General features: G+C 49.2%; 2 protein-coding genes across 6 annotated transcripts; one reads left to right on the plus strand and one right to left on the minus strand.

Annotated features, from left to right (window-relative positions):
* Positions 1 to 41290: 41290 nt before the first annotated feature.
* On the plus strand, positions 41291 to 178134 carry LOC119455296 (centaurin-gamma-1A-like). 5 transcript variants are annotated; one of them, XM_037716692.2, is made up of 19 exons: positions 41291 to 43239; positions 116110 to 116168; positions 123844 to 123931; positions 124666 to 124751; positions 131893 to 132037; positions 136427 to 136561; positions 139451 to 139710; positions 144590 to 144823; positions 145453 to 145530; positions 146975 to 147079; positions 147763 to 147916; positions 152579 to 152677; positions 158289 to 158432; positions 159826 to 159899; positions 162423 to 162500; positions 162735 to 162831; positions 166915 to 167032; positions 170191 to 170566; positions 174997 to 178134. In XM_037716692.2, exons 1-19 carry the CDS (start codon positions 43011 to 43013, stop codon positions 175201 to 175203), a joined length of 2766 nt encoding a protein of 921 aa, XP_037572620.1. In that variant the 5' UTR covers positions 41291 to 43010; the 3' UTR covers positions 175204 to 178134. The 5 variants fall into 5 exon arrangements, with proteins under 5 accessions (XP_037572620.1, XP_037572619.1, XP_037572622.1 ...); XM_037716691.2 differs by lacking the exon at positions 41291 to 43239 and adding an exon at positions 71866 to 72915; XM_037716694.2 differs by lacking the exons at positions 41291 to 43239; positions 152579 to 152677 and adding an exon at positions 71887 to 72915.
* An 18924-nt stretch (positions 178135 to 197058) lies between these two features.
* On the minus strand, positions 197059 to 202408 carry LOC119456553 (uncharacterized). The gene is made up of 4 exons (XM_037718383.2): positions 202004 to 202408; positions 200320 to 201019; positions 199162 to 199361; positions 197059 to 197942 (listed from the first exon to the last, which is right to left on the minus strand). The coding sequence occupies exons 1-4, from the start codon at positions 202192 to 202194 to the stop codon at positions 197453 to 197455; spliced, it is 1581 nt and encodes a 526-aa protein (XP_037574311.2). The 5' UTR covers positions 202195 to 202408; the 3' UTR covers positions 197059 to 197452.
* Positions 202409 to 282193: the final 79785 nt, after the last annotated feature.

Below are 282193 nucleotides of genomic sequence, written 5' to 3' on the forward strand. Positions count from 1 at the left end.
TTCTCTGCGCATCCGTTATCAAGCAAACGGGCGCTTGCGCGCCTGAATTCGCAGGCGACTATTGGGTTCTCTATTCGCCGGTCTAAGAGACAGTGTGTGTTGTCGCCTACTACTAAGTGGTTCGTTATGAGAAACGAAAAGGTTGGCGCTATCTATATACTGCAGCCCTTGAGGGAGCACGGCTCAGCGCCAGTTGTCGCCTGTTCGTGCATATCCACCATTAGCATGTGCACGCGACACCACTTACTTCTCGCTAACATCAGGGTGACAGGATGAGATCTTACGCGATGATGTATATAATTTATACGCTGTTTTCACACTTTCACGAAGACTGCATTCTGGAAGTTTCTCCTTATCCCGTGTACGCGTTCGTGTCTGTTTCTGTTCGATTCTCAGAGAACGCGTTGGAAATAAGAGAAATAAACAGTGCTTGGGACACACTGGAACAAATAAGTCCCCATACCGCGGCTTCCTTTCGAAAATCATACGTTGTGACGCAGGAGGAACAAACTGCACGGTGCAGACGCTTCTGCTGCGTACGTCTTATATCGTCACGTCGTGTTATATCCGGTGCAGACGCGTTTCCTCTCTGAACCGTCGCACGGCTGCATTGAAATGGGTTCGGACTTGCGCGAAAGGTTTCGCAACTGACCAATCCGCACACTGATCCGGATCAGGCGGCGGCTTACTGTCTTTCCTGCTGCCGCATACGTCGTGGCACGAAAAGGCGCGAAGAAGCCGCCGAGTTGTGCGAGAAGAAAGGGGGGGGGGGAGATAATGCTGGTGGAAAGGGAAGCGGTCTCTTCTGTCACCGCGACATGTTATTGCGGGACTTGGCGCATTTCGGTGAGCATGATTGACTGCAAGTGTAAACACAAACCGCACCAGGGAAAGTCGGACTGCAAGGATGAGCGCGAACTAGTACCACGTGAGTTTGGCGTCTGCTTCGCGTCAGCACACATACATCATTGCACTTTGCGCGGTGCCCTCCAGATGACGGAAATTGAAACAAAACACATGCACAAGTCAACAGCAGAGCATGCTCCATCTCTGAGCGATATCGAGGTGTGCACTCGCGCAGCTGGCACTCCCTCTTTTCGAAATGGGATACGCCAGCGTTAGATTGCGTACGTCTTTTTGTCTTTAATCGCTAAAAAAACGTTGCTCACACTACGTTTCTTTTCTGTGGTTTGGGTAAACAGAGGAAAACCTAAAATTTTCAGGGAGTATATCAGTTGTGAAAATATTCGCGGAAAGAGCGGGGAATTTTCACACCGGTAGCATTGAATCGGGGAAATTGGTAGCTACAGTGGTCAGTCGCGAAGCTAGTGGTGTGCCTTAAAGATAAATTTTGCACTCAACCTACGCAATGCGCAAATAATGGTGTATTTTGCTGCTGGCTTTGTGAGTGCTAGCCTAGCTATCCGGGTGTTTGATCATAAAACACATGATTAGACACGTGATAATGACACATGAATATGATGCACATGAACATGTTCACATGAACTCATGATTATAACACGTGGGTTATAAAGCACACTGATTCAGCAAATCTGACAGTTCGTTACAGCTTACTAGTAATAGTTGTTGAATATCTTGAGCTGTTTTGCAGTAAACCGAATAATATTCACCTGTGCCTGAACCTCCAGTGCGATAACCTATTATATAACTTATTATATATATATATAAAACAGTCCGAGAAAACCTGGAAAGCAATCGGGGAATTTCAGGGAATTTCAAAATGCCAACGTATTTGGCACCCTGGTTAATAATGCGCACTACTAAGTGGTTCGTTTGGAAAAGGAAAGGTTGGCGCTAATAATGCGCAGGCAGCCATGCTAACGAGCGCTAGTCTCTAATCCTCTCCACAGGAAGGAGGGCGATCGACGTCCAGGCGTGCTGCAGTGCTCGTCTGCCCAGAAACTGGCATCGCGTCTCTTCCCGTTAAGCTCTTTGCGCGGATTGTGTACTACGAGTCGCCGACGTGGGTCCTTCCGAGCGCGAATCACTCGGAGAGGGCGAGGAGAGAGAGAAAGAAAAGCGAGCTGCGCGCACAGAGTTTGGCGGGCGCTTATCTCTTGCACGCTCTGACGGAGGGCTTCCCCGGCCTCGACCCGTGCCTCTTCTTCATTGCCTTGCCTCCCTTGTCTTGCGCGTGCAATGCTCTCGCCTCCCCGCTCCTCCCGCAAGTGGACTGCCTTCGTCGTCTCGATCCTTGCTGTCGGAGCTGCCAACGCTAAATCGGTTTAGACATGTAGTCTTTCCGATCCACAGCGCCGTCCATATCGCGAGAGATAAAGAAGGCCCGATGTTACTGGATTGATTAGATGAATAAATGGATCTTGCCTCCGAGGTCATGTAGTTGCGTAGAGCAGCTGTTCTAGAGTTATATAACGGGAGTGCCAAGGGAACGTGCTGTTGAGGAAGGCGGATGATTAGTAGGTCTTGGGATGAGGCTAGGGAATTTGCAGGCGTGGAATATGTATCTAGGCGGCTGGCGCAAGACAGGAGAGACCGATGAGAGAGGTCTTCGGTCGTACTACAGTGAACTACAGTACACAGTACAGTACTACAGTACAGTGCAGTACTACAGTAGAGTACTACAGTGATTAGGCTGAAGATTATGAAGATGATCATGTTGATGATGATGTGTATTATAAAGGGGCCAGAACATCCCTTTCATGAACTTCGCGCCGTAGCCTCGGCGCTGGTACACGTCACAGTGACGTCCCGCGGTTTCGAAAGCATCTTTTTTTCTCGTATTGACCCTTATGCCGTAGGAAAAACTCCCCAAGATTTCCAGGTTTCTTGTTTTCTTCAGAGTGCAACGTATTCATTCGTTACAGATAAACAACTAACTAAACGCGAGTAGACGCTGTCGAAATCCGTGACGTCATAGGCGAGCTGACTCGGGGACTCTGTGACGGCGACGCCACCATATTGGGCTTTTGCATCTGTTCCGTCTTACCGTGCAAGCCTCTTCTCGCAGTAAGAGTGGCCGTTTCGGTATTGCACGAGCGTAATTCACTAATAGACATTCACGTAATATTTCTCATTCCTGTCCCTATAAACTTGCCGTCCCCCGGTATACGGAATAAGGGGACCGCGTCTTCGTCGTCTCCCCTGCTGACCGGTATGTACTTAAGGTAATGAAATCGGGCCGGCTTCTCCTGTTGTGACGGCAGCGCATCGGCTGTGTCGGACTGTTTCACATTTATTCGGCGTTCCCTTGTAGCTGTGATCATCGATTAATGCCAACGCATGCTGCTCTCAGCCTCTGTTTTTTTTTTTTTTTTGCCCAGCTGCAATGACCGCGACTAGACGCGGCTGTGCTTAATGCCTTCACATGCCGTGTCTTGCGAACTGCTTTGTGTCTTACATTTTCCCTGTATCGCTCAGGACCGATGGCACTAAAGCAGCGGAGCTCCACCACTTCGAGCTAAGTGTACTCGCTAGTTCATCCATGTCTGATGGGGGATGGGTAGAGCGGGCAGGAGATTTATAAACATTTTCTTGATTCGATTTATTTGGAATTTAGTGAACACCACTGTAAGCCTTTGTGCAATTCGAACCGCGTATAAAGGGTAGGTCTTTCTATTTGAGTTCGTCTGGTGATGGCCGAGTTAAATTATTAATTTTATCAAAAAGAAAAACGAACACGTACTTAATACGTACAATCTTGAAGAACCAATCTTACCTTAGTATACAAAGAAAAAAGTCGCAGTTTCGCCCGAAAGGCGAAGCATCAATTGCGGTAGCAAATTAGTAGAGCTATATACGGAGTAGGGATAGTAGTTTTATCGGCTGCATAAACTTAGGCACATTCGCTTACTAACTGAATGAACAATCATGGTGTCAGCGCACACAAGCAAACATGAATGGATCACACTCGATGACCGCAGACAATCACTGTCAAAACGCTGGCGTGAGCAAGCGCGTCGGCAGCAGCGAACGAATGTTCCTGCAGTCTATCGCTTCAACGGAAACTGAGCGGCAAAAGCACAGCGCATACAAAGGTAAGAGCCGTGTGGAGCCCGCAGCCGCGCAAAGTACAGTTACGCAGTTGCTGGCAATCCCTCCCGCGCTGCCTTCCCGCTTTCCTCCTCTCGCGTGGGAGATTGAGTTGACAGTTCCCCTTGCGCCCGGTCGCAGGATACGCATATGGTGCCGCAGCGAAACGTCGCCTCCCCTCCCTCTCTCCCTCCCCTCCACGGCCCTTCGCACGACGGTAGACGTCGCGTTTGCTCTTCACCGTGTGTTCGCACTCCGTGAAAGCGCGCGTCCCTCGCGCGCTTTCACTTGCACGTAACAGCATACGGCGCGTCAACGATTTTGTCGCCCTTGGATTTTATACGGAACCTCACGGTGACGCCGATGGCAGAAATCCGCTTGGAGTGTTCATATAATTGCTATTGTAGTTAAACAGGGGGGGGGGGGGGTAAGGAGGAGGAGGAGATAAATAAGACCAAAGAAATACACTGCACATGCTGTTGTCTGTTCACAGCGGCCGGATTGCGCTACGTCGAAACTTCGCACGCCTAAATTGTTGTGTGTAAATTGTGTGAAATAACCGTTCTGTCGCTGAGCACCGTAAAACGACCTCGTTCGGAGTATTCTAGGGTTAAGCGGTATAGTAAGAACGGGGGGGGGGGGGGGGGGGGGGAGGTCTTACGATAGTAGAGATATACGATATTAATCCTATAGCTTGCTGTATAGGGAATCCGATTGTTGGGCTGTGCTCCTAGCTGACTTGAGATCGATTATTTCAGTTTCTGCTAAAGTTGGCTCGGTTGGTGTAGCTTACTAAGTTTATGTCGCCGCTAGAGCTTCACGCTCGTCCCTTGTTTCTTACGCGCTGGCACTTGACGAAATATATCGCATAAAAGTGATGTTTAGCTCGTTTCTGAAGGATACAGAAATTCACTTCTATTCTTGCAGTAGTCGGTTGACAGTCTAACTTTCTGCCTGCATTCAGTCGTGTCATGTGGCGATATATATGACATTGCCGTGTTACACAAAGTATGGCGACCTTTCACTTCTGATTCAGTTAGCCAAGGCGTTTCGCTGCTGAGCCGGGGCGGCCGCATTTCGATGGAGGCGAAATGCAAAAACGCCCGTGTGCTTGCGTTGTTGTGCACGTCAAAGAACCCCAAGTGGTCAAAATTAATCCGGAGCCCTCCACTACGGCGTGCCTCATAACCAGAACTGCTTCTGGCACGTAAAACCCCAGAAAGAAGAATTCATTTGTAAGCTGTGCGGTTGAACAAAATCGCAACTAGCATTCCATATCCTGCTTTATTTCTTCGGGCGTTTCTCTGCACATAATTGGTTTTCAATCAGAGAAAAGCATTCGCTATTCGATTTTCAAGTCTAGCGGAGTTCGAACATTCGATTCTATTACAAAATACAGCAGTCAATGTAATGAAGATGCATTAGATGTAATGTAGACAGGCGTCAGCTGCTTATTAGACGTAACATTGCATATGATCAAGAGTATATCTCTGAATAAATATAGTAAACGAACGCATTCTCACGAGTAAAGGCAAAGATCGTTGACAGGCGATAACGAAGATTGGAGAGAGGCAGCAGGACGGTGCAAACCTGAGGAGGAGACGCGACGTGCTGGCGGTGCGCTTCGAGCCTTTGTGCTCTTGTTATTTCGTTTGGGACCTCTGGACAGTTCCTCTCGTGTGGCCGTTGTGCCTCGACACAGCCGCAAAAGGTGGCGATTATACGTTGCAGACCCGGGATTGAGCACTTTGGACACTGCTCAGTGTCTTGAGTTGCTAGGCCCAAGTTACTCGTAAAGAATGCTCCGAGCAATATAGGAGAAACTTACACAGCCCGCCGAGCGAGGAAGAATGAAAGAAAAGAAAAAAAAAGCAATCGAAACCATGGATTTACTGAATAATGTTGAAAAATGTCGAAAAAGCGACGGCCACTCAGAGAGACAAAACAAGAAAAAAATTGCATATTTTATAAGGCACAACAATGATTCTGCTTCGTAGTTTCCTCGTTCTTTGTGCCCTTATTTTAACGTGCACTGAAATTCAAAGTTGCACTTATATTCAGTTAAATTCATTTTCTGATGGCTAAATATACCTCCCTGTCAAAGCGCGGCGCAAGCGAATTCTGCTTTCGACTGCGAGCAGCGCGGGACGGTCCTCTTCGTGTTTCGAATCTGGCGCCAAAGCGGCACGGCGAAACGCAGTTTTGAGAGCCTGCTCGACGGCTGCGCCTCCTGTATTGCGAAAGCGCAAGGTCCGTCTGGTTTGGCCCGCTGCGAAGAGGTGGCGCCACAGTGCTTGTCGGTTGCACCGTTGGTTGGGCCGTCTGATAAACGTAGAGGCGCGCGAATAATCAAAATTTCGAATACGAATAGAATAAGTAGTCTGCGCTATTCGATTCGTAATCGCTTCGAGATTCACCGTTCAAAGTTTGTCGGAAGTTTCTTTCTTTCGAATATGTACTTTGGGTAACAACACTTACTGGAAAATCCAGGTAGAGAGAACGACAGCAGTGAGGACTGTTCCGAATGATTCTGCTGCAAAAGAGCTGTGGTTATTGTGCAGAGGCAACCACTACTCAGGATGACAATGTCTCGCTTTTGATCAGACTATATACAGATTGGTTGTTTATATTTTCTTTTAGTTGCCAGTGTCACGACATTTGCATCTATCTATGACAATGTGCGCTGCACACTTCTTGCCTTCAACGAGCACAGCACTGTACGTGCATCTGGTAACGCGATCTTCTCATTTGTTTCGTTTTTTTTTTTTTTTTTTTTCGTTGTTCTCCACAAAGCCGAAAACAGATGTATCTTATTTACGAGCTCCTAACTTCTGCGGGCGTCCCATAGCCAATTAGGTGCTAAATTAAACGTGTCAAATAATGTTGGTGTTGTTGTAGTAGTAGTTACTGTTTATACGGGGTGATAATTTTTAAGTATTATGTATTTTTTCAATATCGTCTGTGGCAGATAGCATAATTATTGTCCTGGAGCTGGAGTACTTGAAGAGCCGGACATTACTAGCACGAGAAGTCGATCGAAACATATATAGAACTAATTAACAGAAGTTCAGTAACTAATTAAGTAACTTCTTAATTAATTACATTACCGCACATATTGCAATATACGAATTCTAGCCGGTGAGCTTGCAAGACGTATCCACTCGAAATTAATTTCCTGGATTACACTAGTTTCGAGATATAACTTTCCAATGTGTGGGACAAAAATACATGGGCGTTCCAGTTACGTTTGTGCTTAAATGCATAAAAGAGCGTTTCGTTAAAGAAGGAAGTGGAACAGTGCATTTTGACGGCGACTTCGATGGCGCACATCTTCAAACTGGTGTCATTCTGGTAATTCATTCGAAGTGAATACGCCTTGCGAACTCACTGACTACAATTCGTAAATTGCAATATGTGGCGTAAAGTAATTCCGAAGATAATTAGTGATTTTTTTATTAGCTGAATGTGCGTTTCTATTTCTCGTGAAACTAAGGTCCGCCTCGTTGAATAATCCATCTCAAGGACTAGAATTATGTTATCTGCAACAAGCTATTTTTTAAAATTCTGTATCACTTAAAAATGATCACCCTGTATAAAGATTATACATGCGGACTCTGCACAAACTTCACGTTTCACGTTGTTTAGAAAGGAGAAAATATTCGATTCAATATTCGGCAGTAGTTCTTTTTCGAATATTCGTATTCGAATCGATTCAGATATTTCGCTATTTGAACACCCCTAGATTTACGGATACCACAGAGTTCAAATTAAATGGGTTCGATCATGGTATGCCGCTTTGACGGATTGACGTGTGTCACTCATAAAGGCGACGTGTGTGTTAGTGCGGTTTCCTGTATTGTTCCCACGTCAGAACTATCCTGACTACATGTGGTTTATTAGAGACATCCAAGAAGAGCGTTTGAAAGCGGCTCTGTGGAACTTTAACTTGGAGCGTTTGGGTAGCTAGTTAGCGCGTTGTTGAATGTTACATCGTAGAACGGGACTCGGACAACGGAATAGATAAGGCGACATTAGCGCTTATCTTCGTCTGTTCACTGTCCTCTTCCGCGCTTAAACGTATGGGGTTCAAGCTCCATACTGAATATTGTTGAATGAATGAATGAATAATTGAATGATATTACTTTCTCCGGTTTACAACAGAAAAGAAGAAGCTAAAGGCCGTACATGGCTTGACGCATACTTAAACTGTGATGCCGGTAGAATTAATCGCTTTGAGTCTACTCACGTGTTTCTTTTAATTTACAGGCGAGTAGCATTCGTGATGGGCCTATTACTCGGCGCCAAATTTGTGACCCGCTTGACAAGCGGGTTTTGTTATCGAACCTTTTTTTTTATGATTTGCACATGCTGCTGTGTTTCCTGCTTGTTCTTCTTCCTTTCTTCTTTACGACATCGCAGCAGCAGATACAAAATGAAAATGCATTGTTACAAAATTAAAAAAATTACAACGATATAGCAACAGCAACATTTACTCAGAAGCCAAAGCGAAATGTGAGATTCTAGTGTAATTTATTTGCCGACTAAACTCTCGTTATGTTTCTGGCGTTAAGGTTGCTATATTTATTGTTCTAGCAGTCATCTCTGTCACGCATTGAGGCCGCACGTTCCTTTCCGATGCACATTTATTATGAACGTTCGTGCTTTGATTTTTGGACGACGAATGGGCCTGGGTCGAGACTCGGGAAACGCGATGAAAAATAGAATGACGTCGTTTGACGTCATTCGGAGCGCTGACGTGGGACCGCCGAGCTTAGCTCTCGTCTGATTCTGATTTAGCGTTCCCTGCCTCATTCGCTATGCTTGGGTGGCGCAAACAAGCAAGAGGGAGATCTGGGGCCGTATTCTGAAACGTTCGCCTAGGCGAAATTTCTTTTTTCGCTTTCAGGCGTGCGCCGATTGGTTATTTTAGCAAAATTGGATGAGCTGATTGGATGGTTGAGCCCGACGTCATTCAATTTTGCTCAACCAGCCAATCAGCGCGTACGGTGATTTCGCCTAGGCGAAATTTCGCCTAGGCGAACGTTTCAGAATACGGCCCCTAGCTATAATAGCGTCGTTCCTCTGAAAAGCGTCGTTTTGGAAATGGTCCTTCGTCTACAATAATACTCGGTTTCGCTTCTCACTGATTGCCGCTTTTTCGCGAACGCCGCGCGTACACTTAGCCGCTCCCAAACTCACGAGATCGCCGACGAGAACTTTGTATAGTGTAGCGGGTCCACTTGTGGGGCCTATACAGCCATTCATTTAGTCCATGATGACGTTTGCGCGTGCGGCACTCGTATAAACTCTTGGTATACAGCCAGCTCGCGCTGCTAAGCCAAATTTTATGTCAGCCATAAAACCGAAGTGCCTATATGCGGCCTATACTGTCGCCCTTGCTTGCCGTTTGCGTTAGTCGGGTAGAGAAAACGGCGGTGCGATGTTGGTGCAGCCGGTTATTGCGCTTTACCAGCTAGGAGTTAGAGACGCGTGCTGCATTTGAATGTGACTTGCGGAACGTGCGTCTTCAAATGGGCGACGTTTCTAGCATGAATATATATATATATATATATATATATATATATATATATATATATATATATATATATATATATATGGCAGAGAGAGAATGAGAAACGACCGTTACTCAACTGAAATGGCGGCTTGGACGAGTTTGTCTACGTTCGTAATTTCGAAGCAGCTCGAAACGACCGCCAGAAAAAAAAAGGTAGGAAAAAAAAAACAAAAAAACACGAGAGCGCTTTTTACTAACTGAAGGTCTAATGCGCTTACACAAATCTGTGTGCACAAAGATATATAGCGGCATAATTTTACGCAATTCGTGATATCCTGTGCGCAGTGAGCCGACACTGGCAAACGTACAAAAATTGCCGAAGTGCAGATTTACGGTCTGAATAAACTATCTTGCGTGATCTTTTACCGATATATGTGTGGCAAAAGGAATTGACAAATGCATTAAAGGAGAATTTAAGGAGATTGCCGCGCCAGAATCCTTTTATTGTAGTTATTAAATGTGCGCAACTATGTCGTTATCTTAAGGGAAATTTTCGCGGAGCGGTTTTTCACCTCCTCGTAAATAGCCGCCGTTCCTGTGGTGAAAGCTCTTATATATTAGTGCGGGCTAATATTTTTGCAGAGGGTCTGTCCGCTTTCCGTCACGAAGATAGACATTAAGGAAGGCCGTATATATATATCTGCATACGCCTGCCTGTCGAAGTGTTTCATAACGCACTGCTCGCATCGCTAGTAAGCTTATTTCACGTGCACTGCGTGCATTCTGTCGGTGATGTTGAAAATTCTTTCGGTGGTCTTCTCTCTCCCTTTCTCGTTTTCTTTCTTTCTTTTTTTTTATTTTCTTGTTTTGGAATCGATACGTGTACTGAAGCAGACCGGGGAGGTTAGGCGTGCTTTATACAAGCAAGAATTAAATTCTGCGCTGCTGACGTTATGCAACCATGACCGCACTAACATATGCAGGCTTGCCAGTTAAACATGCTTGAGTTTGCCCAAGAGGCGCTCTCACAGGCGGGGGAGGTAGGTGTGAAAATGTATAGCATACAATGAAACCTGGCCGTGTTTAGTTTATATCGGTTAGGCACTGGGCTGTTGAAAATGATTGGTGGCTAACACGGACAGTTTTCGCATTGTTAGCGCTAGGTGGCGCTAGTTAGCAATACACCAAACTGGTTAGGCGTTATCCTAAATACATAGCGTTTATACCGTCGGCGATGTCGTCTGCGTTTCTTACCGCGCAGGTGCAGTCGGCTACAAGCGGTGTATAACGGTTAGAGGGGTAACGTTGGCACTCCGAGTATTTTCAGTAGGTGGCAGGATGCCCTCTCGCGTCAGGATGCAAAAGCGAAGGAAAGCGTTGGTATTGTGCGCCACCGCCCTTGTAATCTGCGCATCATCACCGTCGCACGTTCGGCTACTGTTCTGGCGCTCATTGGCCATACGCTGTTCTCGCTCCACAAAAATTGCGCAACATGAAGCAAAGATACCATAAATAACTGAATAGCGAGGCAAGTGAAGAACGAGAATGAAGGAAGAAGAAATAGAGAGGGAGAGAGCGACGAGAAGTCACTCTGGAAATCCTCGAGACGGCGTCCCCCCCCCCCCCCCCCCCCCCCCCCTCCGCCAGAGACCTCTCTTGCCGAGCTCCACGTTAGACAGGGTCTCGTCTCCTCATCGGCCTCGTGCGTTGCGCAATGTCCGCCGGGTCTGGGCCTGGCGCGCGGATGTCCCAACCCTTCGATCGACGGCCGTTAGCAGCTGACCGAGCGACGGGGGCTCTTCGTGCCTCTCCGCCAGTTTTCCCCTCGACGTTCACGTCACCCCCCCCCCCCCCCTTTTTTTTTTTTTTTTTTTTCTAGTGGCAAGCCGCGGCTGAGCGAGTGGCCGCCGGCGCGCAACAGACTGCGGCGGTTGGCGGGATTTGCGAGCTAGACCCCCGGCCACGGTGTGGCAACCGCGGCGCGCATGCTTGCAACCATGCGCAGTTTCGTTATAGTTTCGTCACACGCCTACGGGTGTCGCGTTGCGCACGACGGGAACAATTGTCGGCCGCCCACGTGGGGTCGCTCACCTCGCGGTCGGCGCTACTCGCCGCAGAGGTGACTGGTTCGATCACCGTGATTGCTGACCGAATAAGGCGTGCGACAACGGAGAAAAAACAAAAACAAAGCTCTTTGAATCATATATCATAATCATATTGGACCCTTTATAAAACCCAAATGCCATGCAAGTCCATATGATTGTGTGAGAGTATGGCATGGGCCACATGGGTGCTTTTTAAGTCTGGATTCGTAAGACGTGCTGCATTCTCCTCGTTGCCACGACGCGCCTTAATATTGTTTTATTATTATTATTATTATTATTATTATTATTATTATTATTATTATTATTATTATTATTATTATCATTATTATTGTAGTTACATAAAAATAATGTTTGTTTGTCTCCATTGGTACCATGTAGAGCTTCTGGAGCATCGAAGTAGTCTGTACGTGCGCAGCACAAGTTGTTCGCCAGAGTCGGCTTTGCCGCAATAAGAGTCTTTGTAGGGAAAAGCCCTCCTCCTTGATATCGTTTGTCTTACGAGCGCCAGCAGCCGCTGTATCGCAAGTTGTAGAAAGTAGAAACACAATATGTAGTAGAAACTTTAAGTAGAAACACAATAATTTAGACTGATAATGTGTTCTGTCAACACTCTATTTTTCGTAATATCGCGGTACTGGGTTGGTTGCTAGAACATAAAATATAGATCAAAGCTGCATTGAGTTTTGCACCGAAGCCCCAGCACCGGTACGCTAGAGTGACGTCACAGAATTCAAAGTGCTTCGTCGTATTTGTGCCGGTAAATGTTTTTGGAACTTGCACACTTCAGTCTTTGGCTCTCTTAGAAAACAGTTCTAGTCAACCTTTACGGGTTAAGCTACACTTTCACCGATAAATAAAAGAAAGAAAGAAAGAAAAGAAAATTAACTGATGCAAAGAATTAACTAGGCCCGAGAATACACCGTCAAACTCTACGACGTCATGACGTGCTCGTGCGTCATGACGTCGTGGAGTCATGACGACGCTGCTTTGAACTTGATCACAGCAGCGTCGACAACCGTCCTTGGCTTTTGAGTTTCTTTCTGGCTTATTAAGGATGTTCTCACGGTAAAGGTTGCTTTACAGTAGAAAGACAATTTACTAATACAACTCAAATATTTTTTCCCCTCTTTATAGGTGTAGTATCCCTTTAAGCACGATTTGCCAATCAGTTACGCCCGACTACCTAGAGAGAGAGAGAGAAAAAAAAAAAAAACTCAATCCTCACGCGTATAGTGCTGCGTGCGTAAATAGCAAGTTGGGAGAACGGCGACGCGGACTTGGAGTGCTCGCTGGATTCGGCTGTGTTTATAGACTCCCGGGTGTACTTAGCGAGGAGGCGTTAATGAGACGCGGCTAATTGTCATCGCCTCGAAATGGTTCTCGGGGTTTCCTATTCGTCCGGGGGGTCCGCCGTCGTCGCGTCGTTTTCTCTCGTCGCTAATGGCGGGAGAAAAGCGATTAAGGCTGCGCACTGCCCGCCCGGAGAAGCGGGTCAAGGCTGGTGACAAGGCGGCGCCGTTTTCTGCCTTCTCCCGCGGTTGCCTAATCACGCATGACACATGATGCGGAATAAGGTTGTTTTGTTTTTTGTTTTTCGTCGCTCGCGTATTGTTGTCAGGGCAAAATGCATACCCGAACGCCCTGTTCTCGCCGGACCTGCCAGAATCTCGCCGCTTATTGAGACTATACGAGAAGGCTCACTGTCGCGCGATGTCCGGGCCCTTCTCTGCGTGTACCGATTATAGGTCGTCCCGTGATCTAGAAATGATAGTGGAGGTCAACTATAGCGATGCATGAAGGTGGACAGAGCTTGCTCAAGGGTCACGGTTTTGGCGAGTTGGTATTCCGTCACGTTTCTTTTTTATTTTTATTTTATTTGCGCAACTCAGAATGAGTGAATGAGACATAAGAAACAAGAAGTAACAGCACACACGAGTGCAATAATTATTTACAGAACAAATTTTTTCCCTTTCAGAGCGCATTTACCTAGTAAAGTTGACTTGGTATTGTAACTATCACACAGTTCTAACAGGCTCGTCAAAAAAAAAAAAAAAATGCGCCGTGTATAATCTTTGCATGCACGTTAAAGCAGCATTCACACAACGGGTTTTCGCCGGTTTTGTCTGCGGATGACCATGACGTCGTATCTGGGTCGTTGTAGCTCAATAAAAGTTCTTGAAACGTGAAAAGTTCTATCTTATGGGACCTTTCAGAGTACGAAATTATGCAATGTAGGTCGTCGTTATTGATGAAAAATTAACTAATCCTGAGCAGATTGTCAAAATCAGTGACGTCACAGGGAGCTAGTGCGAGAACTTCCAGGCGGTGACTCCACCAGTCTTTTGTTTTCGCTTTTCTTTTTGGGCTTTCCATATGTGTCTTCTTCGAGTAAGAGTGACGTTCTTTGGTATTGCAGGAGCGTGATGTACTATAATACAGAACAGATAATTTTTCTCTGGAGTGTCCTCACGTGCTCCAAATTTTACTTTAAGCCCGTACAAATTTTCACCTCGCCTTAGCGGTATATGTATAGGCATGTATGTAGATTCTGCCCGCATTCCGTCTGGTAATATATACATGTACGATTAGCCACTTCAGTACTCGCATATCACATAATTTCTCCTTTATATTTTTGTTTTGTTATATTTGTACTTCTTCTAGACATAAATTCTGTCGTTACTGGAATATCGTGGAGTCTGCGCAGAAACTTGTAGCTCCGGCCCAACAGGGACGGTTGCGTTGTGTGTCGCTGGCGAAATATGCAAATTTCTTCTCGCTCGCGTTTCACGTCGCGCGCGGTTGAAAACTTAGCGTGAATTTTGTTATTTCGTGGCTCGTAGGACGCGCGTCGCGCAGCAGGAAGGTGTTCTTTGTCACCGCGTGTTTGCGTCGCGACTGCTCTGCACTGGCGGTGTGAGAACAGACGAAGACCGCGAGGCCGCCCGCGGTACATTGCTTTGTGTCAGCTGTCTCTCTTGTGTTCGCATGCCGCGAGATGCATTTGCATATCTGCCGGCGAGAACGTTACTTCTCCTACGTATACTGCCTCCCCCCATTAGCATAACACATTTTCTCAAAAGAAAAGAAGAACGCGTCGTTGTGTCGGTGGGTGTTTGCCGACGGCGAGACGCGCATTGCGTGGAAATCCCGCCGGGAAACAGTGCGCATTGTACTGTATAAGCGCTTGTACAAGCGGGTGCAGCTGCGTGCGTTAAGGCAGCGCTGTCGGTGTGCTGCACCGCAGGCTGTCGTTGCACGGCGACTGGTTACGCGAAGTGTGAGATACATGTGAAACGAAGTGTCAGTGGGCATGTAGGGGGACCTACCCGTTACCCAGAGGGTAAGTCAGTGGGACGTGCCCGCTCTTGCTTGGGCGGGTAGGTCGTATACGCTCTGTTATAGGGAATAAGACTCCAAAGAAAGCTATTGAAAAACAACTCGTAAAAACCTTACGGGTGCGGCTTCTAGGGCGAATTGGTAAGTCATTCTGTGCGCGGGTAAAACCGTTATGAAAATCGTTGGGTGACATTCAATTGAATTGCAGCAGAAAGTCTATTAATTGCACCTAGAAGTGATTAGAAACTCAATAGGGTGCGTGACCTCCTGAGTGTGTTTGGGTGCCTCACTCATCTTACAAAGGAGCAGACAATGAAGCCAGAGAAAGCACAGAGGAAATTAAATGCCGCTTGAAATGTGGGGGAAAATGGTGCACATCCAACGCACACGTTGGACTCCGTCTGAAGCGAAGCTTCGGTGCAATCCCATGCAGCTAACATGCACTTTAGTGCTACGCAACGGGTAACCTCATCTGCAGTGTTTATGTATAATAAGTCTTCGATCCCTTAATAAAAAAGAACGTTCTTATCATCATCATTATGTTTATACCGCACAAGCGTCTTTGATCTGATGCAATATTTCAGTTTATACATGACACCGCTCACAAGCTATGCCGCACTGAAAAAAAAATAATAATACGGATGCTTGGTGTGAGCCGTCTACGTAGCGATGTCGCGAGGGCGATGTGCGGCGTTTTGTCGAGGAAAGAGTGACGATGACACTTGGGCGCATGGAGAAGCACGACGCACATATTTCTACATTTAAGGATTAATGCACCTCTTGCGCTTACTCGCATTATCGCTTCAAGAACTTCAGTGGCGATTTAGAGGTGAATGCGAGAGAAATGCGTTCGCAATACGTCGCACCTCCTCGAGGCCCCGGATGCATGATTTAAACCGCATTCACCGCATTGCAAGGTGTCGTTCAGAATTCTGCGTCTTTGCCAGAGCAGAATTAAACTACATTATGTGGGGGTGCCCTAAGCACCCTCTTTCCTCAAACAATTCGTATCCAGTGAGGAGCAGTGGGAGGCTGCCTTGCGCAGCTCGAGGCCCGACCTTCAGGAGGCCATCCTGGAGTGGGCTGATATGGTAGGGGAGGCCTACTTCAAGCAGTTCCTCCCCCCGCCCTCTATCCCATTGCCCCCTTCCCTTGCAAGATGGAGAAATAAAGTTTTTCATTCATTCATTCATTCATTCATTCATTCATTCATTCATTCATTCATTCATTCATTCATTCATTCATGAGCTCACTCGACACAGGTCCTGTCTCTTCGAGGAGTGAAGTGCAACTGACGGCGCAGAACACCGCGGTTCTATCACGTAAATCCCCAGAATTTGTTTATTCCCACCTGCGGCAACCTATGTTTTCGTCCACTTAAAGTCCGCGAGCCGACTTTGGTCATATAGAGGACGAGATGTACTGGGATCGATACGCCGCACCTCCACCAAAGATGTTACTCGGAGATTCTATATACAATGGATATACATATTTACGAGGCAAGGCGCACAACGCTACAGCAATGGTAAAGCGAGCGCGTGCACACCAGATAGCCACACCGTCGTCATCGTCCAAGCACCGACCACAGGATCGCCGCTCGTGACATTCTGTATCGAGATTGCCCGAACAAACCTACTCCCCCCTTTGAAGGGGCTGAGCGACGGGAGCGTTGGGAGGCTGCTCTGCGCAGCTCATTCCCCGCAACTCCGAATCGTACGCTGTGCCATGGGGGTCGCCGAAGCACAAGAACTTTCGGCCACCTAGAGCGGCCTGAGGGCCCACCGTCTTCCTATTTCCCTGACCCCTTCCCCCCTGCACCTGACCCAGTCCTTGGGATCAGTAAAGTTGTTTCCTCCTCCTCCTCCTCGTCCACTTTCATTTTTCTTTAGCTTATTAATTATACATATCAATTAAACGTAATTTGCTCTGTGCTTTATCTGACTCTGATTTCTTCGTACGGTTGTGACTAACGAAAATCGAGACCCTCGGATCCCCTAACTCATCTCGCTAGCTGCGCAGTCCGTGCCTTTTTCTGTAGCGCGCATCCCCGCACAACGCGTGAAAAAGCAGGACCGACGTTCAGGCACGGTGAGAGGGGCAGGAGGGGGGTTGAGTTGAGTGACACGTGGCTCGCAGAACGCGGAAAGAAAAGGCCCGTACTTCCACGATCATGCAAATGCTCAGGAGCGGGGTCGTCTTTAGAGGATGGTGGTTTGGGGCAGGTGAAGGACGCCGTCTGTGGGCCCCCGCGGCAGTGTTTCGTCCCTGTTTCGCGCCGCAAAGCCGCCGCCGACGAGGAAGCCTCGACCTCTGGAAACCGCGCGCGCTTTTCACGAAAACGGAAGCTCGGCGACCACTTTCCCCGCGCGCGCGGCGTCGGTCGGTTGGTTCCGCGTGCCCCGCTGCCTTTCTCCGTTGCTGCCGTGAGCCTCGTCGTTTCACTGCTGCTGCTACTGCGCCGCAAAAGTGGCCGACCGAGCACGCCATTCCGAGTTCCCGCGCATTCTCTCCGGGGTCGGCTTGCTTTCGCGACCTGCCCGGCGGCAGCGGTGTCTATGACCGCGGAAGAGCAAAGCACGGCGCGCTTGGCGGTTCAATGTCCAAAAACTTGCGTCGCCCTTTGGACCGCGTGCTACAAGCGTATACTTTGCCTCACGGCTACGCTGACACGCTTTAGTACAAGGAGGAACAGTGTCTGTACTCTGACTCGGTCAGACCCACGCAGCTAGCGCAGTCAGCGATAAGAAACCCGTAATCTGCTCAGGAACGAGAACCCCGAAAAGCAGTTCGTCCGCTGTCATATCGTACCCATTGTGCGTACTAATCCACGCCCGATCCTTCTTGGGTGCAGCTTGATTGGCATTGTCCAAACGAGGAAAAGCTCAGCCTGGAACCAGCAATGTTTCGACAAAGGAAAATGTCTTAACCGTGACAAGTCGTCTTGTCGAAACTTTAGCTCCTTTTTGAGGCCTCCCGCGTTCGCCCGCTGTTGATCAATTCAAACGCGCGTCTTACTGTGGGACATTTTCGAATTCAGTTCGCTGCGGGATTAGCGACGGAACACTGTAGTCGTCTTTCCTGAATGTCCTGCGCGATCCATAGTTTTCACTGCACTGCGCTGGTCTGGTAAGGCGGTGTGTAAGCTATAACAAGCGCGAATTCGGATCAAAGCGGGTGGCAGGCGCTGTATGTGCGCTACCATGTTGCTAGGTGATCACGGTTAAAAAGGTGGCTATTACAATTACCGTCACTAGACAGGAGCTTAGGCGGCATGCTGGAAGGGTCGTTTTTCTTTGCTTGAGGGCCACGGGCAACAGTTCCGCGTTTTCCTCGTTGCTGAAACTGCTGTCAAACGCGCTGAGAACTCGGGGACTCGTGGAGCCACGTGCTCCATTGACAGCTTTCGAGACTTGACATCTTTCGAGACTTTCTTGACAGCTTTCGAGACTCGAGAATTGACAGCTTTCGAGACTTGGTTTACTTTCCCGCGATACAACGTCCAACACAAGTCCTCACTGGAGGGACGTGGGCCTTCGGGCCGCTGGCTTTGCCGATCAACGCCCGTCCCCGAAATTGATGTGTCCAGACCATGGTCACTGCACAGAGACAGAGCCCCGGCCGGAGTATGTGGCGCTTTTACAAAGAGAGGGGTGGTAGTGCACGGTGTATAAAGTGAATGAGTTCACCCGAGAATGTTGAAATTAGCGCTTCGTGGTGTCTGTGTCACCCTTTTGCCCTTGTCTGCTGGCGCTAAAATGTTACCCAAGTTCGAATACCAACACGCTAAGCGCACAGCAGGGCTATATAGAACGAGTGTGCGCGAACCGGAAGCTGCGGCTTTCCTGCCGACTGATTCGTGTTGTAGCATGCACAACAGCAGCGACTGTTCTCTCGGTTATCCCGCGTGACGCTTGTGGCTGCAGCTGGCAGGGCAGAACGGGCCGTCGTACGCCTGAGGTTAGAAAAACACGTGCAGGATGTGCCATACGTAGCAAGCATGCGTATATGGTGGCCTTGAATACATGTGGCGGCTTGCTCTCTGCGTGTTTTTCAGTGCACGCCATATGTTTGCCTATACCTCTTATGGCTGGGAGTTGCGTTTACGAACGCTTATTCCTATTGTATTGGGATGACCGATAGCGCGAGGTGCGACTCCTGTAGGTACGAATAAAACATTGAGCACCTGTCTTCGCGACGACGTCCAACGCCTCTCGAAACAACTTCAAACCGGCTGGACAGCAGACCATTTAATTAGTCAAGAATACTGGGGCTGTTCGAGCAGCTATAGGGCACTTGTCGAAGTGTGCAGGCCCATGCGGCCGTTTGTAGTTCTCCTGTGTATCCTCCCGCGTTCATGTAGTGTTAACTCCTCTTCCTCTTTTCTTCTTTCTATTCCCCACTTCTCTTACCCCCAGTGTAGGGTAGCAAAGCGGTCGCTCGTCTTGTTGACCTCCCCCTGCGTGTCCGCTCCTTGCTTTCCCTCTTGTTTTGCAACGCCCAGTGCGCGCCGTATACCATCGTTGTGTCTTAATTGGTCAGACAATTGCCAGCAAACACTCACTCCTAGGCGGAGGAGATAGTTGACGTGTTTTGAGCATAAATGCTTCGATCTCTCGTCGCCTGTGTTACAGGCAATTAATGAGCTGGCTTATTCAGCAGAAAAGAATTGTGGCCGAACCCACCGCGTGATTAATGTCGGCGTTAATGCGATTAGCATTGAAGCAATGTCGCGACACTGTATTGCCAAATTGTTCACTTCTGTCAGCCGTCTTCTTCACCTTTCTGTTGCTCGACGGACGCTCCTCGCTCAATGCGTTTGATTCCGACTTTTTCACTTCTGTGTAGCTGACTTCTACAATTTTCTATTGCCGACTTCTTCACCTCTCGTTCCGATTGTCTATCAGGGCTAGAGCACTGCACTGGCTCGGGCTTACCCGAAAGCCCGGGCCCGGCCCGGCCCGTGGGCCGGGCCGGGCCGGGTAGAACAGTTTTTTCACGGGCTCGGGCACGGCGTGTGCTTTTTGACCCGGGCCCGGGCCGGGCTCGGGTTTTTTGACGCGGGCCCGGGCTGGGCTCGGGCTTTCTGGTGGTGTGCATGTAACGTGCAGCGAGTTATTCTCGGGCGTCTCAACTATGAAAAACATTATTTTTCGGTCTCGGGCTGGGTTCGGGCCGGTTTCGAGTCGGGCTCGGGCCGGGCTCGGGCCTAAGGTAAAGGGGTGGCGGGCCGGGCCGGGCGGGTAACGTAGATTATTTCCGGGCCCCGGCCGGGCCCGGGTCTCGCGATAAATGTTTTGATCGGGCTCGGGCGGGCCGCCGAACGTAAAAACGGGCCCGGGCTGAAAAAATGGGCCCGTGCAATGCTCTAATCAGGGCACCCAGTGGCACATACCAATTCTGTATATATAATTGGCCAAGAACGTTCACATACCGATGGGTGTATATATATCCAATGGCCCAAGTCAGTGTGAAAGATGTCAGAAACGTATACATCCTACCGAAAAGCGCGTCAAGTTAGTCAAGAATGATAATCGTATTAATTAGTACCTGTGCAGGGATTTCGTTCGGCCTCTTCGCGCACTTTCGCCAGCGCTCTTATCGACAGAGGCTTCTCTACTTGAGCCTTCAAATATACCCCGTTCCGTTTCGTCAAGAAACGAGTCCCGTGAAGCTCGTGCTGCCATCATTGCAATTTTAAAGGGACAGTATTGAGCAGGAATAAAGTATTTTAGACTACTCAAATGTGCTTTCCAAAAGGGAATCTTTATTCATTTGGCAGAGAATGGATGATTATTAGTACAGAAAATCAAGGACAACTTCCTGCAGCTTGCGCCGATGCCCGCGTGCGGGTACGTCACTGTGGCTTCGCGAATTTTTATGGTATACTTTCTCGTAATTGTGCCGTTTTGGCACAGAAATGTGTTTTCGAAACTTACCAGGTTCAATCCTACGCTGTTCAGGATGTAGTTCTTGTTCGACGATGTAGAAGGGAGGAAATACACACACATGCAGGAGCCATAGCGTATAGTCGCGAGCGATCGTCTGAGTCGTAGTCTGCATAACTTATACACCATTCCCTCGTTAGCGTCTCCTTCTCTAACGTCTGCTCGACGAGCGCTGCTGGAGTGAATAATGAGCGAGCGCGTAATGCGTTCTTATTTGTCTGCGCGACTCTTCGTGTGCACCGGCATTGTTTTGCGTCAGTCTCGTGTACTCGCGGAAGAATGACGGGCGGTGCCGGTTTTGCCCGTAAAGCTTTGTAGTTGCCCTTTGTGTAACAGCGCCGCGACGCGGGCACAGGTGCGGTCTGCGAGACCGACCGCGTGTCTGCGTGGGGCCGGCAGATAGCGCGTCCCTTACGTCGGCTTACACGACTCGCCCAGACGCCCGGTACTCGTGTGTGTGTGTGCACCGTGTTTTGTTCTCTCTTCCGGTCGGCTGGGTGCAGATATACGCCGAGCTGCGCGCGCCATTCTGTGGGCGCGACCGCGTATGTAGGCTTAGTCAGCATCGGGGACGGCCCACATCTGTCATTCCCGCACGCGCTGATCCTAGACTGGTCTTTAACTTCGGGTTGTTTGGCCACGACAACATGCACGCGTGAGTTATATACGACAGGCCGATGCGGGTCAGCCAGCTTTGGGACGGGCGACGCGGCTGGCCGTGCACGCGTGCATCTGGGCTCGTGGGCGTTTTCGTTATTTTTGCAACAACAGTCATACAGCAGGAGGACGTATCAATTGGATAGTTAATGCCGAACGATACAATGCTACGCAACAACGAAACCACGATAAACATGCACGTATACACACGTCACTGTGTCTGTGACGTGTGTCTTGAATTGCGGAACTTGTATATTGTTGTGCTGCATGCATGCATACGCCCTCGAGTAAGTCAGGAATGTATCTCTGCTATATAACGTACGCTGACCGACCTGTGCACGTTGCTCAGAAGTATATGCATAGAATATAGTTACTATATAGTATAGTACCTCGTGACGCAGTGACACACATGCCGACTCTTGGGAGCTATTGGCCAAGAACCGGGCAAGTCAAATGTAAAATAAGTAAAACAGAACTTGATAATGGTAGGCCAGAATCAAAAGAAATAGATTCGAGATTTTGAATTAATTGTGGCAGCCGCGTCTTCTTTTTCTTTTCTTCTGCGACGTGAGCTGAATAAGCCGGACAAAAAAAGAGAGAGAGAGATTTCTTGAATTTAGAAAAGTGGCAAACTGGGCTAGCTTGTGTTCCATTATTCATGTTTCAAGGTCGCATACTGCACGAAGCGGTAGAACAGGTTGTCTTGTCTGCCGACGTCCTGTTTAATTGCGTCGCGCTTTACACCCTTGCAGCAAACATAATTTAATTCGGCAGTTTCGGTTCGCACGATGAGTGCTAAGCAAGCGATATCTGCCGAACGACAATGCAATACTCTCGGTACAACGGTTACTTTCTGCGAGAGCGAATCGTCGGTCGTGTACAAAGGGAGTCAACTCAGAGTTTGGGCTCCGAAGTAATATGTACCCGTGGCTTGCACTAACGTTATATCTTCGTACTGGGATCCTGAGTAGCGCTAGGAAGACAAGGACAGGCATATAAGAACGAGAACACGCGACGTTAAGTACAACCAGACCTGCCGAAGTCGTTATACGACTATGTTTTCAGGATTTTGCGTATCCTGACGCTGTGACCGCTGAAAGGATGAAAGAACCGAAGAGCATGGCGAATAACGTCGGGGACAACAATTCGATCACGTAAGCTGAAACAAATGATGCGTGCTCTGCACACCGTCACGTCTATCAACCAAGAAACTGTGACCGTGGGATCCCGCAGGAACATTGATGAAAAGGCCCGTTGAACTATACAAGTGAATTTGACCAACGCAGTGATTCGGGCTTGCTGATCAGTCATACACTGTGGTCCCGAGTAACGCTAGAAAGACAAAGACAAGAACGACGACGCTCGGGGTCCTTATGCCTGTCCTTGTCTTTAGCGCTATATTTGGGAGTCCCGGTATATGACTGAGCAGCTAGCCTAAATCACTGCGTTGGTATATCTTCGATCGCAACCGCCGTATTATATACTGCTCGATAGCAAGGGAACTTAGCCCGAGGTAAGCTATATGATAGCTCACCTCCGACAGCAAGTCATAGTGGCGGCGGTGACTATAGTTCGCCCCTATATGATGCTCGTGCCTTATAGCGTAACGTGCGCCCCTATGTATGACTGAATGTGGGTTCTTTTATATATAAGCGAATGGAAACCACCTCCAGGCGACGTCGTGGGCTACGTGTCCTCGGTATACCGTTCGGTGAAATAATTAGGTCGACTGCCTTTTTATGTACAGGAATAAGTTTCCCGTTTTTTTTTACAGAGACAGCGCCGCGTTATAATTGCATTATTTTACAGAAATGCATAGGGCGCTATACGCCACGCCTAATGTATGGACCCCGAAGAATCATCGTCCTGTATGAAAAAAAAAAAAAAAAAAAAAAACTGCAGCGCGCGCCACACCTTGCACATAACAGACTCGTATATAACGGAAGTGGCAATCTGGTATTCTCGCATTCACGCTTGGACTATATAGTTGCGTGTTTATAATAGCTCTGCGTTAACTTAAACCAGCCTATCGCGCTGGCTCGCTTATACCTAAGGCATGGCCCAAGTTGGCATCGAAGAAGTTGATTGAAGACTAGCACAGAATGGACCGAAATGAATCGCTTTGCCGAAAGGCGAAGTTTTCTAACATCTCGCGTGAGTGCGTCGTAGTCTGAAGCGTTGCATGTGTTTTTCCCGTGACCATTCGTTCGGATCCGGGTTGCGCTGTCGGTCGCTCGCTTTCTCCGGCTATCGGGCACGTGCTCGCGCGACACTCGTCCGATGTCTCGAGTCGAACGCTGTCCGTCAAGAGAACAATAGCGCTACAATGAGGCCCGGAGGCGACGTCTGCTTCCTATATCGCATTACTCACTCCATCGGTCGTGTCGGTTTCCTGTCCCGCTGTGCATGCATCGTCCACGGATGATCTCGATGCTTCCTGCGGTCGTGCCGGCATGTTTTGCGGCCTTATTGATCTGTATGGCCGCTGGGAACGCGAGTATGCGTGAGCAGGGCAACAATGGACGGGTGGCTGCAGACATTATAAGCAATCGGTATATCCAATTAGACGAACTGATGGAACGACGAAATATCGCGTAGAGCGCGAGTGGCTAAGTATATTTCACCATGGCCATGTCCTTGCGGTGCATTATGTTGCTAATGCAGAGAAATACTAAGAGGACACTACAGAGAAATACTAAGTGTATAATCTTGAGGTATTCTTTCAAGTCTTTATTTGCGTTGATTCTCGATAAGAGGTTGTACATTACAAGTGAAAAACGGTAGCAAAAGTTCGATATATTTTTAAAATTAATTTTAAATTATTTTAATTTATAAATTAAATTAAAATTAATTAAACATTATACCACAAAGAGTGAACGAAGACTGGAATTCTTTATTGTGCTTAACTTGTGCACAGAAAGCAAGGAAACACTTCGGTACACAACGATTACAGCGGCACGCACAATCTGTGGTCGCATCGAAATGACGTTGCTCTAGTCCGCAGTCGTCCCATTACACACGCGTCGGGCTATGAATATAAATGCAGCGTTCGCGATGTGCGTACACACAGTCTGATAATGACTGGGTCGTCTCGCCGGCGAAGTTACGATAGCGTTCGCGAAATCTTCGATACAGCGTTCGCGTTTTTCGTCAATCGATAATTTCATTACTTTGATATCCTGGTAGAAGCGGTCGCTGGCGGAAAAAAATATGTTCGTTGTTGTCGTTTTTCTCTGCTCGTCCGTGTTTATTTGTGCGCGGAAACGACGTTTCTTAATGCTATTCACAACCAACTATAGCCCATGCTGTTCACGCGGTCAGCATCCGAGGTGGCCATGCTCGTCCTCCGCGGACCGGTCCGTCGAGACGACGACGATGACTTCACGTGCAGCGACTCTGGCCGCTGGCGCCTGCGTGCCGGGTGTGCCCTCCGGGCTGCGATGTTTTATGCCGCCGTGTATATATATTTGATGCAGGCACCCGAGAGGAGCAGCGCGCGCGCCTCCGACGTGAATGGCGGACAGTCCCCGTGCGTGGCTCATACGCGGCGGGGCGCTGCTTCCTCTTTGCCGTTTTCTTTTTCATCCACAAGCGCGTCGCCTATATAAGTGATACGCGTGCATGCATACTATACGCGCACACACACGCAGGCCCGAAAGGCGCCAGAACCAAGCTCCGCGCGCTGTAAGACGCTGCTTTCCCTCTCGCATATCTTTACGGCGCTGCGTTTTCTCTCTTGTTCTCTTATCGCCCCCTCCATTTCTCTCTCTCCCAACCTTATAGGCGTGCATTCGCGCCGCAGAGGTGACAGACTCTCATACACGCGCAAGCACAAGAGTGGTGTTTTTGGTTCTTTTTCTTTGTGTGTGCGTCTGTGTATTCCATTTTCGCACGCATCGCGTGCGCGGGCACATTTGCGAGCGCGCGTCGAAGCAGCAAGGAGACACTAGAGAGCTTTAGATTAGGATATGATGATGATGATGATGATTTATTGGCATCCCCTTTGAAACGGGGCGGCGACAAATAGTCACCTAGCCTGCTTGATTTAATCAGGTATACTATACATGTTCTTTATCTTGCATTTTTGTATACCTATCATTATTTTTCTTTTTCAAAAATTTACCTTGTACCGCTGCCTATGATTTTAAGAGATCAGGTCGCATCCATCTTTTCCCTACTTTTTTTCCACCAGTACTCTAATCGTCTCTTGCTGATCTCTACGGCTGATCTGTTTATGTTTCCTTCCACTTTAAACCCAAGCGCTTCTGGGAGTTGCACGTTACCTACGGTTCTCGCTGGGTGGATCCCGTCGCATTCCATTAGGATGTGCTGAGTGGTCTCTGGATCTTTACTGCAGCATACACATGTCTCATCTAATTCCGAATATTTATTCCGATATGTTTTCGTCCTTAGGCAACCGGCTCGAGCCTCAAATAGCAAGGCACTGCCCTTTGTGTTATCGTACAGAGTTTCCCTTCTAATTTCTTTCTTCTCATTCTTGTAAATCTCCATTGTCCTTTTCGTTTCCATTCTTTGCATCCAATTCACGGTCTCTATTTCTCTCACTTTCTTTCTGATGACCCCTGGTTGTCTATTTACAGTTTCGATTATCCTGTACTTGGTTGTCAACTTCCTTGACCTCTTCCTCCATTCTGTGTCCACGCTTTTCATGTAGAGATACTTGTGCACTTTAGCTGCCCATTTATTTTCATCCATGTTCCTGAGCCTTTCTTCAAAACTAATTTTGCTTTGTGCTTCTCTGACTTCAAAAGAGGCCCAACCCATGTCTCCATGCACTGCCTCATTTGTCGTATTACCGTGTGCTCCCAAAGCCAACCGGCCTACTGATCTTTGGTTAACTTCCAAACCCGCCAATATATCCGATTTTAAGCATATAATGGCATTTGCGAATGTTAGCGCTGGCACCATAACTCCTTTCCAGATTCCACGCACCACCTCATACTTATTGTGGCCCCACAGTGCTCTGTGTTTCATTAATGCTGCATTCCGCTTCCCCTTTATTTTCAGATTATCTTGGTGGTTGATTGAGTAATTCTTTCCTTCGTTTATGTGTACGCCGAGGTACTTATATTGCTTCACTATGGGTATTACTTGCTGTTGAATTGACACCACGAAGTTACTCGTGTGCTCATTAAAGATCATAATCCCTGATTTCTCTGTGCTAAACTTAAGGCCTAGATTTGTCGCTGCGTTCCCACAGATATTCGCAAGTATCTGTAAATCTTTTTTATTGTCCGCTAGTAGCACAATGTCGTCTGCGTACATCAGTCCAGGGATCTTCTGTTGCACCATTTGTCCATTACGCATGTAGGATAAATCAAAACCTAATTCGCTGTTTTCCAGTCGTCTTTCTATGCCCTTGACGTAAAGCGTGAACAACAATGGTGACAGAGGGCATCCTTGCTTCAATCCTTGGTGAATTCCCACCATTTCATTTCCTTTTCGGCCTTCCCATGCCACTTGTACTTGGTTGTCTCGATATATCTCCCTCAGCAGCTCCACGAAATCGTCATCTATGCCTTCGTATTGAAGAATATCCCACAACAATTCCCTGTCTACGTTGTCATAAGCTCCTTTAATATCTAGAAATGCTATCCATAAAGGTCTTTTCTGAGCTACTGAAATCTCTATGCACTGAGTTAGTACAAACATATTGTCTTCTAAGCGTCTGCCTGGCCTGAACCCATTCTGTAGTTCCCCCAATACACCGTTTTCCTCCACCCACTTCGACAGTTCTAATTTTATGGCTTGCATTGCCATTCTATATATCACCGACGTTACTGTAACTGGCCTGTACGAGCTCGTCTTATCCTTATCTCCTTTGCCTTTGTAGATAAGATTCATCTTGCTTTCACGCCATCCAACGGGAATATTCTTTGTTCTAATCACTTGCTCTATGGCATTAGTCAGCAGTGCCTTGCTTTTTGGACCGAGGTTTTTGATTAGCTGTATTGGGATTTCATCGGGTCCTGCTGCCGTGTTGTTAGGGACATTTTCTGCTGCCTTTTTCCAATAAAAGCTTTCTATGCTGAATTTTGATCTCTCAGGCCTCTCTGTTGTTGCTGGATCTGTTGTCTGAACTACGCTTTTTCTCGTACCGAAGTTATGCCTGATAACGTCTGTGATGTACCGCAGCGCATCATCGCCTTCATAGATGTTACCGTCTTCATCCCTTATAGCCGTTTGCGAGTTTCTAGTTGGAGCTCCGAGTGCTTTTATATGGTTCCAGAATCTTTTTGGGGCGCCTTTGTCTCTTTTGTGAATGTTATGCACCCAACGTTCACTTGCGCATTTAATTTTCTCTTGCACGAGCTCACTCGCAACCCTTTTCTTTTCTCGGTACGTATTCCATCTAAGGAGCACCTCTTCTTCTTGTAATCCCAACTTTTTGGCTTCTCGATGAACCCTAGATGCCTCTTTACGCTCTTCTATAGCTTGTTTAATTTCCTTGTTCCACCACTTACGTGGTTTCCTCTTTCCAATCCAACAATTGTATTGCCGTGTCCGCCTTATTTCATGCTGCATAACCTCCACCAGTTCCTTATATTCCCAGACTGCTGTAGGAAAAGCCTCAATTTTCTTCTCTATGTTGTTTGCGATCTCTGTTATTTGCTCGTCATTCATTTTTAAAAACTCTGAGGCTATTGGTTCATGTTCTGCGCTGGTATCTCTCCCAAACTTTAATGCTAAACGTCTATGATCGCTTCCCAGGCTATTTTTTCCATTTTCGTCTATTATCATTTGGTCCAGTTGTTCGTAGACCATTTCTGAGACTAAGGCGTAGTCGATACATGACTGCCTGTTTCCGCATTGCCACGTTACCTGTCCATGACACTTATTCTCCCTGTTAACTACTATAAGGTTCTGTTCATCACACAAATCCAGCACTAGAGAGCCGTTGTAATCAGTATATCCGTCTAAATCGTCCATGTGCGCGTTCATATCTCCCACTAATATCACCTGGCCCGAGTTACTGAACTCATTAATATCGCTTCTAATGCAATCGACCAATTCCTTATTTTTTTCCCTGCTATCACTACCTGTCCACAGGTAAGCTACTCCCAGCCACGTCTTTTTACCTTGCCATGTACCACTAATCCATAAATGCTCTTTACATGTCTCGTTTACCCTTCGCCACTTCAGACCTCGCCTAATTAGTACGCCTACGCCTCCGCCTTTCCTTGACCTGGTCATTCTGTTGCACCCTTCCCATACAAAGTTGTCAATAACAGGCGGCTGCTCCAAATCTCGTAGATGCGTTTCGGTCAAGGCGTACACACTAATCGCTTCATCATTCAGTTGCGTTTGAATTTCCAGCCATTTTTCCTGCTTACGACCACCCTGCATGTTAATGTAGCAAATTTTACCTTCTCTATTCTTATCCTTTCTGCGTCTTTTCCTGACTCCTGGTCGCCTAATTCTGCCATTTACTGGTGTTTCGCTATGTTCAATACTTAATCCTGCTTCCTGATTGCCTGGGGCCCGCCTAAAAAAGCTACAGCTCGTGCCGCGAATCGATTTCCGACCGGTGTTGCTACACTTTCACTAAAATGTATCCCGTCACGCACAAAAGCGCCTTCGCGGCCTGCTCGGTGCACTTCACGGTTGATGTCAATGACCGTAAAATTCATTGCTTTAGCTAGAGTCCAAATTTCCCTGTTTACTGCAAGAACTGCCCTTTCAATTTTATAACCCTGCCTTTCAACCTCTGGCACCGTGCACACCGCGATTTGTACTTCTTTTGAAACATTCCGCAGGTCGGTGACCCCTTTGGCTATTTGCTTTGTGATTCCTGCTCCTCGTCCGTTCAGTACGTCAATCACTCCGCCCATTATCACCACTAGGTGTCTCTCCTCCATTGTGTCCCACATGCGTTCCTTGGCCTTCGCGATCACCTCTCTAATCGGCTTTCCCGGAAGCGCGCTAACCTGGACTCGTTCGTCTGCCCCTACCCTCTCTGCTATCGCCGGTTCTACTTTACGCATGTTGGAATCCCCAACAAAGACAACTCGACGCTTTCCTTCCCCCTCACCGCCGAAAGCTGCCCCCGAAGTCACAATGCCCTCCCCTCCTTTCTTATTCTTGCCCTTGGCTTTGTTTTCTTCCCCGGCCGCGTCAGTGGTATCCCCTTCGTGATTATCACTGACGTTTCCGCCACTGCTTCCCGGCGTGGCGGGTTCGGCTGTCTCTGCACTCGCATCGGAGCCAGCTCCGTTCGCGGTGCTCGCCTCGATGCGTTCATCATTGCTTTGCAGAATGGTGGCACTCAGCTGGATTTCTGCGTTAGCTAGCTTTTCTTCTGCCTCCTTCCTCTGCTTCTGCTCGATTTGAAGTTCCTTTTCTAGCTTTCCAACCCGCTTAGCTAACTTATCCTTGTCTTGCTCTAGGCGGTCTAGCCGCGACCCTAGCACACACATCCTACAGATAAAATCTGCACCATTCGCTTCGCGTGCTGATTTAAACCGCGTTTCTTCCAGCGCGTAGGAACGCTCGCACTCAGAACAACGCACGCGTGGGTTCCCCCTAGTACCAACCATCATCTCGTACTAACAAGGCGTAGATGTGGAAAAGAAAAAAAAATTTCTTTACCTACTTTTATCTAAGCGAGAAGACCAAGAAAGTGAGAAAGCATTAAAATAATTTATAAAGATTGTTTGGCTAAGCTAACCCTCCTAAAAAAACCAAAAAGTGAAATATAGAATAACAAAACTTATCTCTTTGGCACGCTGCTCCTGCTGCGCTGAAATGGCACCTCGCAAGCGTTGGCGCCCCCTAGCTCTTGGGGCCGCGGTACTGCGCATGTGCAGACCCCTCTGCACATGCGCAGTACCACGGCCCCAAGAGCTAGGGGGGCCCAACGCTTGCGTCCCCCTAATCTAAAGTTCTTTATTGACTTCAACCGCGACGTTACTGCGGTCCGTAGTTACTGCGGTCCGTAGCAATTTGCTTCCCTTTCCTTTATTTATCTTTATAGGCACAAAGCAACAGTGACCATTTCAAGCCTAGAGCCTTCGTTTAGCGGGTCCGCACTTTGAAAAATGCTAAAGAAATACACTTGGAAGAGAAAGAAACAAAACTTGTTGACGATCAACGACACTCAAGGTTCTGCAGTGAGCACTGGTCTGCAGGCCATCTGCCGGGACGGCTTTCGAAGCAGCGGCCTGCACTCACCTGACGGCCACGTCATCATCGGCATTGACGATTTTACAAAGTTTGAGCGAGCTATTGTTGAAAGTATCAGTGGGGGGAAAGCCACCATGCACGCGCAGCAACAAAACAACAATGGTGCGAGGTACTCGTGAAAAGAAGGGGGGAGGGGGACTTTTCCTCAATTCGGCAAATCACCTGTCGCCGCGTCGCCAGAGGGCCATCCCGGGGCATGCTGCGGCGGCGAAGAGCAGATATTTTTTTTTTTTTTTCGCTTTTTCCAAACATGACTGAGTGGCGTCGCCTGGTGGGAGAATCTGAACTACATGCAAGATGGCGACAGTGATACCTCCACCTTAATCATACTTGCGGCGTCCGACCGACCGTCCGTCCGTGCCCTGGAACGGTGCCAGGTGTGGCCTCTCCCCCTCACACTCTCTCAGCAATCACGTGATGGCACAGCGACGCGCGTGGCAACGCTCCTTCGTCAGACGTCTCGTTGCAGCAGTCGAGTTATGGCCCCCAAGCGGCCCGGTGATGATCCCACGGCAAGCGGTTCGGAGAAGCGCGCCAAGAATGTGGATTCCCCCGATACCAAACGCCAGAAGAAGAATGAGCGAATGCGCATGCAGTGGTAGTCAGTCGAATGGGCACAGGCTTTCGTCGAACACACTTTGGAATTTACAAAGGGTCCTTCAATTTTTCGGTTGCCATCTGGCGTCAAACGCTTCGCGTTATCGAACTCTTCCTAACTCGATCGTCGCGGTGGCGCAGCGGGTATGCCGTCGCGCTGCTGGGCGCGAAGGTTGAGGGTTCGATGTCGGCCGCATTTCTGTGGGGGCAAAGAACGCCGCCCCTTGTACCGGTCATTGGGTGCTCGTTAAGGAACCCCAGGTGGTCGAAATTAATCCGGAGCTCTTCACTACGTCGTCCCTTATAAATGCACTGTGCATGGTTCGGGACATTAAACTCCCAAATTAAATTTGATTGGACTCTCCTCGCCGGAGTTTGCTTTCGTCACGTTGTCAACTGGGCAGATTTTACCACGTGTTTCAAGTAAGCTTAGCTTAACGACTGTGGAGTGGTAATGATAGTGTCGTTGCGCTATTTCGGATTAAGTGTGTGACAATGACTGTTTGACGAATTATATACTGCTGGCTGAGTAAATCTTTAATTTACTGCGTTAAGACGCGTTGCAACTGGGTGCAACGAAAGGCGCTGTAGCCTTTCGGTCCAGGACCTCCGTCCATTTATGCCGTTGATGCGGCTGTCGCACGATTTTAAAGATATCCCTGACTAGACTTGTTGACAAATGCATCGACGACCCATGCATAATTTTTTCTCGGTGCTCCTTCCTTTCGGCTGGGAATTTTATTACACCTTTGACTGGTTGTTTGAGACAGCGCTACAGAGGCCGTGTATAAGGTATTTCAACTAATTCATTCATTATGTACGGCTGCTTGTTCTTTAGGTGGCGAAGGCAAATTATGGTACAAGAGATCAATTCTCACAGCTGTACACAACCAGGAGGTGTAAGATGCGTACGCCATAAATCTAGGAGCGTGGCATATCTTGCTAGAAAGTATTCGTCTATGAGTGGCTTACGAGCAACAAACGCCACAAACTAACGGCCGAAATAAAAAGCGAGCGCCCTACTTCAACGTTGTGGTGCGAAAATTAAAAAAAAAAAAAACTAAAAGGAAGAACGGAAACTTATAGCGTGTCTACAGGCTGTAATATATGCATGCATACCAGTCTGATTGCCGTGTCGCTGGAGTTATCTCATCCGCACAGCATAATTAAGGTTTAAATCCTGTCTTACCCGACTCAGTGCCACTGACCTAATGAAACGACCAGTGGAAGACGACCATTAATAACTTTGCCGATTCACAAATGTCTTCGGAATTGCGTCTATAGTTTGCTTGTGCGATAGCGTTCGATTACGATGCTTATGGCGCCTGTGTTAACACGGACTAGACCGAAAGCAGTTTGCGCGATAGCACGTTTAAGCAGCGAACTTTTCGAACATGCACCTTTGCGTTATTCTCCGGAAATGTGGTCATCTGCATGCAGGAACGCGAGGTTATCGCATTAGCATTCTGCTGGCGCCGAAGGTGCACATAATCAGCGGATTCCGTGACTGCATACGCGGGGTCCAATGGGGCGTGTCGCATCCTTATCACGTAGTGCTTTTTGATAAAACCCGTTTCCGCTTGCTCGTCCTTACTCTCCGGGCGATGAACGTGACAACGCCCTTCTGCGCTTTCATATTTTCGTGCAAGGGGCCAACGGGGGAACTTTGATATAGTTACTCTCCTTTATTTATTTATTTTTATTATTATTATAGTTGCAGCGTTCTTCTCGTCATCGCTGAAGGTATATGCCCTTCACAGTCGAGGTTCTAAAGGACATACAGTCGACCAAAAATGTTTACGGGACACATATTCCACAACAGATGTGACCAACCGGCCCAAGTTGGCGCACAGATGTGACCTTCTGCTGTGCTAAGCTTCTAATTTAATGGATCGTTGTGTATAGGTTGCAAGAACTGCACTTCATACTGAAACGTGGAATTGATACTAAATAGTGCTCCTAGGATTAGCGGAAACTAAGCTGCTTCACAAGCTCCGTGTATACATGTAACGGAAAATTGTCATCAAACCGATAGAATCACCAAGCTACGAAGGATCTCTTCATTCGCCTCCTCTAGAATGGTCGAGCGACAGCGTCGTAAAGGCATTGGCCCTAGGTTCGATCCCCGGACCAGGATGAATTATTTTTCAACGGGAAAGCTTTCTTTCTGAGACACCGTATGCGGTTCCCACGGAGAAAAAAATAAAAGCCTCCGAGGGAGCATGACGTCAGGCAGCTAGCCCTGCTCCCCTCGGCATGCCAACCTCCTCTGACGACGCCAGTCATGCACTTTGGATCTTGGGAAATAGGCCCTCCGAGGTTGCCCCACATTTCAATGCGTTGTGTGGTTCGTGGTAGCTTTTAGCAACACCCTCGTCATGATCGACCCTCGCCAGCTGCTAGCTCTCGTCTACTCCGTTGTAGCTGCCGTACCAGTATGTGTACGCCATCTCACAAGTCGTTTGCAGTACTCCTGAAGGTACGAGGCGTATACACAGGTAATATGCGCACCTGAATATAGTTTCGGGTGTAACTGTCTGATGATTAACTAGATTAGATAGTTTCTTTCTTTTTTTTTCTTTTCATTGCTATTGGACACTTCAAGCGGATATCTGCCGTCGCCGTGGGGTTCCGTATAAAGTCCAAGGGCGATAAGATCGTCGCCGCGCGTATGTGCGAGTGAAAGCGCGCGGGGGACGCCCGATTTCATGGAGAGCGAACGCACGGCGGAGAGCAAACGCGACTTCTTCCGTTGCGCGAAAGGCCGTGGAAGTATGGGAAGGAGGGAGGGAGGGAGGGAGCGATGCTTGCTGTGGCATCAAATGCGTATCTTGCAACCGGGCGCAAGGGGAACTGGCGACACAATCTCCCACGCGAAATGAGGAAAGCGGGAAGGCAGCGCGGGAGGGAGGGGGGGGGGCGGCTTCTACTCTGCCAACAACTGCGTACTTGTACTTTGCGCCCGTACGGGCTGTCGTGCGCACCGTATCTTGAAAGCGATCTCCACTCGGCTCTGACCTTTGTATGTGCTGTGCTTTCGCCGCTCAGTTTCTGTTCAAGCGATAGACCGCACGAACCTTCGCTCGCTGCGGCGGCCGCGCTTCCCCACGCCAGCGTTTTGACAGTGGTTGTCTGCGCTCATCGAGTGTGATCTATTCATTTTTGCTTGTGCGCACTGACACCACGATTGTTAATTCAGTTAGTAAGGGAATTTGTCCAAGTTTATGCAGCCGATAAAACTACCATCCCTACTCCGTGTAGCTCTCTACTAATTTGCTATCGCAATTGATGCTTCGCCTTTCGGGCCAAACTACGACATTTTTGCTTGTTGCACATCACACGTTACCACGATATGCTATAGGACCTTTGCGCATGTACGTCGTATACCACGGATAACTGGGGCGGCGAGCAGACGACGCGATGCGGATGGACTCATCTTGAAGGGCAGCATTCGCCCTTCCTATTGGCCAAGGAGTCCTGCAGCTTCCACAGTGCTGCAAACTGGTTGTGAGATGGAGTATATATAGTGTGCGCGCGCTCGGCGGCTAGAAATTACCGCTTGCCTATCACGTGCTGAGGGCTTATATCTCACGAGCCTTTATATTTTTAGGATTAGGCTTCAAGAATGTTGCCCGACCCTCCCACCTAGTCCTCCTTGCTCCCTCCTCCGTGGGGCTTCGTCTGTGGCTTCGCGCTGTACTGCCATGTGAATGCCATTTCGCACAATTCATGAATATTCCTCCAACTTGCGGGATTTCGAAGAATTAAGGCCTGAATTTTCGCCATCGTCTCACCTGTAAATATCATTATGTCACGCTTACTCACTGATTTATTTTCCTTCTTTATTTTCCTTTTTTCCTCTCTGCTCAATAACATTTTAATCCCCTTCCCAATACATAGTAGTATGCCAGCGGTCTTAAACACGCCGGCAAAAATACCTGCCTGCTATTATAGAGAGCTTCTTTCCATTCCATTTTGCCCTAGCGTATATAGGGTAGCCAGCCAGCCGGACTCTTTCTTGGCTAGTTAACATCCCTGCCTTCTTTTTTTCTGTCTCTCGCCCTCTTATCTGCAATGAAATGTACATAATCGATATGGTATTTACAGAGCTAGCTTGAAAGAGTCGGTGGCGTTAGCGAAGGATCTCTATAATTCAAAGGTTTCTGCTGCTCTGAACTCATTTTATATCTGCGTCAGCAGTTAATTATTCCCTGCTTTCGACAACGACGCACTCCGCGACATAACGGAACGATGCAGCTGTAGGAAACCTGGCTTCGTGGTCTTATAGCTGCTGTCGCAGTAATAGGATATGCGGCGAAAACATTCGGGGCCAGCGTGGCGCAGGCGCGTCCACAAACAAGCACAACCGGCATCGTGGCTTGGATAGCTTATACAGAAGAGCCGTTTGTTCTCGGGGCGCTGTCGCCCGCATTTCGTGTCTATGCCCTGCAGCTGCTGTCCGCGAAGTAGTGCGAGACGAAGACGGGTATGACGCAATGCAGCCAGCGTGTGTGCATGCGCGCTGCAGGGATGAGGCGGGGGCCAACGTCTACGTGCGTGGGTGTATATAGCGACACGCTGTCTGCGAGGAGACGCGAGGGTGGTCTCGGCGTGGCGCGCATAGGGAGCCTACATGCAAAGAGAGTTGCATGTAGTAGGCGCGCATTTCATCGGGTGCGCGTTTGTCTGACGCACCACAGGATGCGCGGTTCCGGAGTGAGCGTCCTTTATTGCTCGGTATAGTATTAGAGTTAGGTGCCCCTCTAGTGTATAAACTCATGGTCGGATCCATGTCTTCGAAGGACGTCGGCGGAAGATCCGCTTCTCCGCCTCCTCGAGTCTTCTGTCGCGGTGCTGCTCAACAGCCAAGTATATATACGTGCGTGTACATCGTCGCCGATGCCGCATATCCGTGTGACGTCATCTCTGTCTGGCGGACGCGTGGCGGTGCAGCGTGACGCCAGCGCCATTCATAGGCATTGCTGTCTATGTGTGTATATGCCGGTTCTATACGTGACCCAAGGCGTTATGTGCGCGTGATAGCAACTTGCGTGTATACGGCCAAATCGAAGTGTCCCGCAGGCTCCCATCCCTTTGGTTATGGAACCGCGCAAAACCGACGGACGTTGAAGTCAAAGAAAGCATATATATATATATATATATATATATATATATATATATATATATATATATATATATATATATATATATAGTAGTAACTGGATTTTTCAATGGGCCAAGCGTATTTAGGAAAATCAGAAGCACGACTTCGCGGTTATCTTAGGTTTATTATTTTCCCAACAGTTTCGGTCGGTGGACCTCCCTTGAAAAAGGTCGGTTCACCGACCGAAACTGTTGGGAAAATAATAAACCTAAGATAACCGCGAAGTCGTGCTTCTGATTTTCCTATATATATATATATATATATATATATATATATATATATATATATATATATATATGAGGACGTAGACTGTTTTCTGATTTGGGAAGTTACCACAAGAAAACATACGGGACGAAGAAAGAGAAAACACGTTTTCTGTTGTCCCGTGTGTTTCTTGCGGTAACTACCCGAATCATGAATCACCAACTGGCCTACATCCACACTCTTCTAAGGCTGTTTCCTATTGAACTGTATAGAATCAATTGCGGACGAGGGTCTGCCCACTGAGGTGGCGCAGTGGCTGTGTCGTTCGGCTTCGGAGAACCATGTTTCGGGTTCGATTCCCGGCCGGCGGCAGGCCACATTACGATGCAGGTTGAATGCAAGGACACTCGTGTATGCCGTGCGTCGGGTGTCCTGGGCATCTTGAGCATCTGGGCTTCCTTAAGGAAGCCCAGATGCTCAAAATTAACCCCGAGCCCTCGGAGGCACTACCGTCACAATCCACAATACACCTTCTCAGGACGTTAAACTGCTATATTTAATTTATATCGATCAGGGCTAAATTTGCAATTAACTTTATGGTATTAATAAGGAAAGAAACGCAGCTTCATTTCTCTCTTCACCTTTTAAGAATCAGTGATGTGATTGATGCTCCAATTGCTCCAAACTGCTCCAAAAGGCGAATCCTGCTACATCGTGCTACATTTTCGATAATGTGCTCCAAAGCTGCTCCAAAAGGTGTTTTCTGTTACTTAAAAAAAAACAGACTTATCTAACAAGCGTCATCATTTATTACACGCACTAATTATGTGTGCACATGGAGGAAGTAAGACATGGGCGCAAGAGTCGGGCTATACTGCGTGCTTGTAATGTGCTGGCTCCGGCCATTGCTGAAATGGTGCTTATATAGGAGGTGAGAGCGCACAACTTCCTTAATAACGCTTTATGGAAAAGCGTTCTGCTGATACAGCAAAGCGTTTTTGCGATGTGACTGCAGTCCTGTGGTTTCGTCGTGTGGGCATCATATATACGGCTGAAAATTTTGCTAAACGGGGGCAACTCGTCGCACACGCTACATGAGCTTGTTTCTTGCACTGCTGCCATATTGCTGTTTTCTGCTGGCGCAACTTAGCAAGCGAGCATTGCACACTGCTAAAGCTCTTCCAGAGTCGAGTTCCCCAAATTCCCATCTCCATGTGCATTTCTACAGTTCCCGCCATTTTATCGCCCAGTCTCCTGGTTTGCGCTCGTACTGTCATCGTGATGCTGAAGTGGTCGTATTATCGTCATCCCAGCTTCATCATCTAATTTTCCTCACATCATCGTCTTCATACAGTTGTCATTCCATTGCCATGATGTCATTGTCATCACACCGCCGTCACCATTACTTCGTCATCATGCATAGGATTCGCATGTTTTAGCGCCACAACTTTATGTTGAGCTAAATGATTCTTGGTAAAAATGTGAGCAACATTCCGGGCAAGTTGGTAATCCGTTACTAAAGTATTATTGCGCAAGAAAAAGACACGCACGAGAGAGAAGAATGGTGTGTGAATGAAGAATTGGGTGTGTGTGTTCTTCGGCGCTGAGCCGTGCTCCCTCAAGGGCTGCAGAAGATAGCGTCAACTTTTCCCTTTCCCTCAAGAACCACTTATCATCATCATCTTCTCTCCCGTCCGTGTCTTTTTGTTGCGCAATAATACTTTAGTAATGGTAAAAATGTGCTTGTTTTCCGTTAAATTGGGCTTCCTCATTCTATAAGCTCTTTTGATTCTCTCAAAGGCAATTTTTCCATTTGGAATAGGCCTTGAGATGCTTCAAAAGCTCGCTTTTTTGCTCCATAGCGCACTTTTGGTTGCTCCAAGAAGTTGCTCCAAAGTGGCCTCGGCCAATCACATCACTGAAGAATTCTAAGTTTATCGCAAGCTTAACTTTTATTCGTTACTATAATTTTATACTTGAACTAAAAAGGTTGTTAAATCCCCTACATGCTTTCCTTGGATTCGTTTTGTGTTGGCAATTGTGGTGGTTGGTGAATATCGAGCGCCCTGGTGCCTCTTATTTCAATGGAACTGTATTGCGCACTTTATCTCGCTTTTTCCTTTATATATCACTCGAATCCGTAAACTGCGGCTATGAATCAGCCCACTCTGTATACACCGCGACTTCCTTTGGGGTCCGCGGCGTTCTACGGATGTGACTCCGCTTTTCTTGTCATATGGTTCGATTTCAATTTCCCAGACGCGATGGCCTCGCCTTGAATGAAACGCCTGTTTACGTAGACACACACACATACACACACACACACACACACACACACACACACACACACTATATATATATATATATATATATATATATATATATATATATATATATATATATATATATCACTCTGACGCGCAATGAGTCGGGGAAAATATATATATTATATATATATATATATTATATATATATATATATATATATATATATATATATATATATATATATATATATATATATATATATCGTCGTTGCCGAAGCAGCCGGCGTTTTCTTTCCCCGACTCATTGCGCGTCAGAGTGAAATGTACATTACTTCTTTCCGTGTGGTGTGATGCACAGATTTCTCTGGAGTCCGCGTCTCGTCAGCGGAGTGGCTGACGCAAACAGTATATAGCGCGTCCTGTCGCACATGCATTTGTGCAAGGCTTTTTGCATAAGAATGCAATCCGGCGCCAACATTTGCATGATGATCGCGCTGTAATAAAAAGTGACTCATGAGTGAACGCTCAGTCTCTCACTGTAAACAAGATAGATGTGTCCGAGTGACTGATAGCGGAGCTTCGACCTTTTTTATTTCATGCGCGAGCTGTTTGCCTTCTCTCGTTCACGCTTTGTCTTGTTATTTTTATCTGTTCTTGCTTTCTTTTCGTTACCCTTATCGGTTATTCAAGTGTCGATCGGCCGCCTCGCTCTTGTCCAGTCGTATCGGGCTGTTTACGCTAATGGCAGCTTTTCTGGATAATAAAAATGAAATATATATGTAAAAGAAGGCCATGCATATATGTATATGTATATAGTACTAAGCGTGTGTGAGGTGGTAGTGTTTTGACTCGACTAACCGAGGAGCCTCTATTTTCGGCCGATTACATCCGTGTACACCTTACCTCGTAGTGAACGCCACACTCGGCGGCGGCGTACATTCCTTCATTTTTTGTTTGTTTATATATTTGCTGGCGTTAGGACGCTTCTGTGGCGCCTTCTGCTCTGTGAATGGTTGCATTCATTCAGAAGCGAAACATTAACGGACGTATATACTGCGATGTGAGGCAAACACTGGCGTTGTTGCTATGTCTATACGTCTATTGGCGCCCCGGATGAATGCGTATACCACCTTGGCTACATTTCTGTTCTATTGAAGTGAATATGCACTTGACAACTGTGCGACGTTTCTCGGCAGTCATTTCTTAGTGAGTTCCGCTAGGCCTGACCCCAAAGCACTGAAAGTGATAGGCGCTTATAGAAGGAACCAGTTGTATAGCGATCTCGTATATCTCGTACTATATGACGCTTGCTTCCAGTTGTAGAGTTATCCGTGCATAAATCAGCCTCTCGGCTAGGCCGAGTACATGCTGCTGAAAGCGTTTATGTAGTTTGGTCTGTCAATTGGCGTGCGCCGTATTTGAATAGGCATTGTTACGATGACGTGGCTTTTCTCTTCTATCCTGCACGTGTTGAGCCACGAAGTCCGCAGAAGAGTGGGACGGCCTTCTCGTAGCGCGATGTTCGCCACTGGCTGTGTCGTCGTGGATTCTACCGCGAGTTGCATGCAGGAAGCCACGTGCATCTGCGACTGCGAGTGGATTAATAGTCGGCACGGGCGCGCTTCCCCCCCGGTGCCATTAGTGCGAGGAGTCTGGGCGGGACGTTTAAGGCCCAAGCGACCGACGACGGGAGAAGGGCCGTCGTTTTCCCTCGGGTATATATATGTGCAGAGACGAGGCGCTCCGAAAAGTGACGGTTAAGAGAAGCCGTTTCGGCGGGGAACAACCGTCGTGACGACGCACGACCGTGTGTTATCCGTGGAGCCCCAGCAATTAGTGCGGTGCGTCACTCAATCAACCGCCCTCCTTCGGTCGCGGGCTTTTCCCTCTCGCTTCTTCTGCAAATGGTTCGAAATGATACCGAGACGCGCGCAGTGCATCGAGCAGGCGCGTGCCGGGGTACCCTCCACCCCCTAGGAGGGTCGCGACGTTGTCGAATGAGTGCCTAATGAGCGCCGCCATTTTGTCTCCCTTTCAAGCGTGCCTTGCCAGCCCTGTCCGTCTGCTCGGCGCGCCCCGGCCGTCGTCTGCTGACAGGAATGCAGCAGCAGACGACGCGGCGCGCTTGACGGATGCGACTTCCTCTCGGCGTCGTCGCTTCACTCGGCGCGCGCGCCCCTGTGTGTGTCTGTGTACGTGTGCTTTCTCCGCGCAAGCGGGCGTTATCGCGCCTCAAGGAGATTCCGCCGCCGGTGCGGGTTTTTTTTTTTTTTTTTCCCTTCCTTTCTCGTATACCCTCGCTGCTGCCAACTGAGTTACTCCTCGCGTACTTGGCGCATTCGACCGGTGAAGTCGCGACGCGAAAGTAGCGGCGGATATACGCGCGCGCATCGGCGGCCCACCGCAGTCACAGTGCGCGGCTTCGTCGTCGTCGTCGCCCGAGAGCATCGACGATTTCCTCGAGTCTTCGCCTAAAGTGATGCTGTGCTCCGGGCAAGCGTGACGCGATCGCCGCCTCTTCGATCCGGTGGTCCTGCTCTGTCAGCGAAAGCACTGCACTTCTGCGCGTCGTCGGATGGATTCTCTCGTTGAGCATCGCCTTGCGCAAGAAGTGGACCAGATTGCCGGTCGAATTTCACGGGCACGGCGGCGGGGGCGCTGAGTGTGTCGTGCGCGGGCCGACGGCGTTCCGCAAGCTTTCGCGGTTGTGGGCATTGCACTCTTGGCTCGGTCGGCAGTGCGCGTCTCCGAAGCAGCCGGCCGAGGAATATAGCCGCGCGCGCGCGCTGTGTGTTGGGTCATCGCTCTCCGGCGTAACGCCGCGGTGAATCGCTTTGAACTGCTCTCTCGCAGTCCTCGGATTGCCGTCCCTTCTCGCAAGCCATCGTCTGGAATGAAACGGGGCCCTCGTCGTCCGACACTCGAGAGGTCCGCGTCGACGACAGCCACGTCGCGCTCAATAAGTGCCGGCGTGTTTCGTCCGTGGCCCTTCTTCGACGTGGTGGAGCCGTCGGCAGCGTCTGCAAAAAGCGTTCACGCTTCTTTCGACGGTCTCCGCGGTACGCGCGCCCCTCTCTCCAATCGAAGATTGCCTTATCCGATGCCACGGTCTTCTTTCGCCGTCGGACCGTGAGCGGCGCGGCGTCGTCAAAGCTGTGCGCCTCCCCGGCGTAGATTATCGTCTCCACCTCGCGACCTGTGGCTGCACCGTCGCGCTTTCCCCGCGAACCACGTTCGCTCGTGCGCCGACAAACAGCGGCGGCAGCAGCTGGTGACAGCGTCCTCGGCAGCAACGCGGCGAAAAAAACACGCCCTCTCCGCTGCAGCGCCTTCCCGGTGAAACGTGTCGTCGGGCCGTCCGAGCTTTCCGCGAGGCCGCATCGTCGTCGTCGCTCTGTCGTGGCGCGGGTCGTCGTGCGCGGGCCTGTGTCGTTGTGCCGCGTGTGACCACAGACTCCTCCTGTGGGCCATTTCTTTCTTTCTGCCTGCGGCTGGAATGTGAGCGTGGTGCGCTTTTTTTTTTTCCCGCTGGCCTTGGTGCGTGTGCTGCTGCCCTATTGCGCGTGCGTCAGAGACCGCGATTTGACGCCCGCGTACGCGTCGATTGTCGCCCGCTGTGAAACCGGCAGCGGTCACCGGCAGCGAGAAACGGCCACGCCGAGTGCTTTTCCGTTGGAAGAATATGGGCGCTGTTACATCGGTTCGATGAGCGCGCAGTGGTGGTCGGCGAGAAACGACTGTTCGTCGGATGAGAGTGTCCTGTGACTTGGCTTCGAAAAAGTCAGGAAGAGCCACATCGTGCGATGACCCCCGCTTCTGAACCCTTCCGGACAGGTTTGTGTCTGTGACACGTCCCTCGTGGGGACATCGGCGCGAGCCCCAGGCTCAGTGTCACCGTCGCGAGGATCCGCGGCCACGCTTGAGCGCGCCCGGTGTTTGTGTGCATGCCGCGCTCGCTGTAGCGCGACGGCGACGTGGTGCTTTCGCGGTTCGGATACAAACGGCGATGGAGAAGTTCTTCCTGCGGGCCCTGGGCCGCTCCTACACGTACTGCTGCGCCGAGGCGACTCCGCCGCTTCCGGTTCCGCTGCCACAGCGGCAGCCACCTCCTCCTCCTACTTCCGGGCGGACGTCCGCCGGTGGCCGACGGTCGGCTGACGTCGGCGGACCCGCGGTTCTGCGCAGCAAGGCCTCCTCCAGGCACCAGCACGCGAGGTCGTCGCCGCGAAAACGACGTGAGTTCGGACGACGCCCCCCTCTCCTACCCTACGTCAGTGGGCGGGGCTGTGCTTCTATACATCCCGCGATTACGCCGAGTACAGTGAAGGCTGGCATTGCCCGCCGTTTCATTTCTTTACTGTTCCTTTTCTCTCTTTTTGTACGTCGGTAGGTGCGCTGTTTCTGCTAGAAGCTGCGATGCAGCCGCTAATACGTTCCCGGTAAAGGGTCACCGAAAGAAAGCAGAAATACAAGAAACGTCCGCGATAAGAGCTCACAGCGCGCGGCTTCCTCCTATCGCCCCGCGCGTTCTCTCTTAATTGCGTGCAGCGTTCGTTCGGCCGTGTGCCACGTCTTCTCTGGCAAAACTACTTTAACGAGGTTGATTTGCTGTCTATTCTATTACGCGATTAGTGAGTGCTTCAAAACGTTTTTCTTTGGTGGCTCAGCGTTGTGCTTCAACTAATGTGCCTCGAACCATCACTTTCATTTACGCCTTAGCTATGAACTTTCGTTGGCCGTATTTTGTTTCCTTATAACGAACATTCAGTACAATAAGTGAAAACGGCCACAGCATGACAGCAGAAGCACTATTTCGAGACGTTCTATACACCGCCAGGAACATGCGCGTTGCTTCTGCTTACATCGGGGTCTTAATTTAAGAGCAGTTTCACATTTCTGTCACAATTTTTGCGGCCTAATAACGGGCGATTCCCATCAATGGCTAGACCAATCAACTGGCACTGTGAAAGTGGTGTCACCGAAGTTTATCCACCGAGCCCGCGCGCACACTCTAGCATTTCGAGTTTGTCGAAAAGACCGGAAACATTTTGTGTCGACCGGAAACATTAGCCCCCCCCCCCCCCCCCCCCCCCTTTTCCCCGTAGGGTGACGTGCGATGGTGTGAAACGCGCGCCCCCGTGGTGTCAATGCCGCAGCTACACGTCTCACCGAAGCCGCACGTGTCTGCTCGCGGGAAGCGCTGTCAGAGATCCGCGTCGAGGCCCAGGCTCGGCGCTGGTGTGCGCTCAGCCGTAGGGAGCCTACATGCAACGCTGTCGTATGTAGGCTCCCTATTCAGCCGTCGCGCGTGCTTCCTCCATGGGCGGTTGTGTAATCGCGATGACGTCGTGAACATGACCGCCCACTTATGCACAACACGTGCATGGCAAGTTAGTAACCTCGGTGATGGGCATTCAGGCGTATAGCGCCATTCAGCCGGCGCACTTTCTCCGTTTTGTGGACGTTTGATTAATTCATTCATTCAATCATGCATATTATACGTACATTCGTTGAAGAAGGCTAGGACACAGTCGTCCCAACGAAGACAACGATGAACAGACGCTGTCACACACTGTCAGCTTGACTGATCAGCCTGAATTAGAATCTGTTTTGTAAGTGTAGTACCTTAATTGTAAATAGATTTCTGTGCAATTAGTGTTTGGTTTGCGCAACAATACTGTTGGATCTATTACATGCCCTTTATAGGAGTGGGACACTAATGGCATCTTCGAGTGGTCGTTTCAGAGCGCTCTGGCCGTGCTACAAAAGGGGTGAAAAACGGCTTTAAAGCTGTATTACGACAATAACCGGGTATGGAAGTGATGATCCTGCTTCGTTATCATCAGAGGGACCCGTTTCTGCAAGCAGTAACACTTAGTAACCGTTTTACACGACCTTTGTAGCGTTACCAGAGCGCTCTAACACGACCAGCCGAAGATGCCATAAGTAGTAAAAAAATAATGGATAGAGAATCATCCCGCCAAAACAATAATACGTATTGTTTTGTTGTTGTTTTACTGTATAATACAATGACACTTATACAAAACCATCAACTCGCCGACTCTGCCGTTCTCCTTCAAAACAATAACTTGTACAGAAATACAGTACTATCGGACAGACAGAAGGAGCACTTGCAGTGTTCGTCGTGAAGATGACCCTGAGTGGCTATGGCGTCCTGCTGCAGAGCGCGAGGTCGCGGGCTCGATTCCCGGCCGCACTTTCAAGGAGGCAAGAAGGCCACGTGCGAGTTCTCCGCTTCGGCTTCCCTCAAACCCACTGGGCGGTGAAAGCCCACAACCTAAAGTTATGTCGTCGAGACGCCGAACTCAAGATGAATCTCGAGCTTCTTAGGTTGCGTATTAGCGCTTCAAGTAAGCCTTACAGTAACCTGGCTTGGCATGGTTATTCGAAAATGTATTTTTAAAAATAATGCGGGTGGCCGTGAGTGGCCAACAGGAAGCCGGAAACTGCTTTCTCGTGGAGATATACATATCACCCGCCTAGTGTGTGCACAGCAGCAGCAAGCGCTTCTTCTCGTGTATGACAAGCTGTGCACACACGCGTAGTACGCGTGGCTGGGGAGTGCGACGTTCGCGTGTCGCCCCTGGTCGTCACTCGATCCCGCGAAACGGTCTTCCCCGGAAACGTGCCGCACAGTGCTCAGCGGGAGGCACGGCGGGGAAGACCTCCTCGTGGCGACGACGCTCGCACACGTGCGGCCGGTTCGTCGTCCACTGGAAACCAGATGCGCAAGCGCTGCTACACCAACCTGGTTTTCCCGCATTTCACGGACCTTTCGAACAATGGCTGTGGCACGTTAAAACTACTGCACCATTAAAATCAGTCTTTCTTCAGGATCGAGAAAAAAAAAAAAAAAAAACGCGTCAAAGACAACGTGATCGAAGCAAGCTCGTTGTGTTGTTCCTGAACACCCTCCGCTTATTGCCCGATGAAACTAATGCCTTAGAAGGAATGTTTAAAATCTTGCGTGATCGAAATTACTTAGGTAGCTGGCAATTGCATGTCTGAATTGCACGTCTGAATGAAAAATAGACAGCGTCTTGTCGCAGTGTTTCCGATATGTTAGATATAGAACACTTAACACATTTAACCCCACGTTTCGTGGGCACATTTTTCGGAACTGCTGCGCTATATACTAAATCTCTAGCAGAGTGCTACGCCTTTTGTAACGGCTGGCTTCTGATTTGAAACTGTAAGATATCTCCGGACACTGCAAATTAGTTAACTAGTGATTTGGTAAAATATTTCATCATCTAGTAATGATCACATAGCTGTTGACGTTTGCGCACGTAATGATGTATTGGCGAAGAAACCTTGTCTGTGTCTCCTGCGCTTTTTCGATAATCACTTAATCTTTCTCGAAACACTTGCTATGTATACGTATGTCGTAAGCGCTGCAGACATCACGCACAAGGTGAACGCTCTCTCTTTGAGGTCCGAACGAGTAAATGCGGTACTCTGTGGCCATACACAGTACAGAGCCGCATGCGTCCCTATAAGAAATCACCGGTCACGGCGACCGCAGAGTTACCCTACTATATGCTTTATTTTATTGCACTGATACATGTTCATCCTGATAATTATAATTGTGAGCGCGGTTATAAGCTGCCAGAACACCTGCCGCAATAATTTGTTAAACTAGTTTCAAGTTGTTTCACAAATATCACCTTCGCCAAAAGCGAGTATCCGTCCCATTAGCTTGCGGTGAAAGACAAGCAGCGATTTCCCCACACTCTCCACGAGTTTGCCGTCGACGTGTGTCTTTCGGTTACTGGTCTTTGGGATGAAGCCTGAACGTCTTGGACTTTATCTAGAGTTCACTTCATCAATGCTCGACCGATGACGCATCTTTCGTCGGTAACGACCGGCTTTTATTTTTGTAATCAGCCAAGCATTTACACTGACGTGCCAAAGGGTTTTATCTGTAAGCGGACCACACCAGACACGGCTCTATTTCGGAGGTGAACTAGGAATGAGCGCTGGCTTCACCTGTGCTTGTAAGAAGCCCACCGGAGTCCTCCACTATACGGCGCGCCTCATACTCATATCGTGGTTTTGGCACGTAAAGCCCCATGCTTAAATTTTAATCAAACGCAAGTGAGCGGGAAGTGGGCACCTGCTGGATACTTTTGTGTTTGCTTGGGTTTTGTAGTGTGGTCAACTGCAACAACTGATACCGCTCTATAGTGGCTGTGCCGTTCTTCTGACGAGCACGAGGTCTCGTGTTCGCCTCCCGGCCTTGGCGACTGCAAATCGTTAGGAACGGGAGTGCACGAAAACGAATGGAGCTTTGGATCAGGTGGCGAAAATTATTGCGGAGTTCTCCGCTGTAAGGTCTCATAATAGCCACTGCGTCCTTGCTCTGGGGCTTTAGTGCCAATAGCCATTACTCGATGACACGTTGAAAAAACCGCAAGCGCTCAGGTTAAGATATATAGAATGGCCGCAAGTGTCGTCCTTGATTTGACTATATATAGTCGCCATCCGCTTGAGGCGCTTGGCGATCGTGACTTCTTGGGCGTTGTCGGCATCCCGATTATTGAATGGCGTTGATCATGCGTTCTTGGCTCAGCTGTTCAGCAAGTGCCTTCCGCAGTGAGTGTTTTTGCGTCAACTCGCTTTCACTGCAAAACAAATCCGTTGGCAGCCAGATCCACGTACAGCGAGACGGGGCAACGGTTACTCCTCCCGAGTACGCAGCAGGCCGTGCTGGCACCAATTTGTGAAAGCATGCTCGGCGCGCCGAGCAGTTTATCGCAACCAACAGTTCGTATGCCACACTCGCTGTGCGCCCGATTCTGCTCGCAGCCTGCCTGTGATGCACACGTACCGGGTGCACGCAACTTTGGGTCGTGACATCGGCGAGAGAGATTTGGTGGGAAAGAGAGCACTGCTTCTCGGCAGGGAACACGGCTCGGCGCCGTTAAGATTTGTCGCGGCGCTCCCTTTCTTTCTTTTCCGGGCACAAGATTCGCCCACCTCGATCACGTTCGGCAGGTGTATCCAAAGGCGGCTGGCCAAGGCCGCTGTACACACGTGCGTCGCTGCTTGATCGCGCGAACGTCTCTTTTGGAGGCAGCACGCCGATACAAGTCACTTTCGTGTTTCGCTCTGCATAGCCGAAGGGTGCTTCGGCTCACGCAGCCGTCCCGCGCACTGGCTGGCTGATCCAATCTGACCAGTCTTGTTGCGCCAGCGCTTTTTCTCGCCTTTTTAATGTCCGGGAAAGTGGGCCGCTGTGTTCGCGATGCGGCGCGAATATCGACGACCCGCGCCACTCGATAACCAGGGACGACGTCCCTGGTTATCGTTCAACTATTCAAGGGCAACAACCGGCGTGGCCACGTTCGGGGTCGTGTAGCGAGGTCGCCCCCTGTAGAGTTTCCTTTCTATAACTGCTGGCGCTCAGCCATGCACTTGTCTGCATGTGCGTGTCGCGCATCTTGCTATGCACGGTGTCATTTGTTGATTCGCAGACTTTATTCGAGCGTGCATTTTCACACTTATGGAGGGCAAAAGGACAGTGCCGGATGCTGACATTTTGGGGCCAGGGGATAACTTGCCTCGGGGCTCCACTGATGATGATGATCACGGTGATCTGTTTAGGTGCCAAATATTTAGGCTGTCACGAGTGTCCGCTTGCTGTTTTCAAGTTTATTCTCAGATAAAGTGTTGCACGCCTATGCGGTCCAGGGAGCCTGTGAAGCAATCGGGAACCTTTGGTTCCCGACCCCTACGCGGGCGATGCCCTCGGCGGGTTCCTAGGACCCCCTTCCCAGGACGCAAATAAAGTTCATCTGTCTGTCTGTCTGTCTGTCTGTCTGTCTATGAACGCACGTACGAAGACATCTTGCATCACGATATATAACCGTTGCAATATTTATGCTTTGAGAAAACGATGTTTCTTTTCATCCATTACATTGTCATCTAATGCTTATTGTCTAGCTGGCACGCCGCTATCATTTAGCCTTGAAGTTAGTCACAAATCCAGGAATTTAGCTCCATTCTCATTATAGACGGGAAAAGATAGCGCGCGTTGTAAAGCAACAAAGTTTTTTGTATACATGCACACTTTATATTGATCTGCGTATGTGGCGTATACAATCCAGGCGAACACCAGAAAGCGCATGTATTATTTTATAAGTGAACCCTCGTCTCTTCTATGTGGCAGGAGGGTAGAGCGGAAGGTCGCTTGCTGGCGCTGGTCGAGCAAAGGAAGGAGAGTGCATGCACGAAGGGCAGGCAACCTCCTCGCCCCACGCATTATCTGCCTCTATTTCGGCTACCAAGTTAACCGTTTAAGAATTCTTGCGGCATAGAACGCCCCCTGCAAAAGATAGCAACGCCTGACTGAGTGAGCCCTTGCGCCTTCGTCCATGTCCGAATGAATTACTCGATGTCGCATTAGCTGGACTGACAGATGAGCTACAGTTTGTGCGGATTCAAATATTTTGTAATTGTACAACGGAAGAGAGAGACACGCACAAAAGCTGAGAAGCGATCAAGATTAATCGATCGAGAGAAGTCTCCGAAGTCGGCGTTTCGTCAGTTGTCTTCGCCAGAGCGAAGCGTTGCCGATGCGTTGGCTCCAGAGAGAGGCATCACTCGTTCGACCAGCTGTTCGATCACTTCGCGTCCCCGTCTTCCCGTGAACCTCAACAGGCTAAAACTAGCACGCCTACGTTGTCTGAGATTCTTGCGTGTCTCATTCGCGGTGTACGCGCCGTTGACGGGCCCGGCGGATGCGTCTTTCCGATGACCTCGGATCAGCCCTGTGACGGCTTCGTCGTGTCAAATCCTGGCGCTTCATGCTGCGCGGGGCTGTTCACGTGTATACAGGGTGTTTCAGGGAACACTTTCAAAAATTCTTAAAGGTTGCCTGTGACAAATAGCACAATTCTAGTTAATCAGCTGGTCTGGTCGACGAGGCGGACCTTAGATGCACAAGAAATTGAAATGCACAAACGAATAATTAAAAAAATGCGGTAATTAGGTTTTTCACGAATTACCTGATGGCCCATATTGCAATTTACAAATTGTAGCCGTGGAGTTCTCAAGGCGGATCCACTTGGAATTAATTCTCAGGAGGACACCAGTTTCGCGATATAATTTCCCGAACTTTGCGGAGAAATGCATTGGCATTACAGTTAGTTTCTTAACAAAACGTTGCTTTATGCATTGAAGCACAAAATTAACTGGAACGCCAATGCAATTCTCCGCAAAGTTCGGGAAATTATATCGCGAAACTGGTGTCCTCCTGAGAATTAATTCCAAGTGGATCCGCCTTGAGAACTCCACGGCTACAATTTGTAAATTGCAATATGGACCGTCAGGTAATTAGTTAAAAACTTAATTAGTTAATTTTTGGTAATTACTCAAGTATACATTTAATTTTTTGTGCAAATATTGAGTGCCTGTTCGAGTAGACCAGCTCATTCACTAGAATTTGGCTATCTGCCACAGGCAACCTTAAATAAAGTTTGAAAGTGTTCGCTGAAACACCCTGTATAGGACGGATCGGTTGCGAGAGAGGCATATCGTGACTGCGGCCACTCGGAGTGGACACAACGCGCCAGAGAGGCTCTGCGTGACTCGGTTGCCTCGCCGGGACGTCCCACGAGAAAGTGGCCGCGCGCTCTTCCATCGCGTCGATTGCACCGCCCGTGGCGTCCCCGTTGCGGATGAATGAGCCACTCCATTGAGGGCGCGCCGAACGAGAGCGGCCATTCTCGCCGCTGCTTAAGACGTCAACGCGCAATGAAAAGTGGCAAGACTTTCGCGCGTCGGCGTCCCCGCGGATTGGGCCGTGACGTGGAGTCGGCTTGCCTCTCACATTGCGCGCTCTCCTTTCGACGGTGACGACTGGCGAAGGTCGTCGCCGCTGCACGACCTCATCGCGGGGTCGCGCACCGCGGTGCGTCGCCTTTTCTACCCGGTTGCGCACGCGCGTGTGTCGTCAAAGCGGCGAACAAACGCTGGCTGCTTGCGCTGTATGCGCGATTGCCTCGCGCGCGCACTGTCGCCACGGCGTTGAGCGAACAAGCGAGACGGCAATGTGTACGCTATACGGTTAGACTATACAGCCGGTGTTGCGCGCCAGCCGTGACAAAGGCTTCTAGAAGCGCCGAGGACTTGGGCTATTTATTTTTCTTATTTATTTATTTTTATAGTCTTGGGACAGCGTGATGTGGTGTAAGCCTTGCACCGTAGTCATGGTTTGTCTATCTCCGCTGAATGAGGCTAGTTGTTGCAAATGCACGCATAGTTAGAGCTTTTAAGCAAACTGTGGCAAGGACGGGATTATTATTATGTTTGAAAGCACATACGAGTGCGAGAGCGAAAAACAAAGCAAGGAGCAGGACGCCTGCCTATATGCTTTTCAGGAAGGAGGGGACAGAAACAGTGAAATGGAAGAGGCCAAGTAAAAAGAAAAGGAAGAGCAAGACGACATCTCACAAAGTGAAGCAGCGACAAACAATAGAGTACGTCAGTACGAACAGAAAAAGTCACTGCAGGTCGCGCTACTAAAAAAAAAAAAATGCTCAAAGATAGAATAAGTAATGCCAGAGCTGTCACTCGCAGAGAAGAAAGGTGTCAACGGCAAGCCATGTGAGCCTACTCGCGTCGAAGCCGCACTACTACTGCGTGTAGAGTACAGGGGCATTCATCGATGCTCGTATGTATACACAAGTGAGTGTCGAATACACACACACACAGTGAACGCGGAGGCAGCACACACTGTGCTTTCTCGCCTGTCCCATCTTAGCTAATGAGACGTTACCGTACCTACTAGCTGGGCTGCAGACCTTACATAGTGCGGCACGGTAGTTACGCGGCGAGGAGTCTTGACTGGTCAAGTTGTCGCGGCGTCACTCATCCAGTCAACCGATGTATAATAGAGGCGGGAAGGCATACAGCGCTCACAGTCTGTACTTGTCACTTGTCGTACGTGACGCTGTGTGCGAGAGCTCGTCTTTGTCCTGTGCTCAGTTTTGTTCTCACTTCTTTGTTCACTTAACCGCTCATAAACGCAATGAAATAACTTCGCAATGAAAGGCGACGAACGAATGGGAAGAGCCTCGAAATTTGGCGAGAGCCACGGGAGTCGAGGGTTCTTGTTTTTTTTTTAAATTATTATTGTTTAAAAATATCACTGAGTGAATGCAAATGTATGCACACACTGTATGGGCTTATATCCAATGGCTAGTAGTGAAGCCATTAACAAGAAATCCGATGGACTGTGCTCAGAGTTAATAACATACGATTTCATGTACGCTCAAACAGCTACATTTAAGGGACACTCGGGATTAAAATACACGAAAAATTAGAGCATACCAGTCAAGTATAGCAGTTGTAATTAAAAAGGAAAGCTTGCTCTGAACTCGCTCTCATCTCGTAAACTGTCTTTGTCAAAGAGAGAGAGAGAGAGAGAGAGAAAGAACACAGTTAAGCGTTACACAACGGTTAAAAAAAATATATATATATATATATATATATATATATATATATGTGTGTGTGTGTGTGTGTGTGTGTGTGTGTGTGTGTGTGTGTGTGTGTGTGTGTGTGCTGCGTTCGAGCTGAAGTATAGCCTTGTAGCGCGCAGTGTGTAGCTGCTGCACAAGGGTCATGGACGAATGCGCTCAGCTATCTGCAGAGATAGTTGCCGGCCGCAATTCAGCAACGCTGTGCGGACTCCGCATGTCCGATGTCTTTGTGAATGTGGTGTTGGAGAGCGGGGTTTCGAGAAGATAGCTGTGTCCCGCATCTGCGACGCGACCCGTGTAGGAGGTTTGCAATGCTTAGAGCGCCGCATTGGCGAAAGTTCGTGCATTGCGTCCCAAGGAGGTCGTCACACGGCGTGCGCTTTGCGGCGCAATGAGCTCAGCTCGCGTGCTCGGCACGTGCCTCGCAGTCTGCAGCCGAACGAGGCCGCCTCCTCTCGTGCGCTTCGCCGCGGCAGCTGTGGCGACCGCCTTCCGCGCTGCTGCAGCCGTCGTTCGTTGCTGTGGCAATGCCCTACGTTGCGCGAGAGCAGCGAGTCTCCCTCTACGGAGGCGGACTGGAACTATCTTCTCACTAGCCAAGACAAAAGAGACCAGCTTAGGGCCATCCAGAGGGCCCGCGACATGGCCGTGGAGTTTAACCTCCCCGTCCCGTCGTGGGAGTGGCCCACCGGTGTCACCCCCTAATGGGGGTCGAGCGCCGCCTCCGGATAATAATAAAGTTCTTTGCCTGCCTGCCTGCCTGTTGTGCATGCGGCGCGTGCGAGAGAGGCTGCAAACGTCTTTTATCCACGCGTACGTGATGCACGTGTAGTACGGCGCTTAATGCACGTCTCCCGTCGGCTTTAAAGTGCCGTCTTGTGTGCGTGCGTGTGTGTTGCAAGCAGGTGCACGTCGGAGCCAGTTGATGAAAAAAATTCACAGTTGATTACGATGCTCCGTAATGCGACATTTGAGCGCAGCTCTATACACGTGTTTTCATTTCGCGATATATTGGCTGGCGCGGACAATCTGTCTCGCGAGCACATTGCAAACGGAGCGAAGTGTGGCGCGACTGCCTCGCTAATCTGGAGATCGCGAGAGGCAGCGCGTGGGCGAGGCGCGAACGCGATTTACAGCAGCCGCCGCAGACAGGCCCTCCGCTCACGACGCGCTCGCCGCATGCCATCTGTCAACAGACGACGGCGCGCTACTCTGGCGCCATCTCGTGCAGCAGTTGTCGCAGAGCCCGTCTTGCGCGGCAATGTGCTTTTATTCTCACGCCGTAACCTCCTCCTCGCGCTCTCTTCGCTATCGCCGTCTTTCACCCTCCGCGTTCGCTCTTTTATCCTTCGCTCGGTTCGGACGCCGAGGCTCGCTGCAGGAACGGGCGCCTAAGAGCCGCGCTCTAAAAAAGTGCCAATAGACTATTAATCCACCTTTCTCACGGCCCGACGGCGCATGCGCCCTGCCCTGGCGGATTAGTCGCGAAACGTTTTGGAAGGGTCGCGCGCGCGGCCGTGCGGCCCATCTGGGGGAAACGTCCCCCGAAAAAAAAAAAAAACGCTCGGACGCTGCGCTACTGACAACTCGTGCCGTGTACCGCGTTGAAACTCCACTGGTAGCTCGACGTCAGTGCAGTACTGAAAGTGTGCGTAGCGTAAGACTGGCTTTGGTACTGCGACGGGCTTTCTTGTCGACGGCACCGATAAATTCACCGTGCCTATACCATGTTCGACCGAAACCCGCGCGATAGGCCGTCGAACCGATAACGCGATAGCCGCAACGCCTTCGTTGGTATATATAAATAATCGCGCTCAAAGTGAGTCAAAACATGCCTACGAAGTTGAAAGGTTGAAATGCGCAAGGCTTTGACCCTCTCAAGCCGTGCACATGAAGTTTGAGCCAATGTTGATTTCAGGGAAGCTTAGGCCTGGCTCCGTCGAGTTCGTGCACCCGCTACCGGCGGACCTGTACTGAAAAGTAAGCAAGTTAGGACGAAGGAAACTGCTTTTATAGTTCAGTTCTGGCCTTAGCGATTTGAAATAAACCACTCTTCGCTTCGCACGGCGCCTACACAATAATCTGCAAGTGGCGACACAGCGCTGTGCCCAACGGCTGTGCCAACATTTGTAGGTCACCATTCCCGTAGGCTGCCGCTCGTATTCGCAACTAGATGGGTCGGTTTGTACGTGTTGGTATGCTCACGCATTTCTTAATTCCTGAGGTATACTGTTTATCTCTGCGTCAAACGCGAAACAAGAGACGTACGGTACATTCGGTACAGCAGCATAAACAGCCGCCTCGCTCAGTTCTATACCAACGGTGTCAGCGATGGCATCCGCGTTTTTGCGGGAGAACAACACGGCCTTTAAATGAGCGCTTATGTGAGCACATTTTTCTCTAATAATGCTTTATGACACGCGCAAACTAAGTATGATGAAGTTAAAGAAAAGCGAGAATCAGTAATAAATTAACAGCCCGATATTTGTAACTGGATCACAGTCGCCGTTGAGTAGCTCAGGCGCTCATACTGACTCGTCTCACGGTGGAATAACGCGGCTCATATGAGCAGGTATGTGTGTTTTATTCGACGTTTCGACTTTTTTTTTTTTTTTCATATCAGCGATGCACATTTTCCCAATGTTTGACGCTAACAACGATCTGTGGCTGTAGTTGTCGATGTAAACAAGCGCACCGCTTTGCTAAATCCGACGTGGAAGGCTGCGCGGTCGAAAACTTCTTATTTATGCAAAATGTCTAAAGAATGTGCAAAAAGAATTGAAAGAAAAGCGAGGTGCAAGTGCAGGAGTCAGGCAACAACAAACTCCAAAGCAGCCGCTCCGGCAGAGGGTACTCAGTGTACCTTTATAGGCCACACTATAAACAAAACAGCGCTATCACGCCTGCTCACCATATATCAGGCGCGTAGCCAGGGGGGGGGGGGGGGGGGGGGCTGATGGGGCTTCAGCCCCCCCCCCCCCCCGAAATTTTTTCGTGCCGGCATGCACCGCCGACCAAAACTACCACAGATGCCGGGAATAATAATAATAATAATAATAATAATAATAATAATAATAATAATAATAATAATAATAATAATAATAATAATAATAATTTACTTCCCATGAAAAGAATGACATGGTGGGGTTCTGAATAAAAAGTTGCACGCATGCAGGCAACTTGACCAGCCCAAAAACCCATCAAAGGCAACAGAGGGCGTCGGGCGCTCACATGTGAGTAAACAGATGGGAAGGTGCCAATTAAAAAATGTGTATACGAGACAGGTAGTAATACACTTTAACAATTAGAAAAACAAGTAGTCTGCATTAACAAGGAAATATTGAATTTATATATGAGCATAATAGATTACATAAAGAAAGTCTTATTATACGAAAATAGGAAAAAAAATACATAACATAGCACTATATTCAGTGCAGCATAAACTAAAGCAAATAAAGGGGGGAAAAGTCATACAGTATTGCATATGAACAAACTCATTAAACAACAAGGATTAGTTTGACTGAAAGTAGTTGTGCAGGCTGCATAAGGACAGAAGGTCTATTTCTCGTAAGACGAGGTTATTGAGTAAAGTCGGAAGTGTACGTATGTCGAAGCATTTGTTGACCATAATTCGTTCTTGAGTGCAGAATGTTCCATTGTTCAGGTGTCCATAGGCTGCGACATGTTCGTGTAGGCGAGCTATGTTCAATCATTGTGCATTCTGTCTACAATGTCTTTTTCACGCTCGAAAGACATTTCGGCACGAACATTGCAAACTCGGGCTGGATTTCGTGGCACCTGTGGTGGATTTCGTGGTACCTGGGGTCACTTAACGCAAGGAGCCCCATCCGAGCACAAACTTTCAAGGGCTTTTCGATAGCGAGCAGGCGCGTTGCGGCATCTCGCAGCGGCCGCGGAATCTACGGAGTGCATGGATTTCAATTTCGAAATTTTGTGGGTGTAAAGTTCTCAAACTTTTGACGCGAAAGGTGCACTGACATTTCCAAAGGCGTGCTTCAAAAGAGTTTCAATTCTGGAACTTTATGGGGTTAATGCTGTTATAAACTTGGACCAACATGCGTGCACTGGAGCCCTCGTGTCCAAGCCGTTCCAGAAATGAAAGCACGCGCTCGCAATCTTCCACACACACGAAAATACTAAATATTACCGTGACTGTGAGCTAGCAGCTGCTAATTTTCTCCAAACATTTTCAGGACGCGAGCCCAATGTGATCGATCAGCTGGACCAGGGCAGGCAAAGTAAAATTTGAGAAAACAGGAGAAAGTTAGAAAATGGCCTATTATTGAGGAAATTCTTTTTGCGGCTACAAGGTCTGGCTCTCGTTGGCCACAGGGACAGTGGCCATATGGATTCAAGCATAGGCCCCCCTGAAAATACAGGTATTTTCAGAGCGCTTATTCGCATGCGAGCTGATTGTGGAGATACATATCTGAAGAACCATTTGGAAAGTTGCCCCAGTAATGCCTCGTATTTAAGCCCAGATGCACAAAACCAAATTATAGAAATCTGTGGCGAAATTATCAAAGAAAGCCTAGTTGCATAAGCAGGCTGCTTCTCCGTACTTGCTGACGAAATGACGGACATCGCCGGAATCGAACAGCCTACTGTTTGTGCAAAGTACCTAAACAAGGATGCCAACGACATCGAGGGAGTGTTTTAGGTTTTAGCACCGGAATAGATGCCCATCTCGCATTGCGACTGCAGGTTCTATGTAAATGTGTACAAACTGTTCCAGATTCTAGTCACCCTTCCAGTGACCACTGCCAGCGCACAGAGAATATTTTTTTACAAGAGTTTACTAAAAAACTACTTGCGCTCTACAATGTCTGTGGAACGTATGGTTAGACTGGTGCTTCTATACACCCACAGAGACGTCGGCATCAACGTGTCCGAAGTCATTGACCGCTTCGCTCAACTTCCCCGCCTAGAGAAGTTTGTCCTTTAGATAGCAAAGCAGCAAAAATCAATGCAAGTAAAAAGCTCTATTCCTTCAGGTACATAAGCTCGTAATTATGAAAACGTATGACTGTTCGTTAGCTTTTAAAACCGCAGAAATTTTAGCCGTTTATTCTAGCAGTTAGCATCATGATCAAAATTATCATGCGAATACGAAAATTACGAGGACATCAATAACCAATTTTGACCGACCTTGCTCATTGAAAGCCCGGCCCACGATGCGTTTGCCAAAAATACACTCGGATATTGGGTAGTCACTTGCCGCATCATCTGTGGCTTTCGTTTGTCCTTTTCTTTCCTTTTTAGCTACCTGCTTTTATTTCTTTTTTGGAACGAAGCAAAACCCTCCTTTAATTTTGGGTGCAGAATAATTGTTGCCGCTGTGCAGGCAGTTAAATTACACATTTTCGTACTGATTTCTGCATTATTCCTCTATTATTCATGGTGCTGTCGCGACCGCTGCATGGCCTGAGTACATATCACGATGTCTGCGATCATAGTTTTGTTCTTGCCTAGATCATCTGTCTTTCTGTGCGCAAAGTTTACTGTGCGCAAGTTTACGACCGGTAACAGCTGCTCCTGCGCAGTCTATTGCAACGAGGGGCAGCCTCATTGAGGTTTTTTCCTGGCCGTTGCATATGTGCAAAAATGTAAACAAGGTTCTTGAATGACGAAGATTCATCAAAATATTTGTCCTCAACTTATTCATTAGATGGCCTTTACGTTCTTCATATCAGCTGTATACACTGCTTTCTCGCTTTCGAACACATATGGTTCTAATGTCCGTGTGATATTTTCCTTCCTTATTAAATAGACAAAAAAAAAAACGCGGCTGCATTGATATCAGTTATTTCTGCGAGAATTTTTAGGACATACGAAAATATTCTTGTATGAAAAAATACATATTTTACTTGACAGTGCGTAGCGTTCAATAATTCGTTTGCAGTATCTAATATACAATGGCATTGGCAATGCAGTTATTATTCATGTATTTGATCCCTCGACAAATTCTATAAGGAGGAGGCCGCGCTGCAACCTCAGCCCCCCCCTCCCCCCCCCCCGAACAAAATTTCTGGCTACGCCACTGCCATATATATATATATATATATATATATATATATATATATATATATAGTTGGTGAGTGCTACATGGCTTCCAGGAAGGACATGCTGCCCCGCAGAAGCTATTAATAATTATTCGCGATCCACGAAATGGCACAACCGATGCGCACTCAACAAGGGCGCAGGTTCACAAATCAACCGGCGAAAGCCCCGGCACCCTACCAAAACGTTTCGGGTGGCGTGCGGCAGAGGGCAGCACAGGAAAATGAAAAAAAAAAAAAGGCGGATTGGGCACTGAAGTAAGAAGGGCAGGCGTACGTCACACAAGCCACCAGCAGGTCAAGCAGGAAGACGAGGAGGAAGGTTGCGCAGCGACTCGATTCCGACGTATTCACGGCGCACAACAGGGCTGCGATATCTTTTATAAACCTCGGAGCTACTTTATTGGTACGGACTAGGCGCTGTTCCTGTGTCGGTTTTCGTTTAGGCAATTCCTGTTCATTCAAGCGAGGACGCGCGCTCAATCGTCGGTGTGCTAGTGGATCCAAGTCTGCCCTCGCGGTCTGCCTCGGTAGCTGTGTCGTCATGAGCAAGCACACGCTCATTCCATCCAGCTGTACTCTGGTCTGGATCCGCCCGGTGTCGTCCAGTGTATATCTTGGCGCGACGGCCACGTGCCCTTATCGGTGGACTCTAGGCGGACACGCAACCTTCCTGTTCGAGCTGAGATAAAGGAGAACGTGCTCGTGGCTGGACAGGTGAGCTCACCGATAACGCCCGCCGGGGCAGAGTGGTCGCGTTTCTGTGTTTCTATATAGTCACGTACGCAGTGTGCTATGCTCTCGACTGAAAGCTATTTTAACACGAAAGTGTTTTATGCCGGGGTCCACCAAGACTTCACTGACGTATTTCCGTCACGGAAATACGTCAGCTTACAATGTACACGAACATAATACAAAGAAAGAAACCAGAAGAAAAAGTTCCACAAACATGCAAAATTTGGAAATCGAACCCACGACCTCTCGGTCCGCGACGATAGATCGCCGAGCGTTTAACCCATTGCGCCACAAACGCATTTGCAGAGAGCTACACAGACGCGCCTTATATATCTAACACTCCTCCGTGTACCCGCGCTCTTGCTCAGGGCGGTGCCGCCGCCTACGAGCAGAAAAGAGAAGTACTGCATTATGACACTAACGCGCACCGACAGTGAACGCTTCGGTGGTCTCAGCACTACGACGCCTCGATGCCAGCATTCGAAGGGACGCTGGCATCAAGAAGCACTACCAACGCCACCTAGGTGGCGTTCACCGTACTCAGCACAGCGGAGCGTGGCCTCCGCAATTAGCTCTGAAAATGTTTCTGAAATTGATCGCGGAGGCTGCAATTACGACGCGCTGTACGCGCTGATTTGACTCGGTGACGATTCAGTTACGTGCTTTGTCTTGCGCGTTGTATTAGTGTGTCAGTTACGTGCTTCGTCTTTCGCGTTGTGCTAGCGTGTGCAGCGTGTGCAGCGTAGTGCAGCTTCCATATGCACGACGGTTGCTCATGGTCATCGACGTTGGTAGTCGTGATGGAGGAGACGTGCCACCAGGCGTCAGCGTGGGTGCATCAACGCCTAAGGGCGCTTTAGCCACAAAACACCAATAGACATTATATATCAATGTGCAATAAACATTACACTACTTCTGTGAAGACACGTTTCACTTTCGTGTTCTATACCGATTCCTATATAAGAGGGATCAACCACATTTTTTTTATTATCGCCGGACTGGGGCATGCGTGACGTGCCATCATCTGTGCCTGTCTGGCTGCCATCGTCGAGTGCCATTCGGCGCCATCGTCCTTGCAGGAGACGCACAAAGGGTTTGACGGCTGTAGGCTGTCGTGGCATGACGTTATAGGACGGCCTTTGTAAGGCCTCATAATAGACACGGAGCGGCGCAACGCGACAGGGACCAAGAAGACTCGACTCGACCAAGAATTATAGATTCGACGTTTCAACATACTGTGAGGCGGCGAACGAGTTGTTGGACTTTGCTGATATTCTAGATGTGAAGACCCGAGACATATTATTGTGAAACTTGCGCGGTGTTTACGTTTCCTTCTTTACACGCTCCCGGCCGGGGGGATGCACGTGACTTCCATTAGACGGCGCTGCTACCATCGCTTACGTGTTCCGCTCGAAAACCTTGTCTGCGGTGGCCTGTGGCTCCCGGTGCGAGCATTTGTGCAAGACACCACATGTCAGCCTGTGGGAATGCTGTAAAGTGTTGCCTCTCTAATTCGTTATGCTTAGCACCACAGCGTCCGCATCTAAGGAGCAATGTAGTTCTGTCTCAAACATCGAAATAAGATGAAAATAAGAATAAAAATAAGAAAGAGGCTAGATGTGCATACCCTGGACAGACAAATCGCAAGGCGACACCTGTGCCGTGAATATTCACATATGAAAATCCACCAGTTGAAAACACGTGACTGGCAGTATTTCAGGGAGAAATGACATGCCTCGATGAAGAAAGAACACCCGAAACAAACAAATGCACGTATTGCAGCTTAATGGCCGAGATCCGTTTTTACGTGATGAACCGCTTTCTTCTTTTTTTTTTTCTCTTCATCTAGCTTTTTCGTGGGCGCTGTTCAATAAAGCGCTTAAAGCTGGCAGAGCTGCCGCGAAACGCTGTCAGGAAGATTGATCTTGCCTTGCTGTGAAAACGCCACGCACCTGTCAAGGGGTCACAAGGTATAGCATAAGGAACGTGAAATAATTTGGATTTTGACCAGAACTGTCAAAAAAAAAAAAAAGGTTTCGCGCGGTCTGATGGCAATAACGGGCAAAGCTATAGATCACTTTATACGGGTGCAATAACAGACAGTTATAGTATAACGTACGCAACTATAGCATACGCCATGTATACGCTATAGTCAGCGTACGCTAAGCAGCGCATTAGTTTCAGTTGGCCTGCGAGATCTTCCGATCTCAGAGGCCATGTGCCGTCGTCACGCCTATTTCCTGACTTTACCCATAGGTGGCGCTGACATCGAAAAATTTTTGAAAAAGAAAAATAATGATAGGTATACAAAAATGCAAGATGAAGAACATGTATAGTATACCTGATTAAATCAAGCAGGCTAGGTGACTATTTGTCGCCGCCCCGTTTCAAAGGGGATGCCAATAAATCATCATCATCATCAATTTCCTATTGATACGATTTGATCTTAGTCATAGGTAGAGGTACAAGGTATATATGGAGGGGGAAAATGATTAATGAAATATATACAAAAATGCTAGATAAAAAAAAACATGTATAGCGTGCCTGATTAAATCACGCAGGCTAGGTGACTATTTGTCACCGCCCCGTTTCAAAGGGTAGGTCATTAAATCATCATCATTTCGCTGGTAAGGCTTCGTCTCGTTGGAAACGAGAAGCGATCTCGAAAACTCCACAAGGTTATCCATGTTACACTGTCGTCGAAGCGGCCTGAGACTAAGCGAAAGCCGTTTACGCAGTTATTTGCTACGAACGAAGTGAATTCTACAAAAGCAAAGCCAAATTCAATTCGAAGCGGGCAGCGGGGATGGCTGCCATGTTTTACGTAAACTACGTAAACCACGCAAGGACGTACGCAATGGTATATAGCGTACGCTAAACTAATACTGTCTAATCTTTCTTTGAAAATTTGTACCGAAACTTTCGTTCCAGAGCCGTAAGTGTGACATCAGGATTTGAAAATATATTCTCGCATTTTTCCTCGAGCACATGGCGGCGAGCATTGTGGTTAGGCTTGATTCGGCGATATGCGCACCGTATGCCAGCCACAACGCGCATTATTATTGTTGACAGAATGATGTGCATGCGCATGTCGGTAATCCATGCTGAATCGAACAGCGCTTAGAAAAGTCGAGACGAGACAAGACGGAACACAGCACTTGTCTTCTTTGCGCTGTTTTATTCAGTGCAGTATGCGCGGTGCTGGCACTGTGGTTATGTGGTACTCAGCTGCTGAGCGCGAGGTCACGGGTTCGTATCCCATTTGCGGTGCCGGAATTCTTGATGGCCGTGGGATGTGAAAACTCTTGTGTACCGAGCTATTCGCACATTAGGTTGGTCAAAAAGATCATGTCATCAAGGTAACTAAGCGTTACTGCTTGCATATAGGCTCCACTGATGGAAGCAGGGTCATCACTTCCATCCCCGGTTATTTTGGTAATTGAGGTTTAAAGCTGTTTTTTTTTTTTCACCACCTCCGTAGCACGGTGTAAGAGTTGGAGTCGGACGTCTCTAAAAAGTGGCATGTGGCCCACGCTGTCGTCTGCCTCATTGACGCTGAAAACGATGTTTAAGGGAGAAGTACGGTCTCATCGAGTGGGGTTTATATTTCGGCTATACGCTGGTTCTTTAGAGGGGGTGGGTGCTTAACATATAATTTTAGGAATTCTGAAGTTTTGTAAATGTTACTACTGGGCGCTTCCGCGGTATTTTACGGTAGTGGGCTTATTTACCTAAGTTACAGTCGTAATCGGAGAACGTTACATCTGAGCAGTCTACATGACTGTATCGAAGCGCACTACACGTGAGAGCACCGATCGAACGAGAAAAACCCCCACGATGCCCGCTTAAATACCGTCTGCTCTCCATATAGATCCAGGAAAACCATGATGACGTCACCTTCCCCCAATCGGAGAGTCAGAAGACGCCGAAGACCCCGCCGGAGTGCAGGTGCGTTTGCTCACTGAACATGATGTGGAAAGTACACTCAGGCACACCAGTATCACTGCCCCAGAGACGGGAGGAAAGAGGCCGATGGCACAAACAGAAGACAGGAGGGCTCAAACCTCTCTCAGTTGACGCATCTTGGTTCGTTTAATGGCTCAGCGATTAGTTGGCTCTTCTTTGACGGTCGGCTTGCAGCGGCTGTGTGGTATCCTCGTCACACGCGTGGCCCTTTCCTCGGGGCGTCTGACCATCTCGTCGTCGTCGTCCACCAATCGCCGCTTGACAACCATTCCGGCTTCGGCTGACGCCTTGGTTGGTTCGAAATCTTGGTGGGACATCCTAGCTGACCGCTTCGCGATGCCGACGCGCGTTACAACAGAAATGCTGGAGTCGTTAGCATGACCCCGGTGTCCTACTATCTTCGGCGACTACGCCAAACCTAACGACGGCCAGAGCGCTCTCAAAGAACCACCCTATGAATACCATACGAGCGAACGTTATAGAACACTGAGTGTACGTATTCCCCAGAAAAGACATTCACAGCGAAGAGGAAAGCCTACTGACCACTGCCTAAATGCGTAGCGTGTGGCTGACAACCGAACAACCCACCAGCACATTTCTGATAGGACCGGTTAGCTTTGGATGTGTTATCGCCGAGTCGAATCAGTCATCAACGTGCAGCGATCTTTCTTAGAGTGCTTCTCGCGGCCACTTCCAACTCCATGCGTTCCGTTTGTTTTCCGGCTCCCAAAATGGCGCATGCGGTGGTACGAAATACACCTCGCGTCCTCCCGCACTTATAACCGAGCGCTAACGGGCTCTCGCAATGAACGACTCCTGTTGATCCGCCGGTCGCAGCCGTTTATACATGCGCACCGAATTCCCGCGTGAATGATTCCTTTTTTGTTCGCTCGACTCCCAATTATACGAACGCCTTCCCTTACAAGCCAGGCCTTCCCATTAATCCCGACTTTGAAATCGCCTCTTTTCACCGGTCGCAAAGGGTTGGATTCGTGCAACCGCGTGGCGTCGCGAGCTCTGTTTCCGGCTCACTAAACGCGTGCTCCCTTTCTCCGGTGCTGCGCGCGGTTCGAGGCGCGCTCTGTGACTTCGTGCGAGGGTGCGTGTAATCTCATTTTGCACGCTGCATTTCTCCCTCATTGCCCCAACTATCTATCTGCGCTTTCACTCTCTCTGTCTCTCTCTTTTTCCGCTTGAAAGGCAAAGGCATGCGTGCTCTCCGCAACGACCGCTGGTCACGTCAGCCGATTCTTATTTTCTCTTTTTTTCGGTTCTAATGCTCCCTTATGGAAATGGTGGCGCTGTTGTGGTTGTTCTGACGCACGCTCAGGGATTATTCCGAGCCTTTGTAAACGAAGCCGATGTGTGGAAGTACGGAAGCGTAAGTAAAGATAGAAGTGTGCAATCGACGCGGTGTCAGAAAAACTTGCTAGAAAGGGTGTTCTCTGCTCTGCGAAAACCTTTTCGCTGGCTGTGATTTAGCTTATCTTCGGGGCACTTGCACGCGTCTCGTTTTCGAGATCGTATATATTGCGGTGGAAAAGGCTCGAAAACAAGCCAGGAAACAACCGGACAGTCCAAGCACCAAGTAGTAATATGAGACACGTCAGCTGGAGGCAAGGCAAAAGGTAAAAGAAAGTCATTGGCGGTTATGAAATTGGGAGGACTTGTGGTAGAACGTTACTGCCAGAAGGTATAAACACTGACACGAGCAGCCATGGGGCGTGGAGAGCAATTTTAACCTGTTCTTGTGCAACACTGCCTGAATGGTAGATTGTGCTTTCTAACTATAACCGATAAGAGGGCAAGTTCACTTTGCACAACAAAATACATTTTCCTTTGTTGAGTTGCTATTTTGATTAGCCTCCGTACTTCTTGCTCTGTGGCGGGATAAATATCCAGTGCAAGAGCCAGCAGCATGGTAACTTCTAATCGCATGAGTGGAACTTACTTGATGAAATGTTAATGAAAGTTTATATGGAGTATGGGCATCAGCGCACATAGTGCACATTTTTCAGGCTCCGTCTTCCGTATGTAATTGAAATTTTATGGTTTAGAAGCACAGACTGTTAGGGTAATAGTTGGCCTTGCGTTCTAATTATGGTAGTTTAGCGCAATGTGGCTAACATACACAAACACACAACGCAGACAAGAGAGCTGCTATCCAATGTTTGTTAACATTAACAAACATGTTGATAACATATTATTTTTCAAACTATTAACCAAACAAGTTTCTTACTACTTCGTTAGTTCTGATCTACTTCTTAATCCTAATAACACAAGGTTTGCAGCAGAAGGAAATTTCCTGTTACCTTTATGACATACTAATTACGGAAAGATGGCTTCCTCTTTTTGCGCAATTAAACTTTGGAACAGTCTACCATATGCCATTAAATTGTCATCTACCTTGTACTCATTTAAACACCAACTTAATAATTATTTGCTTTGTGATTAACTTTGTATAATGTTATATTGCTAATTTGTATTTTTGCTTATTCCATTTTGTTGTTTCTCTGCTCTGTATTCCGCTGTATTTTTTATATAACAATTAATCAAGGGTCCCGGTGCAATCGCTGACTATGGGACCCTTATCTGTATATTATATCTTGTGTAAATAACTGTGTGAATGAATAATAAACTGAAACTGAATACATATCGTTACATACATGTGCTATTTGGAGCGAATGTGCCCTGTGACATCATCGCGTTACTGTGCCAAAATGCACGACATAACAATCGCGCATGTCAATGAGCGGCATTCACGAAATCTCAGAAGTGTGCAGGCTTGTAGACGCCTCGTTGATCCAGATATAGGGGTTCTTTTTGATCAAATAATGTTTCCAAATTCAACCCACACGTACTGCTATTGATAGTAGCGCTGATCCTTGTCTGTATAGCTTCTTCGAGATGAACTCGACGGGAGCGGATCGACTCGAAAATCCAGCCGACTCAACCCGACCGGACCGCGTTTACCTGTAATTCGACGAGCAAGATTGGCGCCTAGCTGAGTCAACCCGTGATTTGGCCTCGACGCTCGCTCGACTCGACGTATAGCCTTTATACATGAACCGGGACAATCGGTTTTCATCCCGCCTTTGTCGGGTTCATGAGTGCGTATACCTTCTTTATTTTGTTTGTGCCTGTTCGCAACTTTGCGCTAAGTTACCGTAGTCAGATGGTACGATTAAAATCGCGTTCCTATAAGCGCCATTCACAGTCGCAAGTCGGTGAGGTGGCTCGACTAAATTGGGCGCAATACGACGGTCGCAGTGTTCTGAGCCAGGCTCTCGCTGCTCGGTTTTTTTTTTTTTTTCCATCTCGACGGCTGCAGTCCCGAACTTGCCTAATAAATAAGTTGCATGTCGGAGCATGATGCCCGAATACATGGACACTTATCTTGCTGCACACGCAGCTTATCGCGAATGTGGGTTCAACGCCGCTGCCAATTTCGCCAGGCAGAGGGAGCGCGATGGTCGCGCCGTACATTTGCCTCCAGCCGTGACACCAACAGTGAAAACACATACTTCGAACAAACGCAAGGTGTAAGAGTTCAAGGTGTAAGAGGGCCTTGGAAGGAAGACGCATTAAGGTATATAGCAGTCTCAGAGCAACCGAAAACCGGCGCCAATGTCCGCAAGGAGAAAAGAGAAGGCGCATAACAGGACACTAAAGAGAAAACTGGTTTGAGCATTCCTGAGAAAATTGCTATTCTGCTATACCAGAAAGGCCAGTCTTACTTAATAAGAGCAGGCATACGTACTATGCCAGATATTCTAGTTGACATTAAACGGAAAAAATGGAGCTGGGCAGGCCATGTACTGCGTAGGATGGATAACCGGTGGACCATTAGGGTTACAGAATGGATACCAAGAGAAGGGAAGCGCAGTCGAGGACGGCAGAAAACTAGGTTGGGTGATGAAGTTAGGAAATTTGCAGGCGCAAGTTGGAATCAGCTAGCGCAAGACAGGGGTAATTGGAGATCACAGGGAGAGACCTTCGTCCTGCAGTGGACATAAATGTACGCTGATGATGATGATGACTATGCCAGAAAAGCACATGAATGAAAGTCCGGTGGAGACGCTGTCGTAAACTTCTCGCACCACTCGCGCCGTGATGGATCTTGACGGCGTCTGGTTGGGTCTAGATAATTTTTGATCGGTAAGTATTATACACGAAACAGAGTGAAGTTTGCATGTCGCAATAACTTTTACTGAGGAACACACAGCGCACACACACACACACACACACACACACACGCGCACACACACACACACACGCACGCACGCACGCACGCGCACACACACACACGCACGCGCACGCGCACGCACACACGCGCGCACACACACACACACACACACACACACACACACACACACACACACACACACACACACACACACACACTATATATATATATATATATATATATATATATATATATATATATATATATGAGCTGCTTATGTATTATCTACATTAATGACCTTCCATCTATCATGAAACATCCGTTTGTTTGCCGACGATTGCATAATATACCGTGAAATTAAAACTCGGGCAGATCATCTGGTACTACAACAGGATCTTGACACAATTTCATTCTGGTGCTCGAAGTGGCAGATGACGGTTAACGCTGAGAAATGCAAACTAATGACGTTCAGCAGAAAACAGTCAAACTCGACTTACACATACTCTCTTAACAATAAACCCTTATTGGCAACGGACCATTACAAGTACCTTGGCATTAACTTCACTTCTAAACTATCCTGGGCAACACACATTGAAAAAATTACCGCTACAGCATCGCGCACACTCGGATACCTGAAACGTACGTAATCTTCACGCGGCGCCATCTATAACACGAAAACTAGCATATCAGACATTTGTTCGTCCACAACTCGAATATGCATGCATCCTCTATCTGGTCACCTCATCAATCATATCTAATCGACTTGCTAGAATATGTGCAAAACCGCGCTGCACGTTTCATCACCCGGGACTATAACCGCTACTCCAGTGTGACTAACATGAAGGCTTCGTTATCACTACCATTCCTGGAATTACGCAGAAAGATAGCCATTCTATGTTTATTCCATAAAGTATAATCTACAGCGCGCACGTAAATACTTTGCCACTATCAAAACCTCATCGCATATCTCGCAGGCTTCATAATCAGCATAGTTTTGTTCGTCTTTTTGGCCGCACTCAAGCCTTTAACGTATCTGCGCTAGCACGTGCCATTATTCAATGGAATGACCTCCCTGATGATGTAGTGTGTATTCATGATCACGCGGCATTTAAAAATAAAATACTAACCATGTATGACTGTGTTTGTTAACCATTTGATATCTTGCAATCATGTTTATACATTATATAATGACAGCATGTTGGCCCGTTCAAATATGTATAATACATACTAAGTGTCTTATTATTAGTGTTACACCTATGTTATCACTCACATTTTTCCATTGTATAACACTTGGTTTTTGAACTCCTTTTTGTTTTGTGTTCTTGTAAAAATTTATTGTATAGTCCCCCTAACATAATACTCCTATGTGGAGCCTTTGAAGTATTTGTAAAGAAACAAAAAATAATTATATATATATATATATATATATATATATATATATATATATATATGAGAAAGAGTTCCCTCCGCCGCGCCAACTTCAAGCAATGGAACTCGCGCCTTAATTTTTCCCTTCTGCAATTTCGCTCGGTGTCGTGGCGTCATGATGTCGATGATGCCAGCTGGTCCTGCTTTTCGAGACCATGCATGCAACTTCGGTACGAAATTAGAATAATCTTACGTTTCCCAAGCTTTACAGTGTTGCAAAGTGTGATCCCCATTGCTGCAACTTGCAACAATACCTCTCCGCGTATTCCTTTTAACACGTTCCGCGTCTACGCCGCGTTCTTCGTGTCGTGGAAGTCGCAGCTGCGAGTCTGCGGGAAGCGACAGCCGCAGCTGGCCTCGTTTCCGCGGCTTGGAGTGAACGGCGCGCTCGCGCACAGGTTTACCGCGAACGTCTCTTGTACAGCAAGCACACAGGCGAAATCAACGGGATGGCGATCAAATCGAAATAATGCTTATACGGCATTTTACATGTTGAATAAAGATTGAGAAAGATCACCACGGCTGTGGGTATCGCGCGTGTAATGCAGATTCCGCATTGGACAAGCGTAGTTCATTGTGTTTTGTCATTCGCCCGGCTCCTCTCCTAACCTTTCCACCAAGCGAGGACCTTCGACCGACCTTCGTTCTTTATTTTTTTACTCTATTTATTCGTAACATGATAATCGCCTTTAGAGCATCATTGAAGCGGGCGGGGATGTACAATAGGTGACATCAGAAATGCATATAGCCGGCGCCAAAAGTTTTCGGTTCCGCGAAAAAGCCCAATTTCAGCCCTGTTTTAACTCTCGCAGCCAGCGCAACAGTTATAACACTATGTTGGTCGCGTACACTATTACACGTAGCAAACTTAAAATCCAAGCTGCTTGCCCAGGTTCAAGAAATTATATATATTCTCAGATCTCGCTCCTCATAAATTATCCGCCGCGGTGGTTCAGCGGCTATCGTATTGCGCTGCTAAGCACGAGGTCGCGGGATCGAATCCCGGCCGCATTTCGATGGGGGCGAAGTGCAAAAACGTCCGTGTCCCGTGCGTTTCGGGCACGTTAAAGATCTCCTGTTCGCCAAAATTAATCCTCAGTACCCCACTACGGCGTGCCTCACAAACAAATCGTGGTTTTGGCACGTAATATCTCAGAATTCATTTGAAGTCCTCATAAATGATATATTGTTAAAGCCAGCGGCCGAAATTCCCAAACCACGCTAACCGCGTTACATGGAAGTTTCCCTTCTTCTCTCTCAGGCCTTGTCGCAGCACAGCTGCCTGATCACTAAGGCCCTTCATTATGACCCTAAACGCGCGCCCGTATATATGCTTGAAGCGGGAGTAAGCTGTTTTAAGTGCAAGTGGGGCAGAGTGCTTGTAATATGCTTGGAGGTGGCAACGTGCTTGGGGTGAGCTATCGCGCGGTTCTCGAACAGAAGGTGCAGAATGGCAAAATAAGAGTGCGCATTGGCCAAAGGAGGTTAAAAATATATAGGCAGTCGCCAATCCGTCTGCTCGAGTGGTTTTCCCCAATGGACTCAAGTACCCCGGTATGCCGCAATGTGTGCGCTTTGGTAACAGTGGTGTCTTTGCCACTTTCGCGGTGCGTGTTAAAAATAAAAGGAAATAAGGCGACAGGGACAGACAAGTGGGTGGCCGCCAACTCGAGAGAATACAAATAAAAGGCTCGCTCGTATCACCCAGCGAGGGGAGAAACGAAGGCCCGAAAGTATTCGGGCGGGAGTGCGGTGGGGGCTCTGGGGTAACAAAGCGAAGGAATTTGCGTCACAATCGCCACCCGTGGACCAGGCCTCGGTCTCAGCCCGTCTCCACAGCCAGCAGCTCCAGTGAGCGAGTGTGCTTGCAGCGCTTTCTTTTTAATTCGTATCTCTCCTTCGATTGCTGAGGCAACAGGTGTTCCGCTTCCGTCCCCTCCGTATCTGTCTCGCTGTATACTTTATCGCTTCTTTATTTTGCGCGCATCTGCGTGTTCGGCACGTTCTCTCCTACCTTCCTCACCCTCCCCCTTTTTTCCCCCCTCCTTTTATCGAATTTTCTGTCGCAGTATTTTCTTTTATTTTCATTCTCCAGTCTCCACTTGTCTTCTCCGGCCCTGCACTGTGGCATGTGTTCAGCTAGCGCGGGCCTGCACTCGTTGATCGGATGGTGGTTGTGGCATTCCCCCTCTCCCTCATTCAATCGGCCCCTTCTTACCATCTCCTCTCTCTCTGAGGTGTTTCAGCGAGGCCCCAGAGGTGTGCAAGGAGGGGGCGAGAGCGACGCACCACGTGACCTCCTTTTATTCGCCCGCCTCTCTCCCGCGCCCGACGTGGTGGCAGGCACCTCCTCCCCTTCCCCTCCCGGGCGTGTTGTCTCCGGCGGCCGCCCGTTCATTCATTCGTCGCGCGCGCACGCCGTCGCAAAGGTGTACACCGTCAACGCACGACCTGCGGCTCGGGGAGAAGTCGTCGAGCAAGCAATGGGCCCGCGTCTCGTCGAGCGGACTGCGCCAAGGACGGCGCCCCTGGGTGCTGCTGTCGGGTGCCACAGCAGCCCCGTGTCGTGACGCGTCCGAGGTGGCGAAACGGCGACCTCTTTTCCGCACTTCACTCGCGCCGCTGGGTGGGTGTGAACGAGCATCCTTCGTCTGTGTGCAGCATCTTGTGGATCGGGAACGTCGCCTTCAGTTGTCTCATCTCAGGGAATTGAGCAGGATTCGTCAGCCATCGAGTCAGACATCCACTGCTGTGGCCGCGCTTACGACGTCGGATAGAAGCGGCGAGAAAGAGCTTCTTCGACGCTCAGTGCATGTGTGTCGTTCAGCCCCAGCGTCTCTGTGCGTTAGGGATTGTCTTGATCGGGGCGATCCCTTTAGTGACCTCCTCTCCGGGCGCCTCAGTCGTCAGCCATTGACGAGTGGGTTCGTCGCGGCGAAGGCTCTCGCGGGCACGCTGTGGCAGCTGCGACGCTCAGAGTCTGTGGCTCCTTCGTCCTACAGCTGTGACGTCGGCGCAGTCCTCCCCCGTGTGGTGTGGTTGTTGTCAACGCTGACGTACAGCTTTGTGGAGCGCGAAGTTTCACCCTGCTGAGCGAGCTGTTTAAGATCTTGCCTTTCGCTGTCGTTGCAGCAGCAAAGACAAACGCCGACGTGGAGAGAAACGGAGCTTCGCTGAGCGCGCCAACCGTTGGATGACAGGCTTGCCGATTCCCGCGGTCGCAAATCTCCGGAGCACTCGGTGGGCCGAAGCTTCCACCTGGAACTGGTGATGACAGCGTCGGTGATTTGGACGCGTAGAGGGCAGGTGCAAAATGTTTGTTAGTGCGAAAACGGATGTTTCGGCGTGCCGTCTAGACAGAGCCCTGTCTGCAAGTGGCTGAACCTGTTGTGAAAGATCGACGATTGGAAAGTTGATTACCGGCGACTGCTCGCGAGCTTCCCCGTAAGCTCTAGTAGCGACGTGTGATTCTTACGTGCGCAGACGCCTCGAAGGTGTGAACTGTGCGACGCTTCGATCGTGGATACCGTGATATCCGAGGACGTGCAAACGGTGTCGTCGCAGCCGGATCGGGTCGTTGGAGCGGTGCTCCGAAGCTGAAGCGACGTCCAGTGGAATACAAATAGCGGCACGATACACGGAGGTAGCGCCCCGTTAGCTCTACCGGTACTAGTGGATAACAGCGACCTCCGGGCTTAAAGGCGCCGTGTTCCCGGAACCCTAACATCGAGGATCTTTCTGCGGGTTGGTGCGCCGTGTTCGGCCGGCGGGTGAAAATGAAGTTCCCGTCCCTGACCGAGTGGCTGCCCTCGAGCAAGCCCCGGTCGCCGTCGTCAAAAGGCGGCGTGCGGCGTCAGCCCGTGAGCATGCCCATGCTGACGTTGGCGTTCGCCAGGCGGTCCTTCCGCGTCTCCAAGAGGATCAAGAAGGTCGCCGCCGCCGCGGGCTCCGGGGCTTCAGCGGCCGTCGCTCCTCAGCGGTTCGTCTTCAGGAAGAGAGCACTCTCGCCCGGTGAGCGTATACATATGGTCGCGCGCTGTGACGCCCCCTTTATACGTTATAGTATATTTCTCGAGTGTGCCGTGTCAAGTCTTCCTCTGTAGGTGACCACTTGCACTGCTTGAAGATATTGATTGCTGCTCCGTCGCGCGTGCGGCATGCCCTCTTCATGTGGGTTGTCTAGCTTATAAGGAAAAGTTCGGCAGAACTCATCTCACGACGCCTGTCGACGTTGATGTGATTAGCATTAAATCAATGTGGCGATGCACGGTATTGCGGAAGACACTTATATTTACAACTTGCAGTTGGGGAAGTGGGCAAAGGACACCCACAGCGCCAGACCACAACGTCTACAAAGAAAGCTTCACCAAACGCGGCCTCCCAACCACAGCCAGTTTTGTTCCGCTGGCACTGTAGTTCAGCAAATCGGATTTCTAATGAACCGAGGCGTGATTACTTAGGCGGCTCTTTCAAGCGTAAAACAAACCTTAATTGTTAGCTACAAGAGCGCGCGTTCTCATTTTCATCTGTCGGACATGCAACTTTTTTTTTTTTTTGTTACTAACAACCATATGAACATGACAGACAATGAAGCCAGAGAAAGCATGAGGCTTATTTGACCATGGTCGGGATCCACGCGAGCGGTAAACATAATACAAGCGCGTTGCGGACGAGGAGAAAAAAAGTGACACTTGTCGCTAAACTTGCACCCGCTTGTTTATATATCGTCAAGTGTGTCTTGTCACACCTATACCCCGGCTCTTTGCGTTGCTGCTCGTATTTTGCGTGACGCGGTGGCGGCAATAGAGATCATCATCATCAGCCTATTTTATGTCCACTGCAGGACGAAGGCCTCTCCCTGCGATCTCCAATTACCCCTGTCTTGCGCTATAGCGTATTCCAACTTGCGCCTGCAAATTTCCTAACTTCGTCAACCCATCTGGTTTTCTGCCGACCTCGAATGCGCTTCCCTTCTCTTGGTATCCATTCTGTAACCCTGATGATCCTACGCATTACATGGCCTGCCCAGCTCCATTTCTTGCGCTTAATATCAACTAGAATATCGGCTATCCCTGTTTGTTCTCTGATCCACACCGCTCTCTTCCTGTCTCTTAACGTTAGTCCTAAGATTTTTCGTTCCATCGCTCTTTGTGCGGTCCTTAACTTGTTCTCGAGCTTCTTTGTTAACCTCCAAGTTTCTGCCCCATATGTTGCTGAATAGGACAATGTCATCTGCAAACCGAAGGTTGCTGAGATATTCGCCGAGTGAGGATCAACGGCAAATATCTCAGCAACCTTCGGTTTGCAAATGACATTGTATTATTCAGCAACAATGGAGACGAATTACAGCAAATGATTGAGGACCTTAATCGAGAAAGTGTAAGAATTGGGTTGAAGATGAATATGCAGAAGACAAAAATAATGTTCAATAGCCTGGCAAGGGAACAAGAATTCAGGATCGCCAATCAGCCTCTATGGAGTCTGTAAAGGAGTACGTTTATCTAGGTCAATTACTCACAGGACAAGAAAGACAAGAGAAGGACAAGAAAGAAATTTACAGAAGAATAAAATTGGGTTGGAGTGCACACGGCAGGCATTGCCAATTGCCACCCCTTTCTTGATAGGTAACCTTCTACTTTTCTTGTGGAGAACCAAGGTAGCTTCTAAAAATTCGCGACGCAAGCACACACGGGGGCCCCGTCATAAACTTACTTGATCACTTTTCCGGGATATTACTTACAGTATATGCACATTCATTAAGCGAGCCAGCCGGCGAACAGAATGCCCGTGGCGCACGGACGCCACGTCGCGCTAGAGCGAACGTGTCCCCGAAACTCGTCGACCGAGAGGGAATACGATCCCGGTATGTTCGACAGTCGTAAATACGTGATCGCAGCCACGCTATAGAAGACGCTGCCCTGTGGACGACTGTACTTGGTCTCGCCAATTCCATTCAGTGCAGCGAAGGCTACGGGTCGTGTCAGTATGTGGCCCAACCAGACGAGCTCCTCCATTGTCCACCTCTGATCGCCCGACGCTTCACCGAAGGATCGGTGAAGCACAGTGGGCGAGCCCTCCTATGGAACACGCTGCCGGCTGTCGTTACTGATTGGCTGACGCTACGGCATTGTCGCAGCGAGAAAGCTGCAGCACTTGGCTGTTCAGCGCATCGTGCGCTGCTCCTTCTAATAGAGAGTTTTAGATTAGGGGGACGCGAGCTTGGGGTTCCCTAGCGCTCGGGGCCACGACACTGGGCATGCGCGCAGTAGGTGTCTACGCATGCGCAGTACCATGGCTCCAAGTACTATACAGAGATCCAAGCTTGCGTCCCCCTAATCTAAAACTGTCTAATGTGTGCAATGGTGCCGAGAGTATAATGACGAGTTACGCAACCCCGCTGCACGTGCGTTGGCCTCTGCCCGGTGCCGCGTCCTTGCACGAGTGACCTGTCCGGTCCGCAGTCGCCACGCATCGCGCGCGTCGGTTGAGCTGCTCGACCGTATGGTCACCGCGTGCATCCAAATTACGCCCGCGGGGGTATTCCGGTCACGGTGCGCGACGACATCTCGTGCATCGGCAGCAGGTGGCGGCGATTAGCTCGCATCCTGCGAGGAAAGGGGTGCGCGGCCCGTGGCTCTCTGTATATCGCGCGCATAACCGCCACCGTGGGTGCGCACCGGGCCAAGAAGAGCGGTGACCCGTGTCTCGCTCTGACGAACCCGGAACCCATAGTTTCCTGCTGTCAGAATTCAACGTCAAATGCTTCAGTGAGATACAAGATGGCACAGATCCAGTGCAAACCCTGTATTTGTCCAGTGTGCATACTTATGGCTTCGAACGTTCTTGTGGCGTTATTCGTTACGCCCGATGTTTGTAAATCTCCGAGAAATAGCATTATTTTTTCTAAACGCGCTGAAGGCAACAAGTTTCCGCGCACACGCATAACCATTACGCATCGTCGCATTTATAGCGCGGTGTTTTGTCGAATGAGATTAATCCACGAAGCTGTTTGAAGCCAGCACGATGGAAGTTTAGCCACATCCGTGCACTCTACTATCGTTCCCATGTTGCCTGAACGGCCATGCCATAGTTCCCTCCGGTAACTTTTGCAGCAATGTCTACGGTGGAACTCTCGGCTCCGTGATAGCGCGAGGTGTGTACAGGCTAGCGGAGCTGCCGGGTCGCACGGGAAAGAGATTAGAGCGCTTTGTCTCGCGCTGTAATTGTCGCCAGTTTCGTGTGCGTGCTTTTGTTGTCTGCGTTTCGTCTGGTTCCCATTCTTTGCGTCCAGTGAGTCCACTGCTAAAGCGTCCACTTGGATTGCGGCAGTTACGTCAGAGATGCTAATCTTGCACGTGTATACAACCGGGAACACGGGTGTTGCCCCCAGGAAACCTGTAGGACATTCGCTTACAGAAACGGAGCTGTTCGTGTAGCCAAAAGGCTCGTGTTATACCGCGGTGCGGGGTGTTTACATGTGTGCGTGTGTTTGTTCTCTGGCTCTCTGCCCATGAAGGTTACATTTCTTATCTTCTGATCTGGGGATATCTCCATTTCGAAGTTTATATTCGTAACTCTTCGCAATATCCCGTGGCGACCACTCAAATTTGGCGAAATGACCGTGACGTTATACACGTTCATAATTGTACTTCGTTTAAGTTCGCTGCAAGACCAATAAGAGGCCTCTCTCGGCCATCTCCAGTTTTGCCGTAGTGCGTCGGCTGACACCGCCCTGTGTCTGCAAATCGGCAAACGCTGTCGCGACGCTTTAACACTCTATGTACCACCCTCTTACTGTGCTGCTTTTCCTTGGCAGCCATTTTGTTACCGTAATATAGACCACTGCTTCGTTTTAACCACTATACTAGAATGTCAGCGGTACACCCGTTTACTCTCAACTATATACCGCGCTCTTCCTGTAACGTTGTCGTCTTCCTCGAGTGTTGTCCTCCCGATTTTCAGTCCCGTACGTTACGTTCACTGTGTGCTTAGTCAAAGGCTGCTTCCTATGTGGTTAACTGGCGTGTTTCCGCGGAAAGCGCACAAAGCAACGTCTCGGGTCAGCAGCGCGTGCCAGGCTCGCCTCCTCGCTACGTGCAGTGCGCGTTTCCCGTGTCGTTTCTTCCGGCCCTCGGCGCCGTGCAGGCGTCGCCCGAGCGGGCGTGTTCCCACCACGGGCCGCTTCCGGGGGGCCGGAGAGAAACGCACGCGAACGCCCCCGTAGTGGCTTTCTCTCGCTCGCGAGGTGCAAGAGTTGCCCAGCGCCCGAGGATTAACGGACCGGGCGCGGGCGTTAGGTGAGTCGCAAATCGTTGCTTTCGAGAGGCCGTTTTCCGCGAGAGATCGCCTTCTCACATTCCACGACATCTGTGCACATTATACACTCGATCGTCTCACATTTCCTCCCTTGGCACGTAATTCTCCACGTAAACGCGAGATCCTCTGGCGGCAGCTACAGACTCGCACCTTTCCCTCCCCTCACTTTCTACACGTCATTCACCCTTCTCTCTACCCTTCTCCGGCCTGCCGCTTCTGCTCAGCGGCCAAGGCCAATCTCGACCACATTATGTGGGGATGCCCTCAACACTCATTGCCCCCTCCCCTTAATAATTTAATTACTAGTGAGGAGCAGTGGGGGGCTGCCTTGCGCAGCTCCAGGCCCGACGTTCAGGAGGCCATCCTGGGGTGGGCTGAGAGGGTAGCGGAGGACTACCTCGAGTAGACTCCTTCCCCCCTCTACCCCGCCGCTGCCCCTTTCCTTGTAAAAAGGATAAATAAAGTTGTTACTACTACTGGAGGACGCTTAAGCTTCGCCTTCAAGAAGCAACAGCATTGAAAGATCCTTGACTGCTTCTCACGCTTCCCGACAACTACAGCTTATGTAACCGTAATGTTTACCTGCAAACACTGGCGGCGAACGCTGTGCACGAAGGCGCGCTTTCTGGCAGAAACTCGGCCTCTTGCGTAGGCCGATATTATATTGTTTCGCACTTTTCGCGGGATCGAATCCGGGCCGCGGTGGCCGTATTTCGATGGAGGCGAAATGCAAAAACGCCCGTCTGCTTGCGTTGCAGTGCACGTTAAAGAACCCCAGTTGGTCGAAATTAATCCGGAGCCCTGCACTACGGCGTGCCTCATAATTAGAACTGGTTTTGGCACGTAAAACCCCAGAAAGAAGAATAATCTTTTGTACTTTTAATAATATTTCAGTCTGAAAAGATTTAACATAAAAAGCGTGCGTTGTCGGTGTTTTGTTTTGCGAAAATTGTTTCTGGGCTGTCATTCTCAAAATTCCGAGGAATAACTTTGTAAAGAATGTAAGAAAAAGTGTGAGCAACTTTACTGGTAAACGAAGCATTTACTATCTACGGAGAGCCTGCGTAGTTGTGGTTCGGAATGATTTTTCGCCAAACGACGGTCGGCGCCGACACCGGATTTATTGCGACACGGGGCCCCTGACACTATCGCGTTAAAGGCGCGGGCATCCGTGTCAGCCCGATGGAATGCGTTAAATGTTACCTCGAGTATCTGATAAGCGACATTGCAGCGCATTCGCGAAAGCCATAATTCGCATGGATTCTTTTTGTATGGAGCTGAGCGTGTGCTAACTTTGGGCAAGCTCCTGGGGCGATATTCTGTAAGAGTACACCTTACAGTCCATTTCGGCTGTCGCTGATTGGCTGCTGCCTCAAGCTCCTGTAATACCCAAGGTATCAAGTATGCCACGCTGAGTTTGATACCCCGAAATTCTGATTCAAGCATGGAAAACAACGCATAGCCCAGCGTTTTTGGTACGCTGGAACGAGTTGTGGATATTGTTCACCAACCGAATCACCTAGTATTTAATCACTATACCAAGTTTTAACTCAAATAGCTTTTTTTCCTCTCGCAGACGTACTCTCTGTAGCGAGGAATAAAGATGAACATGGTCTAATTTTCCTTGACGTGTAACTGCTTGGGCAGCACGGGGTTATAGCGAAGCTTTCTTCGTCTATACCCCCCTGAAAATTGCTGTGCGTCTAACCAGAACTGGTTCTGGCACGTAAAACGCCAGAAAAGAAGGCGTAACATTGCGACCACGTTTTGTAGTTGCAATATATGAACTGAGTAAGCGGGGCCGATTCCGGCGACTGTGTAATCGAAGGTGGCGACTTGGCGTATCCGTACACCAGTGCACGATAGATGTGTCCTCGCTGGCGTCTTAATGTGGTTTGCAGCGCGAGCCAATCCCGGAGGCCGTACTATGAAATGCGTGGGTGGGCCGATCACGAAGGACATTTGCCAACCTCTTGATTGGGACGTGTAATTTGTCATGTCACTGCATGGGGCGCAGACGACTCAAACGTCAAGCGTTGTGTTTCGTACTTTTGAGTACACGCACTCGTATGCTTGCCCGTGTTACCTGCACTTCGTAACCATCAGCGTCTCGATAGCGAAAGTGTGATGGAAGCCGTCGAGAAGGCTCACGTCCACTGATTCCCGCATTCTATGCGTGTGATCCGCATTTTCTTTTTTTTTTTCCCTGAAACTAACTGCGCATGCGCGGGCTCGTGCATGCTCGCTGTATACAGCATCTCTGGCGCATGCGCAGAAGAGTGACCGGCGGCGCCTGCATGTTGTCCCTGGCCCCGTCCCCGGTGACCCCTCACCGCTGTCAAGGCCCGCCTCTGCTGTCGCCCCAAGGCCGCAGTGGTGTGCTTCGCGCTCTAAGTGTATGCGTGTGTATGTCGTTGATGCCTCTGGCTATGGCTCACGCAGGTTATATCGCTGTCTATGGGCGCAATAAGGACGCCTGCTGTGCGTGCAGTCGTGGCCTGTACGCCCGTGGTGTGTGTTTATACACCTATACTGCGCGCTATATACCTATACCGTGCCGATTCCGCGGTGGCCACACGACACGTGTCACGGACAGCGCGTTGGCGCAACTCTAATAATTCCGCGTTCGGTGGCTGGCTGCGCGACACATTTAGTTTAAGTTAGTTTCTCTGATGATGATCATTTATTGGCATCTCCTTTGAAACGGGGTGGTGAGAAATAGTCATCTAGCCTGCTTTCATTTAATCAGGTATGCTGTACATGTTTTTCATTCTAGCATTTTTGTACGCACCTATTCACTCTTTCTCAAACCTTATCTATCTGCGTTGTACCCCTACCTATGCCTGGGTCGGATCCGGTCGTGTCAATCTCTTCCCTGCTTTTTTTCCCACCAATACTCTAATCGTCTCTTGCTTATCTCGACTGCTCACGGGTTGATGCTTCCGTCCACTTTAAATCCAAGCGCTTCTGGGAGGTGTACGTTAGCCACGGTTTTCACTGGGTGAATCTCTTCGCATTGCATTAGGATGTGCTGAGTGGTCTTCGGATTTCTTTCTGCAGCGTACACATGCCTCATCTGGTTCCGAATATTTCCTTCGGTATGTTTTTGCCCTTAGTCAACCGGCTCGAGCCTCAAGTATATCAAGGCGCTGCCATCTCCTACGCAACGCAAGCGCCCCTTGCGGCCGTTCGCGAAGTTAAGCCGCCGTCAGGACTAAAGTCCCTAGATATTTTTAAGAGCAGGAAATCTAGTCAGGACCGCTTCACCTAATCTTGCTGCACGGGGATCATTCCCGGGAGTATCCTGGTAGTTTCGAGACGGCTGTTCTAGGCACACAACGCACCGTGCATTTCGTATTTCTTGCAGCCTTTGCATGGCCAAGGAAGAGGTGCTCCTAAAATGAACCTTCCTGTTTCCGAGACCTCTATCTAACGCACTGGGCAGAATGGTATAGGAATACACGCGTCTTGCCAGCGTGTCCTCGCCTGCTCGCACCCTTTGGTGACACTGTCGACTCGCTTAATCAAGACAGCGTGCCGCGTAAAAAAAAGGGACGCGTTATAACTAAGGGCCCTCTCGTATGTAACGGGCGATTCCTTCACCCCCCCCCCCCCCCCCCCCCCCCTTGTTCTCATTGCACGCTATTTCGTAGAGCGGAATTGTGCGCGCTCGCCTCGAAAAAAAAAAAAAAAAGAAAGCTTGGTGGAAGGATTACCTTTCCTTTGTGAATTAAAGTTTATTCTCTCTCCTGGGTCGCTGCGAGTCTTTTTTTTTTTTTTTTTTTTCGAGGCGAGCGCGCACAATTCCGCTCAACGAAATAGCGTGCAATGAAGCCATGGACGCGGGTCACGGCTGGGCAAGTGCTGCGAAAGTGAAACTGCCTGCCTCGTTTTTTCGTCGCCCAGGGGGCGCCGCGGAAGGTCGTCGCGTCGTGCCTTGTCCACCAAAATGGCGTCCATTCCGCCCGTTTTGTTTGTTTTTTCCCCCATTTTTTCCTTCGCCGTCGAGTTGCTCATCGCCGTGTCCATCCAAGGTGACCCACAAACAGAGCGGCTGTGCCTCCCGCTTCATTCATTTATCGCGGCGCTCTTGCGAAATGAACGACGTTCGCTGCAGCCTGCGTGAACACAGCAGGCCAGCTGTCGCGTCGGCCGGCCTGAACGCTGGGCACGTTTCTGGCTGTGCAGGCGAGGGGGACGAAACAGGCAGAGGCGAATTCGTTTCGCTTTCCGACTTTTTGGTTTCTCGGCGCTCGCAACGCCCGTATCTCGTTCGCTGTCGCGGTGTTGCGATGACATCCTCGTTTCACCCCTCGCTTTTCACTGTGTGTCGCCTAATGGCATAAGGCCTGTGAAGGAATCTGCGCTCAGCCGACATGCGCACGCTGCGCCGCTAATGCGGAATTTTTTTGTCCTCAAACCACCTCCCCCTACTACCTACCTTTTTGCGTGACCGTCCACGGCTTCTTCTATTCTCCGAATACCTGTATATGCTTCGTTTTTCGTATTCTTCCCGTAATCCGTCGTGAAGAGAGGCCGCAAATAAGTGCGCTCCGCGTCCGAAGCAGTCATGCCGGAATAATACAAAATGAAATTAAACGTTAAATCTATATATACAGCCCCCGCAGCCGTAACTTGCGAGGATTATTTTACTCTGAATCGATTAAATTCTCATGCGTAATTGTGGAGGTGCGGCTCCACGCGTGCGAGTGGCCGGAAATGAAAAATGAAGTAACTGCAATATAAGGCCCGTCCCCGTCAAAAAAAGCAAGACAATTATGCCCAGCCCCGTCACTCCCATATTCAATAATCTCGAACGAGACATGGAAACACTGGTTTTTAATGCGTTTTCTATTTATTTGATAATATTGAATGCTGGGATTATCGCATTTTTTTAATGCTGTTATCTATATATGGGGCGTCTTCCTACACAAATGAGCTCTACAGTGGGCGTTTTACGCCGTAGAGTGTGTTTCAGTTTACCATAAATGTCCGGCATTTGTGGCGAAAAAGGACATCATGAACTTGCGAAATAATCCTTGGGCAACGATTTGCAGAAAGCCGTTGTTCATCCGTCCCGTTGGCTTGTCGTTTCACCTTTCCGTTTCACTGCCAGATGTGCAGCAGTAACCGTTGTCGGTGAATTACGGAGCCCTCGTTTCTTCGCGTATATGGAAACAATTAGGGCGTCTTCGTTTCACCTTCCGTTCCCGCTCGTTGGCTCCACTAGCGAAGAAAACAAGCGGTAAGGTCTGGAGCCGCGTATTTCTTACCGCTTCCTAACTGGTATGGCTTTTTGGGCTGGTTGAGGTGATCAGAGGTGATCATAGCGCTAGAAGACACGGACAGTACTCGTCCTGTTCTCTCGTTCTTGTCCGTGTCTTCTAGCGCTATGGCCACCTATGATTCCTAACTGAATTGCTTTACATCGAGAGATAAAGTGATTAGCCGCACACCTCGCTTGAGCGTGGAAGTGACGGCTGCGCTTCTGCAAGCGGCCAGCTGTATGGACACATTTCTGACGCAGCATCACCGTCGGCGCGTTGTATAGTTATACAATGCATGCCCTGCGTAGTTGTCGTTTTTGGCCTATCAGGCTGACGGGAGTTGGTGCACGAATAATATTGTAATGTTGGAGTCAAAAAGAATTAGCAGGATCAATTAACGTCAGCTTTACGGCATACTCCCGGCGGTGTATATTCTCGTTGGTCAGCGCTGTGTGTTTTGTAAATAGATGGGGTAAATTGTTTTCATGGGGATCAGCGTTACATTTCTTTAGCTTTCTCTTCTATTTGAAATGAACAAAAAATCCGAGTCCCGGCCGCTGTATCTTGAGTCATCTGCGGCGGGGGCAGGGTCCGCCCTCTCTGTGTTTTCGCGGCAAGATTACGTTGATGCGAGCGCCGACACGACTCGCTGCTGCTGCCGCGCTGACTCACTCCAGTGTTTTGGCGGCGAGTTTCCGCGGTCAACGAGCGATATGCGTTCATGTTTGCTTGTACGCGCGTGACACCATGCTTGTTATTAGTTAGTATGCCTATGTTAGCAAGTTTATACGGCCGACAAAACTACTTTTCTTACTCTCCTTTCGGGCGAAACTGCAATATTTTTGTATTCCTCCTTGCAGAAGCGCCATTTCCTTCTTTAGATCATGCACTGTTAAGACCCGTTCCTCGACGGAAGCGCGCGAAGCCGCTCGTTCTGAAGTACTCTCACCAGTCAAATGCGAGATGCGCGCTTCGGACCGGCTAACGTACAGACCGACAGTGAGAGCACTTAAAACGAGACTAGATGAGCTAGTCGGTACATATTCGGGAGCAAACAGCGGAACACAGAACATTTATGGAACGACGCGTATACGAAGTGATGCACGGTGGCGAGACGTGCGTTAGCAAAGGTTCAGCTGATTATTCTTAGCTTTCCTGGTTGTCTCCTACGCTCAACCACTAATTGCCAGGCAACTACTTCGGGATCCGATGAGTCAAGCTTCTCCGTTCTTCTGCGCTGTTGAGCAGCATTTGCGCTCTCCTTCTCCATGGCTATACCACACTGGCAAACGCCAGTCAGAAGCGCAGCGGCTCCAGCGCAGTGTCAGACGGCGACTGCACAGCGAGCGCGCGCCGGCGCCAGTGCGTCTACCACGGCTACGACGTCACTCCTCTGGAATGCGCAGACCGGCGGCGGTGAGTCGCGCGCGGCGGCGGCGGAGTGCGCGAGAGGTGCCGGCTCCGGTATCTCCGGTGCGCAAGCCGTGTGACATCACTGATCCTTGCGCATGCGCAGCACGGCTCTTGATGTGCCGCGCGAAACGGGCTTGGCTAGGCCAGTGTAGCTAACGCTACAATAATATAATGTCAATAAAACGCGTCACAGGGCGCGGGCATGTGTGGACACCGACGAATTGAACTATGTATGTTGTGGCGAGCACCGCAGCCAGCTGTTCACAATTTGCACGGCGAACTAATTGAGCGCACGCGTTCGACTCGCTCTTCCCGTCATCGCACATTGCATGAGAGTGAGGCTGCAGAGGGCTGGGGGGGGGGGGGGGGGATAAACAGGGCCACGGCCAAACGCAGAGAGCTCTGCACGCGCCGCTAATACACCCGCCTGGCAACGAGCGGCGGCCGACAGCTAGGGAACACCGCAACGCATGAACGGCGTCGGCCGCAAACAACCGTTGCTTCGGCGGAGCCGTAAAATAGGCGCGCGCGACCCCGACGGTCACGACTAGACATCGGAGGCGCGCACTTCCGGCGCGCCGACGTTCGTTCGAGGCACCGCTGAAGCGTGCAGGAGGCGACGCCTCGAAGCACCGACGCCCCCGACGTCGCAAGCACGCTGACGTCAACGCGCTTCCTCGCCCCCCGTCACGGAAGGACAGATCAAATGCAGGCATCGCGACCATCCTATACCTCGGTGTAGGAGATGGTCACAGTTTCTCAATCGCGAGCCCCATGTATATCCTGGCATAGCCGAGCTAAGCCACTGCAACTTTTTGGTCGTTACAAGGCGAACGAATTTGAGGGAAAATGCGAACTCGCAGCTTGGTCGCTTATGTTGTGGTTCTCTCTGCTACAAAAAAAAAAAAAAAAAAAAAAAAAAAAAAAAAAACAATGATACCTTACGCGTCGTAACCTGTGCACCGAATAACAGCATACATATCCCGTGTGTCTTTATTTAAATAGGTAGTGTCCTAATCGCACATCTAAGTGACGACTTCCTCGAGATAACGGGAACCGATCTCCACGGCCATGCTTTTTTGCATTGCAGGTGCTGCAAGCAATGGTAGGAGCCCGAAATACGTCATATCCCCTCGTGTTACCTATAACGCAGTATTGAAATGCACCTAATTATGTGTGGGAATCCCAGCACTCGTATCATTTTTCAACAGCGCGCACTGGACAAATCTATCGCATAGTTTGTAATTTCGTTTATGCCCTCATTTCTTCCACACTTTCGCCTCGCATATTTTTATGCTGTTTTGAGTTTTCTTTGCGATGCAGTGCACGACGGCTCTGTTGTCTTGCGTGCTACTTTATGCTGTGTGCAGCATGATGTATGAAGAACATAAACACTGGTTACAGCATCTTCGTGGGCAGGAATGGCTAGATTCGACGCCGCGCGCCGTATACTGCCAGGCGTATTCGAACTCTACCTGCATCATTTTCTTCTGCGATCGGCAGGACGATACGGCGCTAGTCCTGATATGGTCACCGCAAAATGCGTAGATATTCCTCCCTTGTTCACAAGGCTTGCGTAAGTGCATTTCGCCATTGGTCATCGCCGCGTGCGGTGTCATCTCAGTTATCGTTATCGCGCCAATCGATATCGTGAGTGGCGTTATAATGAGTCGCTATCGCTATCACGAGTCCAACGCACCAGCGTCACTTCAACCTAAAATACAGTCGTGGTGCAAGTGTACTCAGCAAGGGAGGAGGAGGAGTAAAGTGAAAAGCAGAAGGCAGGGAGGTTAACCAGAATAACGTCCGGTTGGTTACCATACACCGGGGGAATGCAAAAGGGGAACACAAAGATGAGAGGGAGAGAGAGGAGGGAAAGGAAAGAAGGCAAATTAGCGGTTAGTTCGCTGACGCGTGTGCTATTGGACTAATAGTCACTGACGTTGACACAAGCCCGTCGTCCTCAAGAAGCACGAAAGTGCCTTCACCGCTTTATGGGCCGACGAGCGACGGGGGCGGTGTTCCAGCAGCACCTGCACGGAAAGCGTCCGATTGTCGAGTTTTTTTAGCGCGTTAGCAAGTTCTTGTCTTTCTGGGGCATATCGTGGACAGTGGTACAGCAGGTGGTCAATAGTTTCGTCGGTGCCGCAGACCTCGCATGCTGCACTGTCGGTCACTCCAATTAATATAGAGTATGCCTTTGTGAAGGCAACTCCTAACCAAAGGCGACAGAGAAGCGAAGTTTCACGTCGAGGAAGTCCGAATGGATGTCGGAGTTGCAGTGAGGGGTTTAATTGATGCAGTCGTGTGAGTAGTAAATTTGGCGAGTTCATACTCAGCAACTCATACTCATACTCAGTAACACAAGGCCGCTCAGGCGCACCTGCGGCTGCGTCACCTCACTGTTGAAAGCTCGCTTTGCGACCTCACACGTCTTCGAGCCACAGTTCTGAAAATGCGTAGCTCAGCTGCGCGACGCGCACTGCGCTGTCTTCGTTCTCGTGTTCGGCGAGTTCACTTTCGCGTTGTTGCGTCTCGATGCGATCTTTCTGCCGTCCACCACGCATTGGGAGAATGGCTGCCCGACGCGGCACTTTCTCCGTTCTTCTTTCCTTCGACACGGTGCTCGCCTGGTTTCTCTCCGAAACGCAAAGGTCAGCAACTTCGCAGCCGCGTCTCGTTTCCTCGTGTTGGATAATGTCGACGCATGGGCAGAGCTTCCGGAGCGCCGTTCCGCCCTGCGCGTTGGGCCGCTGTTCCGAGCGTCCATCTGCTGCTGGTACCTGCTGCGGCGCCCACTGCCTCACTCTCTCCGTAATAATATCGGGGCCACTTCGCGGGCTGACCGCGCGCGCTGGTCCGTGACGGCGAACCTGCAGCGCGCGCGCGCCTCTTGCGCGTGTGACGCGGTATAATCCAAGGGCCTCCCCCTTTCCCGGCGCGCCGCCCTGGAGCTCTGGTCTGGGGCGGCTCGGTGTGAAGGGCGAAAGGGTCCCAGTGGCACCCTTCGCGCTTGGCCGCTGGAGCGCTGAGCCCACTGGCGCTGCAGTTCGACGTGCATGGACGCCGTGCGTCGTCAAGGGCCGCTTGTGCAGTCACTGGCTCACTTCGCTCACGTAATGGAAGGCTCTGCGGCAGCGAATAGCGCAAACAACGAGTGGAAGCAGCTGCGTATATTTCGTGTCACGAACAGCTTGTGTGTTTTAGGACCGTGTATGTACTCTCGTATGAATGACCAAGTGCGTCAATCGTCTTTGACGCATATGTGTTTTTTGACGCAAAACGTCGTTTGACGCTAAAGCGGGTATTAGTAGAAAGATGGATTCTGATGTCATGTGTGGTCGGCGGATCTCGGCGTACCGCCGTCTCTCACTTGGAACAATGCCTTCTGCGCTCAGTCTCCGACAAGAAAAGAAGAAACTATTTCGTCAATAAGAGATCAACTGGGCAGTCGCGATTTCTATAAAACTGCAGTGTACAAATTTGCACTGGCCGCCGTCGTTACGTGCACTCCCAGGGGGCATGAGCCGGTTGCCACGAACAACCGTCTGCCGTCTCAGCTGTCTCATCCATCTCAGCCGCCATATTAATGTAAGAATAAGCAACAGGCCTCTCACGTTGTCTGTCTTCTTTTTTATCTTTTATGCTACGCGAGGCGCACACTTGCTCCTTCTGCGAGCGTCACGTCGTCAGCGGCGGCAGCAGTGTGCACTGAGTCACTGCGAGTGGGAGAAGGCCGACACAAACGGAGAAGTAAGCTGGCTGCAGGCGAGCGTCATTCGACGAGCGCCCATACAGCCGTAACGACCGGACGTGCCCTCAATGCGAACGGCGTAGCGAGCGAGGTTTCGAAAACCAGCGGTGGGCCCGAAAGTGCCGCCGCGTCGTTTTGGGCCGCTGATGGACGGCGCGCGCGGCCTCTGGCTGTGCTGCCGCGACTTGCAGCGAGGATCGAGAAAAGACACCGGCCGTACTTCGCCGTGACGCCATCGGTGTCATTTGCCGCTCCTCGGGGGGTTAGCAGAGGCGCGCGCGCTGTGCTTGTCTAGCACGTCTTTGAGTTAAGACTGCAGCATATATGCGGACTGGGGCACGACCAACGCGCAGTTCGGTGTGCGCGCGCACACTTTGCTCGATGCAGCCGGCTAGCAGGTTCGAATGAAGCGGTAACAACGTACGATGCGGGCCCCGATACAACGCGTGACGCGCCTCGAAATAGGTATGCTCCTATATAATACTATAACCTGATTGGACCGGCTGAAAACTTGCTGGACGCTGCTTTTGGTACAACTAACCAAATGCCCCGCTGCCAGCCATGGGCACTTGTCGAAGCAGTTCGTTCGTGAAAGCCGTTGGGAAGAATTCCGGATCCATCTTCATATACACTTGACCAGGCGCGCAAGGTTATTGATTGGAATCACTCCTTCCCGATGCAGTGAGACTATATACGTGGAAGACGTAGTGCGGCCGTGATTAAGTTGCAGCTTTGTCTGTACGCCGCACCCGTCATCAGAGGCCACGCGTGTTGCGCGATTTTCTTTATAGAGTTGATCAGAACACGGACAGTGCCAGAGGGGGTTCGTGACCGAAACGAAGCCCAACGGGTTATATAGACAGTGAAAGCACTCTCGAGTCTCCGTTGCAGTGCATTCTCCGGATCTTGGGTTCGTGTTGGGTTTTGAGCTTTCTTGCTGTTTGTAAACGCGCATTGTAGCAGCAGCAAGATCAACTAAACGAGAGTGCGTAGGATATACGTGCGTTTCGCTGGGCGGAAGCCGCCGGTGTGTGGCGGTTGTATAGCCTATGTGTATAGTCACGACTGCGTGCAGAGTGCTTCGCGTGCTATCAAAGAGGGGAGAGGGAGAAACCGGCGGGATAGAAAACCCCATGGCACACAGCTGTAGTGCGCGTTTGAATTATACGCTGCCAAAAGTATACGCACACATTGGTGCTCTCGTCGGATGCGTTATTGCGTGTTCAATCGTCACCTCCCGCGGTATCTCAGTGGCTATATATAGCACGACGTCATGGGTTCGATCCCGGTCGCGGCGGCCGCATTCCTGTCTGGGCGGAATAAAAAAAGCGCTGGTCTACCGTGCATTGGGCGCACGTAGAGAACCGCGGGTGGTCAAAATTAATGTGGAGTCGCTCACTAAGGCGTACCTCATAATCACAACGTGGTTTTGGCACGTAGCCCCAGAATTGAACGTGATTTATCCAGTCGTCCTTAGCTCTATCCGAGTTTCGTTGTGCGTATACCCTTGCGCAGTATTGTGTGTAGAGGGTGGCACTCTTTGCACACGCAAACGCAAGGAAATGAAACAGCGAATCGGGAGCTATGTACAGACAAAGCGTCAAGGTGCATGAATTGCGATCTGTCCAGCATGTGTTAGCGCAGCGCCATAGCCAGTGCCTTCGAAAGTACTTTTGCCGTGCACATGTTCAAACAACGTCTTTAATCGTCAGAGTAATCAATGCCTACGAGACTTAAATCACCACGCGGTAGACGACCCCACTTCTGGAAAGAGAGAGAGGCGATGTTGCGTATTGTGGGGACTTTTCTGGGAAAATCCTTCGCAGTGCCCCCCCCCCCCCCCCTTTTTTTTTTTCTGTACTGCCTCCCGGTCTTCCATTTTCCCGGCGGCTTGTTGCGTAGGTCCATGGTTCCTTAATATCTTCCGAAGCTCGTCACAGAGGGTTGTCACTCGGCTGGTCTGCGAAGGAGTCGTCGCGAATGACCGCGTGGCTCACTGACCGCCCCGTGTCCCTCGCTGAGGAACCTGGGCTTCGATCCACAAGCGCGGACGCCGAAGCTCGCTTGGCACTGCGCAGAGGCCGTCCGGAGGCATCGTGTCCAGACCAAGTGTTCAGGATCTGAGCAGGGGATGCCAAGGAAATCCAGAGGAAAGCAGACTAAATTGAAGTACAGCTCTATATTCTAGTACTCTAATTGAAGTCTACACTCTAATTGAAGGTAATGCGCTGTCCCTATTACCTTAGACAGGCATGATCGCATGCTATTATCACGTAGAAGTGCGTAACGTGGCTGTTGTTACGCATGCGCCGTTCGGTCTGTTGAGGAGAACGTATTTTAAGGCAGTCGTATGTCCAGCGCCTTATACCTTCAACTTAGTCTTTGCCTTCCTTGGGGTTTCTTTTCCCGTTTTCCTATTTAGTTCGTTGGCATCCACCTGCTCCGAACCATGTACCGGCTTGCCGAACAAACTACCCTGATTGGTTGGAGTTCACTTGGCTATAGAACCCGCCAGGCACAGTGCTTGAAGAAGACCTAGTGACATGTATCATCTGAGCTCAAAAAGCTAGCTGTGTTTCTGCGTAAAGAGCTGTTGTTCTCCGCTTTGCCCTACAGCGGCTACATACAAGTCTCTCGTCTCAGTTGTCGCCCAGCGACGGTGGGGTGACCGCGCACCCATTGTTCTCCCTCTCCGGCCTCGAATGCCCGACTGTGGTGTCTCCTCCCGTAGCGCGACGCGTGCAGTTTTCGCCGTGCTGCGCCGTGGCTCGTCTTCACCGTCTCAAAGACTGCCGCTAATGGGCGTCTCGTAAGAGCCTGAGCATGCAGACATCCCTTGCCCAAGGAGTGACAATTACTGTGCACTGTTTTGCGCCTTTACTTGGAAGCAAGATAACGAGCATCAGTGGAAACAGAGAGAGAGAGAGAGAGGTGTTAATATAGTTACTTTGGTTCCATACTGAAAACGTCGAAAGACGGAGCTCATTTTCCCACTCCCGCGTTTAGATCAGGCGTACCTAATAAGCTCGACCCCGGTCACCACTTCGTGTACTGCGGGTTTGATGACGTGCAGCCGATGGCAAACGAACGCTTACATCGACGTCGTAGGAAAGGTGATGGATCTGCCCTTTCTAGCATTAATATCGCTAAAAGAGAAAACGCGCCTTCTCAATCTCTATATATTGTGAAGTATACTTGTACACCGAGTACACTATACCTCGAAGCAACAGTGGTCGCGCACAAAGTGACGTTTATTTGCAATTTCGACGGAGGTGTATTCTTCTGCGAATTCTCTTGAATGGCTGCGTTGATTTCTGTGTTGATGCGCTTCGTGCGTTACGCGACGTCACCGTCGCGCGCCCTCTTTTTCGCCTCGACAGAATGGGCGTGCGCTGGCTCCTCGAACGACGCGAGAGTCTTCAAAAGCGACGGTACCCAAGGGGCTGCTCTCCGCATAACCGCGGCTCCTTCGGCGGGGCCCTGGCACCCGACTTCTCGCGTGCTGTCGTGCACTCGCGACATTTGGACGCGCCTTTGGGCGCTTATTTGTCGCTGCATTAGGAGGCGCCGTCCCTCGTTTGTCCCGCGTGTCCTTTCCCAAAGCCCCCTCTTTCGATCTTCGCTTCTGTGTGCGCACCACTTTCATTGTTGCCCCCTCCTCCTCCCCCGGGGATGATGCCGTCTCTCTGCGCCCGTCCGAATGCGTGACAACCGCTCGCTCCAACGACTTTCCAAGCGATCGCGAATGGCTTTGGAGTCGTCGCTAAGAACCGCCGGCATTCTTCGGACCCCTTCCCCTCCTCCTTTTTTTCTTCATCTCGCTTCGCTCGCGCATTTCGAATGTGCCCTGCCGCAACGTCGACAGATGCGTGCGTGTCCCTCTGTGTTTTCTTTACTCCGTTGCACAACCGCGCCTCCATCGCACCCCCCCTCTATCCACCGGGCGCCCACTTTGTTATTGCGTCTTAAACGGCGTTTTGTTTGGCACCCCCCCGTTGGTACGTTTCTTCTCGTCGCTAACTTCTTGGCGTTCGCTACTTTGCTCCCCGCTTTCTCAGCAAAGATGCGTTGCCCCAGCCGTTAGGCCGTGTACTATAGCTTCTCTGCGCGTCCGATTGCAGAAACACGAAAGAATGGCTCGTTGCGCGGTAGCCGCCTTGTTACTTGCGAGCAATGGGCAGGTCGTAACCGCGCCGTGATGCCGTATCGTGATGCAATCGTACGCGCAGCTTGATGGCTGTAAAACGAAGTAAATGCGAGGTGCCCTCTGTTCACCCGGGCGCTAATGTGTGTACGTCGCGTCCCGGGACTGATATGTACGAAACGTTCGGTTTTCAGAACCACGTGCATTCCATGGTGTTTTGCTGCAGACCACGACTGACGTAATAAGGGCACCCGATCACCAAACAGATGCGCTGAACCCTTTTCGTAATCGTCAACGTTCTCGCGGTCTGCAGGGGGGCATCTGGTCTTGTTGCGAAAGCGACGCGTGTCATTCATCTTTTTTTTTTTTTTTGTTCGTTGCACACCTCATTATATTCAATGACATAATTTTATTACATATATATTTTTAGCACGTTACAGCGACTTTTGTTGTGCCTCTTTACATCCATGTTACGCACCTATACGCTTCGCAATTCATCGCTTCTTTGAACACTTGATAGCTGGTTGAGTTGGTGCACAGGACACTATGACTGTTTGCATATAAGTTTTTGTTTTTTTCTTTTTTTCTATTGAGTCGGTTGTAAGTCAACGCTCGTCTGTTCCCGATTTATTACTTTGTGTCCCATCTTGTCGAGCAGTTGGTATCAATGCTTCGCCGAAGGCTCATTACGTCTGGCTTGACGATCTTTGGTCACACGTGGCCTTTGCGCGCAACAACCACCAACCAGATCGTCATCCCGTGTCTCCGCAGTTTCGGAAACTTTAGCCTCGCGTGTGCATGCCGACATTAACTATGTCTTATAGTGCTTGCTTATGGGCTAGTGGGTTCATTTCTGTTTTATGCTAGTTTCCGGCGCATATGAATGGGTATGCAAAATTTCCAGAAATTTCGAGCGGGACGAAAGAAACTGGTCTTTTTACCTGTTTCTTTGTCAGGAAATTTTAGAAATTCTGACAAAAATTGCAACTCCATAAAAATAGCTTGTCGCTATTTTCCTACCATAAAAATAATTATCTAAAGGACACGCTATAATTACTCGGAGAATGCGAAGGTAATCGAATGAACGCCTTGTTCTTTTCTACGACAGATTGCTAATCTGTTAACTGAGAAAAAGGTTACTCAGTGTCCCAGTCACTCTCGCTAGACACCCTCGCATTAGAATCGGTCGCGGCTGCTTCCAGCTTCGAATTTTATTGTACGCAGACGAGCTTTCGGGCACGTTTACTTGCAAGTCTGTTGCGGAGCTTGTTACGACCATTTCCAAACAAAGACCAATTTCGTTCACAACTGGCAGATGGCGAAGGTATCTGCAGCGGCCTCACAGCAGCCTACAAGCTATAGGTGTCAGCGCGCCTGGTTAGTGCAAAGGCCTTGCCACCAGGTTGACGGTTCCATGTGCTTTGAAGAGCCCCAGAGGCCAGTTATGGACTCGGAGGGCGTCCTGTATTTCGCTGTGCTCGAAAGCTCCGTTACGTTTTCGAAACGAAACTGAAATCACACACACACACACACACACACACATATATATATATATATATATATATATAATCAAGACACTTGAAAACTGTGCTGCATTTTTCTTGTCATCGTCATCGCTTCTAGAATCGTTTGCTGCACAGCAGAGAATGGCAAGTATTACTGTATGTGGAAATTTTAATGGTTTACCTCTTTTCCTGTGCTAAAAAAATATTTCCGTGTTTTTTACCAGGCCCTCCCATCTCTACATACAAAACGAAACGAGCCCCCCCCCCCCCCCCCCCCCCAAAAAAAAAGAAAGAAAAAAAAAGTGACAACATAGACACAGTACGAACTGCTTTGTCTTGCGTCTGTGTTTTCACTTTGTTCTGAAGAAAATTCCGCAGATTGGTTAGACACGACACCTAAGCGCTCAGGTGTCGTGTTTTGTTTTCTCGCTTAGTCTTGTCCCTTTGCCGCTTTTCGAAATAGTGTTAATTATAACTTTGTTCTACTTTTCTCTTTTTTACCTTTCTTCGCGCTCACTTTCTTCCTTCGCACACGTACACTGAAGCAAACTTATGCATGATGCATACTGTAGTCGACGCCGAATTCAACCTTGTTTACGGCTGCGATGTGCGGCTGATTAAAAATGTTCGTACCTTTTTCTTACTCTGTACTGGAAAGAACGTTCTAAACGTTGAACTGCTGCGCGTTATCTAGATCCACTCGTCTCCAGCATCACAGTAGAAGCTGTGAATAGGACTACAATATCGCCTACGTGACGTCATACGAATACTCTCTAATGTGTGAGGTCTGTGAAACACGTTGCATTTTTCGTGTCATGTGTTAGCAACGCGCTGTTCACTATGCGGGCTTTAATTAAACAATAAATAATTTAGACTGATAAAGTATTCGTTGAAAACTCTTTTGTCGTTATTACACGATAATAGGCCGATTATTAGAAAACAAAATTAAGTTCAAAGTTTCATTTTTATTTTAATTTCGCGCCGAAACCCAGTGCTGGTACGTCAATGTGACGTCACAGATTTCAAAGGTGTTTTTCATATTTGGGCGGCGTTGGATTGGTAAATGTTCGCTAAACTTGCGATGTTTATTTATTTATTTATTTATTTATTTATTTATTTATTTATTTATTTATTTATTTATTTATTTATTTTAGTGGGGAATATGCATGTAGGCGCCGTGGGCATTGCCATCGCTTCGGCGCGAGACCGGAGCTCGAGCTACGGATGCCAACAGCTAGGACTGTGCCTAAAAAGCCACTTGCGATCCCTCGGACGAGTCTCAATAAATCCCCCTTTCATTTGGTGGAAGTGCTGGGTAACCTCGAAACCTGGAACTCCGAAGCCGGAAACTACCCACTGCTACGACCATGCCTGACGATACCGCCCAGGAAGATACACCTCAGCCTCCAGCGGTCATCGTTTCTGGTGTGTTGCGCCAGCGTGATCCTGCCGTCTTTAGCGGCACCGATGATCATGACGTGGAGGATTGGTTGTCATCGTACGAGCTGGTAAGCCGGCACAATAAGTGGGACGACGCCACCAAGTTGCATAACGTGTTGTTTTACCTTGCCGGCGTCGCGAACCTCTGGTTCCGAAACCACGAACACGATTTCACCACATGGACTGCATTCAAGACCAGTTTTGCAGAAGTGTTCGGGCGTCCCGCTGTGCGCAAGCTTCGCGCTGAACAACGCCTACGTGGGCGCGCGCAACTTCACGGTGAAACGTTCAGCAGCTATATCGAAGATGTCATTCACCTGTGTAGGCGGGTGAATTCGTCAATGGCTGAACAGGACAAGATAAAACACATTATGAAAGGCATTGATGAGGACGCCTTTTAAATGTTGTTAGCGAAGGATCCGCGTACCGTGACTGACGTCATCAACTTGTGCCAAAGTTTTGACGAGCTACGGAAACAACGCATCTTAGCTCGACGCCCACCACCCACGGAAGATTCGCTAGCAGCATTGGTTATTGGCGACAACCAGACAACTTTGCTGACTCAGATAAAAGAATTTGTGCGGGAGGAGGTTGCACGACAGCTCTCCATTTTGCCGACCACGGAGAAGCCTTCTCACTCTTTGGCTCCAGCGATCCGGCAGATGATTCAAGAGCAAGTGACCGAAGCTCTTCCATCTTCGTCTCAGCCGGCTCCCGTGGCCGCACCTCTGACGTATGCTGAGGCGGCTGCACGGGCTCCTCGCCTACCGGTGTTCTCTCCTCCGCCTTCAGCGCCTCGCCCGCCGCTGTTCTCTCCTGCGCCTTTGCCTCGGCAGCCGGCGGCTCACTTCTTCGGTGCACAACAGCAGGATACAAATCCTTGGCGCACTGCTGATAACCGCCCCATATGCTACGCCTGCGGCACCCCGGGACATGTAGCGCGCTTCTGCCGCCGGCGTTTCCCGGCCTTCATGGGCACCACGCGAGCCCCCAACTACGGATTCCGACCATTTCGTATGCCACAACAGCCGCCACCGGAAGTCTACGTTGCCGATGACGTACCAGCTCCGGAGTACCAGCCCTTTGGTGCTCGTTGCTCGCCTTCCCCTCGCCGCCGCTCCCTCTCACCTATGCGTCGTCGGCCCAGCGCCAGTACTGAGGCGGAAAACTGATTTCCGCAGTTCCTGAGGCACGAACTGCGTCGTCGTCGGAAAATCGAAGTCCTCGCTTCTCCCCCGCTAACGTTATTGAAGTGTCAGTGGATGGCATCAAATCTTTTGCGCTCGTCGATACAGGTGCCGCCATATCCGTGATTAGCGAAAAGCTTTGCCGTTTATTACGTAAAGTGACCATGACGCCTTCGGTAATATCGCTTCGAACAGCCACCGCTCAACAAGTTCAGCCCGTCGCTATGTGCACTGCCAGGGTGCTGATTCGAGACATTTTGTACTCGATTGAATTCTTTGTGCTAACCTGTTGCTCCCACGATGTGATTCTCGGCTGGGATTTTCTGTCGCGCCATCATGCCGTCATTGACTGTGCACTGAGGTTCAGTTCTCCGTTCTGTGCGATTTGACAACTCACGACTTGCAAGTTCCTGATGTTAACAGGATCTGTGTAGCTTCAGATACTGACCTTCCTCCACACAGTGCTGTATTTGTCCCTCTTTCATGCACATCGCTTGCCGACGCGACGGTCTTGTTCAAACCCGCTGCCATCTTCAGTCGCCGCCACCCTATATCGTTGCCTTTCGCCCTCCTCACGGTTCACCATGGTGCTGCGGAAATACTGGTTTCTAACCCAAATTCGCACGTTTTGGCTTTGCGCTGTGGCGAGACTATTGGCACCATCGAGACTGTGGACGATGACGTTATTGTGTCTTTCCCTGCTGCCGACGACCAGGCTACAACTAACGTAACAGCACTGACGCCCCATGTGCCATCTGACCGGATCTCACCAGATGTTTTTTGTCGCTCTATTGCCGATGACCTCGACCCGACACAACGTGAGCACCTATACTTACCCTTTTAACTGACTTTCACGCCTCTTTTGACTTGAACCAAGCGTCATTAGGCCGCACAAGTACCGTTTCTCACCACATTGATACGAGGCGACACGCACCATTACGCCAGCGACCGTACCGCGTGTCATCCACCGAGCGTCGTGTCATTACTGAGCAAGTTGCGGACATGCTTGAACGTGGCGTTATCAGACCTTCATGTAGTCCTTGGTCGTCTCCCGTGGTACTGGTTAAGAAAAAAGATGGCTCGATTCGTTTCTGTGTGGACTATCGTCGCCTTAACAAGATTACACGAAAAGATGTCTACCCTCTACCGCGTATAGATGACGCCCTGGATTGTCTACATGGTGCCGAATTCTTTTCTTCTTTGGACTTGCGATCGGGTTATTGGCAAGTCCCGATGGATGAGTCCGACCGCTCGAAGACAGCTTTCATTACGCCTGACGGCCTGTATGAATTTACGGTGATGCCATTCGGCCTATGCAATGCACCTGCGACATTCGAAAGAATGATGGACAGTCTTTTGCGAGACCTCAAATGGAAGACGTGTTTGTGTTACTTAGACGACGTAGTAGTTTTCTCCCCTGATTTCACCACTCACCTCACTCGTCTACGCGAAGTTCTGACTTGCCTTGCCACCGCCGGCCTTCAACTTAACTTGAAAAAGTGCCGCTTCGCAGCCCGCCAGTTGACCATGCTTGGTCACGTCGTTTCCAAAGACGGCGTCCGCCCCGACCCTGACAAGCTTCGTGCTGTCGCAGAATTTCCGCGGTCGACTTCAGTGAAAGAGCTCAGAAGTTTTGTCGGTCTCTGCTCTTATTTTCGTCGCTTTGTGCGCAATTTCGCCTGCATCGTCGCACCTCTGACGAAGCTCCTGGCTGGGCCTGGTGACCTTCGTGATTGGACTCCGGCATGTGAACAAGCCTTCATCACTCTGCGTCGTCTACTTACCTCACCGCCAATTCTCCATCACTACGACCCGAGTGCTCCGACCGAAGTTCACACGGACGCCAGCGGCGTTGGTCTTGGAGCCGCCCTTGCGCAACGCAAGCCTGGCTTCCCGGAATATGTGGTTGCCTACGCTAGTCGTGCCCTCACCAAGGCAGAAACCAATTATTCTCTAACAGAAAAAGAGTGTTTGGCTATAGTTTGAACTTTAAGCAAATTTCGCCCTTACTTGTATGGCCATCCCTTTGACGTTGTGACAGACCACCACGCGCTGTGCTGGCTTGCGTCACTGAAAGACCCGTCGGGGCGTCTTGGACGTTGGGCTCTTCGACTCCAGGAATTTGACATTCGCGTTATCTATCGCTCCGGGCGTCAACATTCTGACGCGGATGCCCTCTCCCGGTCACCCATGCGATCCGACGACACGCAACCCGCATCCACGGACTGCCCGGTTGCTGCGCTTACTGTTTCTGACATGCCTTCTGAACAGAGAAAGGATCCGTGGATTGCGTCTCTCATTGACATTCTAACTACTTCTTCAACGGATACATGCCCTCGAGCCCTTCTCCGCCAAGCCACCCATTTTGTGCTGCGGAACGCCATCTTGTACCGCCGGAACTATCAGCCAGACGGTCGCAAATGGCTGCTCGTCATCCCTCGCCATTTGCGTTCCGACATATGCACTTATTTCCACGCCGACCCACAACAAGCACATGCTGGCGTCCTGAAAACGTACGAGCGGCTCCGCCAGCGGTACTACTGGAGAGGCATGTATTCTTATGTGCGCAAATACATTCGGTCATGTGCAGCCTGTCAGCGACGCAAGACAACTCCTCATACGACAGGCCCACTGCAACCTTTACCGTGTCCTGCACGTCCTTTTGACCGAGTCGGGATCGACCTTTATGGGCCCCTTCCATGCACTGCTCACGGAAATCGTTGGATAATTGTCGCAGTAGACCACCTAACAAGATACGCCGAAACTGCTGCTGTTGCTTCGGCTGCCGCTCGCGATGTCGCAGCGTTCCTCTTACGGCATTTCATTTTACGGCACGGCGCACCGCGAGAGCTGCTCAGCGACCGAGGCCGCGTCTTCTTGTCGGACGTTATTAATGAGCTACTGGCAGCGTGCCGCACTATTCACCGCACCACTACGGCGTATCACCCACAGACTAACGGTCTAACGGAACGGTTCAACCGCACTCTTGGTGACATGCTCACAATGTACGTTGCGTCGGATCATTCCAATTGGGACGACGTCCTCCCTTTTGTGACTTACGCGTACAATACCGCCACTCAGGCTACCACAGGCTTCTCACCATTTTTTCTTCTTTATGGACGTGAACCATCCTCTACCCTTGACACCGTACTTCCGTATCACCCAGACGCCTCTGAATTCACCCCGCTTTGAGAAGTTGCTCGACATGCTGAAGAGTGCCGTCAACTGGCTCGCTCATTCACGTCGGATACCCAAGGCATCCAAAAAGATCGCCGCGACCACGATCAGCCAACACAGTCCTTCGCCGTAGATTCTCACGTTTGGCTTCGGCTGCCATTCCAATCTCCAGGCCTTAGCCCAAAGCTTGCTCCAAAATATCAGGGTCCGTACCGGATCGTCGAATGTACATCGCCTGTCAACTACGTGGTCGAACCGGTGACACCGTCTTCGGACAAGCGCCGCCGTGGCCGCGAGACTGTTCACATCAGCCGCCTGAAGCCGTACCACGACCCCCTCATCGTGTCATCACCTTAGGTCGCCAGGATGGCTCACCTTTGCAGCGGGGGCAATTGTAGTGGGGAATATGCATGTAGGCGCCGTGGGCATTGCCATCGCTTCGGCGCGAGACCCGAGCTCGAGCTACGGATGCCAACAGCTAGGACTGTGCCTAAAAAGCCACTTGCGATCCCTCGGACGAGTCTCAATAAATCCCCCTTTCATTATTTATTTATGTACCCTCAAGGCTTTACATCATTATAAAGGGGAGGGGCATGGAAAGAACACTTATAAGTTTGATAAGGAGTACTTTAGATAAAACAGAAAATTGGAAAAAGCAACAAGAAAGAAAAAAAAGGAAATATAAAGATAACATGTAACAAGGCACATGGAATGACAAAAATGGGGACACGCAAGTCACTTCGCGGTATGCACGCATACACGCATGATATGTACGTATATCTAGTCTTTGGCTCCTTTAGAGCACGATGTAGTCAGTGTTCATCGCTAAAGAATTAACTGACGTCATTTTAACGTCAGTTACGACGTCAAAATTTATGACGTCGTGGTGATCGGGTGCGGGAACTTCAAGGTGGCGTCGCCAGCCGTCTTTTGTGTGTCTCGTTTTTTTCGTTTTATTTATTATTTTTTTTTTGGGGGGGGGGGGGGGGCTTAACCAAGCGCCTTCTCGTGGTAATTGAGCGGTGTTTTTGATATTGTAGAATAGTAATTTACTGATACAGAAGAAACATTTTTTTCTATTTAGTCTCCCTATAAGTGCAGGCAAATAGAGGAGACCAGGAGAAAAACAAGACGAGCGCTTAGGCGCAAAAGAAAAGCTTTAAAACAAGAAGAAAAACATATATACACACGTAGAAGTATTAAGCGAAGAAGAATAAAAAAAAATCAATAGTTGATGGGGAAGGAAAGCTACAAGAATTTATTGTAGCGCTTGAAAAGGGCACACGATGGATGTTAGCCAGTTAGCCCGCTTATCCGTTCAACACCTCGTGCTGTTGTCAGTCGTAAGTTGGGCGCCGTGATATTGAACCGCTGAAAGGGAAGAGCGGTGCGGAGCTTTGTTCTCGAGAGCTTTAGGTTAGGGCAAGAGGCTCGTGTTCCGCTTGCGCATGCGCTACGTGAAGTCCGCGAGCAAAAACCCAAACAGGATATGGGTTCTCGCGCATATACGCAACGTATACGCACGCAAGCCGCTTGCGCGCGCCCCCTTTATCTACAACGCTCTATAGTGCCACGAGCATGTAATGGCTGTTCCGGTTGCGCTGTATGGGCATCGGTGCTCGTGTTCGTCCCCTCTCGGCGGCTCCGTGCATCGGTCGTATATATATACTGAATGGCGCTCGCTCGCTTCGATGCAGAGTCGGGGTCACGAGTGCATTGGGGCCCCCCCATTGTGACGACGCCGAGCATTAACCGCCTCTTCTCGCGCACCGTGAATCTCTCGCTTTGTCCATTCTTCTCTCCGATAGCACTTGAAGTGTGTGTGTCGTCAAGACGCGCGCCCATCGTCATCCCGCCGTGTGCTCTCGATCGTGCCCCATTTCTCGGCGACCGAGAGCGCACGCGCGTCTTGCTGGTTGTTGCTCGCTCTGCTCTGCTCTCGGCTCTGAAGTGTCCCGCTCGGCTGTGCAATTCGACGGGGTTCCAAAGGCCAGCTGCAGCGCAATTCCTTTTTGTCCAAAATTGGTTACGAATGACTGAAGTATCTGAAGCCATCTTGGAATAGGCGGTGGGCTGGTTATCGTATATCCTCTTAAAGAAACCCCGTGTACAATGCATTGCACATTGCCTTCAACTTTTTTTTTTTCTTCTAATTTCACTCCGAAGCGATTACGCAAAATATTCACTCTGGATAGGAAGTACGGTGCATGTGTACGTAAAGAAGAGGTTTACTCATTCTTGTCATCCGCTTTCGAGAAATTTGACACTCAGTTGATCTAGACCTCTGTGTCGTCCCAGAAGGCCGAAAGCAACCTTGAGGTGTGTTTCGAAATCACGGAGATTGCGTGAAAATACCGGACGCGGCAGCAACATGGCAATGTCCTCCGCGTAGTTCCGTCTTCATCTCTGCGTTTAGGCAATGAAATGCAGTTTTTACCGTAGCAAACATGAGGAGATGCAGACATGGCGACGCACATGGAGACGCAGCTTTTGGCGTTTAACCGTGGCGCATAAATTTTGAATTGTTTTTCAAGTGCGTCACAGAGCAGTAAACAATAAAAGCCACCTTCTAGAGCGATTATGTTCCATAGTTGTGTTCGCGTCTCAGGAGGATATACAGAGTGCCCCAACTGTCATGCACCAGCATTAAAAAAAAAAAAAAAAAAAAAAAAGGTTACAGGCGATTTCTTAAAAGAAACCTGTTCGTCGTGAAATGCTCATACACTTTCCCATTACGCAATCACTCACTCACTTACTCTTCTCTCTCACTCAAAATGAATAGAGTCGTCTTCGGGGTCTTAGCCCACCACAACTGTGTAAACGTGCTGCCAGTGTCACTCGAAAAAACGGCGGTCTCGGCTCCCGAGGAGCGGCACGGAATGTGTCACGCACTCGGAACGCCACTCATTGTGTTCCAAATGAAAAGAGCCTTGAGCGAGAACGCGCCGTTATACTCCAGACAGCGCCTCCTGCAGCGAAACCGGTCTCCGCGGGCGGCGGTTTCCTCAGACCGGAGGTTTTCCTCCCATGTGGCGTGTCTTTCTTTCTGCTCTTGGTTGCGGCACCTTTCGATATCTTTCTCTCGATGCGACCGCATCAGGATTCCAGGAATTAGGGACATTTTCTCTAAGCCTGCGTGTTATTCGAACGGCGCCGTCGAGAAACGGGATATCCGGTATTCGCATTTCGACTGTGTCACTCGCGATTGCTCTGCTGCTGCTATTGCTTCGTTCCTGAACGGATTTAGCCATGATCTTGGCGATGACAACGCCTCCACGGTTAGGGTGCGGGGTCGAGCAGAGTGTTCATTGCAACGCAGTACTGGTCGGCGTCGATACGAGATTATTGCTCTTGGGTGTATACAGATCCTGTCAAGCTGGTGTCGATCGTCGGGCCGCATATAAACGTGGCATGCGGGCTATGACGCCGTTGTCAGGGAAAGCCGAGCTGTCCGATAGCTCGGGACAAGATGACACAGGTTGCATAGAAGAGCTCGGTTTGCCGAGCGTTTTGAGACTCCCTCTTTAACGTGTGCAGTGAGTCGGTGAACCGTTAACGACGCCAGGTCGCAGGGTTTGTTCGGTCGGCGACCTTTAAAAGGGGGGGGGGGGGGGGGGGATTCTCGCCTCTGCCGCTGATCCGTTGGCGGCAATCGGCCGCCGTCGTTTCCTGCAGTTCCGGCTGCTTTCCACGAGCCCGTTACACCGGGGCCCCGAACGCCTCCTAAACACTCGGTGCGCGTGCGTGTCAGGGTACAGGTGGTCCACGTTCGTCGCGTGCCGCCAGATCCCGCTGCGCGTACGACGAGCGGCCGGCTTATACACACACGGGCGCGCATGCAGAGCCGAGCGTCGTGCCGCCACGCACGATCGACGCCCATTTCCCGATCGGTCCGCGCGAGAGTGTTCGGGTATGCGCTCCATCGAGTGCATCCAATTAACGCGGCCGGTGCCCGCTGTGTGAGCAGCTGCTGATTCATCGAACAAAGGGGACCCCCCTCCTTCCCTGCTCCACCTGTTTACCTCCGCTGAAAGCACGTGCTCTCGGCACGCGCCGCGCACGTTGGGCTGGCGCTCCGTGCCCGCCGACAGCACCTGCTCCTGTGTAGGCGTGCGTGTTCCCGATGCAGGATGAGGACGCAATCTCGAGGACCCGGCGTCACGAGGGAGCGGCCCGCTCTTTCTTGCCGTGCTCGTCGTGACTGCCAGCGTGACGACGCGTCGTTTCGGGACACTCACGCCACGGAGACTCTGCGTCGGTTGCTCTCGATTCGGCCGTGACAACTGTATGGGAGATGACGCGCGCACGAGGCGTCGTCGTCATCTTGCTAGGAGCACACAGCGAGCGTGATTAGGGGCGCAAGACCGCGTGATTGGTGGATGCTCGCTGCTCGGAGCGAGAACCCGACCCCAGATTCGGCGGCCCTTGAGTCTGTGACGTGCTCACGCTCCTTCCTTTATAAGGACGGATTACCCGGCTTTGGCGGCGATCGACGGGCCGTTCGATGGTCGCGTCGTCCTAATTCCAGCGCGACCACTTCCACCTCTTTTTCTTATTTCCCGCCCTTTCCTCCGGCACACTATATGTGCCCCCGTTCATTGCAAACTCCCATGGCGACGTGCTGTCGCCTGATCTGCCCCCGAGTCGGAGAGTAATTAGGCCGCAGCGGGTCGGGGGGCTAAACTGGAACGCGGAATTATCGCCGTCTCATTAGACGCCCTCCGTGGAGCTGTGAACTATGCCACGAATGCCAGTCCGGTTCCTCCCTTTTCTCTCTGGCACTTTTTGTATTCCTTCTTTTCCTGTCTTTCTTTTTCCTTTGCTGGCATCGACCGGACGGCACTTCTCGCTATATTGCTGTCGGCGCCGAGAACGAGTCCTGGAATACGCGGTGGCCTTGAATGCGGAAACTTTGATCATCGTGCCCTTTGGCATAGCTGCGCCCACGATGATGCTGGGTGTTTTTTTACTTTCAGGAGAGGGGGCAGAGGTGCCAGAGGGCTCGTTCGCTTTTCCAGCTTTTTTTTTTTTTACCCTTTCCACTCGTAAATGGGGCGCGAGGCGAAACATCACAAGCTATAATGTGGCGCATTCTAACAGAATCGTAACAAATCAAGGTTTCTTCTCAAAATTTGTCGCAGTTTCCACGCTGGACACCATGACCACTCCGTTAAATAAGACTGCAAAACTGAGCGAAGCATTATCATCGGTTGTCGTGTGACCATCTTCGGGCTAAATTGAGGCGACAAAGCCGGCGAGTGGCGTCGCTTCGTGTTCGCTGTTGCGCGCCATATGCGTACAGCCATGTGCGACTAAAGCGGGGTCTGCACTGCAGGCGACCTTGCCCGTCGATGCAGCTGCGCATTTTGTGAGCGCCTCGTTTACTGCAGGGGTTTCCTAGCGAACTTGGCACTGCTTGTCGGATTTGAATGTAGAGCACGTTCAGAAAACTGCGATCAGAGAAAACCATCACTTGCAGCTTGCCGATGAGGCGGCGACAGCCTTTGCTGCTGCATGCCCCATCATGCCCGGCACGAAATAATTTACTGGCTGGCAATGAAGACGGTCATGCATGTATGACTGCTTATGCACTCGCTCACGTGGCAATTGCCTCGAAAGAAAGCCGGTGAAGGTCGCTTCGCTAAAACCAACACTTTCCGCGAAGAGCCGCAATCCGTCATGTGCTTTGTCACTAACGCCTTCTTGTCTGTTTTCGCCGTTCCGTCCTTGGTCCACATATAGAGTGCTGCGATAGTGACCGGGCGCGTAATTGCTCGGGGTCGTGACGTGCTGTCGAGTTGCTCATTTGCACGCGCTCTCTGTGCGTTTAGGTCTCGTTCGGAGACCCACGGTAGTTTGTCCTCCCGCTGTCTCCGTTCCTGGCGCCTTTCCCAACCGCGAGCCTCTCGTCAGCGGAGCCGCACAAACTGATAGCCCGTTTATGGCACAACGAGCCATGTTGTGTGGCATTATAGGCACTCGTTTCTTTACCGCACTTCTTATTACGTGCTTGCGCAAGCGCATACCTCTCCTACTCTTATCGAACAAATGAATGAATCCTGACGAAGCGCTTCTCCTGTATACAATTCAGAACGCATGCCGTACGAGGCACAGAAAACGCAGAAAGTCGTCACGATATAAAATCACGCAAGCACGTGTACATAAACATAGAGCGAATACGCAAGCACACATTATTGCAATAGCCAAAACATAAGTACAAAAAGAAATAATGTAACAAGATAGTCGATTTGTGTTCCAGTGAACCTGGTCGAAGCTATACTTTAATTTGCTATATGAGTAAAATGTCTGTCCTAATTGAATCAGCAAAACCATTAAGGCGGTTCACTAATAAAAATATATGGTAATTTACAAACAGTTGTCGATTTACCTAGAATAATTCGTATATAGTTTTAATTTTAATATGTGTAGACGTGTGTACACGTCGTGATATTCTGAGCTTTTTTTTTTTCTTTTTTTTTTGTCGGACATCTCCAAACCAAAAATGCGCAGTACATTGTTGTTTCAGCATTCAGCAGCAGTATACATATATAAATGCAGTCTATATACATTCGTCTTATGAATAGTGAGAAGGGAATAAAGTTCTTAGCGAAGAAGCTGGGCTGCATGTCGGGTTCCTGCATTTTTTTTTTTTTTTCCTTATAGGGGTGTGGTTGTTCTGTATCTCACTTTCGCTGCGGCTGAAGATACTCTCGATCAATCTGACACTTGAAAACTCGAGTGCTACTGGCTGCAAGAAATTAATAGGTTGTGCTAATTATGTCGATCTTTTGGTTTCTCTTTTTTCAACTTTTTTTTTTTTTTGCTCTCTCATGGCAAATTCGGTTGAAAAAAAAATGCACCGATTGTAAATTCTGTTTACTTAATCTTGCTTAATTGCAATGTGCAATCTTGCTTGCAATTTATCTCCCCCCTCTCTTTCTTGTTAAACTTGTGCTCGGCAATGTCGTGTTTTATAGTTGTTAGTCTTCTTGTCCGTAATTACGGCGACAGTCTGAGGGCTTTTCCAGAGCCCCCTCTCTCGTTCTTTTATCCAATCACTGCATCCCGATGTGACATGGTTTCGCAACTGCCTTGATTGGAGAACCTCGATTGCAACAGCTCGCGTCTCACTGGTTAATCGTGGTCTCTGTGAAAGGATCTCTTGAAAGGCTGGGACGAACGTATGCTGTGGCTGTCACGGTCGTGCACGTGGCATTTTGTATGGATTTCTCAATTTAAGCATCTGATCTGTTTGTATACCCTCCCCCTTTCCCTCCCCCTCCCGAATATAACGCATGCGCACCTCTTAAACTCTTATGCTATAAAAAGGTCTGTCTCCTTTCTTTTTTTCTTCGCTTTACATTGCATGTGCACGTGTCAGCGCCCTTCAGGATGTCATTAAGTATCCAGTGCACGCCGTTGTCTAGCAGAAGGTGCGACATGTAAAGGACGTCGAAACGCGCAGTTTGTATCTGAGCTGTCCTGTCGTGCACAAACACATTCGTGTCACAATCACATTGATGTGGCGTCATCCAGTCGATACATTGGCGGCGGTCTGGAACTATGAGTTTCGTTCGGCCGAAATGGTGGTCGCTGAGCGCTTTGCGTCTACCGAAGGGGACACAATGCCCCCTATTGACAGGCCGCAACGCAGTCACGAGCACTGCAACGGTGTCCTCCAACATCAAACTTCATCACGAATCGAGAACTCGTGGTATGGGCGCTGCAATCACCAGGCCGAATTCATTCAAGCTGCAGCCTTCTCGTCAGAGAACGACTAACACCATTTTTTTCGATTAGTGCGGGTGAGATGGTTCTTGCAGTTGCAGCAGATGCCGGCATTGTTTCCTTTCGACTGGCCGTTCATATAGTACGTAGGCGGAATTAGGAAAGCTGCGGTGCAGCAAGCTCATCAGTTGGGCGACCTCGCCTGTGGAAATGGTTCGTAAAGTGCCTGCTTTATAGTTGGCCCTGGCCCCTTCGGTTTGTGTGTAACCGTGCAAAACATATGGAGTTATAGCTCGCGTATCTATACGTCTAGGCGCTCAACGGCCGGCTTCCGGACGGCCGCGCATTTCGCGCGTCTTCGCAGGCTGACCGCACGCTGCGCCGGCCGTCGCAAGCACGCGCGCCCGCTGGCGTCCATCGCGGCGCGCCGGTTGACTTCCCTGGGCGCCGATTCGGCGCGCAGATAAGTTCTCACGGCGTCGATCGAAGCCCCGGATGCATCCTCGCGTGCTCGCTGCCGGGATCGCTCGCCAGCTGTGCAGCTCCCGCCGACGGCTGCTGCTGCTGATGCTCTGATCGGCTGAGGTCGTAAAAAAAGCAGCAACGAGATGTGGGGGTGTGTTCGCATGCGTGCCGGGCGGTGGTGTGCCGCGCGTGCAGTAGCCGACCTTCGTGTTTCCCCGATTCCGCAGCGCAAACGCAGGTACAACCGCGGCGCCAGCGTGGGTTTGTTGCGGCGCCGCGTCTGGGCATACACATAACGGCACGCCGTGATGACCTCCGCTCTCGGGGCAGGCCGCGTGTCTCCAGGCCGTTATTTACGGCCGAAGGGGGCGCGATCCCGCAGCGCCCTGTATTAGAATAGCCAGAGTTTGTGATGCCGATCGGATCGAAGCCCGGCGGGTACATAGTGTGCGGCCGGTGACGGGGTCTGACCCCACCCCTCCCTCCAAATTGCCCCCCTCACCCCACCGACCATTTTTCGTGGTTTGCCCCCACTCTGCGCACACTCCGAAGGTCCTCGCGTAATGGATGCACGCGCACGAGCTCGTCATCTGCCGCCATTTGGGCGCCATTACGCACGCCTCCCGCGGTGCGCCCGTCCCAGTATAACTCTGCTCTCTTTTTGCCGAGCTCTTCAGCGCTGTTCGTCGCTGTGTGCTCTCTTCGATTCACCCTGCCGGCACCACCGGGTCGAATGTGTTGGGCGTGTTCTGTTGAAAACATCTCAGGCAGCGCGGGGTGTGCGCTCTATGCAGACGAGGAAGCAGCAACGACGCCTTGGTTACCGGCTGACAGGATCGAGAGGGCTGAATACAGGCCGCTATCGCGATAGCGACCTCTGATTTGCGTCTCGGGCAATGCGCAACAGCGTGTTAGGTTCGTGGCCTCTTTTAGTAATGTGCTGCTTTAAAATATGAGGTAGTACTAACACACGGGGTGTCAAGCATTGGTTACAGCTAGCATTATACTTGAAGCTGACACGGCCCGAGCCCAGTGGCTGAAGCCGCCGAGGCAGCACAAGACGGGACCGCGCAGGAAAGCTCAGTGGTGGCTATTTAGCAGCTCCTTGTCCCGGGTGCAGCGAAATGGGGGCCTTGTGGAGTCGGACGCGGCCGTAGTGCTCGCGGTTTCGGAGGAGGGCGATGGCTGCGGTTACAATATGATCACGTACCATCTGCCGTCAGTGACGTAGGCGTGGGGTGCGTGAAATTCTCCGTCGGATGTGACACCCGCCTTTCTTTCTCTCGGTCTGTGGTGCCGCTGGGCCACTCGAGGCGATTAGCTCTCCGGTCTGGCCTTCTGGGGTTGTGGACCATTAAGCGATAACTAATGGAGGACGTTGCTGCTTGCCTCGCAAATGACGAGCCGACGACAGGGAACGACGGGGCACAGTGGCAGCTGCGTGTGTACATGTGTGTGTATGTATTTTTGCAACGCACCACTCGCGCACTCGTACACTAATGTTTCTCAGTAATCAAAAACAAACACCTGGTTGAGCGATATATTACGAAAATAGGGACAGATGGGCGAGCTCTCTGGGCCCTTCTCGATCACACGCACGAACGTTTCTGGGAGTTGTACACCACCGAGCACCAACGTGTCGCTTCATACCAGCGTGCCTTTAATTATTCTTCTTCTGCAACCGGGCCACGATGGAACACTGTAGAGGAACTATATTGTTATGCCATGCTATAGTCGTCTCGTCCGCTATCCGGCACCATTCCCGAAACGAGCGTCGCTGTCGTTGGGCACATATTACGACGCCTCACTTTGGAAGGACTCTGATGTTATGCAATATATACATGTATATACACCATATAGTCGAGTATCGCAGTTTGCTGTGTGTTGTTTGGCCTACATGAGGCCGCCTTTGCCGTTTCTTGAACAAGTAAAGGGAAACCGGGGGACCCGGTCTTCCTTAGTCACACCCACATGAAGCCAAAAGTTAACGACGCATAGGGGAGATTACTCGCTGTTTCTAATTGCTCGTTTTTCGTCACTCACTGCAAGTGAGTCCCTCCGAAGCTTTTCACATCCGCTGGTGGGGCAGAGACCAATAGGAAGGGGTGGCGCCTTGACGATGTTTTTGCCTTCACGAGCTTCTGGTTTAGGAGGCCTCCTTCCTTACCGACATTGCGTTTTCCCGTAGCCGCTGAGCTACTGCGACGGTGCCAAGTCGTGTTTATCCTCTTTCATCAGGAAGGAACAGCCGCATAAATGCTGCTGTATACACAGCAACTTGACGGGCCGGCTGCCCACAAGGTTTGAACACCAGTGTACAACAGTATACACTTGAATATTGGCTATGCAACAGCATAAAGTTTCGGATGAGCACAAAGCAAGAAAAAAAAAAAAAGGAAAAAAATATCTCAAGGCATGTGGTTAACTTCATATGCGTCTTGCTAAGAAAGAACTCGGTTCTTTCTGTGTTCTCATAAAGACAGATGACAAGTGAACCACATGACGTGAGACTTGGCACCCGCCGTGGTTAGTCGGCGGCCATGCTGCCGAGGTTGCAAGTTTGATTCTCTGGCGCGCGATGATCAAACGACTGTGGGGCTGGGACGCACCGACTGAGTATACGGAAATTTCGTTTCACGTGGAAAAGTCTCACTTTGCGAAAATTTGTCTGGCGGCCCCCGACTACGGTGTCACTTGATAACGGCCGCTTGTACGAAGCATTTTACGAGTGGGTAATTTGGTGACAAAGCTATAGGCGCCAGTGGGCCGCAGGAGTGACCTCTGTCACCATAAAACCTAACTGTTCGGCTCACCTGTATAAACACTGGCATGACTGATCATTAGTCAACCACGCCGGTAAAGGACAGCCCGACAAGCTCGGCCCGCTTGGAAATAATCGTGTGTGTACAAAATTGAGGTCTGATTAAATCGGAGGCAGCTGTGACCGCGTGTGTTGTCTCGGCTCAACGCCGGCTCCTGCCAGGGCCTCCTCCGTCCGGCCACAGTTAATGCCATGGAGGAAGGAAAAAAAGTTAAGAGGGAGCATCGCGCAACGCGATTGAAGAGTGTCGTCCCAACGCGTGGTGAAAACGTCAAAGCACGGAGGTTAAGTCAAAGCGCGCGGTAGGTTTTAGTACTCCCGGTAAATTTTTTTCGATACCCATTCGAATTTGCCTTCCTCCACTACCCATTCGAAACGTCTCGGCGAATTCCAATATCTCGACGCGAGAGGTCACGTGTTGGGTCGATACTGAGCAAAGCAGAAGCAATATGGGACTGGCGTCACGGAGCGTTCGCTTGCCAAGGCTGCCAGCGTGACGTAATGCTCGCTCCTAACTCTTTCCTCCCTCCATGTTTAATACGTACGTACTATGCGTGTACATCTCTACGACCTTGCGTTGGCGTCGGGCTCGTGTAAGGGAATTGTTAATTCCAACCTCTTCGAACTCGACTCGTGCCACGCGCACGTGCGTTTACCGGAAGTCGTCTCTGCGCCCTTCCGTCGCTGTTCCCGCCAGCTCGCGTGGGCGGCTGCAGCGTGGGCGCACCTCGGCGCTTTGCTGGCGCGCTGCAGTTCGTGGGTCACGTTTCCGAGGCGCCCGTCTATCGGGCACGGGTAGCTCTCCGGATGCGATCGTTCCTCAACCCGAACACGTCGGAAGCACTGCCCTTAAGCATGCGTGCTCGTGCTGCCTCTAAATGCCAAGGACGGATGCGACCGAGTGCTGCCACGTGTCCGCAAGGATGTGTTGTACCCGACCGACCAAGAAAACAAGGGGCTATCTCTTCAAGAATTGATTGACTGCTATCGACCGCATTCTGGGAATTCGCAACTTGCTTTATTCGATGGTAGATTGGTTAGTCCGCACCGCGTATTATTACAAGCGCCTGCTTTATTCTGAATTGATTCCTATAAGCACCGAGTCCTAGGGTTGTCCTAAAAGGACTAGCCGAGTGCGTAGTTGGTGCATATATCACGACACTAACCCCCGTATTCAGAAATGCATCTTAACCTGAAGCCAATTGTGAACGCGCCGAATGTAACGCAATGGGCGTCCTGGACACGTTCACACCAGGCATCGTTTATATATCAAGTCGAGCATGGGCTTCAGGTTAAGATAAATTTCTAAATACGGGGGCGAGTATAAAAAAATAAATTACGGCGCTTTACGTGCCAAAACCTCGATCTGATGATGAGGCTCGCTGTGGTGGGGAACCTCGGGTTCCATCACCTGGGGTTCTTTAACGTGCACCCAATGCACTGTACACTACGCGAACGTTTTCGCGTTTTGCCTCCATCGGAACGCAGCCTGGACTCGGACCCGCGACCTCGTGCTTAGCAGCGCAGTGCCAAGACCGCTAACTAAGCCGCCACGGCGGGTCGCGCACCTTTATAGAGAAAATTTACATGGGACAGGCGCTCAAGTGGGCGGGAAATTGTTCCCATTCACTGCCACTAAGCGAAAACACAAACGGTAGTTACGAACTTGCACACTCGTGCGCAATCTGCCGTGCCTTTGAAGTGCTGCTTTAGAGTGCCGAGTGCTACAGGCGGAAATTTGCAACGGTGGATCTCATCATTGTCGCTCTTCACAATTAACTTTAAGTTCAACTGCCGGAGTCAGGCCTGCTAGAGGGATATCCAATTAGTACCGCTATTTAATTAGCTGCCCCAGTCATGTACATGCTAATTTTCTAATCTCATCACACCGGCTTATCACGCAGTATATCCTATACCAGTAGGATACAACGTGTAAGCAGATAATTCACAGAGGCGTCTAATGATATTACCCCGCGTAGATTGTCTTCCGTTTTGCCGTTGATAGCTTTTCATCCGATCATCACTGTTATCAAGGTCTCGCTCGGCGCAATCCGCAAGTTCTGGAATGTTGTCGTCGATTGTGTAACGAAGAGTCTTGTCTTATCAGATAGCGCGCACGAATCGAATAGCGTTGTAGAGACGTACGCTGATACATTGATTCGTGTACGGCGATACATGTATCGAAATAGACAGACTTGACCCGTCAGTTCACATTTCGACGACTGTACTCGCCGACATCGCTGCATACTCATGTTTAAGGGTGTCCGAAAAGTGATTTTTGACACCCATTCGAATACGAATAGAATAGGGCCAAAATCGAATCGAATATCGAATGTTTTTTTGAATAGCTTGCTAATAATAAAGAGCGGTTTTCGCCATCGTTCTTCACATCCCAGTATAGTCAAAAGGTAGCAAGTTTATGTCACTATTATATGTTGTAAGTTATAAATCGTTGTTTTGATAGCACACATCAATTATCACCGTCTTGGTTTTAGTACATATACATTTTAACAATTTATACAGCGACTGATTTTAGACCCCCTTACAGCCTTGTAACATCCTTGACATCACGTATCATTGTCAACCAATTTCACTATGCGTTTGGCGCTTTTTGGTCAGAGCTGGGCCTTGCGCCATTAAACACCACATATCATTATCATCATCACAAATCGTTGTTTAGTAAAAGAACAAATGGAGTATTAAGAGCAAACAACCAGTTTATATTTTCAAGCTCAGGATTCATTGGTGATTGCGAATGATAGCGGCTTAGCGGGAAAAGACTGGCTCTCTGTGTGACACACATAGTGCGCTCCTATACGTAAATGCTCGTGTTTTATTTCTGTGCTATGACCGATGGGATAACATTTATCGCACTGTTGGAAAGTTCGCGGTATTCGAAAATTATTCTAAAATTATTCGTACTTGCGAATAATGACGGTTCAATGCGAACACCTAACTTACGTAATAAGGCAGTATTCGATTCGTTGTTCGAAAGTTTCGAATATTCGCACGCCTCTACTTGTGTTGCTTGCTTTTCTGGGCGCAAGCTTGCCCAATAAAGAGTTAAATATTTGACTGACGCTCCTGACAGTGTTTGATTCTTCACTGTCACTGGAATTTGACAATATGTACAATCGTTCGTGATACATAGTTAAAAAGTTTCAATCGTAAATTAAGGCGCGCAAGGTTTGATTCCACTCGACCCTTGCAGGATGCTTATTCGGCAATGCCTTCTGCAGCATATATCTGTTCTGATTCTTTTTTTTTTTTTTCACGTTGATGGGAGAATGCCTTGGCCCGTTCCCAAACTGGCTCGGGCACGTATTAGGACACGCGCAAGTTTTCTGATTGAATTAAGCGTCTCGACAAGCGACTGTCGAGGGTTTCTCCTTTGCGCACTCACTTATATAGGATTAACGAATGGAATGCGTCAGTAAACGCGTTTGTCGTCGTATCACTTTGAATAGTGGCGTCTGCGCCGTCGCGTTGAGAAGCGCCATGCCGAGCAATTGCAAAAGACAGCTGGCCGCTTTGTTTATTAGCTTATTTCAAGTTTCCGAGTGTGCTGCACACTCCTGTACCTCGCGCGTTGCTTCACTCGACAGATCCCGGGGTTGGCGCGTTGGAGGAATGCAATTTTTTTTATTTATTTTTTTTGTTCTTCCCATAGCGCAGAGCTAAACTGCACGCAGTTCCTGTGGCCCCGTGTTGCGCCGAGGAACTGATACACGAGGCAGAAAAGAACTGGCAGACTGGGAATCGGGCGGCAGTTTGTTACGCGCTTCTGCGAAGCGGCGTCTTTGTACGCATACTGCACAACAACTCCGGAGGTGGTGGTTCGTTGGCCTGCTGGTTTCTATTCTGTGTCGCCACGCGCCACTCTCTCCAGCGCTGCTTCTTCTTTAACACTGCGTGCGCACCAGAGGCAGGCAGCACAGTGTTTGCGCAGCTTGCTTCTTACGCTTGCGGTTCGTGCCTGTTGCAGTATAAGTCTTGCAACAAAGCAGCTCAAGCAGAACTTTTTGTTGGGCTAGTTGGTGCATGTTACTAAATTATTTAAAGCGCCAAACAGACGACACAAGAAGAGACACGGACGAGCGCTTACTAACAACTGATGTACTAACAACTGATTACTAACACGGACGAGCGCTTACTAACAACTGAAGCAGCTCGTTCGTTCTTTCTGTCATTCGCGCACTGCGTACGTTTCACTGCGGTCGCTTTCCTCGTGCGAAAGAAAGAGCGCCAACCGTGGAGAAAAGAAAGGCCGGCGTTTGTTGTACGCCCCACCGTTCCAGAAGATCTTCCTGCCCGGTTGCGTGCGCTGGGTGCTGTTCCAGCAAGCTGTAGCGAGCGCTGATGGGCCGTGTGCCGGCTCGCGTGGCCTCCGTATCGGCTGCACGCACGAGCCTGCACTAGCGAGGCTCTTCTGTTCGTCTACACTCCCTCCACGTATAACTCGGCAGCTTCTCGCCCAAGTCCACACAGTCTCTGGACGTTAAGATTGCGCATCTGTTCTTCTGACAGATGGCGACACGCGCTACCGTGTATCCTCTTTTGTTCGAACGAGCGACAAACGTAGTCGTCGCCACAATTCAGCGCGTGCGCGCGTGTCCTCCATTTGCGTGTGACGAAAAAAAAAAAAAGTTCAGCGTGTTTGACTATCGTTTGCACACTGTGATTACACTGAACTAGTTTGTGCTTTTAGAATAGTGTCATGTGTGAAGTAATTCGATCGATGTATCCGAACGCGGCTGTAAGAAAGTTACGGGACGCATTCCTTATTGGCTGCTTCTTAATAGCAATATCATGCACACAAAACATCTCAACACGACGTCTATGCAAGAAGTCACCTTTACGTGGTGACTTCTTGCACGAAGGCCCTTATATGGCGCTGTTGGCAGGTCCTTCTCGGTCCGCGCATCTGCGATAAAGAGCACTGTTCGCTCTGCCTCCCGGTTCGTTACAATCGGGTTTTACAGGGCCTTGAGTGCTGTAAAACCCGATTGTGACGAACGATTGTTTGCGCCCTTAGGCACCATCCCTGCTGACACGTTCTGTATGCATTCCAATAATCCCGTATGCGTATATCGCACGATTCTTATAGAAATTACATGGACTTTTTATGGAATCCATGTGGTATACATAAGAATTTGGCGGAGAATATGTGGAATTATTGAATGGCACACATAACCCTTCAGGGGCCATGTGGACCTTGTTTTGTCATCCTACACTCGTGCTGCATACTTTCTTGATTCATAAACCGTTAACCTTTTGGAATGCGTACACAGAACAGACGGACACATCGCGCAACCCCCTCCCCGAGTTGTGTCTGCCTTTTTATTTATTTATTGTTTGAGTTGATTGTAATAAAACATAGGAAACTTAAATATGTCAGTTCCGCTGGCAGCGCTGTAACTAACATTACGTTGCGACTCTTGCGACTCCAAGGGAGGCGCTAAAGGCTTGGGACTGGGAAAAAAAATGTTATGTTAAAGGATATATCGTAAGGAAAAAACGTGCATAGTTGAAAGTGGAGGAATAACGGACTGTTCACATGTTAGGCAGCCTCAGAACATATACCGCGGCTTCGCTCATATACCCAAACATGGCTTATAGCGGCTTTTATAGCGGCTTTTATAGCGGATATAGTGGCTTTTCTTTGCGTTCTTTTGTGCTCCGAAAGGCCCTTCATGTATGAGCTCCCTATCAATAGCGCTGCCTATACGTTCCCCTGTTGCTAAAGCTCCCTAGTGTACAACAAGTGCGCAAGGGGTGCGGGAAGCAGCTTGATGCCACTTATTGCGTCATGCCGCGTGGGTGGTTGACGTGTGTAGATGTCACACAGACGCGGCAGTGCACTGTTTGCACCGTTGCACTTTCAAACGCCTTTGAAGAGAGCGCGAGATCTTGCCTTTGTTGGAAAGCGAGCGAATTCGCCGTCCGTGTTCTCTGGCTTATTCTCCTTCTCTCTCTCTCTCATTGCAGATTCATTCGTCAACAGCCAGGAATGGACGCTGAGCCGATCTGTGCCCGACATACGCCTGGTGAGTGGACGATATTCCTCTCACATGTTTTTTAACTTAAAAAAAAGGAGAAAAAAAAAAACAATAACCATACACGACAAAGAATGGTCTCTGAATCTGAAAACACCCATTCCGATTTGCCGTCGCATGTACTACAGTCTTTGTCAAAATCGCACGGGCTACGTTGCCCAGTCCATGGCCGCCATGCATGCACGTCACAGGCTGTTCAAAACGAGTTCCTATAACGTGCTACAAGTTCAAACCGCCCCGGGGCATGCAGAAAGAGCTCTCGAAATATCCGTCCTGGGGTCTGCATCGAGTGTCGGAAGCGCCACGGCAACCGCACCGCACAGCCGAAATACGTGCAAGGTAAAGGCCTATAGGGAGTACATAGCCCGTATACTTTTGACAAAGGCTGTACATGACTTGCGTTAGCCATTGGGTGGAGTTGCACTGTTTATGTCTCCGTTTTCTTGGAATGAAACGTAATTGAATCATACTTTTTCAGAAATCGTGCCGCAATTACCTTGATGGTGATGCTTTGGAGGTGATGTGTAATTTATATGGGCCAAAAGGCAAACGTTGTCTAACTGGAATGATGATTGTCACTCTATTCAGTGTGACATGATACAGGCAGAACAACGCTAAGTCAATTCGGGGTGTGTTTGAATTTTCAGAAATTTCGTTGTGCAAGATTGCTTACTATACCAGCGAAAATGAAGCAGAAATTTCCCCTTTTCTGATTTAATCGAAATTGCCATTACGATGTACACGGGCAAGACCAGCTCGTAGAAGCATCAATGCTTGTATGCGGGACAGGGAAGCCCGAGAACTGGGGCCCGCCGCGGTAGCGGTTAGCAGCTGTGGCGTTGCGCTGCTGAGCTCGAGGTCGCGGGTTCGATTCCGGCCGCATTTCGATGCGGCCAAAATGCACATCCACTGCGGCGTGCCTCATAATCAGATCGCGGTTGTCGCACGTAAAACACCGCGATTACCGACGAAAGTGGCTTCTCTACTGAACAACAATGAACACCTCGTAATTAATTCAGGCACTCGTCTTTGCTCAATGTCGTGCAACTAATCAAAGGGCTCATTCATCTGTTGAAATGAAGATTTAGGGTGTGCCGTATGATAGACGAGTACTGTCAACCTCTATATATGGGTTTCATAGATTATGAAAATCCATCTGATTCAGTAGAGATACCAGCAATCACGGAAGCATTGCGTAATCAATGAGTACGGGAAGCATAAGTGAATATCTTGTGAAATATCTACAAAGATTGCACAGCTACCTTGGTTCTCCAAAGTGGAAATTTACCTATCAAGAAAGGAAGGTGGGGGGGGGGGGGGGGGGTCAGGCAAGGAGACGCAATCTCTCCAATGTCATTCACTGCATGCTTTGAAGAAGCATTCAAGCTGTTAGACTGGGCAGGCTTAGGAGGAGGCTTAAGGGCGTATATCTCAGCAAGCTTCGGTTTGCAGATGACGTAGTCATATATTCAGCAACAATGGGGACGAATTACAACAAATAATTGAGGACCTTAACCGAGAAGGTGTAAGAGTGCGGTTGAAGGGAACAAGAATTCAGGATCGCCAGTCAGCCTCTAGAGTCTGTACAAAACTACGTTTATCAAGGTCAATTGCTCACGGGGGACCCTGATCACGAGAAAGAAATTTACTGAAGAATAAAATTGGGTTGGAGTGCATACGGCAGGCATTGCGACATCCTGACCTTCCTTATCGGTCAGTGCTCACCACTGTCGTTGAAAAGAAAAGTGTACAATCATTGCATTCTACTGGTGCTAACATATGGGGCAGAAACTTGGAGGTTAACAAAGAAGCTCGAGAACAAGTTAAGGACCGCACAAAGAGCGATGGAACGAAAATACTAGGCGTAACGTTAAGAGACAGGAAGAGAGGCCATTTAATGCGTAGGGCAGATAACCGGTGGGCCAATAGAGTTACAGAATGGTTGCCAAAAGAAAGAAAGCTTAGTCGAGGACGGCAGAAAATTAGATGGGGTGATGAAATGTGGAAATTTGCAGGTGGAAGTTGGAATCAGCTAGCGCAAGACGGGTGTAATTGGAGATCGCAAGGAGAGGTTTTCGTCCTGCAGTGGACATAAATATAGGATGGGGATGGTGATGATAGTTCCATTATGCGCATGCACGCACGGAATGAATTTTTGTGCGTTAATGTAGGAAGTATTTTTTTTAATTACTGAGAACAAAGATGCGTTCACTCACATTATGCTTTATCGGTCAGTGTGCAGGGTTTATATCAGACCGTTTGTTATCACTAGCATTCGATGCACATACAAGATTCGTATATATATGTCCACAAATATATCCGCCGAGATGCCGACCTACCCAGCAGCAGCAGCAGCCACACCAAACCCGGAAGGGTAGGCAAGAAAAGAAAGAAAGAAAGAAAGAAAGAAAGAAAGAAAGAAAGAAAGAAAGAAAGAAAGAAAGAAAGAAAGAAAGAAAGAAAGAAAGAACGAACTGTCGTTCGGTGCGTTACCTCGCCACGTCTAGCCCGTTTTCAGTAGTGAAAGGTAAGGAGAATACAGAGCTAAGCGCTGGCGAGACATCTTTTATAACGCCGCTTGTCAAGGAGTATCTATCTGCACTGCCGATCTGTGGGTTTGGTGCTGTACCATTTTTTTATTTTATTATTATTATTTTTTTAAATCCATGGTTTGGACGTGATACGGACGTGGCAGCGTTTTGCTGGTTGTAGTCAACGTATACGCTTGCTATAATTTCCTGCGGTGCGGTCGCATTTTTTCTCAAACGATAAGGGTGGGGAGTGGGAGAAGAGGAGAAAGCGTCTCTCATACTTGTACAAGGGTGAACGCCCTTGTGTGCAAGGGAACATAAGGGGATCGCCCTCTATTTTACCAGAGGTGCGGAGGCCTGCTAACCATTTTTTTATTCATTTACTGACGCTGCCAGTCATATCTTCGGACATATAACAGTATGCAGTTATTTAAATACTCAGTGTTCATGCATGAGCGAAAAAAAATGCTTCACAGTAATAATTGCAGAAAAAAAATTAAATCTCGGTACTTATACGTATAAGAGCTACAGCGGAAAAATAGTACACGAAACTGTCGAGTCTTTTTAGGTTAACTTAATATGTAGCGGTTATTTCGGCTTTATTAAAGGTTAACTATTCGCACTAACTGTGCGCCGTATAGTGCACATACATGACTGCAGGTATATAACCAGCATGGAAGTGAGAATTCGTAACGGCAGCAGCGCACGCCGCTTGTCTAGCAACTTACAGCCGCCTGCTGTATACGCTTTCGGTAACGCGGTCTTTATTTCGAACCGTGGCTGAGGTGTAGCAAACGTGAGTACAATCGAAGCATTTGTTAGCGCAGTTCCCGTCGTGAGCACGGCGTCTCCAGAGGATCTGTTGGGAGTGGGTAAGGGAGGGGTGGGGGGAGGAGGGCAAGTCCTATGGTCCAAACGGGGTATACTTGCGTGAGCTCTGCAAAGCTCTGCGCCCGCTCCCTCGAGAAGCCCGGATCGAGGCTGTCCTGAGCCCGGCAAATCAAACCTCGGGCCAGTTTATCGGCAGCCTCGTTTCCGGGGTTCCCAGAATGAGCCGGCATCCACCGGAGCTCTACCCTGCGTGGTAAATTCATGGTGGGGGTGTTCAACAAATGCCAGGCAGGGTGTGAATCCTGCCTCTGGCAAAGTTGGACAGAGCAGTCTTTGAATCACTAAAGATGTATTCAGCATCCGACTGTGCAAAGGCTAAGGCGGTCTCCTCTGCCTCCTCAGGTGTAGAGCCCGAGGGAAGAGGTCGGGGTAGGGTTGGCTTGTAAGCAACTGCTACAGCTTCATGCGTTGTACGTGCGGCGTCTACCCAAATGGCATTCTCGGCTTGTCCGTAATACTTGTGGCGGGCGTTTGCGCGAGCTACGCGGCGAGAGATGTGATACTGGGGATGGACGTTTCGAGGAACTACGAGGGGGGTGTGGATGTGTCGAGGAATGTGATGCGAAGGGAGGCGAGGATATGGCGGCCAGTGGCGCTCGCGGCAAGTCTTACGTACTCCGTCTGAAGGTGCGCCTCAACTAGTTCAGGAAGCGTGATATGCATGCCTATAGTGCAAGGAGTTTGGCTGTGCTAGTGCTGCGGGGTAGGTTTAGGGCTGCCTTAGTTGCAAGGCGGATCATGGCGTCCACGCGCTCGGTTGCCGTGCGGTTCAGCTTGAGATATGAGGTGGCGTACAGAATGCGGCTAAGCGTAAAAGTATGTACAACTTTCATGTTGTCTGTTTCGTCTAAACCCTTGTGCAGGGAAGATACGCGGCGTAGAAGCTGCAACACCGATTGCGTGAAGCGTCAAGAGCGCAAGGCCCGCTACATTTACGTTTCATACAGATACGACAGTTACGATGTGGCCAGCCAGCGGTGCAGTTTAGGTTTTAAATTTTCGGTGACCCGACTTCCGGTATTCCCAGTTACAGCAGCGGCTGCGACTGCGCATGCGCGTGTACATTGTAGGAGGGACTGATAGTTGCGCGGGGGGCATGTGCAGTTGTGTTCTGCTGAGACGCAGTTGCAGCCAGCTCACGTTTTGATTGCCGGTCTTAAGAAGCGTAACGTATGCAATTGACAGTGTGAACGACCAGCATTGTTACCGATCAGTAACGCATGATACGGTCTTTGCGAGCGCTACGACCGCAGTCTGAACGTACCTTTACTCGTCCTATTCTGTTCTCTCGCGGTCGTGCCGCGCAAGCCCCCTGGAAAATCCCAGTCTGTTCCTTCTCCTCTCAGCGCCGTTCCTGACATAACGGGCATGCATACGTACCGCGACCAAATTTGAATATTCCTCGATTGCGCTCAGCATCGGCTGCGCATCTGCATACACCAGGTCGACCCGGTAGCATCTTATGCATACACACACCGTCTCTGCCAACGCAGCGCTCTGCCGGGAGCAGAATGTTCAGTCTCGCTTAAGGGCACACCGCGTACGGAGTAGCCTTCCCATCCTGTGCCTCGCAAGGTGATTATACAGCGATGCTTCGCTCGCCCAAGGCCAAGGGCTGCGTGCACGCTCTCGACGCCGCGAGATCGGAGGACGATCCAGATCCGCGGCGCAGTGCAGCTAAATGGCGGCTCGTTTGCATTGCTGCGTCGGCACGCGCTGAGTATGCAAATGCACGACTCCCGCCGCGCGTCACGCTCGGCTGTGCAGCCCGGCGCGTCCATTGTCGTCGCGCTGGCACACCCCTTCCTCGTCGCTGCGTGGCGGAAGGCGGCTAAAAACGTGCGCTCGTGCTTTAGTGGGAGCAGCTATTTTCGGGCAGTGCAAATTTCCACCGCAGCCCGCGCGGGGACAATCGATGCATGTCACCGTGGCCCAGTCTCGGCGTCCGCGCTTTCCTCGTTGTGTAACTCCGCTTAGCGTCGCTGAACGGGTGTCGCACGTCCGTCTCTGCCGGTGGATGCACGTCGCACACATGCGAAAGACGCAATCGTGGCTTAAAAGCCACTTGCATCTGGTCTGACCAAGGAGGGTCCTCCTTGGGCTTCACAGACGCATTTTAGAAGTTGTGTATATATATATATATAAGAGCTCTACCACGCGCGTAAATTAACGACGATTTAGGAAGTACGAAGGTTCAGAAAGGCCCATAAAAGATTTTGACTGCTTGGTAAAGTTGGTCTAGAAAGGCCGGATCGGTCGTCATCGACGTTGTCGTGACGCCGTGACGCAGAGGAATATTTACTGACGTTGCGTATAGCATAACGCTGTAGGTATGTGGTGACGTTGTTCGTAAATGTATGAACAACATTGCTGCTTGCGTTTCATTCGGGGTTCGATCGCGCGAGGCGGCCTCGGCGATCGCACTGACGCAGCCACCGGCTGGTTAACAAAACTGAAGCCGCTTCGTACAAGTATTGTAGCAGAAATTGTTTAGAGTGCTCCGTCGCTTGGCAGTATCTTTTTTTAGGGTTTAGAGGGCTTTCAGGTCTATACTGCCCGCGCTAACTACTGTTTTCACAAGCTTGCTTATCAAATACCCCAGGTCGTCCGCCCGATATTCGCCAAGGAACACATGGCCCTTTGTGCCGACCGCTCCTGTATTTTATCCATGAAACAGGACTTTAATTTACATATAAGTTATGTTGCATGGCGCATGCTTGCGCCATGAGAAAAATACCGAAATTTGTGAATGGGTATCCTGCGGTATAGTTCGCATCAGAGGGTGTTGCACTTGCACAATACAAGCATTCTATTTATATGTCTCTTATAACAACATAAGATGTTTCACTTTGTGCTGGCGACGTCAATCTCTGCGCATGTAACACTGTTTTGGATAATTTCTATTTCGTTTTTTTTTTTCTTTTCTTGAAAATGTGTACGTTTTAATATACCGGTATGTTCTTATACCATACTAATATAGTAACCGATATGTGTTTATGAAGTACCAATGTTTACTTCGGTGTGTGTTTTCGGAGGGCAAGCTTTAGCCAGGTGTCAATTAGCTTCATTCGCCATTGTTTGTTTTATTTTGTAAATGAACCAAAATAAATGTAAAGTTCATTTAAAGCAAGCGCACACGTGCCCACACTCAAAAACAAGCCGGAAATGTTATGTCAGAACTGCTTTACACACCTGATTCTTTGCACATTGCGTGCAAGCGTATGTTGAAGAAATACGTTAAACAAGAACACAACTGCCATAGAATGTAAGGGCGCCCATAGGTTACAGCGACAACTAACTCACTCGCCTAACGTGTCGATGCAAACAGGATAAAAGATGCATCTCCACCGAACTAAGCTGTCTGCTAAAGTCACCAATCGCACTGGCTCAGCGGCTCTGGCCTTCACTGAACACAAGGTCGCGGATTCGAATACCGTCAGCGGAGGCGGCGCTGCATTTTGGTGTGAGCGGAATGCAAGAACACTTGTCTATCACACTTTGTATGCACTTTGAAAAAACCTCCGCGAGGTCAAACCCGAAGCCGTCCACTATATCGGGTGTCTCTCATACGGGCATTGTGTCCGTTGGAGAGTCCGATGCTTTTCAGACGCCAGTTTCCTCGAAGCTCCGAAACTCGCTTGGAAATACATGGAAATAGGATGGCGCAGTCTTCGGAAGAGGAGGCTGGTGTAGGGGAAAATTAGTTTTAGTGCAAGCACATTAGCTTTAAACCCTTCGAATAAATTAGCGCTATCCTTTGAGAAGACTGTAGGAACGACGGTAAGTTGTGAAATGCTGGGGCATGCTGACGTAGTTTCAAGATATATGTGAGCCGACGCGGACTTTGGTCTCTAAGGCAAATAAAGTTCCTCTCTCAAGATAGTGACTGAGAACATTGCTTTCGTGCGTAGAGAAGGCGTAACAGCTAATACTCTATGTTGTCGTTTTTCCTTACTTGTTGTTAGGGCAGAGGGGTCGGTCCGCCTTTCCTTTTTTTAAAGGCATTAGTGACTTATTTGAGGCGTATACTGGTCCTGGCGCCACACAACACGACCGAACCCGAACCCATCGCTGGTGTCACGCACATCTCGTTTTCGCAAAATTCGATCCAGCCAGCAACGATATGGACCCCACCGTCGATCACTGCTTCACCGTACGACAGTCGATTCCTGAAATAAACCACACCTTCTATACATGCACTTGCCCGACATGTTGCGGCGTGTCCTAACCCCGTGTCTTTGCAGGGCATCGTGGGCAGCCTGACGAGCGGCAAGTCTGCCCTGGTGCACCGCTACCTCACCGGTTCCTACATGCAGGACGAGTCCCCAGAAGGTGCGTCTCTCTCTCCCTATAAATATATAAACATGCACCAGACCTGCTCGATCGCTGCTTGAAAGTCACCGATGTAATCGCGCAATGCTATATACTGCAAGAGTCGAATATAGCTAAAATGCACCAGTTATTTGAAAAATACCAGCTAGCCTTGGAACGCCTAAGTATAATATATAATAAATGGAATAACGCTTGCAACTACTAAATTACTCTAATGCTACTGTCATTTCAAGACAAAATTTTTAGTATCACATTAAAATGTCTTAAAAAGTTACCTAACTTTCGTAGTTGCTAAGTGTAATGATTATGCGACGGAAGCATGCGGTATAGTTTCCATTCACTTCGTAAATATGCGTCCGCACTCCGTATAGTGGCCCACTTCGTGCTCGAGCCGGTGGGACACTTCACCGCAGACACGCAGGGTCACCCATGTTCCTCGTAAATTTCTCACAATCTGTACACGTTGTGTCGGCGGTGATGTTCATTTTGTTGAGATGGCGGCACAAATTTTAGTTATAGCATCCGCCGTTGTCTCCAAGTGCAGGGGTTCTGTCGGCGCATTGACGAACCTTCACTGAGGTGTTTTGGAGAGAGATTAGTTCGGAGCTTTAGAGATTGCATCGGAGACTACTCGCCGCAGTCCGCTTAAAAGTGTCGCATATGCTGTCCCACTCCAGCCGCTAATTAGGTTCGTATAGCTGAGCCTATATAGCCTTGGTGTGTGCCACATGCAGGTGGTCGCTTCAAGAAGGAGATCGTGGTGGACGGCCACAGCTACCTGCTGCTCATCCGGGACGAAGGTGGACCCCCGGAACTGCAGGTGGGTGGCGCGTATAGCTTTAACACATTTATTTTGCTCTTTAGGGTAGTATACAGGGTGTTTCATTTTAGCTGCACCAAATTTTTAAAAAATTGCCTGTGACGGATAGCACAATTATAATCCTTGATCTAAACTACTCGGTGAGGCGGTCATTACTTCCACGAGAAATCAAAACGCATAGTTTAATAATTAACATAATTACGCTAATTGACTTTTTCATTATTTCACGGCACATCTTTCAATCTACGAATTATAGCCGCCGAGTTGGCAAGGCGTATCCACTTGGAACGAATTCTCAGGACCGAACCAGTTTCGAGATATTAATTTTCAAAGTGTCCGACGAAATGCATGGGCGTTCGAGTTAACTTTTTAAGGAAAACGCTGTTTTATGCATTGAAGCACAAAGTTAACTGGAACGCCCATGCATTTCGTCGGACACTTTGAAAATTAATATCTCGAAACTGGTTCGGTCCTGAGAATTCGTTCCAAGTGGATACGCCTTGCCAACTCGGCGGCTATAATTCGTAGATTGAAAGATGTGCCATGAAACAATTAATTCATACGTAATGTAATTAATTAAAGAGGTAATTAGGGGATTTTTATTATTCAGTCGAATATGCCGTGCAAGTAATGTCCGCCTGTTCGAGTGATCCAGCTCAGTGCCTAGAACTATATGCTGTCTACCCCAGGCGATTCAAGATCTTTTCTTTATAGTCTAAAAAAAGAATCTAATAAAAATGAAACGGTGCAATAATAGCTATTCCATAATCGAAATTTTCGTGATTGTATCGATTTCTGAAGGAAGGGGATTCCACCAATCACATATACGCGGGAAAAATTGCAGTAAGAACTTCTGTACAGCGTACACAAGGACTAGACGAAAGAAAAAAAGAAATCAAAATGAGCACACAGCGCTGACTCAGCAGCTGGCTGAAGCCTGAACCTTAGCATACTGTAATCAATTTGTTCTTTACGACGCTACTTGGGACGTTGCGTGCATGATCTGATATGGAAGAGATGTATAGTGAGGACACAAAATAAGTTCGTTGCGCACTTTCGGTTTGTGAAAGGTTTCGGGTTTACTTAGTGTAGTTGAGTGTAGTGTAGTGTCATCGAGCGTGATGACAGAAAAAAACAGCAGCGCTGAGGACAGAACGTGACGACTAACAGACGTCGCTTAGAACGTTGGTCGCTGGTGTTTTCGCGTCCTTTCCGAAAGTACAGCGTCGCCTCCTCTGCGTTCGCTGCCACGAAGCTATAGCTGTGCGTGCAAACGGACGGTCATGTTGCGGCTCATTGCTCATATACTCGGTCACTCAGTTTGTTTTCTTGTTTGTTTTTCGCGGGCCTACTGGGTTCGCGTGGCTGCAGCAGGAACGGTCATTAAAGGAGGACGAAAGGGGCGTCTCCCCGGAGCAGGCGCTCGCACACGTGTAAGTCTGCGCAAGTCTTGTTTTGCGTATCAGATAAGCACTTAGCTAATGCGTTACAGCCAGCCTGCACTTTTCGTGGCCATTGCCGTCTTGGCACTGCAATGTCTCCGAACGAAAAACGCGAAACACAAGAACACGCGCGCGCACACACATTGGTTTTGTCGGTGAATGCTCCAGGAAATCTCTGCGGATCCCAGCCGCGTGGGGCGCGCTCCTCTAAAAACCTGTCAACCTTCCGCCTTCACGACCAGCGCCAAACATTGTTGACCGCGAGACTGCGAAGTAGACGAAACTGACAAATCTGTAAGTGGGCAACGCCCCACCGCACTGCAATTGAAGGTGCCGGGGTGGCTAACTTTGCTGTGAACCTTCGTCGAAAGTCCTGTTGGTGAAAGTAGGTCCGCCCAGTCGATTTTTCCTGCTAGGTATATAGACACGCACGGTGGCTTCAAACGGCAGCGTCCGTGGCTTTCTTTCGTTCTTTTTTTTTCTTTCGGGGTATCTCGCGTAGGGCATTTCAGTTGTGAGCAAGAATTAAACTACAACAAAGCAGTGGCTTGTCCGATCGGAGCGGCGCTTGCACGCGTCCGGTTTCCCATTTTGTTGCGCCAGCCTGCAGTGGCTCTCTTCCAGAGGACGCTGACCGCGGAAGAAGCTACGTCGGCGGCGAAGTTAAGCGCGTCCCTTCTTTCGAGGCCGAGACGGGCCGTTAAAGACTCGGCTCGCGTGACGCGCCGTGCTCACTTCGGCGTACGTGGTACATCGCGAGGCGAATCTTTGTAGCGCAGAACGTCTCTCGAGAGAATTCCAGGGGCGGAGTGCGACACCCGAGCCCCGACGCGTTGGGTGTATCGGCGGCGGCGGTGCGAACGAGACCAGAGCGCGAAGGGAATTGAAAAACTGCCGGGCGGCGATTGTGAATGGAACGAGCGGCGGCCAATGCCTTTTCTTCTCATCGCGCGGCCATTGATGACGGCTCCCTTTGTGCGCGCCGAATGCCTGACTTTCTTTTTTTTCCTCGTCTCCGAGGCGAATCTCGAGCCCTGCCGGCTGTGTGTGCGTACACCAACGGCCTGCCGTCTCTGCGACGTTCGACGGCGATTCCCTCTCGGCCTTTTGAAATCGCGCGAGTGTGCGCGCACCCACTGCGAAGGCTTCGAGTCGCATACTTTCATTTCGGGAGAGAGGGAAAGGGTGAATGCGAAGAGAATAGTGCTGCGTGCAGTGGATACGTTCTCAGAGTGGGCAGCAAGGTGGTTTCTGGCGGATAGTGCCCACGTTTGTAAAGGCGGAAGGAGTTGAACTTCTTTCTCGGCCCCACTTCTGTGTAGCGTTGTGTGAAGCTGAAGAATTGAGAGTTGGTATGCGTACGTATACACATCCATCTCGAGGCGGAATAGCTCGCCGCACAGGATGGAGACAAAGGAGAACCACGAAGACGAAAAAAAAAAAAAAAAAGTGCCAGCTCCTCGCAAGGAGCACTACCGCTGGTTGGGACTCGTTCTGGTTTTGAAGTCGGGCTGGAGCACCTCGTCTCGCTGTTCCCTGCGCGAAGAGCGATGCCTCTACGTGCCCTATTCTTCTTCGCCTTTGTCTGATCTGCCCGACGTGCTCGAAGCGGGCCCCCTCTTTCTGGAGCATTCGTCTTGCGTGCAGTCATTGGCCCCGACTTAACACGCGGGAAGAGCGGCATGTTGCGTATACGCGCGGGCAAATGGCTGGGCTTAGCAGATAATTCGGGGTATAGGAGAAGAAACTACAGCAAGTGAAGTCGACCTTCGACAGATGTGGGGTATTTTCGCCTGCAGTGCACTCTGTCACCGCGGCACAACGCCGGCCGCACCTGTTTACCGCTGGTCGGAGACGCGCTTCTGCCCACGCGACGGTGGAGGAGGGGGGAGAGCAACTTTTGCCGCAAGTTCATTGCCGCAAATTATCGGAGCCCCCCCGCTAGCGCGCGGCGTCCTTTATCGGCCGCGTGGATGCGCCGTGGGCGTATCTGGGTCACCTGGGCACGCGGTTTTGTTTTCTTTCGAGGCTCATCCAAAACGCGCTCGATGGCGGCCAGTGGGCGCCACCATATTCGCGGCGCCGCAGCGTCGCGCGCGCGCCGCGTTTATATCATATATTTTGTTTTCCGTACGCAAGAGCGTTCTTTTCCCGCCAGCGTTGCCGGGGTAACGGCGCGTGCGTGCTCGCCGCCGAAGTGCCTGCATGGCGGCCGCAGCAGCAGACGACAGCTCGGTGCAGACGACGCAATAAAGCAACCTGCCTGCAGCTGGCGTGTCCTCGTGCGCGAGCGTCGATCACACCGTTGGCGCTCGTTAATTTCATCCATCTCGGCGGTTGTCCGGCGATACCGCGAATGGAGCAGCAGCAGCGCGCAGTTGATCCCGTCTTTCAGGTTCTCCGATGCCGGCACCGCTCGGCGGCGGCGCGCGTCCCGTTTCCAAGGCGATTTGCATCGCTTCGATTGCCGTTGTTTCCCCCGAAGGAGGCGCGTCGCTATAGCTCGCCGGTGGCCGCCGGACCTGCGTGTGTGCGCGCTTCGTCGGCGAACGATGCACATCGTGCCGAGCTTCGTCTCCGACCTTCTTTGCGTACACCTGCTGCGTGGTTGAAGAAGAGAGGAGGCTCGCCCACATCATCCACCGAGTAAGTGCTTCCAGCGTGGTCAGTGGATCGCGTCACGCGTACTGCTCCGCGTTGTTTACCGCACTGCACGACTCTCGCTCAGTACGCGAAGCTTTTCCCGTCGGTCGCTCCTCTTGCGCGGTGCTGCTGCAGCAGCAGGCGGCTGCCCGGTGGTGCAACGGTAATGACCGTGAAGCGCTCGCTCGGGGTCGTGAAAAAAAAAAAAAAAAAACTGTTGTCACGGCGCTAATGGCTGATTGTGGTGACGTGTTGCCGGCGACGGCCGGCTGTGTGGGCTTGCGTAATTGCCGGCGCTTGTTCTGCGCACCAATTTGCCGACAGCAACGCACTGTCGGAGGGACCCTTTGTTGACTGTTGAAGGCGAGTCTTGAACTTTCATCTATTGTATTTAGTCGTGACTTGTTTCTGTTGGCTTTCTGAGGAATACACTATTGACAGAGATTGTCTGACTCAGAGAAAAGCAGGCTACTAAAATAAGTACTAACGCCCACAAACTGCACCGTAAATTATGTGCTCCGGTTCACTTGGCCGGGGTTCTTTAACGTCACTTCGCTGAAACTGTGTATGTGTTCGTTTTTTTTTGTTTTTTTTTGCGTCCACTTGTGGAGATTGCATTCTGTGGTCCATGTTAAAATACCAAGTAAGGTAAGGTACGTGTTTGGAGAACAGAGAGATAATCTTACGCGCCTGTATGTCCTATTCAGTTATCAACGTCTTTAGGGGTGTACTACGTTGATGCGCCCATAATCTCGGTGTTTCAGTCATATTGCAGGATCACTCTATTTATTCCCTATTCGCGGCTCCGGTGTCGATCGCCCTCGTAATATGTACCGGTTTGCATTGGAGACCGATAATCTGACGCCGATTCGAGGCGTTGGCGAACGGGTGCCGAGACGTGCACGCGTGCAGCTGGCGCTTTTTGCCACCGAGGTCGGTTTCGAGAAGTGAGCGCGCTGCCAACACGACGGCGCCTAGCTTATAACGGAAACGGCGTTATTCAAACTCGTGACAACAGGCCGATCGAGCGCCTTTCTCGAACGCCGTGTCACGTTTCATTTCGACGGTTTCGCTGTTCTGAGCGCGAAACCGGGATTGCGAAACGCAGTTGGGGGGGATTGTGGCTCATACCCATGCACTCTGCAGGATTGGCCAAGAATGGTCGCAATCCTGCAGAATGCTATAATGCCGAATGGTTAGTTCAAAGAAAATTGAGTGAAACGAAGTATGTGTTTATTGCGCTATTCCGTTTAAATGTCGGTGTGCATCATGTATAACTGTCAGCCCACATTATATGTTCAGGATTTATGTAAGAATTCTTATTCTTGTAGCGGAGAATACGAACGCCATAGCGGGTCACGCTCTCCAGCCCTTTCTAGTGGGTCGATCCCTCCTGCGCTTTCCTCGAGAAACGCCGCTCGTGCTGAGAGCTCGGACCTTCAAACAACGGACGGCCCAAACGGCTGGTGTCTAATAAACGCCTTTACATTTGATTATTGCGGAGAACAGAGGTGCGCTTACTGGCACTACTATATGCTGGTTAGAATAGTGTTTCTCCCTGTTTAGGACCCGTTTGCTGGCACTTGCATTCGGCGCATCTTCGTATATGCGCGGTACATCCACAAGTATACAACCGCCGAGACCGACTCAGCAGCAGCCATGCAGGGCAGGCCGAGAAAGCCTCGCTTTGAAAATTGTGGCAGAAACCGCCGTGGCTGTTACGTGACCGCTTTATTAGCTGCTGTCTATCCCCGTGCACACGTGTGGCTGTACATTTCAGAGCTGGTGCTTGCGTGCATTCGACAGCGAACAACGCTGTTCGTGTCGCGCGTGCAGTCTGATTATACAAAACTGTTTCGCTCTATAAGTGGGCGGCAACATTCAAGAAATTTGGAACCATTAGGCGCGTCTTTTGAGTTCATTTCGTTGTTTCGAGGTTTTACGCTCTACGGGTATACCGAAAGTAAAAGCACTTCGTTAAATGGAAGATTGCGTAAAATCTGGTTTCGTTCAATCGAGGCTTGGCTGTAAAGCAATAATCCTCATTGCAGTATAAGTTTTCCGCGCTCTGATCGAACACGACACCACAATGTGTCACCGCCACCGGCGCTATCCGTATTATAATAAATGCCACACTAAAGACCTTGAGATTGCGAATACATCGAAAGAAGATATTGAAATGTTGCTTGACTATATAGTTAAAGTATCGCTTGGTAACTGCGCTTTCGACAGGCGGAAGTTGACTTATTAGGCAGTTATAGCATGTCCGGCATTCCGGTGTACGCGATGACGTTTGGACGCCGGTATCGACATATTCCGACGCTTCGTGTAACCAGAATGCCTTATAGACAGGTTTTCGTGCTCCATCGGTGTTCTTGTCGAAAAACGTGTTCACGATGGCGCCGCTGCCGAAAGTTTACACCAGCAGCGAAGATGAATGCGCTTGGTTACAACAACAGTAGCTCTGTGATTGTCTGATCAAGCTCTGCGCAACCAGGTGGCGCCGCCAACCCAGTCGCTCTAAAGTCCCTATATAGGGACTTTAAATCGCTCGCGTTTACGATTCGCAAACGCCATTGCGGATACAGGAATCGCGGACGTGCTAGAACTGTCTGCTATCCAGAAGCAGTGGACGCCCTTTTTGAGTGACTAGGCGAAAGCGCAATCCTCATTGCATGAAGTCACGCTTCTTGCTGTGTTCTCGCTTTTATTAGGTCTGTGATGTCACCGGAAGATAGTATCGCCACCTCCATTTCTTACCTGCGCAGCGCGCTCGAACCTTACGCATTTGACATTCAAATCTGCACGTGATCGCAACCGCCCCCCTTTAAAGCGCGCTTTCTTAGCAATGGCGCTACGGTCCACTTCCATTCGTCACGAGCGTGTGCATGTGTTGCACGTGGCGTCGACGGTCGCCATGCTGTGTGTGTGACCGGGCTAGTTGATAATACATGGTATATATATATAAAAAAAAATACGCGGATTGAGGACGTCGGTCCTTTCTTTTTTTTCCCGTGCGCTGTTTCGCGATGCTCACATGCATCCCTTCCTTGCAGTTCAGCTGCTGGGTGGACGCTGTGATCTTCGTGTTCAGCCTGGAGAATGAGGCCTCGTTCAGCGCCGTCTACAGCTACTACATGCGGATGGCGCACTTCCGGAACAACGCCGGCGACCTGCCCCTCATACTCGTCGGCACGCAGGGTGAGTGCACGCAAGTTTTTCACTCGTTGGGTGCACACAGTGGGCGTGTCTCTCTTCTTCGCTCATTGGTGTACTTCGGCAGAGCAAAGGGAGCTATATACGGGTCGTATGCCATCAGCCCCAATCGGATACAGGGACTGCAGTTGCGTGCACGCTCGAGCCAAAAGGCTTGCCCACCACCCGTTAATTCCTGCCACCATTTGATCGTTCCGAAGGGTTGAAAATTGAGCTTGTCGATGCATTGTTGGTAACTGCGCGAGACGACAGTTAAGACATGGCATCCGGGCTGTTGCGTTTGTCGTACTGAACCCATTTTGTGCTCATCGATATTCATTCTGTATACACGTTCTTGCAAACAAAACTTGTTGATAGCCTGCAGCCATGTGTTACCTTTCTTGTCATTTCGCGCTGTTCCCAAGTTATTCATTTGACCCGCGTTGTGCGAAACACCCCGCCTGTGGTTCTCGTAATTGATTGGCTGACACGATCCCTAACTGTCGCTGCGCTGCAGTGATCTAGTGTCGAGACAGCGTGTGCAAGCGTCGATCGAAATTCATAGCCGTATTTGACGACAAACTGCTAAGCACTCGATGTTACTTCTTGCAATACTTGACAAATTTGCTGCGAACGTGTTATCTTAAGACAAAATAAACACGGCGTTACGGGCTCTTAAGAAGTAATTAAATTCACAGCCCGATCCTCACTGCAAGCGATCTTCATTGACTCGAACACACTCTAGAAGTGCCCGTGACGTCGTTGGCGTGGCTATACTTATTTGGAACGGGCAAGAGAGCGCAGCACATTAAGATTAGTCAGAATAGCGAACTACGTATGCTTATACAGTGGCAACTTTACACCGGGTTGTATTCTAAGCTTGTTATTTTTGCTTTCGTTGGGCGTTTGTCATCGTCATCTGAGTAATTACGTACCTGTAGTTTTAAGATGCTCAACCCTCTCCCGTCGTCGCATTCGTGCACGTGTTCAACGCACGTTTCGAGCGCAATCGCGTTAAACACGTACTCGTGTTGCTGAAGGCCGGAAAGAACGAAGTGCATAGATGTTACAGAACTCGTTTTCTTTCGACGCCGCGTTGCCATTATCGCCAGGATCTGTCGCTCGGCGTGACGGAGGATAAGATTGGAAGGGGAAATGGAACCTTACAAAACAAGCGACACTGACGGCTGCCAACACTGGGGGAGAAAGAAAAACTGTCGTTTTTTGCCACGAGAACGATAGCAGTTCCGTGGGTCGGGCGCCTACCCTGCTGACGGTAGATCGATAGGGAAAAAGAAAAAAAAAAAACATTTTTTTGCACGCTTGACGGCGCACGTTGTTCATTCGGCGCTCCTTTGTTTGAGCGCTCATTTGTGCCTGTCAACCCTGTCAGCAGCAGTAGCCCCGATATCGCCGCTTAAGTGACAACCTGTGTTGACGCGAAGGCAGCTATAGACGCGTCTCCGTACACAGAAGGGCCGTTTCTCTCTCTCTGGAAGGGCTTCTGGTATGCCCCCGCGAAAAAGCTCTCAGCGGCAACTGTGGCACAGTGTTGCATGCGGGGCGCGTCTTTTGAGAAGCGCGGCTGTCGACAGGCGGGTTATACTGCCTACTCCCAGTGAAAAGTTGTGCTGCTTCCCAATTATCGTGTCATACCCCTGCCACACGGGCAAAAGTAAAGTCCTTTGCAGGAAACCCCTTTTGTTACTCTGAAAGACCCTTTGCAGAAACGAGTTGCGCCAATGACACATGGCATCGCACTAACTTCTTTAGGTGGTTCCTCAGATAACGCGAAAAAAAAAAAAAAAAAAAAAACGCCCGTTGCTTGTTAAAGCAGCAAGAGATAAAACATTTACAAAAAGCTGCGCGTATAGATTACATTTAGTGATTGTAGAACCTGAAAACATTTTTTCCCCATTTTTGATAGCTTCTGATGCGCATATTCGGATTTCAACATGGCGGCGCTAGCGACGTGGTGGGGGCGTTTGAGAGTATAGCTAGAGTAAATCTTTATTGTTTGACAAATCGCATTACCGCTAAAGATTAATACATTTTCCAAGGTAAAAGACATAGTAGACTTTTCACTGGAAGACTTCATAGACTTTTCACTAGAAGACACAGTAGGCAGTATAACCCACTAGCGGGGCACCGCAGTTGTGTAACAGGTTTTCTTCTATTGATGAGTTGTGCACGCTGTATGCGAGAGTACACCTTTCCGCTCGAAAGGTAGATGCCCGATCTTCTTTCCCGCAAAGGAACTTTGACGGGAGGGAGATACTCCTTTGCCGTGTGTCACTGCGCTTGAACGCCTTTCCGGTAGATGTCCCCTGATCTAAAGGACTTTAGAGTGCCCGTGTGTCAGGGGTATAAGTGAAGTTGCGTAGCTTTAGCTAGGTGCATCGCTGTAGGAAAGTCGGTCGCGCGTGCATCGTCATGCGCAGACCAACAGATCAGCGAACAAAGTCGAATGTGCCAGAAGCACGTCCGCGAGGAGTGAGGGACATAAAAGGAAGCGGTAGTCGAGGGAAATGCGCATGCCTCTTGAATTTGAATAGAAAAACTTGTGCGCATAATCCTATGTGCGTTGTTGCACTATGCAGTGCAGCTACTCACGCGCTCGCGATCTTTCAATTTCGTGACGTCACACGTACTGACGTAGGTCGTGTTTGGATTTCGGTGAGAAACGAAAAAAAAAAAAGGGGGGGGGGGCTTTGATCATTTCTTTATTCTAATAATCCACCTATCATTTTCTGTTCTAATAACCAAGATATAGAGTTCTGAAATAGTACTTAACCAAACTAACCTAATTCAGCTAGAGAGAGAGAGAGAGAGATTCTAACTTTTATTGGTGCCAGCAATTCACGACGGCGGACGCAGCCTCCTTCCGCCTAGCAGACGGCCGAGATCCCCTGGGTCTCAGCGGCTGCCTCGGCTAGCTGGACGGCCCAGACCTGGTATTGCTGGTCTGAGCTAAGCAGCAGGGTCTCCCACTGATCGTTGTATTGCCGTGGATAGAATCTGCTGCAGGCCACCTGGTTTGGATACATGTTTGTTTACAGGAGGCGCCAGGCCACCGCCTGTTTCCTGGTTAGTGCGGGAGGAGCTGATTCAGCTAGTGTTTCTTTTTAGTGCGCATTTAATGGGGGCGCACCCGCTATACGAGCACATCCGCCTTCCGCCCCATAGAAATGGGGCCGGCGAATCGAAGGGCCTTTGCCATGTTAAGCACATGGTAAACGTTACATGACATGACATGGAGCAGATGTCATAGTCACTAAGCCACTACGGCGGTTGGCCGCGGTGGAGGAGTATGTTGGGGGTTCCGGCCGTCACTTAGAGCCGCAGCCCCTGGTTTGGAGGATGGCGACAGGCAGAGCGATAACGTGGTGTCCTACGTAAACAAAAACGAAAGCTCTCGGTAGGAGAGGCTGGTGCTCGTAAAACGAAGCATTACCCTCACTGAGGGGGGCTTCTCCTTACTATGCCTCTTATTGAGGAGAAGCGTACTCTGGCGAACGCTCTGGGCTGCGCACAAACATATATCTTCGAAACCGTTCGCACGCTGTTTGCCTTTGGAATCAAACAGCGCTGAAAACTTGCGAAAACAAGACGGACGCAAGCCAGTGCGCTGTCTGCCTAGCCGCGTTATTGCTGGCCGTCACCTGCAATATACATATGATAGGCAAATTACCCGCGTCATTCTTAAAAATGGCAAACAGCATCTTGGCAATGTATAAGCACAAAGTTTCACAAAAGGACAGCCTTACAAGATTAGTATGGGGAAAAGCACGTTATGTGAAGTGTTTCCACGGGTGCATGTTCTTCGCTATAGCGAGGTGTGACTTAAAGCGAGATGGGTTTTCGATTGTTGGAAGTAGAGGCTCGGGCTAGAAGCAGAGTATAGCAGCTCTCAGGCGCCGCTCACGGCTTTCTTTTTCCTGTTGCATAAATAGAGCTTGTAACGATGGTTGTACAAAATACCAGTGTCTCCGTGTTCAAGTGTGCTCATTTGCTACTGTAATCACTGGCCGATAAAATTGACACTGACGGCTACTCACTCGAAAGCAGTCGTATGAAACATGTTGGAGCATGCGGCAAGTGTCGCCAAGGTTTCCCGTGCCAGCGAGCGACGACGCTATTGCCGTATGCCAGTCAATTTCGGAGACGATAAATCTGCCGATGCGGTTGTTGTTGTTAAAAACTTGGGTGACTTCGTAGCTGCTTAAAGATTAGCAGTGGTGTCAGTTCTGTTGGTGCGCACAAGACAGACTTCCTTTATACTTGGCTGCAGATACATAGGGGCACCTAGCGAAGGCTTTCCTTTTTTTTTTTTCGTGGACGTGTTATGCTTTTCAGTTTTGGCATAGCGCGATCTCCTTTCCCATCGTTTCGCAGACGCCATCAGCGAGAGCAACCCGCGCGTCATAGACGACTCGCGTGCCCGGAAGTTGGCCAGCGACCTCAAGCGGTGCACCTACTACGAGACGTGTGCCACCTACGGGTTCAACGTCGAGAGGGTGTTCCAGGACGGTGAGTGCCGTCATCGCTATTATTACATATTTCCCCGTGCATCTCGTGTAACTCAGCCTATTGCACCACGCGTGCGCGTATTTTGTGCGGGGAACTAGATTCCCCTAACTTCTTATGGCCGCCTTCACAAATTCAAAGCCGCATTTGTTGATGCGCGCATGCGACTTTTAAATGTTCACGTGATCCAGATAGCATTTATTTGCGTCCCTTTGAATGTTACAGCCATGCGGTGAAGTGACACAAGCGACGATCTCAATTACGTGGGTCAGTTACAATATCTCAATTGCAAATGAGCGGTAAACGAAATGTCGTCACTCATTTGGCCATCGGCGTGCTAACATGCTGCCTGATTTTGCAGCCTTGCTCGCCGCGCTTTCTGTCCGTGCCTCGAAACATCCCGCCCTTTGCGAGACGAGAGCTTCGTTCTCATGTTTTCCCGGCCCGTTACGCATGCGCGAGAAATCTGGGTAGTTTTGCTAGGGACTTTTTGCTTCTGAAAAGCTGCCTTTGCCTAGGTACGTACTACGGAGGACGATGCGCCTTGCTCCGTTTTAGTTTACAAAAAAAACGGACGCATTACAAAGGTCAGAGCCGTGTGGAGATAAGAGACGGTGCGGGCGAGCGACGAGCGCGGTTGTTGGCAGAGTAGAAGTGCGCCCCCTCCTGCCCCCCCCCCCCCCCCCCCCCCCTTCCCGCTCCCTCCGGCGCTGGCTTCCCGCTTCCTTGCTTGCGCGTGGGAGATTGAGTGCGTTCGCTCTCCGTGATAGCGCGCGTCCCCGCATGCTTCCGCTCGGGCATACGGCGCGCGGCGAAGATTTTATCTATACGGAACCTCACGGCGACGGCAGACATCCAGTTTAAGTGTCCATATAATTGCTATCGCAATAAAACAGGAAAACGCCATTATCGCTCAATGGAAGTGACGCATGACCTAACGCGCGGCACCTCGGCATGACCTCCGGAATCTCGGAGGCCACGCTCATGCGTAGCGTAGACGCCGTGGCCGCCGCGGGAGCCTTCTCTCCGTCCAGTGACTTCATCTACTTCATCTCCCCATAGGGACATCGAGGCACCCTATCTCGCCGTGTGATACTCTGAATACCGCGTGCTCTGATTGGTCGTTGTGGTTCTACAGGCGTGGCTATGCGAGTCAGCGCGAGCGCCCGCGACTCGCTAGGGGTGTGCGCGAATAGTGGCTTTTGAGACCGAATCGAATACGAATCGACGAGTGCCAGAAGCGAGTCGAATCAAATGTAATACTTTTCGAATAGTTTTTGAAAAACGAATAGGCGTTATGATAATATCAATTGATGTTCACGCCCAGTATTTTTTAAAAAGTTAACGAGTTTGTCATTATATAGTAGGTTACGAAGCGTTGTTTATTAAAAGTGCAAATATAGCATTAGGAGCAAACAAGTAGTTTCTTTGCATGCACAGGGCTTTCTGGAGAGTGCAAATAATCTCTGTACAGCCTGTAAAGTGTGGCTACGTAAGCGGCGTTGCCTGCTCTACTACGCAAGTCCTCATGTTTTGTGTCTACACTATGCTAGTGGGGGTGAAAATTTACCGTACTTTTGCTCCAATTTTATGTTTAACTGGTCATAGTTGATATTTAGAAATATTCTAGAAGTATACAAAATATATTTGCAGGTACTAATAGTGATTATTCAATTAGAAGACCGAATCGAATAGGACACTATTCCATTGGTCATTCGAAAGTTTCGAATATTCGCGCACCCATGCGGCACTCTGAAAAATCTCGGATGCAGCATGCTAGGACTTGCGTCATAGCGACACTACCAGATGCACGCATCATCTGCTTAAAAGGCCACTAAAATATATTAAAAAAAACTTTTATAAGAAAGCAAAGCCCTCTGTCTTGATGAGAGCAACCGTTTTTTGTTACTGGCTGTGCCACCACTACTAACACTTTGTGCTGCCTAATTAGCTAAACGATAATAATAATGAGCTAATGTTTAAAATTTTGGTGCCACACCTTTTGTTCCACTGTAGAAGGGAATTGAAAACACATTGTCCTATGAGCGCTGTCCTTAGCATTGTTTTTTGGTCATGTTTAGTAGACAGCCTGCAAGATTAAATAAAGGCCACTTGACAGCTGGCCTGCACAGCTCAAAAGTGCAGTACTTTCAGACCTGCTGCAAATGGAGAGACAACACTCCATGCCTGTCCTCTCTGTCACATGCACATGTGACAGTGGGTGTATCCTGACACGTCCACTTGATCTGGGTCAGCAACAGGCTTCAAATTGCCTTGAACTAGGTGCATGTGACAGCCTGTGATACTAATGACGCTGTCTGCTGGAGCACAGCATATGGCTTTCACTCTGTTGTGTCACATGAAGCCAGCTGCTGACACAAGTGTAGCAGCTGCACCCAGGACAGGTGACAAGTCACGCTATCCAAGTGAAGGGCATAGTTAATATTGTACTATTCGTATTTAAGTCATGTTTCCCTTCAAAATTTTATTGCTGTGTCTTATGCATGTCTTTATGCATAAGCCATAAGCAACACTAGCTATTTTAATATATATATTCTTATGTATATAACAAGCAGAGCAAAGTGCAACACTTCCGCAAGCCCACAGAGCCTGATAACACCTTGTAGTCACTGTGCACCTTATTGAACTTGTACGACTCATTCCAATGAATGTAACTAAATGTATAATGTGGAGATTAACTGTGTGATGTGAAATCCAATTCTTCCAGTGGTCATTAAACATAGTGTCTGTCATTGCTTCTTGAATGTATATATGTCTTTTTTCTGCGTAAAATTCTGCCTACTTTGTTTAATGCGACTTGAGTAATACATAGAAGTTTATGACTGAAATATTCGAGCCCTAACTGTGAACTTTGCCTCCATCTACATGCAGCGTGCCAGAGGATTGTCCAGATGCGCATGGCTTCGGCATTGACCCCCAACAACTCCCGGCCGAGCACGCCCGTTGGTGTCGGCGCAGGGAGAGCCGCTGCCCACTTTGGTGTTGCCAGCAATGGTTATGCCCGGGAGCAGCAGCAGCAAAGTGCGGCTCCTACCGCCAATGCCACGGCAACACTGGTCAACAGCTACAATGCCCTCCATGGCGGTGCCGTCAACACGCCAGCTACAAACCTCAACCAGACCTCGCTTAAGGTAAGCCACAGCCAGTCCTGTTTTACAGTGAAAATGAGCAAAGCAGTATCGTGTGACTTTACTGAGTAAGACCTTGGGGGACATTTACATGACTGAAGGCTTTGTGCCTGTGCGTTGCAACATGTGAGTGTAGATGCATTTTCATGACAAGCGGATCACAAAGCATGAGCACATGCTGGAACACGGCAGAAAATGACCAGGTTTCGCTCTCATCACGTGTGACTGCATGACGTGGGAACAAGCAGTTGGAACTGAAGTACATCTCTCTTGCTACCGTACGAAGTAAAACAGACTCCCAGACATTTGGTCTGTAGGTTCGATTATTTCTCTAAACTCTTCATTCGTCTATTGAAGCAACAGATCAAACAAACAACTGCTGTTGCCTTGAAGAAGTCACGTGTCACTGAGAGTGACGTCGCAGCACGGCTGTCGCAGACCCCGTGAACGAGGCTCAGGCGCCGGACCAAATTCCAAAGCCGACTTATCAGCTTCCGAAAATAATCCCACGAAAGCAAGGACAATTAAGAGTGGGCCCTCTGGTGCGCCAGCGAACGCCAGTTGCTGTCCAAAGACAAGTCAGAGCCCAGGGTTGTCAAAACACAACAAAATATATTATTCACACAAGGCAGTTACACACACACTTGCACACTTAGGCTAGACACAACACAATACAAATCAGATGGGTATTCACAAAACACAGGAAAATAATTAACGACAAGCACTAAGAGTCCAACACGTAAAGTACAAAATAAAAAAGGAACACTAAGTGTCCAATCGTATTCACCAGTGTTGGTCTTGAAGTCGGACGATCTCGGCGTAACTTGGGGCAAATCTCGAAGAAAGAACTACTTCCGGAAATCGGACGCTCGATGAACCCGTCGACTAGTTTGCCGGGGAATCCCCTTCTTCCGAAGACGCTCGGTCTTCACGTTACATCACTTCACCGGTGCAGACTGAACTCTCGAACTCCACTGACGATTCTCGCACGGCGTTCTCGAACTTTCCTATCGGAGTCGTGATCTTGTAGCATGACCAAAGCTTGGGAACCTTTGAGTCTTTTCTCGTACCTTCGACCGCCGCCATCTGAGTGTTGTGAAGGGGGGGTGATGACTCATGCTGTTGGCGCACACTCACACTGTAGTTATCTCTTTCGACTCGCCGGGAGAGAAGGTGTCTCGGCGTGCGCGTGTGCTCTCTCTCTCCCCGATTAACGTTGCTTCGCCGAGGCTCTTCTAGACGTCTCGGCACCGTTGTTCGCGTTGCTGTTTGAGGCGTACGCGCTCTCCCCCTCTGTTGAAGTTGCCGCGGGGCCGGCGTGTTCTTTCGCTGGCTTGCGTGACATGGGGCGCGCGCTTGGATTACGCGCTCTTTTGTGACAACGGCAATGTACATAGGTCACTTGTGATATGTACGTCTCTCTCCACCTGTGAGTGCGATGCCCACGAGAAGGGCAAACGGCGTTTGGTTTGAAATTTCAGCTCTTTCCGCGGCGTGTGGCGATCTAATACTTAGTAGACACGACCGTCGGTGCACATTGTATGCACTGCGCTTCTCAGCTCAAAATGGGCACACCTGGTGAGGGGCCCTTAAAAAAAAAGATGACTGTGAGTGTTTCCCTGAAAAATAGTACGAGCAAAATTATATAAAAAATTGTTTTTTTTTTTTGTTATCCTTCACTGGGGCCTCTTGAAAGTCGATTGCTGGGTGGCTCATTGTTGGGAAGGGTTAAGTAACTCTCCAGCTCAGTTTCTTCTAATGTCAAGGACTTGAGATGTCTATTGAATGTCTACATTCTTTTGCCATGCCTCTTTTCGCCACAATTTCTCAGCCAGTTAGCTTATCCCTTTATATATGTGCTTACATGTCGTTATAGTGTTACAAAAATGATTTAGAAAAAAGTTATAAATATGCAAGAATAAATAGCCTATTATAGAGAGTAAATCTGTGATTAAAATGACAACCAAGGCATGTAGTGCACTTGGGGAATGGCAAGGCATCAGTCACATTCCTCCCTCCATTGTGCTGTCCCAAGGTTACAGGACAGAGAGAAATGAGTTCTCACGTGGAATAGTCGTTTATTAAGCACAAGAGCACAGTGGCACAAAGCACTCCAGAAATGCAAGAATTGAAGATTTTTGTTCACCCTCAAAACTGCCCTGCTGTTTTGGCTCGAGAGTGATGGCAATAGAACTGCTAGTTAATTACTTTGTGCAGTGGAAAAGGCTTTTCTGTTCACTTGCACTTCTCCACAATGAAGTGGCAACAAATTACTACAGACGCTATGTGTGACGCGTTTCCTCAACTGCGTTGCTCAAATGGTATTAAAAGTACCTGAACTATCCCTCTCCTGCTGCCTCTCCCTTACTGTTTTGAGCTTCGTGAGAGGGAGAACACGGCATACAGCCTCAAACCAACTGAGGTTAGTACTAATATGCACTAGCCACTATGAAAATCAAAGTGGAAGATTAAAGGGCCCTTAAGCCACTCTGAACTCGAAAATTTGTTTTATAGTGGAAGCTGTGTACCAGTCTACCAGTCTACAACCACCACAAGGATTCTTGAAATGTCACTGTAATGGCAAAGTTTCAGTTTCTCCCTTGTCTTTGCTACCAACCCCACAGGCACTCAACAACTCCATCAAGTGCAGCAAAAGCTACAGGTTCCATCAAAACACCCCAAGAAAGACCCTTCCATTATCCACTCTCAGTCGCATGACTGCGATTGAATGGCAGCTTCAGGGAAGGATCAGTGGCACACAATGGGCGAGCCCCCCCTCTATTCTCAGAACACACGGCTGGGTCCTGTCACATTGACGCTAATTTCCCTTGTTGGACAACCAATAGGCAGCTTTTGCATTGGTGACATCACATGCAGCACCCTGTTGGCCTCGCAATGCGTGAAGAGACTAGAAAAGCCCAGAGAGGAGCACGGGCTTTTTTGAATTTGTGGCTTTCACCCAACATGTAGCGGGGGCCATGTTCGCCTAAGATGGTCATCGCAGCACTGTGTACACAATGTGCATGCTTACTTAAAAAGCACCCAGAATGTCCAAGAAGGTTTCATCATCATCATCATCATCATCTTTGGCCTATATTTTATGTCCACTGCAGGACGAAGGCCTCTCCCTGTGATCTCCAATTACCCCTGTCTTGCGCTAGCGTATTCCAACTTGCGCCTGCAAATTTCCTAACTTCATCATCCGATCTGGTTTTCTGCCGACCTCGACTGCGCTTCCCTTCTCTTGGTATCCATTCTGTAACCCTAATGGTCCACCGGTTATCCATCCTACGCATTACATGGCCTGCCCAGCTCCATTTCTTCCACTTAATGTCAGCTAGAATATCGGCTATCCCCGTTTGTTCTCTGATCCACACCGCTCTCTTCCTGTCTTTTAACGTTAGTCCTAAGATTTTTCGTTCCATCGCTCTTTGTGCGGTCCTTAACTTGTTCTCGAGCTTCTTTGTTAACCTCCAAGTTTCTACCCCATATGTTAGCACCGGTAGAATGCAATGATTGTACACAAGAAGGTTTAGATGCCCTTTAAGGGTGGTGCAGTTAAATCTACCAGCGACACAATAATTGCATTTTTGTTTCTACAATGTCGAGAGCAGCCAATATGCAGGACAAACACCTTCTGTTTGGTGGCAGCAATGAGGTTGACGAAGACATACAAAGAAATAACACAATTGCCGAGGAAAAATGACCCAGTGTACCAGAAAGCATGGCAATTAAACGTTCGGTCGATTGGCATTTGTCGGGTGCATATCTCACTTTCTCGTATCTAAACTAGACACCTGCAAATAATCTCACTTGTAATGATGCCATCACATGAAGCCAGGAGACAGTGAAGCCTATGAAGCCATGAAGCAAATTAGCTGTTCTTCTAATTGATGAGTAAAAAGGGAAATGAAAGTAGAGAAAAAGACAACTTGGCATTTATGGGAGCTCAACTCACAGTTAATTCCTCATGGTACAAGTGTTGTGCACTATAAATTGAGCTGCGGCGGCAGTTGTGCCCCAGTCGACTTTGGGTGCTTGTATACGAGATCTAGCTGTGGAATTGATCACTTTATTCTTCTCGCTTGTAATGTTGCTGTGTTGTGTGTGCAGATAGCCTTTTATTTTGTTATTGTTGGCACTTCCATTATGAGATTTGAGTTTGTTAGCCAAGGTATTGTAAATATACGAAAAAAAACCCCAATAAACAAGTACGTGAGAAGCATCTGGATCCTTAGCATCACATTAATGTATGGATCACTACATAAACAATAATACGTGCGTATATAGACAAAATAGCAAAATAGCATTTGTTTCACTTATGCAGGTAGGACACATGTTGTATTCTTAATTGTATTTTTAACACAAAAATATGACTTTGCAGCTTTTAATACAGTTCTTTGTAATAATGTTACAGCACAACAAAAAAAGCTTTACATTGTTTTACCTGGACAGGAAGGCTGCTCCCCAAAGTACAACCAATGCTAGATAGCTGCCTTTTCCCACATAAATTTTTTACTAGTGGCTGCAAGAAATTACCAAGTTTGTAGCCTCATGTTCGAAACTGGGAAGACGTAAAAACAGAACAGTGAAATCAACGATTTTCTCTCCTCTGTCAACCTGCTGCAGTAGCTGAGTGGCTACGGCTTGGAGCTGCTAAACTCGAGGTCGCGGTTTTGATCCCGGCTGAGATGGCCACATTTCTTTGGAATCGAAATACAAAACACACTCATGTATACTTAGATTCAGGTGCGCATTAAGGACCCCAAGTGGTCTGAACTAATGCATAGTCCAAAATCAACACTACGGTAGGCCTCATAATCGGGTTGCTGTTTTGGCACGTAAAAATCCAGAATTTAATTTCAGTGCCTCCTTCTCGCAGGAGAGCCACCTACGCCAGATCCGTGACTGCATCGTTGCGGGCACCTCGGTGCAGAGGGAGATCCAGAAGTTTGAGAAGAGTGGCACCCCGGCCACGACCCTGTCACAGGCCGCGGAAGCCATGCCGCCCCCGTCGGTGCCCAGCGGAAACAACCGGGACCGACCAGAGTTTGTGACGCCCTGCTCGACACCGACGACGGCACGCAAAACTCGCCGAAGATCGAACTTGTTTACGGTGCGTGGAAGTCTTGAGCAGGGGCTTTATTACTTGTCAATCAACCAGCCAAACAGTCTGCTTTTCTGAGTTTTTTTTTTTTGTTCTATGGGGGGTTAGTGAGTTGCATTCTGCCCCCATTCTGATGGGGGCAGAATGCAATAAAGGGCACTTATTTTAATTTGAATTCATGCTAAAGAACCACAACTAGTGAAAATGATCTGAAACCTCCGGAATTCAAACCCCACGATTTGTTTATATATTTTTTTATTTATTTCTAAAGTGCCCACATGCTCGAATTGCACAGGTGCTTGATTGAAAGCTTGTATTTCTTTGTTTACTTGTTTTTATTGTAAAAGATGTAACTGTGGATCTAAAGGTTGTGTAAGGTCAAGTTCTGGTGCAGTGTGAAGTGCTTATGTTTCAGAGTTGTCCTGTATTCCACTATATTACTGCTGATTAATTGTGTACTATAATCATTAAAAAAAAAAAAATTGTGTGCGATTTTATATGCTGTACATGAGTGCACGTCGTTTCTCTGTGATTTTGAAAGATTAGCGGCAACATTAAAAGAACATGTAAATAAGGCAAGACTTGCCCTGAAGCATGCTTCCATTGCCACTGCGTGATTGGTTCTGTTCTCTGTGCAGCCCTTGAAGAAAGCAGACGATGAGAAGAGGCTTCGGAATGGGGAGATGGGAAGCGGCAGAGTGATTCCTGTGCGGCAGGTAGGTGCACACAGCTCATCACGGGGATGGTACTATAGACCCTCTCCATAATTCACAACATTGTGACTCTCTGCACTGTACAATTGCCTTACTAATGGCAGCACGGGTGATCGTTCAAAAGGCAGTGTCAGCTGCACATGCCAAGACTTGTCTCTTGCGCATGGTTTCATCACGAGAGCCTCGTCTACATTTTCCATGCCATAGTACAAGCACACTGCACTTGCATACGCTGTTCGTAAAAATGAGTATAGTTGGGCAAACTGTCTCGTAGGAAAGTTAGCTTTACAGTTATGAAAAGGGTCTATTGCATTGTCTCACGAATGCACTAACAGAAAGGCAAATGAAAGGAAATGTGTCAAAAAAGTACAGTGAAAGTGGAAAAAAAAGGTCCAACTGCACAAAATTTTTACTGCTACCTTTTCGTGCTGGTTTCACATACTGATAGCCTTTATTCTTGCGTTTATCACCACACGTAATACCGCGTTAGCCGCATGCCTTCACAACTGCGCAGTCGGCAATCCATGATCGTGTTGATAGCGACCACAGTTTCGTCCGCAGCGGTTGTAGCAAAGAGTAGCTTCATTCTAACTCTGTGCACGCATTGGTCACATTCCTTCAAAACTGCATGGCCACCGTCCATGATCATGTTAATAGTGACCGCAGTTTCATCCACAGTGGTTGCGGCAAATGGTAGTTTTGTTTTGACTTAGTGCAGTGTTTGCATGCTAATGTCAAACACAGCAGAACCCGTCAGTGATGAATAGCGCCGGCAAACATTGCGATGGACGGACAATCTGTTCGTGACCAACTCACTAGCGAAAAAATAATCTAGATGTATGTGCAGCAGTAAGAACTTTGGGTTTTGATTTAAGACACCGGCGTGTTGTGCTGCAAAGGAAGTTGCGACTCTTCTGCTGCTCAGAGCGCTAGTCGTTCACAAGAGAACTGCAACTTCTGCACTGCTTTTGTGTGAAATAGAAACAGCATTTGCTGATTCATTTAGTAAATAAAAATGTACGTGTTCTTGTAGCAAGCATCTGTGTATTGTTTTCTCGATACCCTCTATAATTCGATGTTTGGTTAATTTGGACATTTCCTTCGGTTCCATGAAATCCGAATGAATGAGGTTTTAGTGCACATTCGAGAACATACATGAGCACCAACGATTATGCTGGAATGTACGATGAGTCATGTATAAATAGCAGATGTATTTCAGCTGTGAATCAAATTTGGACTACTAACAACTCCTCGCTGCTATCGCTGTCCTTTGTGTTTGTTGCTTGTTTCGCTGGGCACAAGTTCACCCAGTGAAGAGTTAAATTTTTCACTAGCGCTTTTGGCAGTTCTATTCCTCACTGTCATTACAGTGTGGCAGTAAGCTGTACCACCTGACTGTTGTTTCGTTGTGTTTATATGCACTTTTGTCTTTTGCTGCCCACCCCAGGGTTACCTGTACAAGAAGAGTCTCAAGGCCCTCAACAAGGAGTGGAAGAAGAAATATGTCACCCTGACGAGCGACGGGAGGCTCACCTACCACCCTAGTCTCCATGTGAGATGACTGTTTTGAATGCTCCTCTTTAATGACCGTAGCCGATATGCCAAGTTCTGCAGAAATAGGAGCACTGTGTATGCGTGACTCTTACTGCGAAACCGCTGACTCTGGGAGCTCGAGGTTTTGCACAGAGGTAGCATTTTGCATAGAGTCTAGTTTAATACTGCGTTTGTGGGGCCCTACTTACCAGTTTTGTGAAGTTGATGTCGTCAGCAACGATGCAGCTCTCAAAACATGTTGATTCCACTGCAACGGAACAGTGGCGCCACCTGTCACGGCTACGGCAAAAGCAAGGTGTTCAGCTTGAAGTCAGTGGTTTCACAAGAAGAGTCATGTATATACATGGCTCTCCTATTTTTGCAGTGCTCAGTACATATAGTACCACAAAGAGGTTATTGCATCATGCCTTTGTTCCATTGGTCAGTCAGTGGTTTATATCATGCCACTGAATAGCAAACGAATCCTTTTCTTGAGGCAGGGTTCAAATTCACAACTTTGTTTGCGACCCAGGTGTTCTAACCACTGAACCTTGGCAGTGTCGTTGAACTGTTGGAATAGTAAGAGTACATTATGCAGCTTAACACATTCGCCAAGGAAAATATGTGGGCCACTTTGTGCATGCTTCGTGAAGGACTAGTTTGTTCACCAGGAGATTGATTTTTGGTTTATTTCTTTTGCAGGACTACATGGACGATGTGCACGGGAAGGAGATTCCTCTGATGCACACCACAGTCAAGATTCCCGGCCAGAAGCCCAGGGGTTCAAGGGCAGCTGGTTCCACACCTCAGGTCAACGACTTAGCATCAGATGTGGGCACCCTGTCCCTGGCTGGAGGTATGCATTTAGCTGCATTAGACTTCTTCTCATGTAAAACTGTTTGCTGGGTGAAATTATCAACTTGCTGCACTCTTGAGACATGCATGTCAACAACCTTGACAGCATGCTGGCCTTACTAGTGTCTGGCTGCTAGAATGATGGCTAATATTGTTTCGAGTTTTGAATGGTCGAGCTAATATAGCTGACCTAGGTGCTGTGTAGAATCATGTAGCAGACAGCGCATTTTGTAAAAATAATTCACTCGAAAAATGGGTTAACACCTCAGCTTATCACATTCTCCACCTTTGCGGTGCAATGGTGCAAGTTATCAGTCAGTGAAATCTAAAAGTGTGTTCAGGGAAACTTTCTGCATAAACTTTCAACTTGAGCTTTTACATCAACCAGAAGGTTTATTGTTACAATTAAAGAAAAAAAGTGTTGACCACTGGTTCTTCTTTTTTTTTTGAGGTTGTTAGTCTTTATCTCAAGTGAATTATCTTTGGTGTCATCTGATTTTAATCACCATGGGGCCTTAATTGCCATGCATTTAAGCTGCAGCAACTGGCGTGCTGGCTTGTGCTGTCATTGTCACGCAGGCACGCTGTCATGTTTGCACCTTGCGTGACTTGTGCATCACTATCCCTGCACAATTTGCATGTCTGTGTTTGCACCTGCATTTTCAACCATTGTGGTCCCTGGCATCATCTGTGCTTTCTGTATTATCCTCGAACCCCTATTTCCCTACCCCAGAGCAGGGTAGCAAACTGGATTCTAACATCTGGTTAACCTCCCTGCCTTCCTCACCATCTCTCTCTGGGCCCTCCTTTCATAGACCACTCCTTGAGGCCGTCTCCACTTTCTCTCCTACACACTGAACCCACGAGGTCTTGAGTAAATAGAGAAAACAACCCTAACTGTACTAACAACATTGCTTGCATACATGTTGTAGGCAGCCATCTAGAGTGGTCAGTATGGTTGTTAGCCTGAGTCCTAGATGGGCAGTACGTGTAGCTTCGAAAGGGCGACTGCTCGTTACTAACATGCTTTATTTTTTTTCTACATTTGTATAATACAGATTCGCTATGTTTTGTACCCTTCTCTGTATTCATCACTTGTCAAGCCATTTTTTGCCTTGGCAATTTTTCACAATGGCTCGCTTCTTCATTACCTGACTCTTTCTCAGGAACTGCTGTCCTTCCCACTAATATGCTCAGTACTGTTTTCAGTGCTGTTGGGACTTTCCTATGCCAAGTAACTGTCTTTTGTGATATGGTCATGTGAAATTGTCAAATGTCTTGTATGTAGCTACTCAATAAGTCATCTGCATGTAAGCATCTGCTAGGGAGAGTAGGCAGATGTGAAGAGTGATTGTGGCAATATAAGTTGGTACATAGCAGCTTTGAAAGTAATGCAACTCCTCAGTGGGATGCTTTGACCTATCCCAACTGAAACCAGAACATCCCACTGAGGGCAATGGATGTGTATGTTTGCGATAGTATCAGATGCCTCACACATGGTCACCTTTGGCTGCAGTCATTTGCTTTTTTCTTTACCAAATGCTGACATTGTCAGGCTCAGACATAATCTACAGACAGCCATTTAGCCCTAATTTGTGGTTGCTTTGATGAATCTGTTATGTAATACATCTCCACTCTTTGGTCCCATTCACCATATAATTTCAATAAATTTGATATAAAGTGAAATTTGTTCGTTGAATTGACTCAGGTCCGAGGTTCCTCCTTCCCTTGTTCTCTCATAGTTTCTTTGCATAAATTTCAATCCTCAGTTTTTTTTTCTTGCCTGCAATGATTTCATTTTTACCTGATAGCGTTAAGGACCCCGTGTCGCAGAAAATCCGGCGTCGGCGTGGGCTTGACAGCATTGTTGGTGGATCCCGAACCACCCCGACGGGGCAGGCCCTTCGCCTGGCGCAAGGCGTTGGTGAACAAAATTGAATTTCTCAAAGTAAAATCCATCAGAAAAATCGTAAAGTACGACCTAACCACAACCTACAGACGTGATAGCGTCGGATTGTAATTTGAACATACGAGAAAAAAGCCTGATAAGCAGCTAGGGATCTTTGAATGCTATCGCGTTCCACTCTTAAAGGCGAAGCTTAAGCGCCCTCCAAATTTTTTTTATGGTAGTCTGTTTCCCATATCATGATTTGCAGCTGGAATCGCATTGATTAGCTTAAGGCGTGCTAGCACAATGCTGAGCTTTCAAGGCTGCTGTGATCCACTCGCTTGCAGATAACATTTGAGTGACAAAAGCAGTAATGAATAGCACACATCATTCTGAAAACTTTTTTTTTGTTCAGACTCCCCAGTGCATCTGTCTGTCCATCTTTTATTGCAGAGATTCAGGAATCCTATGTTTTGCTTATTGCACTCCTTGTATAAGGCTATTTAATGGATTACAATAGCTAACCTGTCGCCCCTTGCCTAACGACATAAGTGCAGCATATGTTATACCCATCAAGGCAAAGGCAATGCTAGCCACTGTGATTGCTTTGCCTTTAACCCTTTCTACACCGCAATAAGAAAAACATCTCAAGTATAGTTTTCACTTGCTGGCATCATTCACATATTTACACAGTTTATAGTAAAATTGCACCCAGCGTGCATTGTTTTTCATCACCAATTTTAGCTTTACTAAATGAGGGCTTCACTGCATACAAATAGGTTTTCTAATCGTGAAACCATTGAGTACACTGGCTTTAAGTTGCTGGTTAGCACCAGTGAACCTTCTGAGATAAAAATTGGATGGTGCATTTGTGATAACTTGCCTTACGGGTGTGCAGCAGGGTTAATAATGCCTATGCCTTTGGCCTTAATTTTGTTGCCAAGCCAAAATTAATCAAAGCTCTACAATAAATTGAAATTGGCCTTGCTTGAAGATTCCACACGGCAGCGTGTCACCTCTTTGCAGCTTTGATTAAAAGACTGGTGCATTCCAATGTGATGCGATAGTTAAAGAATTGTGTATGAAACACCGACACTAAATATACTGAAAACTAGGCTGGATTTTCACTGCAGCCTCCCTGTACTGTTTAGGTGCTCTTGTAATGTGAAAGGAACACTAAAAGGCTACACTAAATCAATTTGGACTGGTGAACTATTCTATCAAGAGATCTATTGACATTTATTTTATGGAAAAAAAGGTTGGTTAGTGGTGGATATGATGGTCAAAGATTAAATTGGTGGTGTCACCAATGTAAAATTATTTTCTCTTGTTTGGGCCATTTTTGTGCAGGCAAGGTTCTCGGAGTAGCCTTAATTGACCTTTGGTTCTTTTAATCTCGAGAATGAACCGGTCCCGAGTAGACTCGAGATTTACGACATCATGGGGAAACTGTTTCAGGGACTTGAGGGCTGCATTGTCATGCCTCTTTAGCTTTTGCATCATCTTTTCTGGCTTGCCAAGCTTCCAGTCACTGTGACACTGTTGCTTTTAGTAGTCCAGAAGCATCTTAATTTACCAGTTCTTTAGTGTCCCTTAGGTCTGGACGAGCTCCGGACATATCTGGATACTAGTACCCCTGCAGAAGCGTTCTAAATAATATTTACTGCTAAAAATGCAAAGCGAAGATGACCAAAAGAACACTGACACGCACACAGTGTCACTCCTGTCATTCACATTTCTACACCTCTGTGTTCGTCCTTAACATTAGTAGCAGTAACAGTACTGACAGTAACAAGTTCTTGTGAAGCCCTGAAGCAGCTCACTGAACCGTGAAAGTAGCTAGACTTCAATGATATGCTTGTCTTCAGAACCAAACCACTAGATGACCAAGCTGTCTTATTTACTTTGTCAAAACAATGTGGAAAGGGTTAAGCAAAGACTAGCCACGTGTGTGGATGGGTATAGCAGACTCTGCCATGTATAACCGTGCGCCTTAGAGTTTTATACTGTATACTATCTCGAGAGAAGTGTGGTGCCATTGTGTATGGGAATGCTGGGATATGGATGGTGCGGTCTTCCTTGACCTAGCACATGGTCATGGCTCGGTCATGGTTACTTTGCCTAGCACACTGCACATAAGAAGCTTTCTTGGAATGAGATACCCATAAAATGTCTCGCTTCACCCATAATTACATTCTGCACTAACGTTTAATCACCTATTCTACTACTGAGGGTTGAGGGTTTGATTGCTGGCCACAGTGGCTGCATTCTGGTTTTGACAGAATACAAAAGTGCTCGTGTACATATGTATTTATCTTCACATTAAAGAACCCCAGATGGTCAGAGTTAATTCGTAGCCCTCCACTAATGGGGGGATGTCTCTTGTGCCCCATGTTGCTTTCATAACGTACTTGTTGCGCTAGGTCGAGACTAAGCCATTGTGACAACTGGCACCGACCAACCACATAAATGAAAGCTTGAAAATGAAACAATGTTTCGGTTCCCTTAAGGGAGCCTTGTTCACATTCTGGTCACCCGTTGCTTCTTAAAGATGTCCTGGCTCTCCGACGAACACGGCACTCTGAACCTTCCCAGCATTCCCATGCATGCAACAGCACCACTTCTTCCCTCTAGGCAGTTGTTAAGAAACAGTATGCCCCGCGCCACTGGGTCGAGTGGTGTGCTAACCACACCCGTGGCCAAGCCGCAGTACTGACCTGTGCTCGCCCTTGCGCTGGGTGGGGTTGCCCTACCCCGCCGGCTGTCAAAACACAGGCATCCCTTACTTCAAGTATAAGGAGCCCCGCGAGCGAGACTGCCTGGCCAGCTTTGATCCAGCTGCTGATGCGCAGCACAGCAATGCTTTCTTCTCAGGTAGGCTCCCCCCCCCCCCTCGCACATTCCCGTGCTGCCGCTGCGCTTGCCTGTGTTGCGTTGTCTTGTGTATTTGATGTGCATTTGTGCTCGCATGGTGTGCGTACTCTGTCACGCTTGGCTTTGCCTACCTCGTTGCGCACTGGCTGGCTTGAAAACCATCGACAATCGCCGCTCTGTTTTTAATGCCCCTACCTTACCTGCACCTGCCGTGCTCAGTCACTGTGACAATCTGCTGAGGAGTGGAAGGTTGCAGGTTCGATTCCCGTGGGCTGTGGTGGCCGTATCCTGTGGGGAAGCAGAATGCAAGAAACATGAGCTTTGTGCGTAGTGCAGTGAAGAACCTCAAGTGGTCAAAATTAACCTGGAGCCTTTGGTCACCGTCTTCTATAGTCCCGGTGCTACTTTGGGACATTAAACCCCTTTGATCAATCAATCCATCGATCGGTCAATCAGTCAAATGTTCTTACTACACTATCATCATCATACATTTACAAGGCACTGGTTTTGCAAAAATGGCAAATGTCTGCATAGTTTGGGCAAGCAGCTTGTAAAATACTTGTTATGCAGTGTGTGACACTTGTACTGGTGCAGTGTGCAACTCCATGCGAGTGATTTGCTGCTGTAGAAATCTGCAAGGTGGAGGAAGCGCTATACATTGTAAAAGAGACGTGTGAGAATAGTAATTTTTGGACAGAATTGAATGTCAATTGAATAATGCCAGATGCAAATTGAATCTAATGTTGAAACCTTTTCAACCAGTTTTCAAATATTGAGCATTTTTGATGATTAATAAAAAGCAGCTAGTGTTCACATCCTTGTACTTGAAACACTGCACATTATGAAGCACACCCTATAGAAAGCCCAAATGGAGCATAAGGAACAAAATATGCGTCGATTGTGGGAATGACAGATGGAATAAAGCACTTTTTCTCTAGTTGGAATGCTTAAGGCAGATGGTGGCCCCTATTATATCGGGCATTGTTGCGATAGATTTTGCTTAGGTTTAATCCGGAGAGAACACACAGGTGCAGCATTGACAGATAGTACCAAGATAGTACACAATGCGATGTCTTGCTGAAATTTGAGTGTGAATGATGGCAGTTTAGCGATAAATGCCTGGCTTCCTCAGAAACAGCATTCTTTACTATGCAACTTCTCGTGTTTCTTGTCAAATATGACTAGAATGAAAATACACATTTTGCTTTAGTTTAATATTTATCGTGCGCATTTGAGGATGGGAAGTATTGGAAAAAAACTATTAGAAAAATATTTGCAGTGGCACATGGTGACTGCTATTTGCTTCAAGGACCAAATCGAATAGGACAATATTCAACTTGTTATATTATTTTTGAATAATTGGACAACGCCAGAAAATAGTAATCCACTAAAGGTAAAATGAATTAGTGGTCAGCAATGCGATGTGCAAGATGTGAGGCTTGGGCTGGACCCAGGAAGACTCGCATAGTAGGGAAACGGTTTAATGTTACCTACACATCACACCGACTGAGCACTACAGCAGCAAGGGCTTCACTGACTTGCCATGGCGGGCAAACAAACAAAGGATGAGGCTGCCGTAAACGCAAGCAGGCAAGGTAGGCGACGATGTCGGCGCGGCTACTTGCTGCGCAGGACACGTGGCGCCATCTGTAGCCGCCCAGACCAACTGGGCCAAGCACACATCACTCATAAAGGATATTCGTAACCCCTGATTCTCCGAATTCTGGGCTTTTGCACAGGCTTCATGGAAATTTAACATCCTCTCTGATCCTCCACCTTGTGAAACCTTGGCAGATTTTTAGCAGATGTAGCAGATTTTTTGCAAGTTTACGCAAGAACATTTGCGCCTGTAATACAGAAATGTGGCTCATGTTGCTGTTGTGGTTAACCACTAAACATAAGAAAATTGTGGGTTTTGACTTGCTATTTCTTTTAAGTGGGATGAGTTGTTCAGTCAATTGACTCAAATTTATATTCACTGGCATCCAAACTATGGCAGTTTAGAAAACGTCCTTTTAAGCCAGAATGTCGCTTTCTTTGGTTACTTCTAGTTATGACATCATCTGAAGCAAACACTCAAGAAAGCAAAGAAAAAGCAAGGGGAAAATCAACCCCAGAATTCTTAACACCATTCCAAATCAAGGAAAATTAGAACATGATCATTTCTGTTTCTGGCCATAGAGAGTACATTTGTAACGAAAAAACAAAATGTTCTCGAGTTGTAATTAATTTGTACAGTCGAATGCCCTTATAATGAGGGGCTTGGCGCCCCTGTAATCGTTTAGGTGACTTCGTTGTCCAGGTCACACATTGAATCACTTGCAATGGAACCAGGTCACAATAGGCCCTTCGTTATACAAGAAGTCATTTTGTTGTAGAGGTGCTTGACTGTATATCAAGAAATAGTTATTATAATTAGTTTGCTCACAATGAAATTTCACTGTGGCATGTTGGAAAGGCACAGCCTCCCGCAGCCGTGGCCTAGTGGTAGAACGCCCGCCTCGGCTGCGGGAGGCTGTGGGTTCGATTCCCACCGCCGCCGGCACCCACTGGTTCAAAAGGGTACAAGCGTACCCCGGCGTTCGGCTTCCTTCAGGGGTGATACGCTTGGGAAAGGAGCCTGCACCCTGAATTCCCGTCGAAACCAACGTGAGCACGGAAAAAAAGTGGTGTCTGGGCCGCTCCCATGGCGGTCATTTCCCCATGTGGCGCCCCAAGCACCTATTGAGGTGGGGGCACCTTCGGGTTGAGGTCAAACACCCCTTCCGTGCTCACGTTGGTTTCGATGGGAATTCAGGGCGCTGGCTCCTTTCCCAAGCGTATCACCCCTGAAGGAAGCCGAACGCCAGGCCGGGGTACGCTTGAACCCTTTTGAACCAGTGGGTGCCCGGCAGCAGTGGGAATCGAACCCACAGCCTCCCGCAGCCGAGGCGGGCGTTCTACCACTAGGCCACGGCTGGCTATGGGTTTTTCATTAAGTTTTTCAAGCTTAAATTATTTCGAAGTATTAAACTCGGTGCATTAAAAATTATACAGTTAGCTTTGTGGGCTTACCTGTTATATTTTTTAAAATGGAAGTGTGCAAATAATTGGGTAAAAGGAAATGAAAGTGCAACGAAAACACAACTCTCCACAGAGGGACCTAAACCCTTGACTTCTGCTTGGAATGTCTGCTGCTATGTCCATGAGTGGTGGTGGCTAACAGTCCCAGGGCTAGTGTTCTGCACATAAACAAATATACCCAGAAAACTTTCGGCTGAAAACATCTCGCAATGAATATTGTTGTTAATGCGATTAGCATTAAAGGAATGTAGTGTCACACTGTATTGCCACCGCAGACACACAGAAGTGTGAATCTCGCTGCCAACCACGATGCCAAATAATACGACAACGCACTATATCGCCCTAGTTGAAATTCCGTAATATCCCTAGTATCCTGGTTGCAACTTGGTTGCAGTGGCTCTCCGTCAAGAGGTGGTGTTTGTTGTGAATGGGGCGCTATTGCTTTAATGCGCCTCGGCACATCTGTTCTGGTGGTTTGGCGAAGAATGGGGACATAACAATATCGCATACGCAGTGCCAAAGTTGTCTGTCTGAGCACATATACAGTGACCCACGTTGTCTGCTCGGCAAGACAGCACATACCTACTGGCCCAAGCTGGTAGGCATCATCAGTCACTGGGTGAAAGAGGTTAGATACATGATGCAGAGTGGGTAAAGTTGCCAAAGAATAATGACCGTGTTAAAGTGGACTGGAGGATTGCCGCCATGGTAGCCTAATGGTAAATTTCTGCCCGCGCAATGTGGAAGACTGGGGTTTGGCTCCCACCGGTGACAAGCTGTCATTTCGTCCACTTTCATTTCCATTTTTTATTTGTACATTTCAAATTTTAAAAAATAATCGTTAATTTCCCCTACACTTCCCCTGACTTTACTTGTCCGTTTGCTTCCATGGCTGTAACTAAAAAGTCTAGACCCTCTGTTCCCCTTATTCTGACCGCTTATCATCTGAGACCAATGTGGCTTGTGTGGTTGGTAGATGTCATAATTTAGCAGAGAATTTCAACAGTGCACGTGGTCGAGGTGGCTGATTTGTGTTGTGCTAAAAAAAGGCTGAAACACTAGAAGGAAAAGACATGGACGAGAACATCAGTTCTGCTTGGGGCAACTTGTACAAAGCATTTTAATCGCAATTTAATTGCGGGTTATAGAAACACCAGGCCACCAAACAAATGCTAGACTGTCCCTAGCAATGCTGGAAGTGCCATTGCACCCAGGTTGCAACTGTGTATTGCCTCGTACAGCTTTTTGCTCACTTTTGTTCACCATCTATCTTGAGGGAAAAAAAAAGAAAATGATATGGGATGTGTCTGTGGGGCCCATTCACTTGCCACAATGCATCCCTGGATCAGTAATTTGAGAAGAAACAGTATGCACGTGGCTACGATGAGCTGAATCATTTCAAGCAATTCCTGTGGTGGACGACATACCGATGTGCCAGCTACTTCTTTCACCGTGGCTTTCACCACCACGCCTGCAGTTTTCCCTGGAACTTGCAATATCTGAACTGTGCAAAACACTCTAGTTTGCTGTCATCTCAGCTGCACGGCAATTCTATGAGTAGTAATCTTTTTTACCTGCTGTTCAGTGGCCTTGTGCTCACAGCAGCACAAAGTCGTGTTCAATTCTTTATTCTTTAACAACAGTGGCCAGATTTCGATGGAGGCAAAATGCAAGAACACTTGTGTGTCAGGACCTTGCTGATCGAAGAACCCTCGTATTCCAACTAGGTCTCTCCAATATAGTGCCACTCATAACCCACTGTGCAGTTTTGGGATGTTAAGCTGCAAACATAATGATGTTTTCGTTGATTAGAATTGCACAGTGATAATTAGTGTCCTTAAACCTAGGTGGGTACCCATTGAAATGTGATGTCAGAACAAGCGTGACATTCAAATGTGTAACTCAGTTTAGCTGAGACGGGCAGACGGAGGTGAATGTTATGAAATATGCAACGTGCTTTCTTGTCTCGTATTTTTTGGTCTATGCAGTCCAAAACAGACAAAAGTGCTGCACACTGCAGCCAGAGAAACGCACAGCCCAATGTGCTGTGCACCTGTCTAGCACTGACATTTGCACTAGTGCGTGACATGCAATCAATCAATCAATTGCACACTTGCCTGTTAAGGATGCTTGTTTATGTTGCTGACGGGCTTACTTTGTTGTGATTAACATGTTTTCTACAAGCTGCTTCTAGCCTTCCTAACCTCTTTTATTATTTTATATTTTTCGCTGATCTTCAACCATTCGTGTGCAATCAAGGGTCGCTTGTCCCGGTGGCTCATCGATAATGGGGTTCTGCTGTTGAGCACGAAGTCATGGTACGATGCATTCTACAGGAAGGGGAATGAAAAGAGAAGAAATGTGTACCGAGATTTTAGTGCATTTTTGACAACTCCGAGTGGTTAAAGTTAATCCAAGCTGGCCACTACGGTGTTTGTCATAGCTTCTGTGTTGCTTTTAGGACTTTAAAACAAACCAATCAAGTTGATAATCGACAGTCAGTGTCATGTATGGCTAACGGTGTGCCCGTTTCTCGCTGTGCTTCCAGGGATGCTCAACGGTAGTGAGACACAGCTCATCCCTGCTGTGCCCAACACCAACCCAATGCTGTCAAAGCTGGAGACGCCCAATGTGAAGAAGAGGCACCGACGTATGAAAAGCACCGGAGCCAAGAATTTCGAGGCCATGGAAGGTGAGAGCCCCTTGGCCTTTCTTAATGGCTTTCTTTCATCTCAAACTAAACACCCCTTAGCATTTATACACTATGCAGGCCTTGAAAGAAATAAAATAGAAATGTCTGACAGTAAGTGAAAGCAAGCTGAATGTGGAGATGTGAGAAAAAGCTTTATCCTGGTTCATGATTGAAGATGCAAAATGTGCATGGAGATGTTATTGATAAAGGTAAAGAACCAGCCAGACGCAAGAACATTGAGAAGGCGGCCAACTTTTCACGCTAATCGAGGAGTTGCCCTTGGTCTCTTCATGCTTGTCTTCTGTGACCTTTGTGTCTGTGAATATGCATTTTAATGACATTAACAAAGCAAGATGACCGGTCAGTGCTTACATGCACATAAGGTCATAGCATTCTCCATTGGCAATCAAAATGATAAACCACGTAATCAATATTATTAATTGCACAAAATAAAGCAGCCGAAAGAGTAATGCTTCTCGATAAATACAATGTCATTCAGAGCGCATAAACAGGGAAGAAACATGCTAACAGCAGTTGCGTTGAGCATGTTCTGCCAATAAGGTAGTGAAGCTTAAAAGCGTTACTGAATGCCATAGCATTACCCAACAGGCATGCCAAAATGTGTGTGTTCTCGATTTATTTTGAACAGCACCAGCATTAGTAAAAAACAGTGGCTTTGACCACTGCATCAATAGCAATCTAGAATGCCTAGAAAGCAAGAACATCACTTTAAAAGTGACTCGGTGTGTTTCCTATGCTATTTGGAATGGAAGGCCACAAGGCAAGTTATGGCGGTGCACTCACATGCTTAAAAGATGGCCACTTCCATGCAGTGGTGCTTTGAAGCTGGGGGACACTGGTTGGGGTTCTTCGAGCAAGTTTGGGGACCTTGGTTAATAAACTTGCTGACTGATCCCACAAGTGTATGAAACAGTGGGCTCAGTTGAGTTGCAGGGTGCGTTCATTGCTGAATGACAACTATTAAGTATTTCTTCAAGATGCATGTGCTGTCCACCTATACTACCACTGTACACATGTTTGTTGACGGCGCTGTTCCCTACGGAATTGCACTATGAAACAACTCGCACTACCTAAATGTTCTCACTGCAACAAATATGTGCCATCAATCGCAACATTTCTTTAATAAAGCAAATAGATTTCTTGAAGCGTATGACTATTTGTTTACATTGACAATCATCGTCAATGGTTTCTGCACAAATTGTTTCGCAGCTGAAGCAGTGAAACTTTACGAACTAGATATAACGAAGAGGTTGTACATTGATGAGTGACTAGTATAAGCTACTGCATGACCTTTTCCATCGTATGTTTTTGCATTGGCCTGGAGTGTCTGTTATTCATCCATTCGTGACATTATGGCGTATTTGCATTTCAGACTCTGATGGGTACGAGTTCATCATCGTGTCTCTCGACAACAAGCAGTGGCAGTTCGAGGCATCTAATGGCGATGTGAGTTCTGAGCACCAACACCCATGAACTTGTGTAACTGTAGTACCTATCCTGTTCCAGGGGTAATGGGCTGTAATTTCAACCCATCTCTTTCGCTTGAATTTTCTATTTCTGTTCTGCAGATATACTTGTAGTAAATGTTCATACTGTGAGAAGCTAAGCAGTAATTAAATTTTTATGATGTCATTTTCTAGGGCAGTTCTAATACTACTTCTGACATTTTTTTTGCAAGGTAGTGCAATGAACTTTTGTGCTTATCAACATGCCATATTTTTTTTTTACGTACAATACTTGCTTGTTAGAGCAATGTTGGTTGGTAAATCTTACAGCACAGACAACCGTGTGTGAAGCATTCTGTAAGTTGCAAAGAGCCGATCAGCTTTCTTGTTTTTCACTGAAGTATTATTATAGCAAAGAAAATGTATGCAAACTCTTGTAAATTATGTTTTGCTATTGGCAGTGGCGTAGCCAGAATTTTTTTTTTGATGGAGGAGGGAGGTCACACACTTGTTTGGGCACGAGGAGGGTGAGGTCGGAGAAGGGTGGGCTGGGCAAGCTGCATACAAATACAGGAACTTCGGGGGGATGGGGGGCACATAGCCCAATGTGCCATTCCTTGGCTACAGCACTGGCTATTGGATCAAATTTTATAGTTGGCTTTCTTTACATTTCATCATCATGATCAAGCCTATATTTACATCCACTGCAGGATGAAGGCCTCTTCCTGCGATTTCTAATTACCCCTGTCTTGCGCTAGCTGATTCCAACTTGCGCCTGCAAATTTTCTAACTTCATTAGCCCACCTAGTTTTCTGCCGTCCTCGACTGTGCTTCCCTTCTCTTGGTATCCATTCTGTAACTCTTATGGTCCACCGGTTATCCATCCTACGCATTACATGGCCTGCCCAGCTCCATTTCTTTCTTTTAATGTCAATTAGAATATCGGCAATCCCCGTACTGCTCTTTTCCTGTCTCTTAACGTTAAGCCTAACATGTTCCATTTCATCGCTCTTTACATTTATTCATTAGTACAGTAGAACCCCGCTGTTACGTTCCCGGGTGCTGCGTTTTCCCGGCTGTTACGTCGTTTTCGGCCGGTCCCGGCGCAGCTCCCATAGAACCCAATGCATTGGTAACCCCGCTGTTACGTCGCAACTGTGGGACCGTTCCCGCATCATACGTTGCGAACTGCCACACCGCGCCGGCCCGAGCGGCCATTTTGACTTTTCATGTCGCTTGGCTTGGTTGCTTGACGATGGCACTGGCCGCCCAAAGTGCTGGGGGCGACATTTATTACGTATTTTCGGTTTCCGCCAGCAAAAGTATGGCCTTTGATATCCGCTTTTGCTATCTAAAGATGATGTCTATGACGCGTTGCGGCCCTAAAATTGGTTTTGGCTCATAGATGTTCCGTATAAAGTCCAAGGGTGATAACGCCGTCGCCGCGCGCCGTATGCTTTCTTTCGCGCTCGAGACGCAGTCGTCGGCTCCCCTCGCACGCTTTCACTCGCACATACAGCATACGTCGCCGCGTGCCGTATGCTGTATGTGCGAGTGAAAGCGTGTGAGGGAAGCCGACGACCGCGTCTCGCGGCGAAAGAAAAGCAGGGAGGAAGCGCGCCTCCTTCCGTTGCGCTCGAGGCACCAGCGAGGGGGGGGGGGGGGGATAGCGGGCAGCGTTGTGCTCTGACATCATACTGCGCGGCGGCGCGCCGTCCCGCGGGCCGTATCTTGAAAGCGATCTGCGTGGGGGCAGATTCTACGCAGTGTAGGTGCGTCGGCGGCTCGTGGCTTTGTGCGTGCTGCGTGTTCTCAGTGCTCAGTTTGGGTTGAAGCGATAGACAACAGCACGAAGGTCACTTCGCTCGCTTCTGCAGCAGCGCTTAACTGCACGTGTCCGCGCTCATCGAGTGTAATGTGTTCATGTTTGCCTGTGGGCACTGACACCATGTTTGTTAATTAGTTAATAACCGAATGTTTACAAGTTTATACAGACGATAAAACTACTATTCTTACTTTGTATAGCTCATCGCAATCGATACTTCGGCTGTCGGGCGAAACTACTTTTTGTCGCACGTAAGAATTAAAATAATATTGTGTGCAGTTCAACACTACTCCCATTTCTCAATTTTTCCTGTTTCCCGGCTCTTGCGTTTCCCGGCTCTTACGTTTTTTTTTACGGTCCCGTGAAAAACGTAACAGCGGGGTTCTACTGTAATTTATTCTCACTTGCCAACAATGCAATGCAAATGAATGCTGTACAACTTCAATAAGAAATGTATGTTGGCATTCACAGGCGTGCGTTCCAGCATTATGTGTTGCTTACCATTCATGCTTCAGTATTCTGAACATTTTTGTTGAGTAACTGCACTGTCAAAATTCTGTTTTTGCAAGGTGTCATTGCCCTTGAAGTACTCCTGAAAAAGGGCTAAACTATTTTTGCGCTCCTGGTGTTGCTACTAACTCACACCAGCACAATGGTCGCTGCTCAGTGTTCATTTTTATGTGTATTTTTTTTTTCCAGGATCGAGAAGGATGGGTCAGTGCCATTGAGCAGCAGATTCTCAGCAGTCTTCAGGGAAATGAAAGCAGTAAAGCAAAGGTGAGAAGCTTTATTTCAAGTCTTCAGAATTAGCTGATTTTAAAATAAAGTGCTTAAGTTGAATTCTCTTTATCTCTGTTCCTCTAGAGAATTAAAATCCATAGTTTGCATTTGTGACCATGTATCTATCCGTGTCACTATTAGGTAGTTTTCCTGCATTGCACTTTAACATTGCATACGAACTAGCCACAGCTTCTTGTTATTCTTACTGTCATTGCCATTATGTGCTTGCAGGGTCGCATGAACAGCATAGCAGACTCTGCAACGTCTATCCAGGCCATTCGGACAAATGTCCCTGGCAATTCTCACTGTGCCGACTGTGATACACCGCGTAAGTTTTGTTTGTGACCTTGGAGATTGCGCTTACTTTCCTTCAAGAATCGTAGGAGGGCCAATAAACATATCAAGGCTCTCCTCGCAGTTGACAGTGCAGTTTTAATGTGAATTATAAGGTCTTAAAAGAAACGATATACACATCAGTACGGTAGTTAGTTTTCGGGTTTTAATTTTTTTTAATTTGGGGGGTAAAAATCGGGTGCTATTTTTCAAGCTGATAATTGGGGAGAAATGGGGTTTTTTGCAGAACCATTACGAAATTTGTGTTTTTTTTTTTGTTAAATTTACAAATGTACGAAGTATTACATTACATTTGGGGTTTTGTTTTTTATCAGAGGGTATCGTGAGCTCCTTAACGCTAACGTGTTAAAGCCAGGGATCTGTTTCAAGCTGGTAATCGGCGGAAATCACGGTATTCTAGCAAATACTCTGAAGTTGGGAGTTTGTTTGGAAATTAATAAGTAATAACGACAGTACAGAGCATTGATAAGTTCTAGGAAATGAAACATCTTATTCACGCAAAGCTGGTCCTCAATTTTTTACACATCCTTGTTAACATACATCATTTGAACATGTCCGTCTCCATCCGAGACCTGTCCGATCTTTGAATGTATCTCAGCTGAGAGAAAGTTTACTCGACATCACAGCTTCCAATAGCTAGGAACAACAATGTTAGTGCAGCATTTGCCAGCCGGGGGTAGCGAGCGGTAGAGTCATGCCAATACTCAATGAGCTCAACAGCTGTGTAAGTGGGACTTGCTTCCAGCAAGTACTGGTTGAATTCGTCGTGAAGAGAATCCACGTCGTCGAACACGGAAATGAAGCGAGGTCGGTAGTCATCAAATGACTGTCTCAGCAGACGCCTCTTCAATGGATCTTAGACTGCTCCTAATTTCCGTACCATTAACTGGTTTTCGTCTTTGTCTGAGATGTTCCGTTTAGCAGTGCAGTACCATTTTGTGGCGAGCTTCGTGCAAAACTCTTCATAACATGTTTTCGTTAACTTGGCGCTCCTCTTAGGTAATATAGACAAAACTGGGTTGGTATGTGGTTTTGGAATTCGGCGAGAAATCGGGTTTGACCTGATTCTCTTGAAACGTTCGGGGTGTAAAAATGGGGTAAAATTGGGTTTTACCCGAAAACGAACAACCCTACACATCAGTTATGGTGAATTTCTCTGGTTAATTCGAAGCAGTATTTATTTTGCTTTGCATTGAAAAATTCATGTACCACTTTTTGATCTGGAGTGGATTCACATGTCCCAGTACTAATTGCTTCGGATCAACTTGCTCTGCATTGAAGCACTCTCTCTTTCTCCGATTTCAAAGCATGGATTCAGTCAGAAATTGAAGGCTGCGCTGCATCATTTATATGAGTTTGCATAACGAATGTGTCTGGCTTTAATGCTCTGATGAGGAGCATTTTGAACACTGCAGCTAAGAGAACTCGCAACGCTGAAAGTATGCCTATCTATGTTTTCGTGCTTTGATTATCCTAAAAACCAACTCATTGGAACTCGGATATTGTCATGTGAGGCTGGTTCCACAAACAACATCCGCAACAGTTCAACATGGTGCAGTCTGTTTTTCGTTTGTGCTATCTGAATAGTTGCTCAAAAATTCAGGCAGCTGTTCTAGCATAGTTCTGAACTGAAACTTGTTTTATTTCATACTAAATGTTGGGGCAAGGGTGTGGGGGATCTTTTAGGTGAAAAGTTGAAAACCTGTAATAAATTGCTTGTGAATACTTGAAGGCCCGCAATGACAGCAAAACCTGTTTTTATAGGCATGGTTACATATTTAGTAAACAGCCTACAGCACAACATAAACTTCAAGGTGCACATGTTCAGTAATCACAAATAACACATTTGAAAAATAAACTATGTATACTCCCTTAAGATATTTATATTAGGCATACACATGAATATAAATTGAAAAGCATGCAAACAGAAACATTCACAAATTTGCAGAAATGGTGCAAATGAGAGTGTCTTAAGAGTGACTGCACATGCTTGAATCTGTAATGAATTTCTACGAGATGAATAAAGGACTGTACACTATCTGTGAGGTAGTCTAAGTGGTTGCAATAGCAGTGCAAGAGTACGCTGCAATGAATTTATGTGGATGTTGGTTTATGGATTTCTTATTCTTCCTGTGCATCCTGGAAGATGTTGCTTGATGGCACTTGATGTACTATATCTAAAGCACAAGCGAAGGGTGGAAATCAAGTTGAAAACATGCATGAACTTATATAATGTTCAGGCAGCAACAGTGCTGAGCATATAGGATTATTTTTCAAGTGTGTTAATAACATGCTATTTGTCATGCAGAACCAACTAGCCAATGCTGTCACATTATAGTTTATTGCAATTACATGCGCACTTTCAAAGATCATTGAAATCAAAGATGATTTAAATTCCCAGGCCTCATCGACCCCTTTCCATGGGCTTGTGAAAGGGCATCAATTAGCAATTAGGCACATGCATCTTTATGGCCTTTGGTTTCAGTGGTCACTGAAAGCGAGTGTGGGACTGTGGTATTACTGACTTTGCTTAGCCAGTCTTGGCCAATGAGATATGTCTATTTACAGTAAAAGCTCGTTAATTCACAACTCGGTAATTCGAAATTTTTAATAATTCAAAGTAGCTGCCACGGTCCGTCCAACAATGTATTGAAAGCAATACGTAACGCAACGCGCTAATTCACACTGAAATCCGCACTGCCACCGATAATCCGAACTCCGCACCATCGTGGATGGGGACATTGGCCACGTTGGTGTAGTCGCACGGGCTGCGCAGCTTTGCGGCAGCGTGCGCTCTGAAACGCGCCCACGCTACGGTGCCCATGCTGCTTCACCGACGGTCGCAGACAACCGGTCACAGACAGCCGTTCAAAGCAGCGCACGGGTTAGGCATCATTCTGCGCATGCTGTGTGCCGCTTTGAATGGTCGTCTGTGACCGGTTGTCTGCGACCGTCGGCGAAGCGGCGTGGGCCCCTTGCTTTTTCGCGCAATGCATTGTGGGTCGGCGCGAAGAACGCGTGAATGGAGCAAGAGCCATCTCGACATCAGGCACGTTGGATCGCGTTGGCCGCGTCCGGTTACATTGGCTGCGCCAGTGCGTGGAACTATAGACATTGTTGTTCTCGCCAACATGACGTAGCGTGTGTGCGCTAACGCTACATCGGATTATATATGCGCCTTAACCGAACAATTTTTTCTCTGACCTTCATTAGTTCAAATTTTGTACAATTTGAATTTTAGTAGCATCCCAGCGGAATTCGAAATAACGAGCTTTTACTGTATTCCTAAAAGGAGGCGACTCACAAATGCTTACTTGCATGTTGACAGTGGTATCCAGTGCTGCAATAGGCAAAAGAAAAAAGTTTCAGGAGAGTATGCAGGAAATATGTGTCTTATCCCAACCAACTCTCAATTTTTGAAGTGTTCTGTGAGAGCAAATTAGTTGCAGATGTTTTTGAAGCAGTTCCTTCTAGCCCCTCAAGGACACAGGACAATATAAACACTCCTAAAGCTGTCTAATGCATCTGTCATTTGAAAAATGCTGTCCTGCGTGTCCCGCTAAGTGTTTGTCATCGTATACACAGTGTTCATCATGTACATGTTATCAAGAACGCTATACTGAAGTAATTTCATGTCGACTTGGAAAAGGGCACGCTCGCCTCACACTCGTAATTTTTTTTTTACTTTCGAAGGAAGAACAATGTGACAAATACAACGGACCGTTAATAGTAATGCACATTTTAGTTTTGTGTCCATGTATTGAAACGCAGATGGAAACACTTTCACAAATTATACACATTATATATACCTCTACACCCCACTTTAATTGTAGGAGATTATCTACTTGTGCCTTTGACTGACGTTACAGAACTTTTAGACAAAACTGGCTTATTGAGCAAGCTTAAGAGCAGTGCAGCTTTTGCTGCTGCTGTTACTATTGGTTCTCTGACACCCGTGGGCAGTATAGCCCCTTTTGTGCCACTAAACCTGATTTTACCTAACTAGATGCCTGTCTACAAGTAGATGTTTATGGGCATTTTGTTAACTATGCTGCAGAGCCAGACTGGGCCAGCCTCAACCTCGGTACACTCATCTGCATCGAGTGCTCGGGCATCCATCGCAACCTCGGCTCCCATATCTCCAGGGTCCGGTCCCTGGACTTGGACGACTGGCCGTAAGTCCAGGCACTGTTAATTGCACAGATGTTGGGCACACCTCGGTCAGTGCGCCCAAGGCACCGGTGTGTACTGGCATTGAATTCTGTACCCGCCATGGTTGCTCAGTGGTGTTGGGCTGCGGAGCACCAGGCAGCCGCATTTCGATGGGGGCGAAATGCGAAAACACCCGTGTACTTAGATTTAGGTGCACTTTAAAGAACCCCAGGTGGTAGAAATTTCCCGAGTCCCCCACTACGTCGTGCCTCATAATCATATCGTGGTTTTGGCATGTAAAACCCCATAATTTAATTTAATTGAATTCTGTAAAGAAATGAATTATACTGTAAAAGCTCGTTAATTCGGATCTCACGAGACCGGGAGAAATGTCTGAATTATCTGAATGCCGAATTAACGAATGAACAGGAAAAACATTAAAATCACGTTGGGGAAGCATACCCTTATTTGCTCAAGTATTTTGTAATAGTCGTGGGCTTTTTCGCGCAGATTCCGGCTGACATTACAATTTTTCTTAACTCTTTCAAGTGGCTAACAGCACGCAAACTATCGGAACTGCTCAGGCAAACATCCTCCAATATTAAAAGTGCCTCCGAGACTTCTCGTGAGGTGCAATGAGGCGATGTGCTCAAGCAGCTTCACATTTCTCCACTTGGTGGTCACGCTTTCGTCAACGCTGGCCTTTTCGCCGCACACACTTCTGAAGACAAGTTCATGTCTCTCCCAAAACCTCGCGAACCATTCTTCTGACGCTCTGAACGATTCAATGTTCATCATTGCAGCGTACTTCTCACCTTGTGCCATGTTGAGAGGTCCGTTCAAAGGCAGATGCGCGTTGCGTCAGTCAGTAACCCACTGGAGCAAAGCTTCTTCGAGCTGGGGATGAGCTGCGGTTCGCAGCCGCTTTCTTGAAGCATGAAACTTCTCGCTTTCGAAGGCTTGAAGAATCTGTTGTTCATTTTTCACGTACGTTCCCAACGTGCTCCGCTTCATGTTGGTCATAACGTGCTGTTGCGATTCGCCGTTCTTAAGAGCTTGCAAAATTTCCACTTTAGTCGCTAAGTTCTTGGCTTCGTACTTCTGCCGCTTTGCCGGTGTCGCCATCACTGTAGCACACAATGGTGGAGGCATGCAAACACGGTCACAACGAAAAAAAAATAACTCCGCAAGAAGAGATGGTTCGCAAGAAGAGATGGTGCTGATTTAACAACACAAGGGAAAATGGCGTCGAAGGCGCAGTGGAGCGAAGAAAGAAGACACCGATGTTCGGTGACGCTGCAATCACCCCCACTAGTTGATGACGATGGCGATGCCTCTCAGGTTTCGGTTTCACTCCAGTGGTGCCAGCGCTGCTTTATTACACTTTCGTGTAGCGGCAGCCGTCAGCATTTGTCCGAATTAAGCAGTGCGGGGCCGAATTCTGACGAATTAACGAAGGTTTGGTCCCATAGACTAACACGCACTTTGGCAGGGACCAATAGGGCTGCCCGAATTATCCGAATTTCTGAATTAAGGGGTGTCAAATTAACGAGCTTTTACTGTACCATCGTACTAAAATTGCCAGCAAGAGGCACAGCATGAGTTCCCAAGGTCGGGCTGCCTGGAGAATACAGCCCTGACCACAACGAATGGTTGCTCGCATCTCTGTGCCTATTGTGGAAAAAGCTATCTGTTGTTGGAGGACAAGAACAAACAGGTGAATTCTGCTGTCTTGCCGGTGGCTGAGACCTTAACAAGGATGAGAAAGAGGGGTGTGTTGTTAGAGAATAAAGTAGGAGAAAATAGACAGCGAGGAGAAAGAAAGTAAGGAGAGACTACGTCATTTATTTACAAGGTTTCTGCTGGCTTTAGAATAATTTTGGCAGGGTTCAATCAGTGACGTGACGTGTGCAATGACGCATGCGCACCTGTAATAAACCAGAACCGTGGATCAGCCGTGGCGTCGGGGAAGTGTGCTTGTCTCGCACCCCGGAAGGTCGGGTTTGATTCCCACCCCGACCTTAATTTACCAAATGTTCCTTTCAAAGGCATTAGTTTACTTTGTGTACAGGAACCTCCATGAAAAATTTGACGTCAATCCGAGCATTTTTTAACGTGTTTTTACTCTTTACACTGTTAGCCATTTTTGGTATCGTCGTTCGGTCATGCTGCTGACTACAACGCCTGATTTTCACGTAATGGGGCATATAATGCTTTCACATTAAAAGCTGTAAACAGGAGTGGGCAGTGAGGCAATGTCTCTGCATAAACAATATAGCACACTGTAATATTACACACAGAATGTTGAGTACTGTAAAAGCACTCCAAACACACAATTGGGAACAGAATGTTGAAAGATGTATTAACGTCATATCAAAAAAAAAAACAAAAAAAAAAAACAGAAGTGCTAACGTCTCGTAATATTTACTGCATTTACAATAGCCACTATCAGCGCAATTTACTCTTTTGAGCTCTCATGCAGGGGACATAATGAGTGCATGCCAGCTAGTTTGTAGGGGAGGCCATCGTGCTAATGGGTAGGGCAGGTGAATCGTACAGTTTGCGAGGTCCCGACTTTTGTTCGCGGACAAGCGTGGAGGCATTTTCAAAGTGGACACGCAACTTGCCCCCGCCTCCCCCAAACTCCCAGGCACACATGCCTATATCTGGCTTGAACACATCTAGGTGTCACTCGTGCATCTCCTCTTGCGAAAGGCATTCGACAGGCACATACAGATTCTGGGAGATAAGAGAGAGAAAGAACTTTATTGCACGAAGCGCTTTTTGTTCATAAATGGGAGTGTCACTTTCAAGATTGCTGATTTCTACTTGAATTACTCCGTTCCTTACTGTCTTTCTTTCTTCATTTTTAGTTCTTTTCTCATTTTCGGTTGTCTTCTGTGCATTTTGTATTGTCCCTTCTGCTTGAACCACACAGTAGTTTGCAGTGGTTTGCCACCACAACAGGTGCATATCTGTGAGCTGGCACACGCCACCAAACATTCGTGTGGTTAGGGCTTGAGGATAAAATGAGTGCTGGATGTTGTAACCCAGGAACTCACAGGACAGAACACTATTTTGTTGGGCTACAGGGCAGCAGAGTATTAACACTGCCTCAATAGATTGGAGTTGTCAAGGTTCTCGTACTATATTGTTGTTCTCCTGCCCATTGTTTCTGCAGGCCTGAGCATGTGGCTGTGATGATGGCACTGGGCAACATGGCGTCCAACTGCATCTGGGAAGGCAACACCGCTCGCAGTGGCTATGCCAAGCCCGGACCCCACTCGAGTCGAGACGAGAAAGAGCGCTGGATTCGGGCCAAGTACGAGCAGCGAGAGTTCCTGGCACCCCTGCCTTCTTCGAGCGGGCCCACCGCGCAACAGCTTCGCGATGCCGTGTGCCGTGGTGACGTCAGACAAGTGGCGCTGCTGTTGGCACACGCAGCACCCCACCAGCACGAACTGGTCAATGCACCGACGAGCACCCGAGACTCGCGGACCCCGCTTCACATGGCTGCTGCATTGGGAAAGCTGGCCATGGTGCAGCTCCTACTATGGGTGGGTCTACTTAATCCTGTTCTGTCACTGTGTGCTACTGTGTACTCAGTTCATTCTTGCCAGTGCAGTGGTGGCAATGAAAACACCGTTTAAATTGAGGTACATTCCAGTTGAACACTCTGCATACGATAGGTCATCAAAATAAACGGAACTCATCACTCTGATTCGCTCAAATTATGTTCTTTGCTCACCCATACTCATACTCGCCAAAATTGTACTCAGCCGGGCTCACTCAGACTCGAGGGTCAGCCTGAGTTGGAGTGAGTCTTCCAACCTATGCTGCATAAACAGTGTCTCCCTTTCACTTCAGTGCGCTAAGCTCAGTCATACCTTGATATGTATAATAACAAACATGGAGATACGAAATTGTCAGATACAGTTAAACCTCGATATAATGAAGTCTGTAAAATGGGCAGTTTGCTTTGTTATATCGAAATTACATTATATTAAAATTTGATCTTTTATGCAAGTAACTACCTCGCTGATAGATTTTTCTTACACGTAACAGGCCACAACATTTTCCGCACATACTTTGCATGTACTTACGCATGTACACCCATGAGCAAAAGTATACGGGACATAGGGTCGCCGAAAAATCTGAATTTCTTCGTAATTAAAATGCATAAACTGAAATTTACGAGTACACAGGAAAGTTCGAAATGCCAAGTTTGGACTGCAGTCCTCAATTTCAAGTTGCATTCGCAGGCAGTTGAAAAAATCTGCTTTATCGCGAAATCCCTGGTCCGTACACTTTTGCTCACGGGTGTACATACTGCGTTTTGTTGCCAATGGCAAAGTAATCATTTTGGCTTCCTCATAATGCTTCTGGCCAATAATTAGCTTGTGTAAGTGATTTCAGCCGGTCATAAAATTTTTTTCTTGCTGAAAAAATGCCACACAAATGGCTGTACGGTATTTACAGTGGAACCTCATTTAAGATTCTGCGAAATAAGTTTTTCGGGATGATACGTTTTTTCCTTTTTCCGTGAAGATCTTATCGAGGTTCCACTGTAATTGCTATTGAATTACAGGGGAAATTAGAAAATGCGCAATGCATCAGCCTTTGATTTTGACTTTCTTTCAGTGTAAACTCTCCAGCAGGTAAGAATGAAGTTATGTAACTTTGACACATTTGTCGACAGTCCATCATAATTCATGGAAGAAAATAAGATAATGGTGTTCTGTTCCGGCATTTCACAGTGTTCTTTATTTTTTATGCCTTGGATATGTAGTGAAACTTCGACACTGAGACATGGCCGTTTGCTGTGAAAGTAAATGGGCAGTCAATACCCCGCGTACACATCCAGTTTTGGTGACTGTTAAGCCCAGCAATAGTTGACTATTGACATATTGGGCTATTTTCTCCAGTTTAGATGACTGCAGTGCTAGGTGGAAGCATTAAGGGCACATTACTATAATGATTTACCCGCCATGCTAGTGTAGTGGCTTTGGTATTGCGCTGCTAAGCCCGAAGGCACAGGATCAAATCTGGCTGTGGCGCCTGCATGTCTATGGGGGCAAAATGCAAAAATGCCCTTGTACCGTGCATTGGGTGCACATTAAAGAATTGCAGTTTGTAAAAAACAATCCCGAGTCCCCCACTACGACGAGCCTCATAAGCATATCGTGGTTTGGCACATAAAACCCCAGAGTTTAATTAATTACTCATGACTTTGCTTTCCTTCCAAATCTGTGCTGCTATTGAGACTGCAGTAGCTGTGTCTACCAGAAAAGGAAACAAGGCGGGCAATCATGAATGGGCAGTGGTGAGAGCCTCCTGCCTGCCAAATATAACTGCATAATTACATACCTGGCACCTTTTTGTGTATTTTTCTCAACGTTTACACATTTGGGCTCGTTCTACGATTTTACGAATGTTGCATGAAGTTTTATGAAAAATAAATTACATAAAAAAAAACGTCAAAATCTGCAATCAGAAATTTTGATGCGGGCAGGATCTCAGCCGCAGCTACCCGCCGGGGTGGCTCAGTCAGCTAAGGTGTTGCGCTGCTGATCACAAGATCGCGGGATCGAATCCCGGCCACAGTGGCCGCATTTTGATGGAGGCGAAATGCAAAAACGCCCGTGTGCTTGCGTTGTAGTGCACGTTAAAGAACCCCAGGTGGTCAAAATTAATCCGGAGCCCTCCACTACGGCATACCTCATAATCAGAACTGGTTTTGGCACGTAAAACCCCAGAAAGAAGAATCTCAGCCGCAGCTGTACACATATTAGCCGTAGGACAGCCCCCGGCGGAGCAGGTTTCGCTAATCTGGACACCGGCTCATCAGGGTTTGCGAGGGAACAAGAAGGCACACGCGCTGGCCCGAGGTCTAACTTTCCGGGATTCCAGTGCTGTCTCGACAACACCCCCAAACGAGGAACCCCTACAGACCACTGGCGAACTGAACACTTTTCAAGAAATTCTTAACCATTATAAGCTTGGGCATAAGACTTACCCGAGAGTGGATAAGAACCTTACTAAAAGCGAGGAAGTTATGTGGAGGAAGCTGCAAACGAGGGTATTTCCGAACCCACAACTGTTGAGCAAATGGCATCCCTCTGTGTATAGCCCTCAGTGTAGGCATTGTGATGGTATAGCGGACTTAGTCCACATGGTTTGGAACTGTCCTAACTTTGATGAGCCAGATAGATGTAGAGAATCCTGGGAGTCCTTCCTACTCAACGAAGAAGAAAATGCTCAACGGAAAGTCATCGGTCTCGCCCTGACCACCGCCGCGTCCCAAGGGATCCCGGTCGACGGTTAGGGACGATGAGTGTGGGTTTAGGCTGAAGCCTCTACCCCGTCATCTATTTGACGGGTGCAAATAAAGTCACTTTCTCTCTCTCGAGATCCAACGCAATGTTGGAATCTAAATTACACGTAGCTTGTTTGAGTAAGTGAGGTGTCTGAAGTAGTGAATAACACCGGCACTGCCTCATCTATAGCTGTTAGCTGTCTGTGTCACGACCTGGATGTAGGCATTGTGTGATGCATGTCAAGCGAAGAATGTCGACGAGAAGTGAATGCACAGAGAAGTACAACACACATCTAAACAGTACATCGAAGGCTTCACACACTTTGTGTCACAGTGGCGCAACCATTCTCGGGGGGATTGGCCAAGAATGGACACATACCTTCTTGTACATACCAAGTGTTGAAGTTGCCTGTTCGAGCACTGTACCCAGTGGCCCAAGTTGTCTACCATGTAGACTCGTGTAAGGGCCGCACTTTTTAACGTATAGCGTTAAGGGGCCCGATGTCGCAGGAAATCCGGCGTTGGTGTCGGTGTGGGGGCAAGCGCGCCAGCGTCTTTGGTGGAAATAATCATTTTCGAACCACCCGGACTGCGCAGGGCATGGCATGGCGCAAGGTGTTAGTGAACAAAATGAAATTCGCCAGAAAAATCGTGTAGTACGACTTTACTACAACCTATAGACGTGATAGTGTCCAATTGTAATTTGAATATACGAGAAAATGTAATTCTCTTACGTAGAAACTCCAACACAAACCCCTTTTCCAGCATTTCTACAATTCATACAGTGGTGCGCCGTGGTTTCTTCCTTGCAAAAACACCATCCAAATGGCACTCGCCTCTTTGGCAGCCACGCGCGGAGTCGAAGTTAGACAAAAAAGCTGCAGTTGCCGGGAAGCCTGATAAGCAGCCAGGGATCCTTGAATGCTATCGCGTTCCACTCTTGAAGGCAAAGCTTAAGCGTCGTCTAAATTTTTTTTCACAATTTTGGTGAGATGCGGCCCTAACACGGAACCGAACCTTTTCGTCAAAATGGTGCTGGCGCAGTCTTGACTTGTGCTGACCCCAGATCTCTAGATATATACGATTGCATCAGAGGTCAACGTGCAGCTCTCTAGTAGCGGCGTGTGGAAGTATGCAGCAAGCGAACATTCGCTGATGCGCGCCCGTGCAGCATCGGGGTACCAAATGTGATTGCTTCTCCGTTGAATTTTCTCTTTCAAATTTTGGGCTGCCAAGTTGGGGGTGTGGCCCTTAGACGAGTTTATACGGTATATATACTGTAACTACAAATATACCTGGCAAGATAACGATGACAGAGACATTGAAAAGAGTCTCGAGTGGACTTCTGTGGTTTTAAACGTTACATCAAACATTTCTTGCTTGGTTCTGACATCCTTAGACTTTGTCAGAATACAGAGTAGCATTGCCCACTAGTTCTTTCTGCAGGTGGCACTAGCATTCTGTCACGAGTACTGGGAGGTTATTCTTAAAATCATGTGGAAGGTGCCTAAACCTATTTAGAAGTTGACGGCTTTTAACTCAGTGGCTACGAACAGCTCATAACTGCTGTTAGAGGATCACAGAGCCACTGTAGTCCGTGGCTTCTACATTGGAGCTCTGCTCATTTGAAGGAAAGTGGTCTAAGAGAAGCCTGTTCTCTTGAACTTCCAGAACAATGCCAATGCCAAAGCCGTGGACTCAGAAGGCCGGACTCCGCTGGTGTATGCAAAGAACTCCAACTTTACGGAAATCTACGAGCTGCTCCTGCACAGTGGCGGACCTGACCCTAACCAGCTGTCGACGACGCTGTCTCGACGGAGGGGTAGCCTGTCCAAGCGGTCGGATGTCTTCGACAAGCTCCCGGCCAGCATCATCTAGAAGCCCAAAGACAGTTCCTGGTTCACCACCCATCATCTTGTGCCACCACTGTGCGCTGTTTTCATTGTTGCATCACCCACTGCCCCCCCCCCCCCCCCCCCCCGATCATTTTTTACATCCTTCACTGTTTTCTGTTATGCGATGATTTTTATTTGCCGATGGATTGCGAAATGACTTAATATATTACACCTGCCTGTCTGTCTGCTTACTGCCCCTCTGTGCTGTTGTGTAGACATTTGTCCTGTGTTTGTTTGATCACATCTCGATGTCTGTTTTTATGCCCTGACAAAGTATGAGTTCTTTTATTTTATTAGTCTATTTGCAGCTGCGAATGGGCTCTCGACAGAACTTCCTACAAAGCAAGCAAGATTTTATTCGGTGTTGTTAACTGAGAAAAAAAAAAATTAAAATGTGCCCTTTTCTGTCTGTTAGAAAGTTGGCCATAAATGACATGTAATTAGACCTGTTTATGATGATGCTTTTCTGGAAATTTAAAGGAGGGGCACTCGATGCTCTTTCTGATTCCTGTTACATATTGAAGAAGTTTATGGGACAAAAAATACATGCAGTCCTAAACTCTGCACAACTTCATCTTTTTTCATAGTGCTCAGGCTCTCATAGTTCTTTGCTGTGAATTCAAACAGTTCCTGCCCAAATAGCTAGTCCCGACTTTAAATTAAATGTGTGTAGTTACTACTACTAGCACTTTAGCGCCGCAGAAGCTCAATCATTAAACAGTGCGTTGGGTACCTTGCAGAGTGCTTGCATTCTCATGGGTGTACACAAGCAGAAAGGCTGTTCTGCAGTGGCAGTTTGCCGCTTGTCAAGGTTTCTCACTACCTACTGCAGGTGTGTGTGCATTTGTGAGAATGCAGATTGACCACGTGCTCCAAAGTGGGGCTAGCTGTAACGATGCATCTCTCAGCCAAGCGGTGCGGCGGAAAGGTGTGTGCAGAGCCAAAGCCCCGTGTGTGCATGTGTGAACGTGTGCTAGAATTTGTTAGGATCTCACCGAAGCTGTGCTTCTGTGGCTGTTTGGACATGCGAATGAATGAAAGCGTTTGTACTGCAGTGCTGAAGTTCTAGCTAGGAAATTGTTGCTCGTCGAGACCGGCACGGAATTCTCTTGACCACTACATGCGCTACTGGCCGGCGGGGTCAGTCTCGAGTGTGAAGGAAAACACCGCTCACCGTCCATGCGCTCAGTTTCTTCATTGTAGTCTTTGTGGCAACCCTCAGTGATGGTTAATCAGCAGGACTGACAAAGAGCGCAGGACTATGCAGGAAGGGTGCCGTACTGCGACAGATAAGTCAAAAAGGACTGGGCCACACTGGACAGCACCTGTGTCGACTGTCGCCTGTCCCACTGAGAGACAGGGCAGCATTCGTCCTGCCTTGTGTTGTCATACGCTTTGATAGTCATCTGACATGCACTCGTCTTCAGCAGCCCTATGCCTTTCACATGTTGTTTGTCACGCTGGTTAACCACAAGTTGTGGAATCCGACTCTCCCAACTTTCATTTCTACTGTATCGTGGCATGCGTCCTTTAATCTTTGACTGGCTCACTCTCTTGTTGTCTTCAAGTATGCAGACTAGCCTACAAAGAATGTGCTTGCTTAATTTGGAAAAGTCTATTGCAGGCCTGGTTTATTGCAGCGTATAGATTTAGTACTTGTAAAATATTTATGCGTCACGACTACTTGCTTCGTTGTAATGTGTTATTTTATGAAAGAACATTGTCAAAATGATTTTACAACTTCAGCATGCAATCTTTGTGGGTGGCAGCAGTCTTTTCAAGTATCATCATGAAAACAGTCTATTCTTTGATGAATTCTTTTGCAAAAGGCACTGAAAGATTACTTCATGGCTGTTTAAAACAAGTAATAGTACAGAAATATAATTTTTGAAGAAAATATCGGTCTTAATTTACACAAAATTCAGGAATAATTTCTGTCTCTTTGCTTTTGTATTATTGCACGCCATCTGCTGTGGCTACGTACTGTAGTGGCCCTCGGTGTACATATGTTTCTATTATTTAAGTATGTTGATTAACAGCAGCACTTGTTCATAGCTTGGAGGCCTGCCAATGGTGTGTGTCCTCTGATTGCACTGATTCTCCTGTGTGCATGTGTTTGTTGTTGCTATTTTCTGGCAGGTTGTGGAAATGTACATATTGCAGATATCTAAGTTAATTTTTCACAGATGCATCATGTGCCCTACTGTGAAATGAGTTTTTTTTCTTTAAGTTTTTTTTTTGCTTCTTAAGCCAGCGCAGTCAAGAATTGCTTTGTACAGCAAACACAGGGAATCTTATGAAAGAACATTGTTTATAATGTCTATGTGTAGTTTAATTTCTGACATGCAAATATTTATTTTTTATGCTGAGTCATGCAGCTGGGTTATTCTGTGAACATTCCGTTTGCAAGTGCGTTACTATAAAAACATTTAAGCAGCGTCACTTCACTGACGAAATGTGTACGTTTATAAAATTTTTTTTGTTCTAAAATTGTCTAGTTAGCCACAATTAGCCAAGTTGTGTGGGAGTAACGCACAGATTCAACTGGATTTTATATGGGTTTTGATTCAGTGACACAACTTCAGGCTGCATTTTGTGTGTGGTTCCTACCTAGTGTTGCTTGCATTGTGAAAGTTGCTGATACCGTACTCTCTTGTGGCGGGACTATATATATACACATATATATGTCCAGCAACACTGTAGACAAGTGGTTGCGTGTTTAGATTCCCACAATGTGCTGTTGGCATTGGGCTGTTCTCTTTGCTTATAAGGCATGGCCGCTGTCGTGGCTGGAAGAAGTATATGTATGTAGCATTTTGTAAATTTGTAAAGAAATAGTAAACAGGTTGTTTGTAATGTCAGTTTTCTTTTCAAGCAGAAAACAAGAATAAAGTTATACAGTGTGTACAAACCACTCCTGGTGCACTGTTCTTCCTATGAAGTAGACAGATGGTCATTTGTCTGCTTTAATTCACAGCTGATAGCTGTGTAATGATGCTACCATGTGACCCGTTTTCTTGTTGTCACTTGGTGTATCTGAGGCAATGCTAGTTGCAAACCAAAGGGCATGAGTCTACTAGGTAGAAAGAGGATGAGATGTCTGTACCGACGCTCGGATACCCATCCTAGTGAGGTAAGCAGTGTAATGTGTAAATAGATTACTGTCATGCATTCTTGTTCTGAGCAGTTATTTGAAGTATTCCTTCATTGGTGTGTATATATCGCAAGTGGTGATTGCTGGTGAACCAGAAAATAAAAAAATGCAGGTTGACAAAGCGTAATGCATTCACATCAACAGCTAGCATTACTCTCTGGAAGTGCTGTTCATAATCACCATCCCTCTTTCATTCTTCGTTATAATTGCACTTCAAAAGGCATTTATGAAAGTGTAGATTTCGACATTTCTTCATTATTCTCTGTAGGTATTTCACCACTGTGGTTCTCCTTCGTCTTTGTCATAAAAAAAAAGTCCTTGTACATTGTCCTGATGAAACTTTCTTGCAACCAGGGTCTTTGTTGTAAGAATTACTGGCTTTGATGCAGCACTCGGTTGTGCCACTTCCATTATATGACGTGCGTACTATTCATGCTGAAGGCTGTCTCGGTGATGAGGATTCTCGGGAGGTTTGAGTGGTGCACTCAGCTAGGAAGGGGGAACTCCACCATCGCAGCATGTGCACGCTTCCCTCAGCTGACATCACACACAGTAGGGTCCCGCTCAAACTTCTTGGAGCCAATAACGCTTTGTGCTTGCATCCTTTCTGCGCAGCAGACAATGAATAATAAAGCCAGTGACGCACACCTACTGAAATGCCCCAATGGGCTGTGGCAGAGTTACAAGCTCGGGCCACAGCTAGAGCAGAGGCGACTCAACACTGAAGCATAACATAGGCACAGTGTTGTTGATACACCTAAGGTATGCAAAGCATTCTACGAGGATCTTCATGAAGCGGCACGACGATGGGGTGACGACAACAGCAGCGTGATGTTGTTGACTTCTTTCACTTGTTCACGATTCCGTTTTGGCACATGCTGTTTGGGTGTCAATGCTCACGTCATCTGCAATACTAGTGCAGCATAAAAAAATTACACCATCTTCCCGTAGGGGAACCCTGAGTAGTATGCAAAGCAGCCATGGGGTCGACTCAAGTTCCCATTAGTTTTCAGATCGGCCTGTCGCCGCTGCCGTTTCATGGCAGCGGCTCGAGCCCTCTTCTCCGTGGTGCTGTCAACGACGCTGACACTGACGCTGGCGCTGTCCATGGCACTCATTGCGGCATTGTGGGAGGAGAATGAGAGGACGAAGTGAACGATGATGAGTGGGCGAAGCAGCTGGGGATCATTCGGGCAAAACGCCGGAAGCATTCTCTGGAAGCTGGCTTCCGGAAGCGGAACCGGAAGTGGACACGGCGGAGGGAGGGAGGGAGTGACATAGCCCCGAGCATAAGATGCTTTGCATCTAAAAGGACTAGATCATAGTTTCCTGCTAAAATTATGTTGAATTTCCCGCGTTCTTCCTACAAGGAAGAAGAGGACAAGGATCGGACCAGGGAGCGCGTGAGCGCGTTCGAAAGAACGAGCCTGCGTTCTTTGACGTTCGGGGCTGAGGTGGACGCTAATAAACGCCTGTCTGAGTTTCGAGTTTTTGTCGGCTGTTCCGTGTGCCACGTACTCTAACATTTGGTGCCTAATTTGGTAACATTTGGTGTACTAATTGGCTCGGACCAGATGTGGGCGGTGATGACAGGTGAACTCTCCAGACCGGGAAACGAGGAAACACTCATCGCTATGAACTCAAAGCTCGGATGGATCTTTCAAGGGAGCACCGAACACTTGTCGTCAAAGCCAGTCAACTCACGGGTCATGGTATGCGTGTTGAAGACGCATGTAGCTGTTGATGACGAGCTAATCCGTTCATTTGGGAGCTGGAGAGTATCGGTATATCCGATAATGCCAACCAGGCAATTGAGATAAGCTCAACTAGGGAGCACTTCGAGAAAACGATACAGCTACGAGATGGCAGATACGAAGTGTCATTGCCTTGGAAAACCGGATTTGAGCTAAGGGATAACAAGGAAGTCGCCATTACCAGACTAAAGAAACTTTTGACTCGCTTGTCCAGCAAGGAGAGTCTTCTACAGACTTACGACGCTACGATTCGTGATTATCTGCTAGCTGGTCATGCAGAAGTTGTAAAAGACCCACCTAGAAATCCAGCGAGGGTTTATTACATGCCACATAAAGAAGTTATCCGAGAACAAGCACTTGCAACAAAGGTGCGAGTCGTCTTCGACGCGTCGTCAAGAGCACGGGGATGCAAGTCACTTAACGAGTGCTTGGAAAAGGGCGACAACTTATACCAGGATCTCGTCAAAATACTAATACGCTTTAGGACGCATCCCATCGCCATAATGGCAGATATCGAGAAGGCTTTCCTTCAGATTTCGATTAAAGAAGAAGACAGAGATGCCTTTAGATTTCTGTGGTTTGAAGAAGGCGATGTCGCTGAGTTTTTGAATAAAGACGCACAAGAATGGAGGATGACCAGAGTACCTTTTGGAGCAACATGCAGCCCATTTCTGCTGACAGCAACTATTCTTCACCACGTGCGAAGAGCACCACAAAGTATGTCTTCGACCGCCAAGACCTTGGGTGAGTCGTTTTACGTCGACGATTTGGTGACAGGTGCTGATACGGAGGACGAAGCTGCCCAGTTTTGTAGAGAGGCGCAACAGCTCATGCTCTCGGCAGGAATGAATCTTCGTAAATGGACGACAAACTCTAGTGAGCTTATGACCACGTTGGAAAACGAGCACCGCTCAACCAGCCAAAAGATGGTTGTACTTCGTGAAGCCTCCGTTAAAGTACTAGGCATCACGTGGAGTCCCCAAAGCGATGAATTCAGCTTCACCATGGCAAATCTTCTTGATTTTCTTAAAGCAAAGTCCGACACGAAAAGGTTCGTCTTACAAGCAGCATCAAGGGTATACGATCCGATGGGATACATCGCGCCGTATACGGTGTCCGTACGAATATTGTTTCAAAAGATCTGGACCCGTGGAATTGACTGGGACGAGTGTCTGCCCGAAGACTTAAGAAGAGAATGGCAAGGATGGGTGAGCCAATTGTCAAAGTTACAATCAATTAGGGTACTGCGTTACACCGGCAGCGGCAAAGAGAAACTGCCCCGCGTGCTAGAAGTGCACGTTTTTTGCGATGCAAGTCCGTTCGCATACGGCGCAGTGGCCTACGTTGTGTCTGATCGCGCAAGACGACCCCAGTTACTCATCGCAAAATCACGCGTTGCTCCAATCAAGACGGTAACATTGCCTCGTCTAGAACTTCTGGGCGCATTGATTGGTGCAAGGTTGATGAGCTTCATATCAAGCGCGCTTACGGACTTCCAGCTACGCTACACTATGTGGACGGATTCGACAATAACATTGTCGTGGCTTAGAGCCGATGCTCAGAAATGGAAACAGTTCGTTCGCAACAGAGTCACTGAAATCCACGAGCGAACCGAGCCGGCCGCTTGGAAGTATTGTCCTGGTACTGAAAATCCTGCCGACCTGTTGACACGAGGCGTATCTGTTGACCAGGTATCTACGAGCATCTTATGGTGGCATGGGCCTCACTGGCTTCAGGAACCTGAGCACATGTGGCCATCACAACCACTACAAACAGCGGACAACGAAGAAGTCTACTGTGAGAAGGTCACCGTTCAGGTTTCACTTACGACTGATGCCACGCTACCGCTAATTGTAATGGAGCGTTACAGCACACTCGATAAGCTGCTAAGAGTTACAGCATGGGTGTTGAGGTTCGTCAGCTGCTGCAGACATAATGGCAGCAATAAAGAAACTGGTCCCCTCACGGCGCAGGAGCTATCGAGAGCCGAACAATACTGGATTCGACAGGTACAATATGTGTTCTTCAACGCAGAGATCAAAGCTATCTCAGAGGGCCGTTCTATCGACAAAACCTCACTCATCGCAGGTCTCAACCCGTTCCAGGACGCAGATAGGTTACTTCGGGTTGGTGGACGTTTAATGCGGATGGAAGCTCCAGAAGGTGTCAAGCATCCGATTATACTGGCGAGTAAACACCACTTTTCAAGGTTAATCGCAATCAAAGCGCACTGCGAAGTACTTCACGGAGGTGTGCGAGATACACTGACGCAGTTGAGAGAGCGCTTCTGGATATGCAAAGCACGAAGTCTGGTGAAGAATGTAATCAAGGAATGTTACTTGTGCAGACGATTTACTGTTTTACCAGGCAACGCTCCAGTAGCTCCTCTCGCAATACATCGGGTAACACAAGCACACGCGTTTGAAGTGGTCGGAGTAGACTTCGCCGGACCTCTCTTCGTGAAGACACCGTTAGGAGAGTCGAAGAACTACATTGCTCTATTCACGTGTGCAGCTTCAAGAGCAATTCACTTAGAACTTGTGTCCAGTATGACATCTGCAGCATTCTTGATGTCCTTGCGACGCTTTTGTGCCCGCCGAGGTCTTCCCCAGGTCATCTATTCTGACAATACGAGGGCCTTCAAGAAAACGTCAAGGGATCTACAAAAGATTTTCAGAATGCCGTAAGAAGATGATGTCGCTGGACACCTGAGCAGTAAAGGCATCAAATGGAAGTTTATTGTGCCAAACGCTCCATGGTGGGGTGGATGGTGGGAGCGGCTTGTAAGAACTGTAAAGACACCGCTTCGCAAGATTCTTCAAAGAGCCTGCCTCAACTCCGAAGAACTCATGACAGTACTCGCTGAAGTTGAAGCTGTCGTCAATTCTAGGCCACTTACTTTCATTGAATCGGAAGACGGCGAACTGTGCGCCCTGACTCCTGCAGATCTGTTAATTGGCCGTAGGTTCACGACAATACCACAAGGCAACATCGAGGACACCGAGATCTCAACGCGTGCAGAGGCCTTCCGGAGACTTCAGTACAGAAGGCGCCTGACGGAAAACTTCTGGAAACGATGGACCAAAGAGTACTTGCTCCAACTTAGATCTGCACACTTCTGTGACGCACGGAGCAAGAACAATGTTAAAGAAGGCGACGTTGTACTTGTACATGCGGAAAACCTTCCACGCCAAATGTGGCAACTCGCAAGGGTGATTGAAGTCTACGCAGGAGAAGATGGACACGTTCGCTCTTGCAAGATAAAGCGACAAGACGGCCTCGTGACGACAAGGGCCATCCAAAGACTGTTTCCGCTTGAACTACAAGCATAACCGCACTTCGGGGCCGGGAATGTGTTGAATTTCCCGCGTTCTTCCTACAAGGAAGAAGAGGACAAGGATCGGACCAGGGAGCGCGTGAGCGCGTTCGAAAGAACGAGCCTGCGTTCTTTGACGTTCGGGGCTGAGGTGGACGCTAATAAACGCTTGTCTGAGTTTCGAGTTTTTGTCGGCTGTTCCGTGTGCCACGTACTCTAACAATTATCCAAGGAAACTCTGATGCTTGGACTGTTCAGCTACCACATGGGAATGATGGATCATAGATTTGTATTTTCTTCTGCTTGTGGTTTCAGACATTCTTGTGACTATCTACTATGCTTGCTTTTATAATTGGCGTAAATTTCTAAGGAATCGGCTTTTGCTGAATACTAAAGGTAATGCCCGTATAGCACAACAAGAGCTAAAGAACGTGTAAAATACATCCTTGAAAGCATGATGTAAACATCTAAAGAAACATCAGTTTAAACGCTATCTAGATGTATACTTGTTGCAAACCTCCTGTAGCTGTGCTGGGCTGCTAGCTGTATCCACGAGCGGTGGCTATGCGAAGCCATGCAGTGTGGGTAACATGCCACGCATGATGCTAGAGCACACAGCTATTTCACTCGAAGGTGCCGCCAACGTCGTGCTGAAGTTGTTCCATATATATATATATATATATATATATATATATATATATATATATATATAATGACGTCTCTGTTGGCACGACGTTTATTCGGCCCGAGTACTCGGAAGATGATCACACATAACAGAAGATGAGGATCGAACAACGTAGAATGATGATGATAATATACAGATGAAGAACACGTGCGTAATAAAGGCCCACACTAATTTCCCCCCCAGGTGGAAGCGGCCATCCTGGCCGCAGGTCAAGGCGACAAAGAACGCCGCGTGAAGGGTTTCATGCGGGAGGCATAAACGACCTCGGTGCTGCGACAACGGCGGTCTGTTGCGGCGACAACAGGAGTCACGCGATAATTGACGGGCGATGTCTGCTCCAGGACGATGTAGGGCCCGATGAATCGCGGCTGGAACTTGTCGCACAAACCAGGCGTGCGAAGGGGCGTCAGTAGAAGTATTTCCTCACCAGGTCGGAAAGACACAACGCGATGGAAAGTGTCGTAAATGATCTTCCGGTCTTGTTGCCTGGCTGCTGTATTTACGCGAGCACGCTGGCGGCACTGGGCGAGTCGTGAAACGAATTCTTCGCTAGACGATGCAGATGGGTTGACAGCAGAATTTAAGAAAGAAACGTCTAGAAGAGAAGTAGGCGACCGTCCGTAAACTAGGTAAAATGGCGAGTAGCCGGTGGTACGCTGAACGGCCGTGTTGTAGGCGAAAAAAGTGACGAATGGTAGAAGCTTGTCCCAATTCTTGTGATCAGGCTGAATATATACGGCGATCATGCCAGCAAGCGTGCGATGAAATCGCTCTGTCAAGCCGTTTGTGAATGGTAACTCGACGCTGTTTTGTGGGTGGTACCAGAGGCACGCAGGACTTCGTTTAAAAGTTGCGAAAGAAAGACCTTTCCATGGTCGCTTAGCAGTACCCGAGGAGCACCATGGCGCAGAATTATAGCTTGAAGGACGAAGTCGGCAACCTCCGAAGCTGAGCCAGTGATCACTGATGTCCTCTCAGCCAGGCGCGTAGCCAGGGGGGGGGGGGCTGATGGGGCTTCAGCCCCCCCCCCCCCCCCCCCCCGAAATTTTTTCGTGCTAGCATGCACCGCCGACCAAAACTACCACCGACGCCGGCAATCATTCTGGATTTTGTCTACAATGACTTTTTCACGCTCGAAAAGACATTTCGGCACGAACATTGCGAACTTGGGCTGGATTTCGTGACAACGCCCTTGCACCTGGAGTCACGTACGTAACGCAAGGAGCCCCATCCAAGCGCAAACTTTCAACGGCTTTTCGATAGCGAGCGGGCGCGTTGCGGCATCTCGCAACGGCCTCGTAATATACGGAGCGCATGGATTTCAATTACGAAACTTTATAAGTGTAAAGTTCTCATAAACTTTTGACGCGAAAGGTGCGCTGACATTTCCAAAGGCATGCTTTAAAAGATTTTCAATTCTAGAACTTTATGGGGTTAATGTTCTTATAAACTTGGGCCAACATGCGCGCACTGGAGCCCTCCCGTCCAAGCCGTTCCAGAAATGGAAGCACACGCTCGCAATCTTCCACACACACGAAAATACTAAATATCACCGGGACTGTCAGCTAGCAGCTGATACTTTTCTCCAAACATTTTCAGGAAGCGTGCCCAATGTGATTGATCAGCTAGAACAGGGCAGGCAAAGTAAAATATGAGAAAACAAAAGAAAGTAAACGGCCTATTATTGAGATTTTTTTTTTTTTTTTTTTTGAGGGCGACAAGGTCTGGCTCTCCGTGGCCATAGGGACAGGGGCCCTATGGATTTAAGCAATGCCCCTGCTGAAAATACAGGCATTTTCAGAGTGCTTCTTTGCCTGCGAGCTGATTGTGGAGATACATATCTGAAGAACCATTTGGAAAGTTGCCCCAGTAATGCCTCGTATTTAAGCCCAGACGCACAAAACCAAATAATAGAAATTTGTGGTGACATTATCAAAGAAAGCCTAGATTCAAAAGCAGGCTGCTTCTCCATACTTCCTGACGAAACGACGGACATTGCTGGAATCGAACAGCCTACTGTTTCTGCAAGGTACCTAAACAAGTATGCCAACGACATCAAGGGAGTGTTTTAGGTTTTAGCACCGGAATAGATGCCCATCTCTCATTGCGACAGCATGCAGGTTCTATGTAAATGTGTAAATACTGCTGCAGCTTCTATTCACCCTTCCAGTGACCACTGCCAGCGCAGAGAGAATATTTTTTTAGCAAGAGTTTACTAAAAACTACTTGCGCTCTACAATGTCTGTGGAACGCATGGTTAGGCTGGCGCTTCTATACACCCACAGAGACGTCGGCATCAACGTGTCCGAAGTCATTGACCGCTTCGCTCAACTTTCCCGCCGAGAGAAGTTTGTCCTTTAGATAGCGAAGCAGCAACAATCAATGCAAGTAAAAATCACTGTTCCTTCAGGTTCATAAGCTCTTAATTATGAAAACGTATGACCGTTCATTAGCTTTTAAAACCGCAGAAATTTTCGCCGTTTATTCTAGCAGTTGGCATCATGATCACAATCATCACGCGAATACAAAAATTACGAGAATACCAATAACCAATTTTGACCGACCTTGCTCACTGAATGCCCGGCCCACGTGGCGTTCGCCAAAAACAGTTCAACTTACCGCATCATCTGTGGCCTTCGTTTGTCCTTTTCTTTCGTTTTCAGCTACCTGCTTTTATTTCTCTTTTCAAATGAAGGAATACCCTCCTTTAATTTTGGGTGCAGAAAAATTGTTGGCGTTGTGCAGGCAGTTAAATTACACATTTTCGTACTGATTTATGCATTATTCCTCTGTTATTCTACCCACATGGCGCTGTCGCGACCGCTGCATGGCCCAAGTACATAACATGATTTCTGGGATCATAGTTATGTTGTTGCCTAGATCATCTGTATTTCTGTGCGCAAAGTCACTATCTGTGACTGAGCAACATGTTTATTTGTCTTATTTGACGCATTATATACACTGACGTTTGCTTAAATACGTAGATTTATTGGAGACTCATACGTATTTTTAAATATCTTATTGCGAGGTTTTGTGTATACAAGCAGTGAACTTTGTTTCCAGCAACTCTTTTTTTGCCCTTTAGCGAGTTGTATCTTCGCATTTGTATATTCCATTCTATCTTCGCATTTCTAATATATATTTTGCAGAAATCCCACTTTTTATTTGTACTCACTGCTGCGAGTATTATCTCGGTGTAATTACAATACACGAGTTACAGCTGCTCCTGCGCAATCGATTGCAACGAGGGATAGCGTCATTGAGATTTCTTCCTGGCCGTTGCATGTGTAGAAAAATGTAAACAAGGTTATTGAATGACAAAGATTCATCAAAATATTTGTCCTCAACTTATTCATTTCATGGCCTTTGCGTTTTTCATATAAGCTGCATGCACTGCTTTGCTGGTTTCGAACTGATATTGACCCTTTTCGCGACGATCCCGTGGGCGCTGCCATATTTGATCACGTGGTGACGCGTCCATTGCTTGCCTCAACTGCCTCCGTTGCCTCCTTGTTTACAATGGAAGTGTATGACGCCGGCGCGGCTTAGAAAACCTCTGTTTTCGGAGATATCGTAGACGGTGGCTAGGTGGACGACACGAAGCTTTGATCACAGCTTCAGAGAACATGCAAAAGCTCTTTCGGAGCTGATTAAGCTATGTCCAAACGGCGCAAGCAGTGTATATGGTGCTTCTTCTAAAAGCGGGGCTAAATATGCGTTCCAAGCTTTCCAATTATGATTTCAGTCAGCATTAGTGTGTTTTGCTCTTTGTTCTTTATTCGGCAAATATTTTGAAGCAGTGGCTTGTCAGTTTCTAACTCAGTGAAGTTCCTCGGTGCGGCCACTATCTGATTATTTTCTGCCTAATCACTCGCGGGTGTGCTCAGTTCCGAATCCGATAGATTTGTTCTTGCTGCGCACAAGGCTTGAAACGTAGCTGTTTTGTACATTGTAATACCTTGTAGCAAATATATATTACAGCTAGTAACTTGCTTACTCTTGTGGACCGTCCCGAAACATTCAGCTTCGACCATTAGTGCGCCATAGGTGTAGTCCGTCATTTACTGTGTGTATACAGTGCGCATATATTCAACTGCGCGTCCATTCGCTTATTCTTGATACGTCGGCGATAGAGTGGGCGTAAGTTTTCCTGCCATTCACGACAGATGTGTATAGATAACGTGCGCGAAACTTACTATGACAGGAAGTGGCGCTACTTTCCTTATCATTGTTTAACGAGTGGTACTCACTCTTGCCGACGTTCTGGGGATGAAGCCCTTTCTTTGAAGGTTAGCGATACAAGGCTGGCGGATGAGCAAATTTCAGTATCCTCGAGGAAATCCGTACATCACGAAGTGCCGGTAACACGTTCGGACAGTTGCAGCAGCGGTCCGCGAACTTCGCCACATATATTCATTCTATTCCTTAACATGCCAGTCACTATTTTTGCAGCCAACTGCTGCACACGTCTTCAATCCACATTATTCAATCTAGCATTATTGGAGCACGGTGTGTTAGCGAAAACTCAGTTGCCTTTCCGACAGCTGATAGCACAGAAGCAAGGTAGAAGCGGTAATGGTTTCGCGTTCGTGCGCGGTCGCTGAGGAGAGGTATGGCGCGCCGCCGTGAACGCCATCTCGTTTCTCTAAAACAAACTGCTCCGCGAAAAGGGTCAATAGTTCTAAAGTTCATGTGATGTTTTCTTTACTTATTAATTAGACAAAAAAACGCGGAAGCATTGATATCAGTTATTTCTACCACAATTTTTGGGGCATACGAATATATTCTTTTATGAAAACGTACATATTTTAATGGACAGTGCATAGCGTTCAATAATTCGTTTGCAGCATCTAATATACAATGGAAAATGCAATGCAGTTATTATTCATGCATTTGATCCCTCGACGAATTCTATAAAGAGGAGGCCGCGCTGCAACCTGAGCCCCCCCCCCCCCCCCCCCCCCCCGAACAAAATTTCTGGGTACGCCACTGCTCTCAGCGTATAGCGCGTCAGGTGGTCGACGGCCGTCACTATCCTCCGATTGGATTGCCAGCTGCAGTAACAGGAAGGGGCCCGTAAAGGTCGATGCCAACAACCTCAAATGGTGCGGTGGGACAAGAAAGAGGCAGTAATTCGCCGGCAGGAGCAGAGGTTGGGAGTTTGCGACGCTGACACGGAGAACAGGAACTGACGTATCTCCCCACCCTAGTAGAAAGGCCAGGCCAATAGTAACGGCTTCGAATGCGCTCGTAGGTCTTGTGGAAACCGAGAAGGCCAGCAGTCATGTCATCGTGGAATGCTTCCAGGACATGGGCTCGAAGAGAGCGCGGTAGAACGGGCACCCAGCGTTGACCGTCAAGGTGGTAAATGCGCCGATACAGCACGCCATTGTCCGGCTTGAATTGTGCGAGTTGGCGTCGAAGCCACGCGTTAGGTGGGCGAGAAGCGCCAGAGAGGTGGTCTATCATACGCCGACAATATGGGTCAGCCCGTTGGCAAGGTGCAAATGTTTGATCGTCGACCTGAGAAAGATGGTCTATTGAGGTTAGAGAGGAAACCGGCGTAGAAGTGAGATCCGAAGAGCTGCTTTGCGACGCAGTTGCCGAGGTGTCGAGTGGGTGCGCAGGAAGCGGGCAACGAGAAAGAGCGTCAGCGTCTTTGTGTTTTTTTGCCTGACATGAATAATGTCAAAGTCATATTCTTGCAGGCAGATAATCCAGTGACCCAGGCGTCCAGTCAAGTTCTTGAGAGTGGAGAGCCAGCATAATGCGTGGTGGTCCGTAACAATTGTAAAATGACGCCCGTGAAAATAGGGACGAAACTTCTGTACGGACCAAACAACAGCCAAGCACTCCTGCTCAGTTATCGTATATAGTTCTTCTCGGCATCGGTGAGTACGCGGCTGGCGTATGCAACGACTCTCGCGCGCGAAGAGTTGTCACGTTGCAGAAGAATGGCGCCGATGCCGTGGCCGCTAGCGTCTGTGTGCAAGAGAGTCGGTGCAGTCTCATCGAAATGGCGAAGCACAGGTTCAGACGTGAGGGCACCCTTCAGCATGTCAAAGGCTGCTTCACATTCTTGAGACCAGAGAAAGGGTACGCTGGAAGAAAAAGTAGCTTGTGTAGCGGCGCAGCGATGGAGGCAAAGTTCCGTATAAAGCGACGGAAATGAGAAGCGAGGTCAAGGAAGCTTTAGGCCTTTCTGGGCGAGGGGAGCGAAGGACCGCAGCAATCTTGTCAGGGTCAGGACGTATGCCCTCCTTGCTCACGACATGCCCCAGGACCTTAATAGATCTGCCGGCGAAACGGCATTTCTTCGTGTTGAGCTGAAGACCAGCGTCGGCAAGGCACGTCAGAACTTCATCTAAGCGTTGCAGGTGCTGAGGAAATGTTCATGAAAAGACGACAATGTCATCCAGGTAGCAGAGGCAAGTTTTCCATTTCAGGCCACGCAGCACGGTGTCAATCATGCGTTCAAAAGTCGCAGGTGCATTGCATAGCCCGAAAGGCATGACGTTGAATTCATAAAGTCCATCAGGGGGGGGGGGGGGGGGGGGGGGCAAACGCAGTTTTTTCTTTATCGCCTTCGTGCATTGGGATTTGCCAATAGCTGGAGCGCAGATCGAGGCTTGAAAAGTATTCTGCACCTTGTAGTGAATCAAGGGCGTCGTCAATGCGAGGCATAGGGTATACATCCTTTCGAGTGATCTTATTGAGGGCCCGGTAATCGACGCAAAAGCGCACGGAACCGTCTTTTTTTCGAACCAAAACAACTGGAGATGACCAAGGGCTAGCTGAGGGCCGGATGACCTTCTGTTGTGGCATGTCCGCGACATTTTCTTCTATGATTTTCCGCTCGGCTAGGGACACGCGGTACGGGCGTCGGCGCACTATGGACGGCATCGAGAGGGCATCGGCGTCCGAGTTGAGTCGTCCGCTGCGGTAGAGTACGCGGATGTCGTGGTCTTGCAGGCGAAGTGCCCAACGTGCAAGACGGCCGGACAGATCTTTCAATGACGCCAGCCAACATAGTACGTGGTGGTCTGTGATGACATCAAATGGGCGGCCATACAAATATGGCCGGAAATTAGTAAGAGCTCAGATGATCGCGAGACATTCTTTTTCTGTCACGGTGTAATTATTCTCGGCTTTCGTAAGCGTTCGGCTGGCATAAGTGACGACATACTCAGGGAACCCTTGCTTGCGTTGCGCGAGGACAGCGCCAAGGCCAACACCGCTGGCATCTGTGTGTACCTCTGTGGGGGCCGTCGGATCGTAGTGGCGCAAAAATGGGGGGTAAGTCAGCAAACGACGAAGACTCGTGAACGCCTCGTCACACTCTGATGACCACGAGGTGAGAAGCCCATTGCCCCCTAGGAGCTTCGAGAGGGGCGATACGATGGCGGCGAAATTCCGAATGAAGCGTCTGAAGTACGAGCATAGACCGATGAAACTGCGCAATTCTTTGATGGACGTTGGCTTGGGGAATTCGTCAACGGCGCGAAGTTTGTCGGGGTCGGGGAGAATTCCGTCCTTGGAAACGACATAGCCAAGAATCGTGAGTTGCCGCGCAGCAAATCGGCACTTCTTTATATTTAATTGTAGGCCGGCGTTCGATAAACACGTCAAAACACACCGGAGGCGTTCGAGGGGCGTGGGGAAGTCGGGCTCGAAAACTACGATGTCGTCAAGATAGCACAAACATGTGTGCCACTTTAAGCCTCGCAGAACTGTGTCCATCATGCGCTCGAATGTCGCGGGCGCATTACAGAGTCCAAAAGGCATGACGTTAAACTCGTACAAGCCGTCGGGCGTGATAAAGGCTGTTTTCGGCCGATCGACTTCTTCCATATAGCCTATAGGTACTTGCCAATACCCGGAGCGCAAATCCAGAGATGAAAAAGACTGGGCTCCTTGCAGGCAGTCAATTGCGTCGTCTATGCGTGGTAGGGGATAGACGTCCTTGCGAGTGATCTTATTGAGCCGGCGATAATCGACGCAAAACCTTACGGAGCCGTCCTTCTTTGTAACAAGGACGACAGGAGAAGCCCATGGACTTTTCGAGGGTTGAATTACTTCGCGCTGAAGCATGTCGTCGACTTGGTCGTTAATCACACGACGTTCACTGGCAGAAACGCGATATGGGCGTTGTCGCAATGGTGGGGGAGAGCCAGTGTCGATGTGCACGGTGCGTTATAGTGGAAGTCCGACCCAGGGAAGCTTGCCCCACGTCGAAAGACGAACGAAATTCTTCCAAGAGGGACAGCAGCTGGGAATGCTGGGCCGCTGTAAGGGTTCCGGCGAGGGAGGAACCAAATACATCTCTGGGCAATGCGTCAGATGTAGAAACAGCACTGAGCGTATGGTAGGTGGTGCAATTCGGGTAGTCGGGCACGTCGATAACTTGCACGTCGTCGATGGCTTCCACGCTACCAACACATTCTCCTCGGAGCAGCATGGCAGGGTATGGGCACGGGTTGCAAACGAAAATTGGGCTAGTGCCCTTGACGATTTCCACGGTCGCAAAAGGTAGCACTAGGCCCTTCCTTGCGAGGAAACGGCCAGACGGGGAAAGTAATGCAATGGCGTCCGAGAGGCCACTGCAGTGCATTGACACGATCACTGAGGCGTTGGGAGCAACCTGAGTGTTGGCTTCGACGATCAGTTTCCTGGAAAGCGACGGAGCATCAGTGGGCGTCAAATCGAGCAGCGGCAATAGTTCTATTTAGCCCGTGCGCAATCGATAACGGCATTGTGGCGCGAGAGAAAATGCCAGCCGAAGATGAAATCGTGAGAGCAGGAATTCTATGGCGTAGACAACGTCCTGAATTTCTACACGAGCAGTGCAAGACGCCAAGGGTCGAATATGCTGAGCACTGGCTGTGCGAAGGGTAGTCCGGACAGGGGCGTCGGGACTTTCCGAAGTAAGCGGCAAAGTGTAGCGTCCATAACTCATACGGCTGCTCCTGTGTCGACGAGTGCAGACGCGCGGACACCGTCGACAAACCCGTCTATCACATTGGAAGGGCTGCAATGAGGACTTGTGCACTTCGACGTTGTCGCAGCCCTTGCCTCTTGGACTGCGACTGTTAGTTTTTCTCATCCCGAGGGGCTGCACGAGGCCGCATCGGGGATAACGAGCGCCGGCGTGGAGATGGGGAACGGCGGGTATTCGGCAGCGGGCGGTATGTTGGTGACCCACCGAAAGGTGGGTCGTAAGATTGACGGGGCGAACGGTTTGGCATGGATGATGCGACGCTGGGCGGCTGCACACGATTACAGAAACGGGCCACGTGACCGGCGTAGCCGTAGGCAAAGCATGTGGGCCGGTTGTCAGATGTACGCCACCGGTTCGCTGTGGCTGGTACTGCCCACGTCGGAGCACGCCTGGTAGCGCATTTAGTGCATGGATGGATGGATCGATGGATGAGGCTAAACCCGTTAAACCGGGCGGTGGCATACGCCACCTAGCCATGACTATTAACATATTTTGTACTTTGTGGTGGGTAAAATTTCACCCCTGCCTTGATTTTATCTACCAATCAGATAACCTCCGTTTGGTTATTTCTACCCGCTTAAAGTCTATTTTGATTTCACTGTCCCTAAAGCCCAATGCTTTGAAAAATCAGCCCCGTTGCTTTACACTGTAGGGTTAAGCCCTTTAAAGAAAAGTATGAGGTGTTCAGCCGTTTCCTCTTCTCCACACGCACAGCACAACGTGTCTATACCTTGGTACTTCACTCGGTACATCTTAGTCCGCAATACTCCCGTCCTGGCTTCAAACAACAAAGAGCTTCCCCTAGAATTATCGTAGATATATTCTTTGGCAATTTCTTGCCTGAAAGTTCGGTATGTTCCCAGTGCTGATTTCGTCTGCATCCCCGTTTTCCACAGACCCCTCTCTGTTTCCTTAACCTTTTTCTTAACCGCTGTTTCCTGGTTTGCCCTCCTGCAGTCCAAATATTTGATTGACAGTTTTCTGGTCAGTTTCCAGTGGCGCACCGACGGGGGGGGGGGGGATTCGGGGGTTGTAACCCCCCCCCCCCCCCTGAGGCCGACTTAACCCCCCCCTTCCCCTTTTGTTTAACCCCTTTTCTTTCCTTACGCATTTGAGTACTGCAACTAAAATGTAAGACGCACAATCGTCTGCACACTCGCAAAAAGCGCATTTTTTTGACAATTTCCCGTGAAGAAATCGAAATTAGTGCTGGTTAGATGGTATAGACCCCTTTCGTAAAAGGGCGCCTCTAGCGCCGCGCACGCGAACTACGAGCAGCCGCCATGTTTAGGTCACCGTAGCAGACGACGCAGCCTGCGACTGCCAGTGCGCGACGTTTTGCCAGCGCGGTAGCCAGCTCTCGCGTTGTGAATTCAACCAAAAACGTGTTGCGAAGGATGGTTGAAACGTGCTGTGTCCCGCTGTGCCACCAACGAGGCTACCGCGACGAGAACGGAAAGGTATGCCACAGACATTAGAAAATTACCGATGTAAATAAACACACGTGCGCGAAACCAACGTGTCAATTATGCCATTATAGTCGCGGAAGCGCTAGGTCTTGTAGGTGTGTTGTGGATTTTTAACACGCTGCAATATACTTATCTCTCCTCCCCCGCTTAATTTATTTACTTTTTGTTGCGACGCTAAAGCTACGTAACAAGCGCGTGCGCTGAAAAGGGCAGCGCTTCATCACGTGAAAGCGTAGCAGCAAGCTTTGTCCCGAAGCTAACAAAGGTAAACAGGCCGATCGGCGATTGAAAGCGCGCAGCGCAGAGAAAGGTAATAGCGATAATGCCTTGTTTACGACGCCCCTTCAACTTGCCTGGCTACAGAAAGCAGCCGCATTTTGTCAGCACTACCCGGAAACGCTAGTTGTGAGATGTGTAAACGATATATCGGAACTAAGCTTCAAGCAGGCCGTTCGTTCGTATGTCACATACAAATGTGAGCATAAGCAACGTTCGTTAAATGAACAATAACCGTGATTTCACATTTTACAGAATAACTCCACGCGCATGTACTGATAGGTATGACGCACGAAAAACGCGGCAATGATGTTACATGTGTTTTTTGCAGTTTATTTACCGCTGGTTAAAAACATTGCTGCTCCAGGTCACATTCCACAAGTTCCCTACAGACAAGACACTGCGTCGCAAGTGGATCCATGTCATTAGGAGGGACCCCGGAATAAATTTCACCCTAGGACAAACAACAAAAGTGTGCTCCAAGCATTTCACGCCTGATGACTTTGTACCAAATGTGGCAAGTGGGAGGCGGTATTTGAAGGACAGTGCTGTGCCTTCAGTTTTCCCTTTCTCAAAGGTTGTTTCCCGGCCCCGTCCTACAAAACATTTGCAAGAAAGAAACCTCCGAGGCAATAGTCAGCTCGTTTACACGCATCTTGCACCTTCAGGTGATGGTGCAGAAAATGCAGACCGCCAGTGTCCCAGCTCACCAATGGACAATGCAGCACCCGAAAACACTTGCATGTTGCAAGAAAAAGTCTGTTGCTCCTGTCGACAAGAACTTCTTCAAGTTCAACAGCAACTGAAAGAAGCAACAGCAGAGCTTCTTCAACTGAGAAAACAATCCGAAGAACACGAGAACTGCAGCGCCATGCTAATTAAAATAAAGAGTGAAGTCCAGCAGAAGAGCGATGAATTTGCAAAGCAGTGCCAAGAGCTGCAAAACTGCACCAACATGCTAGCCAAAACACAGATGGACCTTGCACGAGCAAAGGAACAAATTGTTTCTCTCACACGTATGAGTGAGCAACGAATGACAGAGTACGTGGCTACAGTTGAGGAGCTGAAGAGCAAGTTGTCACGTGCAAATGAGCAGAAATGGAAATTTTGCATCGAGAGATTTCAAGGTGATGACAGCAGCATTCAGTTTTATACCGGGTTGCCAAATTATGGGCACTTCAAGGAACTGCTACGGCTTGTAGCGCCAAAAAGTGAGAATACCAGCCCATGCATTCCCACAAAAGTGCGGGGCCGCCGACACAAGCTATCTCAAGAAAACCAACTGTTCTTGACTCTTGTCAAGCTGCGGGTAGGCCTCTTCCACATGCACTTGGCACATATTTTTGACATTTCTCCAAGCACAGTGTCCAGAATATTTACAACCTGGATTAATCAACTGTACGAAATGTTGACAGACATGCCATGGTGGCCAGCACGGGATGTTGTCGATTCAACTATGCCTGAAGAATTCAAGCAAAAATATCCCAAAACACGTGTAATTATTGACGCAACTGAAATCCGATGTGAGGCATCAAGTTCTCTAGTTCTGCAATCAGGAACCTACTCGTCATACAAATCAGCCAACACTTTCAAGGGACTCATAGGAATTTCACCTAATGGACTGGTTAGCTTTGTCTCTGAACTCTACATGGGATCTATCTCAGACAGAGAACTGGTAATTAAAAGTGGCTTTTTAAAGAGAAACTTCGATGCAGGAGACACTGTGATGGCAGACAAAGGCTTCAAAATCAAGGACTTGCTGGAAAAAATTGGTGTTGGACTGAACTTGCCACCATTTCTGACAAAAGAGCAATTCAGTGTTGCAGAAGTACAAGAAACAGCTGATATTGCATCTCTGCGCATTCACGTCGAGAGGAGAATACAGCGCATCAAGACTTACCATATCTTCGACAAAATAATTCCACTCTCTCTCGGCCCTATAATCAACCAGATCTGGTCAGTGTGTGCTCTGTTGAGCAACCTACAGACCACAATAGTGAGAGACTATGAATGAGGCAAGAGGAAGCAAATGTGAAATTTCTTTAATGCAAGACACCAGAATTATTTATCTTATAGTAGATGCATCAAACAAAAATCTGTTTTTCCATACAAATGCATGTTGCTGAGTTCATTTGAAGCCCCCTGAAAATAAACTTTTTTTTTTCCTTTTCTGTCACATGCACTTAAACATTCTGTTATGGTGTTAGTATTGTGGAGTTTAAGCTGATTTTAAAAGTATGATGGACTTGGCAATATACCTTGAATCATTGCAGCTTGTGAAATGATCAAACAATACGCTAGTTGTCGTGAAGGGCATGCCAAGTCACGGTTATTTGAGTTGTTGGATCAGTGTGATTGCCAAGCACCGTCTGAATCAGTTTATATGCTGCTGCACCCTACCATTCATTTTAAGATGTTCAAGAAAAGTGCATAGCTGGCTCACAATATTCTTGAACCCTTTCTGCAGGCAGTGCATTACACAGACATAAGCGCTGTGGATACCCAATTTTGCTGCGATTCACTTCTGCTACTATTTTATTCGCTCTCAAAATTTACTATATGTACTACTGGGCAAAGAGACTACATTTTCTTGCCATAGTATGGCAGAAGGGTCATAAAGTAAAATTCATCTAGCTTGACTCTCATTTGTTCCCAAACATTCTCCTCAAACTTGATTCTTTGCACACACACGAAGTTATCCGAATAAATGACAAAATCTGCCCATGTTAACTCTGTTACACCCATTTGACCTATCACTTGGGCAAAGTATGGATGCTCTATCTTTAAAGAAGGGTGCTGCAGATTGTCGAAATCTACACAAGTGTCCCTGGCAGTCAAAAGTTTCTCAGAGTCAGCATCCTTTAAGCTATACGGGCACTTCACTTCGACGCATCCCCATGGTGGATCTTCAGATGGATCGTAGACAATGGCATCTGGTGATGCGCCAAGCCATGGATACTCGGGGTTAACAAAAAGCCCGGTGCACTGAAGTTGGACATCCCGGCCTGTGTTTCTCAATGCTTCTTCGTACCGCTGTAATGCCTTTGCCTCGTTGGCTATGCCATACCTGCACATGATAGACATACAGCACATAACAGGAAAAGTTGATTCCTTTCTACATAGAACAAAACATTTATGAAGTCACGACTGTATAATTTGTTCAGTATTAGAAACATCATGCTGATCTCGCACAATCACAATCAGTGCTAGAGAAGCTTTTACAAGCCGGCAAGAGAAAATGACTCATCATGAAATGAGAGATGTAGCGGATGTTTGTGACAAATGCGTGCCCAAATTGTCACTGTTACAAATGGGGGTGGACCCAGTCACATTAAGCACACGAAATGACAAGCTGGACCATGCAATGCAACACAGCACCTTAAATTTTATGCACCGCACCACCTTGTGTGGACACACCCCGAGTTGCAAGTGTCCTCTGATATCTTCTTCGTCTTTCTGGGGTTTTACGTGCCAAAACCAGTTCTGATTATGAGGCACACCTCCACTCACGTCACCTGCACCATGTGGACTTTTATCGCAACCAGCCACCAGACGCCCTGCTGGACTCATGGTTAATGGAAGGAGACAGGACTTCCCAATTAGCGTTTCAAAAATCTGACTATGAATAACAGATGGCACAGCTACAAGGGCTTGTTTATCAGGCAAAAAATTATTTTCATTGTCAGTTAAAAGAGCACGAGCTCTCAAATTTATAAGTACATTGTTGCTATATCATTCAAAGCACGCGTCAAAGCTGATAAAGGTGCTATTTGGCATTTATTTCCTTATAAGCCTACATTCATGGCCAAAAGGGTATAGCATCAGGTTGCTTCGCTGTGAGAATCGCATTTGAGACTATTCCGAAAATTTTATGAAGCAACAGCTTCTACTGAGTGAGGCAGATGACCATGACAGGCCAAGTCACGAGGAGGTAGGCAAAGGAAATTTTGCTTTATTAAGTTTCTAATAATAATAATAATAATAATAAAAAGCAAGTGGATGAATGAGGCATAACATATAATTTTTTATATGCGCATCAGTCGCTTAGTATCTCGGCCAAGCCTTACAGACCGGACATCTATAAATCCTGAACTTTATGTACAATTTCTTTATTATAAGTGAAAATAATGTATGACAAAAGTTAGCCTCAATGTTAGAAGTTGGTCAAAATTGTAAGCAATATGTCCAAGATGAGATACTGTTTATCTAGAGAAATCACCTCTGGTATTGCTCAAGGCGGAAATGTTGAATATGCCAAATCACAGAAGTATATATGAGTGATTCAACTGACAGCAGGAACCCTGGATAGGTCCTTTGATGAAGTTAGGTGGCCAAGACCTTTATCTGTCCATTGTCTCCGCAATAGTACGGTGCCAAAGTTAGATGCTGTGAGCCGGTACTTCCTTTCTTGGCACCAAGTCAAGCTTTTCCGTTGCCTTCGGGAGTTCCTCTCCAACAACTGTGCTTCAACAGATGTGAGCACAATTTTCTGCGAAAAAGAAAATGTTCATACTACTTACTACACGTGGTGCAAGATAGCTTTCAGACTAGCGTTGGTTGGCTTCAGCAAGCAGGTTATTCAGGCTCTGTTATTGTATCTACTGCAGGTTCTTTACTGAAAACCATCAAGAGATCCGGGCGCAGCAAAGAGCCGCGGGGATCTGAGAACAGGGGAAGTAGAAAAACTGCTGTAATACCGTACTTTGATTACATCTCCAATTGTGTAAAAAAGATGCGAGGCCATGTCGGGGTAAAAGTAGTTCATCCGGCACCCCACAAGCTGTGCAAGGTATCACGGCCCAGCTATGTGCAAAGAACCGCTGGAACCAGTACATGGAATGCGCAGAGAAGGTTGTGCACGAGATTCCGCTTACACGCGGAAAGAGGCTTGCAATGCCAGGATAGTGGTTGTCAGCGAATGTCCAATAACTGCACAGTTGTCGCCAGGCATAAGAATCAGACATGAGATCATGGAGGTGGCCGAGATTAATCTCCTGGGTGGAAACAGTGTCAGTGTGGCTTTGTCGGGGCTATCACAGAAAGAGCTTCTTTATCTTACTGAGGCTGTGTCATGCACAGTTAGGCTATAGGTGCGTGTGATATCGATTTGGTCTTTATATTTTCTTTCTTCTATTTTGTCACGTGTTCTGTAACATTAAAAATTAAGCACCATTTCAGGCGAAAAACATGTACTATCTATCCTGACGGCAAGATAAAGAGACACAAAGGTTGGTCATTCGAGTACACAAATTAGACTGCAGTCTATAAATTCACTTGTTTGTGTCAGAGAGGTAGCTGGACAAACATTCAGCAAGTGTTCTCCAAACACAGTGTGCTGACAGTTCTACAACACTTTAGACCTTCGGCAGGTGAGTGCTATTACAGTAAGTGAGCTCATACTTACATGTGATTCATTAATATCTATAAAGATAAAGAAATCAATGTACCTTCAAGATGCGCTGTTTATTTTCATCGAAGTCACCTGGGATAGCCCATGGTGTGCTGTCAGTGAATGATACCATCTCTTCAGGCAGGCGCGGGGGCACACTTGAGTTAAAGCCTCTTTCAAGTGTCTTGCATAGAAAAACTCTAAATCCATGTGGAGCAAGAGGATGGTGGTATGCCAGTGGTGACCCATGAAAAACTGTCCCACACTTAGTAATGCACATTGGTGCACGGTCTGCAGCAGATAGCACTGCTACCAATGCACTGTCCGCTCCAACCTTGGCCAAGCCACATGCAAAAAGCAGGGCATCACTCCTCTTCTCGTCTGCACTGCGCTGTTTGAATTTTTCTATGTATAATCGACATGGCAAGGGCATGTCTCGGCCACCCTCATCCACTCTTCTCCAGTCCACACTTTGGAGGCTGCTTGCTTTCACATGTTGTGTGCGAGGCCGTCTCCAAACTTGCGGCAAATCTGTGCACGACAAGTGGGCTGGAGCTTCCTGGAAGCCCTTTTCTTGCAGCAAAAGAATTACTTGCAGGACAGCTTGTAAGTGGCTGCAGGCTTTTCTTCCTGCTGGACATTCACAGTGGCCGCCAAGAACCCTACCGTCTCTACTCATTGTCACGTGAACAAGATATGGCGCCTGGGTTTTCTTCTGGCTCCGGAAGCATCTCGCCCGTATGAAGAACATGGACTGCCTACAAAACAAGACAGGACATAAGCAATCAAAGCGATAAGGCAGGCTGGTTGGTTGCTGGTACTTGCTTTCATGGCTGCTGTGCAAACTCAACACACACACACACACACATAGACTGCATGAGCACTACGTCCATCCAGTCCAGTGCTTGTCCGGTCTACTTGTTTTCTGCATGTGTGTGTATTAAGTTCGCACTGCAACCATTCACGCAACCTCCAGGTCATAGGCACTTTAGTATGGTGCATTCATGGAACACCTTAGAAAAATGTTGTGCTAGCTTTGGAATACATTGGGCAATATATTTCTCTTTCCTTCGTTTTTATCGATATATTACATGTAGATTGCCTTCAGACTAAATTGTTCAATAATCATTTTATATCGCTTTATTTCTGGCTAAACTGTGTAACGTGCTAGCACAGTGCTACAGTACAAGGGTGAACACGCGACGATTTTCCTTTTATGCTCGGATGGTGAGAGATCCAACTCCGGCTTTATCGCGTCGCCAGCAATGTTCGTTTGCCTTTTCAAATTTGCACACTTGAAACTCTGGTTCACGGCGTCTCTGCTTGTGGCGGTAGCGCCTGTATGTTTAAGCACTCTCAAGAGCATTGAAAGCTGACTGAGTGTATCGTCGCCACTCGCGTACGTCAGAAAAAGCACGTCCCTCTTCCTGGGCCAGCTCGCACAGAATATTTGTTTGCGGTGAACCTAGAGTAAACTGGGCTTACCACAAACAAACACTCCGTGCGAGCTAGACTTGAGCTTTAGCGATTAGGCCGGGAAGATTAATCTATCTATTGGGATTTAGTCTCATAATTACAGAAGTGTTGTTTGTAGGAGCTACGTCTACGCAGGCGATTAAGCGCACGGAAAAGTGTAAGGTTGCCGCCTCTTCGTCAGCGCTTGCATAATGCAAAGCGTCTACAACGACGGCAAGCTTCACGCACATATTAGAAAACGGACACAACTGATCGTAGCTACTCACATTTCTTGGTCGTAGCAGGCACTTATAGTTGAGGCTACGACGTAACTTTCCGTCAGCAGCTTGTAGCTCCGACGAGCTTTATTCTTCGACCCCGAGGACGACGCCAGCCGATTCAACTCGGAGTTCAACAGCCGCGGCAGCCGCGCCAAATCGTTCGTCCATCCCGTCGAAGGGTAATTGACGCCGCTCATTACGGCGCCGAAATCAGTTGCACTGTCTTTGCAAAGCAAGGCACGATCGCATACATTTACGGGGCTTCCGGAGACAGCGAGATTGCAGCCGGCTGGCACCACGCACGGATACACTACACGGACACACGCACGGACTCACAACCGCATGACCTAAACATGGCGGCTTATATCCCAGAATCCTTTGCAAATCGAAACTGACGAAAAGCCCACCGTCAGGTGGCGTATTTATGAAAGGGGTCTATTGGCAAACTGTCAACCCCCCCTGGCAGAAATCCTGGGTGCGCTACTGTCAGTTTCCTCCATTTTGTATCAACATTCCTCATGTACAAATAACTGAAAACTCTCCTTAGCCACCGCTTTTCTGCCATTTCTCTCAATCGCTCCTCTAATTCTATCTTGCTGCTGGCTTCCCTGCCCTCGAATGACGTCCATCCCATGTCACCCTGTACCCCCTGATTTGGTGTATTTCCGTGTGCTCCCAGAGCCAGTCTACCTACCCCTCGCTGCTTAACTTCCAACCTTGCTCGAACCTCTGATCTCACGCACAGGACCGCGTTGCCGAAAGTCAAACTAGGGACCATCACCCCTTTCCAAATCCCTCTCACCACTTCGTACCTATTGTAATTCCACAGTGCCCTATTTTTCATCACAGCTGCATTTCTGCTACCTATAGCCGTCACATATTTTTCATGTTCCGTTAGGTACTCAGCCCCATTGTTTATCCACACTCCAAGATATTTGTACTTATCCACCACCTCCAGCGTAACCTCCTGTATCCTATGCTCGCTGCCCTGATTATCATTAAAAGTCATGACTGCCGATTTTTCTTTACTAAACTTCAAACCTAAGCTATCTCCCTCTTTACCACAGATGTCCATTAATCTCTGCAAGTCTTCCTTGCTGTCAGCCATAAGTACAATGTCATCCTCATACATCAGTCCTGGTAATGACTGTTTAATCCATTCTCCTTACTTGAAATAGGAAAGGTTGAAGCCAAGTCCGCTCCTCTCTATTTTTTTCTCTAATCCTTGTAAATACAGCATGAACAACAGAGGTGACAGAGGGCACCCCTGCCTAAGCCCCTGCTGTATCTCTATAGGCCCAGATACCTTGTTTTCCCATTTTATAAGCACCTTGTTACTTTTATAGATATCTTTTAAAATATTTCTTACTCCATCTTCCACATCTAGAGTGGCCAGTATGTCCCACAAATCCTTTTGGATTACACTGTCATAGGCTCCCTTGATATCCAGAAAGGCAAGCCATAGGGGCCTGTGTTCCTTTTCTGCTATTTCAATACACTGTGTCAATGAGAACAGATTATCTTCTAACCTTCTTTGTTTTCGGAACCCATTTTGTAGTTCCCCCAGCACCTCCTCGCTCTCCACCCATGCCTGCAGTCTGTCCTTTATAATCTGCATCACCACCCTGTAAACCACTGACGTCACTGTTATGGGACGGTAGTTGTTTATGTCGGCTTTGTCCCCCTTTCCCTTATATATCATGCTCATCTTGCTCAGTCTCCACCCGTCGGGGGCTTTACCGTCCATTATCATTTTGCAGGGGCGTAGCCAGGGGGGGGGGGGGGCTGGGGGGGTTCAAACCCCCCCCGAAATTTTTTCCGCAACCCCCCCCCCCCCCCGCCCCACTTACCCACCCTTTGTTCACGTCGCTTCGCGCTGAGATAATTCAAGGAACCGGTGCTACTATATCCCAATTTCATTCCTGGGCGCTTCCGTTTGGGTTGGTAATTTACAGCGAATCATTTCTGCATATGGAAAAAAAAAACTGTCACGGTGTTTGTCAAGGCTTTGACGCTCTCTGAGGTTTTGGGCGAGAATGTGGCGGCCGCATTCTGAAGCAACACATGCGGCAGCCGCATTTTAGATGAAGGCGAAAATGCTCGAGGCCCGTTTACTTAAATTTAGGTGCACGTTAAAGACCCCAGGTGGTCGAAATTTCCGTATACATTTCCGCCGCTTCCCTTCAGAGGTGCCCGGCTAGGCCGCGCTCGCGCAGGATCTTAGGCTATGTTCACACTTGGTCTCGGAGCTGTCGGAAGCGGCAAAATCTTGCAAAAATCCACCCGCCTAGGCGGCAAAACAGGCAGAAAAACAAGCGGCGAGCCAAATCGGTCTCGGACCGATTTTTTCGATATGGCGAAGCGGAAATGCGGCGGAAAGTCGTTCTGCTCGACCGGAAGCTACACTAGCATGTAAACAACCGGTCGTAAAATTGAACATGGCACCAAAAGTGTAGGCTGCAATGCTGATCGACGCGATCAAGAACCACCCCTTGCTCTACGACAAGAGTGGTACTAAAACGTACTGTCAGCAATACTCGCGATAGTATTCAATGACGCGCGACCGGAGTGCGGCAACGAAGCCTTGGCGTGACCCAACTTCTCACGCTATTGCAAAGCCAGGCGAACCCACCACCACCGTTTCCAAGGTGTCCACGTCTTCCGTTTATTCATTGTCCATTTCTAGAAAACAAGTAGGTAGAAGTATAAAAGCCATTTCTTCTTCCACTTCCATGGCAGACAATAGTTGGGCAGATTCCTCGTTGGCGCTCCATAATTCGTGCACGTGCACGGTATGTTGCAGAAGTCGCGGGGTGCTTTTCTCGTCGCGACGATAGATTGGGAGCGTAGGTCTCACGTAGGACGCGCAGGCTTCGGCGAGCCCCAACACAAGGGCCAGACCGGGTTTTAGCTTTGGTGTTCCCGTTGCCGCTTTGGTGTCCTGGAGGCGCCGACAATAATACGAAATGATGAAATGTTATTACAACTTGTAAATAAAAGCTATTAAAGTTATATAATAACGCCTAGGCACCAACCTGTCACTCAGCGCTACCGCGCCCGTGTGAGGAGAATCACGGAACGCCAACGAGGAATTTACCGAAGGTCGCAAATGACACGCGAAGTTGCACAAAATGATCACTTTTGATGACGGGTGGGTCAATGAATGAGCATACCGCTCGAAATAATGCGATAATGAGCGCCACCACGCCGACGAACGTACGCAGACTAGATGGATGTGGACCAAAGCGGCAGCGGCGGTAGCAAAACAAATGTGAACAACTTGGACATGCGCGGAAAAGATTTTCCGGCCGCTTTGGCCTTTCCGCCGGCTTGCCGCTTCCCAAGTGTGAACGTAGCCAGTCTGCGCGCGAAACGTCTCTTGTATGCGATTGCGCCCCTACGGAAGGCTGGTTGTGTCTGTTGTGTTGTTGAATCCCAAACCAGCAATTGCGCAAGGCTGGTAGTTGCTGTTGTGTTGTGGAATCCCAAACTAGCAATGTACATACGAAGGGGTTGATGACAGCAGTGAAATTCCACCGACTCGCATGCAATAGAATGCACGAAACAGACAGCCGACAAGCATGGATTACTGCTGTGCGCAGTACAGCGTAAGTAAACTCTTGTTGCAGGCGCTGACAGTTCTCGTCGGAGTTCACGCGTCCTGAGAAATTGATTATGTGCACTATGCACTGAACAAGACCGGAGTTCATTCCTGCATCACTAGTAGAGCACTGCACGGGCCGATTTTTTCAGCCCGGGCCCGGCCCGGGCCCGTTTTTACGTTGGGCGGCCCGCCCGAGCCCGATCAAAACTTTTATGGCGGTCCCGGCCCGGGCCCGGAAATAATCTACGTTATCTGCCCGGCCCGGCCCGCCACCCCTTTACCATAGGCCCGAGCCCGGCCTGAGCCCGACTCGAAACTGGCCCGAACCCGGCCCGAGACCGAAAAATAATGTTTTTCAGAGTTGAGACGCCCGAGAATAACTCGCTCACCACCACATGCACACCACCAGAAAGCCCGAGCCCGGCCCGGACCCGCGTCAAAAAACCCGAGCCCGGCCCGGGCCCGGGTCAAAAAGCACACGCCGTGCCCGAGCCCGATCCGAGCCCGTGAAAAAACTGCTCTACCCGCCGCGGGCCGGGCCCGGGCTTTCGGGTAAGCCCGAGCCCGTGCAGTGCTCTAATCACTAGTACACCAATCAGTCGAGATTCTGTGAGGTACAAGGCCGCTTCCTGTTTGCACCGGCGTAAGTGAAGCAGAAATGAGTTGCACGCACTACTTAAAATGCGTACACATGCCATATCTATGCTGTGAGGTGAAATATTCTGTACAATTCTGAATCTGTTGACGTAAAGGCAAATGACGGCTGCACACTCGCACACAGCGGAAGACACAGCGGCCCATGCACTAACCGCAGGAAATGCAACCCTCTCGTATGAGGGAGCAGGGCGACGAAAGCTTCGAAAAAAAAAAAAAAAAAAAGCCTTCCCCGTTTTTGCGCGTACTTAAGTTTTCTAGCGCACAAGACGCAGCGAACAAGTTATTGCTATGGGAGTATGTATAGCCTGGTCACGCATGCATTTTCACGTGTATAGCCGGCCTTGACTTGTGAAACGCACTGCGCCCCGACGAGGACGACGCCATCTACGCTTAACAAAGATTAACAATTAATGATGGCTTCTCCGATCGGGCGGGTCGTCTCAATGATGTGTTTTCGAAGACGGGTCCATTCAGTGGCGCGATGAGAGACCGTTGCTCCAAACTACCACTGTACCTGTCGTGCTTACTGTATTTTACTGAGCTTGCTTTACTTTTTACTTAATTTCTTCACAAGCACAGGCGAGGGGGGGTGGGAGGGGGGAGGGGGGCCATGTTTTTGATATACATGTATAGAATCTGCTTAAACTACCGATATTTATTATCGATCACACCACTAAGAGAAAAGCAGACGCTTGCCCCCCACCCCCTCCCCCCCCCCCCCCGCCCCCCCCCCCCCCGGTCTGGCCGGTGAACCCCCCCCGAAAAAAATTTCTGGCTACGCCCCTGTCATTTTGCTCACTGCCGCTCTTAATGCGTTCTTAGATTTTGGGCCCAATGTCTTTATCAACATAATTGGGATGCCATCAGGACCTGTCGACGTGCTACTAGGAACCCTCGTCTCTGCCCTTTCCCACTCGCTCTGTGCCAGTGGAGCCTCTGCACTGACTAGTCCATCCTCACCTGATTGAGCACATGCTATGTTTCGTTCTTTAAATTTTTCTGTCATCATTGTTCTTATATGTTCCATTGCCTCATCTCCCTCTAGTCGAACACCTTGAGCTGTAACTATAAACCTCTGCTCTAGGCTAGTCTTATTACTCAAGGAGTTGAGATGTTTCCAAAATTTCTTCGCTGCTTTTCTATCCTTTTTGTTTACTTCTGACAACCATTGGCTCCCCTTTCTTCTGATCTTCTCATTGATCAAATGGGATGCTTCCCTTCTACAGTTTAAGAAGTTATTCCATTTTCTGCCTACATCAGCTTCTGGTTCACCCCTCTGCTTTGAATATCTGTGTTCCCTGGATGCTTCCTGACTTTTCTCTATGGCCTTCTTAACCTCCTCATCCCACCAGCTCTTGGGTTTAAGTCTTCTGTTCCCTTTTGTCCTGACTCGTACCTTAGTAAGCTCTAGCTCAAATAGTCCTGTTAAATTTGCATATGTCCATTCTGTTTTTGTATCCTCCGAAATTACTTCCTCAATTTGCTGGGTTGCTATTTCAAGCTGCTTTTCCGAGTAAAATATCCCACCTGGTTGTTCATCTTGCCTCCCACCTACTTTCATTTCCCTTCTAAAACTCACCTTAATATGTTTGTGATCACTACCTAGACTTCTGGAGCCATATTCATCTATGCTCATTACATTTAGCCTATCGTGCATCCTATGTGACATTAGTGCATAATCTATCATCGACTGCAGGCTCCCTACCTCCCAGGTTATGTGCCCTTCACACTTCTCAGTACTGTTGCATACAACTAAGTCATGCATTTCACACATATCCAGCATCATGTTGTCTGTTGAGTCTGTGTACCCGTCCATGTCTTCTATGTGTGCGTTCATATCTCCTAGTATAATAATCTCGCACCCTTCTCCTAGCTCATTAATGTCACTTGATATGCATTCCAACATTTTTTTGTTTTCCTCTTTGGCATTTGCTCCTGTCCACAGGTATACAAAGCCAAGGAGTGTCTGCTCTCCTGCAACTTTCCCTTTTAGCCATAAATGCTCCTTGCATCCTGTTTGATCATTTCCCAGTTCATACTTTTATGAATGAATGCACCAATTCCACCCCCTTTTCTGCTGCCCTCTGTTCTATTGCAATATTCCCATGCATAGTCAGGATTACAGGGAGGTTGCTCCATGTCCCTAAGATGTGTCTCCACAAACCCGTATACCATCAGCTTTTCTTGCCTTAGTTGCTCGTCTATCTCCTCCCACTTCAGCCTATTTCTGCCACCTGGCATGTTAATGCACCCTATGCCAGAATGACCTTGCCCCTGGTGCTTACGTCTATTTCTTCTACCGATTCTACGTTTCTTGAATCTTGGAGCCTCTCTGGGTCCGTCTTCGTCTACACTGGTGGTTTTAGGGCTCTGGGTCCCCCCAAAAAAGCGTTCGCGCGCCGAAACTCGGTACGGGCTCTGACGCAGTGGGCGGACATTTTCGTCGGTTATGATGCGGTGCTTGGCGACAGGGGTTTGTCGAACTTTTGACGACGACGAGAAGCAATCCTTGTATTGCAGAAGCAGAGCTTTTAGTTGTTCTTTCTTATGCCTGGGAAGGTTCTTATTGACGTCGAAAGTTGGTTCAGGTATTATAGTCGTTGTTGCGGGTGCACTGGAATCCGTGAAGGCGAAAGCACTGCTGGCTTGTACTATTTCGTCGATGTAGGCGACCGTGGTGTCTTTGTTAATGTGCCTGTATTCGGGGCTGAAGTTCGTGAGCATCACCGTTGCTTTCCCTGCACGTAGCTCAGCTATGCCTCTAGCGACGCAAATTTCACGGTAGAGCAGTAAGTGATGATCGCCCTCGATGACGCCCTCCATGTCTGCAGGCACTTCGGTACCGACGGAAATCATTACACTGGAGCGAGGCGGAACGGTGACTTGTTCTTCAAGCACATTCAAGGCATGGTAACTTATGCTTGTAGCCGGTAGTATCGCGTTGTGCGTTGAAAGCGTTATTGACTTGGACCTTAAGTCGATGAATGCACCGTGTTGATTTAGAAAGTCCATGCCTAGGATGACATCCCTGGAGCAGTGCTGCAGGATTATGAAGCTCGCCGGGTAAGTGCGGTTGTTTACCGTGACTCGCGCTGTGCAGATTCCAGTTGGCGTTATTAGGTGGCCTCCCGCTGTCCGGATATCGGGTCCTTGCCAGGCTGTTTTCACCTTCTTCAACTTGGCGGCGAACGCGCCACTGAAGACGGAATAGTCGGCGCCAGTGTCGACGAGAGCGGTGACGTTATGACCATCGATGAGCACGTCTAGATCGGTAGACCGGCGTCTCGCGTTGCGGTTAATTCGTGGCGTCGGATCACGGCTGCGTCGGCTTGCTCTGCTGCTGCTACGTTGCGTCGGCCGGTCTTCTTGCGGCGGCGAAGTGCTGTCAAGGCGGTTGCTAGGCGGCATGCTGATATCTCGTCGTGATGATTCGCGAATCGTCGTCGTCGTCGTCGGCGGCGGAGGATCTTCGGCATTGCGTCGTACAGCAACCGCACCTCCATCGGTTGCTGCCTTTAGTTTCCCGGGTAAGGGCTCGGAGATCGGCCCCGGGTGGGACCGGTGTACTGACGGCGATGCGGCGAGATGTAGCGCCCCGGTGACGGCGAGCGTGAGGGTCGTCGTGGTTGCCACTGGGCTCCGGCGAGGTAGTCGGCGATGTCACGTGGTCGCTCGCCAAGCTGTGGACGCGGCGCGTTGACGGCGAACCCTCGTAGGCCCATCTCGCGGTATGGGCATCGGCGGTAGACGTGGCCGGCTTCCCCGCAGTGATAGCAGACCGGGCGGTGGTCGGGGGCGCGCCAAATGTCTGTCTTTCTTGGGTAGCTACGCTGGGCGATGGGCGGGCGTGCTGGCGGCGGCGGTGGACGACGGAACTGCGGCGTTACGGCGCCCTGGTGCGAGCGTGAAGGGGGGCCTTGACGACGGGCAACGGCGGCGTAGGTCAGCGCTTCCGGCTGGGGTTGTGGCGATTGCGGCTGCACATCGGGATCTCCAAGTGAGCGCTGAACTTCTTCTTTGACGACGTCGGAGATAGATGCCACTTGAGGCTGCGACCCGGGAAAGAGCTTCTGCAGCTCCTCGCGAACGACTGCTCGGATGGTCTCGCGCAGGTCGTCGGCGCCTAGTGCTTGAGCATCGGCGTAGTTGGTCAGGGCACGGCGGTTGTATTGCCTGGCGCGCATCTCAAGCATCTTCTCGATCGTTGTGGCCTCGGAAAGAAATTCGGCGACACCCTTGGGCGGGTTGCGCATCAATCCGGCGAATATTTGCTCTTTGACACCCCGCATCAAGAACCGAACTTTCTTTTCCTCAGACATATCGGGGTCGGCGTGGCGGAAGAGGCGAGTCATCTCCTCCGTGAAGATCGCGATGTTCTCGTTCGGCAATTGCACTCTGGTTTCTAATAAAACTTCAGCCCTTTCTTTTCGCACGACATTCGTGAAGGTCCTCACGCAGTTCTCACGAAAAAGGTCCCACGGCACCTGCTCAAACCAGATCCGAGCAGCATCATCCAATGAAAAATAAACATGGCGCAGCTTGTCGTCGTCGCTCCATTTGTTGAACGTCGCGGTCCTCTCGTATGTCTCCAGCCAGGTTTCAGGGTCTTCAGCGGATGATCCACGAAAAGTCGGTGGCTCCCGAGGTTGCTGCAGCAGGATGGGGGACGCTGGTGCTGCCATTCTGGTCGTTGACTTGGCCTTGATTGCGGTGGTCTTTTCGGAAAGAAGTCCGAACTCCGGCACAAGTCCTTGCTGCCTACGGCTAGCTCGCTGGTCCTTGGCGACGTTGGTCTCGTCCTCCGGTTTCGGGCTTGAGTCGCGGCTTTGCGGGGGCGTTCGGTGCATGAACGAACTAGCACCTCCACCAGATGTCACGTAGTGGTGACGGTAAATAAAACAGTCGCAAAACTGTGTATGACGAAACTGGTTGTTTATTGGGCGAACCTGTGCCCACAAAAGCAAGCTACACTCAAAGCACAACGATAGCGGCGAACACAGTCGGCGATCGTCTAAAATCTGATCAGCGGCAAAACGCGTCGGATTTATACCTGAGTCATCGAAGGTTCCAGAATAATCCCTGGTACGCGCGTGTCTTCCAGAAAGTTCTAGACAATTCGCGTCGCTCATACAATCAGATAACATAAGCGTCAGTGAAAACAGGCAACGGAAAGAAGCATCGATAACGTTCTAGAAACTTCCGATACAGGCACGTCCTGCGCCGAGCGATAACGTTTAACATTTGTTACCCGGTGGAAAGCGGCCATTGGCGAAAGATAAACATGTATACGTGTCAATATGGTCACATGCACATTCGCAGAGGTTTCTCTAAGTTTACGCAACCCAACCTCTAGCTGTACGTTTAGGTTCTGGCTCCTTCCCTTCAGCACATCGTTGAGACCAGCATGGATAACGACCAGTTGTTCATGCTCGAGGTTGTCCGATACCACCTTCTGAGCTTTTGCCATTGCGTCAACCATGCACTTCCCTGACTGGGCCTCCACCCTCACCCGCCCGTCTGCCTTCACTGTTGTAAGGATCATCCTTAACCCTAGCTACGTTGGAGTCCCCCACCACTAGGACCCTTCGCTCTACACGTTTGCCTCCCGCCTGCGATTGTCGTCCTCCAGTTCGCGCTAGCTGGTTCTCCACCCGCCGTGCGCCACTGACACGTGACGATGTGCTCCCTGCCGTTCGTCCCTTCCCACCCGAAGCCTGCCGCACTACCTCGCTGTATAGTTGTGGAACCGCCGTGTTGCCGCCGGCTCTCGCCTGCTGTTCAACGGCCCCTAGGCGTCCCTCCCTGCTCTCATGGCATGCCTCTGCCTGAGTCTCCGCGCTGTCCCCGCCGCCCGCTTGAGCTGACCCGGGATTACGCGCCGCCTGTGCCATTAGCGCCTCCACCCGCTCTTCCAGCACGGCCCGCTTTTCCCGTTCTTCTTGTAGCTCGCCAGCTATTCGCTTTACCAGGACGGCCTCGGCCCCCTCCCTGTGAAGCAACTCGCCGATCCGAGTTTCGAGCTCAATTCGCCGCTCTCGCTCCACCTTCAGCTCCCCTTTGAGCTCTTCCACACTGGCTGCCCATTCCCCTTCCATCCGCCGCACAGCTCCCTTAAATCCTTCGCACGACCTGCACGCGAACCTACACGCGACCTCCTCAGCGTCGGCTAAACTGGCGAAGTGCGTCTCGTCCAAATAACACCAACGTTTGCACTCCTCGCACTGCACCAGCTCGTCATCACCCCTGTCCTTCCTAGCCTGCCGCACCATTGTCTACCCGTCCACCTAACGAGAAAGCCCAATAAAATACCTGAACAAAGCCCCACGGTAAGCCGTACGGCAAACTCGCTATCCGGCTACCTCCGCTAGCTTCCCTAACGCGGTTTAAAACTGCCGCTTTACACTGCTTTCACCATGCAACACGTGCGCCACAACCCGCATCCAAAAAATTTTAAAAATTGAACTATTCGCTACCTACTAACGTCCTACCAAACTAACCAAGAAACTAAAAAAGCATGAAAAACAATATATATACATAGCTCGGGTACCCTAACACTTCTATCAACCAAATAAGAATAAACAAAAATTGAATTCGAAGCGCATTTTCAAACCACCACCTGGCGAGAAAAAAGAGAAATAGCCGGTCGATTTCAGCGCGCCCGCGCGGCGCTAAAGGAAACTACAGATTTAGGTACTTACTGGCGACGCGTCTCCGCAAACGCCCCTAGCTCTGTGAGTCCCTGCGCCCTAGCGCCGTCGCCTCCCCAGCTTCTGCATGGCTCCACGGAGGCCAGGCGGCCGCGCCGCCGTGGTCCGCCAGAATGATGCATTGAGTTAACGGTGTTGAAAACTGACTGGCCAAAATTTGTCACTTAGCTTGGATCTCAATTTATTTCCCCGTTTAGTTTTACCATACGTTACCGCGTACGGTAAGGTGCGCACCATGTTTTGCAAGCCGAGCCGGACCAAGCCTAAACATAGCGAGCAAGTGGCGTCGGCCACAGAGCCCACGCCGTGCATGTCCGCGCCTCGCGTGCGTTTTATTGCGATAGCAATTATATGGACACTTCAACGGGATTTCTGCTGTCGGCGTCGCCGTCGCCGTCAGGTTCCGTATAGATTCCAAGGGCGATAAAATCGTCGCCGCGCGCCGTACGAGTAAAAGCGCGCGGGGGACGCGCGCTATCACGGAGATAACGCACGGCGGAAAGCAAACGCGATTGTCGCCCAAAAGGCCGTGGGGGTATGGGGGGGAGGGAGGCGGGGCGACGCTGTGCTACGGCACCAAATGCTTATCTTGCAACCCAGCGCAAGCAGAACTGGCAACGCAATCTCCCACGCGAAAGCAAGAAAAAAAAAAAAAAAAGCGGGGAGGCAGCGCGGGAGGGACGGGGGGAGCAGCTTCTACTCTGCCAACAAATACGCTTGCACTGGCTGTGGTGGCCGTCGCCCGCACTGACCGTCACTTTATCTCCACCACGGCCGGGCTCGACTGGTGCGCGCACTCGCTTCTTAAGAAGCGAGCGAGCGCACGCGCCAGTAGAGCCAGGCCGTGCGTCCACACGGCTCTGACCTTCATGCGCTGTCCATTAGCCGCTCAGTTTCTGTTGAAGCGATAGACCGCACGAGTCTTCGCCCGCTGCAGCGGCCGCGCCAGCGTTTTGACAGTCGTTGTCTGCGGTCATTCAGTGTGATCTATTCATGTTTGCTTGTGCGCGATGACACCACGCTTGTCAATTCAGTTAGAAAGCGAATGTGTCCAAGTTCATGCGGCCGATAAAACTACTCTACTATCCCTACTCCGAATAGCTCTCTACCAATTTGCTATCGCAATTGATGCTTCGCCTTTCGGGCGAAACTGTGACATTTTTTCACCATGGTAGGACCAAGAGACGAGTTAAATTTAATTCACCTTCTGCAACGTGGCGAAGTGGCAGCAAGTATGAAAAAAAAAAAAAAAAAACACTTCGGGTTGGTGGCGCCATCTAGTGACGAAGATTTTACTCAGAGGGGGCGCAGTAGCTAACTATATTCCACTTATCTGCTGGTGTAAAGTGTCGGCAGTGGTGCAATTTAAAACACACAGTCCTATTTTTTATTGACCCTTTTCGCGGAGCAGTTTGTTTTAGAGAAACAAGATGGCGCTCACGCCGACGCGCCATCTTTACGCGACATACGTCTCCTCAGCGACCGCGCACGAATACGAAACCATTACCGCTTCTACCTTGCTTCGGCGCGATCAGCTGTCGGAAATGCAACTGAGTTTTCGCTAATACACTGTGCTGTAATTATGCTAGATTTAATCATGCGGATTGAAGACGTGTGCAGTAGTTGGCTGCAAAAATAGTGACTGGCATGTTAAGGAATGGAATGAATCTGTGTGACCAAGTTCGCGAGGCACTGCTGCAACTGTCCGAACGTGTTACCGGCACTTCCGAGATGTACGGCTTTCCTCGAGGATACAGAAATTTGCTCATCCGCCAGCCTTGTATCGCTAACCTTCAAAGAAAGGGCTTCATCCCCAGAACGTCGGCAAGAGTGAGTACCACTCGTTAAACAATGATAAGGAAAGTAGCGCCGCTTCCTGTCATAGTAAGTTTCGCGCACGTTTGTCCCAAATGGCAGGAAAACTTACGCCCACTCTATCGCCGACGTATCAAGAATAAGTGAATGGGCGCACACTAGAATATATGCGCACTGTATATACGCACAATAAGTGAAGGACTCCAGCGATTGCGCACGAATTAATGGTCAAAGCTGAATGTTTCGTGACGGTCCACAACAGTAAGCAAATTTCTAGCTGTAATATATATTTGCTATAAGGTACTACAATGTACAAAAGAGCTACGTTTCAAGCCTTGTGCGCAGCAGGAACAAATCTATCGAAACTGAGCACACCCGCGAGCGATTAGGCAGAAAATAATCAGATAGTGGCCGCACCGAGGAACTTTACTGAGTCAGAACTCACGATCCACTGCTTCAAAATATTTGCCGAATATGGAACAAATAGCCAAATACACTAATCCTGACTGAATTCATGAGCGGAATGTTTGGATAGCTTGGAATACATATTTAGCCCCGCTTTTAGAACAAGCACCACATACGCTGCTTGCGCCATTTGGACATAGCTTAATCAGCTCCGAAAGCGCTTTTGCATGTTCTCTGAAGCTGTGCTCAAAGCTTCATGTCGTCCACCTAGTCACCGTCTACGATATCTCCGAAAACAGAGTTTTTCTAAGTCGCACCGGCGTCATACACTTCCATTGTAAACAAGGAGGCAACAGAGGCAGTTGAGGCAAGCAATGGGCGCGTCACCACGTGATCAAACATGGCAGCGCCCACGGGATCGCCGCGAAAAGGGTCAACACGAAAGGCCTGAAGGTTAACCGCTGTCATCATTATCAAGTTACCGTACGCATCGAGCACACACGCAGCCCAAACGTATTCGGTCATCGCGGTACGTTACCGCACTTACCACACCGTAACACGGCGCTACTAAAACTAATTGACTAAACAGTCGCGACAGGAGCAGAGCAGCAATGTATTGTCTTCTTGCCTGCTTACTAATGGCAAGAAGTTAGGCTCTAGCACTGTGGCATAATCAGTTCTTTCAGGTATGACTACGAGCTTGATGCTCTACCATTCGTCCACGATCACATGCATACTTCCCTCCGACTTCATGATCGGCCAAATGTAATCACGTTTTAACATTTCGCCAGCGCACAAATGCCATCGCCGTTTAAACATTGACCACATGACACTAACGTAAGCCCGTACGGTTGTATACACTGTCGCTAATCGCGTCAAAATCCCGTGTTTCTCTAGTTAATGCCCGTTCAGTACCTGCGCTAGAACCCAACAGTCGGCTCGCCACGGCCGCACTAGAAAACGATCGTCTTCTCAACGTGGTCGTCATCGCGCTGTTTGCGCACGCACAGCTCCGTTCGCGCAAACGCGTTGTTCCACCTTGTATCGCTTCGTTTTATCTCAAACAATGCAGGATAGACATCGATTCCAGCAGTGTGCACGCCACCCTGCTCGCGGAGAGTTGCCGAGCCTGGTCCAGCGGAGGCGTTCCCGCGGCTATGGCGGCGAGCGGGGATAGAGGTAGCCACCGTACTAGGGGGCTCGACGCAGATAGGTACGCGCGACCCCTAGGACCGAAAAGCACCTAGATGCGTAGTTCCCGTTAGTGCCGCGCGGGTGCGCTGCAGTCAATATAAGTACCTCGGCGTACACATAAACGAAGGAAAGAATTACTCAAGCAACCACCAAGATAATCTGAAAATAAAGGGGAAGCGGAATGCAGCATTAAGGAAACACAGAGCACTGTGGGGCCACAATAAGTATGAGGTGGTGCGTGGAATCTGGAAAGGAGTAATGGTGCCAGCGCTAACATTCGCAAATGCCATTATATGCTTAAAATCGGATATATTGGGGGTTTGGAAGTTAACCAAAGATCAGTAGGCCGGTTGGCTTTGGGAGCACACGGTAATACGACAAATGAGGCAGTGCATGGAGACATGGGTTGGGCCTCTTTTGAAGTCAGAGAAGCACAAAGCAAAATTAGTTTTGAAGAAAGGCTCACTAACATGGATGAAAATAAATGGGCGGCTAAAGTGCACAAGTATCTCTACATGAAAAGCGTGGACACAGAATGGAGGAAGAGGTCAAGGAAGTTGGCAGCCAAGTACAGGATAATCGAAACTGTAAATAGACAACCAGGGGTCATCAGAAAGAAAGTGAGAGAAATAGAGACCGTGAATTGGATGCAAAGAATGGAAACGAAAAGGACAATGGAAATTTACAAGAATGAGAAGAAAGAAATTAGAAGGGAAAATCTGTACGATAACACAAAGGGCAGTGCCTTGCTATTTGAGGCTCGAGCCGGTTGCCTAAGGACGAAAACATATCGGAACAAATATTCGGAACTAGATGAGACATGTGTATGCTGCAGTAAAGATCCAGAGACCACTCAGCACATCCTAATGGAATGCGACGGGATCCACCCAGCGAGAACCGTAGGTAACGTGCAACTCCCAGAAGCGCTTGGGTTTAAAGTGGAAGGAAACATAAACAGATCAGCCGTAGAGATCAGCAAGAGACGATTAGAGTACTGGTGGAAAAAAAGCAGGGAAAAGATGGATACGACCTGATCTCTTAAAATCATAGGCAGCGGTACAAGCTAAATTTTTTAAAAACAAAGATAATGAGAGGGGTGGGGGAGGTATACAAAAATGCTAGATAAAGAACATGTGTAGTATACCTGATTAAATCAAGCAGGCTAGGTGACTATTTGTCGCCAGCCCGTTTCAAAGGGGATGCCAATAAATCATCATCATCATCATCATCATCATCATCATCATCATCATCATCATCATCATCATCATCAGTGAAGCCGAACAGGACGGTCGTGGCCGAGTGGAGCTCAGCGCAGCAGGAGCAGTGAATAAGTTTAATTTTTGTTTATTTTCATTTGGTTGATAGAAGTGTTAGGGTACCCGAGCTATCTATATATATTGTTTTTCATGCTTTTTTAGTTTCTTGGTTAGTTTGGTAGGACGTTAGTAGGTAGCGAATAGTTAATTTTTTTTTTTGGAAGCGGGTTGTGGCACACGTGTTGCATGGTGAATAAAGTCCCTTGATATAAAAAAGTTGTCGCAGTTTCACCTGAAAGGCGAAGCATCAATTGCGATAGCAAATTTGTAGAGAGCTATACGGAGTAATGATAGTAGCTTTATCAGCTGTATAAACTTGGACATGCAGCAGCACCGGCAACACGCACAACTGTTGTCGACGCCATCGGCGTTTTGTCCGCGTTCGCACAAAATGCGTGCGGCGTTGGTGACTGTTGCCGGAGCCTCTGATATAAATAGGCACTTGGTGCTGCAGCTAAACGTCGCTTCTCTTCCCTCCCCCTCCCCCCCCACGGCCTTTCGTGCGTCCGAAGAAGGCGCGTTTGCTCTACATATATGGTGATTGTAAAGGAGGAAAGAGACGCCTACTTCTGCAGCCCTTAACGCATGGCGCAGAACGCGCGTTTGTTCTCCGCCGTGGGTTCACTCCCCGTGAAAGCGCGCGTCCCTCGCGCCCTTTCACTCGCACATACAGCGTTCGGATTTGGCGCTGAGCCGTGCTCCCTCAAGGGCTGCAGAAGATAGCGCCAACCTTTCCCTTTCCCTCAAGAACCACTTATCATCATGGCGCTGAGCCGTGCTCCCTCAAGGGCTGCAGAAGATAGCGCCAACCTTTCCCTTTCCCTCAAGAACCACTTACCACCGCGCGGCGACGATTTCATCTCCATTGACGTCATACGGAACCTCACGGCGACGGCGACGCCGACGGCAGAAATCTGCTTTGGAGTGTCCATATAATTGCTATCGCAATAAAAGTAGCGCCATCCACTTCCCTCCTCCTCCGTTCCACTATCGCGCTCGGCGCGACCAGCGCGATCGAGGCGCGATATCGACAGTGACTGTCGCTGCAGGCCTGCGTCGGGCCTGCCGTGGCAGACGACAGCTAACGCGCTACCAGAGGAAATCCGAGGAAAACTTCGATCGCGCCCTGCGGAGAAGTTTTTGAGGGGCGATTTTGCTTCGTAAGTCAGTAACTTGTCTTAATAATGCCGTTTTGGAAGTAGCAACGCGACGATGCGAGACGGCGCAAATATCAAATGTGCAGCAAGCGTTTGCGCACGCCGGATGGTAAAAAAAAAAACAAAAAAAACACCGCATATCCACGGGGTGAATGATGATGAGTGGGCGAAGCTCCGGAGGGAATCATCGGTAAACCGTGAATCTTCCGTGTAATTCGCCCAGTCTCGCCGCACTAAATCGAACGATTGACTTCCACCAATGACACGCGCCATATGTGACGTCATTCCTATTTTATAACAGCGCCCTTCATTATAATTGCACCATCTCCCGCTTAGGGGGAACGCGGATGGCAACGAGTAGGTCGGACGCGCTCCGGTCGGCTCCTGCTGTTTCTCGATCTCTTGAAGGTTTATGAAGTGGTTGCCCGTGAACTTTGAGTGCATTATTTCAGTGAAGTGCTGCCGAACACGTGGATACCATTTCTTGGAGGTGGGTGGACTTTCTGAAAATTTATCGCCGATCTTGTGCCGACCACGCCGAACTGAGTGCTAACACTAACTCTAAACGCAACGGTGCCAGTCGCGGCGAGACGCTGGGCCTGCTGCCGCTGGCCTGCGTTAGCCTGTAGGCGCTAGTTCACCGCTTCTTCTGCGATGGATAGTCAACACGATGGGGACGATTTAGCCCCCGAAGGTTTTGGGAAAGATTCTGGCTGGATAACGGTCGCCAAGCGGCGCGTTTGCAAGAACGCTGCCGCGCGTCTTTGCGCCAACTCGTCCGCGGCCCACGCTGACGGCCAAGATACGCTGCCGAGCCGAAATAGATACAAAGATGCTAAAAGCAAGATTCTCCGGGGCAGCAAGATGCCACCACTACCGAAGGACGAAATGAAGATTGTGGTCAGACCCAGAGGCGGACTGAGTATTACCAAGGCAGGCCCCACAGTGGTCGCAGAAGCCATATGGGCTGCGACGGGTATCAGTACGACGGAAAAAGAATGGGACACTATGTGCCCCAATCCGATGCAAAATGTTATGGTGATCAGCACATCTAGCCACGAACACGCGGTTTGTTACACCGCTGTGGAGAACATTACAGTCGCCGGGCAACAGCATGAGGTGAACGCGTATGTTGCTGCGCCGCACGCCACTTGCAAGGGGGTAATTCGGCGCATTGCAATCGAGGACGGACCTGAGGTAATTGACCGGAAGATAGTCAACCGGAGAAATCCACTCGCGCTAGGTGCCAAAAGAATCAAGGATACTGGAACTGTGGTGGTGCTGTTCGAGGGATACAAGGTCCCAAATTACGTTGCATAAGGGGGCACTCTGATCAGGTGCACGCTTTTCCGCAAACAGATGGATGTTTGTTACACCTGCGGACGCCTTGGACACCGCTCCGATGTCTGCCCGTCACCAGAGGAAGTGGTATGCAGGGGATGTGGAGTAACCAATCCCGATGAACAACACAGCTGCGATCCAAAATGCAAGTTATGCGGCGAGGCCCACCTCACCGCAGCTAAGGAATGCAAGAAACGCTTCCAGATGCCGTACGTGGTTCGACGCAGAAGAGGAGAACGTGCTCGCAACGCTGAGCAGGAGGAAAGAAGCAAGCCATCACCACCCTTCAAGGATGATCAACACTTTCCAGCTATCTCCGGTGAAAGGCACCCACGCTCTCAAGAACTGGACTCATCGGCCCCATCCGGCACCCGAGGCCGTTCCCGATCCAGAGGGCGATCCAGATCCCGGGGACGCTCCATATCCCGGGGGCGCTCCAGATCCAGAGGACGGACAGCGTCCAGAGGGACGAGAATCCGCATCAATTCCGGAAGCCGCATTAGGCCTGACAGCCGCACCAGGTCCAGTTCCAGACCCAGAGGGAACCAGACTGGAGCGGTTCCTGGATCGGCGGGAGCGACCACCTGGGCTGATATTATCCGTGGACCACCAGCAGAGGTGAGGTCGGGGGCATCCTCAGAGCATGCGACAGGAAGCGCGCATAAAATAGCACAACTTGAACGCGAGAATGCTAATATGAGGGAAGTTATTAAAAAGCTTACGTCCGAAATCGCGGAGATCAAACACGCGAGAGGAACGCGTCCTCCGCCTGCGTCCGCTCCGTTGGAAACACCCCAACCTATGGAGCAGGGGCGTAGCCAGAAATTTTTTTCGGGGGGGGGGGGGGGGGTTCACCGGCCCGACCGGGGGGGGGGGGGCGGGGGGGGGGGCACGCTTCTGCTTTCCTCTAGGTCACGTGATCGATAATAAATAGCGGTAGTGTAAGCAGACTCTATACATGTATATCAAAGATATGGGACCCCCCCCCCCCCCCTCGCGTGTGCGTGTCCTCTGTGTGCGTGTCCTCTAGGTCACGTGATCGATAATAAATAGCGGTAGTGTAAGCCGACTCTATACATGTATATCAAAGATATGGGACCCCCCCCCTCGCGTGTGCGTGTGCTTGTGAAGAAATTAAGTAAAAAGTAAAGTAAGCTCAGTAAATACAGTAAGCACGACAGGTACAGTGGGCGTTTGGAGCAACGGTCTCTCATCGCGCCACTGAGTGGACCAGTCTTCGAAAACGCATCATTGAGACGACCCGTGCGATCGGAGAAGACATCATTAATTGTTAATTTCCGTTAAGCGTAGATGGCGTCGTCCTCGTCGGGGCGAAGTGCGTTTCACAAGTTAAGGACGGCTATGCGCGTGAAAATGCACGTGTGACCAGGCTATACCTACTCCCATAGCAATAGCTTGTTCGCTGCGTCTTTGTGCTAGAAAACTTAAATACGCGCAAGAACGCGTAAGGCGTTTTTTTTTTTTTCGAAGCTTTCGTCGCCCTGCTCCCTCATACGAGAGGGTTGCATTTCCTGCGGCAAGTGCATGGGCCGCTGTGTCTTCCGCTGTGTGCGAGCGTGCAGCCGTCATTTGCCTTTACGTCAACAGATTCAGAATTGTACAGAATATTTCACCGCACAGCACAGATATGGCATGTGTACGCATTTTAAGTAGTGCGTGCAATTCATTTCTGCTTCACTTACGCCGGTGCAAACGTGCAAGCGGCCTTGTACCTCACAGAATCTCGACTGATTGGTGAACTAGTGATGCAGGAATGAACTCCGGTATTGTTCAGTGCATAGTGCACATAATCAATTTCTCAGGACGCGTGACCTCCGACGAGAACTGTCAGCGCCTGCAACAAGAGTTTACTTACGCTGTACTGCGCACAGCAGTAATTCATGCTTGTCGGCTGTCTGTTTCGGGCATTCTATTGCGAGTCGGTGGAATTTCACTGCTGTCATCAACCCCTTCGTGTGTACATTGCCGGTTTGGGATTCCACAACAAAACAGCAACTACCAGCCTTCCGTAATTGCTGGTTTGGGATTCAACAACACAACAGTAATTACCGGCCTTCCGTAGGGGCGCAATCGCAAACAAGAGACGTTTCTCGCGCAGACTAAGCCTACGTTCACACTTGGAAAGCGGCAAGCGGGCGGAAAGGCCGAAGCGGCCGGAAAATTTTTTCCGCGCCTGTCCAAGTTGTTCACATTTGTTTTGCTACCGCCGCGGCCGCCGCTGCCGTTTTCGTCCAGATCCATCTAGTCTGCGTACGTTTGTCGGCGTGGTGGCGCTCATTATCGCATTATTTAGAGCGGTATGTTCATTCTTTGACCCACGTACCGTCATCAAAAGTGATCATTTTACGCAACTTCGCGTGTCATCTGCGACCTTCGGTAAATTCCTCGTTGGCGTTCCGTAATTCTCCGCACACGGGCGCGGTAGCGCTGAGTCACAAGTTGGTGCCTAGGCGTGATAATATTTCTTTAATAGCTTCTATTTACAAGTTGTAATAACATTTCATCATTTCGTATTGTCGGCGCCTCCAGGACACCAAAGGGGCAACGGGAACACCACAGCTAAAACCCGGGCTGGCCCTTGTGTTGGGGCTCGCCAAAGCCTGCGCGTCCTGCGTGAGACCTACGCTCCCAATCTATCGTCGTGACGAGAAAAGCACCCCGCGACTTCTGCAACATACCGCACACGTGCGAGGAGAATTATGGAGCGCCAACGAGGAATCTGCCTAACTATTGTCTGCCATGGAAGTGGAAGAAGAAATGGCTATTATACTTCTACCTACTTGTTTTCTAGAAATGGACAATAAATAAACGGAAGACGCGGACACCTCGGAAACGGCGGTGGTGGGTTCGTCTGGCTTTGCAAAAGCGCGAGAAGTTGGGTCACGCCAAGGCTTCGTTGCCGCATCTCCGGTCGCGCGAGGTTGAATACTATCGCGAGTATTGCTGACAGTACGTTTTAGTGCCACTCTTGTCGTAGAGCAAGGGCTGGTTCTTGATCGCGTCGATCAGCATTTCAGCCTACACTTTTGGTGCCATGGTTTTGGTGCCCGGTGCCATTTTACGACCGGTTGTTTACATGCTAGTGTAGCTTCCAGTGAAGCAGAACGACTTTCCGCCGAGTTTCCGCTTCGCCATGGCGAAAAAATCGGCCCGAGACCGATTTGGCTCGCATCCTGTTTTTCTGCCTGTTTTGCCGCCTAGGCGGGCGGATTTTTGCAAGATTTTGCCCATTCCTACAGCTTCGAGACCAAGTGTGAACGTAGCCTAAAATCCTGCGCGAGCGCGGCCTAACCGGCACCTGAAGGGAAGCGGCGGAAATGTATACCGGAGATTTCGACCACCTGGGGTCTTTAACGTGCAACCTAAATCTAAGTAAACGGGCGTCGAGCGTTTTCGCCATCATCTCAAATGCGGCTGCCGCATTTGTTGCTTCATTTTTTGCGCATTTGTTGCTTCAGAATGCGGCCGCCACATTCTCGCCCAAAACTTCACAGAGTGTGAAAGCCTTGACAAACACCGTGACAGTTTTTTCCATATGCAGACATGATTCGCTGTAAATTACCAACCCAAACGGAAGCGCCCAGGCATTAAATAGTGATAGTAGCACCGGTTTCATGAATTATGGCAGCGCGAAGCGACGAAAACAAAGGGTGGGTAAGTAGGGGGGGGGGGGGGGGTTGGCGGAAAAAATTTCGGGGGGGGGGGTTGAACCCCCCCCACCCCCCCCCCCCCCCCCCCCTGGCTACGCCACTGCTATGGAGGTGCCCAAAGCGGAGGGCGAACATGATGAGGCGAGACCCTCTAAGAAACGAGCAGTGGTTCATGAGCAGGATAGTCTTCCGGGACGCGTAAAGTCAGAAATTCGCGAAATGTTTTCAGCGCTCAGCGACAGTGTAAGGCAACTGGCGGAGAAGGTCTCCCAGATACAAAGTGAGATGGCCTTTCAAGCTCAAAGTATGAACAAACGGGTATCGAAATTAGAATGTTTCCTAGAGAACGTGATGTTGCCAATCTCTGGTCCTAGTGTCAATGTCGTACCACATATTACCATTGGGCCCCCTATAACTAGCGACAATCCATCCGCAGAAGGGGGTAAAGGTAGAGAGCAACAAGATGGCGGTCTCAAATGATTTTTTTTTCGCATTTGGCAATGGAACTGCAGGGGCTTTCTTAAAAAGAAAGCGCCTCTGCAGCAGCACATTCGCAGCAATCCCGAAAAACCGCATGTAATCCTGATTCAAGAGACCCTGTCTGCTGAAGTGAACTTATCGGGATATCAATCGATTATCGGTCCAAGTGGGGGGAGAGGTGTATGCACCTTTGTAAGTCGTAAGCTCACGTACATCATTCACGACCTCGGAATGGCCACCTGTAAGGCGGAGCATGTGATGATAGAAATCTTACCAGGCCAATTGAGACGCCATAGCGTTTTCGTTCTTAACGTGTATAGTAGCCCAAATGACCTTCGCCAGCGTTTCAAAGCACTTCTAAGGAAGGCAATCAGCCTCGCAGGAACTAATCCTTTGGTGATAGCCGGAGACTTCAATGCCCCGCACTACACGTGGGGCTACATGTACAACACGGTCAAGGGAAAGGAGTTATGGCAGAATGCTACAGACTTGGACCTTACGCTCGTCACTGACAAGTCTTTTCCGACCAGATTGGGAACATCTTCCTGCAGGGACTCGACTCCGGATTTAACGTTCGTCAAGAATTTGTCTAAGGCGCAATGGACTAATACTGCTGTTGATCTTGGCAGCGATCATTATATCCTTGTTACACACTTTCCGACAACCCCCAAGAGGCAGAAGGAGTTCTTCTTCACGGATTGGGACAAGTTCCGCAAGATAAGGAATGAGCGCCCACCTCCAACCACCAGACTGAGCCTGGAGCAGTGGATGGACCAGATCAGGGAAGATATCAAGAGTAACACTCACAACATATGCACGGACCTTCCCGTGGAAAAGATGGATAGTCGCCTCGCCCATCTACTAGAGGCTAAGCAGTCACTCCTCAATCGATGGAAGGGCCAAAGGCTAAATCGTAGACTACGCAAAAAGATTGCTGAACTCAACAGAACCATCGAGGAGTACTGCCACACCCTCTAAAAGCAACAATGGGACGAGGTGTGCAACTCGGTTGATGGTCAAATGCGGAACGGTCGAAACTGGAATCTATTAAAGCATCTTCTGGACGACACCAACACAAGGTCCAACCAGCAGCGTGTGATGGCAAAGCTTCTGCATACAGCCACACGAGTCAAGACCACTGAGGAAGTCCTGAACAGCCTGGTGGAGAAGTACCTCCCCGTTGGTCCCCGGCAAGAGACATCGGTCGCCTACGCAGACTACCTTGGCCCACCCAACTCCGACCTGGATGTAGACATCAGCACGGAAGAGGTTAGGAGGGCGCTACATGAGCTTAATAGCAAGTCTGCCCCTGGTCCCGACGGCATCACAAACAGGACTCTCCGAAACCTGGACGATCACTCGATAGCATACCTGACAGAAGTCATCAACGAGGCATGGAAGGCAGGCAAGGTTCCGGAAGCATGGAAGCAGGCGCTTACAGTACTCATCCCCAAACCTGGCAAGTCATCAAGCCTGGACAACTTACGACCAATATCGCTCACATCCTGCGTTGGCAAGGTCGCGGAGCATGTCATACTCAACAGGCTCACTTGGTTCATCGAACACGAGGAACTCTACCCCCACACGATGATTGGCTTCAGGGCAGGTCTGTCCACACAGGACGCCATGAAGCTCATCAAGTGTCAGATAATCGACAATGACACGCGGGACACTCGGGCCATCCTTGGATTAGATTTGGAGAAGGCTTTCGATAAGATATCCCATCCATTTATACTGCAATCTATATCCGAACTTGGTCTGGGAGTAAGATTCCATGATTACGTCCGGTCATTTTTGCACCGAAGAAGGGCGACTCTTCGCGCAGGAGACATGATGGCGGAAGAGGTGGAGCTTGGAACAAGGGGCACTCCACAGGGCTCGGTGATCTTGCCGACTTTGTTTAACCTGACCATGATCGGCCTTTCCAGGACACTCTCACGAGTCGAGGGCATCAGGCATACCATCTATGCCGATGACATTACCATTTGGTGTGTTGGAGGAAGTGACGGACAGGTTGAGAGTGCGTTACAGGAGGCCATCGAAGTCACGGAGAACTATCTTCGACCCACGGGATTGAACTGTTCGGCTAAGAAGTCGGAGCTTTTACTCTATCGCCCCATAAGAAGAGGTCGCAAGCCCATGGGCTGGGTACCACTGTCTGACAGCACCATTTCTCTTCGCACGGGCAAGAGAGACAAGATTTCTAGGGTCGACGCAATAAGAATACTCGGCATGGTAGTGGAATCTACTGGCTCTAACGCGCAAACGATAAGCAAACTCACGACCAAGACGGAGAACGCAGTACGTCTCATCCGAAGGGTGGCTAACCGGCATCATGGCCTTAAAGAAGACAATCTGTTACGGTTGATTAATGCCTTTGTGCTTTGCCACTTTGCCTACGTGGCGGCTATGCACCGATGGCAAAGAGCAGAGAGGAACAAACTAAACACGTTGCTCAGGAAGATCACAAAGCGAGCCCTGGGTATACCGATCTTCACCAACACCAATCGTCTCCTCCAGCTAGGCGTCCACAACACTCTAGAGGAGATTGCAGAGGCTCAGGAAAGAGCGCAACTTGCCAGACTCTCCACGACCGCCGCCGGTAGGAGAATATTACAAGAGCTCGGCTACCCACCATCTGCAGAGGCACCAAGAAAATGCCAGTTACCACGGGACATACGAGATTTGATCTCCGTATCGCCGATACCAAGAAATGTACATCTTGAATATAACAAGGATAGACGGAAAGCAAGAGCTTCCACCATACTCAAACAGATCCAGGCAGAGGGGCGTAGAGCCTGCTTTGTTGACGCGGCTGCATATTGGAAGGGGTGCACCTTTTCTGCGGTAGTGGTGGATTCCAAACAGCGACTCACGAACTGTGCATCTGTACGAACCGGAGATCCGGCGATAGCCGAGCAGGTGGCCATTGCCTTGGCGATGCTTGATGACAGCAGCGACGTCATCTACAGTGACTCACGGTTGGCCATTAGGGCATTTCAATGTGGAGTGATCTCAGAACAGGCCTTTGGGCTGCTTCGTAAGGCAGGTCCGGATAGAATCAAGCATCACTTGCTTACTTGGTTCCCAGCCCACGTTGGGCACATGGTGGGTGTCCCCACGAACCTCAATGAGACGGCCCACGCTGCCGTGCGCGCACTGACTGACCGCGCTGGCGCTGTAACGGCCGAGGAGAGAGTTACGGATGGTAGGGACGCGCCCGCCACTTATAATGAACTTATTAAACACTTCTATCTTTCGCGGCGACAATACCCTCCTCCTCACCCCAAGCTCACCAGGCCTCAGGCACTGACATTCAGACTTTTGCAGACAGAGACCTATCCTAATCTGTTCACGTTACATGCGATATATCCGGAGATTCACACTGATAATGCGTGCCCTGCTTGCGGGAATAGATCAACACTTTCGCACATGCTCTGGGGATGTATCTTCATAGCAAGCCCTGACCTCAGCTCAGCTAGGTGGGAGGCGGCTTTCCGCAGCCCACTCCTGGCTGAGCAACGTTGGGCTGTCCAGCAGGCCCACGATGCGGCCGGCAGGCTAGGCCTGTCGGTCCCGACGTGGGAGCGGCCCGCGACGTGCTAATACGCGTTCTGCAGGACTGAAACAATAAAAGTTATTCAATCAATCAATCCCGCTTAAAGGGACGCTAGCACAAACGCGTTAGAAACGTGCAGTACTCTCTAGTAAGGGGGAGAGGCCACAGCATCTTACGCAGCCGTTTACACATGCCGGAACGTGCACCGCGTTTGCCGACGCCATCAGCGTTTATGAATACGGGGGTAAGGCGGAGAGGCCACAGCGTCTTACACCAGCTTCTTACACGGGCTGTAACGCGCTAGCACAAACGCGTTAGAAACGCGCAGTCTTTCGTTAATGTTGGGTATTTATTGCCATCGTGGTGCGTGTGTCCACGTGCGCTTCGTGGCGTAGCAGTCTGCCTCTGGACACGGACGCGTTCGGACGCAAGATGTCGAGCTCTGCAAGAGCAGGTTCAGCGGCCGCGTCTGGCCGTGGTAACAGGTCTTCTGTCGCCCCACCGGGTTATCGGTATGTACTACCGACTTTGCCATCAGGAGAAACTATGAAGGAGTGTTTGTTTTTACACTGTGACGTGACCGGGAGACCATACCGCCTCGAAGACTTCCGTGACCCGCTGCAAGAGCTGGGTGTACTGAAAGACGTGACTGGTATAGGGCCCTTCCAAATGACGCATGTGTGGCTGATCAAGCTAAGAACGCCAGAGGTAAAGGAAGTGCTGGTTAACGCGGGTGGCTTGGAGGTCAAAGGGCGTTTTTGCGCCGTCATTGACCCTGTACAGCAAGACATCACACTCAAAGTGCACTGGGTGCCATTTCACATTACCGGGGAAGCACTGAAGAGGACTTTCGACCACTATGGCGAAGTGAAAGAAGTACGACAAGAGGATTGGAAGGTGAGAGGTTTTGAACAAGCCGAGTCCACTACGCGTATTGTGCGGACGACGCTCCGAGAGGATTTAACACCGGACGCTTTGCCCCATTTGTTCAAGATCTTTGGTGGTTCAGTGCTCGTCGTCGTTCCCGGCAGAGCTCCAATTTGCCTTCGTTGTCGACGCAAAGGACACATTAGGCGAGACTGCAGAGTGCCAAGATGTGCTCAGTTCTGCTGATGTGCTCAATTCGGCCATGAAGCACAAGACTGTGTGCGTACATATGCAAGAGTTACTGGCAGCAAGCAACCTGAAGACGAGGGTCTCGAACTGATGGAGGAAGAGGTAACGGAGAAGCTGACAGCGTCCTTAGAAACGCAGGCTGAACAGGTGGCTAGTGACGCGGAAAAGGTGGCAACGCCATCCGCGTCGACACAGGACGACACTGCAGGAAGAAAGCAGAGGCAAAGAAGAATGCAGGAAGAAGTGAGGACACCTCCTGCACCCGAAGACGCGGATCATGGGCGTGACGAGCTGAACGTGGCGATGGTCGCGGAGCCAGACACCATATGAGACGCCTGATGAGACGGCCACTGAGGAGCCTGCTACACCTTCCAAACGGCATCGACGTGATGCTCCAGATGAGGAGACGCAGGGGGAAGGTGTTCAACGCCTGGAGCCGCAGTGGATGGAGGTCCGGTCGACCCGGGCCAAGAAAGGAAAGTTCGCCCCAGCGCAAAGGTCAGCGTCGCTCACCCGAGAAGGGGAGGCGACGCAGTGACCAACGCGACTGGCGTCGCGGGTGCCCGTTCAAGCTGTCGTGCCGACAGGGACGCTCAGTTTGTGAAAGTTGCTAAATGCTGGACGCCTTGCCGTTGTTTTACTCTTGCTATTTGAAATGGCTATGTCGCTAGCTCCATTGCGCGTGGGAACGCTCAACGTTAGAGGTCTCAGGGCGAGACGCAGACAGCGTCATCTTCGACGCGTAATGTTAGAGGAAGATTTAGATATCTTGGCGATTCAGGAGACTAAAATAGAAAGTTAGAGTCATACTGACGGTATGGTTGTACAGTTTAGTGACCGCTATACTGTATGCGTTAGCCATGCTGTTGGCACAGCGGCCGGATGCTGTATGTTTATTAAGAAAGGTTTGGGTATAGTGGAAGAAACAGTGATAAGTTGTCAGAGTGGACGATTCGTGTTTTGTGATTTCGTATATTGCAACAAGGAATTCCGAATAATATGTGTGTACGCACCAACAAAAGTAAATGACCAGTTTAGCTTTTTTCAAGAAATATCGCAGTACACGAAAACAGATATTTGATAGTGTTAGGAGATTTCAATTGCGTTTTGAACTCTGATGAGCGTTCGCATGCTGGATACTGGACTGGTAAGAGCGTTGAGTTCTTAAGGGGGGCCATAGGAAGAGCCCTGTTGGAGGACATTGCACATTACGCGAATGGAGGTAATAATCGGCATTATACTCATTTTCAAGGCAATAGCCATGCAAGGTTAGACAGAGCGTACCTTTCGCAAGAAATTGCCACACTGTGTGATGATTACAAGGTGATGAATATAGCATTTAGCGACCATTGTTTAGTAGCCTTCACGATAGGGAAGAAGATCGCCGTAAGACCTAGAATGAAGTGGGAAACATGGAAATTAAACGCGAAACTCTTAAAGGACGAACAATTTCTAAAAAGCGTACGAACAGAAATGGCCAAAGCAAACAGTAGCTATGAAAGAGGATGGTGTGAGCGATGGGAGAGGTTTAAAGAAGCCGTAAAAATGAATGCCATAGAGCGAGCAGTAGAAATGCGTTTTGAAGAGCGTCAAGAAGAAAATAACCTGAAAAAAATGCTACAGGAATTGCTGGATGCTGAAACTGCGGCGCCAGGCACCTTTATGGAAGAAATAAGAAGAACGAAGTGTAAACTTGAGGCTATCGACACGGAAAAATACCGTGGTGCGCTTGTTCGCGCACGAACGGAAAAGATCTTGGCCGATGAAATGCCAACAAAGCGTGCTTTGGGAGCTGAGAAAAAGTATGCGAGGAGGAACGAAATAGTTTAGATTGAATTCAAAGGGAAAATATGTAGAGATGCAGAAGAAATCAATTATGCATTTAAGGAACATTATAGAGAGCTATTCAATTGTAGAATACCGAGCAAGCCTGGGTATGAGAGCCATTTTCTAACTACCCTTCCTAGATTAGACGCCGAAGAAACAGAAAGATTATCAGTAGATATCACAGCAAAGGAAATTGAAATGGCCATAGAAGACCTTAACGCTGGAAAATCGCCAGGACCTGACGGCTTAACTGCAGTTTTTTACAAAGCCTTCTGCGCGCATATAGCCATCGTATTAGAGCATGTTTTTAAGGAGGCGTATCAAGCAGGTCGTCTGCCACCGTCCTTTAAAAGGGCGTACACAATCTTGATACCAAAAAGCGATGACGCGAATAAACTTAACAAAATCACAGGCTACAGACCAATTACGCTGACAAACGTAGATTATAAAATTTTAATGAAGATATTTGCTCGGAGACTACAAGGGGTTATTGGTGATTTAGTAGGACCGCATCAGACCTGCGGGATAAGAGGGAGGTCGATATTTACTAATATCCATGTGGCTCGTAGCATACTGGAAACGTGTGACGCTGATTTTAGGAAAGTCGCTATGTTACAAATTGATTTAGAAAAGGCATTTGACAGAGTATGTCACGATCTCCTATTTTCAATTCTTGATTATGTAGGTGTTGGATCATTGATAACAGAGGGAGTTAAAATGGCATATAACAATTGCACAACTAACCTCATTATCAACCATGAGCTAACTGAAAGGATTGAAGTGCGTTCATCTGTGCGTCAGGGGTGCCCCCTGTCACCTCTTTTGTTCGCGTTATACCTAGAGGCTCTATGTAAAAAAATTATTGATAGTCCGGATGTGCGTGGTTTCAGCCTAGAAGGTTGTGAAGTGCGTTTATTAGCTTACGCTGATGTCTTTGTTTTCTGCACTGATAAGGAGAGTGTTCGAACTTCTATGAAAATTATGCGTGAGTTTTGTGACATGACAGGTAGTAATATAAACCTGAATAAATGTGTCGGTTTGTGGCATGGCCAGTGGCAGACAACGCCACGTGTTTTTGAAGGTATGCAGTGGACGCTCAACCTGGGATTTACCTGGGTGTACCGTTAGGCACTCATCGAGACAACAAAGATTTGTGGAATGGAAAGGTGCAGGAATTGAAAGCTCAAACTGACAAATGGGCCGGGCGTGACCTCTCAATATTTGCACGTGCAGCAATTTGCAGAATCTTCTTAGTGAGCAAGCTGTGGTATCTCATGCAAGTCCTGAGCTGTTCCCGATTCAATTTTAAGAAATTTCATAGAGCATTCGCTGTGTTTGTGTGGCAGTCAGAATATGAAAGAACAAGCAGAAACAACTTGTTTCGCAAGTTAGGTCAGGGAGGCTTGTCATTACCAAACTTATTCGTAAAGCAACTGGTTTCTAGATTCTTGTTCTTGATAGACACCACAAATCCTTTCTTGCGAACAGTTATTCAAGTTCGATTGAGCAATGCTTTACCTAACTTTGTTGTCTCGACGAGGGAGGGTGGGTGTTACGCAACGAGCAAATTTCTACGTGAAGTGGTCGTGGCGTTTAGATTTTTAAACCACAACTTTTCTACTGAATATTTGGCTACTGTAACACGTAAGCATATAAGCGCTGATTTAATAGACATTATGTTCCCAGAACCATTCTATCGATTATTGTACCGTGAAGACCAAGGAAAAGATGTGCTAAAACGTGTGAAACGAATGATGGTTCCAGAGCGAGTGAAAACGTTCTTTTTTAGACTACATACTAATACCTTGCCTGTAAAAACATGGCTAGAAGAAAAAGGGCATTATTTACCGTGGGGTACTAACTGTTTAATTTGCAAGAAACCAGAATCTATAGAACATGTGTTTCTAGATTGTTGGAGTGCAGTCTTCTTCTGGGACATTATGCAAAGAACTATTAAAAAGAATTACCGTTAACACCCCATGGTATTCGATACTTAACTACAGGGCACGACAGTATACCTTATGACACGTTCTTTCTCCTCGGCCTTCACAGCATATGGAGAAACCGCATGGCTGTAAGGAATTGTGACATTAATCCGAGAACAGTAAACTCTTACTTTACTGAAAATGTGAGTAAACTTCGTGAAGTGTTTAAGAAATTAGGTTATGAAGATGAACTATTGTTCTTGATGAATGCTCTTGTCAAAATGAAAGTTCTGTAATGTCAACCGCAAGTTAAACATCAGCGGTGGGAAAATGAATATTGTCAGCTGATGCAGTAGTTTGTATTATTGTTTTTGCCGAATATCCGGAAATAATTAAAAAAAAAGCGCTTCGTGGCGTAGTGGTTAGCGCCGCGCGTTCAGAAGCGAGGGGTCCCTGGTTCGATTCCGCTACGGACACAACTTTCGGAATTTTTTTTTCTCATAAAAAATCACAGCATATCCACGGGGTGAATGATGATGAGTGGGCGAAGCTCCGGAGGGAATCATCGGATCTCCCGCTTAAGGGGACGCTAGCACAAACGCGTTAGAAACGTGCAGTACTCTCTAGTAAGGGGGAGCGGCCACAGCGTCTTACGCAGCCATTTACACATGCCGGAACGTGCACCGCGTTTGCCGACGCCATCACATGACTGCTGAGAGAGTATACCCCCCGTATTCATAAACGCTCCTCGACTTGAACTTGACTTGCCACCGCCTTGGGCAGCGCGTTCGAAACGCGTTGAAGGTAAGGCGGAGAGGCCACAGCGTCTTACACCAGCTTCTTACACGGGCCGTAACGCGCTAGCACAAACGCGTTAGAAACGCACTAGAAACGCGGCCTTTCGTTATTGTTGGGTATTTATTGCCATCGTGGTGCGTGTGCCTATGTGCGCTTCGTGGCGTAGTGGTTAGCGCCGCGCGTTCCGAAGCGAGGGGTCCCTGGTTCGATTCCGCGCTACGGACACAACTTTCGGAATTTCTTTTTTCGTAAAACGCCGGAAGCGTTCTCCGGAAGCCGGAAGCTGGCTTCCGGAACCGGAAGCGGAACCGGAAGTGGAACCGGAAGCGGAAGTCGGCTTCCGGTTATACAATACGTATACATATATATGTATATATGGGTATACATACATATACGGACACAACGCCATCTATTGAGCAATTCATAAAACTAGACGTGGCTACCTACTACGACGGGGACGAACGGGTGCCGCTATAAAGAGCTTCGCCCCTAAAAGTAGACGTGGCTACCTACTACGACGACTACTACTACGACGACGACTACCACTACTACTACTACATACTACAGAGGAGGGACAGACCCACATCCTAAGGAGCTTCGCCCCTAAAAGCCTTTTGCCCTCGCCTTGTCGGTTGCGGCAACTTAAGGCGCAGCAGCATGCCATCACAACGAAGTTCTTGTCCCTAACACGTTTGATCCGTTTGTGCGTACAGTACTTTCGTTGCACAGGCCCGAGAATGGCAGTCGGAGCGCGCTGGAAAGAAAAAAAAGTTTCAGTGGCTTAGCTCGGCTATGCCAGGATATACATAGCGTTAGCAAAGGTTCAGCTGATTATTCTTAGCTTTCCTGGTTGTCTAGATTGTCAAGGATTAGCTTGATTGTCATGCTTACTGCTGCTCCAATGACGCACACGCGGTATACGTATTATGTGACACATGTATTCATTCCTCCTACGCTCAACCGCTATTTGCCAGGCAACTACTTCGGGATCTGATGAGTCAAGCTTCTCCGTTCTTCTGCGCTGTTGAGCAGCATTTGCGCTCTCCTTCTCCATGGCTATACCACACTGGCAAATGCCAGTCAGAAGCGCAGCGGCTCCAGCGCAGTGTCAGACGGCGACTGCACAGCGAGCGCGCGCCGGCGCCAGTGCGTCTACCACGGCTACGACGTCACTCCTCTGGAATGCGCAGACCGGCGGCGGTGAGTCGCGCGCGGCGGCGGCGGAGTGCGCGAGAGGTGCCGGCTCCGGTGGCTCCGGTGCGCAAGCCGTGTGACATCACTGATCCTTGCGCATGCGCAGCACGGCTCTTGATGTGCCGCGCGAAACGGGCTTGGCTAGGCCAGTGTAGCTAACGCTACAAAAAATATACAAAAGCGCAACGCGAGCTTCCACGTGACACGGATTGGCCTATGGGGGAGCGGAGGAAGCTGGGGCGACAGGAGGCGGCAAGGAGGAAACGCCGGGGTGAGCGCGGTGGCGGCAAGATCTAATAATGGCGCTACTTTTTATATATAGGGGCTTTAATGGTGAAAGCAGTGTAAAGCGGCAGTTTTAAACCGCGTTAGGGAAGCTAGCGGAGGTAGCCGGATAGCGAGTTTGCCGTACGGCTTACCGTGGGGCTTTGTTAGGTATTTTGGTGGGCTTTCTCGTTAGGTGGACGGGTGGACAATGGTGCGGCAGGCTAGGAAGGACAGGGGTGATGACGAGCTGGTGCAGTGCGAGGAGTGCAAACGTTGGTGTTATTTGGACGAGACGCACTTCGCCAGTTTAGCCGACGCTGAGGAGGCTAGCTTCGCGTGCAGGTCGTGTGAAGGAGTTAAGGGGGCTGTGCGGCGGATGGAAGGGGAATGGGCAGCCAGTGTGGAAGAGCTCAAAGGGGAGCTGAAGGTGGAGCGAGAGCGGCGAATTGAGCTCGAAACTCGGATCGGCGAGTTGCTTCACAGGGAGGGGGCCGAGGCCGTCCTGGTAAAGCGAATAGCTGGCGAGCTACAAGAAGAACGGGAAAAGCGGGCCATGCTGGAAGAGCGGGTGGAGGCGCTAATGGTACAGGCGGCGCGTAATCCCGGGTCAGCTCAGGCGGGCGGCGGGGACAGCGCGGAGACTCAGGCAGAGGCATGCCATGAGAGCAGGGAGGGACGCCTAGGGGCCGTTGAACAGCAGGCGAGAGCCGGCGGCAACACGGCGGTTCCACAACTATACAGCGAGGTAGTGCGGCAGGCTTCGGGTGGGAAGGGACGAACGGCAGGGAGCACATCGTCACGTGTCAGTGGCGCACGGCAGGTGGAGAACCAGCTAGTGGGAACTGGAGGACGACAATCGCAGGCGGGAGGCAAACGTGTAGAGCGAAGGGTCCTATTGGTGGGGGACTCCAACGTAGCTAGGGTTAAGGAGGGCGTCCTTAGTACAGTGAAGGCAGACGGGCGGGTGAGGGTGGAGGCCCAGTCAGGGAAGTGCATGGTTGACGCAATGGCAAAAGCTCAGAAGGTGGTATTGGACAACCTCGAGCATGAACATTTGGTCGTTATCCATGCTGGTCTCAACGATGTGCTGAAGGGAGGGAGCCAGAACCTAAACAGACAGCTAGAGGTTGGGTTGCGTATACTTAGAGAAACCTCTGCGAATGTGCATGTGACCATATGCACAATCCCACAGGTCCGGGGCCAGGCTAGCGGGATGGAACGGAGTGTGCTTGAGGCTAACTGGGTCATTAGCGGTCTGAGCCGACCACTTGGGTACGGCATAATGGAGGTAAACCGGGAAGTGTACGAGTCTGGCACCCACCCTTTTGCACAGGATGGCATTCACTACAGTGGTGCCACGGGCGGGAGCGTAGGTAGTAGGATAGGGCGCCAAGCTACGGCTTTTTCGGGGGGACCCAGAGCCCTAAGACCACCAGTGTAGACGAAGACGGACCCAGAGAGGCCCCAAGATTCAAGAAACGTAGAATCGGTAGGAGAAGAAATAGACGTAAGCACCAGGGGCAAGGTCATTCTGACATAGGGTACATTAACATGCAAGGTGGCAGGAATAGGCTGAAGTGGGAGGAGATAGACGAGCAACTAAGGCAAGAAAAGCTGATAGTATACGGGTTTGCGGAGACACATCTTAGGGACATGGAGCAACCTCCCTGTAATCCTGACTATGCATGGGAATATTGCAATAGAACAGAGGGCAGCAGAAATGTGGGTGGAATTGGTGCATTCATTCATAAAAGTATGAACTGGCAAAGGGTCAAACAGGAATGCAAGGAGCATTTATGGCTAAAAGGGAAAGTTGCAGGAGAGCAGACACTCCTTGGCTTTGTATACCTGTGGACAGGAGCAAATGCCAAAGAGGAAAAAAAAAAAATGCTGGAATGCATATCAAGTGACTATAATGAGCTAGGAGAAGGGTGCGAGATTATTATACTAGGAGATATGAACGCACACATAGAAGACATGGACGGGTACACAGACTTAACAGGCAACATGATGCTGGATATGTGTGAAATGCATGACTTAGATGTATGCAACAGTACTGAGAAGTGTGAAGGGCACATAACATGGGAGGTAGGGAGCCTGCAGTCGACGATAGATTCTGCACTATTGTCACATAGGATGCACGATAGGCTAAATGTAATGAGCATAGATGAATATGGCTCCAGAAGTCTAGGTAGTGATCACAAACGTATTAAGGTGAGTTTTAGAAGGGAAATGAAAGTAGGTAGGAGGCAAGATGAACAATCAGGTGGGATATTTTACTCGGAAAAGCAGCTTGAAATAGCAACCCAGCAAATTGAGGAAGTAATTTCGGAGGATACAAAAACAGAATGGACATATGCAAATTTAACAGGACTATTTGAGCTAGAGCTTACTAAGGTACGAGTCAGGACAAAAGGGAACAGAAGACTTAGACCCAAGAGCTGGTGGGATGAGGAGGTTAAGAAGGCCATAGAGAAACGTCAGGAAGCATCCAGGGAACACAGATATTCAAAGCAGAGGGGTGAACCAGAAGCTGATGTAGGCAGAAAATGGAATAAATTTTTAAACTGTAGAAGGGAAGCATCCCATTTGATCAATGAGAAGATCAGAAGAAAGGGGAGCCAATGGTTGTCAGAAGTAAACAAAAAGGATAGAAAAGCAGCGAAGAAATTTTGGAAACATCTCAACTCGTTGAGAAATAAGACTAGCCTAGAGCAGAGGTTTATAGTTACAGCTCAAGGTGTTCGACTAGAGGGAGATGAGGCAATGGAACATATAAGAACAATGATGACAGAAAAATTTAAAGAACGAAACATAGCATGTGCTCAATCAGGTGAGGATGGACTAGTCAGTGCAGTGGCTCCACTGGCACAAAGCGAGTGGGAAAGGGCAGACAAGAGGGTTCCTAGTAGCACGTCGACAGGTCCTGATGGCATCCCAATTATGTTGATAAAGACATTGGGCCCAAAATCTAAGAACGCATTAAGAGCGGCAGTGAGCAAAATGATAATGGACGGTAAAGCCCCCGACGGGTGGAGACTGAGCAGGATGAGCATGATATATAAGGGAAAGGGGGACAAAGCCGACAGAAACAACTACCGTCCCATAACAGTGACGTCAGTGGTTTACAGGGTGGTGATGCAGATTATAAAGGACAGACTGCAGGCATGGGTGGAGAGCGAGGAGGTGCTGGGGGAACTACAAAATGGGTTCCGAAAACAAAGAAGGTTAGAAGATAATCTGTTCTCTTTGACGCAGTGTATTGAGAGAGAGAGAGAGAGAGAAATACGTTTATTCAGTCATAAAAAAATAGAAAATTGTACTTGTATGAAAAGGCAACCCCAGTGGTCTTTCCGGTGAGGTGCCTAGATTAAGTTAATGGTTTCGCTTCTTATAAGGTAGGTGAGCAAGCTGTCATATATAGCTTTGCGGTGTTGAGGGGTCCCTCAAGGAAGGATCCAGTCATTGAGAGTGGCGACTGAGCTCTGCAGCCCAGCAAGGCAGATTCTTCGCAGTGATGACAGGCCAGGACATGTCCATAGCAAGTGGTGTGCTGTGGCTGGCGCACCCGTGGTTGAAATAGCAGAAAAGGAACACAGGCCCCTATGGCTTGCCTTTCTGGATATCAAGGGAGCCTATGACAGTGTAATCCAAAAGGATTTGTGGGACATACTGGGCACTCTAGATGTGGAAGATGGAGTAAGAAATCTTTTAAAAGATATCTATAAAAGTAACAAGGTGCTTATAAAATGGGAAAAACAAGGTATCTTGGAAGGACGTGTTTTTGGGCTAGTTGGTTCTTCATCATCAAGTAATAGACAGCGCCAGAATATACACGGGACCAAACGACGAGTAACGAGACAGACACAGGGCGCTACAGTACAACACAACAAAGACAATATCAGGACATCTAGGCATTCATTGTAGGGACTGCGGCTGCGCTGTTTTAATGGAAAATACCAGCATCATGTTCAAATCAGCAGACAGACTAACAAGGGAGATTGTTGAAGCCCTGGAAATAAAAAAGCTGGATGAGTCCTGTGTTAGCATGCCCTCCGTCATACTCTCGGATAAGGATATCAGATTCCTTACTAGATCCCCATTTCGCGCGCAGTAGGCTTGGCCATGTGATGCAAGTGACAGTTTCCTTTTTGTGTTTATTCATGTTCAGCGCCCTGTGTCTGTCTCGTTACTCGTCGTTTGGTCCCGTGTATATTCTGGCGCTGTCTATTACTTGATGAAGGTATCTGGGCCTATAGAGATACAGCAGGGGCTTAGGCAGGGGTGCCCTCTGTCACCTCTGTTGTTCATGCTGTATTTACAAGGATTAGAGAAAAAATTAGAGAGGAGCGGACTTGGCTTCAACCTTTCCTATGTCAAGCAAGGAGAATGGATTAAACAGTCATTTCCAGGACTGATGTATGCGGATGACATTGTACTTATACCTGACAGCAAGGAAGACTTGCAGAGATTAATGGACATCCGTGGTAAAGAGGGAGATAGCTTAGGTTTGAAGTTTAGTAAGAAAAATCGGCAGTCATGACTTTTAATGATAATCAGGGCAGCGAGCATAGGATACAGGAGGTTACGCTGGAGGTGGTGGATAAGTACAAATATCTTGGAGTGTGGATAAACAATGGGGCTGAGTACCTAACGGAACATGAAAAATATGTGACGGCTAAAGGCAGCAGAAATGCAGCTGTGATGAAAAATAGGGCACTGTGGAATTACAATAGGTATGAAGTGGTGAGAGGGATTTGGAAAGGGGTGATGGTCCCTAGTTTGACTTTCGGCAATGCGGTCCTGTGCATGAGACCAGAGGTTCGAGCAAGGTTGGAAGTTAAGCAGCGAGGGGTAGGTAGACTGGCTCTGGGAGCACACGGAAGTACACCAAATCAGGGGGTACAGGGTGACATGTGATGGACGTCATTCGAGGGCAGGGAAGCCAGCAGCAAGATATAATTTGAGGAGCGATTGAGAGAAATGGCAGAAAAGCGGTGGGCAAGGAGAGTTTTCAGTTATTTGTACATGAGGAATGTTGATACAAAATGGAGGAAGCTGATCAGAAAACTGTCAATCAAATATTTGGACAGCAGGAGGGGTGCAAACCAGGAAACAGCGGTTAAGAAAAAGGTTAAGGAAACAGAGAGGGGTCTGTGGAAAACGGGGATGCAGACGAAATCAGCACTGGGAACATACCGAACTTTCAAGCAAGAAATTGCCAAAGAAAATATCTACGATAATTCTAGGGGAAGCTCTTTGTTGTTGGAAGCCAGGACGGGAGTATTGCGGACTAAGATGTACGGAGTCAAGTACCAAGCTATAGACACGTTGTGCTGTGCGTGTGGAGAAGAAGAGGGAACGGCTGAACACCTCATACTTTTCTGTAAAGGGCTTAACCCTACAGTGCAAGGCAACGGGGCTGATGTTTTCAAAGCATTGGGGTTTAGGGACAGTGAAGGCAAAATAGACATTAAGCGGGTAGAAATAACCAAACAAAGGTCATCTGATTGGTGGATAAAATCAAGGCAGGGGTGAAATTTCACCCACCACAAAGTACAAAATATGTTAATAGTCATGGCTAGGTGGCGTACGCCACCGCCCGATTTAAAGGGTTCAGCCTCATCCATCCATCCATCCATCCATCCATGTACGGGCGCGCAAATGTAAATGCGCCGCCCGGTATGGAGCGGCTGGTGATAAGACTGTACAGCGGGCTCCACAGGCAGCCTAGCCACGACGTCGGCAAAAATGAGGGTCACATGCGCAGTGGGGCCTCGCGACGACTTCAGCGTTGCTGAGCGGTGCAGGTGCTGGTGCCGGGGCCTGGGCCTGTTGGTGTGGAGCCACGACCTCGGTGTAGCTCAGTGGCATAGGCGCAGCAACATGGTGACGGTGGTCGGTGAATACATCGGCGATTTCTTGCTCGATGGCGCGGCGGAGCGGAGGCACGATAGTCGAAGCGGGCTGTGGCAAATGCGGCGCCTGAGCAAATGGTACCAAGGAGAGTTGGCGGGCTACTTCCTCCCGAATGAAGGCCTTCATTTCCGCAAGCAGTGCGGTCTGGTCGAAGGTGGTAGCCAGACCAGCGATGTGTTCGTCGTGTGATGAAGACCGACGAGTCAACGAGCGCTGCCTGCGTAGCTCCTTGTAACTTTGGCATAACGTTACGACCTCTGTGACAGATTGTGGATTCTTAGCGAGCAGCATATTGAAAGCGGCGTCCTCGATTCCTTTCATAACGTTTCGGATTCTGTCTGATTCCGACATCTTCGCGTCCACGCGCTTACACACGTCCAGGATATCTTCGATGTAGCTAGTGAAGGACTCTCCCGGCTGTTGGGCTCGTTCTCGCAAGCGGGATTCTGCTCGCACCTTGCGCGCAGCAGGACGACCAAACACAGCTACTAGGGACGTTCTGAACGTGGACCATGTCGGAATTTCCGTCTCGTGGTTGTTGTACCAGAGGCTGGCCACGCCGGCGAGGTAAAAGATTACGTTGCTTAGTTTCGCGGCATCGTCCCATTTATTGATGACGCTTACTCGCTCGTACATGGACAGCCAGTCCTCCACGTCGTGGTCGTCTGTGCCGCTGAAAACAGGAGGATCCTTGTGGCAAGGTAGACCAGAGCACACGACGGAGGGTGCAGGAGGCGTTGGCTGGGTCGTCGGCTGAGATGCGCCCTGAGACATGTTTGAAGAGAGGGTACGGGATCGAAGCTCCAGGATGCGGTGGAGCGTAGCACTCTCCACCACTTGTAAAGGCTTTTATTGCACGCAAGCGTAAGGCTGACCGTCCGATCAGTTCAAGGAACCGCGAGCGGCGTAGTCGGAGCGATGCGCTGGAGAGCCTGCCCCACTAGACAGCGCTGGTAAGGATGCCCCACTGCCTTGTCCCTCTTCCTCACTACAATATATGTATTTATATATATATATGTATATGTATTAATATATGTACGCCACGCTCCGTCTTCCGGAAGCCGGAACCAGAAGCCAGCTTCCGGCTTCCGGAGAAGGCTTCCGGCGCTTTGCCCGAATGATCTCCCGGCCGGTGCTTCGCCCACTCATCATCATTCACTTCGTGGATATGCGGTGTTTTTCAAGCTTAGTTCATTATTAGCAGATATAGAAATATTTGAAGTGCCGCGAATCCATGAGATCAGGAGGATAGCGTCACCGCTAACATAGACGCTCTCTCCATTTGCCCCGTCTAGCCTCCGCAAACGAAATTCCTTCCCTGCGTTCTCCCAGAGCTCGAGGATTGTATGACGAATCCGATGCGGGTCGAGCCTTCTTTTTTTAGGTGCGAAGCACCTTATGCGCCCCGGCTGTCGGCCGGCAAGCGGCTCGTGCTCGGCACGCGCTCGTGACACAGCTCCCGCATTCGTCGTCGTCGTCTTCCAGAGCTGTCTCCGTTGCCGCTCATCATTCCAGCGTAGAATTTCACTTCTCCACTGTCGTCGTAATGGGGAGGCCGCGTTCACGGGGTTATGAGCCATTGCTTAATTAAGGCAGTATGAGCCCATTAGCGGTGCACCAATGCATGCTTCGCACGCCCCCAGGTTTCACGTTAGTGGAGCCGCATTTCGCTCAATGGGCCATTTGACACTTACGCATAAAATTTAATTCACCGCTCAACCCGAGCCGCACTCGTGCCCACTCTAATAACCAATAAAAACTAAAACAGTGCACCACAATGCAGCGTCGTGGCAATGAAGCGCTAACGAGGAGCTTTTCTTTCTCTCCCGCGTTATTGCTGAGTGGCGCACTTCCGGTGGTGGTCCCGCGAGTGAGCTGTTCATTTCGCGCAGGGCGCGATTTTGTGTGCTCGGCACGAGAAAACCTGATTAGTGGTATAAGACTTTCGTGCACTGAGGCAGGCGCGAGCAGGCGCGGATCCAGGGGGGATGTCCGGATGTCCTGACCCCCCCCCCCCCCCTCAAATTTCTGCATCGCCCCCTCGCTGACATGGTGGATGGCCCTGTCGCAAAAAAAAATATGGCCACCAGCATTCTTCAAAATTATTTTTCGCGAGTACCAGTGGTATCAGCCATGTAGAAGTAAAGCTAGCTCGCTCACAAGCTTAGTTGTATTCCGTAGGGGTGTGGTGTGGCGAAGTTGCCGTAGTTATTTTTTCTCATGAACACCTTGGACCTCCTGGCGCCGGCCGTGCCTTACTCGTCCCATCGGTGGCGTCGAATGAACGAGGGGACGTCCCTTTTGCCAAGCACGCAGATGTCCGCGCGAGCGCCTTCGCGCCTGATCAACTCTGTTCCCCATTGAGGTGTCATCGGTTGCCTCATTGGCTGTCATCGGTTCCGCGACCAACCTGCTTAATGAAAGAGATCTCTCGCTGAAGTGTTCATATATCAATAATAAGATTGCAACTAACAGCTAAACTAAGAACTACGCATAGGCAACTTTTTTTTTTTAAACTGTAGCATTCAGTGTGATCCCAGGTTCTTCTTCCTGTGGTTTTACGTGCGAAAACAAGTTCTGATTATGAGGCCCGCCGTAGTGGAGGGCTCCGAATTAATTTTGACCACATGGGGTTCTTTAACGTGCACTCCAACGCAAGCACACGGGCGTTTTTGCATTTCGCCTCCATCGAAATGCGGCCGCCGCGGCCGGGATTCGATCCCGCGATTTCGTGCTCAGCAGCACAACGCCTTAGCTGACTGGGCCACCTCGGTGGGCTGTGTGATCACAGTTACACGTTGACGATATCCAGTACGAGCACAGTACCGTTCGTACGCTACAAGTTTTTCATTGTAACTTCGCAGTTTTATTGTCGTACATTAAGCGTAGGAGCCTCAAAGCCGCCGGATCCGTTTATATGAGCGGGCATTCTCGCAGAGCGGGGCTAGAGTGTACCTAGCGGGGCGAAGCCTCGAGCAGAGACTGCGATGTGGGGGAGCGTGACGTCAGCGGCCAACGCCAGCGTGCGGGCCTAGGATGGCGTCGTGTGGTTAGAGAAGCGGGAGCAGATGCGCGCCTTGTGTAAAAGGATGACGTCGCGTGGGAAACAAAACATGAAGACGCTGGCTCGAGCTCTCGGCTACTACGCCACATCGTTCTTCGTTAGGTGGCGTCGGGAGTCTTCATACGCGGTGATTCGCATATCGTAAACAACCAGCGTAGTGGTTGCCGCGTTGGAGCTCCAAAGCAAACGAAGGTGTCTCAGCCGAACACAAAGAATGTCCTTAAGGAAATCAAGGTGTCCCAACAGAACCCCAAAGACGGACCCGTGCTTACGCATTTATAACGAACCCGCAACAGATCATGCCAAATTTTATTTTAAGAAACAATACAGGCTAGATATACCGGGTGTTCAAAATTAAGCTTTATGGTTTTCTTAAAGTTAGGCACTGGGAGGCACGTAAAGAGCATCTGCGCAAATAAGTTATGTGGCCAGGGGGACACAAAGTGAGATGATAATTATCGCTGTCAGCAGCCGAATTACCTAAAATTGAATAATTAACTATTCATTGATTGCAGTAAGTTTGTATGTTTGTATTCAAAAGTTAGAGGCAGTCGTGTTTCTACACAGTTTCACTTGGAAGAATTCTTCTAGCATGTCTATGCTCCGAGATATCCAACTCCAAATTTTAATTGTCGTTCGCATGATTACGCATGCAAGAGAGTGAGGATTGGCGCAAAGCTCTTCCATGATGTGACGCGGCTGTTGAGTGCGGCGTTTAGTCTGACAACGTGGCGGAGGCATTGGCAAAGATAATAACTGTCCCCCTTCGCCTCACGGCTGGCGAAAAAAAAAAATAATCGAAGAACCCGTAACCGCTGTCGAAACACGCGACCGCGCAGCCTGTAAAGCTGGCGGCAGCTGCCATGCCGAGATAATGGCGCGAGCGGAGAAGCCGGAGTGTAATGCGCGTGCGTAATGGTGACTAGACGACCAGGCATGGTCATTGCCTGGGCTACGCAAATAATGTGGCTGCTGATTTCCAAGTATTGTAAGTTTTATTGAAATCAAAAGCAACAACTACACCATCAACAGCAGAAACCTTTTTAGCTATGCTAACGAATATTTCATACATACTGCCGCTTTAAGTTTGGTGTTGTCATGCACAAATCTCATGACAACACTTCACCCATCAAGATGTGAATGCCCTAAAAAATCTTAAAAATGCTTCCCTTCCACAGCAACACAAAGCATAAACCGCTCATGCGTCGAGTCGATAACTCTGCGCAGTAAGACAATTGAAATTTGGAGTCGGATATCTCGGAGCACGAACACGCTAGAATAATTATTCCGACCGATACTGTGTAGAAACACGACTGTCTCTAAGTTTTCAATACAAACATACCCACTTACTGCAGTCGAAAAAAAATAGTTGTTCAACTTTAGTTAATTCGGCTGCGCACAGCGATAATTATCATCTCACTTTGTGCCCACCTGCTGGGTGCCTAATTGCCTAATTTTAAGAAAACCATAAATCTTAGTTTTGAACACCCTGTATTATCAGGCACAGCCGCCAAGCACATGGCTGTATTGGGTAACGTCCTTTTCCTATAAACTCGGAGAAACCGATACCTGGCTTCGCTAAAGGGCTTCTTCCTCTTACTGGGGTTTTACGTGCCAAAACCAGTTTTGATTATGAGGCACGCCGTAGTGGAAGGCTCCGGATTAAGTTTGACAACCTGGTGTTCTTTACCGTGCACTACAACGCAAGCACACGGGCGTTTTTGCATTTCGCCTCCATCGAATCGAAATGCGGCCGCCGCGGCCGAGATTCGCTCCCGCGATCTCGTGCTCAGCAGCGCAACACCTGAGCTGACTGAGCCACCACGGCGGGCTAGAGGTGTTGCTCTAGCCGTATAAAACGCGGGTTTATCGTGAGCAGAAACGGTGCATTTCGGTAAATCAGGAAGGCTACTATCATCATCATCATCATCATCATCATCATCATTGACAGAAGCTGACCCCCCCCCCCCCCTCAGAAAAAACCTGGATCCGCCCCTGGGCGCGAGATGTTTCTCGAAGTCACTTGTTACCGTGATTGACGTCACATCACTGCCATTTACGTGCCATTAGACAGTTTTAGTTTAGCGTTAGCGTAATAGCGGGGTTACGGGAAATAGCGTTACCGTTCCGCAAACGAACTTTGCAGAAAGAGAGTTTTAGTATAGCGTGATAGCGTACGTAGTTTACGTGCGGGACGCTATTCCATTACGCTTTGAATTTCGCATACACAGGGCACCTCATTCTATGTGTGTGTGTGTCCGGAAAGTGCGATAGGCAGCGCAATGGAAGCGAGGAGCGCGTTGTATTTTTACTTCATATGTCCGTCGATCTGCAACGAAACAGACAAGCGGTACAAGCTGTCTACCATAGCCTCCGAAATTTTCGCATCTCAGAGGCCATATGGCGTCGTGGCGCCTATCTCCCGACTTTAGCGACAGATGGCGCTCGGATCTCAGAAAAAATTTCTTTCGTTAGGCTTAGGCGCGTTCGAATTGAGAACCGATCACGAAAATTCCTCAAGATTAGCCATAACACTCTCTCGGCGAAGCGGCATGAGACTAAGCAAAAGCCGTTTACGCAGTCATTTGCTACGAACGAAGTGAATTCTACAAAAACAACGCCAAATTCAGTTCGAAGCGGGCGGCCGGGACCGCCGCCATGTTTTACGTACAATGGGCAAGGTCGATCCACATAGGTCGCGAAGCTTCGGGCGAAAAGCGGTTCAGAACCAATTGTCACCGACATCAGCAAGGGTGGTTACGGGAGCAGCGATTGAAGCGCGACTATGTTTGGAGGGAATAAACACTGGGAAAGAAAAAAAGCGTTTTTAAATTAAAGCGAGACGCAGTTAGATTCATCCAACGAAAATAAAATTCCTTATTCATTTTTTATATGCATGGCGAGAAAAGATACAACTGTATTTTACTAGATCATTATCAATATATACCTTTTTTCAGGGCCCACCGTGAGAGCGCCCATCGATAGCGGCGGGTGTTGACGCCGCTATCACTTGCAATGCCATGCAACTCTTGGAGTGCGTGGAAAGGCGCGCTCGTAAAGTTCACCTGTTACAATACGCCCCCGTCACATGTGTTGCATGTCGACGTTTGTCTGAATTAGGTGACGCGGGTAGTTTTATTGTTTCTTAACCTGTGCAGCCAAAAGTAGTGAGTTGCGACCGTAAGATACTTGTTTACTTTAGTTGTTTTCGTGCAACAGCGCTGGCCGACGGGCTTGGCGTCCGACGAAAGGACGAGCACTCTACGCAATCTACGCCGAAAGTGTTCGTCGGCCTCCAAAGAAAGTATGTTCTGTGCAGCGATGCGATTTTGACACCCGTAAGGCTGATCTTTTCCGGCATCGCTTTTCGCGCTGAAAACTAGGAACGCCCATGAAGTCGAATGGCGGGGCATTTGAATATACAGCTCTAATGGCAGGCCTCCGAAAACAAATTTCGCGCCTATGAGAACAAAATGACGTCACTTTTGTTTTTGACGGATATGACGACAAATTATTTTTTCTTCCGCCGGAAGTGTTCCCTCCTCACACAGATGGCGCTAAGCCCCATGAACCGCCGGTAAGCAACCATGTTTTGAACGTATGGGCTTCTATGGAAGCTTCGCTACCAGGTATATCTACCTTGCAATGGGCGTCTTGCGCTGGAGTTTGAGGTATAGTAGCGACGCCTGGTGGCGGCGAAAAACGTCATCTGGGTAGTACCAGCTTGGATAGTATTGAGCCCTGGCTGTGGCGAAGCACGTTTCTAGCCCGCGTTTTGGGTCGATTCGCAATTTTTTCTGCCCTGTTTTGAGTGCGAAAAGGCTCGTCACTACTCACAGACCATGGCGACCAGGCTGCGAGCTGGCCGCAGCCTGTAGTTATACGAAAACGGACTCTCCGTGTACCGTCATGCTGGAAGCAGAAGACATCGGCGACGCCGATCCGGAGAGACCTAGCTAAGCCGCAAAAAAGCGTCACCGTCGTTACTGCTGCGTCGTGGGCTGCCATGAACAAGAAGGCCTGAATCCCAACATCAGATTCTACCGTTTTCCTTCAAGGCCTCACGAAGTGGAGCGTCGAGCGCGCTGTATAACTGCTGTTCGTCGCGCCGGGTAAGCGAAATGGAAGACCGACATAGCAGCAGGCATGACTGGTGATTCACGATTCGAGACCCGGCCACAGCGACAATTAACAATTCGACTGGTGCGAAGTGGTGCGACCAGGTGTGTGCAAATGACCACAAATGGTCGGGCTGATTCGGTGACAATTCACTACCCCCACTACGAGCAGCACAGGTTAGAGAGTTGAATGTGCTCATCATTGACCTCAAGCCAGCACGTTGAGGCAGCACAGCAAGGTAGTATTAATTACAGCACATCGATTTTCGAGCGCTGTCATTAAAAGCTACATCAAGCGAGCAATGCACGAGCTCGCGCTGAAGCGCGATTTGCACGTACGTACGTTACTGCGAGCTTATATGCATTGCATCAGTTATTTATCAATTGCTAAAGGGACAGATGGCCGCTACTACAGCGCAGGCATAATTACTTGTCTAGCGGCATGCAGTCCACAAAGATTACAGGAGACCCGCCGTTTCGCGGCATGTCGAAAAACCGCTGCCGCTTGTGCGCTCGAGCAGTTCGTACACCGCGGCATGCTGAAAGACAGCTGCCGTCGCGGCGCGTACCGTCGTGCGCTCGAGCAGTTCCGTACACATGTCTGCTTATCGCTGCTGTGAATTCATTTATAGAAAGCATTTCCTCGCGTTTGTGCGCCTGAATCTAGCAGCGTGCAAACCTTACCTGAAGTTCAACTTCGCACGTGCGTGACTCGCTTCACTTGCGATTGACACCGCGCTAAAACTTCACCGCTTATTTCTTGAACGGCGTACACGTATTCGGCGTTGCATAATTTCTTGCCTTTACGCAGCATGCCACCCATGTAAAAATCTTCGGCGCCCGATATTCGCTGCAAGCCGTGGTACAACACAACTGAAAGTGGCGGGTCCATATTGTAAACGTGCTTCCCGAAGCAGACGACCGAGCTTGATACTACCCAGTTTCGGATTGAGGGCCCTTTTTAGCACCATTGTTGCAGCGCCCCCTGGGCAACGCAAGAGCCCCATACGTACACCACGCTAACACGGTAACACGGTAATTGTCAGCTCAAAATGGCAGTACTGGTGAGGGCCCTTTAAGGAACCTTTACAGGGCATTACATAAGGGGGGGGGGGGAGGGGATAAATAACAATGAGGGCTTGTCATAAAACGACTGCAATAATTAACATAACGGCAGCCGTTTTCCAAACAAATAAACACGAAGTGAGTGCAACAAAAGAAGAAATTTTTATCGTTAATATTGGATATAGTAATAGAGAGGTTTAGCTTGTCCGGTAATGGGGTAAACGCGAGCGGACCGGGCTACAGTGTACTAGCCCCTTCTAGTACACTGTAACCGGGCGTTGGGGCATTTTGCGGGAACCGTAAACGTGAGCGGCCTGTATGGTGCTACCAGCGCAGAAATCAAACAGACCAAAAACAGCTAATATTGCAGTAAACAAGTGTATTCTTCTTCGCTGCTGGTGTAAATGTTCGGCAGTGGCGTAATTGTGTTGCCGCCGAAAATTTACACCAGCAGAGAAGTAGAATACACATGGTTACTGCAATATTAGCTGTTTTTTGTCTGTTTGATTTCTGCGCCACCAGGTGCCAGCACCATACAGGCCACTCACGTTTACCGTTCCGGCAAAACGCCCCAACGCCCGGTTCGCCCGCGTTTACCCGATTACCGGACAAGCTAAACCTCTCTAATATCACGCAGTAGTGGGAAGTTAAAGCAAACAGAAACTGCCAGTACATAAAGTATGAGGAGCAGATGAGGAAATAAAAAGAAAAATATTGTTACGACGCGAAAGAAACGGGGTACGTTTATTGAACATGCTTTAGGGCAAGCCTCAGACGGGCAAGAACGTCCTTTTTCTCTTTCTCCCCTGACACTTCTTCGTCTTCCACTCATGCGGCTACATTTACTGCAATATTCCTCCCCTCCTAGACAAAACCCGCCAGGTAACTCAGTTAAGTTCTCGGAGTGAGGGGTTTGCACAACCTCAGTCTTGGCGGAGCGCTGTCCAGTTGCGGTGAGACGCGCCAGTCGACGATAACTTACTTCACTGAGCTGGTCAACAATAACGTACGAGCCAGTATAGTTGGCGAGAAGTTTCTGACACAGGCCACGTTTGTGCACCGGGCACTATGACCAGACTAGATCCCCTGGAGAATAGGTGACATCCCGATGGTGCCTGTCGTACCGTGCTTTGCAGACTACGCATGCGGGCCAAGCGTCGAGCTTCTTCAGCGAGACGCAGAGTCTCGGCGATGGTGAGATCGTCGTAGATGGAGAAATAAAATATGATGTCCAGTGTGTGACGCAGCGGACGAGCGTAGAGGAGGAAAAACGGGCTGTAGTTAGTAGTCTCGTGCTTTGCAGTGTTAAAGGCGTATGTAATGAAGGGCAATATGTCGTCGAAGTCTTTATGGTCCGATGCGACGTACATAGACAGCACGTTCACCAGTGTGTTGTTGGTACGCTCGGTCAGCCCATTTGTGTGCGGGTGATAGGGTATCGAGTGGCGAAAGCTGGAAGCGCACACAGTTTTGGTGGAAGGTACGGGGTACTTGAAGTAACGACGGACCCGGAGCCATTTATTCTTCGCCGGAGTCGTCGCCTCGCCGGACAACACCATTGCCTGTTAACATGTCCAACGAAGGAGACGCTCAGGGACCGATGCCTGCCGCTCCGGGATCAATGCCTGCTGGTCGCTACTACCGAGAACCTCGGGTTTTCGCCAGGAAAGCTGATGAAGATGTAGAAGAATGGCTCAGGCATTACCAACGGGTCAGCAAGTCCAACGACTGGGACACTACCGACCAATTAACCAACGTTGTCTTCGCACTCACTGACACTGCGCTGATGTGGTATGAGAATCACGAAGAATTATTAACGACGTGGGAACGTTTCGTTCATGAGCTAAAGCAATGCTTCGGTGACTCGGACGCAAATAAGAAACGTGAAGAGCACCCTGGCAGAGAGAGCACAGTTACCAGGTGAGACTTGCGCTACCTACATCGAGGAGATCTCGAAATTGTGCAAGCAAGCTAACGCAAGAATGTCCGAGGAAGACAACGTCGGGCACCTGCTCAAGGACATAGCAGAGGATGTGTACAATTTCTTGATCGGCAAGGACAGTGTCGCTTCAGTGTATGATGTCATGAAGCTAGCACTGCCGTACTTTCGAGGCACTGAAGATGTGGTGAATAACGCCAAAGTTTGGCCGATTGGCCAATGTTACCACTGTGGCCAGTATAGATATGAGCTCTTCATGTGACTTGGCGTCGACCATATGACAGATCGTCCGCGAAGAGCTGAATAGGCACAACGAGACGGTACGTCGCCTGCCTGATGTCTCTGACAGCTCCTTTTCGCAAGCCCCGGCCACTTCTCCAGCTTTGAATGGATGGCAACCGTCGGTCAACGTCGCGGATTTACTAGAGTACGGACACGCACCGACATCGAGAGGCCGCTACTCTTCGGATACCCGATTTGAACCTCGCTCTCGTTACGCCCGTTCCTCTGGATGCCCCACGAGTGGCAATGCTCCGCGTTACCACCCAGTCATTCGTCCTGTGGAAGCGCTGACGTGTCTGACAGTTATGAAGAATACCGCAGAAGCCGCCCGCTACTTATGTAGCGCAGCAGATGTAGCATGTATACGTGCTACATCTGCGGCGTTCTTGATCATATATACAGTTTTTGTCCTCATCGCCAAAGGCCTCCATCGGTACGATCAACTTGCTGCCCGAGCGCCCAACACCCAATGGCCTTCTGTGGCGCTATCGCCTTCTAGCAGTAACTTTTGGCAAGACAATTTCCGGAACCACTCAACTACTTCCGACCGTAGCGTGAAGCCGCCCCCTGTTCCTCGATTGTGCCGGTCTCCTTCACCACCGCCGGAAAACTTGAGAGCGCGGCCAATGAATGTGAGGTGGCTGGAGATTAGCTGCTGAAAAATATGCCTCCGCCTGTGTTTATGTTAAAGACCATAAAGAAGCAGAAGTCCTTGTTGATGGTGTCTCCATTGGCGTTAGTGGACACTGGTGCTGTTGTTTCTGTGATGAGTCTCGCTTTCAAAAGGTTATTAAAACGCAAAGTGGTATTTCAATGGAGGCCACTACTCTTCAAAGGATGGGAAAATGATAGTGTTCTTTTTAGGCAACCAAGTGACCTTGAGGCATCCGCAACAAGTTTCGAAATTTGGTCGGACCAGGATTATTCACTGTTCATAAGTAGAGACCGGATAATAGGCAAATACCCATTTGTTCCCGCGTGCAAGGGCCCCTTCCTTCTCATGTATGAGCACGAATTATGGGCTAAGTAGTGTCTTAGCACTGACTTTATAGCGCCTATAGGTGCCTATTTCCGTCGTTTGCGCCTATAAATGCCTGTTTTTGCTTTTAGCACCAGAAAACGTTTTTTTTTGGGTGAATTTTGTTCCGATATGAATTATACAGATACTCCAAGCGAATTTCGCCGTGAAGTTCCGCATCAAGTCTAGGTGCTATGAAAAGGCGCGCGCTGTATGCTACAGGTGTGAGAGAAAGCGTGTGAAGGTGAGCCGAGAAGGATGGTGACTCACGCGCCTGATAGGGGGGGGGGAGGAGCAAGTGCGCGTGTGTTTGCTCTTCTAGCCCGGCTGCCAATAGATATGGGGCACATGAGCGCGCCATGTCTAGCTAGGCGAGCACAGTGGCTAGGCCAGCCGAGATGAGATGAATGGTAACTTCGTGTGTTCTCGCGTGCCTAGTGCGCGTTAAAATGGGGGGAGTGGAGGGGGGGGGGGGCATCATGAAGAGGAATTCTCCGCTACAGCCGCTCTTTATCACGCCAGCTTGTGACAGCGGGTGTTCGCGGTAATCAAGAGCAATCGGTTCATGTTTGCCTGGGCGCACCACTATGACTTTATGTACCCTTTCGCTACTAGAGACTACAGACGCCGGCTTGCACTAATGTCGCTGAATCACAGGCAACTGAAGTTCTTAATGCAGCTGCCCAAAGGACGCACGCTTCACTGGAATCTGTATCTGTATCTTTTACTTCAATATTGCTATAAAGTGTCCGAGTCGATGAAGGATGGCAGCGAAACGAAGATTCCTACTTAGCTGGCGCACCATTTAACTTGGTCATATATGGCCAAAGTCTGGCTTAGTGTAACTATAGAACCGCCTCTCAGCCTATCAGTTGAATAGGCACGAAACTCACTTTTCAGAGCAGCGCCGCTCTCGTCTTACAGATACAGATTACAATACAGTACAACACAAGTTTATTTCATGTTTGATGCACAACATGAGTTGTGGGAGACAAAGCCGCTGTAAAGGAGCTTGAATGGGCTCCCACCCCAATTATTTATACAGGGTGTCCCGACTGTTGGAACTTCGTCTTTCATCCGTCTAGCAGACGATCGTTCATCGTCATCGTTTTGCGCCACACGAGCTCCACTCGCTCGAGGGCATGGAGTCATTTTTATCTTATTTGCTGTTCCATTAAAATAAGAGTATGTGTTTCGGACGTGCCCTGTCTGTTTAATCAAGACAACGTGGTAGCTGGCGGACCTTGAGGTCCACTCACATGGTGCCGAAACCCCTCGGCATCTTCCGAACAACGTCAACCTCATCGAATGACGGTATCGTGCTGCGATACCTGTGTATTTGGCGAAGAGTTCCCGGCTGCCAACTGACTCAAAGAACGGCTCCGACGACGCAAGTGCCTACGCAGCAAGAACCAGCAACATCACAGGTTAGCGTTTTACATGACCGTATTGACGCACTCTGCCTGCAGATAACTAAAACAGATGAGAACATTCTAAACGAGACGCCTGACGATCTAATCGAGAGTGAGACGTTAGGCGCGAGCAAATATGGAGAGAATGTTATTACGATGACCTCAAAACTTCGTTTCGAGCTTCAGAACAGCCATACGGCCCAAGCTTCGCGCCAGATGCGCAGCCAAGCTTCAGTCAGCGTCAAGTCTAGACTGCCGCAGTTGGAACTGTTGAAATTCGATTGTAACCGAAAGCAATGGCAACATTTTCTGTTACAGCTATCGACGGCAGTGCACAATAAGGAAGAGCTCAGCACTGCTGACAAGTTCAATTACCTGAGCACTCTATTCGGTGGAGCAGCCACTTCGGCCATATCTGGACTCCAGGCAACTGAAGAGTGCTATCAGGACGCCATAGTGCTATCAAGAAACGCTTCGGAGATGAAATTATAATCGTTCAAGAGCACCTTCGAAGCCTTTTAGATTTGAGACCCGTCTCGTCGTCTTCGAACATTACTCAACTTCGCGACCTCTATCCCCAAGTATAGGTGCATGTAAGGAATTTCAAAGCTCTTGGAACGAGCCCCGTCAACGTACTGTCAACGTACAGGAGATGCTCTTGCGAGTCTTACCGTCAGACTTAGTGCTTAAATTTCACGAGCTTTACGTTTACGCTTCAAGCAGGCTGCCGATTCCATCCGCAAGAAAAGGCGCCGGTTGCGGCAACGGCGTCGCCGGTCCCAGAGCAAGTACCGGGTGAACAGTGGCGCACCGACGGGGGGGGGGGCATTGTAACCCCCCTCTGAGGCCGACTTAGCCCCCCTCTTTTCTTTAACCCTTTTTCTTTCCTTGCGCATTTGAGTACTGCAACTAAGATGTAAGACGCGCAATCGTCTGCACACTCACAAAAAGCGCATTGTTTGACAATTTCCCGTGAAAAAAATTGAAATTAGTGCGATTTAGATGGTATTGGCAAACTGTCAACCCCCCCCCCCCCCCCCCCCTGGCAGAGATCCTGGGCACGCTACTGCGGGTGAACGAGGCACTTCCTTTGAGTTCTTGGATGCAAAACGTGCCACAGAAAGAGCGAGGCCCGCACACACAAGATGCGCCTCCCCCAGTACCTCCGCTCCCGTCAAGGAATGAAGCGTCATCCAACGTGCGTCTAACCTCTTCGGCTGTTGAGGGGCCTTCGCTACCACAAAGGGCTCCAGGTGGAGATACTTCTTCGGCGATCCCCCTAGAGCCAGGAAGGCTTGGAAATGAACTAGGGAGAGACATGCTTAAACAGCTAGTAAACATTACGCGTATGAGATGACGCCCGGGATGAAGGCAGAGCTCTTGTATTGTCACACAGCGCGAGACAGCCCACGAACACCAACCCGACAAAATGATGATGATTATGAGGATAGGCATATACACATGAAGACGATGATGAACTCCACAGTTAGCGCTCACACTAACTCCCCCCCCCCTCACGAAAGCGGCCGGTAAAGCAGCAAGTCAGAAACAGTCGGAACGCCGAAGATACGGCTTCAGGCGAGAGACGTGAACAATTTCAGTGCTACGGTAACGGTGGTCAGTAACCGAGGTAACAGGAGCTACGCGATAGTTCACGGCAGACGTTCTTTCAAGTACGGTATATGGGCCGCGATACCTGTGAAGAAATTTTTCACAGAGCCCCGGCACTCGGACAGGTGTCCACCAGAGCACTTCGTCGCCGTGGGCGGAACGAAATGACACGACGGGTCGCATCACAACGGACTTTCCTCGTGTCCTGAATGGTCGCGGTGTGGGCGCGCACAATTTCGCGGCAGTGGGCGACGCGGGCGGCGAACTCCTGTGGTAGAGATGTGGATGGAACAGAAGGCGTAGAGAGAAAGGTGGTGTTCAAAACAAAGACGGTGCACGGCCGTACACGACGAAAAAGGGGCTGCAGTTTGTTGTGCGTTGAACGGCAGTATTATATGCAAACGTGACGAAAGGAAGTATAGTGTCCCAGTTTGTGTATGGTCGGGTTTCACATACATGGAGATCATGTCGGACAGAGTTCGATGGAAACGCTCGGTAAGACCATTGGTCTGTGGATGGTACGTAGATGTGGTCTTATGGATGGTGTTTAAGGCTTGCAGGACTTCAGCAAGAACATGGGAAAGAAATGTCTTGCCACGGTCACTTAGAAGAACACGAGGCGCACCGTGGCGCAAGATAATGGCTTGTAGGACAAACTCGGCGACCTCAGAAGCCGCACCAGAAGGAAGAGCTGCCGTCTCAGCGTAGCGAGTGAGATGGTCTACGACGGTGACAATCCAGTGGTGATCCGCGGGTGTAAGCGGAAGGGGTTCGTATAAGTCGATGCTCACGAATTCAAAGGGAACGGACGGGCACGGCATTGATTGTAAAGGGCCGGCAGGAAGAGAGGTCGAACGTTTTCGCTGTTGGTATGACGCGCACGAACTGACGTACTTGGCAACACTAGTAGACAGGCCAGGCCAGAAACAGCGAGTCTTAATGCGGTCGTAGGTTTTATGAAATCATAAGTGGCCAGCTGTTGCGTCGTCGTGAAAAGCTTGTAAAATTTGCAGTCGAAGTGAGCGAGGGACGACTGGGACCCATCGGTGACCGTTGGGGTGGTAAACTTGCCGCAATAATGGCCATCATGAAGTTTAAACCGTGCCAGTTGTTGTCTTAAGCGGCTGTTGGGAGGACGGGATAAGCCAGTGACCCGGTCGATAATTGTGCGGCAGTACGTATCTGCACGTTGGAGGGAGGCGAGGTCTTCTGAGGACAGAATGTCAACCGAAGTCATGAACCGTACCGGGGCCATGGTTGTGGTCGGTTGGCTGGGTGGTGCCGAAAGGAGGGAAGTTGAGACATGAGCATTTGGCGACAGCGGGCAACGAGATAAAGCGTCAGCATCTTGATGTTGCCTGCCAGACCTATATGTGACAGTGTAGTCGTACTCCTGCAAACGCAGAACCCAACGGACGAGGCATCCGGACAAATTATTCAGGGAGGACAACCAACACAGAGCATGGTGGTCAGTCACAATTGTGAACTGGAGGCCATATAAATAGGGGCGAAACTTTTGTATGGACCATACGATGGCGAGGCATTCTTGTTCGGTGATAGTATAGTTTCGCTCAGCAGGAGAAAGAGTACGACTCGCGCAGCCCATGACTTGCTCTTCAGACGCGTAGTTACGCTGCAGCAGGACAGCGCCTATTCCATGCCCACTTGCGTCAGTGTGGAGGATAGTAGAGGCTGTGGGATCAAAGTGATGAAGCACTGGTCCTGATGTGAGGCATCGCTTGAGGGTCTGAAAGGCGGCTTCACATTCATTCCAGGTAAAGGATGTGGTCGTGGTCAGGAGTTTATGAAGAGGAGCCGCGATAGTCGCGAAGCCACGGACAAAGCGGCGGAAGTACGACGCTTTGTCCGTGACTTTTCGGAAGTACGAAAAGTATTCGGCGCCTTGTAAGGTATCCAAAGCATCGTCAATACGGGGCATAGGATATACATCTTTACGGGTAATTTTGTTTAGTGCCCTATAATCGACCCAAAAGCGTATCGAGCGCACCGACCGTCCTTTTTTTTTAACTAGGACAACAGGAGACGACCAAGGGCTTGCTGAAGGCCTTATAACGTTCCGTGCGAGCATGTCGTTGATTTGGTCTTCTATAACTCCGTTCAGCGGACGATACACGGTAAGGGCGGCGACGAATGATGCGGGATCTGTCGGTTTCGATGTGATGAGCGGCCGCAGTTGTTTTACCCAAGCCATGCGAACACACGTCAAAGCAAGATTCGTGTGGAAGAACAAAAGCTTGGCCGGGTGGAAGAACAAAATCTGCCGCTTTGACAAGGTGAGGCGGCGAGGAATCGGCAGCGTCAGAGAGCTCGGTGTCCGTAATATGTATAAGTGGTTGTCCGCACGAAATGACAGCAGATGCAGCTGACAAGAAATCCCATCCTAAGACGATCGGATGAGCGCACGACGAAAGCACAGTAAACTGTATACGATGGCGAATTCCGTCAATGAGGACACGAGCAATACGCTGTTCGGTAAGGTAAATAGGATTGTCATTGGCGCCACATAAGACCGGACCAACATACGAAGTTTGCACTTTTCGTAGATGGAAGCATAGGTCGCGATGAATAACAGAGATGGCGGCGCCAGTGTCAATAAGAGCGTCGACGGAAACACCTTCCACACAAACAGCGAGTAAATTCGTCGGGCGAGCAGGAGGAATTGGCCGGGACAGTTCGCAAACAAGCAGTTTCTCCTCCAAAAACTGCAGCGTCTAGTTTTCCGGATGGTTGTCGAAAGAAATGGAGGCAGGACGCAGGGGCGATGAAGTACGGCGGAACGGAGACGGGAAGGACGACGGGGTGAGCGAGAAGACCGGGACATGTTTTGGGACAACGGAGGTGAGGGCGAGCGACGTGACGATGATATTGACACGTACACATGTTTATCTTTCACTGGTGGCCGCTTTCAACATTGGCTGACAAATGTTAAACGTTATCGCTCGGCGCAGGACGCGCCTGCATTGGAAGCTTCTCGGACGTTATCGATGCTTCTATCCGTCGTCTGTGGTCACCGACGCCCATGTAATCTGATTGTATGAGCGACGCGAATTGTCTAGAACTTTCTGGAAGACACGCGGGAATCAGGGATTAATCTGGAACCTTCGATGACTCAGGTATAAAAGCCGACGCGTTTCGCCGCTGATCAGATTTTCGACGATCGCCGACTGTGTTCGCCGCTATCGTTGTGCTTTGAGTGTACCTTGCTTTTGTGGGCACAGGTTCGCCCAATAAACAACCAGTTTCGTCGTACACAGTTTTACGACTGTTTTCTTCAGCGTCACTACTACGTGACATCTGGTGGAGGTGCTAGTGCGTTCATGCAGCGAACGCCCCCGCAAAGCCGCGATCCAAGCCCGAAACCGGAGGACAACGCCAACGTCACCAAGGACCAGCGAGCTAGCCGTAGGCAGCAAGGACTTCTGCCGGAGTACGGACTTCTTCCCGAGAAGACCACAGCGATCAAGGCCAAGTCAACGACCCCAATGGCAGCCCCAGCGTCCCCCATCCTGCTGCAACAACCTCGGGAGCCCCCGACCTTCCGTGGATCATCGGCTGAAGACCCTGAAACCTGGCTGGAGACATACGAGCGGATCGCGACGTTCAACAAATGGAGCGACGACGACAAGCTACGCCATGTCTATTTTTCGTTGGATGACGCTGCTCGGACCTGGTTTGAGAACAGAGAGACCACCCTGGTTACGTGGGACCTTTTTCGTGAAAACTTCGTGAGGACCTTCACGAGTGTCGTACGAAAGGAGAGGGCAGAGGTTCTCTTAGAAACCAGGGTGCAATTGCCGAACGAGAACATCGCGATCTTCACGGAGGAGATGTCTCGTCTCTTCCGCCACGCCGACCCCGACATGTCTGAAGAAAAGAAAGTTCGGTTCTTGATGCGGGGTGTCAAAGAGCAACTATTCACCGGATTGATGCGCAACCCGCCCAAGACTGTCGCCGAATTTCTTTCCGAGGCCACAACGATCGAGAAGACGCTTGAAATGCGCGCCAGGCAATACAACCGCCGTGCCCTGACCAACTACGCCGATGCTCAAGCTCTAGGCGCCGACGACCTGCGCGAGACCATCAGAGCAGTCGTTCGCGAGGAGCTGCAGAAGCTCTTACCCAGGTCGCAGCCTCAAGTGGCATCTATCGCCGCCGTCGTCAAAGAAGAAGTTCAGCGCTCACTTGGAGTTCCTGATGTGCAGCCGCAATCGCCGCAACCCCAGCCGGAAGCGCTGACTTACGCCGCCGTTGCCCGTCGTCAAGGCCCTCCTTCACGCTCGCACCAGGGCCAAGTAACGCCGCAGTTCCGTCGCCCACCGCCGCCGCCGCAGCCAGCACGCCCGCCCGTCACCCAGCGCAGCTACCCGAGAAAGACGGACATTTGGCGCGCCCCCGACCACCGCCCGCTCTGCTATCACTGCGGGGAAGCTGGTCATGTCTACCGCCGATGCCCATACCGCGAGATGGGCCTACGAGGGTTCGCCGTCAACGCGCCGCGTCCACAGCTTGGCGAGCGGCCACGTGACATCGCCGACTACCTCGCCGGAGCCCAGTGGCAACCACGACGACCCTCACGCTCGCCGTCACCAGGACGTTACCTGTCGCCGCAGCGCCGACCATACACTGGCCCAGCCCGGGGCCGGTCCGTGAGCCCCTATCCGGGAAACTAAAGGCAGCAACCGATGGAGGTGCGGTTGCTGTACGACGCAATGCCGAAGATCCTCCGACGCCGCCGACGACGACGATTCGCGATTCATCACGACGAGATATCAGCACGCCGCCTAGCAACAGCCTTGACAACACTTCGCCGCCGAAAGAAGACCTTCCGACGCGACGTAGCAGCAGCAGAGCAAGCCGACGCAGCCGTGATCCGACGCCACGAATTAACCGCAACGCCAGACGCCGGTCTACCGATCTAGACGTGCTCATCGATGGCCATAACGTCACCGCTCTCGTCGACACTGGAGCCGACTATTCCGTCTTCAGTGGCCCGTTCGCCGCCAAGTTGAAGAAGGTGAAAACAGCCTGGCAAGGACCCGATATCCGGACAGCGGGAGGCCACCTAATAACGCCGACTGGAATAACGCCGACTGCTTTCCCCGCACGTAGGCGCCACTGGTACATTGGCTGACAAGAAGGCAGTGCGTAGATTTCTTGGACTGTGCGCCTATTACAGGCGCTTCGTCAAGGATTTTTCACGGATCGCAGAGCCACTGACGTATCTCACGAAGGCCGACGTCGAGTTCAAGTGGGAGACGCCGCAACTCGAAGCATTTGAAGAACTGAAGCGACGCCTGCAATCGCCGCCAGTACTTGCGCATTTCGACGAAAACGCCGATACCGAAGTCCACACCGACGCAAGCAGCGTAGGACTCGGCGCCGTGCTTGTGCAGAGGACTGATGGACTAGAAAGGGTTGTAAGTTACGCTAGCCGGTCGCTATCGAAGGCGGAAGCAAATTATTCCACAACAGAAAAGGAGTGCCTCGCCATCATCTGGGCTACATCAAAGTTTCGTCCCTACCTCTATGGCAGGCCCTTTAAAGTTGTGAGCGACCACCACGCATTGTGTTGGCTAGCTAACTTGAAGGATCCTTCAGGTCGCCTCGCACGATGGAGTCTGAGACTTCAAGAATTCGACATCACCGTCGTTTACAAGTCCGGGCGAAAGCACTCTGACGCCGACTGCTTGTCTCGCGCCCCCGTCGAACCGCCGCCACAGGACGACCAGGATGACGACACTTTCTTGGGACCAATCAGTGCCGCCGAATTCGCCGAACAACAGCGAGCCGACCCGGAACTAAGGAGCCTTGTAGACTACCTGGAAGGCAAGACCGTCATTGTGCCGAAGGTGTTCAGGCGAGGATTGGCGTCGTTTTTCTTGCAAAACGACATTCTCCTAAAGAAGAACTTCTCACCTCTCCGAGCCAACTACCTCCTCGTGGTACCCTCAGCATTGCGTCCAGAGGTTCTGCAAGCTCTCCATGACGACCCAACGGCTGGACATCTCGGTTTTTCACGCACTCTCGCGAGGATACAAGAAAAATACTACTGGCCTCGCCTCTCTGCCGACGTCGCCCATTACGTAAGGACATGCCGAGACTGTCAGCGACGCAAAACACCGCCGACAAGGCCAGCCGGACTTCTACAGCCAATCGAGCCACCTCGCCGACCGTTCCAGCAGATCGGGATGGACTTACTGGGGCCTTTTCCGACGTCGACGTCCGGAAATAAATGGATCGTCGTCGCTACGGACTACCTCACCCGCTACGCCGAAACAAAAGCCTTGCCCAAAGGCAGTGCCGCCGAGGTAGCCCGATTCTTCGTTGAGAACATCCTCCTGCGTCACGGTGCCCCAGAAGTCCTCATCACCGACAGAGGCACGGCCTTTACGGCAGAACTAACTCAAGCCATCCTGCGGTACAGCCAGACAAGCCATCGCCGCACCACCGCCTACCACCCGCAGACGAATGGCCTCACCGAGCGCCTAAATAAGACCATCGCCGACATGCTGGCAATGTACGTCGACGTCGAACACAAGACGTGGGATGCCATCCTTCCGTACGTGACCTTCGCATACAACACGGCCGTGCAAGAAACGACGCACATGGCGCCGTTCAACCTGGTTTACGGAAGGAACCCGGCAACGACGCTTGACGCCATGCTACCAGACGTCGCTGACGAAGAAAATCTCGACGTTGCCACTTATTTGCAGCGTGCCGAAGAAGGTCGACAGCTCGCCCGACTGCGCATCAAGCACCAGCAGAGGACCGACAGCCGACACTACAACCTTCGACGACGCTACGTCGAGTACCAGCCCGGTGACCGTGTTTGGGTCTGGACTCCGATACGCCGACGAGGACTTAGCGAGAAGCTGTTACGTCGCTATTTCGGACCATATAAGATCACCCGACGTATTGGCGCACTGGACTATGAGGTCGTGCCAGACGGCATTTCGCAATCACAGCGGCGCCGGGCACGACCTGAAGTCATCCACGTGGTGCGTCTTAAGCCTTTCTACGCCCGCTGACAAACTTAGGTACTTTGTTATTTTGTTATTGTTTTTTGTTATTTTGTTTATTACGCATGGTTTTGTTTTCGCTTTTGTGTTTGTTTGTAGCATCGGGACGATGCTTTTTAAGGGGAGGGTATTGACACGTACACATGTTTATCTTTCACTGGTGGCCGCTTTCAACATTGGCTGACAAATGTTAAACGTTATCGCTCGGCGCAGGACGCGCCTGCATTGGAAGCTTCTCGGACGTTATCGATGCTTCTATCCGTCGTCTGTGGTCACCGACGCCCATGTAATCTGATTGTATGAGCGACGCGAATTGTCTAGAACTTTCTGGAAGACACGCGGGAATCAGGGATTAATCTGGAACCTTCGATGACTCAGGTATAAAAGCCGACGCGTTTCGCCGCTGATCAGATTTTCGACGATCGCCGACTGTGTTCGCCGCTATCGTTGTGCTTTGAGTGTACCTTGCTTTTGTGGGCACAGGTTCGCCCAATAAACAACCAGTTTCGTCGTACACAGTTTTACGACTGTTTTCTTCAGCGTCACTACTACGTGACAATATATAGGGTCCTGGAACGTAGGCCTCCGATCGGGGCACATAGTCTCTCTCATAGGCGGAATAGCCACGTCGTTCATCATGCTGGCGCCGGCGGCAGAAACGAGAGATATGATCACGTATGCCACAGTAGAAACATACTGGGCGGGAAGGGCGCCAGGTAGAGTCGTATGGTTGCACGGGGGCCTTCGCTGCCATCGAGGCCAGGTGGTCGCAGACAACGGTGGCAGGTGCAGACGGAACTGGGACCGCAGGCCGCGAAGCAATCTCGGCGTAAGAAGGTGCACAAACAGGCGCAGGGGACCGGGCATGTGTGACACTTGGCATGGACGCCAGTTCTTCTTTAATGATCTCGCGCAAATTGGAAGGAGGAGCGCGCAGAGACGCAATGCCGGTGTTGGCTGGACCATGGCCGTGAAGCTCCTCTTGCACAATGATGCGGTTGAGCGCTCGCAATTCGTCGTTGTCGGTAAGGTGAGCGTCAAAGGAGGCGCGTGGAAGACGAAAGGGGCAGATCGTGGCAAGTCGTTGGCAAGTCGTGATGATGTCACTAACGGAAGTGGGGTTCTGAATAACAAGGGCGTCACCCTGAGCGCGACGGCAGAGAGCCAGAACGTCTTCAATGCAAGAGGTATTGGATTCCTCGGCTCCTTGGATGCGGGTAGCGAGCTTCTGTTTCGCTACTTCGGAGCACCCAGCAGATGTTCCAAATATCTGTCGCAGCTGCGCAGTAAATGCTGGCCAATCAGGGAAGTCGCGCTCATGGTTGAAAAACCAAGTTTGGGCGACCTGCCTCAGGTAGAGGGCAACATTGCGGAGCTTGTGTGACTCGTCCTAATGGTTACAAGCGCTCACCCTGTCGTACTGGTCAAGCCACTCTTCCACGTCCTCACCGTGAAGGCCAGAAAAAACCTGAGGGTAGCGTTGCGGTGCGAATGACAGGACGTGGTGAGCGGTGTCCAGTGTTCCTCTGAGATTTCGGGAGCTCGAGGCTAGTTGCCAACGGTAGCGGCGGCGGCAACGTTAGAGCGACGATCGGGATCATCTGCAATCTTCACCTCCTGGGACCTGCGTGCTGCGTTGAGGTGTGTTCTCTGTTGTCGCAAGGCATTCAGAGGGCGGCGGCTCCTCCCGGCGACCTATACTGCGTGCACTCGTCAGAACGAGGTCGAAGAAGAAACCAGACCAGGTGTGTGTCAGGGGACGGTTTAGGGCCTTTAGGTTCCTGCAAGACCTCCACTCCAAGGCTGCACCACCTGGTCTGCCCAATCTTCGCGAGGAGTCAGTCCTAGAAGCCAGCCAGGTTTAGGGCCTGCGGGTTCCTGGAAGACCATGGTGACTCGGACGTTGCCGGCTCCGCCGATCCTCGTTCGGTGCATTAGCAGTCTATAAGGTTCGCCCGCCGGTTGGGGTGTCATGCCATCGCTGCCAGCCACCGTGGGCTAGTGCCGTCAAAGCCTTCGCATAGGGAGGGAACGCTGATTAGTGGCATCAGAGCCAACCGTGGACGAAGACGAGGGACCCGCTATCTGTGGCTGGACGCCCTTGGGCTCGGCCGGCTGAAACTGGAGCCTGCTGGCATGGACTGCGGGATCAAGCCGTTTCCCACAAGGTCTAAGCGGCCGCATGTCTGCCTTTAGGCAACGGGTTCTGAAATGCCACTTCCCAGTGATCGTGATACGCGAGCCAAATATTACGTAGGAATTTCGCCTTTCCGAATACGTTAAGCTCCGGTCACGTGTAGATGAACACAAGAGCAAAGTGTTAATGTGTATACGCAGCGACATGACATTTGTTCGGCATACGATGACTCCCCATGACAGCTGTTTATGACATTAAAACTTAAGCTGCATGTGTTTTGGATCATCGGGGCCTACATACCTCCTAGACAAAGACGACCTCACCTACCTATCCACTGTGTTACAAGGTTCCCCAGGCCCTCATGTTGTTATTGGAGACTTTAATGCTCACCATCCTTACTGAGGAAGTAACGCAATGAAGTCATGGTAGGAACTTGATGGATTTCTAAGACACTCAAGGTCTGACTGTCATCAACGATGGGTCTCCCACTTACATCCCCGGCACTTCCTACGGAAGTTGCTTAATTAGACCTCACTATTGTATCTCTGAGCCTCCTGCCCTCTGTCAGCTGGTGCTCGTACGTAGAAACGCATGGGAGTGATCACATACCAACATTGGTTATTGAATTTGTATTATTTTTATGAAATAAATAAATGTACTGAAGAAGAACGGGGAGCAGTATGCACTGCTTCGAGAAAGACGACGAGTTGGTCGAAGCCGTGTGCCTGTGTTGCCTGCGCTGTGTAACCTCTCGCTGCAGTGCTCTACGCTCTAATTAATTAAACTAGAGTGCCTTCTCTATATTTGGTGGAGGTGCTGGGACCTTTACCGACCTGGAACTCCGCAGCCTGACGCTCCCTCCCGTTTCTGCCATGCCTGAGGACGCCGAGCAGCCCGATCCTCCCCAGGCATCGCCTGTTGTCTGCTCCGGTGGTCTACGTCAACGCGATCCTCCGGTCTTCAGTGGCACCGACGATCATGACGTCGAGGATTGGCTCTCCTCATACGCCTGAGTGAGTGCGCATAACAAATGGGATGACAAAGATAAACTGACTAACGTCATCTTCTATCTTTCTGGAGTCGCTCATCTCTGGTTCCGGATTCATGAATCCGACCTTACCACCTGGACTGCTTTTACTAATTATTTCAAAGAGGTCTTCGGTCGCCCTGCTGTGCGAAAGCTTCGTGCGGAACAACGCTTGTGTGGTCGCGCTCAGCAAAAGGGTGAAAACTTCACCAGTTACATTGAAGATGTCGTTGACCTTTGCCGGCGCATTAACCCCACTATGCCAGAAAGTGAAAAGAATGTCATGAAAGACATCGAAGATGACGCCACCTGGTTTTCAGACCCCTTCCGATACTCTACAGTATAATTGTAGCGAAGCAGGCGTTCCGACCAGCGTGGAATGCGAAGGGGGCGTCGCCCAGTGCCCTGAGAAGAGAGCAGCGAGACCAAAGCTTGGTGGTCCGTGCGCAACGTGAAATGCCGTCCCCACAAGTACGTATGCCAATGCTCACAGGCCCAAACACACGCCAGCGCTTCACGCTCTCGTACTCCGTATTTCTTCTCTGCTGGTGAAAGTGTGCGTGAAGCAAAGGCAACAGTTCGCAGCCTGTGGCCATCCACCTGCTGGAGAACAGCACCCAGTCCGCAGTCAGACGCGTCAGTGGACACTACAACCGGAAGGGACGCATCAAACATGTGCAGAACTTTGCTGGAAAAGAGCATAAACTTCACCTTGGCGAAACTGGCGTCTACAGCATCATTCCAAATGAATGGCTGTTTTTTCCGGCGAAGAGCTCGCATTTGGCAACGAACTTGGCATAATACTCCATCAGTCGGAGGAAAGAGCTCAGACTAGTACTATCAGTGGGCGCTGGAGTATTCATAATGGAAGCAATTTTCTCTGGCAAAGGAGAGATACCTTGCGGTGTGATCCTGTGTCCCAAGAAGGAAATTTCTTGTACGCCAAATACGCACTTGTCATTCAACTTGAGCCCTGCTTCCTTAATGCCCCGCAGTACAGTGGTCAGGTTGGTCAAGTGTTCCTGTTCGCTCTTCCCAAAAACAATGATGTCGTCGATATAGAACAAAACACCAGAGCACCCTTTAAGATTTTCGACATCATTTGTTGAAATGCAGCGGGGGCGGATGCCAGCCCGAAGCAGACTCGTTTGAAGCAGAAGAGGCCATAGTGAGTTATGAAAGCGGTCAAGTCACGGCTTTCAGGATCGAGAAAAACCTGGTAGTAGGCCGATGCGAGATCTAACTTAGGAAAATGCGTTGCCCCAACGAGACTGTGGAGGAGTTCTTCGGTGTGTGGAAGAGGGAAGCTATCCGTCATGACAGCGTTGTTAGGCTCTCGTAAGTGAACACAAACATGAATGCCTCCATCCTTTTTTTGAACAACAAACGGAGACACCCATTCTGAAGCGTTAATGCGCTCTATCACGCCCAACTGCTCTAGCCGACGAAGTTATTCAGATACGTGTGCTCGGAGTGAAAAAGGAAGGCGGCGAAATTTTGCTACAACGGGCTTGTTTTTGGGTCCCTCTGAACATTAAAAACAACCTAAATGAAAATGAGGGTAGCCCGCACCACTAGCGTATCGCAGGCTTAAACAAATCAAATAAAAATGAATAAGGTTACAGCCCTAATAAGTAATTTAAGGAAAAGCCAATTGAAAAAAAAAAAAGCTACAACGGGCGGAATCGAGAGCCGTACTTTGACACGATGCACAAACCCATTGGCTAAGCCGAGGGTGGAGTCGAAAAGGCATGCAAATTCATTGCGCAATTGTGCTGGAAGAAGTGCAGATGAAACTTGTTCTTGATCTGGAACCTGTACGTTGGTAGCACTGTTAGCTGACGTAGTAGTCTCAAGGCAGCGGAGGGACGAGCCATCAATCTGGAAGTCAAGAGCCATAATGGCGTCGACACCCAGAACATAGAGAAAGGAATGCTCTATGCCCAGAAGCGATGTGCCTTGTGAGACAACGTAGAACAAAATCGACGCTTCGCGTTCCTTGCATAAGACTTTCGAAAGAAAGCATCATCGCAGTGGGATAGGCTTTTTAGAATAATGTAACAGCTTCACACGGGGCGCGGACAGCAGCACCTTTCCGGCAAAATGCCTATTGAAAATATCACCCGCTGGAATGGAGACTGAAGATCCCGAGTCGATAAGGAATGTTAAAGTCGCGTGACCAACTGCTACCTCGACTAGAATTCCGGCGCGGCCGGACGCGGTCACACATAGAATGTTCACAGCTTCATTGTCAGTTTCATTGTCGGGTAATGTCTGGTCGCTAAGCTCACGATCAGTAACGGCCCGTTTCTTCTTTTTGCAAACCGCGCTGAAATGACCAATGAGACCACAACGATAGCAGCGTTGACCTTGGCCTGGGCAGCAGGGTGAAGCGGCACGGTGCTGGCGCGAACCACAACGATAGCAGTGAGAGGATGAGTTGTATGGGCGCAGATACGAGGCAGGTTGGCGGCTGTCGTGCTGCAGGCTCGCTTCGGCACCAGGTGCACGCAGGGGCGCGTCGTCACGCGAAGAAGGGTGGCGGGTTCCAGTGCCTCTATGGTCGTTTAACGCCAAGCGAGAGTGCCCTGATATGCGCTGCACGTTGCCTGAAGCAAATTCTCGAATGTCCTCATTGGCCTATTCGACTTGTGAAGCTAATGCCACTGCTCGGCAGAACGAGAGGGTCGAGCCCTCAAGAAGAAGGCGTTCGCGAAGGTGCTGTGACGCGACCCCTTCCACGAACTGGTCACGAAGCGAGTCTTCCAGAGACGCAAAAGAACATGCTACCATAGAGAAAGAAATTCAACAAGAGGGGACACTCGGCAAAAACTGGCAACAGGAAACACGTCACCATACGACACGCTATACTTTTGACACCGAACGTTAGCTGCCGCGAGCATCGAAAAAAAAAAGAAAGTGAACTTAAGTTAACAGGCATCGATTTATGTCTTTAATTCTTTGCCGCGAAAACTAAAACGTTTTGCGTATAAATGAACTTAAGCTTTGCGACTTATTTTCCTTGCCTTACCTAGCCACAGGTCAATGACGCGCCAGATACATGCGTCATCCGCCAGACACTCCCCCGAAGCCAGCGAGGATGGCTGCGCGCGCGTTTGAGTGCTCGCGCGGGCGACCCGTCTGTCTCCCCCCCCCCTTTTTTTTTTTAATGTAACCTGGTTTATTGGGCTCCCGGCGTATTCTTGCGTTCCTTCTGCACTGGGACAAGACATCACTGCACTATTGGACTACGGCAAAGTGAGAAATCTTGTTTTACAGTCTACGACGCAATTAGGCTTACTGCACGGGACCGAGACGCACTTAGCGAAAAACAGCTCGGCCATCCTGGCGCAGTTAACTTGAGTTAATGAATCGTGCTGAAACATGTTTCCGACGCTTCCTAGGGGATTATGGTAACTTATTTCGGTTTTTGAGCCACACTGGCCGCACAGGGCGCCGTGTCGCAGTTAGCGAGAACTACCTAGTGCATCTTGCTAGCAGAAGTTTGTGCAGCTTTCTCTGACGCCAGACATTACTGAAAAGTAATTTCGTTACTTTCTGGGCTACTTTTGAGGCACGCTGGCCGCACAGCGCGCTGTGACGCAGTTAGCGATAAGCAGCTCGGCCGTGGTGATAAAGTTAGTTTGGCGTGTAATGAATTTAGAGGGACAAGTCTGTCACGTTTCTTGTGGCTCCGCAACAACATATACCTTCTTTCGGTACTCACGCCTGTTGAAAACGTGATGGGCGATTGCAAACAGTGATAACATGGGGTGTGCTGCTGGCGCCAGCAGAACGCGCGAAAGATAACGCCGACGAACATATCAGAAACTTGTAATTCGAAAATTCCGTCTTCTAAAGGACTGAAAAAAAAAAAGGCATTGCACCCATGCATTTGTCTTGAGTGCCTGTTGCGTCCGTCTCTATGTATGTAGCGTACCGTCGCGTCGGCCGAGGCCAAGTTTTGGAAACGCGAAGTCGCCCGTGTATTTGTGCTGCCAAGTGCAGCACAAATGGGGAAATGGGGGAACGCTTGGAAATGAGATGTTTTCATATTTTATGGTATTGTTTGGGATGAGTCGGGTATTTTCTACGCCATGTATGTAAAAGCGAATTGCTTTTGTTTGTAATGTCACCCATTCACCGCTTTCGCACGTTTCGCCTCTACACGCAGTATTCCTGTGTCTAAATACCAAAATGACACATGCTTGTAACATGCTGTTACGTGCCTGTAAGTGTGACATGCTTGTAATTTACTTTTTTTCAGCTGGTGCCGTCCGGTGGAGCTTCATACAGGAACTACTGCCTTACCTGCTGGGGTCACAACGTTGGATGAATGCACAAGAAAGCGCGGAACGAGTTTTTATATAGAGCAATATAAATATTTCCTCATTGCACAAAAGGTCTTGCGTCTACTTTCTGAAATTGCTCGTGGAACAGATTCGATGGGACTTTACGAGATCGTTCGCAATAATTTTTACTGAATAATAAACCGATTCTGCACGAAGAGCAAGAAAAGGAAGGGGGGGGGGGGGGGGAGGGCGCAGCCGGCGTGCTAGCTTGCGTTCAAAATACGCGCGCCCAAAACCGAAAGCGGAAGTGATTGACGCCGACCGCTTGGCACGCTGCAGTCAATTCGGCCGCTGGGCCCTATGGGAGTGTCCCCTCTTGTTGAATTCCTTTCTCTATGATGCTACGGCGAGCGCACGTAATGCAGCAACATACTCCTGTACAGACTCCCCCGGCTGCGGAATACGACGGCGAAACCGATGCCTTTCTGCGACGACATTGCTTGTGCTTGTGAAATGTTGCTTTAAGGTTTCGATAGGTTCGTCGTAAACGGAAGGCTTAGCGGCGTCCCCGCTATCCTCACTATGTTTACCGCCGGCAGTTGACTCGCCGCTCTGGGCGGCATCCGATGTAAGCAGCAGACTGGAGAAGACACGTTGACCCTCAACGCCGAGGCTGTGTATCAGCAGGGCCTTGCGACGTTCGGGCTTGCAGTCGGACGCTCCTGATGCCAGTAGGAAGTTCTCGAACATCCGGTGCCATTGCAGCCAGGGAACAGGAGGGCGGCCGGGTACGTGCAGGAATGGGGGCGGCTGAGCGAGCCCGATACAGCTCATGGAAAAAAAAAATGCAGGCGCGGTTACGCCCCTCGAAAAGATCTCATCTTCGTCGCCACTGTCGTGTTTTGGTGGAAGCCGCAGAGAAACCACAAACACAGTCACGGCCACAACGGCCGTGACACAACGGCCCTTGTTTATTCAGAGGCATGTATATATATATATATATATATATATATATATATATATATATTGTCACGAGCCATGGCAAAGACAAAGACGTTGTAGTGGGGCTGGGTCAGAGGCTCTTCTGTCAGACTGAAACCTGCTGGAACCTGTGCGCTCTGTGCGCTCTGTGCAGTCTTGACTAGACAAGCGCTAGCCGTTTACCGATAATTAAATACTCCCCATAACATCTTTTTGGTGGAGGTTGCGGGTTCTATTCCACGCGGCCCTGGATCTTCGGAGCGGACGCCACGTTTCTCCTGCCTCCATGGCTGAGGACAGTACGCAGTCATCGCAGCCCGCGCCCGCGGCTCCAGCAACCGTGGTCCTTTCGCAACCCCTCGACCCCGGCACGTTTTGCGGCACGGACAACAATGACGTCGACGATTGGCTCTTATTGTACGAGCGCGTCTGCAAGCACCACAGGTGGGATGAGACCCTAATGCTCGCCAACGTCATTTTTTACCTACGGGGCACGGCTCGCGTGTGGTATAACACGCACGAAGAACTGACGAGTTGGGGCGTCTGCAAGGAGAAGATGCGCGCATTGTTTGGTCGATCGGCCGCGCGACAAATGACAGCCCGTCACGAGCTGGCGGCCAGAGCTCAGACGTCCACGGAATCGTACGTCGCATACATCCAAGACGTGCTAGCCTTGTGCCGCACAATTGACAAAGACATGCCAGAGGCGGACAAGGTTGGCCACGTGTTGAAAGGCATAGCTGACGATGCCTTCAACATACTTCTTGTAAGCACTGCACCACGGTTGACTCCATCATCACAGAATGCAGGCGGTTTGAACAAGCAAAAAGCAGACGGATTACTCAGTGCTTTAACTGACTCCCGAACACAGCTGCGACCTCCTCGTGCGAAGATCCCATGACGCCCCCTCCGTTCTCGACGCCTAACCACTTGGCCAGGATTGTTCGCCAGGAGCTTGAAGCCATGGCTCCAGCCGCTTATCAGGCACCTGGTCACGACCATTTGGCGACAATATCCTTCATTCAGGCCGTCGTCCGTCAAGAGGTTGCATATGGGCGTCCTAGTTCCACAAGCCACCAGTTATGCTCCTCCGCCCATGTGCCCTTCCGGTCCTCACACTGAACACCACGCCGCCCCAATTGTTGCTGCTGCCGCTTCTGCTCCCCGGTTCACACCCCGCTACCGAAACCCATCTAAGTGGAGGACGCCTGACGACCGCCCAATCTGTTTTTCTTGCTCTCGCGTCGGCCACATTTCACGCCACTGCCGCAATCGTCGGAATTACCGACCAAGCTTCCCTGGTGACCGCCGCCAAGATCGTGGCCAGTACTATAGCACATCTCTTCTCGACGACCAATTTCCGGCCCGTGATCCTCACCGTCTGTCTTCGCGCTCTGAATCGACCTACGCCGATGTTGCCGCACAATGACACTGGTCCAGCCGATCGCCGTCCCGTCAAATTCGCCAGTCGCGCTCCCCTCAACGCCGTCGCTCTCCTTCTCCGGCTTCCTCTGGCCACCACCCGGGAAACTAGCCAGTGCAGCTCCGGGAGGTGAGGCTGCATTGACGACAAGGACCGCAAAACCTCTATTGAACCCTACATCCAGACGCAATTTGCTCGGTGTTCTCGTCGACGGTGTGCCCGTTACTGCTCTCATTGATACTGGCGCCCACATATCTGTTCTGAGTTCTACGCTCCGACGCCGCCTACGCAAAGTGCTGACACCTGCCGTCTCTCCTACTGTGCGAGTAGCTGACGGCACCCGAACACCGGTTCTTGGTATGTGCACTGCCCGCGTTACTGTTGCCGGTCACCACACTTCATTTCTTTTCGCTGTTCTAGACGCTTGCCCTCATGCTGTCATTCTTGGTATTGACTTCTTGAGCACCCACTCTGCCCTCATCGATTGTTCTACTGGCATTTTGCGGCTCGAACTGCCATTGTGTCCTGATTACGCCGCATCAAGTCACACTCGCCTACGTTCCATGGAGTTTCTACGACTACCCGCGCAGGCTGCTACCTACGTCCTTATGTCACCGTTTCCACCGGTCCCTGATGGTGAATATGTGGTCGCTCCCCTCGCAGACCTGATCCTCTCGCGCAACATCGCGCTTCCTCATACCATAGTGGTTGTTGCCAACAACAGAACGCTGCTTCCAGTCCTCAACTTTTCTACTTCGACCCATGTTCTTCATCAAGGAATTTCACTAGCCGAACTGTCACCTCTGGAAGAATGTACTGTTTCTGCATTCACTGCTGACGCTGAGCCCATGACCCAACCTGTCATACCGGCGCCAACCCAGGCACTTCTGGACAAAATTATATCCCCCGACCTTCTACCGTCCCAAAGTGAAGCACTCCGTGGTGTCCTATTTTCGTACCTGGACGTATTTGATGTTGAGAACACTCATGGCATTAGGCCGTACACAAGCCGTGGCCCACCGCATCGACACTGGAGACGCCAGCCCCCTTCACAAGCACCCTTACCGAGTGTCTCACTCTGAGCGCCAAGTCATCCAAAAGGAGGTTGATAAAATGCTTGATAAAGATGTGATAGAGCCTTCTTCTAGCCCCTGGGCATCCCCTGTAGTGCTTGTGAAAAACAAGGACAACAGCTGGCGGTTTTGCGTCGATTATCGCCATCTCAATCGGGTAACGAAGAAGGATGTGTATCCTCTTCCCCGAATTGATGATGCGCTCGACTGCCTCCATGGTGCCAAATATTTCTCGTCGCTAGACCTCCGCTCGGGATACTGGCAAATTGCCGTCGATGAGCGCGACCGCGAGAAGACCGCATTCATCACACCCGACGGCCTCTACCAATTTGAGGTTATGCCTTTTGGGTTGTGTAATGCTCCTGCAACTTTTGAACGCATGATGGACACTCTTCTACGTGGTCTGAAATGGTCCACCTGTCTTTGTTATCTGGATGACGTAATCGTTTTCTCGCCCAGCTTTGACAGCCACTTCCCTCGTCTGTCGGCCATTCTCGACATATTTCGGCGTTCTGGCCTCCAGCTCAATTCATGTAAGTGTACCTTTGGGCGCCGCCAGATCAAATTACTTGGACACCTAGTCGACGCTACTGGCGTACAACCGGACCCTGACAAGGTCCGTGCCGTCCGCGACTTCCCAGTTCCACGGTCCACGCAAGAAGTACGCAGCTTTCTTGGGCTCTGCTCCTAGTTTCGCCGCTTTGTTCTCAACTTCGCGGACATTACTCGACCCCTCATGGACCTACTCAAAAAGGATGCGGCCTTTTCTTGGGGCGCGGAACGAGCGACTTCCTTTGCGTCGTTGATTTCTGCCCTCACTTCACCACCTGTGCTGGCTCATTTTGGCCCGGCTGCTAGAACAGAACTTCGCACCGACGCAAGCGGCCATGGCATTGGTGCTATCCTCGCCCAAACACAGAACAAAGTCAACCGTGTGATCGCGTATGCTAGTCGTCTTCTGTCACCGTCGGAGAAGAATTACACCATTACTGAGCGGGAGTGCCTAGCTCTCGTCTGGGCTGTCGCGAAATTCCGTCCGTACCTATATGGACGGCCGTTCGTGGTCATAACGGACCATCATGCGCTCTGCTGGCTCTCGACACTTAAAGACCCCACAGGAAGGCTCGGCCGTTGGGCATTACGGTTACAGGAGTACACGTTCTCGGTAGTGTACAAATCTGGCAAGTTACACAACGACGCCGACTGCCTCTCCCGCCATCCCGTTGAACCACACGACTCCACTGAAACAGACCCCGACACCTGTGTCTTGGCGATAACAGACTTCATCCATATGGCCGACGAACAACGTAGAGATCCATCGTTGCTCTCTATTATTGACCGTCTGCAATCCGGCACCATCGACCCTTCACTCAGCGTGTTCTTGCTTCAGGATAACGTTCTTTACCGCCGCAACATGCACCCCGACGGCGCAGAACTCCTGCTCGTTGTCACGCATCATCTGCGCAGGGACGTCCTCGTCCAGTTTCATGACGCCCCCACTTCCGGGCACTTAGGCGTCTCGAGAACTTATGATCGCATACGACGACGGTTTTTCTGGAAGGGCCTTTATCGGTCCGTTCGCCGCTACGTAACATCTTGTGACCTGTGTCAGCGTCGCAAGAAATCTGCGACCCAACCTGCTGGTCTACTTCAGCCAATTGACGTTCCAACCGAGCCGTTTTATCGAGTGGGCCTGGACTTGCTCGGTCCCTTTCCAATTTCCACGAAAGGCAACAAATGGATTGCAGTCGCTACGGAGTATACCACTCGATATGCAATTACTCGAGCGTTGCCAACCAGCTGCGCCACAGACGTAGCCGACTTCCTACTGTATGACGTACAGTATGACGAACATGGTGCTCCACGTCAGCTGCTCACAGATCGCGGTCGCTGCTTCCTCTCTCGTGTGGTTGACGATCTGCTTCGATCATGTGCTACTCACCATAACTTCACGACCTCATATCACCCTCAAACCAATGGACTCACCGAACGCCTAAACCGTACACTGACCGACATGCTTTCCATGTACGTTTCCGATGACCACCACGATTGGGACGTTGCGCTTCCGTTCGTCACATTTGCATACAACTCATCGCGTCATGAAACTGCCGGCTACTCACCCTTCTATCTTCTCTTTGGACGTCATCCCTTACTACCCTTTGACACCTTGCTCCCTTCTGATCCAGCCTCCCCGTCCACGACTTCCTATGCGCAAGATGCCATCACGCGTGCGCTCGTCGCGCGCACAGTCGCCCGCGCTCTACTCTCGTCATCGCAGACCGCACAAAAGGCCACTCACGATCGTCGACACCGGGATACTGATTTTCCACCGGGCTCTCTCGTCCTCCTCTGGCTCCCATCTCGTCGTGTCGGCCTTTGTGAAAAGTTAATGTCGAGGTACGTCGGGCCCTACCGCGTGCTGCGCCAGGTGACTCCTGTCACCTATGAGATATCTCCCATGGCATCCACCTCATCGACTGCCGCCCCACGAAGTGACATCGTACATGTTTCCCGCCTCAAACACTACAACTGTGATAATCCATTTTGACCACAACAAGCACCGGGACGGTGCTTCATCGGCCGGGAATAATGTCACGAGCCATGGCAAAGACAAAGACGTTGTAGTGGGGCTGGGTCAGAGGCTCTTCTGTCAGACTGAAACCTGCTGGAACCTGTACGCTCTGTTCAGTCTTGACTAGACAAGCGCTAGCCGTTTACCGGTATTTAAATAGTCCCCGTAACAATATATATATATATATATGTATATATATATACAGGTGACAACAGTGGCGCCACTGGCGGCGTGTAAGGGCAAACAGAAACTGAAACTGATAAATTGCACACATATACCTCGGCATAGTCATTGACCGCGGTGTATCATGGTCGAAACATGTGGCAATGTTAAAGAAAAAATTAACTGGACTTGCTCAAGTTCTTCGCTTTCAGGTTGATATGAAGTGGGGCCCATCTGAGCATTCGCTACTTAGGCTGTACCAGGTTCTATACGTCGGCTACATTCGGTATAGCCAGCCAGTTTTATTAAGTATGAGCCGGTCATGTTTGCGTGAGCAGGAAAGTGCCCAGGCACAGATGCTTAGAACGTGTCTAGGTGTTCCACGTTGCACCTCTGATTGTACAATTGAGGAAGCTCGCGCCAATCCTTTACCTGTCTATCTGCGATGCGAACCTCTCCGAGTGTTCCTGCGGCTGCTGTGCCGTCACCGACGCCACCCCTTATCGACACTTCCCGACGTACGTTTCGACTCCACTTTTTCAAGAGCCATTAAATGCCAAGAATCCGCCATAGCATCAAACTTTGCCCCTGCTGACGTTCCACGTATGCCCCCATGGGTGATGTCCGAAATACGGGTACGTCTATCTATACCCGGAATTTCGCGAATACCTCCGACGGCCTCAGACATTTAACACTTGAATATATGTGGAAAAAGTATGCCTACTCGGTGAATGTGTATACAGAAGGATCGGTCTCGTCGTATAGGTCTGGTGCGACTGCCATCGTGCCTGCGCATCTCATTCGACGGTTTCGTCTGCGTAACAAGACGACTACTGCATCTACGGAACTAGTGGCAATCAGACAGGCAGTTCACTATATTTCGCGACAGCGTCCTCAATTATAGACAGTCTTCATTCACGCAAAATCAGATCAGCAACTACTTAGAGTCGTAATGAAAGAAACCTCTTACAGAGTGTTGGCTCTTCAATCTACCGAGCTATAGACTCTAGCGGAAGAGAGCGAACACCACATTATATTTCAGTGGATTCCCAGTTACTGTGGTATACACGGCAACGAACTGGCTGATACCGAAGCGAAGAAAGCACTCGAAGAACCAGAGTCACTGCTTGCAATTCCTTTTTCAAGAGCGGGCACCAACTGCCTTGTCTCAAGTGTCATACGAAAAGCGACAGAAAAGCAGTGGGCCAATCCGGATAATCGACACAGACGACTCCAGAGATTGAACCCTACCGTGAAATTTAGGCTATCACCGAAAATTCAAGGCAGCTGTGCCAGTCTTCTGCACAGACTAAGGCTGGGGGTAGCGTTTACGCGTGGGTACGTGCGCCTCATGCGGCGCACGGAGACTGCAAGATGTGCAATGTGAATGAGACTGTAGGTCATGTGCTTTATGACTGCCCTCAGTACGTGGAAGAGCGTCAAAAGTTGAGCGATCACCTTACGCGTCTCGACAGCCCACCGTTGTCGGAGAACGTTATTTTAGGCCCTTGGCCAGACGTTCAATCGAGTTTTAAGGCCATCCAGGCGTTACTGGACATTTAGGGGCTAAGCACCTTAGGGCCGAGCCTTGTCCCGCCCTCGTCGTCGCCCATCGTCTGTAGCGCCACCAACCTCAGGTAGAGAACGCTTCCGGCGTTTTGCCGCCGCTTCCCGCGTTCTCGCACGTACGGGGTGGGGGGGGGATTCACGGTTACCCGAATGATCTCCCGGGGCTTCGCCCACTCATCATCATTCACTTCGTGGATATGCGGAGGTTGTTTTTTAAAGTACGGGCCTGGATAAAATTGCTTGCCATACGGTTTACATCCTCCTTCTATCGTCATCATCACGCACCATGCGCCTCTTTCTTCCCCGTTCTTTCCCTTCCCCACAACGCAAAGTAGCTGGCTAGAGGAATGCACCTCAGGCCGACCTCTCAGCATTTTGTATAATTAAACTTCTTTCTCTCTTGAAACCAATGTGCAGCGAAGCTCTTGCGAAAAAAGAGAGAATACACGAGACACGTGCCGACATCTCGCACGTACGCCAGTACAAAGAAAGGTGCACGTAATGAATCAAATCACAGTAAAATTCTTGCACTGGAGCCACATTTTCGTTGTATTTCCTCAGTTTAACTCTGAATCGCTCTGAATTTTCGGATAGAATTACATACATGTGCAAATACAAAAATGACCGATGGATGGATGGAAAAACTTTATTATGGCCCATTGGGTCGCGCTAGTTTCCTAGCCCGAAGCGGGTCGCTCCCACGTTGGGACCGAAAGGCCCAGCCTATCGGCCGCTTCGCGGGCCCGTTGGACTGCCCATAGATGTTCATATGTTCAGTAATTTTACTGAGACTGCGTAGAGCTGCGTCCCACCGCTCTTCAATGGTGTCCTTGTCGATGCGTAACGCGGAGCAACGCCAGAGCATATGACTAAGATCGATGGTGTCGTTACATTTATCGCATGATGTAGGAGCAGAGATCTCTGGATAGAACTTGTTGATTAATAGCGGGTTCGAATAAGTTCTTGTTTGTAAGAGCCTTAGCCTAATGGCCTGAGCTCTATTTAGTTTACTGTGCAGAGGGGGGAAGACCCTGTGTTCTAGGTAAGAGTGCTTGGTTAGCAAGTTGTACCCGAGGAGGTGGTCCCGGCAATCAGGAACCTCAGCATATTCTTGCCTTGTGGCTGCACGGTTGGTAAGTCCTCGTGAAGCATTGTGGGCACATTCGTTGAGGTTCGCGGGAGCACCGTTGATTTCTGCCATATGAGCAGCAAACCAGGTGTGTGTGTGTCGGGTTTGAAGACTTTTGTGTCGAGAATTGCCAGGGCCTGTCTAGCGATAACTCCTATATGGCAAATGCTCGGACGGCTGCCCTAGAATTGCTGTGGATCCTGGATCTTTCTTTTTTTGGTATGATCTCTTTTTGGTATTTTATGGTATGATCGAAGAAGAAAAAAGTTGCAGTGGCTTAGCTCGGCTATGCCAGGATATACGTAGCGTTAGCAAAGGTTCAGCTGATTATTCTTAGCTTTCCTGGTTGTTTCCTACGCTCAACCGCTAATTGCCAGGCAACTACTTCGGGATCCGATGAGTCAAGCTTCTCCGTTCTTCTGCGCTGTTGAGCAGCATTTGCGCTTTCCTTCTCCATGGCTATACCACACTGGCAAACGCCAGTCAGAAGCGCAGCGGCTCCAGCGCAGTGTCAGACGGCGACTGCACAGCGAGCGCGCGCCGGCGCCAGTGCGTCTACCACGGCTACGACGTCACTCCTCTGGAATGCGCAGACCGGCGGCGGTGAGTCGCGCGCGGCGGCGGCGGAGTGCGCGAGAGGTGCCGGCTCCGGTGGCTCCGGTGCGCAAGCCGTGTGACATCACTGATCCTTGCGCATGCGCAGCACGGCTCTTGATGTGCCGCGCGAAACGGGCTTGGCTAGGCCAGTGTAGCTAACGCTACAAAACGACCGATGCTTGAGTGAATTTTTGCTGTCTTTAGTGAACAAAAAATGCTCCAGTGCATTGCCGTCAAACTATGAAAAACGGCAAGGACGTTCCACACATACCTGAAAAAAAAGGAAAATAATTCGGGCAGGCTGTATCTGGGACGCTACCTCAATGGGGCACGTTAAACGTTTTGTGCGTGCTGCAGAGGGTGTATGGGCACTGGGGGCATACAGAAGTAACGTAAGCAAATACACAAGTTCCACTTATGCAAGAAGGGTCGACTCCGCTTGCACGCCTAACTTATGTCATAGCTAGTGAGGATCTTAGCGTCTAATTTTCTTTAAAGAACCCCAGGCGGTCAAAATTAATCCGGAGCTCTCCACTATATGGCGTGCCTCATAATCAGACCTGGTTTTGGCACGTAAAACCACAGAAAGAAGAAGAAGCGTCTAATTTTGCAACCATGCCTTTTCGTAGTGGGCCCGTTTGTTTTGCAGAGGGTGTTTGAGAGCTATAGGGTGAAGAAATGACACCCCTAATAGTGGTGGCCGAGACTGCCCTGTATTGCACGAGCCCGTCTCTCTTGTGCTTCCCATGGAAACGGACGTGTTTTGCCGCAGGGGTTAATTGGATATTCCTCTGTGTTGCTGCCCGAGCTTCTTCACACCATTTTTGGACCATTCGTGTTGAACAAAGGGGTGCCATAGCCAAGGAAGCTTGAAATGCCCGCAACAAATTGCACGCTTGTAGGTCTTCCGATCAGCGCAAATTCGAGTTATACCTGCCGGGGCCATAGTGAGCTCTCTCAAACGCGACCAGGCAGTTCCGCTCGCACCCACAAAGGTACTTTCGAGTGATGCTTCTCCGAAAGCCACCCTAGCGAGGCTAAGTTAAGCTCCGATTGCGTTGTGTGGCGCCACAACATCGGCGTCAGTGCACGCGACACATGCATGATCGAGTAATGGTTTCTTTACTTTACATAGCGATTCCAAAGTACAAGGCGCGTGAGGAGTGCGGTTGCAAATATATAAGCGAATATGGCTGCAATATGTTTGTAAAGCGAAGCTTTATATGTCTAGGCGAAATCGCCTTTGTGCAGAAAAATATCATCATCAGCATTGGCTCGAGTGCCGTTGTCTTCTGCAGCTGGTTCGTTGGCACCTCTTGGGTTGCGCTCGTGCTACTGCTCCCGCATTCGTCGTCGTCGTCTTCTTCCACAGCTGGCTGCGTTGCCTCTCATCATTCCAGCGTGCAATTTCGCTTAACTTCTGTCTTAGTAATGGGGAGGCCGTGTTTACGGGGGTATGAGCCATTGCTTAAGGGGATATGAGCCATTCATTGTCTTACGTGACGGACAGATTTAATTTTTGAACCAATTTCATTTCGAAGAATCGCAAGCGGCAATGGCGGGCGAATGCTGCTAACCACACCGCCAAGAAAACTCGAGACATAGAACGCAAGTGACAACGGCGGAATGCTGGCGTATACCTTGAGTGACGTTGTTCTCTCCGCCGCAGCCGAACATGTGTGTAACCTCATAATTGAGAAATACTTTAATGAACCCTCGGGATTAACCCAGCGATAAATCGCAAGTTTCAGCTGCGCTGGTTAAGCATCTTCACGGAGTGAAAGGGCCGACGACTTTTTTTGTTACATGCGGTTTCAGAAAGCGACCCCCTCAGATCGATTTGAAAGACAATTCATGTCAAAAATTTGTGTGGTCCCCCGAAGGTGGTAAAACGGACAATTTTTCTCGCTGTCGAAGCTAAAGTGTTAAGCCTATTGAAATGTTTATTGAAGTTTAAAATGAACCCGGGACGAAATTCACATAGCCTAATTTTCATTCTTAAGCGCTTTTTTTGCCATTGGCTGGCCACCATCGCTAATATTATGTCCGACGTCCGGATTATCTGAAATTTGATCGTACGAAGAATTCTAGCGTAAGAGCTTTTTATGAATACGGGCCCGAGGCTGCTATAACTATCTTGCTATTCATCGTACAATGCCTTCCCGAATATACCCACCAGAGTACAAAATAAGAACGGCGTATATCTGATGAGGAGCCGAGATTGAAACGAGAGACGAAGTAGCCATCTCCCTTTTGTTCAGGACTGTAGATAGAGTATATGTTCTTTTTTGCTTGGCTTTTTTTTTTTTTCGTCTCAACTTGGTAATCGCGCGTGTTAGTCAATGGTCCTGTATGACAACATCAGCTCGGGCACGGCGGCACTTTTTTCGGCACTGGCGGTAATCGCATCCTGTGTAGCGCAAAGCTTCGTAAGGTTGGAGGCCTAATGATCTGGTCCCGCCAAGACGCTCACTTGGTCAGTCCTAGATAGCCCGCTCCCGCTTCTCCGCCTGCCCAAAATTGCATTTCCTTCTTCTTCTCTGTCTGCTGCGATATGCTGTGATCCGGATGCAAAGGGTTTGTGTGGCCGAGTGGAGGGGGGTGATACGCCCCTCGTGCCGAGGGATTGCCCCGGCGTGGGTCGACGACTCCGGCACAACGCTCGCTGTCCGTCGGGTTTCCTGACTGTGCGGTCACGTCGCCGAACCCGGGGAGCTACGAGATAACCGACTC

Source organism: Dermacentor silvarum, chromosome 6, assembly GCF_013339745.2.
Source record: "Dermacentor silvarum isolate Dsil-2018 chromosome 6, BIME_Dsil_1.4, whole genome shotgun sequence".
NCBI classification, from domain to species: Eukaryota; Metazoa; Arthropoda; class Arachnida; order Ixodida; family Ixodidae; genus Dermacentor; species Dermacentor silvarum.

Coding starts and splice junctions, on each gene's coding strand:
- LOC119455296 (XM_037716691.2), top strand. CDS start 72,681: ATGAAGTTCCCGTCCCTGACCGAGTGGCTGCCCTCGAGCAAGCCCCGG. Junction 147,080..147,762: donor CCTACCACCCTAGTCTCCAT/GTGAGATGACTG, acceptor TTTCTTTTGCAG/GACTACATGGACGATGTGCA. Junction 158,433..159,825: donor GAATTTCGAGGCCATGGAAG/GTGAGAGCCCCT, acceptor TTTGCATTTCAG/ACTCTGATGGGTACGAGTTC.
- LOC119456553 (XM_037718383.2), bottom strand. CDS start 202,194: ATGAGCGGCGTCAATTACCCTTCGACGGGATGGACGAACGATTTGGCG. Junction 199,362..200,319: donor ATAAACAGCGCATCTTGAAG/GTACATTGATTT, acceptor TCTTTTTCGCAG/AAAATTGTGCTCACATCTGT. Junction 197,943..199,161: donor CTATCCAGGGTTCCTGCTGT/CAGTTGAATCAC, acceptor GTCTATCATGTG/CAGGTATGGCATAGCCAACG.